This window comes from Oryctolagus cuniculus, chromosome 8 (genome assembly GCF_964237555.1).
Source record: "Oryctolagus cuniculus chromosome 8, mOryCun1.1, whole genome shotgun sequence".
Taxonomy (NCBI): Eukaryota; Metazoa; Chordata; class Mammalia; order Lagomorpha; family Leporidae; genus Oryctolagus; species Oryctolagus cuniculus.
The window spans coordinates 75,740,104-76,028,461 of NC_091439.1; the positions used below are offsets into that span (position 1 = coordinate 75,740,104).

A 288,358-nucleotide genomic window follows, 5' to 3' on the forward strand; every position below is an offset into this window, starting at 1 on the left:
CTGGTATTTATGAAAAGTAAAATAATATAATAATGTTATTTCCAATTCAGTGTTAAATGTCTTAATTTAAATTCAGAGAACAGTTGAAGTATCATCATCTGTTGATTTGATTGCCCAAATACAATGATATACATGCAAAAGTGGTATTAATTCTGATAAATTATTATTAATGTTCTCAAAATCTTAAGCATGTGTTAGTAAGATACATCTCTTAGTATTCTATGAAATGAATAATAAGTGGTTTATTATTGTTATTATTATTTACTAAACAAGCACCCTGCTTGGTATTTATCCAAACAGCCATGTGCTGTATCTGAATCCTTTATTTACTGTGTCCCATGGTATAACATGTGACAGTGATTTGAATGGGTTCAGAAATATTTGTGTTTTATATTTGAGGAACACTCGCCCTTCATGTTTCCAGAATCCTTGCTGCTGGTGTTATTAGCTTTACTCCCAGTGCTTTTTTCAGCACCTATAAAACTGCATTCATGTTGAAGTTCTACTTGAATCACAGTTTCCCCACCATGTATACACAGCAGGGCACAAGACACACTCTGGAGCAATTGGAAGGATGAGCAATCTGAGCAATGTAGTATAAAATTAATGTGGTAACCAAAGAAGTCTAGCTTTCCCCGTAGGGCTCATATTCTACACTCCACTGCAAAACTGCTCTTCAGTCTTCATTTCCTTTGCAGAGTGTCCAATGGTCTTGTCACTGAAAATGTTACTGCAACGATAGTTTCTTAAACTGAGTCTGGGAAGTAAACAATCTAATACCCAGGTTAAAAAAGCAAGCAAGCTAAGTGAGTTCTTCAAGGCCATGCTTTCAGATTCTGACAAGTCTTTTCATGCTACCAAAATAACTAATTCTACTGTCTGGATAAATTTGGTTCCTTAATGGGAGAATAACTTCAGGGGGCTGGCGCCGTGGCTCACTTGGTTAATCCTCCGCCTGTGGCGCTGGCATCCCATATGGGCGCCAGGTTCTAGTCCTGGTTGCTCCTCTTCCAGTCCAGCTCTCTGCTGTGGCCTGGGAAGGCAGTGGAGGATGGACCAGGTGCTTGGGCCCCTGCACCCGCATGGGAGACCAGGAGGAAGCGCCTGGCTCCTGGCTTCGGATCGATGCAGCGCTGGCTGTGGCGGCCATTTGGGGAGTGAACCAACGGAGGGAAGACCTTTCTCTCTGTCTCTCTCTCACTGTCTATAACTGTCAAATAAAAAAAAAAAAAAAGGAATAGCTTCAGTAAAGCTGGAGATTGTGGGTTGGAAAAAAGAGAGAATGAGAATGTCTGAATTGATGGTATTCTCATAAAAATCTCAAATACCCAAATTAGAATGATCCAAAAACATTTTATATCAAAAGTGGTCTTTTCATGTACAAAGAGGTCTGCATTTTGGAGCAAACTGACAATTTCTATAGGCAAGTAATGTCTAGACCAAAGGAGGCCCCTGATCCTCATTTGGAGGGGTCCCTGGGGTGGGTAGACAGTTTCTCCATTAACAGACACTGGAGGGGCTGAGCACTGTAAATGAAGGTCAGTAGGTGAACCTACTGAGAACCTTCTGGGTGCTTGCTCCAGGCACCAGCCAGACACTGGGGATGTATTGGAATGTGTACACTCAGTTGTTCACTAAACAGCCATTGATGTGAACTGAATCAGTGATCCACAGTCAGGATTTGAAAGTTCAGAGGTGAGTGTTTGGTCTAGCGGTTAATATGCTGTTTGGGACACCCACATACCCTGCTGGGGTGTCTGGGTTAAAGTCCCAGATCTGCTCCTGATTTCAACTTTCTGCTATTGCACATCTTGCAAGGCAATCGGTAACAACTTAAGTGGTTGCATCCCTGCCACCCATGTGAGAGATGTGGATTAAATTCCTGGTCCCTGGCTTTGGCTTGGCCTAGTCCAAACCACCGCAGGCATCTGGGAGATGAACCAGCAGTTGGACATTCTCTTGTTTGGTCTCCTTCTCTCAATAAAAAATAAAAAGAAATAAAGGCAGACATTTGGTGATATGGGTTAACCAGCCCTTTGGAATGTGTGTATTCCATACCAAAGTGCCTCAAATCAAAGTCTACCTCTGCTTTTTTTTTTTTTTTTTTTTTTTGACAGGCAGAGTGGACAGTGAGAGAGAGAGACAGAGAGAAAAGTCTTCCTTTTGCTGTTGGTTCACCCTCCAATGGCCACCGCGGCCAGCACGCTGCGGCCGGCACACCGCGTCTATCCGAAGGCAGGAGCCAGGTGCTTCTCTTGGTCTCCCATGGGGTGCCGGGCCCAAGCACTTGGGCCATCCTCCACTGCACTCCCTGGCCACAGCAGAGAGCTGGCCTGGAAGAGGGGCAACCGGGACAGAATCCGGCGCCCTGACCAGGACTAGAACCCAGTGTGCCGGCGCCACAAGGCAGAGGATTAGCCTACTGAGCTGCGGCGCCGGCCCTACCTCTGCTTTTTTTTTTTTTTAACTTTTATTTAATGAATATAAATTTCCAAAGTACAGCTTATAGATTACAATGGCTTCCCCCCCCATAACGTCCCTCCCACCCCCTACCTCTGCTTTTGATCCAGCTTCCTGCCAATGTGCTTGGAGGATAGTCCAAGTGCTTGGGCCTCTGCACCCACTTGGGAGACCCTGAAGAAGCTCCTGGCTTTGGACTTTTGCAGCCCTGACCCTGGCTGTTGCAGTCATTTGGGGAGTAAACCAGCAGATGGAAGATTTTTCTCTCTGTCTCTTCCTCTCTCTGTAACTCTGCCTTTCAAATAAATAAATCGTACAGATAGAGGAAATCCTGTAGGAAATTCAAGAGTTAATGTATGCCTTCACTCTTCCAGATGTGGTAAAATCAAACAACATCTTCATTATAGCATGATCATAGTTCACTTTGTTGGTCCTCAGACCTTAACTTTGTTTACTAGCTGATGATTTTTTTAGACTAACTCCTCCCCAACCCACATACCCTTTTGAATGAGAGCAGGTGTAAGATATGAATAGGGTTGACTTTAGAGTTTCAAGTTCAAGCTGCAGAACACTGTTTTTAGTAGTTTTGTTGAAGTTCTAGCTCAGGTTCTCTACTCTCAGCTTTTGTTCTCCACCCCTTGGAGACTGGGAAGTACAAAACAAGCATGTGTAAAGGAGGTAATGGTAGGGTGCTAATTCTATGTATTTCATCCCTGGTACACTTGATCATGAGAAGCTGCACAAGGGGCTGGCAGACATGAAAATATGGCTTCCACAGAATCCACCCACACGATGCCAAACTGGTTAATGTTGGGTTGCTAACAAAACAGCGAGCAATCCTCATCCTGCGGTTAGAGTTTTTATCCTGGTGCATTAGTTTGCTGGGATTGCCATTATCAAACACCACAGACTGTGTGAATTAAACAATGGAAACTTATTTCCTCAGAGTTCTGGACACAGAAAGTCTGGGATCAAGGTATCCTGAGGGTTGGTTCCTTCTAATGCTCTCTCCTTGGCTTGTGGATGACTGCTTTCTTTCAGTGTCTTTGCATTGTCTTTGTTCTGTATGCATCCAATGTGTTCTAACCATCTCTTATTGAGAGATCAGTTATAGTGGATTCAGGTTTATTTCAATGCCTCATTTAACCTTGATTTCCTCCTTAAAGACCCTCTATCTTAACCCAGTCATAGCCTGAGGTCCTCAGGATTAGGAGTTGAGCATATTATTTAAGGGGACACAATTTAGTCCATAAAACCTAGGATGTTCACTGTCTATTAGCACCTTGCTGAATGAATGTCAAGATACATTCCAAAATAGAAAGTTTTATTGTTGTTTTCTTTCCCCTGAGATATAGGAAAATTCACCATGAGAAGTAAGAGGAAAAGTGAGAAAGAAAAAAGTGAAAAGGAGGAAAAAGGAATGAAACGCTGCTTCTACTTTATCCTGGCTGATTAAGAGTCAGCCTAGTTTTGTTATACTTCTAAATTCTATCTTTTTACTCTTCACAGGAATTTCTGTATTACCATTTACTTTCATTAAAGCTCTGGATAATATGTTAGTCAGATTATACAATTCACATATGGGCAATTTCCTTATAATTTTTTCTCTAAATCCATAGAAAAAATAATTTGCTTATTTGTCAAGGATGCAAAGTCAACACCAATTTAACATTGACAGAGTAATTTTAAAAGATTTTAGATGAGACTTATCCCATTACTACTGGGTTTAATTAGAATTCTAAAAAGTATAACACTGTTTCTCTACAATTGAGCTCTTTCAAAACGTGTTCAATTCATTTCCCTCCCCGCCTTGGGGAAAAGAGAGATAGGGAAGAAATCTTGAGACGTAGGAATATTGTGATCATGAGGCTATGAATCAACAAGGCCAAATCATTAAGGCTTTAAGAGATAAAATGTAATGAAAAAAATAATGTCATAAATGGTGCTAGCCATGGGGCATGAGTTAAAGAGCATGCTTCTCTCTCCGATAGGAATACGTGATTTCGGCCGGCGCCGTGGCTCAATAGGCTAATCCTCCACCTTGCGGCGCCGGCACACCGGGTTCTAGTCCCGGTCGGGGTGCCGGATTCTGTCCCGGTTGCCCCTCTTCCAGGCCAGCTCTCTGCTATGGCCAGGGAGTGCAGTGGAGGATGGCCCAGGTGCTTGGGCCCTGCACCCCATGGGAGACCAGGAAAAGCACCTGGATCCTGGCTCCTGCCATCGGATCAGCGCGGTGCGCCGGCTGCAGCGGCGGCCATTGGAGGGTGAACCAACGGCAAAGGAAGACCTTTCTCTCTCTGTCTCTCTCTCTCACTGTCCACTCTGCCTGTCAAAAAAAAAAAAAAAAAAAAAAAAAAAAAGGAATACGTGATTTCGTCTGGAAACTTCTCTTTGAAGCTCAGTCTTTGCGATGCTGTCCCTTTCCACAAGGGAGAGGAGCAGGTGCTCTGTTAAACCTTTCCCTTCTTCTTGGTCACTCTACTAGACAGTTTTCAGCTCTGATAATGAAAGACACCAGGGTGTCTACTCATCTTTGAGTAAGTCTCTATGTTACCTATGCAGATACTTCTGCAGTTGTTTCATAAAGATAGGAGAGCCTGACTCCTGCAGTATTCTCTCAGGATTCCCAATTCATGCTAACCAACTTTTCTAATTACATATATAAAAAGGATTATTAATTAAACATTGCATAAATGAAAACAAACTAAAAGCTCTTCAACAAGTCGAAAATCAACAACTTCATGGACCTGGTTGCATTTAGGTGATTCAGTGTTTTTCTTTGGAAGCTATTCTAATAGACCTGTCTTTAATGAAAGAGAAGAATAAAGAATTGTTTTTAGAAAGAAGAATTTTTAATATTTTCACTTCTGATTTAAATTTTGGCTCTTCCAGATTGTTTCAAATGTTCAAAGTTGATTAACTTTCTAATTTAAACCACAAAGGCAAGGGTGAAAATTTACACAGCCATTAAGACATAGCTTCAGACACTTGCATCCCATATCAGAGTGCCCAGGTTCAAGCCCCAGCTTCAACCCCAAATCCAGTTTTATGTTAATGTACACCCTGAGAGGAAGCAGGATTGAGATCCTAGCTCCTGGCTTTGGCCTGACCCAGCCTTGGTTGTTGTTGTAGGCAATTGAGGGAGTGAACCAGTGGATGGGAGTGCTCTCTCTCTGCCTTTCAAATTAGTAAAAACAAATGAATAAAAAATGTTTAAAAGGAATGATGCATACTATGTATGACGAATCACTGAAATCTATCATGTTTAGCTGCACATTTTGATGACATCCCTTCTTAAGGGGTTATCATTTTTTGACAATAAAATGGAATAGATAAATAAATTAGCTTAAAAAGCTAGTAATAAATAGAAAACACACCTGGGCCAACTAATCTTTGCCTCTCTATGGGACCTCTGGATGCTAGACCTTCCTTTGTTTTGATGCATTTCTGCCGACCTGAAAAAGTTTCTATAACTCCACTTTCTTTTTTTTTACAATTAGTAATTCTTCTGTGCCATGAATTAAATTCATTCTTTATAATTCTGCAAGCCTTATTTTGGCATATGCACTTGTCTCAGCCTGAACAAATGAAGTTAAATGATACACGTAGACTCATCCCGTGAGGCCTGCACACTGTCAGCAAGAAGCACCAGAGACAAGTTTCGGTGAACATGTCCACTTTATTAACAACCACGCACACTTTGTTAAAGAACAGGCAGAAGGGGCATAACTAATTCAGGGCAACACTAATTCTATAGGATAGAACCAATATCAGCTTGAGGGCAACGTAGGCTACTAGCTACCGTAGCTTTCCTGATAGGCCTGGGCCACACTTGGGAGCAGTTTACCTGATTTGTAGAAGGTGGGGGTGGGGGAAATGTGCCTGGGCTCCTGCCACCTGCCAGCAGTCAGGCTAACCTTCTGCATGGGCTAGGCAGGCAGACTCATGGGATAACCCACAAATACACTTTTTTTTTTTTTATCATAAAGTAAGATTCACAAGCTAAGTGGGGTCAGCTCTTTCACATACTATCATAGTAGTTGTTTACATGCATTAGCTCAATCCATTTTCATGAATTTGTGAGGTAGGATAGTTAACCTTTACCTCTTTAAGATCAGAGAGTAAGTGGAGGGAAAGGTCACTTGTAAGTATTTGCAGCTATATTTTGGACTGCTTTAAAAGAAAGAACATAGAGCCAACATGTCTTGTCATTGGCCAGCTCTGTCACTTTATATCACATAAATAGGAAGCAGTCTTTGGTAAATACCTAATCAGAAATTTAACTTGGACAACTGCACTGGAGAAAACTTTCTGTGGAAAATACAGGAATATTCTTAAAGTCGTATAACATGTATACTGTATGTTTCTTTGAAATATGACATTATTTTCTTAGGATGCAGTTCTCGAAGTGGAATTAGTAAGATATATATTGAATGATTTTGATAGGTATTTAAAAATAATATTTTAGAAATATTTTAGGGTCTGGCATGGTGGTTAATGGACAAAGCCAATGTCTGCAATACAGGCATCCCATGTAGGTGCTGATTTGAGTCCCAGCTGTTCCACTTCTGATCAAGCTCCCTGCTAATACGCCCGGGAAAGCAGAAGATGCCCCAAGTCCTTGGGCATCTGCACACGTGTGGGATACCTGGATGAAGCTCCTGGCTGCTGGCTTCAGCTTGGCTCAGCCCCGGTTATTGTGGCCATTTAGAGAATGAACCAGCAGATGGAAAATTTCTTCTCTCTCTCTCTCTCTTTTCTCTCTATGTAACTCTGCTTTCCAAGGAAATAAAAATAATCTTGAAAAAAATGAAAGGTATTTTTAAATAGAAAAGCCAAATGATTATTTCACGTTACTGAACTTAATGATATTGTATTTGCTTTTTCCATTTTCTTATCTGCATGTATTTATTCTTCTTTAGTGAGCATGTACTATTTGTATAACAACAAAAAGGAAAAGATAATTGTATCTGTGGCGTGTAATGTTAGTTTGTCCTGTCATGAAAATACACTTTGAATTAACATTTATCTTGAGAGTATCATAACTATTTAAATGCTCCCTATAGGATAAGACTATATTCTAAGATAATTAAGGAGATTGAATGTTCTCCTTTAGTTTATTGTTGAAACATAGGTCTCTTCTTATATTTCAAAGGGCTTGGGGGCTGGCTCCTCGGCTCACTAGGCTAATCCCTGGCACATGGCTCAGTAGGCTAATCCTCCGCCTTGCGGCGCCGGCACACCAGGGTTCTAGTCCCAGTCGGGGTGCCGGATTCTGTCCCGGTTGCCCCTCTTCCAGGCCAGCTCTCTGCTGTGGCCAGGGAGTGCAGTGGAGGATGGCCCAAGTGCTTGGGCCCTGCACCCGCATGGGAGACCAGGAAAAGCACCTGGCTCCTGGCTCCTGCCATCGGATCAGCGTGGTGCACCGGCCACAGCGCGCTGGCCGCGGTGGCCATTGGAGGGTGAACCAATGGCAAAGGAAGACCTTTCTCTCTCTCTCTCTCTCTCTCTCTCACTGTCCACTCTGCCTGTCCAAAAAAAAAAAAAAAAAAAAAAAAAGGGCTTGGGAAGTCATTTCACTCCTATTCTTTAAGGTATATAATATCCATATTGTATTTACATTGTCACTTGACAATGAGGTGCACACCATTGAATGTAAATCAGTTTTCCTTTTGATGGTCACATTTAGTGAAGATAAAATATTATTTTTTCTCTTTTAAAGACAAATTTTAAGATTTATCTGGGGCTGGCACTGTGGCGCAGCAGGTTAACGCCCTGGCCTGAAGCGCTGGCATCCCATATGGGCACCAGTTCTAATTCTATCTGCTCCACTTCCGATCCAGCTCTCTGCTATGGCCTGGGATAGCAGTGGAAGATGGCCCAAGTCCTTGGGCCTCTGCACCCACGTGGGAAACCCAAAAGAAGCTCCGAGCTCCTGGCTTCGGATCGGCGGAGTTCTGGCCATTGCTGCCAACTGGGGATTGAACCATCTGATGGAAGACCTCTCTCTCTCTCTCTCTCTCTCTGCCTCTCCTTTCTCTGTGTAACTCTCTCAAGTAAAAAATCAATAAATCTAAAAAAAGAAATTATTAAAAAATAAAGATTTATCTATGAGACAGACTTCATGTGGGAATCAGATTTATGTAAGTAAACAATTTTACTTTCTTGCTGTAAATTTTGTTAGCTAAAAAAATTCATAACTTTATTTTTCATTAATTCTCAAGTTTTTAATAGCCTTTAACAAAAAAGCCTATTTTGGGTAAATCTGATTACTTAAAATTTCTTATAATTCTGATCTAAACATGTATCTGCCATCCCCTCCCAACAACTTTTAGCCCAATATTTTAGTGAGGGTGCCAATTTTAAGTCCTGGCTGTTACAATTCCAATCCAGGTGTCTGATAATTTCCCTGGGAAAGCAATTGAAGATGGCCCAAGTAATTGGACCCCTGCTACCAACATGGGAGATCTGGTTGGGGTTCTAGGCTCCTAGTGTCTGCCTGGCTCAGCCCTGGACATTTTGGCCATTTGCAGGGTGAACCACTGGATGGAGGATCTCTTTCTCTGTCTCTCCCCCTCTTTCCAGAACTCTGCCTTTCAGGGCAGATAAATAAACCTGAAAAAAATAAAATGTATATTATGAAGATACTACACATAAATTTCAAAATTCTTTTCTACCAAAATAAACAACTTTTAATTCCCTATCCCCTAATTTTTGAAGTTCCCTAGTATATTTAAAGAATTACTAGGCTGATTATATAGACAGGTTATTGTCCTACTCTTACAAATGAAAGAATAGGAATAGAATTAAACTAATGTATATACAAAAAGAGCTAGATAGAGCAGGGCTTTAGCATAGTGGTTAAGATGCCCACATTCCATATCCAAATACTGGGTCTGACTCTGGTTCCTGAATCCAACTTCCTGTTAATGTAAACTCCGGGAGGTAGTGGTGGTGGCTCAAGAAATTGTGTTCCTGCCATTCATATGGGAGCTTTTATTGAGCTCCAAACCTGGAGAACCATGTGTTCTTTTTTTTTTTTTTTTTTATTTTTGACAGGCAGAGTGGACAGTGAGAGAGAGAGACAGAGAGAGAAAGGTCTTCCTTTGCCGTTGGTTCACCCTCCAATGGCCGCCGCTGCAGCCGGCGCACCGCGCTGATCCGATGGCAGGAGCCAGGAGCCAGGTGCTTTTCCTGGTCTCCCATGGGGTGCAGGGCCCAAGCACCTGGGCCATCCTCCACTGCACTCCCTGGCCATAGCAGAGGGCTGGCCTGGAAGAGGGGCAACCGGGACAGAATCCGGTGTCCCAACCGGGACTAGAACCCGGTGTGCCGGCGCCGCAAGGTGGAGGATTAGCCTATTGAGCCACGGCGCCGGCTACCATGTGTTCTATCATTTCATTTGTTTCTCTTGGTGAATCAACAAAATTTATGCAGAATTCTGTAACTGCCCCTTTACTGAGACTGGGTTTAAGTTTTCAAAAAGTGAATAAAGATAGGGAATGTTAATTCTAGCAATGCTGCTCCAGTTTGCTTCAGGCTGCTGAAGCAAAAGGCTGAGTTATGTTATTATAACCTACACCTTAGGAAAAGAGACATTAGCACACTTCTACTTAAAGATGCCCACCAATGCTGTTTGATGTTCACCACTCCATCTTTCCATGACTTTCATCTCTGGTTGGAAATGTTTTACTTTCTATAGCAAGACCAAGTGATGAAAGGGAGCTGTCAGATGTATCACTCAAATGTATCACTAGTGGGATGAGAGACTGGGGAGGCCTGGGAATAAATTGAATACCACTGCAATGAAAAAGAAATAATGTTTCCTATGAACCCCAAGCCATGGGATCTAGGTAATAACAATACCTACTTGTATTGAGACATGTGCTGTGCTTAGTTCTTTGATAAAAACTTTCATTTATCCCTTACAACAATCATACAAGTAGACTATGTCTTGTAGAAATAGAAAACTAGAGATAAGTGACTTGTCCTGAGTTACTGCTAATGAGTAGCAGGGCCTCAATGAATCCCTGCATTTTAGTTTGGTCATTTCTCTCTTGTTGGAAACCTATCATGCTCACTGAGGTATATTACTTGTGCTCATCAATAATGCTTTTGCCTTCTAATTTTAAAGTCATCATCTGAAATTTTTTAGAACCCATAATATTTAAATATCTTTTCTAACTGGTTTTATAGACTTTAATTTTGGAATCTTGAGTGCCTTCCAATTTGTAGGAACACAAAACTTCGAGGATGTGAAGAATGATATCTAACTGAATTTTATATACCTCACATGACATTTTTCCCATAGTCACATTTTATCATCATTCTACATCATTGTCCATTGTGATTTGCTGCCTAAGGTATTTTAGAAACAATATGAAGTTGTCTGTGGGATCAAATTAGAGTCTCTTCTTTGGACACTACACTCCTTCTTCATTTGCCCTTTATATTTCTTTGCGGTCACTTTTGCTCTGTCTCAAGCTCACTCCCTTTCCAAATCATACACAATATCATCTCAAAGAAGACACTGGGTTTTCCCTTTTGCATCTAGAGATCTCATTACCTGTATTTCCCACAGCTTTCCAGGAGATGAGAGGAAGGTGCAGAGAGAGAACAAGAAGCAGATGGCCCAAAGATCAACATTACATTGTCCTTGTGTTCACAACAAATATGGAGCATTATCTACAGCTACTAAAGTTTGCGTTTCCCATGCTTAAGTGCATTAAATTAACTCTTTCCCACTCTTTAATCACTTGGTAAAGGGCAGCTTCCTTGCTTTCATGTTATTTTACTCTGCTGTTTCTTTTTTAATTTTTTTTTTTTTTTTTTTTTTTTTTTTTTTTTTTTTTTTTTTTTTTTTTTTACAGGCAGAGTGGACAGTGAGAGAGAGAGACAGAGAGAGAAAGGTCTTCCTTTGCCGCTGGTTCACCCTCCAATGGCCGCCGCTGCAGCCGGCGCACCGCGCTGATCCTGGCAGGAGCCAGGAGCCAGGTGCTTTTCCTGGTCTCCCATGGGGTGCAGGGCCCAAGCACCTGGGCCATCCTCCACTGCACTCCCTGGCCATAGCAGAGAGCTGGCCTGGAAGAGGGGCAACCGGGACAGAATCCGGCGCCCCAACCGGGACTAGAACCCGGTTTGCCGGCGCCGCAAGGTGGAGGATTAGCCTATTGAGCCACGGCGCCGGCTCTCTTTTTTAATTTTTTTTAAAGATTTATTTTATTTATTTGAAAGAGTTAGAGAGAGAGGTAGAGACAGAGAAAAAGGTCTTCCATCTGCTGGTCACTCCCCAGATGGCTGCAACGGCCGGAGCTGTGCCGATCCAGAGCCAGGAGCTTCTTCTGGGCCTCCCACACAGGTGCAGGGGCCCAAGGACTTGGGCCATCTTCTACTGCTATCCCAGGCCATAGCAGAGAGCTAGGTCAGAAGGGGAGGAGCCGGGACTAGAACCAGCGCCCATATGGGATGCCTGCGCTTTAGGCCAGGGCTTTAACCCACTGTGCCACAACGCTGGCTCCTGCTCTGCTGTTTTTGCCATAGCACAGGCTTACCACAGGACATAACTAAATATTTGGTTATCTCACAGAGAAAATTAAGTCTAGGGAAAGCATACATTTCACTGAATGCTAATCTATAGTGAAATTACTGAAATAAACCTGGATAAAATAATTTACTAATGTGGGGTAAAATACTGATATTTCATGTACTGAAGAGAAAATGAAGGACATGTATGGTAATTATTAAGAAAATGTTCACATCAGGATTAGGTCACTCTATCATTTGGGATACCCGTATCTCACACGGGAGTGGTGGGGTACTGGCACAGAGAAGGTGAAGTTGCAAATCTGAATATATTGCTTTATAATAGTGTACATTTTCCTTGATTTCCATTGTGATATCCAAACTCAAAGGTTATTTCTAACAGAGCTGGGTCCCACCACTTCTTCCCCATGGTACACACTCAATCTATGAGGCTTCAAGGATGAGCTGCAGTTCAGATGATTGTGCCTTCTGGTACAGTCTCTGCTAGATCATCTCAGCTCTACCACCATAAAGCTAATTAACTTCAGTCTATCTCCCCAGCAGATTCTCTGCCTATAAAAGTTATATAAAATTTAACTTATCCAATTGTTATGATTAAGTGACACGGGATTTTAGTCCTTTGCCAAACATAGGTACTATATAAAAGTATGGGATCATGATATGTTATAAGATGCATAATCATCCCCAAAATAAATCACTGATTTGCTCATGACACCTAAAATAACTGTCATTTCATTCACCCCTCCATCTTAAAGGACCAGGTCCCTGGTAAACCACAAATATGTCATATAAAATCACATATTAAATAACTGTCAGGGGCCAGCACTGTGGTGTGGTGGGTTAACGCCCTGACCTAAAGCGCCGGCATTCCATGTGGGCACCAGTTCTAGTCCTGGCTGCTCCACTTCCCATCCAGCTCTCTGCTATGGCCTGGGAAAGCAGAAGATGGCCCAAGTCCTTGGGCCCCTGCACCAGTGTGGGAAACCCAGAAGAGGCCCCTGGCTTCAGATCGGCGCAGCTCCAGCCGTTGCGGCCAATTGGGGAGTGAACCAAGGGATGGAAGACCTCTCTGTCTCTCTGCCTCTTCTTCTCTCTGTGTACCTCTGCCTTTCAACTAAATAAACACATCTTTAAAAAATAACTGTCATAATTATTTATATCTGTTGAGACATGTGGTCGTGGTGGGTCACAGTGGAAAAATGCATTATTAGCAGTAATGAAAAGCATTAAAAAATCAAACCAGTGATTCATGTAACAGCATGAATGAGTCTCAGAAATACTATGCTAGAAGAGAGAAGTCAAATAGGAAATAAAGTTCATACTTTATGATTCCATTTTGATGAAGTGTTAGAATGTACACACCTAAGAAGGGTCCATGGGACCTTTGTGGGGTGATGAAAATGTTCTGGGTTTTCCAAATAGTGCAGATTTTTCAAAATGGACACATAGCGACACTTAAGAGCTGAGCATTTACTCTATGTAAATTATAACCAAGAATAAAAATTCTCAAGTGCTATGGTGATTATTGTTTCATAATTTACATTTTGTGAATCCATGTTGAAATGTTTACAGATAAAATATGCATATAAAACTTGGAATTTACTTAAAAATGAAGATTGGTAGCGATAAAGTGGAGTGTTTATAGTTAGATATGATTAGGCAGGCATTGAAACATTGTGAAAGTTGGGTGATACTCATGTGAGAGTCTTTGATTCTACTTCTGTACATGTCTGAAAATTTTCCATAATAAAAAACTGAAAAGAGAGGGATCATCTAGTTCACCTCCTCATTTACAGGAGGAAAAGCTGTAAACAGGAGGACATAACTTGCTCACGGCCTTAAAATCAGATGGCAAACTAGCTCCCGTGTCTGCTTTCTTCCTCTGATCCCAGGAAAACAAAATATGAGCGGCTGTATCGTCCAAAGGCTGTTTTTCAAAAGGGAGGCAAGGAGTGTGAGGATCTATTAAGTGATAAATACTTGTGATCTAATTTTCACATTTTTTTTTTCTTCGGAATCTATCTGTATCATTTCTTTCTACCACCATCCCCTCCCCTTCTTATGTATTGGTTGTCACCTGTCATCTATCCATCTTTTATCTAACAATCTATATATTTAGCTATCTCTATCCTTTCTATGTAGTCGTTAGCTTCCATCCCTTGTGGTTTCAAGTTGTGCTTTATAGGTGGAAAGCACATCTGACTCAAATTTCAGAACCCAGATGCGTGCAAGCGGCAGAAAAACAGAAACAGACCAAGGAACAAACGAGGCAGCAGAGCCTTGTTCTCCCCTCCGTGCTAAGCCCATCTCCAAGAACCGGGCCAGGAAAGCAAGGCCTTCTGCTGGAGGGGGGGAGCCTGGTTCTCCCTTCTGGTGTGATCTAGGAACAGCTGTTTTCCACCCAGCACTGACAAGGGTGAAAATGCGTTAAACGACGCAGAAATCGGCGGGGGCTCTCTCGCGTGTGCCGTGTAAGGGGAGGGGGTGTCAGCTCGGAGGGCAACGTGCACCACGTTGGATTTGCCTCCTAGACCTTGTCCTGGGGTCTGGAAACGAAGCCGCGTTTCCAGAGCGAAAAGCCTTGGGGCCGCTCGCTTTCGACGGCTGGGGAATATTTATTGCCTGCTTCACAGATGGGGAAAAAAAAAAAATCAGCTTCTGGCAGCCGCTGATTGGTGGAAAAGAAAATGGTGAGAGCCTGGTAGGGAGACGATTTGACGAGTCCCCTCGTGCCTCCCGAACCTGTATCTGTTGCTCGGTGGTCCCCAGCCTGCCCGCGGGACCCTTTCGGGCTCACCCGGGGTTAAGCGAGAACAGAAAACCTCGAGGATGTTCGAACAAAAGCGACCCTGCACGAGGCGCCCCTCGGCCGTGTGCTAAGTGTCAGGAAGCGGGCTGACGCGGGGCAGGTGCAGGCGCCCCCGCCGCGCCCCGTGTCTCCTCCGTCCGCTCCCGGAGCCAGGCTCGGCTGCGACGCCCATTCCTCGGTCCCCAAGCCCCAGGGTTAGGCTCTGCTGGGAGCGAGGTCCCCGAGAAACCAGAGGAAAGGAGACAGCGAGGGAGCGGGTGGAAAGAAGAGACCTCAGCCCGAGCCAAAGCGCTCCGGAGGTCCGCACGTTCCCGGTGCCTCTGAGCCTGCGGTGAAGCACCGGGCCCCGCGCCTTTACGCCTCCCAGGCCGAGGCGGCCGGCTGCAGTGGCCGGGGCCACCTGCCCCGCACCCCCTCCCCACGGAGCACGAGAGCCGAGAGCACGCGCCGGGAGCGCAGCGAGCGCGGGAGAGGGGCGGGGAGAGGCGCTGACAAATCAGCCGTGGGGGCGGTGAGTCGAGGAGATCCGGGCGCCGGAGGAGGAGGTGGAGGAGGACGGCGAGGAGGAGGACGGCCGCGACCAGGGGCCCGCGAGCGGGACGACGGCGGAGCGGGAGTGTGTGCTGACGCGCAGCGAGGTGTGTGCTTGGCCTCTGGGCAGCCCCGGGACGCAGCCCCGCCCTGCGCCTACCTCCAGCCCTCCGCCCGCCTTCCCTCGCGACCCTCGCTTTCTTCCTCCCCCATCCTCCGTGCGGGGGACGGGGAGTGGCAATTGGACGCGAGGTTCGCGCGTGTGCCTCCCACGTCCCCCGCCTCCCGTCGCTGGCTTGCGCTGACGGCAGCCTCCTCTGGGGATCATCCGTCTCTTGGCGCCGCCTCCGCCCTTCCTGTGCGCTCCCGTCCCCTCCCTTGGCCCGTTTAAATAATATTTGGCACTTGTTTAAATTAAAGGGAAAGGGGGGGAGGGGAGGACTCGGAGTCCCGGAGAAGCAGAGTTCTCGGGTGAGTACCTGTGGCTCTGAACGGGCAGCTTTGGAAATCGTGGAGAAACCCGGGAAGGCAGAGGAGCCGCCGCGGACGCGGGGTGGTGGTAGGGTGCACCCCAGGACCGCGGTGTCCAGGCTCTTGGTGGGGCGTGCAGGTCCCTCGCGTGCACGTCAGGAGTGGATGTTGACCCAGCTCTCCCCGGCCTCCCCAAAGGCTGCGAAATCAGCGGCTTCTCCGGGGTGCGTTTTCCCCGCGGAAGCGCCGGGTGCTGGGTGGAGCAAGAGCATCCAACTTTTCTTCTCTTACGGTAACCGCCACCCCGTAGGCCGCTTTTTCGCTGTTTCCCGAGAAGAGAGGAAACAGCTTTGGCCAATTTCTAAATAAAGTGCAGAGGGGACAAGGCAACAGGTAGGAAGGGGTTAACAGGTGCAGGCGCTAGGTGTGCTTGGGGGTGCGGTGCGGCTGAGAACGCCCTTTAGTGTGGCTGGCAGGGGTGTGGACGCTGCCAGCGGGTGAAGACCAGCGCCTGCTCCGGATAGATAGCAGAGGGCGGAGGTGGAGGGCACCGTGGATTCAGAGGAGCGTCCCCTGGCTCCTTCCTTGTTGTCTTGCGGTTTAACCACATGCAGAGTGAGTAGTGCTCTTCCCTCCCCTGGGATCAACCTGTTACCCCTCTTCTGGGATTCATTTTAAGGATGCGCCTGGCCATGGCCCCCAGCTCCCGTCCTTTTCCTGAGGTCTTTCCTCTAAACCTCCTGCTGACTTAGAGGGTCACCCTTTGGACCCTGGGAAGTTGGAAGAAGGGCGCATCTGTTCCTGCCACTCCACTTCTGAGATGCAGTAAGAACAGCTCAGATGCTCTCCCTGGTCAGCATGAGTCAAGATGGATGGGGGAGGAGAAATTCCTAAAGCTAAAGCTTAAGGGGAGTGGGCTGGGGTGGGAGTGAGGGGCGGACTGCTTTGTCCAGGTGGTTGAAATGAGGGGTCACGTCAAAGAGTTTTCACGCTTTTGGGGATTTCTACAGATTTTTAGTGTTTTCGTTTTCTGTTTTGTTTTTAGCTTGGATGGTTTGAATTTTGCTTGCTTTTACCAAAAAGTTCTCACTCAGCATGTATTTTGTGTTTTCCAGTGTGGTGTAAAGGAATTCATTAGCCATGGATGTGTTCATGAAAGGGCTTTCAAAGGCCAAGGAGGGAGTTGTGGCTGCCGCTGAGAAAACCAAACAGGGTGTGGCAGAGGCTGCAGGGAAGACAAAAGAGGGTGTTCTCTATGTAGGTAGGTAGCCCCCCCACCTCCCATGTCATTCTGATACTGGTCCCTGATTGATTAGTTACAATGATGGATACAAGAATGCTGACATTTCTCACGTGATTCGTTCTTGCATCATCACTTGTCAAAAGGATGGATTGAGTCGGAGGACTGGGTAGGTAGGTGAATGTGAAGGTGTATGTTTGAGCTAATCGTGAGAAAATGTGGCTAATCTTTTGTTTCCCCAGATTTTTAAATGTTGCAGTAACACTTAGAACACTTAGAACTTTTTTATCCTTTTTTTCCCCAATGAATGAGTGGCTGTATTCAGAGGGCTGTTTGGAAAACTTAGTCCTTTTTTAAAAAATTAAAACATTTCTAATGATCAAAATAATTCATCGACTATTGATCTCTTTTATCATGATGAATAATATTTACTAATTTTAATGTCTGGCAATTATAAAATAAGACTTTGATACAGCCCTGCTCTGTGACTGTAACTCCAAAATGGAAAGAAGAGGTTATTCTGTGTTGTGATTACTCCTTGTGATGCCTTGATTCCTGTGGACACTCGGTCCAAAGGCTGAAGGAAGTGCTTAAAGGTGCTGCAGCTATCTTCAGAAATATTTATGTAGTTCATCTCTCAAATGACATGCAGAAAATAATCATGCAGTTGTTGCCTATCACTCTACTTGGTTCTAAATTCCCACCTGGGAGTATCCGCCAAGAGCTTGACCCTCTTATCTGTATCTTGAACTGTGTTAAACTGGGTGTTATTTTGCAAATTACTTTAAATTTTTTGGAGAACAAATGGACACATAGGTACATATCCACATGGAAGGCACTACAAAGGATCATGGAAAATTGAATGAAAAGAGAAGTTTATTTCAGTGTCAAACATTTTTGAAATGCATGCATAAGTTTTTCCCAGTAGGCATTTTTGGGAGAACTTCTTGAAGACTCATTATGTACACACACATTGCCTGTTCCTCTCTTCTTTCTCCACTGCTCCTCTGAGCTCTGCTGCCTTCTCTGGTGGCGACTACAGCAGCAGGAGCCATAGCCTGAGCAGGCAGGTGGAGGGTGAGCATTTGCATGGCATGGGCGATACACTTGCTGTGCCTGTGTCTGTGGAGTGAAAGATGCTGAGCTACTCTCAGATGTAGATCACAGGAGAAAACTTACACTTGAGATGCTTTTTATGACTGCTTCTCTTTACAGTTTACAGCAGAGTACTTTTTCCTTGTTCTTCAGACTCTTTTTATGTTGGCTTGATCTTCCCGTAAGTCTTCAGTTAAATTACTTTTTTTCTGCAAATATGTTTTCAGAAATATCATTGAAATAGGCTGATACAAGAGGGAAAAATTGGGAAGTTAAGTGCAAGTTTTTTTGTAAAGGATGAATTGTATCATTTTAGTTAGAATTGGTAATACTGAAACAATGACAAAGATGATCAGTATTTTTCTGTTGGTCCTCAGTTTTCCAACTTCTGTAAGTACAAGCTCCTTTGACTATAATTTGTGTGTTTAAAGATTTTTCTTTAGGGAGTCAACATTCCCTCTAGTCATTTGTTGTAAATTCAGAAACTACTAAATATTAATTTAATACTTTGCTCTTTCCTGGTAATGAATAAGTTTTATCATCTGCAACACTTATTTGCTTTCGTGTTGACTATGAGTTTGGGCAAGTGAAATGATTTTATTTCTCAGAGATCAGTTCTGTTATTTTCTTTGAGATGATTATATACAGTTTTTCAAAAAATTTGAAAATCAGAATTTTATATATATGTGTATATATATATATGGAGAGAGAGAGAGAGAGAGAGAGAGAGAGAGAGAGAGAGTGAGTCCATCTGCTGGTTCAATTCCCACATGGTTGCAATTGCCAGGGCTGGGTCAGATCGAAGTCAAGATGTCAGGAGCTTCATCTTGGTTTCCCATGTGGGTGACAGGGCCCAAATATTTGGACCATCTTCTGCTGCTTTTCCCTGACCATAAACAGGGAGCTGGATCTGAAGTGGAGCAGTCGAGATTAACTGGTGCCCATACAGTATGTTGGTGTCCCAGGCCATGTGTTTACTTACTATGACTCAGCGCTGGCCCAGTTGTATACAATTTTAACTTGTTTATGTGTCACATATTTGTTAAACCATTTTCTACCATGCTATTTAACACACACAAGTATATTCTACATATAATTTTTTGGCTATGTTCAGAACTCTAATGAAAGGTAAGTTATATATAGGATTCAGGAGGAAAATGATAATGTGGAGACACAATAGTATTGTCCAGGGATTGACAACTTATTTTGTAAAGGACCAGATAGTGAGTTCTATGAATTAGCCCATTGGTCATCACATTATTTTCTTGTTTAAAGATTTATTTATTTACTTGAAAGGTAGAGTGATAGAGAGGGTGGGATTGAGAGACAGAGAGAGACACTTTCTATTTGCTCGTGCACACCCCAGATGGCCGCAATGGCTGGGATTTCCCATGTGGCTGGCAGTGGCCCACTGCTTTCCCAGGCAGAGAGCTGGACAAGAAACAGGAGCTGAGACTCAAATATGGGATGCTGCTCCCATCACATTTTTGAGGACATAAATATGTATGAGTACTTCAAAATTATACAATAAATTTGAATCTGGAGACTAGATCAAACTTGTGTTTCTAAAAATTTGAGCCAGGAGTTATCTGAGTTATCTTTATAATATCATACGATTAAATAAACATGTAAATATCTATTCTTTGTTTATTGAACAGCTGGTGGCTTGCGCAGCATTTTTAACCAGAACACTCGCCTAAGTGTGCTCCACTCCATGGTTTTTCAGTTTTTTTCACAGTAATCAATTAATCTTATGTGCTAATTTTAATAAAAAGAATACATTTTTCCTTTGTTTTAAAAATGTGTGCAGTTATTTTTTTCATACTTAGAGTTAAAACTCCATGCTCTTTTTTTTTTCTTAAAGATTTATTTATTTATTTGAAAGTCAAAGTTACACAGAGAGAGGAGAGGTAGAGAAAGAGAGGTCCTGCATCCGATGGTTCATTCCTCAACTGGTCGCAATGGCCGCAGCTGCACCGATCCGAAGCCAGAAGCCAGAAGCTTCTTCTGGGTCTCCCACATGGGTGCAGGGGCCCAAGAGCTTGGGCCATCTTCCACTGCTTTCCCAGGCCATTGCAGAGAGCTGGATCAAAAGCAAAGCAGCGGAGCCTTGAACTGGTGCCAACATGTGGGATGTTGGCACTTCAGGCCAGGGCGTTAACCCATTGTGCCACAGCACTGGCCCCAACTCCATGCTCTTCTTTAAGAAGGTTTTATTTATTTACTTGGAAGGCACAGTTATGGGGGGTGGTTCAGGATATACAGAGATATCTTCTATCCCCAGATGGCCACAACCAGGAGCTGTGAATGCTATCAGGGTCTCCCATGTGGGTGCCAGGGGTTCAAGCACTTGGGCCATTTTCTGTTGCTTTATCAGGTACATTATCAGGGAGCTGGATCAGAAGTAGATCAGCTGGGATTAGAACCAGTGTGGGGCCAGCACTGTGGTATAGCAGGTTAAGCCACCATCTGCTGTGCCAGCATCCCATATGGGCACTGGTTTGAATCCTGGCTGCTCCTCTTCTGGTCCAGCTCTCTGCTAACAGGCTGGGAAAAGCAGCAGAAGATGGCTCAAATCCTTGGGCCCCTGCACCCATGTGGGAGACCTGGAATAAGCTCTGGCTCCTGGCTTTGGCCTGGCCCAGCCCTGGCCATTGTGGGGCTGCTCACTCTCTCTCTTCCTCTCTTTCTCTTTAATTCTGCCTTTCAAATAAATAAATGTAAATCTTAAAAAAAAAAAAAAGAACCAGTGCCCATACAGTGCTCAGTGCATCACAACACCAACCCCAACTTTGTGCATTTTTATTTATTTTTCATTTTTTAAAGATGTATTTATTTTACTTGAAAGTCAGAGTTACACAGAGAGAAGAGAGGCGGAGAGGCAGAGAGAGAGAGAGAAAGAGAAAGAGAGGTCTTCCATGCTATGGTTTACTCCCCAATTGGCCACAATGGCTGGAGCTGCACGGATCTGAAGCCAGGAGCCAGGAGCTTCCTCCAGGTTGCCCACGCGGGTGCAGGAGCCCAAGGACTTGCTTGGGCCATCTTCCACTGCTTTCCCAGGCCACATAAGAGAGCTGGACAGGACATGGAGCAGTGGGGTCTCGAACCAGCGCCTACATGGGATGCCAGCGCTTCAGGCCAGGGCATTAACCAGCTGAGCCACAGTGCTGGCCCCAACTTTGTGCATTTTTAAACAAAAGGTGGATAACTTTCTTAGCATCTACATATAGGTTTAAATTCGCCTCAGTTTTTACACCTTTATTTCTCTTTATTTTTCTATTTCTTGATAGAACTACATTATTTGAGTTATAGAGTAGTTTTCAAATAAATTTTCAATGTATTATTTTACCTAAAAACCTTATAATTAAAAAGAAGTATGAATTTCAATGAAGAAGCTAACATTAGAATGGCTATGATTAAAATTAACAGTTTTAGTAATTATATAATAATTTATATACAAATTTAATAATGGTCAAGATTTGAGGGGATTTTTTACTTTGTTTATGCTGTTTGTATTTGGAGGAGGGGTTTCTTGCCATGTGAAGAGACCTAGTTTGAATGTGCTTATAGCCTATTTTATGTGTAACATTAGGCAAATGACTTAGCTGTGATTTTTAATTTCCTCATGTAAAAAATGGGCATAAGACACCTATATTAAGTGGATGTTATGCACATGAAATGAGATGAGATCTAAAATGCCTCATAGATAGGAGGTGGTTAGTGAATCTTAAGGCTCTGTCTCCTTCCGTCTTCTATTTCATGTTTCATGAGTTAATCTCTCTGCTGTGTTGTATTTGTAAAGCTTTTTCAGATCTGAAGCCAAATTGTCTTCCCTCTGGGTCCCAGTGTTTTATCACCTTTTTTTCCCCACTAAAAGTTGTTATTAGAAAGTGCGAAGCAAGAGGATGAGGTCAACATTCTGTGCAAGAATTTTTTTAAGATTTATTTATTTATTTGAGTTAGAGAAGGAGAGGCAGAGAGAGAGAAAGAGAGAGAGAGAGAGTGAGTCTTGCATCCACTGATTCACTCCCCAGCTGGCCAAAACTGCTAGAGCTGTGCTAATCTGAAGCCAGGAGCCAGGAGCTTCCTCTGGGTCTCCCATGTGGGTTCAAGGGCCGAATGACTTGGACCATCTCCACTGCTTTTCCAGGCTATAATAGAGAGCAGGATCAGAAGTGGAGCAGCCAGGACTTGAACTGGTGCCCATATAGGATGCCGGCACTGCAGGCAGCGGCTTAACCTGCTATGCCACAGCGCAGACCCCATGTGCAAGAATCTTAATTGGAGAGAACTTCCTGTTAGTTTTGCCTTGTACTTGTTGTGGTGTTTATTGGTTTCCTCACTTTAGTTCTTTTACATGCTGAAGCTGTCATTACATATGAGCTCCTGAAGATGGAGCATTTTAAAGTTAGTTGTGTTTAAAACTAGCGAATTAGTAAGATAAGGTAGTTTGAAGCTTATATTTTGAATTTGTTTGTTTTCATAGGTTCCAAAACCAAGGAGGGAGTTGTTCATGGTGTGACAACAGGTAAGTTCCAGAAAGCTTGGGTCCAGGATGGGATTGAAATATAGCCTAGTAACTAGTATGGCCCCAGCATCATTTATCTAGAGTGTAATTGTAAAGAACCATCGTGTGCATACAGGATCATCCTATGAGACCATCAGCCTTGAACGTACTTGATGATTTATGGAGTACTTTTTAAATAGGTCCTTTTTATAAGTAGATAAACCATATATTTCTTTTTTTTTTTTTTTTTTTTTTGACAGGCAGAGTGGACAGTGATAGAGAGAGAGAGAGAAAGGTCTTCCTTTTGCCGTTGGTTCACCCTCCAATGGCCGCCGCGGCCGGTGCGCTGCGGCCGGCGCACCGCGCTGATCCGATGGCAGGAGCCAGGAGCCAGGTGCTTTTCCTGGTCTCCCATGGGGTGCAGGGCCCAAGCACCTGGGCCATCCTCCACTGCACTCCCTGGCCACAGCAGAGGGCTGGCCTGGAAGAGGGGCAACCGGGACAGAATCCGGCGCCCCGACCGGGACTAGAACCTGGTGTGCCGGCGCCGCTAGGCGGAGGATTAGCCTAGTGAGCCACGGCGCCAGCCGATAAACCATATATTTCATTGTCAAGATTGATAACTTTGAATTGACCAGTTGTGTTTAATTTGTGGTAGTTGGACATTTAAGTATTCTGCCCAATTGGCAATTTGCTAGTGTAAATAAAATGTAAAGATTTCTATTTTTCAAGGGATTAAAGTAAGCTTCTCTGGAGAGCCCAATAAAATATTCTGATCCTCAACTGATTATAATGTTTTCTTTATGGTTGAGAGTATGTTTTGGGCAACACTTACAATGATCAGTAATCTGATCTTACCAAGAATTTGAGTAGGTCTGTAAGAAGGTTTATAATAAAGAGAGAGCAAAAGTGATGAAAATGTTAGTGATGATGGTAATAAGGAGGATGAGGGTCATGGATAGCTATAGCAGAATCAAAGAAGAACCAAAATGTAACAAATTATGAGCCCATAAACTTGCTGTTGTTGAGTCTCACGGTCGAAGTACTCCATGCTCCCTGATAGTTAGGGTGAAATAGGAGATATCATCAGAAATACAATTCACACGATAAGAAGGCATTACATATAATAATGCCTCTTAAACGTATCATGTTCCTGTCAGTGTTATAAAATAGAAATGGGGAAATGAAATGAGAGTCTTAATCCAATGTAAAAATTAACAGCATAAACAGAAGTCAGATCTCCTGAGTTCAAATTTATTCTCCTTACTGGCTATGTGATTTTCTGCCAAGATACTTAAACTCTGTGTGGTTTAACTTTCTCAATTGTAAAAGAGTAAATGAACTAGATAACTGAAAGTATAGTTTCTGTTATATAGTTTTTACTTTTGATTGCTCTATAGCAGATCTTTCTTAACATTTTTTTAGCTGGTGGAAAATGAATTTCATGTGATTTTTGTATATGACTTTTTAAGTGAGTACTTTTGATAATGTGTGGGGAGCAACTCGGACTAGACTAAGTTACTGGAATTAAGACTTATTCTATGCATCTGTTCTCCCACAATATGGTGCTGAGAAGGGAGAAACAGCTTCTATACAGCTGCCTCCAGTTCAACCAATAAACTGTAGGACCTACTCCTGATTGGAGGAGAGCAGCGTACTCGGCGTGTGGGTAGCAGAGTTGGGATTGGTGGAAGAGGACTATAAAGGAGGAGAGAGACAACATGCACCAGGAACACCTGAGGAACATCTGAGCAGCCCCCGAGAGAGCCGGCCGGTGGTGTGCCGCTCCCCCGTGGAAGTGGGGAAAGTGGCTAGGGGGAACCGCCCTTCCACGGAGGTGGAAGGGACGGTAGCCAACCCGGGAAGAACCAGCAGCAAACCCGGGGAGGGCCGAGCAGACGAAAGAACAGCGCAGGGTCCTGTGTCGTTCCTCCACGAAGACGGGGAGCGACATAATGGTGCCGTGACTCGGATAGGAAACCTAGGAGGGAAGAAACGGGAAGAAGTGGGAAAATACCGGAGAGAGAGACTAGCAAAGAGCCTAGGGAAAAGCCGGATGGAAAAGGTGCCGGAAGAAGCTATTGAAAGCCTAGGCATAGACTCAGATACGGACTACGGGGGGAAGCTGGGAGAAATCTCTAAGGTCGAAAGCGAAAGTGAAAGCTAGAACAAACAGACTCGGATACGGACTGTGGGGAGAAGCCAGGAGAAATGAGGGAGGAATATTGTTGGAAGAAAACTTAGGGAAACATACCGGGTAGAGAAAAATGTTAGGGAAATTGAAACTGCGGGGGCAGGCCGAGGCGGAAACGTAAGCTATGTTGGAATTCTTTAAGTCAGCCCGGGGAGCAAAAGGCGAAAAGTTAAACCAGAGGCAGAAACGTGGGCCAGGTTGGAATCCGTCAGATTAGCCTGGGGAGCAAAAGACGGGAAGCCAAACCATAAGGCGGAGACGCGTAAGCTAGGTTGAATTCGCCAGGTTAGCCCGGGGAACTTAGATTGAATACCGGTGGCGGAAACGTAAGCTACGCTGTGTGACTCGCGGAAGCCGCTGCGTGCAGAGAGAGTGTGCGGGGCATGAATAGATAGGGAACGTGGGGCTAGCGCGAAGGCCGTGGTGCAGGCGCGAAGGGGCGCAGAGACCGCAGAGAGCACGCGAAGCCGGGAAGCGGCTCAGAGCCGGGAAGCCGCGGGGTGAGGCGCCGAGAAGCAGCCTCGGGGTGGGCGCCGGGAAGCCGCGGGGATAAGAGAAACAGAAGTTTAGAAGTAAAATGAGAGAAATAGGAATGCTGGCAGATAGAAGTAAAATGGGAGAGATAGGAATGCCCGGAGATAGAGAAATAGAGAAAAATAAGGCCTCCCCTCAACATGGCAATGAGAGAGCTTGGATTCGGTCTGCCTGATTAGGGAGGTGGTGAGCACCTGCGGGGGGCTAGCAGCTTATGCGCCGCAGGTCACCGAAGACAGGCACGAATTAACATCAATAAGTCTCCCCACAACACCGCAATGAGAAGGCTTGGATTCGGTCTGCCTGATTAGTAAGGCGATAAGCACCAGCAGGCAGCTCGACCAGAGTATGAGCTACAGGTCACCGAACATAGGCACGAATCAACACCAATAAGTCTCCCCACAATACGGCAATGAGAAGGCTTGGATTCGGTTTGCCTGATTGATAGGGCTTGTAAGCACCTGCAGGCAGTTCTAGCAGAGCAGAGCATGTGCTGCAGGGTACCGAACACAGGCACGCATCAGCGCCTAAAAACCTCCTCACAACATGGCGAAGAGAGGACCCGGACTCGGTTTGCCTGATTGGTAGGGCTTGTAAGCACCTGTGGGCAACTCTAGCAAGCAGAGCAGAGTGTGTGCCGCGGGGCACCGAAGACAGGCACGTATCAACGCCAAAAAATAAAAAGAAAGGGGGATCTGTGGGGAGCAACTCGGACTAGACTAAGTTACTGGAATTAAGACTTATTCTATGCATCTGTTCTCCCACAATATGGTGCTGAGAAGGGAGAAACAGCTTCTATACAGCTGCCTCCAGTTCAACCAATAAACTGTAGGACCTACTCCTGATTGGAGGAGAGCAGCGTACTCGGCGTGTGGGTAGCAGAGTTGGGATTGGTGGAAGAGGACTATAAAGGAGGAGAGAGACAACATGCACCAGGAACACCTGAGGAACATCTGAGCAGCCCCCGAGAGAGCCGGCCGGTGGTGTGCCGCTCCCCCGTGGAAGTGGGGAAAGTGGCTAGGGGGAACCGCCCTTCCACGGAGGTGGAAGGGACGGTAGCCAACCCGGGAAGAACCAGCAGCAAACCCGGGGAGGGCCGAGCAGACGAAAGAACAGCGCAGGGTCCTGTGTCGTTCCTCCACGAAGACGGGGAGCGACAATAATGGATGATGATGTAAGAAGAAATCAGCATCCCTTGAAACTGAGTCTATTAGAAGAAAATTTTGTAATTTTCATTTGCTTTGTTATAACCAAATTACGTAATACAGAGAAGTAGCCAAGTAAATGGGCTGTATTGTCTTCTTGGGACCTTCTACCAATGTGATGATAGTAAGCATGGATTTTAGTAAGGACTGTCTAGCTGACAGTGGGAGACTGTGCTGCTGCCTGAAGAGACCCAACCAAGATTAATGATATTTCATCGTGATAGTTGAGGGAGAACCATTTACATTTAAAAAGCAGATAAGCAAGTGGCAGTGTTCAGAGCCTGTGTAAAAATTCAAGTACTTAGCTAATAACATTATCTCATGGAGGAGATGAATTACAAGGATAACTGTAGACATGTCACAATATTTTAGTTTTTTCCAGAATGCCCCAAAGTGTATGAGAAGGGGGAAGGGGATGGTAACTGAGGCAGGTACAAGGCAACATTTTAGAAAACATTTTCCGAAGAATATCCATCCACCAGCTCATGTTTCTATAGTTTTATCTTGTTGAAAACTTTGCATTCCACATCTTCTCTTTATCATATTGAATAATCTACAGGAAGTAAATTTGCATAACACAGTTTATAAACTAGGATTTTTTTTAATCTGTTTGACTGTTGAGATCTTCAGTTAGTGGGGGTTCGAACAGACTTGTATTCCAGATACCTATGAGAAACGCTGCTGAGCAGCAAGGCCATGAAGGTATGGGCATGAGCAGTCTTTGTGGTTGTTAAACCAGTTAAACGCCTCGACAGTGGTAAAATATCAAAAATGCTGTCATAACTAATGTGGCTATGAGAAATGCAATGGAAGAAATTTGCTGCCATTCGTACCATTTCTCTCACATGTCAGATAAATTACTTAATTTGTTGAGTAGGGTTATTTAAAATCTTACTTATTTACTTTCAGCAGAGAGATGGAGAAATATATGCACTCCTCAAATGCCCACAACTGGGACTGAGCGAGGCTGAAGCCAGGAGCCTGGAACTCCATGTGAGTGGAAGGTTCCCATACAGTTGGGCCATTTTCCACTGCTTTCCCAGGCACATTAGCAGGGAGCCAGATCAGAAGCAGAGCAGTGGGGACTCAGAACCGGCATTCTGATATGGGATGCTGGCATTGCAGGCGGCAGTTCAATCTGCTGTGCCATGATGTTGGCCCATACTCTAAATTACCTATCACCATGAAATAACATAAAGGAACATAAAACAAGCTCCTTAATTTTGGATGAGTCAAAATAGGGTGATGGATTGGAACAAACACACTGATAAATGAATAATTATGTCATAGTAGAGATGTTTCTAATGATTCGGAGTTGCAGGAGAAGGAACAAAGCACTTTCTGGGAGAAGATGCTTTTAACATGGAAGGTGACATTTGAGCTGGGTTTTAACAAAGGAATTGACTTAGCTGAGTCAACAGGGGTGAATTAAAGGTTTCTGGCCAGATGGAGCTGCATATACCAAAATGGGAAAGAGAGGGACCTTGGGGAAAAGCTAAATGAGATCAAAATATTATAGCATCAGTTGGTTTGGAGTAGTGTCTCCCTTTGACCCTCATTAGAAAGTCTTTTATCTTAAAAATAATTGCCATTTGTTATATCCAAAATGTACTTGAATGTGTCTTCTTAGCTTTTGTTTTATCCCTCTTTGGAGTGTTGATGAGCAGGGAAAAGGGAAACAGTCTGAAAGTTCTCAAAGGTATAAAAAGGAGGCTCACAGGCAACAGGGAACATACTAGCAAAGTCAGTCCTAAAGAAATCTTAGTACATATGTCTATTATTGCCGCCTGTATATGCTGTCATTTTATAATATACCTAAATTATGTATCATTACAGCCACAAAGCCTCATGAGTTGCAATTACATAACAAATACACTTTACTGTATAGTTTGGATGCATTAAAATAATAGATAAAAGTTTCTATCTAAAGGATTGCCTAGATTTTGTAAAATTCATGAAGGGCAGAGAAACTATGAGTTTGTAAAAAAACCAAAATCTGTTTTTTTCTTACTGGGAGATTTATAACAAGAAAATGTTCATTTCAAGCAAAACTTTCTGTTCATGTTCTTAAAAAAGGAAAAAATGACAACTTGAAATACATAATTCACCATTTTTAAAAGATCAACACTCCAGAAATGTTTAAAAACATAAATTTTCCAGTACAGCTTTTCACTGGCATTTAAATTGAACTTTGAATTGTAAATAGCTGTTACTCCTTCAGAGACATTAGTATGTTCAGTGGCACAACGTCACTAGGCAAACCTGCAGAATTCTGGGCAAAAGGCAGACTGAGAACAACACCTGCTGTGGGTTCGTTGATTTTAGACTGTGTGGCTGCTTCACCCTTCCCTACAGTGCCTGGATGAGAGTCCTTACTCACCACCCTTGCTTTCTTGACCCAAACACTCTACTTGAAAACAAATTGCCTTGTGCCACTGTTTAATTATTGACGCCCCAAACTAGTGGTGTAAGATCTGAAAAGGATCACGCGAGTAGCATTTGGAGATGTTTCTCAGAGAGAGGCTCACCAGGAGGATATAAGGATGGTGAAACATGAAAATATGGCTTTATTCTTAATGGAGTGCCTAATGAATGAATCCCTCAAAACCCCAAATTCCTGAATGTTGGGGGAAAAAGCAGAACAGGAATGAGTTTGTGGGAGCAGAAGGAAAGAGGGCAGAGATTCTGTAGACAAATAAGAGATGCAGGACCAAAGGCTTCATGGCATGGATGGATGTTATAGCAGGTTGGATGGAAATGGATGGTTTTATTTCTGTATTGAATTATTATTTTTATTTATTTATTTATTTGAGAGGTAGAGTTACAAACAGTGAGAGGAAGAGACAGAGAGAAAGGTCTTCCCTCCGTTGGTTCACTCTCCAACTGGCCGCAATGGCCGGAGCTGCACTGCTTCTTCTTGGTCTCCCATGCAGGTGCAGGGGCCCAAGCACTTGGGCCATCCTCCACTGCTCTCCCAGGACATAGCAGAGAGCTGGATTGGAAGAGAAGCAGCGGGGACTAGAACTGGTGCCCATATGGGATGCCGGTGCCGCAGGCAGAGGATTAACCCACTGCACCATGTGCTGCGGCCCCCTGTATTGAATTATTAACAGCATAGAATCTTTTATATTTGGTTGCATACAACTTTTTAGTTAATTGAAATTAAAATTTTATTTGGGCTTTCTTTATATAATTATATTGAAATAATATAGAAAACTTGATTCCACAAGCAGGTACATTTCTAGGATGTCTTTGGGAGTTTTTGATAAGAAATTAAATCTCTAGATTATAAATTTACATTATTTACACCATCTTCTCTAAATTTTTAATTGGTTTTAGAAATATACTGAATTATTATATCATATTTTGTTTTATGGAAGTGAATTATATGTTCAATAAGCCTCTTAATTTTCATATTAACTTAAAATCTAGATGCTTTGTTCCCATTAAAATTACTGACAATCTTATAATTAAGAACCTTTCTGTTTCACAAACTGAAATTTTATAAAAGGTTCAGAATTCCTTCTTAACCATTCCTCTGCCATTGTGCATTTTGATAGTAACATGTATGAGCACAAAAACAGTTGGAGTCTCCCTTATCTAAAATAGTTAGGTTTGGAAGTGTTTTGGATCTTGGATTTCTTTTGTTTCGGTGGGGGGAATTATGGTATATTTGCATATACCAAATAAGATATTTTGGGAATGAGACCCAAGTCTATACACATGATTTGAGTATCACATATACCGTATATGACTGGCCTGGAGGCTATTTTATACAGTGTTTTAAATAATTTTGTACATGAAACAAAGTCTCATGGTGTGGAATTTTCCCCTTGTGCCATCATGTTAGCACTCCAAATGTTTCAGATTTTGGAGAATTTTGAATTTTCAGATTAGGGATGCTCAACCTGTAGGTAGAATGTGTCATGTTGCTCAGCAATCTGCTGAAAATGAACTTGCTGATTGAGATAGAAGAATCGGCCCTGAAATTGAAATAAAGAAATAAATTTCTTGCTGAGTCTGATTCCACTATATCTGACTTTGGAAGTGCTACTTTCTGCAACTTTCCTAAAAATAAGTCAAACCCAAGCTGCTTGTGGGCCTACACTTGTGATCATTAAAGAGGAGGCACCTTCTAAAGTCTGTGTGATTATAACAAGATGTCAGTGAAGATGCAGATTTTGAGTAATCCCTCTCACTTAGAAATCTTGGTAGCTACTATTTCCTGTGATCCTTCAATTGCCTAAAGCCTGTGTAAATACAGGCTGAACTGGGGCTTACACTATGGCTCACTTGGTTAATACTCCGCCTGTGGCGCTGGCATCCCAGATGGGTGCCGGTTTCTAGTCCTGGTTGCTCCTCTTCCAGTCCAGCTCTCTGCTGTGGCCCGGGAGGGCAGTGGAGGATGACCCAGGTGCTTGGGCCTCTGCACCCACATGGGAGACCAGGAAGAAGCACCTGGCTCCTAACTTTGAATCGGTGCAGCAGCCATTTAGGGGGTGAACCAACAGAAGGAAGACCTTTCTCTCTGTCTCTCTCCTTCACTGTCTAACTCTATCTGTCAAATAAAAAAAAAATCTTAAAAAAAAAAAAGAAAAAAATACAGGCTGAATGGAAGTTGACTGTTAGTGGAAGTAGAATTTTATAAAGTTGCTGCTGTCTTTAATCTGCTATTGCTTTTCATTCACCCCAGTGGCTGAGAAGACCAAAGAGCAAGTGACAAATGTTGGAGAGGCAGTGGTGACAGGTGTGACAGCAGTCGCCCAGAAGACAGTGGAAGGAGCGGGGAGCATTGCAGCCGCCACCGGCTTCGTCAAAAAAGACCAGCAAGGCAAGGTATGTTGTGTGAGTTTGATGTTATATTTAAACTATCGCAAGATCATGGCTCATTCTCAAAGGAGGCGAAACTCAGAAACAAGATGACTGCCGTGGGGGGAGTACTGCCTGATTCTCCTCAGAAAAAAGTACTTCTTTCATATGGAGCTTGTATTTAGGGTATGAACACCGAGAAATGCCATGCAAATTGTACAGTCATCACGACTGTTTCAGTTTCTGGAAGAGCACTAATGAAATGAGCGATGTGGTAAATGCCAAAAGGAACAATGACATTTCACAAAGAATGGATGCTTTATGTTAACTGTGCATCTTGGAATGCCTCTTTGTTGGAAACGCCAATCATTTGTGGCTAATCTCTAAAGTTCCAACATAAAAATCCTTTACTCATATTTGGTACTTGATTTCTTCATGTCATCACCTGCTAAATGGCATATTTGCATATTACATAGCAGTTCATACACATATATGTTTGTGAGAACACAGACTCAAAATGCATATACTACCAGAAACCTGTTTTGAGGTGATTGCTGAATTCTCAGAATTGTAACTTTGTATTTCTTAACAAATAGAGGACTCTAGTAAGATTATAAACCTTCTGTTTTATACATGGAAGTAATAGAATATGAGGTGTTGTGTGAAAGATGACATTTTATAAATTTCATGGCCACAGGAGGAGGAGGATTTTGTTTCTGCTCTGCCACAATGGCCTCCTTGCTATCCCTTGAACAAGTTAGCCCTGCCTCTTTGCCTTCTCTCCTCTCTCTGCCTGTAAGTTCATCCCCAAGGCAGCAGAAGTCCCTGACTCCCCTCAGATCTTCCCTAAACGACACCTTCTGGGGAGAGCTGACCTGCTTAAAATTGGAGCCATTCTCCTCTCCTTTTATATTCCCAATCTGTATAATTCTCTCACCCCCCAAAGTAGATATCACCTTTAAAAATAATAAATAATTTGCTTATTGTTTATGGGTGTTGATAATTTTGTTTTTCCCTTCTTCAATGCAAGCATCAAGAGGGTGGGGTGTATGTATTTTGTTTATTGGTATTTTACAGTATCAGCTCTGGTAGAGCTCCCAATGGATGCAATATATTCAGTGAACATTTATTAAGTTAAGAAGGGAAGAGAGGAAGGAAATAGGTAGAATGACTTTTTTAGTGTCTAAGTTTTTTATAATCAATATACTATAAAAATGGTGGCTCTTCAAGCATCTGAAAGTTGCAGTCAACATGGTTTTGGAACGGATATTCTGAAAACAAAGCAGGGAGCTTCATTTGCTGGCAGAATGTTATTGGTTGTCTCTACCTCATGCAATCAAAATAGCAGGCTGACCTTGACAGCACATTAAAACACTGGTAATGAAAAGACAGGACTAGAAACCTGTTGTAGACTTCGATTCACCATATGCAGTTACATTGTGTTTGCCAGTTCCTGCTAATTATGAAGAACTGACTGGGCTTCTAGTGAACTTCTTTTAGCCAACACTTGAATGTATCTTTGTTTCATCATGATGGGACTGTGTGTGCAGATATGCTTTCCAAATAGGCTTGTTTGTGCTAATATCTATTTTCCATTTGAAATTACATTTTTGGTTTTGTCATATTTGAGAAATTAGGAAGGATCTTAGAAATTAGTACAGAGGCATTTAATATATTTTTTGTCCTAGATACTTTTTTACAAGCTAAAAGAAGTTATGGGTCCTCTACCCAGGAAAATGAATACACATACACACACACACACACACACACACATGCCCCTTAGGTGTCAGGAGGAGGTTCATTGAAGGATGCCACACTTACTCTCTATGACTTCTAGCAATTCCCGGGAATTACAGCTGTGGAAAATGAAATCCAGACAAAGGAAGGCAGGTTGCATAGTCAGTTATAGTAGATTGTAGCAGATTGGACACCAACGGTGCTTTTCCAACTGCTGCATCACTTCCCCAGCCACTTCTTCAGAATCTACCTTCCTTCCAGCCATCACAAATTGAATTATGGACAAGCAGATTTAATTGGAGAATTTCATTGCTTTGTAGTATAAAGAAACATGCACCAACCTTTGCTGTCCCGATTTAAGGCTTATGTAAATAGCAGACGAGGCATAGAAGTGTTTCATCTTTACAAAATTGAGCTTGTGCCTTCTAGAAACTACGGGTACTCAGTTTAATATTTTAGAGTAGAAATCTAAACGATGGGACAAAATTAACCATTTGGAGATATTTCTCTATGGGTAGTTCAGGTTCTTATAAATTTTTCATATGAGAATGAAGCTATAAACTATGGAAATTGCAGCACAGTTGTAGAAGATAACATAGACTGGCAGTTGGAATGGTTCATCTTCACATTCTGCTTGGTCTCTTAACTGGCTGGATGAGCTTTCTCATCTCTCCTAAGTCCCTTTTTCATGTAATGAGAAAACTGTACTAGAAAGTTATTAAAGCCCAGTTTAGCAATGAAGTTGGGAGTTTCCATAACAATTCAAGTAATGTCTCAATAACTGCATATAATCAGCACATCTATGGGATGCCAAAATATCTAAAGGGTTTAAATAAGATCACTCAAATTATTTGCTGTGAAATTTGAAATAGTTTAATCTTTCAGACTATGAACAAAATGTTCCTTGTGAGTAGAAGTAAGCTTGTTTTTTAAAACCTTAACTTGCTTGTTAATGACCTCATTGAGACATTCCTTTATCATTCAAGAAATGGTTACTCATAATGTGCCAGAAACTTAGAGTAAGAGGGATGTAACAATTAGAGCTCTTAGATATCAGGTTTCTAGAAATGTGGGTCATTCTCTTGGTAGTTGGCATCTCTCTTCAGGGTCAGAAAACTGTAGCAGAAGTAATGGCATTGGTTTTCACCTTTTGTGCTTTTGTGAGGGAATTTGGATCCTTGTTGGCTGGCTGATGAGGAGGCAAGACTTCCACCACCCCTCCTCCCTTCTTGTTTCCTTCTCTTTCTGTTTTCTTGTTTTGTTCTCTTTTTTCTGAAACCAAGAGTTCCAGTTACTTTTCTTTCTTTTTTTTATTTGTTAACTTTATCTCTTTAAAGCATGATTGCTTTGGTATACTTCTGATGTTAACAGAGATATGACCATAATTATCCAAGTGGTTTTCTCTTTTTTAACTTTATTAAAGTTTAATCAATAAATAAAATTCGTATATATTTTTATTAAATGATAATTGAAAATAGAGCTTGTATAGACTTATAGTGCGAATTGATGTTTTAATATATTCATATATCGTGATGTGATTACAACAATCAAGACAATGTAAGTTGTTCTTTATATAGTTGTATTTTTCTTTTTCATGGTGACATTTAAAAGCTACTATCTGAGCAAATTTTTAACCGTACAGTACAGTGTTATTAATTATAGACAACATACTATGCATTACATCTCCAGAAATGATGCATTCTACATAACTGAAATTTTGTACCACTTGACCTGCAGCCCCCATTTCAAACCCTAACCCCTGGTAACAGCCGTTCCACTCTCTGTTACTACAAGTTTGACTTTTGTAGATTTTACAGAGAAGAGGGATCATGCAGTGTTTGTCTTTGCATGCCTAGCTTATTTCATTTTGCGTAATGTCTTCAACATTCATCCATGTTGTGGAAAATGCAATGATTTTCTTCTTTTGTAAGGCTAAATAATATTCTATGTGTGTGCTACCACATTTTCTTTATCCATTCATCCTTTCATTAACACTTGGATTTGTTCGTCTTGGTTGTTGTGAATAATGCTACAGTGAACACGGGAGTGCAATATTTCATCAAGAGAGTGATTTTGTTTTCTTAAGTTACAGACCTAATTGTAGAATTACTAATGATAAGGTAGTTCTATTTTTAATTTTTTGAGGAATCTCCAAGCTGTTTTGCATAATAGCTGTATCAGCATTCTTACCAACAGAGAACAAGGGTTCTCTTTTCTCCACATCCTGTCTTCTCTTCTCTTCTGACTTACTGATAACAGCTATGCTAACAGGTAAAAGGTAATCTCTCCTTGTGATTTTGATTTGCATTCCCCTGATGATTAATGGTACTGAGGTTTTGTTTGTTTGTATTTTTCATTTACCTGTTGGCCTTTTGTAGGTCTTATTTTTTTTCATCTTTTTTAACTTTTATTTAATGAATATAGATTTCCAAAGTACAGCTTATGGACTACATTGGCTTCCCCCCGCCATGACTTCCCTCCCACCCACAACCCTCCCCTTTCCCGCTCCCTCTCCCCTTCCATTCATATCAAGATTCATTTTCAATTTTCTATATATATAGAAGATCAGTTTAGTATACATTAAGTAAAGATTTCAACAGTTTGCACCCACATAGAAACACAAAGTGAAAAATACTGTTTGAGTACTCGTTATAGCATTAAATCTCAATGTACAGCACATTAAGGACAGAGATCCTACATGAGGAGTAAGTGCACAGTGACTCCTGTTGTTGACTTTACAAATTGACACTCCTGTTTATGGCATCAGTAATCTCCCTATGCTCCAGTCATGAGTTTCCAAGGCTATGGAAGCCTTTTGAGTTCTCCGACTCTTATCTTGTTTAGACAAGGTCATAGTCAAAGTGGAAGTTCTCTCCTCCCTTCAAAGAAAGGTACATCCTTCTTTGAAGATGTAGGTCTTATTTTAAGAAATGTCTATTCAGGTCCTTAGCCATTTTAAAATCAGCATGCTTATTTTATTGCTATTGGGTTGCCTGGGTTTCTTATGATGTATTTTAGATATTTACCCCATCAGATGTGTAGTTTCCAGATATTTTCTGCCATCCCCTGGGTTGAGTCATCACTCTGCTGATTGTTTTCTTTGCTGTTTGGTTTGGTGCAATCCCATTTTTCTCTCTTGGCACTTGTTACCTGTGCTTTTATTATCATGTACAAAAAATCACTCCCCAGACCAATGGTAGGATGATTTTTTCTGTTTTCATCTAATTTTACAGTTTCAGATGTTATATGTCTTTATTCAGTGTTCAGATTTGGATATATACTGTGAAATAAGAGTCTGATTTTATTTTTCTGCTTGTAGATACTTAGTTTTCTGAACGCCATTTATTGCAGAAGCTATCCTTCCCCCATTTTGTGTTCTTGTATCTATGTCTAAGATCAGTTGTAAGTGTGTGTATTTATTTCTGGGTTCTCTATTCAGTTTCATTTGTCCATAGGTATGTTTTTATGTTCATACATGCTCTTTTGATTATCATAGTTTTGTAGTATATTTTGAAACAAGGCAGTGTGATGGGTTCAGCTAATAAGCTATAATGATACCTGTGTTGTTGTTGCTGAAGATTATTTGTGCTATTTGGAGTCTTTTGCTTGGCTCTTCTGAATTCCATATGACTTTTAGGGTTGTTTTTTCTATTTCTGAGGAAAATGTCACTGGAATTTTGAGAAGGAGTACATTGAATCTCTAGATTGTTTTGGATAGTGTGGACATTTTGACAATCTTGATTCTTCTGATCTATGAACACAGAATACATTTCCGTTCATTTATGTCTTCTGTAGTTTCTTTCAACACTGCTTTATAGTTTTTATTACACAGATCTTCCACATCCTTGATTAACTTTATTATTACATTTTTTAATGCTATTGTAAATTGGATTGTTGATTTCTTATTGTGGATAGTTTTTTGTTAGTCTATAAAAATTCCACAGTTTTTTGTATGTTCTTTTTGTATCCAGTAATATTACTGAATTTGTTTACAAGACCTAACCTTTTTTTATTGGAGTAATTTGAGTTTTTATTCATGTGAGATGAACATGGACACATTTACTTCTTGCTCTGCAATTTAGGTGTGTTTTATTTCTTTTTCTTGCTAATTGCTCTGACTAGGATTTCCAGTTCTTTTTTTCTTTTTCAGATTTGTTTATTTATTTGAAAGTCAAAGTTACACAGAGAAAGAAGAAGAGAGAGAGGGGAGAGGGGAGAGGGGAGAGGGGAGAGGGGAGAGGGGAGAGGGGAGAGGGAGGTCTTCCATCTGATGGTTCACTCCCTAATTGGCCACAACAGCCGGAGCTGCACTGATCTGAAGCCAGGAGCCAGGAGCTTCTTCCAGGTCACCCATGCGGGTGCAGGGGCCCAAAGGCTTAGGCCATCTACCACTGCTTTCCCAGGCCACAGAAGAGAGCTAGATCAGAGTGGGACAGCTGGGATTTGAGCGAGTGCCCATATGGGATACCAGCATTGCAGGAGGGGGCTTTACCTGCTACACAACAGTGCCAGCTCCAGATTTCCAGTTCTATGTTGAATAGATGTGACAAGAGTGGACATTCCTGCCTTGTTCCTGATTTTAGAGGAAAAACTTTCAGTTCTTCTGTTTAATGTGATGTCAGTTGTGTTAGATGGATTTTTTTAAATGATGTTCAGCTATATTCTTTCCACACCTAATTTTTGAGAGTTTTGATATGAAAAATGTTAAATTTTGTCAACTTCTGTTTCTTTATCCCTTGATATCCTCAGGTGATAGCAGTAGGAAGTTCTTACCAATTAACAATTACTTCAAATGTAAATAAATTAAATTTACTTAATTAGAAGCAATAGAGTAGGACGAGCATTTGGTGCAGTGGTTACACACTTGATATATTTTTATCCCATGTGGAAGTTCAGGCCTGGATCCACTTTCACTTCCAGCCTCCTGCTGATGTGCACCTGGTAGGCAGTAAACGATGCCCTAGATACTTATATCCCTACAACGCATGTGGGAGACCTAGATGAGTTCCAGCCTCCTGGCTTCAAGCCTAGCCCTGCCTAGTTGTCACAGGTGTTTGAGGGAATAAACCAGCATATGGAAACTCTGTTTTTGTTTCTCTCTTTGTCTCTGTGTCTTTCAAATGAAGAAACATCAATGAATAAAATTTTTTAAAAAGAAAATGTCTAATATTTCAAATTAATGGATAAAACTATATAGAATGGTCAAATCAATAAAAAAACCACAAGATTCAACTATATGGTGCCTGGGAAAGACTCAGTTGAGCTTTAAGTGTTCACATAGTCTGAAAGTGAAGGGATAGAAGAAGATATTGTATATAAATGGTAACAAATTAGAACAGGGATGGCTATACTTGTATTAGACAAAACAGACTCCAAGTCCAAAACTATCACAAGAGACAAAGAAAGTTATATATAATGTAATACATGACTCTTTGTGTATCTCTGTTATCAAGTTACTCTGTTATCAAGTTATCAAGATACTCTGTGAGTATCTGTTATCATTTGAATGCCACAAAATGCATGATGCCACAAATGAGAAATTCCACACCTTGTCTCATTTGTCACGTCACAGTCAAAATGCAGGCACAAACAGGTGATTTAAAACTACCCTCAGGCTGTGTTTGAAGTGTACATACCTGAGGGTTTAATGGGTTAAGCTGTGGCTGTCTACATTGGCATCCCATTTCAGAGAGCTAGTTCAAGTCCCGGCTGTTTCACTTTTGATCCAGCTCCCTGCTAATGCACCTGGAAAAGTAGAGGAAGATGTACCAAGTGCTTGGCCCCTGCCACCCACCTGAGAGACCTAGATGGAATGCCAGGCTCCTGGCTTTAGCCCTGCCCAGCGCCATCTGTTATGGCCATTTGGGAACTAAACCAATAGATGGAAAGATCTCTTTCTGTCTCTGTATTTCCTTCTCTGTCTGTCACTCTGCCTTTCAAGTAAATAAAATAAACCTGTTCTTAAAAATATAAATAAAACATAAGTGAATTTCATGTTTAGACTTGGATTCCATCCCCAAGATATCTTACTGTGTATCTGCAAATTTTTTCAGAATCTGAAAAGATTCAAAGTCTGAATCACCTCTGATCTGAAGCTTGCTGAATAAGGGATATTCAGCTTGTACATCATATATAATATCATATAAAGTGGTCAGTTCACCAAGATGATTTAACCATTGTAAGTATAAGTGCAACCAGCATTCAAGCACATAATCATTTAAGCAAACAAAAAAACAACAACAACAAAAAAAAAAACAAAAAAAAACCAAAACAGACTGAGGGGGAGAAAAAGGTAGCAAAATAAAGATAGTAGGCGATTTCAGTATTCCACTTTGAACACTGAATTAATCATCTAGACAAGTCATAAAGAAAAGGCAACTTGAACAGCACTGTAGATCAAATTAGTATAATAAACATGCACAGGTCACTCTATCCACCAGTAGCAGAATACATATTCTTTTTAAGTGCACATGGGACATTTTTCAGGATAGATCGTATGTGAGATCAAAAAACAAGTCTCACCAAATTTAAGAAGACTGAAATCATCAAATATTTTTTCTAACTGTAATGGCATTAAACTAGAAATCAATAGCAAGAGGAAATTGGAAAATCCAAGAACATGTAAGAATAAAACAATACATTCCTGAACCACCAATTGATCAAGAAGAAATCAAAAGAAATACCTACCTAAGTGGTTTCATTGTTAATTCAGTCACATGACTGGAATCACCCTTAATAATGATTTCTGGTTTAAAACATTAGATTAAAAATAAATGAAATTTGTTCTCCTTATATAAATAAAATAATTTTTTAAAAATGACAGTGTGTCTTGAATTTTAGGAATTTGTTTTTTCAAACATTAGCTTCTCTGTTTATTTTTAAATTTCTGTTTATTTACTTGAGAGGGAGTAAGACAGAGAGAGAATGCTATCATTTGTTCAAGTTCCAAATGCCTACAAAGGCCCGGGCTCAGCCGGGCTAAAGTTGGGATCCAGGAAATCAATCCAGATCTTTCATGTGGGTGGTATGGACCCAACTCCTGAGTCATCATCTGTTTGCTCCTAGGGTATTCATTTGCAGGAATCTTGAATTAGGAGCTGAACCGGAGAATCAAATACAAGCACTCTGGTGTGGGACAGGCATCTTAACTGACGTCTTAGCCACTGGGCTAAATGCCCACCCTTAGCTTGTCTATTTAATACATCAGAGTAACAGATCCGATCTTTGCTTTCACCTGTGCACACTGAAAAGGTTATCAGCCATACTGTTCATTTCTTAAAATTAACTCATTTGATAGACAAAGTAGGAAAAGGCATTTTTAGCATTGGCAGAAATTTTAAATTCAACCTAACAGTGATGTTATATAGATAAAATTGTGTTACCCACTTCTTGTACCAGGAATATTGTACAAAGAGAGTATCTTCAGTCAGAGTTGTTCTGTAGTGTTACTGTGTTTGCGATGTAGCGCTAATCACCTCAGTGCTGTGCGTGTAGCTGTTGCTCAAACAAAACCTTGCTGAACAAATGGCTTTTCTTTAATACAATCTGGAATATTCTAGAAGAGTAGGTTCCTGAGTTTTTTTTTTTTTAATTTTCAGAGTTTGAAAGTTCTGAATAATATGAATCTGTTGCCTGAGAAATAGTACAGTGATTGGTTTCATTATCCTATCCCACTTTGGTGTAGATCTATCTAGATGGCAATTAATAGTTTCCATGCAAGAAATAAACTTGAAATATGTATAGCTTTCGATACTTCAGATATCCAGATGCAGTGGAGCTATTTATTTTTCTGCAGAATCAAAATGAAGTTCCTAAACCATGCCATTTTGGGAAAATCAGAAGAGTAGATCTGAAACCATCTTTCAGAATCTTTATTTTAAATGGCCAAAAGCAGATATTCCATTTCCCTGCTTTAATTAACAAGAAGATAGTTAAGTGTGTGCTAGATGAATAACAAAAGCAGGCTGAAAATATCTGCTTTGACTTTGTGATCTGTTATGTTTAAGCCTCCTTCCACTTATTTTCTGTGACTTACCAGGGTTGTCATATTTAGCTTCATGCAACTTTTTTCCTAACATTTGAGAGTTATGGACTCACTGATGAAGTGATTCATCAGATGGCAGGTGCTGCCGTCAGCTGAATCCTTTGCTAATGAATTCACAAACAAGCCATGGGTTGAAGGAAACCTTTGAGATTTATTTGAAGACTCACACAGAACTCAGTTATAATTTCAATATTGTTTGTATTAAGGCCATAATAAGAAGTGGCAGGATTAGTGCAATATTTTAATTTATAGCAAAATTTCTTCTTAAATGTTTAATAGTGATTGATATAATAATCTCAGTAATTAGAAGTTTGATGTATATCTTTGTGCTTGACCTCAGATGATAACCACTTGACTGTTAGGTGTATTGCCAATAAATTAAAAGGTTTATGAAGCAATGAATTACCTAATTTGTAGTTGTAGTGAGAACTGAGTGTACTTTTAAGAGTATTGTCATCTTACTTCAAGCATAATGTGGTGATTAAAGAAAAAAACCTAAACAACTAATTGATTTCTTTCAAAGAGACATAATCAGCAACACTTTGCAATCTGGTATATAAAAATCAATTTTTGTACTCATATGAGACTCTATTAATGGTACCAGAACTGTCCTTACTTAGAAATGCATCCATCACAGCTTTTCTTAGTGCCTGACAATACTGGGTTTGTGATAGATGGATCATTAATCTCAATGAGTCTTAATCTTGTGAGATTCCAAGTGGGAAGTACACTGTAATTATACAGAAAGTTGTTAGAAAAATGTGCTGACTCTTAGGTTTTTGTTAAATTCAATAACATGCAATGCTTTACTAATTACTCTGGGTGCCAGACACTCAGTTGTGAGAAACACTCACACATGCATGGCTTCAGACCTCAAGACTCATGCAGTCCAGGCAGGAGGACTGACATGTTTAATCCTAGAAAGTGGTGGTCTCTGAGAACTATAAGTAGTTGAAACAGTTAAAGGGGGCAAAAAAAAAAAAAAAGACTTCTGTTAGAAATGAGACACACCCATGTAGGATCTCTGTCCTTAATGTGTTGTACTATGTGAATTAACGGTAAAACTAGTATTCAAACAGTACTTTATACTTTGTGTGTCTGTGTGGGTACAAACTGTTGAAATCTTTACTCAGTATATACTAAGTTGATCTTATGTATATAAAGATAATTAAAATGAATCTTATGAAGGATGTGATGGGAGAGGGAGTAGGAGATGGGATGCTTTGCAGGTGGAAGGGTGGTTATGGGGGGAAAAAAACCGCTATAATCCAAAAATTGTACTTTTGAAATTTATATTTATTAAATAAAAGTTTAAATAAAAGTGATGAGAGAAACCCTTCCTCTCAATAAATATCATACATGTACTTAGCAAATATTATTCTCAATAAATTTTACATCTTCAATTGTATCTTTGCCAATAGATAAACTTCCTTACACACACAGAGAGACAGTACCTGCTGTGTCTTAGGTGCTTAGATATAGGAACATAAGCAGACTTGCACCCAAATCCTAGGAGCAGTGGTTCATCACCTGCATGCACAACAACATTGAGACGTGACCGAATTTCCATTTTCAGAGAGCCAATCATGATGATAATTTTGTTTCTTAGAGAGAAACAGGGTGAATGTGACAGAACAGCTTCAAGGCAGCAACAAATAGATTTAAATTGTATTTGTGTGCCGGCACTGTGGCTCACTAGGCTAATCCTCCACCTTGCGGTGCTGGCACACCAGGTTCTAGTCCCGGTCAGGGCGCCGGATTCTGTCCCGGTTGCCCCTCTTCCAGGCCAGCTCTCTGCTGTGGCCAGGGAGTGCAGTGGAGGATGGCCCAAGTGCTTGGGCCCTGCACCCCATGGGAGACCAGGAGAAGTACCTGGCTCCTGGCTCCTGCCATCGGATCAGCGCGGTGCGCTGGCTGCAACGCGCTGGCCGCGGCAGCCATTGGAGAGTGAACCAACGGCAAAAGGAAGACCTTTCTCTCTGTCTCTCTCTCTCTCACTGTCTACTCTCTGCCTGTCAAAAAAAAAAAAAAATTGTATTTGCGCAATTGGCTGTTCCTTCATAAATGCTTACCATAGATTAAATTTGCAGATTGCAATATGAGAGTGACAGTGACCCTTTTATGATCCCATCTTCATGTGCAGGAGCCAACATTTATTGTTAATGTCCCCCTACATGTAAATAATATAGCATGATATTTTTGATTGTGTTAATCAGATACTATTATATATAGTATGGTTTCAAACAGGTGGTTTATAAAATTTGCCTTTTATTGTATGTGTTTAAGGTGGTATTTTGATATATGTATCTTGATATATCTGTACACAGTGAAGTGATTCTCAGAGTCAAGAACATTAACATTTTCATTATCTCATAAGCTTACATTAATTTTTCAAATCTTTTTTTCTTTCTTCTTTTGAAAACAAAATACCTAAAATCTAATCTCTAGGCAAGTCAACAGAACACAATATAATATTATTATTATTTTTTAATTTGACAGACAGAGTTAGACAGTGAGAGAAAGAGAAAGGTTTTCCTTCCATTGGTTCACCCCCCAAATGGCCGCTACGGTCGGTGCTGCGCCGATCCAAAGCTAGGAGCCAGGTGCTTCCTCCTGGTCTCCCATGCAGGTGTAGGGCCCAAGCACTTGGGCCATCCTCCACTGCCTTCTTGGGCCACAACAGAGAGCTGGACTGGAAGAGGAGCAACCAGGACTAGAACCTGGCACCAATATGGGATGCTGACGGTATAGGCGGAGGATTAACCAAATGAGCCACTGTGCTGGCCCACAATATAATATTATTAATTATAGTTGTTACATTAAATTTCTAGACTAATTCATCCTATATAATTCAGATGATTGTTTTGTTTTGTTTCTACCTCTATTACAAACTGATCCATATTTCTACTTTGTAATTTGAGCCTGAAAAATATCCTTTATATGTTTAGGTGACAGGTATAAAGAAAATTAGATCTATTTATATATTATCATATACAGTAATATCACCCCAACTTTCAATGCTAATCACACGGTTGGCAATAAAAAGTAAGAAAACATTGATATTTTTGTCCCTTCAAATGCAGGTTTTAGTTTTTTTAATTTGCATGGAGACAGTTTGCTTTATCAAGAGAAAATATTGAAAAAAGTCTTATGGTTCTCAAAATATTCAAAGTACACAAAAATCTAGAACAAAATATATTTACCTGAGAGTCAAGGAACAGAAATAAGGTAAATAAGATGCCAGTTTTGTTTTGCATGCAAATATATACTTACAGAAGCTACAGTTAGATGTTACATCTCATCAGCCTAATTGTTTTTCTACAAAAAGAAAATTAATACTTAGTCAATTTAAATATGAGGTAATTCTTTTATAAGGAAATTTATGAAAACCTTTACCTAACATTTGAATTATTAAGTTAAAATATAATTGTCCCTCTCTACAAGTTTGGAGTCACTAAACAGATAGTTATAAAAATTCCAAAAGTAGTTTTTAATTTTTATTACAGCCACTGTGTATACAGTGTATATAAAGAACAATAAGCCACAGTATATATATTTGTTGAATACATGAATGATTGACTAAATGGGCCAGCGCCGCCTGTGGCGCCGGTACTCCAGGTTCTAGTCCCGGTTGGGGCGCCGGTTCTGTCCCAGTTGCTCTTCTTCCAGTCCAGCTCTCTGTTGTGGCCTGGGAAGGCAGTGGAGGATGGCCCAAGTGCTTGGGCCCTGCACCCGCATGGGAGACCAGGAGAAACACCTGGCTCCTGGCTTCAGATCGGCACGGCGCGCCGGCCATGGCAGCCATTTGGGGGGTAAACCAACAGAAGAAAGACATTTCTCTCTGTCTCTCTCTCTCACTAACTCTGCATGTAAAAAAAAAAAAAATCGACTAATAAATGAATAAAGAAGGGGATAATGTTTTACTTAACATATGATTAAATTTAACATTTGTAAAGCAGGCATCTTTAAAAAATAATCACTACACAATACTAACAACTGTTATTACAGTAGCAATACACCCAAAGTGTTCTTGCAACGGGAAACTAGCTTGCTCTGGAGTTTAAAACGAAGGCCATTCACAATTGTTCTGATTTGCTCCGTGTCTCCTGTGTGACAGTGATGGCCAGTTGGCTTTGTCCGGTGCACTGGGTCCCTGATTCACCTGCATCATTAGATCTGGTTATGCACAGGGAAATCACAGCTTGGTGTAGAGGGCATGAGCTTTCAGTCCGGGCACCTGGAGTCAGCCTTGTCTTGTGCTGAATTGCGTCATCCCATCTCTCTGAGCAAGTGCTCTCTTTCTTTTTTTAGTTTTTATTTATTTATTTTTTAGTCTTTAATTTATTTACTTGACAGGTAGAGTTAGACAGTGAGAGAGGGAGACAGAGAGAGGTCTGCCATCACTTACTGGTTCACTCTCCAAGTGGTTACATCGACTAGAGCTGGGCTGATCCGGAGCCAGGAGCTTCTTCCGAGTCTCCCACACGGGTGCAGGGGCCCAAGCATTTGGAGTCATCTTCCACTGCCTTCCCAGGCCACAGCAGAGAGCTGGATTGGAAGAGGAGCAGCCAGGACTAGAACTGGCGCCCATGTGGGATCATATTACCACAGGCAGAAGATTAATCTACTGTGCCACAGCGCCAGCCCTGAGCAAGAGTTTTTTCCAACTGTGAAATAGCATTGTTGGATTCAGTGAGTTCAGATGTTTTAAATCTGTGTTTAGTAGTCTGAATTTCAGTCCAGTTTATTCAATTATGCACTGCTGGACCCCTGGCAACTCATTTAACCTTTTAAACTGAAGCTATTCATCTCTGAGTGGTCAGCCAACTGCACTGGGTTGCAGTGTGAATGTAATGAGATAATCCAGACAAGAGATAAACAATAATCTGTAATGCACTGTATAGTCCCAGCATTTTGCTAAGAAAAGCTATCACTTTTCTCTGAAATGAGTAAGACATAGTAGATGATTACAGCAGACCTTTTCCATATTTGTTTACAGTTTGATGATTAAATAAGTAAATTGTGTAACAGAGAAGTAGCTTCACCAAATATGCCCCTTTATTAAGCTAAATAACTTGAAGTCACACTGTTACTACTTTTCCTCAGATTTCCCCCAAAGTCACGTGGTTTCATTGACCAATACACACATGGTGTGGTTAAAAGGGGGTTCTGTGCTCAAATAATTTGGGAAGCATTGGAGTAAACAGAGTTAACATGTTTCTCTTTTAAACTAAAGATAGTCTCAGGGTCCCTATAGTATCTGTTAGGGGTGTAGGTTCTGCATTTCCCCATGCCTCTTTGATGTCCCACATCCCCCACAGAGAAGACTTCTAGATGCCCCCTGGCACACAGATTTGTGATGCCCAGTTTAATGAAAACTATCCCCTCCACCCTCCTTTCCTCCTATATAAAATGCTGGCTGGTTTTAGATCCTGGATGGAAGACCTGGAGAAAGATGATCAGCTCTCAGCATCCCATATCAGAATGCCTTCTCTCCTAGCCATCTTCTCTAAGATTCTTCAGGTTAAGACCGAAGAAATGACCCGGTTCATTCCTATGAGGCTTTTCACAGGGATCCGTGATGAGCTAGGTCGGGGCAGGTGAGGACTGCAGCTGTGTCTTCCCAGCCCCTTTCTCTCCTCCTGGGAGGCAGGCAAGAAAGAGAGCAGAGTTTTCCTTCCAGTTAATGTTCTGTGCCAGAACTTCCTAGAATGGGAGCAGTTCAAGGAGGGGAAAAACCTCCTCCCACTGGAATTTAGGACCCTCTCTCTCCAAATTCACTTGGAAGTGTGCTGATCGCCTATAAAGGATCAGGGGAATAAGGGTAAGAACAGGGGTATCCATGCTGTTGATGGGTTCTACTTTCTCCTGCACACTACTGCGCAGCCCCTAATGTCTTGGGTGGCACTATGATGCGGTCCATTCTAGGGGATAAATGTGCCAGGCTGATTCCCTCCTCATAACACGAGTCAAGAAAGGAAAACATGCTCTCTTATCAGTCACTGGCCCTGTCCTCCACACTTCAGCCAGCCAGGCCCTGCCTGCATTGCTTTCCAACACCTGATCTAAGCCCATGGGAAATCTTGGGACCCCTACTACTCCTGGCTCAGGTCTCAGGAACCAGGGGCACAGGTGTGAGCAGGCACGTGGTCCATCACCAGCATGTCTGTGTGGTTGTTGGCTCATACTCAGTGCTGTGAAGGCTCCGCAGGTCTTCCTCCTCAGCTGCATCCTACTGGACAGTAAGACGCAGGTCACTGCTGCTTCCAGACAACACCAGACCTCATGAGTCACCACTTGCGTCCACGCAGCAAGGACGAAGGCAGAAAACAAACTCTGCTGTTCTGCTAATGCTTCAAATGTCTCTCCCTGAAAACATCTTTTCTTTCTGGCACTTAGAGTTGGAATATAGTTATAAGGTTTTCAGCTGTGGACTTGTTCTCCTTCTGGGTGAGAGGTGCAGAAGGGGCCAGCCCATTCCCAAGGACTGCCTTCAGTTGGTGTTTTACATTTTCAGCAACTTAACTTAGAGATGCCCACCAATCACCAACACTAGAGCCAAGGGATGAATGGATACAGGTGACTCTGGAGGACACGCTGGAAGTCCATACTAAAAGCCTTGGAATTATGCATGCTCTTTGACTCAACAATTTCATGTCTAAGATTTCAAATTATTGTAAGCTTAAATATAAGGCTGTTTTTCATAGCACTAATTATAGTATACAATAGGAAAAATACTAGAAGTGGCAATAGGGACTTTGTTATATGTGTTATGGTTGTCGCATATAATAGTGTGGTGAACAGTCATTAAAGTGTTGATGTTAAAAATAATGTTGTAGAAGGATGTTCTCACTACATTATGTGAGAAGAGCGATACCAGACAATATGAACAATTGTATACTGTAATATTTTTAGTTTTTAAAACAATCTTTATGTGGTATGTACATGTATAAAGACACTGGGTGCTTAGTGTTTCAGTAAATGCACCAGGCTCTCAGCTCTTTACAGTGAAACACACTGCATTTTAAGCTAAGTAGGCCTTTGCTATTGTGAACTCTAGTTCACTAAGGATTTTTTTCTCCCCCTGTGATGAACTATCATTCACTGCAGTTTTTTTTTTTTTTTTTAGATTTATTTATTTATTTGAAAGCAGAGTTACAGAGAGAGAGGGAGAAACATGCACAGAGAGATCTTCCACCCACAGGTTCACTCCCCAAATGATCACATCAATCAGGGCTTAGGCAAGGCTGAAGCCAAGAAGCCTGGAACTCCATCTGGGTCTCCCATGTCAGTGGACAAAGGCCCAAGTGGTTGGGCCATCCTCCACTGCTTTTCCAAGTCTATTAGCAGCAAGCTGATCGGGATGGAAAGTGGAGTAGCCAGGACACAAACCAGCATCCACATGGGTCACCAACATCACTGGTGGCCTCTTTATCTGCTGTGCCAGAATGCCAGCCAGCCGTCAAACAAGCCCTTGGCGTCACTTGTTAAATGCCAGCAGTGCTCCCCAGGCATTGCAACAACCACAGAAATGCCTCCCACATTGTCCTTGAGAAAACATTGCAACCAAGTGACTTTTTCTGGTCATAGATTATAGTCATTTTATTGTCTTGCTTTTCTTATATTTTCTCTAGTAAATATGATTAGATTCATAACAAAAACATAATAAATGTTATTTATAATAGTCCATGCTGTTCAAAATTTGTGTGACTGAAATTCTGCTTTTGTCACTGTTAGAACTTAAAGAATCTGATTTCCCTTCTTTGTGTCCCAGACCCCTCTTGCATTCATTCAACTGATTCAGATCAGTCAGCTTAACTTCCTAGACACTTAAAAGTACTGCTAGAGTACTGGCTGTTTGTCCATTCACTTACCCATTTATCCACTCATTCATTTGGCCCGTGTGTGTTGATTCATGCTATGTATAAATGATAGGCATTTCACTGTAGCTTATTTCTGCTGTGGTTTGATAACCCCATCCATAGTATATAGGTTTATGTTACATATGACCACAGACTGAGGGCAGCATTTTTATTCTTTAATCCCTCCATTATAACTTTTCAGTGTCTTCATGTTAGTATACTTTTTGTTCCGTGTAATAAGAAAATCTGGTCATACAAAATATTCAGATTCACACTTTAAAATAAGTTGTATTTTGGGGTCTAAAACATTAATGAAGTGTAAGAAGGATTAAAGTACTAAAATATATTTGGAAATAAAATTCAAATGTGAATGGAAATCAGTATTTCATATTTTTAAAATTTTGTTTGAAAGGCAGTGAAATAAAGAGGGGGAGAAAGAGACAGGGAGAGAGAGAGAAAGAGAGAGATATCTCTTCTATCTGCTGGTTCACTACTCAAATGCCTGCAACAGCCATTCTGAAATGGAGTAGCCAGTCTCAAATATGCGCTCCAACCTGGGATGTGGGTATCCCAAATGAAGACTTTAACTGCTGAGGTTTTTAGATTTAAAAAATATAGTCAACTATGTATAAAAAAAGTGAAGGCTTTAAAGGAAAAAACTCACTAAAGTGCTTATTTTTTCATGTGATAAATATCCTAAAATTATTTGAGGAAAACCAAAATGTATTTTTTATTGCTAATGGATATTTGTGTTTTCATTTTATTTTAGGAGAATGAAATTGCTTCTCTCTTTCATACATCCCCTCTCTTTTTACAGTCTAATTGACACCTTTATAAAAATAAACTGCAGAACACTTATTTTTTTCATACTGGTTTATATTATGGCTGGCAGTTCAATGTTGCATGTGTGTATATAGCATGTGTGTGTTGGTTGATATGATGAAATTTATGTTATCATTTTCTTCAGAAATCCACTGCCTTCTCAGAATTTGATCATTTATTTTATTTTATTTTTTGAGATTTAAAAAGATTTATTAGAGTCAAAGACCTCTAGCCACAGCAGCATAGAGGGGGACTTCCAAGAGAGGAAAAAACCCAAAGGGACTGGTGGGGGGGGGGGGTTAAGTACAAAACTGTCAATCAATAGGTGGGGACAAACCCCATAAAATACCTGATTTACAATCCTTTATCCTATCTGGCTTGCTCATGATAAAACAAAAGAGCCATCACAAGGGTGTGATACCTAATTTGTTTTCACAATAAACTGGGAGCTCAGAAGGATGGAGTCATGACTCCTTTGCTATTCTGTTGATAAGATTGGAAGCTCTCAAGGAGTGGGCAAGCAGGAACTTCAGACCTTGACAAGGGTAATTTTGGGGGGAAACATTTTCCACCCTCAATTTCTAGACTGCCTATTAATCCATTTGACTCCTCAAATTCCACCCCCCTCAACAAAAATGCACCCTAACATCTGTTAGGGGATTGGTGATGATCACTCTGGCTGCTTCATGCTGGAAAGGGGCATTGTTGAGAAAGGAAGTCAAGACAGTTCCAGCAGGTGGCTTCTCAGCAGGAGGTGGCTTCTCAAAGGGGATGACCTTGCCAGCTTGCAGAAACTGCTTCCATCCGAGGTTTCAATGTGCATGGCCACCTAGAATTTCACTGTTTCAAGTCTGGAGAAAACGAACCTAACAAGCAGTTTAAACTCACAGAGTCTAAAACTAAGGACAGAGTCATTAGTAGAGGCCCTACGAAAGGTGTTATCTAAACCATGATCAAGTTTTCCCATGGAGAGGCAGATAGAAACTGACAGGAGGGACCTGATAACAGTCAGGTGGGCTAAGGTCCTGGCCAAATAAGAGTGCAGACCTATCTTTTCACATGGAGTACTGGACGAGACATCATAGGGGAGGTGTGAACCTCCTTAGCGATAGAACTCTGTTGACTTCCATTGTCTAGCTTGCCTGGGAGGAGAGCTGGCCAAGTCAAGGCAGGTAGCATCTCTAACAGGAAATTTACAGTTCTTCCTGTAATGTTACTGACCCTACTTGGCCGTCCCCTCAGTAGCAGTAGTTATTTTGGAAGATGGGAAGAGTTAAGGGCTTTTTAGCTTGGGGCCAACAAGGTCTCCAGTTCTGACCCAGGAGTCCTCCAATCCCCAAGGCAGTTCTGTTTCCAGTGACCCAGGTCTTGGCTGACAGAATGGTCAGGGCTCTTCAAAAGTTTCCTTCTGTGTCCATCTGCTGCCCTGACTTTCTACATCGAAAACGAATGCCATTTGTGGTGGACTGGCCTGTTGGGTCTCCTTGATGGCAGATCACTGTAAAAAGCAGCCACTAATTGGCCTGCCACCTATCTTTACATTTCTTTTGTTGCCTAGCTTCCTCTTCCTCCTGGTTTTTGTTAAAATAGACCATAGGAAAACTTCTAGAGGATGCAAATCATGGGGGTACTCTGTCCCTAATCTTTGGAGGCCTGAACTAGAAATGTATAGTCACAGGCATGTTCTGAGACTGGTTTTTCTTTGAGGTAGACAATGCCCATGAGAAAAGCTATGTCCTCACTTTAAAACTTTCTCTCCCTTCATTTGGTCTGAAAGGGAGTTCTTGCCTCTTTACTGTGCCCATGGCAAAGTAAATCTAGCTATGAAATAGTAATTTAAGCTCTCATCCTAGCTATGCTATTATTACAGAAAAATGTTAGCTATCCCCTTTATAAGGTCTAAGATCAAATTGTGCATCCTGGAGAGTCCTTCAGAATAGATTCATTTCCCTTCTTGAAGAGAATACAGACAAATGACAGAACAAGTCAGACTTCCCAGGACACTTACTGACAATAACAATATCAAATGAAAACTTAGCAAACAAGTTTAACTGTTAGATAACAACTTATGAAAACATTTCCAGAAGGTCCAATGCATTCTATAAATTTCAAGAGTACGTGTATCTAGGCCGGCGCTGCGGCTCACTTGGCTAATCCTCCGCCTGCGGTGCCGGCACCCGGGGTTCTAGTCCCGGTCAGGGTGCCGGATTCTGTCCCGGTTGCTCCTCTTCCAGCCCAGCTCTCTGCTGTGACCCGGGAGTGCAGTGGAGGATGGCCCAAGTTCTAGCCGCATGGGAGACCAGGAGGAAGCACCTGGCTCCTGGCTTCGGATCAGTGTGATGCGCCGGCCACCACGCCAGCCACAGCGGCCATTGGGGGGTGAACCAACAGAAAAAGGAAGACTTTTCTTTCTGTCTCTCTCTCACTGTCCACTCTGCCTATAAGAAAATAAAATAAAATAAAAAAATGAAAGAATGCATGTATCTGGAAACAGTGCTTAAATATCTAACACAAGTGTAACTTGTTTTATCAGTAAACCCAAGTGCAAACATGTCAACAAATTTAAAATATCTGGTACAGAGTGATCATTCTATAAATATGTCTATGCTGGTCTCTATCCTTGGAATCTTGGCAATTATTTCTTTTAATATATTGTGCTGGAAATTTGGACATTAGCAGTCATATTAGTTCCATAAAATTAGCCAATGGCTTTTCGCTATCTGTAGAATCAAGGCCTAAGGACTAATCCTGTTATTCAAGTCCCTGTTTTTCTTACCTCTCTGTCTTTTCAATCATGCATCTCCCAATTACTGAATAGAATTCCTTAATCTAGGTAGAGAAGTGTCTTCAAAATACTTGCCAGTTACCTAATGATACAATATGTGACTTTTGACTCTGTTTTACCTTTGAGAAGACTTTTGTCTCCTGTCAGAATTTTATCTGTGCTAAGAAATTTAGCTCTAATACTAACTGATAGAATCAAAAAGGGAGAGAACGATCCATCATGGGAAGCGGGATACACAGCAGACTCATAGAATGGCAGATGTCCTAAATAGCACTCTGGCCTCAGAATCAGCCCTTAAGGCATTCAGATCTGGCTGAAGAGCCCATGAGAGTATTTTAGGCATGGAAAGCCAAGACACTCTGGCAAAAAAAAACAAAAAAAAAAACAACTAAATGAAAGATCTTTGCAAGTGAGATCCCAGTGGAAAGAACGGGGCCATCAAAGAAGGAGGTACCTTTCTCTGAAGGGAGGAGAGAACTTCCACTTTGGCTATGACCCTGTCGGAATAAGATCGAAGTTGGCAAACTCAAAAGGCTTCATAGCCTTGGCAACTCATGACTAGAGCCTAGGGAGATTGCTGATGCCGTAAACAAGAGTGTCAAATTGTTAAGTCAACAACAGGAGTCACTGTGCACTTACTTCTCATGTGGGATCTGTCCTTAATGTGTTGTCCAATGTGAAGTAATGCTATAACTAGTACTGAAACAGTATTTTACACTTTGTGTTTCTGTGTGGGTGCAAACTGATGAAATCTTTACTTAATATATACTAAATTGATCTTCTGTATATAAAGAGAATTGAAAATGAATCTTGATGTGAATGGAATGGGAGAAGGTGCGGGAGAGGGGAGGGGTGCGAGTGGGAGAGAAATTATGGGTGTGGAAAGCCACTGTAATCCATAAACTGTACTTTGGAAATTTATATTTACTAAATAAAAAAAATAAAATAAAATAAAAAAAAAGAAAAAGAGACTGGCGCCGCGGCTCACTAGGCTAATCCTCCGCCTTGTGGTGCCGGCACACCGGGTTCTAGTCCCGGTCGGGGTGCCGGATTCTCTCCCGGTTGCCCCTCTTCCAGGCCAGCTCTCTGCTGTGGCCAGGGAGTGCAGTGGAGGATGGCCAAGTGCTTGGGCCCTGCACCCCATGGGAGACTAGGATAAGTATCTGGCTCCTGCCATTGGATGAGCACGGTGCGCCGGCCACAGCGTGCCGGCCGTGGCGGCCATTGGAGGGTGAACCAACGGCAAAGGAAGACCTTTCTCTCTGTCTCTCTCTCTCACTGTCCACTCTGCCTGTCAAAAAATTAAAAAAAAAAAAAAAAGAAAAAGAAATTTAGCTCAAACCACCAAAACTCCAAAAAGTCTTCCCTAACTGTTAAAACAAATAGTAATTCTATCTTGCTTTGAACTGGTAGCATTTGCATATATACCATGTATGTCCTTGATTCTTTGCCTTTCATGCCCTTCACATTCCCCTTCAGCTAATCACATTACCTGTATTTCCCAGCATAGCCCTAATGTTACCACACCTCCTTTCTCCTCTGCTACCCTCCTGGGCCAGGCCATCATTTCCCACCTAGACTCCTTCCCTAGCCTCTTCAAGAGTCTCTGTGCAACACATCTACATTCTAGCTAGTCTGTGTCTTCCCCACCCTGCTCTCAAAGATCCAGTGGCCACCTATCATGAAGAGAATGAACTCCAAATGCTCACTATGGTTGAACAGCCCTGCATTCGCCTAACCCTCATCCCCTATCTCCTGTACACTACCCTTCAGCTATGTGGTTCGCCTCTTAGTTCTTTGAACCTGCCAAGCACCTTTCCAACAGCCAGTGAACACATGGAAAAAGGGTTATTATTAAATGTTGGCTGTTACCTTCTAAGAGAAAAGGTAAATGATATATTATTTATGTTCAAAAAGAAAATGATTCAGAATTCTTGATCTTAATTTTAAAAATATAAATTGGATGAATGTGTAAAATAGCAATGATATTTTCTACTTCAGATTTCCATATGGTTTTACTACATATCAGAGATTTAGTATATTATGGAATGTGAGCCTCCTCTATTGAATTTAACAGTATCTTTTATACTTTTCTGAAGAATTCTTTCTTTATAATGACTGTAGTTACTGAACATGGATATATCAAATTAATCCTCTCCTTAAGAGCAATGTAGTTCACTCATGAGACAAATCTTAGAGGTTTAAAAACCGCTTCTAACTATACATTATTCATATTTTGTTAAATATTTTCTTAGTAAACCGCATGACTTAGAATGTCTGTTGGACAGATGGGCAGAGCCACATGGATCCAACATTACACAGTTGGTGAGCATAAGATGCCAGAAAGAAGATTAGGAATAAAAAGGCAGGGAGCTTCCGATTGCTCTTGAAAACCTTGGTCCTTTGCTCCTGCCTCTCTACTTTGTTTCTTTTGAAAACCAGTGCCTTCCAAGACACCTTCCCATGTTTCATACCCAGACATACTCACTGTCTTCTCATGGTAATCGGAACATAAATAATGAATTAAATATTTAGGCACATTGGAAGAGGAGTTTCTCCTTCCTTTGCCTTTTATGCCAGGATGACAGCTATGAAATGTGTGTCTCCCCTGCAGTGACTGTAACAGTGTTCCATTGCAGAAGCTGAGAGGGGGAGAGAGGTTGTACATGGAAGAATAGAGTATCATTTGTCACTGCCTGGACTCATCAGTTTGGAGGCACTGGCTGAAACATCAGGCTCCTTTATTTATTTCTTGGGAATATTGTAGCAAAAAAGACTTCATTAGGAACAGAGGAAAATGTTAAAAACTAATTTACTTTTTTGGTACTGAGTAGTCATCTCTGAATATTGGTCAAGATTCATGAGGTAGGTTGTGTTAGCCTGCTTATCATTATTATAGTGAAATAGCCAAGTCTGGATACTTAAAGAAAAAGGATATAGTTTGACTCATGTCCAAGGCTGAGAGGCTACATCTGCATGTGGTGAAGTCCTTCTTGCTGGCAGAGCCCTGAGGTGGTGTAGGGCATCACATGGCAAGACATGGGAAGGGTGTGTGCGTGTCTGTGTTCTGTTCTCTCTCACTCTCCCCATCCCCCACCCCCTGTAAAGCCCATCATAGGGACTACACCCTGATGACCTTATCCAATACTAATCACTTCCCAGTGACCCCACCTTTAAACACCACAGTCAGATTAAGTTTCCACCCTCTTAATCCCTCCCAGTGGGGATTACATTTCAACACATGAGCCCTTGAAGACCCTCAAACCCTAACAAAGGCTTTGTAACTTCTTTTTTGTCTGCAGGCTATCCTGCCTTAGCTAGAAAATTCTAATTTCAGAGGTATCACTGGATGTGGCAGATTTTTATGATAAACCATGATGAGTCTACTGAAAATGACAGATAAATTTTGCCTACTATAATATTTGATCTGGTGGAAATAATTTTAGTTTAACATTTCCTGCTCCTACAGCCATATTGGATGTAGGGATCACTAGCTTCACATTGAATGCAAATTTTGCAAATATTTACTTTCTTTTTTATTTACTTTTTCTTAATCCAAAATATAGCCTCCATATCTAGATGCCAGCGAAAATTCTGTGAGCGAGTTGGCTGGAGGGCCACAGCTCTTTTCATTTCCTGTTCTTGCACCTCTTCTAACTGTGACAGTAAAATTAGAAGACCTGTAGAACCATCTGCTGTGCTCTGCCCATTCTGCTTTGCGGTAATTGTCACCTCTTCATTTTTTTTCTTCCTACAGATGTTTAATATTTGCTTTGACCAATACTTTCTACCATATTAAAATATTGAAAACTGGTTATATGAGTCCACAGGTCAAATTTTGTATAGGTTTATATTTGTCCCAAATTTTCAGTTGTCCTAGATCCGAACTTGTTTTTTATAATGACTTTTGTTTAAATTTGTGAGGCAGAGAGACAGATAGAAGGAAGTTCCCATCTGCTGATTAACTCCCCAGATGCCTGCACCAGTCAGGGGACCAATGGTCCAGGAACTCATTCGTGGCCACCAAGGTGACAGGAACCTAATTACTTGGGCCACCACCTACCTGCTAGTCAGCAGCAGCCTTGCAAGCTAGAATTTGAAGCGGAACCAGGACTTGAATCTAGGCACTCTTGTATGTTCTGTGGTGTCTTAATTGATAGGCCAAACACATGTCTTTATCCAAACTTTCAACTGAAGCTGCATCAACCCGACATGTGCAAGGCTTTCGCTGCCATCATTCTTCTTTGGAAGTTAATTTTAAAAGTCTCATAAAATGGGCTTTTGAAAATTTGTATTCATCTAGTGTTTTTTATGTATGTTTCCATTTTCCTTTCATTATATTCTATATTTTTCTTGCTCAAATTGATTTTCAACCTGCTTTTTATGTTAGTTTCTATGAGCAGCTCTCTCAATTCTGAATACGACTTTTTAAATACATTTTCTATATCTTCCTTTCCAGAATTAGTTTATTAGATTTTTTTAGAATTAACTTATTACCTTAGGGAATATGGTTTAAAGTACTTGAAGTGGGAGTGCATGTTTGGCCTACCAGTTGAGACACTTTCATCTAACATCATTTGAGTCCCAGGTCCTCTCCTGTTTCTAGTTTCCTGTTAATTTACAGCCTGAGAGGCAGTGGTGATGGCTCAAGTAATTGAGTCCCTGCCGCCTGCATAGGAGACCTGAGTTGCGATACTGGCTCCTAGTTCTGCCCTGGCCCAGCCCCAGCCACTGTGGGGATAGGATATTTCTTTCTTTCTTTCTGCTTCTCAAACAAGCAAACAAACAAACAAACAAAAAAAATTAATGGGATCTCTAGGTAAAATAGCACTTGAGTTTTCTCCTGTTGCAGATACATTGTTTTCTAACTTATGTTGCTGTGAAATAAATTAATACAATATTGTTGTATTGTGCATGGTTGTTATGAATTCTTCTAGGGTAAACACGGTACCGTGTTTCTAATACCATTGTTGGGTTTCACACAAGCTGATAATGAGTACTTTTCGCAGGACCTACTATTGCATGGAGACTAAACTTGCCATCTTTTATTTGTCCATTTCAGATCCTTTGTAATCTAAGCAAGAAGTGCACTTATATTTTTAGTTTTCATTCTTTTTAAATGTAGTATTTGGAATAAGAATTGAAGGTGAGCTCTAGATAACATCCAATAAAAGCTCTAATAGCAAAACTATCTAAAAGCAACCTTATAGTCAAACACAGAATGTAAGTGAGTCTACAATCATTCTGTTAGGTCCTATGTGAATTACAAACCTTCCTCCACTGGTAGTTTCAACAAATATTTAATGAGCTGTGCAGCGCCATCCCCTCCATAACTTCTAAGATACAAGAATGAATAAGAGATGCTCTGAGGTCTCAGGAGAAAGGAGCATCGCATCTCCATGTAGCAGTTATTCTGACTCCTCTTTCCTGCTTCATTTTCATTTTAAGTCCAAGGAAAGCTAAAGGAATAGATTCTCAGATTGTTTTAGACTCCAGATACTTAGGTCAATGTCTTTTTCTCCTTATCAACCTGGAATCATTCCAAGCCTCTTAACTTCTGGGCAATCACAAAGATGAGACAGAGAGCACACTAAATCTGCCACAGATTTGTCTTGATATTCTGTGCAATCTTACTTGGTTCTGAAGGTCACAAACAGAATGAGGTTGTGTGTGTGTGTGTGTGTTTTTTTAATAAGAAATGAATAAAAAAACAGCAATATGAGCCCTGAGCCAATGTATACAACAGATTCTTAGTAAATAGGAATCCTGCCTGTATGTGTCTCCATGCAAAGGGATCGCATATTTTAGGACCATCAGTAAGCTATATGGTAATAGGTTGTGTGCAGTATTGTTGGATTCCTAAAAATCTAAATTTTAGAAATGGCTCCTACAAATTAAGGATACATGACATAGTCTTCTCCAATTTTCTGTGAATGGAATTATGATATCTTCATGTGACCATGAAAAACCTGCTTCATTATTCAGTTAGAATGATCATCCTTATGAAGTGAGAGTAATGAAATTCATGCCTTAGTGATGTGCTGACTACACAGAATTAATGTCCCAAAAATGGTACAAAGACCACACATTGCTCTGTTCCTCCTTTGCACACTGCAGGAAATTGTCGTACTTCATCTCTGGCACAGACTGAATTGTGATGCACTTGGTTTGATGCTTCCCTGCCAAATTGTAAACTGTGGTAAAGATTGCCACTGCTATGACTTTGCCTTTTACATAGTGCTTTGTGATTTTCAAATTGTTGGCAGAGCTTCAAGTACGCAACACAGTTAAGTGCTTATTATTATCATTATTTTCAGTATTATTATTATAACAGCTTCACAGTAAAACGGAAAGAAAAAGTAAAAAAAAATTTTACACATAAATTAATGTTTAAGGTTGTCCGTAGTCAATTGAACCATACTCCCATGACCCAAAAGAAACAAGCTGAAATCAGCTGATTCATAGCTCAGTGATTGCCCTACAACATTATAGACTATTACATCTCCCAGGGAAATCTCCAGTGTTTCAGAAAATATTTCTACTTCAAGACAGAAAAGTGTTCTACTACTCAAAATTGCTAACAAGTAACAGCTACCAACAGTGATTTATGCTTAAGTATTTACAAAATGAAGCATTGATACCAATGTAAAAATGGATAGTGAAAGGAGAAGCAGAGCCAGTAGACTCTAAAACATGGGAGGAAGGATGGCAAGGTAGAGATGATTGTGCATGCAAATATGCATATGCCCTAGAAAGCTGTACAAGCAAAGTATGTTAATACACTTTTAAATTTTAAGTAAATGTAAAAATCTTTTTAGCATACAAACTATCTTTAGTTTCAACACATTTCCTCATCACTTCAACAGAAAAGCAGAACCTCTTGTTACCTTTTCTTGGATACATTTTTTTTTTTTTTTTGGCCCATCCATAACATACCTACAAAATTGTAAAGCTGACTGCGTACCTATTAGCATGCTTGAGATCCAAAACAGTAATGGTACCAAATGCTGGCAAGTATCTAGAGCAACAGGAATGCTCATTGCTTGTTGGTGGGAATATGAAATAGACCAACCTCTTTGGAAATTAGTCTGCAGTTTCTTTAAAAACTAAACCTAGACATAACATATGATCCAACTATCATGCTCCTTGGTATTTACCCAAATGAGTTGGAAACTTAAGCCTACACAAAAACCTGCTCCTGGATGTTTATAGCAGCTTTAATCATAGTTTTCAAAACTTGGAAGCAACCAAGATGTTCTTCAATAGGTGAATGGATAAACAAACTGTGGCATAGACACTTAATGGAATATTATTCAGCGATAACAAGAAATGAACTAGTAAGCCACAAAAACGCATGAATTAAACTTACACATATTTCAAAGTAAAATAAGTCAGTCTAAAAAGGCTGCATACTATATGATTCCAACTATATAACATTCTGAGAAAAAGAAGACTGTAGAGACAGGGTAAAAAGCAGTGGTTACCAGGGACTCTGGGGAAGGGCAGAGGAATGAATGGGTGGAGCATAAGGCAAATTTAAGGCAATGAAACTATTCTCTGTGACACTGTAGTGATGGGCACAAGATGTTATGCCTTTGTTAAAATTCAGAACGGTACAACACAAAGGGTAAACCCTAATGTAAACTGTGCACTTCAGTTATAATAATGTGTCAATATTTCATCAGTATCATTAATATACCATAGTAGTTTAAGATGATGACAGTAGTGGAATTGGGGGAAAGAAGAGAGAATAAGGAAACTCTGTACTTTCTATGAAATTATTCTGTAAGCCTAAAACCTCTCTTCAAAATAGAGTCTACTAAAAAGATGTAAAGCCCAAATAAAATATAGTTGCAAAATAGTAGCAATTTTATTTCACATTATTCCTTCTATCCTACCTTTATAGCAGTGTTGCACTTAAGTAAGACTGGCTTTGAAATATCTGAATTTAAGATTTATGGGGAAATTTGTATTTCAAAATAATCCTTAATTAATGCATTGTTTTACAGTTAGTGTGAATAGAGCCCTTAATGTTTCATTTAATCACAGAAGATTAATGTAGATAAGGTATTCCAGGAATGCAATTAGAAACTGCAGAAGGTGTGTTACACTAATAGCTTCTGCTTAGCACTGTGAGGCATGTGAAAGTCTTCTGTTTCCTTCCTTCAAATTTTATTTAACTACACATTCAACAAATATTTATTGGGGGCCTATTATGTGGCCCCTTCCCTAAGGCACTGAGGAGGTACACTCTGTGGCCTTGGTGATTTATCATTCAATTTTCATTTACAAATTTCACTGCTTAAGTCCTCCTCAGCTTAGACCATATTTTACTCACCCTTGTATCCTCCATGGTCTGTACAGTCAACGCCTCCCAAAACAGTAGGCCCCAAGAATTGATTGACTCGATGAGGAATCTATGACTAAATTAACAAACAAGCATCTATTTCTGCCTCCCTTCTTATTTCTTTGGTGAGACAAACAAACACAGAAACAGGTTTATGTTACCTTCTTCTGGACTCAGTCTCATTTCATTACAATCCTACTACCCTTTTCTTGGGTGTAGTGCTGTTGCACAATTGCACCATCGTGCTATTCTGCTAGAAATTCATACCCCATTTCACTGGAGAGTGGTAGGGCGAGAGGATGTTTTAATGATCTTGTTATTCTTACCTGACATCATTGAACAAATCAAGTTATAAAAAGTAACATATGTACCAATTAGTATATCAGTAAGGCTGTGTGCACTTAGCATTCCAAGGACTGGGGTTAATATTTAAAAAAATTCAATAGCTACTTGCTATTTCGCTTTTCTGTAAATGTTTTGGTATGTATTTACTCTGTATCAATTATAATTCCTTCAGGAAACAGATGGTGAGCACAAATTAGGTAATTTCAGGAGACTGGATGAAGGCAGTAGTTATGAAGGCTTGGACAGGGTTAGGAAAAATACAAGGAATAGTGCAGTACTTCAGAGACTATGTAACCATGGGCACCATCATAACCACTAGGTGTAAATGAGTGAAATGAACAGGGGAGGCTGGCATAGAGTTGGAGAAAGAGAAGAAGAGGGAGGGAGAGAGGGTGAAAGAGTCGGGGGAGAGAGAGGAAGAAACAAGGACTGTGTGAAGGGTTGAAGATACTGGCTGGCTGCTAGGATCACAGTTTCCTGACTGGCCTGGCAGGGAGTGAATAGTGAAAATCTGGAAAACAATTCACACACCCATACCTTCTCCATACCTTCCTCTTGGTGGCCCCTTTGGCCAAACTCACATGGCAGCCCAAAGGAAAAGGAGTACACTGATGTGTAGTACTTGTCCACTGAGGGAAATTTTGCTACCAGGAGACATTTTTCGGTCTCCTGACTTTGGTAGGGGCAGAAAAGGAAGCTCTAATGGCGTTCAGTAGATAGAGCCTAGGGATTCTTGCAAACATCCTGGACTCCCCCCGGATATCCTCCTGTGATGAAGTCAACTGACCAGGGTGTCACCAGTGCCAAGGTTGAGAAACTCTGATGTAATGCGTGTGGGCCATCTTCCCAGTGCACAAGGTAGGAGTAGGGTAGAGAGAGTTTCAAAAGGGAATAAAGGAAGAAGCCAGCATAGCCCATGGAAGAAACCAACGAAGATGGCAGACATGGGGGAAAAGACAGCAACTAAAACACAGAAGTCTCAGAAGTACATCGGTAGTGTTTCAGGGAATTTATTAAAATTCATCCTGAAGTACATAATGTTTAGCAAGGTATATTTCTCTTAAGAGAAATCCTTATGGAGTTTATACAAGGGTTTATTAATAAAGGGCACATATAATACTCACATTCCAGTCATATTATATAAAACATGGCTGAGAATGTAATAGAATCATGTGTTGTATGGGAAGATTTCATGACTACATAATCTCCATGTTGCTTACACTCATGTAGCATTAAAGGCTATAATTTGCGTATTATATAGCCACATACAATAGTAAACTCAACATTACTGTAGCTATATATGATTGTACATGAGGTACATGCCTTTCCTACCTAATTGACATTTGATTCTTTTATTGAGCTCTAATTTATTCCCCAGAGGGTTCTCAGAAACACTAGCTCTCAATTTTTACAACTTAAACCTTTATTCTGCTGTATGGATTCTTGATTCATTATCCAAGTCTTTTCCCCTTAGCTATGTCATGTACTCTTATAACCATTTATCCCTTTGTCTACATTTCTAGGCAAATCTCTTGTCTAATACACACTCTCATATTTCTCCTTATCCACTGAACATTTTTCTTTGATATCATACCACCACTTTGATTCCAACAGATCAAAAAAAAAAAAAAAAAAAACCTCAGCGTTGAACTTCTCTTTCCCCTAAAGTGTCCCTCTGCGTCAGTTGTCAGTATTTTCTCTCATCCATAATATACACCACTAGTGCATTTGTAATCTCCTCTTTCACATTCAGTCACAAGATGATTCTAAAATCTTTATCTTTTCCCATCTCCCTTCATTCTTTCTTCTGTCTCTTCTTTATTTAGGTTGCGCTGTATTGAGCTGGTCTAGCTGTGGCTTGGCTGTTCCAATTAACAGTTAATTTCCATATTTATCATATCGCATTTCATTTCCCATTCAAACAAACTCTTATATATATATATATTTTTTTTTTATTTTTATTTTTTTATTTTTGACAGGCAGAGTGGACAGTGAGAGAGAGAGACAGAGAGAGAAAGGTCTTCCTTTGCCGTTGGTTCACCCTCCAATGGCCGCCGCTGCAGCCGGCGCACCGCGCTGATCCGATGGCAGGAGCCAGGTGCTTCTCCTGGTCTCCCGTGGGGTGCAGGGCCCAAGCACCTGGGCCATCCTCCACTGCACTCCCTGGCCATAGCAGAGAGCTGGCCTGGAAGAGGGGCAACTGGGACAGAATCCGGCGCCCCGACCGGGACTAGAACCCGGTGTGCCGGCGCCGCAAGGTGGAGGATTAGCCTATTGAGCCACGGCGCCGGCCGTCAAACAAACTCTTAATTATATAGAAGTAAGAGTTTGTTATTAGACTGATATTTTAAAGTTTAAACCTTTTCTTTGTTGTTATTCTAATGTTATATCTTTTGTCATTTTTTCATTCACACATTTAAGAGTTTAGCTAATCATTACACATCTAGAAAATTCACTGTCTGTCATATGAACTATTTAATGATGGTTCATCCATTGTCACCATAATATATTAGGCTTTTACTACCTTTGTAAATATGTTTGTCATATTTTACAACTAAAGTTCTTAAATCTCAAATATCATATCCTTTTTTAAAATTAATTAGCTAATTTATTATGCAAATTTCTTATGTACAACTTTAGGAATATAGTGATTCTTCCTACTATACCCACCCTCTCACCCACACTCCCACTCCTTCTCCTCCTCCCTCTCCCCTTCCCAGTCCCATTCTCTATTAAGATTCATTTTCAATTAACTTTGTACATGGAAGACCAACTCTATACTAAGTAAAGATTTCAACAATTTGCACACACACATACACACACACAAAAACTATTTGAGAACAAGTATCAAAATTAACTCTCATAATACAACTCATTGAGTACAGAGGTCCTGCATGGGGAGTTAGTGCACAGTGACTCCTGTTGTTAATTTAATAAGTAGCGCTCTTATGTATGATGTCAGTGACCACCTGAGGTTCTTGACTTGAGCTGCCTAGGGTATGGGAGCTTTTGAATCCACAAACTCAGTATTTAGAAAAGGCCAGAGCAAAGTGGAAGTTCTCTCCTCCCTTTAGAGAAAAGTACATCCTTCTTTTTTTTTTTTTTTTAAAGATTTTATTTATTTGAGAGGTAGAGTTACAGACAGAAGAAGAGACAGGAGCTTCCTCCCAGTCTCCCACGTGGGTGCAGGGGCCCAAGCACTTGGGCCATCTTCCACTGCTTTCCCATGCCACAGCAGAGAGCTGGATTGGAAGAGGAGCAGCCAGGACTAGAACCGGCACCCACATGGGATGCTGTCTCCACAGACGGAGGATTAACCTACTGCACCACGGCACCAGCCCCAGTACATCCTTCTTTGATGGCCACTTCTTTCCATTGGGATCTCAAAAAAGGTTTGTTTTATTTATTTGAAGGCAGAGTAAGAGAGAGAGAGGGAGAGACGAAGTGAAAGAGATCTTACATCTGTTGGTTCACTCTCAAATTGGTTGTGATGGTCAGGGCTAGGCTAGGCTGAAACTGGGAGTCAGGAACCCCCATCCAGGTCTCCTATGTGGGTAGCAGAGTTCCAAGAACTTGAACCAACTTCCATTGCTTTCCAATGGTCATTATCTTGTAGCTGGATTGGAAGTGGATCAGCTTAAACTCAAACCAGCACTTCTATGTGATGCTGGCACTGCATCACAACACCAGCCATTCAAATATCACATCTTTTTGCACAGTATTACCATAATCTGCTATAAATTCTTGTGAAAACTATTGTCCATATTGCTCTTTCTGGATTTCTCAAAGGTGACATTTTTCCCTCTTAGTTTCCCTAGGACTTAGTATAATTTCTTATACTGTTGATAGATTCTTAATGTAAGTTTCTTATTCATCTCCAGCTCACACTGTCTAGGATGGTAGCCACTAGACGTGTTAATATTACACACTTAAAATGTAGCTAGCTTGAATTGAGATATAGGTAGAAAATTAGATTTTAGATATAGGTAGAACATTAGATTTTAAAGAATTGCTATGAAAAACAGAATAAATTTTTTAATAGTGTTATATGTGTGGCTTGTATGTGGAAACTATAACATTTTCCATATATTGCATTAAGAATAATATATAGTCCATCTGTTTCTTTTTATTTTTAAAATATGGCAACTAGAAAATTAAAAATTATATATGTGACTTAATAATTACATAGGATGTTGCTTTTTAAATAGAAATAGTGCACATGAGTGTTTAATGTGTACAAGCAATGTAATTGAGATACATATTTAATATTGTTTTATGATACTTTTTATTATTTATGAGAGGCAGAGAGATAAAGAGAAACACATACACACACAGACACACACACACACAGAGTGCATTCACTGGTTCGCTCCCCAAATGCCTGTAATGGCCGGGTTAGGCCAGGGCTGAAGCCAGGAGCCAAGAACACAGTCCAAGGTCTCCCACATGGGTGTCAGGGACTCAGTTACTTGAATTATTACAACCATCTCCCAGGGTCAGAATTATCAGGAAGCTAGAATCAGAACCCAAAGCAGAGTTCTGAACCTAGGCACACCAATGTGGGCCCACTCCCTAATAGTACATTATTCTTATGTCTATGTATACAGTTTTGCAATGGTTATGGGAGTGAGTAAGCTTGTAACAGGTGTCTATCTTTTGGCTAACTTGTTGGGCTAGACTGGAGAACTTGTTATTTAAATTCTTAACTCAGGCAATTTATATTCACTTGCAGAAATCTGAGGATGGTTATCTGCCTTCATATTGTTCTTAATTTTCTTTCCTGGTGAAAATTCTCCTTGACATGAGTATGTACTATTTACACTTTACCTTGTTCTCTGTGATTATCTCTTCATAGCAGTGTGGGTTGCAGGAGCATTTTGGGTTGTGTACTACAGGTACCAAGTGCACAATTTGATTGCATTAAGGACTAATTTAACTTTAATATTGCAAACCCCTAGCATGGTTGTTTACATTTGGTACACCTTGTGGCCAAGCTTTTGTTGATTTTACCTACATGTTGAATACAGACACTGTGGAATCATGGTGCAACACAAATGACTCTGCTTCTCATGAGGAACAATACAGTGTAAGGATTAAGAAGATACGACCTACAATCAGAAAACCTACACTACCTGTCTGTGCAAAGTTACTTACATACTGTGCTAATGAGGATTAAATGGAATAAAGCACTTAGAATGTAAATAACATAATTTTCTATCAAAAAATCACCATTCATATCCCAATCCTTTAAAAATCTTATTTTATTCTCTTCGAATAAAGCTGAAGTTAATATTTCAGACAAAGCTTACAGAAACACAGTAGAAGGATACTAAGAACACTGTGTGCATTCTTTTTCCAAATGCTGTGTTATAATGTAATAGGAAAATAGAATTTGACCTTTCATCTCCTATTTAGGAACTATCCGATTATTTATAGGAGACTACATGTGAAATTACATGATGTAAAATTATACTGAATAGTTTTTATATTACCTTAAATATATCAGTTTCTCCAGGGATCCTGTCAGATTCTTTCTATTATTAATTTTATTAGTCATTAATACTCTGGTTCACTATTATTAACCTCTTGCTTATATTATTATTCAAACCAGTTAATTACAGATATAGAATAATACCTTTCAAAATCTAAAAGTCAGAACATTAGGAATTTAAATACTGAGGAAGGTTGTAAAATAAGTAAATCATTTTTATTCAAAAAGAATAAAAGAATGAAATTAGAAACATTCTAAGAACTTGTGTTACTTAGGAAGACTGTCCACTGTATGATTCTCAGACAAGATGCCAGCTTACTGTGAAAGAATTAGCAGTTGCTGCATCACTTGGTTTATATCAGGGAGAAAATGGAATGGATGACCTAATAACAGTTCTCCCACTACTTGTGGCTTAAGCAAGTCGCCTAGCCTTGTATACCCTGTTTCCCTCTTTGTAAATGTGAGGACATGTGATACAGGGTCTCTAAGTTTCTTTGCAACTGTAAAAATATAGTTCTCCATGGCCTCCACAGTGATTTGCTGTTCTGTCATGAATATGCTAAATATGTGTGATCTTCAAATTTCTCATTTTAAAAACCAGATGTAAAAAACAGGCATTCTAGAAATAAATATAGATTAAGCGTCCTCAGTGCAAGCCATTCAGAGGTGAGAAATTGTTAAGGCCCTCTGGGTACAAGTTGGAAAGACTTGCTCTTTTGGAAGTTGGAAAGCTCATTGCATTGTTTCCAGTGAAAGCAGTTTGCAGGGGTCAATGTTCAGGTGTAAAGGTAGCTGAATCAAAATGACTAATGGGAGGACATTTTTTACCTGTAGGAATCAATTCTATATAAAATATAAACAAGAAATTCAGTGTATATGTATTTACAAAAGGATGGAACATTGTGATTAGTAAGATTTTGAGGCAACATTATATCAAAACCTTTTAAAGCGGTTGGATTAGAACGCCTCACCAGGCTGTGTGCTGATGACTGGGGAGGAAGGCAAGGCAGGGGGTCCATATTGGGTTTGCTCTGTGGACAGAGAAGCACATTCTTCATTTCTGTCATATAGTAAATCACAGCAGAGCAGAATTTATTAATTTATTCTTTTGAGACAAGAAAAAAGCCACCAAAGGAAACCCACAAGTTGCTGTCTTTATACTTGGTGAACAATATTTGAGAGCAGTATGTCAGTGACTTTAGTTTTGACCTGAGGAAAATGCCTCTTAAGAAAAACCAAAATTAATTCAATGACTATCCTACTTAATCTCTGACCTTTACTTTATAAGAGATTTTTCCATATGACATGCTGAGCTGTCTCAATGATGTCAGTTATGCCTCCTGAGATAGGAGAGAGAAAACACAAATATTACCTAGCACATCAATCTTTTATAGCAGCTATATACTCAAGCATTTCATAAATGCAAGGCTCAAACAGTGTGCACAAAAATGGAATTAAAAGTGTTGATGTAGGTGCAAACCTTTTTTAAAATCTATCCATGGATTTTTCATATTATACATTTTCCATGAACTGTTTCATATTACATTATTCAATGAACTGTTTGAAGAACCACTCATGTACAATTTGTTCTCATTAATATCAGAGCAATGCTATAAAACACTGAATCTAAATAGTTGAAATTATTAAATAGTAATAATTATTTTGAACTAGCTTGCAGTGTTCCAGTTGGTATACTAAGCCTGTGTATGTGTGTGTACACATGTGTGTGTATGCATATATACTCAGAAGAGATATTTTCCCAAGCTTAAGATTCTGTCACTCAAATGGGCTATTGGAACTGTCCTTCCACCATTGTTCCATCATCCTTAGTTGTGTCGTGTATCTCTTTCCATTCTCCTTCCACCAATATTTTTGTCACCAAAATCATAGTTATTTTCCCAAGCAGTTTCTGCTGCAAGCTCGGGATACCTGATAAGAACTGGACACAGCTACTACCAAACATTGTACATGAAGACTCAGTCTTTTTCTATAGCTTCTCTGCTTTGACCTGGGAACCCCTCTCTTACACCAGGAGCCTTGGGATTTTTATATCTTACTGTTAAGAACTCAGGAGGATATGAGTATTTGGTGCTGAGGTTAACACACTGCTTAGAACATCTGCATCCTGTATCTGTTGACCTGCGTTTGAGTCCCAGCCCTACATTTGATTCCAGCTCTCTCTTCATGTGGACCCTGGGAGGCAGCAGGTGAGAACCAAGTACTTGGATCCCTGCCAGCTACATAGGAGATCGAAATTGAGTTCCTGGTTCCTGGCTTCGGCCTGGCCCAGCTCCAGATTCTGCAGGAATTTGGGGAGTGGACAGTGAATGAGAGATCTCTGTCTGGCTCTATCATTCTGCCTTTCAAATAAAGTGAAAATAAATAATTGTTTAAAGGAGCTAAGAAAACTTACTGCTGAGAACCGATATAACTAATGCTGCTAAAACTAGCAGAGAAACCCAGGTCTTGAGGATGGACATCAGGTATTTTTGGTAAGAGACACAAAAATAATGCAGTGTTGTAGCTTCATGATATAATGAATAAAAATGATTGGTTTGGATTTTGTCTTGGGAACTAAAAAAATATCCTTATTGTAATTTCTGTGGTGGAAATAAGTTCTTTGTTCAAGCAAAAGGCAGACACAGGTGGGGAGGAAACTCATTGACAACTGAAGAGGCAGTGTCTGAGTAGTGATGTTCTCCTCCTGTTGTGCTTTTATTTTATTTGTCAAAAGGTTTATTTGCTTGTTTTGAAAGGCAGAATGAGAAAGAGAGGGAGAGAGTGAGAAAGTCAGAAAGAGAGAGAGACAGAGATCTTCCATCTGCTTTTCTTTTTTTTAACTTTTATTTCATGAATATAAATTTCCAAAGTACAGCTTATGGATTACAATGGCTTTTCCCCCCCATAACTTCCCTCCCACCCGCAACCCTCCCCTTTCCCTCTCCCTCCCCCCTTCCATTCACATCAAGATTCATTCTCTTTATATACAGAAGATCAGTTTAGCATATATTAAGTAAAGATTTCAACAGTTTGCACCCACATAGAAACACAAAGTGAAAAATACTGTTTGAGTACTCGTTATAGCATTAAATCACAATGTACAGCACACTTAGGACAAAGATCCTACATGAGGAGTAAGTGCACAGTGACTCCTGTTGTTGACTTGACAAATTGACATTCTTGTTTATGGCACCAGTAATCACCCTAGGCTCTTGTTATGAGTTGCCAAGGCTATGGATGCCTGCGATAGCCTGGATTGGTCCATGATGAAGCCAAGAGCCAGGAGCTCCATCTGGGTCTTCTGTGTAGGTGATAAGAACCTAAATACTTGGGCCATCATTTGCTGTATCCCAAGTGCATTAGCAGGAAATGGGATTGGAAGAATGGAGTAACTGGGCCTCTGTAAACAGGCACACCATTATGGGATGCAGACATTTGAAGTGGTAGCTTACCTCACTGCACCAGAAGTTCTGACCCATTATATTGTTAAATCATGACTTGTTTTCTTGTAGATTCTCACTTATATTTATTCTTTTTAGCTCATTTAGGTAGTAATAGTGTGGATATTTTAAAAAGTCTTTATTATTCTGTTAATTAACCAGCGAACTTGATAAAACTTTGTATATAATACTAAATCAAGAGCTTTTTATAGTATTATAAAACATAATGAATAGATTAGAAATTATTTAAAATCTAAATTGTTATAAAATTAAATAACATAAATGCCAATCAGCCCTGTCTATTCTTTTTTGAGAATTGTTGGCAAGCAATTATGACTTTTCAAGGAAGGGAATGTATTTTTAGCAGAAATATTTTAACTCCCACATAGAAATGTCTTTGAGACAAAATGTTTCTGGATGTGTACTATAAACTTCTTAGGAACCTCTGTTCTCCTGCAGTTGTATTTCAGAGAAAATCTTTGTTTTGACAAAAAAAGCTCACACTGACTTACATGTACATTTTGTAAAAAAGCAGCATTTGGTTTGTGAGATGTAAGAAGATACATGATAAGCATACATAAATAAGGCCTTGTGGACAATCTGTATTATGCTACTTGGACAATTGAATGTGGCTATTAAACTGTCATTAGCCTGAGAAGATACTTAACAACCAAGGGAACAAGAGATTTAGATTTCATTCTGGATAAAGAATTCCGCTTTGGGTGCCTGACCCTGCTATTTAGGGAAGTAGTAAGAAGATACTGTTGAGCAAAGAGAATTATAAGTTTAGGCAGCAAACTGTAATTTTCAACCCTTTCAACTACTTTCCTAAACTCAGAATTTTAGTGAAATGTCACATGGGGTAGCCTCTGGGTATGGTTTCACAACTGACTTTTAAAAAGTTACTTGTAGCGCCTCGCAGCTCCTGCGCCCCCCCGCCCGTGCACAATGGCAACCCTTAAGGAGAAACTCATTGCGCCAGTCACAGACAATGAGGCAGCAGTCCCCAACAATAAGATCACTGTAGTGGGTGTTGGACAAGTCGTGATGGCCTGCGCTATTAGCGTTCTGGGAAAGTCTCTGGCTGATGAGCTTGCTCTTGTGGATGTCCTGGAAGATAAGCTCAAAGGAGAGATGATGGATCTGCAGCACGGAAGCTTGTTTCTCCAGACACCCAAAATTGTGGCGGATAAAGACTACTCCGTGACGGCCAATTCTAAGATCGTGGTGGTGACCGTGGGAGTCCGACAGCAGGAGGGGGAGAGCCGTCTCAACCTGGTGCAGAGAAATGTGAATGTCTTCAAGTTCATTATTCCCCAGATTGTCAAGTACAGTCCCAACTGCATCATCATCGTGGTTTCCAACCCAGTGGACATTCTTATATACGTGACCTGGAAACTAGTGGACTGCCCAAGCACTGTGTGATTGGAAGTGGGTGCAATCTGGATTCTGCTAGATTTCACTATCTCATGGCTGAAAAGCTTGGCATTCATCCCAGCAGCTGCCATGGATGGATTTTGGGAGAACATGGAGACTCAAGTGCGGCTGTCTGGAGTGGAGTGAATGTGGCAGGTGTTTCTCTCCAGGAACTGAATCCAGAGATGGGAACAGACAGCGATAGTGAAAACTGGAAGGAGGTGCACAAGATGGTGGTGGACAGTGCCTATGAAGTCATCAAGCTAAAAGGGTACACTAACTGGGCCATTGGATTAAGTGTGGCTGATCTCATTGAATCCATGCTGAAAAATCTCTCCAGGATTCACCCAGTGTCCACAATGGTGAAGGGCATGTATGGCATTGAGAACGAAGTCTTCCTGAGCCTTCCGTGCATCCTCAATGCCCGGGGATTAACCAGCGTCATCAACCAGAAGCTCAAGGACGATGAGGTTGCCCAGCTCAAGAAAAGTGCAGACACCTTGTGGGACATCCAGAAAGACCTCAAAGACCTGTGACTCGAGAGTGCTAGGCTGTAGAAACCAAAGCTCTAATGTGATTAGTCCTGAGCCCACAGTGCTCATGCCCTGGTGTAGGGCACTGTTTGCTTTTCCTCCTCCTTACTAGGTGAATTTCGGACTCAGACTCCAAGCGCAGCCTGGCTTAGGCTTGCAAAAATGAGCTCTTGAACAAATAAAATTAGCTATTGTAGTGCGAAAAAAAAAAGTTACTTATAGGCATTTCCTTTGATATAGCAGTAAATTAAAAATGGATTTCTTCATGCATCTCCCTTCACCTCTCTCACATTCCCTTCCATACCCCATTTTCTTCCCTTCTTGGTAAAGAATAAGGAGCCTGGTATCTGAACAAGCTTGGTGCTGAGGGATGGGGGGCCAAGCAGAGGTCAAGAGCAAGGTGCCTGGCAGCCAATGAAGCAGGAGGGAAAGTGGGATGTGCGGATGGTCAGTGAATGAGGAAGCCAGTGTGGATAAGAGATTTGCCACACTGAGCAAATAATTGAGCATACAGTAATTTCAGCATAGTCCACTTAGATGGTAGTATTGCATCAGTGTTGTGTTGTTGGTTGTGGGAGTTTTTTAGAATTAGTGTAGATGCGTCCTTGTTTGGGGAATATACATGCTGGAGAATTTAAGGTTCATGTACTATCATAGCAGAAATATACACACTCACAAACACACACATGCATGATTATGTGTGCATTTATATACATGCAGACAATGTGTGCATACATATGGTGGACAGGGAGACACGTGAAATCCAATGCTAATAATTATATATTTTAGTTGAAGAGGATTTGGAGACCTGCCTTACTGTTATCATCATTTTTGTGTCAATTTTAATGTATTTCAGTTATTTTTTAAAAATAAAAGCTAAAAAGGAATTAGTTCAGTGAATATTGAATATCAGTACATTCAGTGCCATAGGATAAAGTTCTTTATAAATGCTCAAACATAAGTATATTTCTCTTTCTCTTAAGTCCATGGTAGGTGTTTTGGGCAGAAGGGTGAATTTCTTCCATGGAGTGATTGAGGGACCTGATGTCCTTCCATCACATAGACACAACAAATGCTAGGAGGGGCCCACCCATCCCTAGCTTGAAGTAGTGTATGGTATTTTCTTTCTTTCTCCATTGTATACTGGTCAAGATCAATTCAAGAGCAACTGGAAAATGTAGAACATAGCCATATTCCATGATAAAAAAGGCAGAACAGTTTCTATGGATTGGAACAAACTTTGCTTCAGTTGTGATTAAGCCTTTTGTGTGGATGCCAAACAGAAGGAGAGTCTCTTCCCTTCAGTCAACATGTCCTTAATGTATTTTCTTTGATCAGAACCAAACTAGGTGATGGGGATATTTAGAAAGCTTATAAAGACATAGTTTTACTCTTGTCTGTCTGCTCACAAAGGATGTGGTAGAATCATGCCAACGAAGAGCAGGTGCCACTGAGGTAAAGTTGTAGACTGAGTGTGATTTATCAATACATTTCTGTGGGATGGCTGTACATTATATTTGGATGTTACTATGTCAAGGAGATAAAGAAGGTGTTTGGATTGAGGAATTTATCTTTGCAGTTAGAGTTGTCAATTTTTTAGTTTTTTCTATATTTAAACATGTTTATACTTTCTAACATTCAGGTGTAAGGACTGTAATTTTTTTTTTAATTTTTTTGACAGGCAGAGTGGACAGTGAGAGAGAGACAGAGAGAGAAAGGTCTTCCTTTTGCCGTTGGTTCACCCTCCAATGGCCGCCGCTGCAGCCGGCGCACCGCGCTGATCCGATGGCAGGAGCCAGGATCCAGGTGCTTTTCCTGGTCTCCCATGGGGTGCAGGGCCCAAGCACCTGGGCCATCCTCCACTGCACTCCCTGGCCATAGCAGAGAGCTGGCCTGGAAGAGGGGCAACCGGGACAGAATCCGGCGCCCCAACTGGGACTAGAACCCGGTGTGCCGGCGCCGCAAGGCGGAGGATTAGCCTATTGAGCCACGGCGCCGGCTAAGGACTGTAATTTTAAAACCATAAGAAAGGAGCATGTTAGCAATGCAAATGCTACATTTTCCACAACCAACTAACCATGTTGTTGGCTTTACATGGAATTGATCGTGAAGATTGATCTGGCCAAATGTGCAGTCATGGCCAAAATGTGGAGAAGCCCATCTGTGCTGCAGACTTCCTTAGCCACTGTTTTGCAAATGCTCATTACATTTTTATTAGTGGTTGTATTTAGGAAGTTGACATTCTTTTGGCTAGCTCATCACCATTGTAACAAATCTATATGCTATTCTCACTGAAATATATTTAGACCTTGCCCTACTGGGAAGTTTTTCAAGTAATTAATGTGCAGCTTGTGGACCAGCTTGACCTTGGCTTCTTGGAAATAATTCACTCTTAGTAGCATCGAACGCCAGAAGAGCATTTGAAACTGCTCTGAATATTCGCCTGCAGTTTTCATTTAATATCTCTGCGTTCACTTTTCTCTGCCATTCCTCTTTGGTTTCTTCGAAGAAACTAGAAGTATTATCTTAGTAAATAAAATTTTTTATGGAGAAAATTAGTTGAAGTATTGGCTTTGGCTTTTCTCTAAAATTAATAAATTTTATTTTAAGTTCCAGTTAACTCACTCATTTAGTGGTCATCTGATAGAGATGCTCTGCATTCGTGGTTTCTAGTTTCTACCAGAGCATCACACAACTTTGTGACTTCTGATGGAGAGCTAACTTCTGAGGAAGATAAAAGCCTTGAAAATATACTTAACCTGAAGTATATTATCTAAGAGGTGGTACATGTGGCTGTGTAACAACCTGCTGTTTGGCCAAAGCGTAATCTATTTACCTACCCATTCTCCCTTTTTATTTAAGTGAATAATGATTTTAATCACAATTAAACACACACCCATTCCCGTATGCAAAAAACCACAGGGCAAACCATGAGTCCTACAGTGAAAGTATTGTTTAAAAAGTGTCCTGATAGAGTTTTATGTCTTGGGAGAGCTAGCATGGAGTTGAGTCCTAGCTACCACAGTGCTTATGATAAAATCATGTGACCTTTCTGGTTACAGTTTATTTGTGAACGATGTGAAATATTTTCGGAGTGGATGAGCCCTGTGGTACAACAGGTTAGATCACTGCTTGGGATGCCTGTATTCCATATTGAAGTGCAGGTTCTATTCTCAGCTACTCCACTTTCAATCTAGGATCCTGCTAATGCATTCTGGGAAACAGCAGATAATAACTAATATGTGGGCCAGGCTTTAGCCTCACAAAGCGCTGACTGTTTGGGACTTTTGGGGAGTGAACCAGAGGATGGAATATGTCTCTTTCTGTGTCTGTTTCTCTGTCTTTCAAGTAGATGAACATAACAGATATTAAAAATATTCACAGAAAAATAAAGGTATCTAGTATAAATCATAATAACTTTTTGATGAACTTCCTTAGAAAAGATCAGAGAAATAACTATTAGAGAAGCATATCTGCTGTTAATTCCTGACATACAATAAATGCATTATATTTAGTAAATGTTTATTACTTTAATGAATTTATCTTCTTATTCTTACAGTAGTTTCCTGACAAATGCATATGCATTCACTAAGCAGTTGGTAGAATTTGATAAAATCAAATAACTGTATACAATTTTCAATGGCACTGGAGCCAATTAATCCTATAGAAATAATTTAAGAAACGTAATAAATAGCACATAATTTAAGGGCTCTATGACCTTTTCATTTCACTTACTCCATTAATCTTATGTATAATAAAGGGTTATTGTATATAATGAGTGTACATGCTTATATGTTATAGCAGTGTTGTTATGAGAGTAAATGGAAATGTGAAATATTACTTTATAAGCGGTAAACACTATGTTTTATTACTATTAAGTTTTGATACATAAAGTGATCAACTCATTTAATGATCTTCAGTTTCAGGTTATATTTATTTTCTTCGACTATTTCTTAAGATCAGAAAGTAAAGTTCTCCTAATAAATTGACCTAATGTCTTTCAATTACACATATAATATATGTTTTTACAATAATATTTGACATGATGAAATTTTTTTAAAAATATTTATTTATTTATTTGAAGTCAGAGTTACACAGAGAGAGAAGGAGAGGCAGAAAGAGAGAGAGAGAAAGAGAGAGAGAGAGTGTTCCATCATCTGGATTACTACCCAATGGACCACAATGGCTGGAGCTGATCTGAAGCCAGGAGCCAGGAGCTTCTTCCAGGTCTCCCATGTGGGTGCAGAAGCCCAAGGACTTGGGCCATTTTCTGTTGCTTTCCCAGGCCATAACAGAGAGCTGGATTGGAAGTGGAGCAACTGGGACTCGAACTGGCTTCCATATGGGATGCTGGCACTGCAGGTGGCGGCTTAACCTCCTATGCCACAGCACCAGCCCCCATGGTGAAATATTGAAGCTCTTTATAGAGGACTGACTTATGAGTGGAATAAAGGAAGAAAATTGACAAAGATTTAAATGAAGTATTTCCAAAAGCAATTCTTTAGCAAGAGAGGCCAATTTCAAGAAAGATCTAGCTTATTGTTCATAGACATTTCAAAATAAATTTAGTTCCTATGATACAGTTTTAAAGAAGAGAGAGGAAAAAATCTAAAAATCTCTGAAATTCTGCCAAAAGTACAACTTGGCATTTTATCCCACCTTCTGGATGCAGTTTATTGACAGCAGTGATTGTATGCCAGGTGCATGGTGGGATTAGAAGAACAAAACCAGAGAATTCAGTGTTTTGATCTTGAAGAATAGCTTGTTCCTTTAAAAACAATCATTTCAGTACCTAATTTCCCAAACCTGTATTGTATGATTTGTGGAATCAGTCCCTTTTTTGTTGTTGGAATTTTACATTCTATTCACACAATATTTTAGAAGGATATACATTGCTATAATAAATAATGGTTGATGGACCCACCCCACATTCCTAAAATTGTTACTTTAATATTGAATTTATGCAGGTAGATTAAAATGGCCAACTCTCCTCTCAGATATTTCAAATAAAATATACAAGTAAAAGAAAAGAAGAAGATGATTGATTGGTTTCTTTTTTTTAGCAAAAGGAGTGGATTTGATTTTATTTGTTAGCTTTTTCTTTTTTTAATGGAAAGCTTTTATTTAATAAATATAAATTTCAAAAGTACAACTTTTGGATTATAGCTCTTATTCTCCCCATAACCACCCTCCCACCCATAAACCATCCCATCTCCTACTCCCCCTTCCATTCTATTCTTAATTAAGATTCATTTTTAATTATCTTTATATACAGAAGATCAACTCTATATTGAGTAAAGGTTTCAACACTTTGCACCTACACACACAAAGCATAAAGTACTGTTTGAAGACTATTTTTACCATTAATTCTCATAGTACAACACATTAAGGACAGAGGTCCTACATGGGGAGCAAGTGCACGGTGACTCCTGTTATTGATTTGACAATTGACACTCTTATTTATGACCTCAGTAATCACCCGAGGCTCTTGTCATGAGCTGCCAAGTCCATGGAAGCCTCTTGAGATCTCAGACTCCGACCTTATTCAGACCAGGCCATAGTCAAAGTGGAAGTTCTCTCCTCCCTTTAGAGAAAGGTACCTCCTCCTTTGATGGCCCCTTCTTTTCACCGAGATCTCATTCACAGAGATCTTTCAGTTGGGTCATTTTTGCCACAGTGTCTTGGCTTTCCATGCCTGAGAAACTCTCATGGGCTTTTTAGCCAGATCTGAATGCCTTAAGGGCTGATTCTGAGGCCAGAGTGCTGTTTAGGACATGTGCCATTCTGTGAGTCTGCTGTGTATCCTGCTTCCCATGTTGGATCGTTCTCTCCTTTTTAATTCTATCAATTATTATTAGCAGACACTGGTCTTATTTATGTGATCCCTTTGACACTTAATCCTATCTTTATGATTTGTTATGAACTTACACTGATCACTTTAACTAGTAAGGTGGCATTGGTACCTGCCAACTTAAAACGATTCGGAGTCCCATGGCAAATTTTCAGTTTTAACCTTAGGGCTAAGTCTGAGGGAACATGTGCCAAACTGTACATCTCCTCCCTCTCTTAAAACATGGTCACTCTCTCTGCTTTGTTTACAAGACATTTGATTGTAATGGCTTCCAAAATAAATGTTTTCTTCCACTGCAAGGCACGGTTTTTCTGTTCACTAATGGAGATATTATATACTATCGAATGCAAAATTTTCTTCAATAGAGAAATTTCAAACTTTCTTTGCCTCCCTTATTATAACAGTCTGAGCTTTGTGACTCCTTGTTCTCCTAGTGCCCATATTTGATTCCTTTTACTCACAGGAGAAGGAAGCATTTTTCAAGGCATTTTCTAAAAACATAATCAGCCTATGCACAGTGACAGAAGGGTCCCCATGTGCACGCATCCATCCATCTGCCCATCATCCATCTTCTTCCTCATCTAGTGCTTTAGCTGATAATTAACTACTATTGATTTGGTCTCAAATTGAGTTTCTGACAATCTGCCATTGGATGATATCTTTTCTTTCTTAATATATTTGCTTCTATCTTTCGAGCCTTGACCTTGACCTCATTGTTGTACTTTGGGTTTCTGATTGTTTAATGTTATTACTGTAGCATAAATATTCTCTTAGTCACTTTATTTCTTTACTTAAAATTGACTAAAAAATGACTGATGATAAACTCTAAATTATATGTTCTATTAAAATATTGTATAGTGTTATTTATTGATAGTTTAAATGATCTCAGATATAGATATTGGGAAAGGATATAGGAGATGACTTAATAAAAAGTTAATGGAAAAGTAAAATTAAAAGGCAATATGCATTTTCCATGAGCTTTTTGAAGTACCCAAGTAGGTTTCATATCAATACTATAAACAACTTATATTGTTTCTTCCCTGCCTAAAGGCCAGGCCAGTATTTTTAAGAAGCAAATGTGATTGAAATGCCTATCCTTGGATGGCATTCCTATAAATGGGTTTCTTTACAGAACCACATTTAATAATATTGTTGTCTTAGTCTCCAGCTAACTTTTGGGCCTTTAAGATTTAATAGCAAATATTGTATTTTGTTTCCTCAGTGGAAATATTTAAAAATTTTAGTAGGGGCAGTTATTCATTATTCAGATAATTAACTGATTAAATTCTATTTGTTATCATCATGTGAATCAAAAATGATGAGACATTTTTTCCAATAGTATAGACTTAACAAGACTTAAGTTTAGACTTGAGAAAAATATATCTTTTTTTATCATTCAAAAGATATGTCTATATTAATGCTAAACTTGAGTATGGAAGCACAATTTGTTTGTCTTGATTTACTGGAGGAACAATAATAGGTGATGATATAAGATTACCTACTTCAGGTAGGAGTGCGTGTGATCCATCCAACTATATTTGTAATGATTAAGAAAAAATGTGGCCGGCGCCGTGGCTCAATAGGCTAATCCTCCACCTTGTGGCGCCAGCACACCAGGTTCTAGTCCCAGTCGGGGCACCGGATTCTGTCCCAGTTGCTCCTCTTCCAGGCCAGCTCTCCTCTGTGGCCAGGGAGTGCAGTGGAGGATGGCCCAAGTGCTTGGGCCCTGCACCCACATGGGAGACCAGGAGAAGCACCTGGCTCCTGGCTTCAGATCAGTGTGGTGCGCCGGCCGTGGCGGCCATTGGAAGGTGAACCAATGGCAAAAGGAAGACCTTTCTCTCTGTCTCTCTCTCTCACTGTTCACTCTGCCTGTCCAAAAAAAAAATTAAAAAAAAAATAAAAAAGAAATGTGTGTTTTTTCAAGTAACATCTGTTAAAAAAAAAAAAGAACGTACAATTTGAAAACACAATGCAGATCCAATCTCTTTTTGTTTCCTGACCACTGTTAGAATGCATCAAATAACCAGAACATAGAACTGCCATTCATATTAAAAATCTAAATATTCTTTGGATAACTGTAATTAGTATACTTTTTTGTTTCACCTGACTCTTCAAACATCGAAGTGATAGGACCTGCAAATACCCTTTGGTTAGAAGATAAATAATAATTTAATGGAAGAAGTCCATTGCAATTGCTGGTGGAATTGCTTGTAATTTTAAAGAATTTCAAAGTAATTCTAGAAAAAAATTTGCATTTAAGGCACTGGTATAATAAAATATATTTGTGTACGAGTGCAGAAACAAGGTATTCTGTAAAGAGGCTTGTATTCACAAAGGAAAACCCCCCACGCAGAGCCCTCTATTGCTCTAGAGAGAACCAACAGCTGGAGAACTTTTCCAGTGATATAAAGAGATTTAAAAAAATATTCCTGTGTTGATTCAGATAAAGCAAGGCTGCTTTTCAATTGGTAATAGATTTTAAAAATTAAAACAATTTCAGCATGTAGGTCATTAACCTTGGATGTGTTCTCTGTGTTAGTTATTAACCATCTGTTCTCAAATATAAAGTTTTTTTTATTGTTTTTTAGATCATACTCATTATCACATTACTGAGCTGATTTCACCATTTTTAAAGACAACAAAACTGTAAAAGTAACACCTTCCTCATGGTTGTTAATGAAGAATCCTTAATGAAATCCTGGCCTCAGGAATAGACAAGAGAACCAGATAACATTTATTCCACTTGTTTTTATGCAGTTCTAAGTGATTTCTGGCTATGTATATGAAATACATAGTTAAAAGCAAAAGAGCAGAACTCAGTATTTGGATATATCTACTTTGAGAACTATGTTTCTGAGATAAGTGTTAGAACATGTTTTCCTTTTATGTCTTTGTTCAGAAATAAAGTATAAAGGATTTTAAAAATATCTAAGGTTGGCCGGCGCCGCGGCTCAATAGGCTAATCCTCTGCCTTGAGGCGCCTGCACAGCAGGTTCTAGTCCTGGTTAGGGCGCTGGATTCTGTCCCAGTTGCCCCTCTTCCAGTCCAGCTCTCTGCTGTGGCCCGGGAAGGCAGTAGAGGATGGCCCAAGTGCTTGGGCCCTGCACCCCATGGGAGACCAGGAGAAGCACCTGGCTCCTGCCTTCGGATCAGTGCCGTGCACCGGCCGCAGCACGCTGGCCGCAGCGGCCATTGGAGGGTGAACCAATGGAAAAGGAAGACCTTTCTCTCTGTCTCTCTCTCTCTCACTGTCCACTCTGCCTGTCAAAAAAAAAAAAAAAAAAAAAAAAAAAAAAAAAAAAACCACAACAAAAAAAACCTAAGGTCAACCTACAGTCTAAAGAAAAAGTAAGTTGATACTATTAGGTAAAATTCTGCACTATTGTCTTATAGAGCCACTTAAGTGAGTGTATAAAAAGACCTCTTACTGAAGATTAAGTGTGAGCTACAGTAAGGATTCTGCCCAACCTTGGACAATAATTTTCTTTTTCCTATGACTGTTGTTGGGTGGCACTGAGACAGTTCCCTCTCTAGGGGCATAATTTGTGTTGCAATGCACAAGTCAGGTACAGGATTATTCTCCCCATGTGTGAAAGAGTTATATCCCATGTGAAGTTGATGGGTCCAGAAAGGGTTTGACTTTGAGAGTAGCGTTCAAAGTAGGAAGCTGGGGTGGCTATTGGGCGCAACAGTTAAGACACTGCTTGGGACACTTGCATCTCATATCCAAATGCCTGGATTAGAGTCTGGGCTCAGTTTCTGTTTCTAGTTTCCTGCTGATGTGTACCCTTAGAAGCGACAGCTTAAGTACTTGGATCTCTGCCACCCACATAGGACACCTGGATTGTGTTCTTGGCTCCTACCAAGCTGATTGTTAGAGACATTTGAGAAATCAATCGGTGGATGGAAGATATCTGTGTGTCTGATTATATGTCCTATTTCTGACTTTCAAGTAAAATGAATATAAATAAATTTAAAAAAATGGAAAAATTAGGAAGCCACTTCAGTTGTATCTTTTACATCGTATATTTGAACTAAATTTTAATTTTTTCCAACAACAAATTGTTTATACAAAACTTTTTAAAAAGTAAAACCAGTTTATTAATCAGTCAACTGATGTGTAGGTAATTGTATTTTATGCAAGAGCATATATGAGGCCGGCGCCACGGCTCAATAGGCTAATCCTCCGCCTTGCGGCGCCAGCACACCGGGTTCTAGTCCCGGTCAGGGCACCGGATTCTATCCCGGTTGCCCCTCTTCCAGGCCAGCTCTCTGCTATGGTCCGGGAGTGCAGTGGAGGATGGCCCAAGTGCTTGGGCCCTGCACCCCATGGGAGACCAGGAAAAGCACCTGGCTCCTGCCATCAGATCAGCGTGGTGTGCTGGCCGCAGCGTCCATTGGAGGGTGAACCAACGGCAAAAGGAAGACCTTTCTCTCTCTCTCTCTCTCTCTCTCATTGTCCACTCTGCCTGTCAAAAAAAAAAAAAAAAAAAGCATATATGAGGCCAGTATAGAGGATCTCTATATAAAGAGGTATAATTACATCCATTAATCACTTATTGTACTTCTAGTCAATGGCCCTCAAGGCTTCATAATCTAATTGATAAAGGGGGGTTAATTTATTAATGAATTACAATGTGAAGCCGTAATAATACAGTTAATAATTTAATAATGTAAAATAATTCATTAAAAGTAATACATTAAGAAATAAAATATATACTATAGAAGTGTTAAAGACAATAATTTTAGAAAAGAACACATAATTTTAGTAAAGGGATGATTGGGAATAAACCATACCATATTGATGTAGTTTAGTGAGGTCCTTGAAAATCTTGAATGAGAGAACTGACATGATGAAATTGAATCTTTCAAATAATTAGTGTGATGGTAATGTGCAGAATACTTTTAAGAGAAAAGAGGTTAGGTGTAAGAATGACACTTCGAAGTCCATAATAGATTGATCTTAAACTCACAAGAGTTTTGAGTGAATTTTTTTAAGATACTCTAACTGGCAGTCAAATATTTAAAGGTTGGTTTTTGTAAGTTAATACACTCTTCCAGCAATAGTCCATGTGTAATAATTTTTTGAAAATAATACTTTCTGGCCGGCACCGTGGCTCACTTGGCTGATCCTCTGCCTGCGGCACCGGCACCCTGGGTTCTGGTCCTGGTTGGGGTGCCGGGTACTAGTCCTGGTTGCTCCTCTTCCAGTCCAGCTCTCTGCTGTGGCCCTGGAGGGCAGTGGAGGATGGCCCAAGCGCTTGGGTCCCTGTGCCCGCATGGGGGACCTGGAGGAAGTACCTGGCTCCTGGTTTTGGATCGGTGTAGCACCGGCCGTGGTGGCCATTGGGGGAGTGAACCAACGGAAGGAAGACCTTTCTGTCTCTCTCTCACTGTCTGTAACTCTGTCTCTGTCTCTCTCTCACTGTCTAACTCTGCCTGGCAAAAGAAATAAAAATACTTTCCTCAATTTATGAAATGGATTTAGAAAGGCATTTGAAGAATAATTTGCATATTACTAATCAATGGGCTTCTATACGCTTAGGTAATTTTCTTAAAGCCCCTATTATAAATAATATGTGAAACACTTGTTATTGGTTCTGAGATATTGACCAACAATTATATGATGTTGAAATGCTACCTGAAAACTCTTTAGAATATTGGACACCTTTGCCTTTTGTTATTTTGATGTGTGGGTTTGGTCTAGGGATACACATCTCAAAACAGGGCAGCAAAAGGAACCAGTGTCCAAGCTGTATGGCTTAGGTCTGAAACCCTGATAATATCAGAGGTTTACATTGAGATTTTGCCAACAGATTGCGAAGAGCATCAATGGAGTTCTATCTTCCTCAGGGGTCCAGTAAAACAACACACACACACACACACACACACAAACCAATAGGCATCTGTGGAGGTTCCTGGTAGTGCAGAAAACCAGGCTTCTTTGATGGCCATCAGGGAGTGGGTTTCAGTTTCCTTAGGTACATGGCATAAACCCAGCCTAAACAAGTGCAGTATTTTGACATTTCAGAGAAGGATTCAAAGTAGGAGCCCAGGTGACAAATTGAGACACCTGGGGTAGAGGAAGCAGGTCTCTGAAATTTAGGCTTGAAAATACTCATCTCAGGACAGGGCCTTACATGCCACGAAGGGGGTTATAAGTGTGTTGAGGAACACCACTGATAAAGAGACAATTCTGTGAACCAGGTTGCTACTGCTAGTCTGTAAACAGATCAACACCAAGGGTGACATAAGTGTAGAGGTAAAAGTGTCCATGGTCAGTTCTCAAGCACTGCTGTGATGAACCTTACAGAAAGATAATTTGGTGTCTGTTATGTCCCAGGTCTGACTACCAAAGAGACGTGAATTAGGACTTATTATCGATAGGGAAGTAGAGGTAGGACTGCCATTACAGTACTATCTTAGGCATTGCAAGTTGCTTAAGCACTGACAGCCTCAAGTTAGGCTGATTCTGGAATATAAGAGGGAGCAGAACTCATGGACAATCAGTCGGTCCAGCAGTTACAACAGTTTCAAAGAAATGCTGTAGGAGAGGTTGTTGCTTTTTCTTATGACTAATTTCACAGTAATTTGGGACCTAAACTATTAAATTATTGAGTGTGTTTTTCTTTTAGTCTTTTTGTCTCTGTTTTAAAAATATGCATAATTTAGAGGATTCAACATAGTTTACAAGGAGAGTTAATGAACTTGGACTTCTTAACAACTTGACATATTTTGGTCACCCAGTTTCTCTGTGATTACATGATAGAAAGTCATAAAATGTCCATACCCACGGAACCACCACTGAATCTTATGCAACCCACACATTCATAGAACATTGATGTGAGTCACGCACAATGGACTTACTGCAGGAACTGGAGGTACAAGGAAGAATGGAGGCCATGGGCGTGATAGATACAGTAATGGAAGTAACTCTAAAGTGATAGAACTTGGAAAGTTAAGAATTGAACTCTAAAGGAGAAGATTGTAGAAAACTTCACAGAAGTGTTGTGAGAAAAACAGCGACACAGAACTACTTCTTTCTGGGCTTTTATTATCTGGTGTCTTTCTGCCGCCTTCTTTCCCCTTCTCTTGGGCAGCTCTTCCCTCCATTGGAAGACTTGTGCTGGCATTGTGAAAAATCTTCCTGCAGAAAGTCTTCCTTCCAGTCTGGATCTATCTTTCCTTTTTGCTCCATGGCACTTGAGCACAGTTCTGTCATTACACTACCCAAATTGTTATAATAGTTTGCTTGCCTGAGCAATCGCTGTTTCATGTACTTATATAGCCTTTCACTGTGCTGAGAACAAAGCAAAGAATACCCAGAGGTGAAGTAGGAAGCTGGTTATGCCATGTCATGAGTGACCTTTTGTGTATCCTACTTTGAACCCTATGGCCAGTGGACAATGTGGACATGGTGAGGAGTTTTCAAGGGAGTAGAGAAACCATATGTGGGTTTAGAAAGAAAACTCTGACATATACAGAATCAAGAGATCAGAGATAGGAATCCCAATTAAGAAATTTAAGCACACGCGTAAGTGAGAGATCACTGAAGGTCTGACCCAGATTGTAAATGTGAGAATTAAAGGGAGGAAAATAGGTAACAATTTGGGTGTGAGGAGGGTGCGGGAGGGAGGTGTGGAAGAATGACTAAGTGTGGACCTGTTTTTAAGAAGTAAATGAAAGTTTGAGTATTTTTTTTTTTTTAAGATTTATTCTATTTATTTGAAAGAGTTACAGAGGGAGGTAGAGACAGAGAGGTCTTCCATCTGCTGGTTCACTCCCCAGATGGCCGCAATGGCCAGAGCTGTGCCAATCTGAAGCCAGGAGCCAGGAGCTTCTTCCAGGTCTCCAACATGGATTAGGGGCCCAAGGACTTGGGCCATCTTCTACTGCTTCCCCAGGCCACAGCAGAGGAGCTGGATAGGAAGCGTAGCAGCCAGTACTCCAACTGGTGCCCATAAGGGATGCCAGCACTTCAGGCCAGGGTTTTAACCCACTGCACCACAATGCTGGCCCCAGTTTGAGTATTTAAACTAATCAGACATTATACTTTTGAACAAAGCAAAACTCTTGAAATTTATCATTTCAGCGGTGGATGGAAAACTGAACAAGTAGAAATCCTTACTTCACAACTTTTCTCTGTGTCTGATCTGACAGAGAAGTCCAGCCCCATTACCTCCAAATTCCATTGTAATTCTAGACAAGCAAAACAAGTGAATTCTACCCATTTTAGGAATCCTGTATGAAAAGCTCATTGCCTTGTTTCTGATAATGTGTTTATGTATTACTAGAATGGTGTTTATATTTTAATAAATTTTAATAAAACTGCTTATCTTTATAAATATTTTGAGTAAAGAAATTGTTTTCCTAAACTGAAACATTTACAATTGGGTAAAAATATTTTCCTCCCCAAAATAGAAATGTTACTGTAAATATTTTTGGAATTAACTGGTTAAATATTTCCTAAAATAGTTCAAACACTTAAAAATGATATGATTATAAAAACTTTGGGGTAGACATCTGATATAGTGGTTAAGATGTCACTTGGAGATCCCAATTCCAGCTTCCTGCTAAAGAGCACACTGGCAGTAATAGCTCGAGTAGTTGGGTCCCGGCCATCCTCCTGGGATATCCATATTGAGTTCCCAGCTCCTGGTTTCAGCCTGGCCCAACACTACCTGTTGCTGTTGTGGGCATTTGCGGAGTGAACCAGTGGATGGAAGACCTCTCTCTCTCTCTCTCTCTCTTTCTCTTTCTCTCTCCCTCGCTCCTTCTGCTTCTCAAACAAAATAAGTGAGTGATTTTTGAAACACTTAAACTTTATCTACTAGGTATTACTAACAATGCTCTAATTTATATCATTTCATATTTTTATACTAGTATTTTTCTTTTTTTAAAAGATTTATTTATTTATTTGAAAGAGTTACACAGAGAGAGGAGAGGCAGAGAGAGAGAGAGAGAGAGAGAGAGAGAGGGGTCTTCCAGCCGCTGGTTCACTCCCCAATTGGACGCAATGGCTGGAGCTACACTGATCCGAAGCCAGGAGCTTCTTCCGGGTCTCCCATGTGGGTGCAGGGGCCCAAGGACTTAGGCCATCTTCTCTGCTTTCCCAGGCCATAGTGGAGATCTGGATGAAGTGAGCAGCCACGTCTCAAACCGGCGCCCATATGGGATGCCAGCGCTTCAGGCCAGGGCGTTACCCCACTGCACCACAGCGCCGGCCCCTATACTTGTATTTTTCCAAGCTTTGATAAAGCATAGTTCTGTGCATCCCTAACCATTGCATTAGAACCTAAATTTATTTTTCAGTGAACTCTATTAGCTTAAGGCTACTTCTAATATAGTTGTAAGACTATGCATGGATTTCATCCTAGAGTAAAAGGTTTTATTATATTTTATGTGTAATCCTACAAATATAAAATTTATTTTCAAGACTGTAAAGGAAGTTGTAAGGAGACTGAATTATTACCCATGTCTTAAACCTCTCCTTGGTGGGCCCGTGAATATTCAGTGAGGAGACCATGAATAAGAAATGTTAAAGTGGGCTCCTACAATTAGAAGGTCAACAGGACATGGGATTCTGTGTGATCTGTGCTAAATTGTCAAATTTTCCTGGAATATTTAAAGACAAGAAAACTTATCTAGAACTAGATATTCATGCTTCTGTGTCTTAAAAAATAAAAGTATGAATGACCAGAGTGCTAGTGCCTTGTCCATTGCAAAGCAGCCTAGGGATTTCTTTGCAGGAAATTGATCACCTGAGAAAGGGAGGAAGAAAGTGATATTGCTTGAGTCCCTTTTCAGAGTCTTTTCCTTTCCCCAGCTTAAGCCTTCTAGGTGTGAAGTCTGAGAACGGAACCGATCTTGTTTTTTCCTCTCTCCTTTACAACCTATTAGAAGTTACATTGGGCACTACTGCTTTTTTCCTGACTTTGGTTGCAATAATGTAAGAATATAAGAATGTGTATGTTTTGATGACTTGAGTTCCTTCATTTTCTTTCATTCCACAAACATTTTGAGCTGGCACTCAGTGGTAGGTGCCATAAAGCTTAGAGATGTATTTTTGTAAGTCTTTTTCCTAAAGGTCACAGCTTCACTGAAAGTCCACAAATGAGAGCTATGAGAGTGTTTATTTCATCACTGAATATTTACTGACCAGTTTAGTTCCTCAGGGACTGTAGTATCACCAGAGATTCAAAGATGAGCCAGGGAAATCTCATGGTTAAAGACATTTCTATGACAAGTTCTGTAAAAGAAATAGGTTCAGGGATCTTGGGAGCACAGAAGCAGGATGAGTTTAAATAGGAGTGGTCTTTGCCTTAGCTTGGGTACAACTCCCTGAAAGCAGAGTCTGAAATACTGTGTACAGCAGCAATAGTTCATGTGGCTACCAATCCAGGAAAAGGGGAGGGGACTGGCAGGTGAGGAGAAAGATCCAAGGTACATTATTGAGTGTACCCACTCAGGAGTTGTGCCAACAGTCTCCCCAAATCATCTGCCTGAAGGTCAAAAGGAGGAAATACGTGTCCATCAACACTGGTCTCCCATTGATTGAGAGCTACCACCAGAATCTTAACTCCTTTCAGTCCTGCAGAGGTCTCCTCTTTCTTTGGGCACTGCAGATGCCCTTAGGCAGGAAGCAAAAAGGCAAGCTGTTGACCCCAAATGAATGGAGGCCATAGGAAACTGTGCATCCAGCTCTGGCTGGAAAGGAGAGGAAGCTCTGATGCTTCTTCTAGTTGGATATGCTGTTCTTCCTGTACATGGAAGGACAAAAACATGCTGGATAAGAGGTTCACTTGTTCAACAACATGGGGAAAACACACATATTAAACTTTGGAAAAGAAAGATATGTTCCCTTTCCTACCTCTGAGAGGCAGTTAGCAAGAGGATGCATGTGAAAGATTGGCAGAAGTTTAGGTAAGAAAATTAGGTGGGCACTTTTGTGCCTCAGAGTTAACCTTATCCCACAGGTGATGAGAACTCCTGAAGAATCACTGTTTTAGAGCAACAACGTTGAACTCTAAGAGACAGCAAAACCGAAGACTGGAAGACATTTTGATGACTAATGATGCAGATTTATGAATAATGTCATCCTGAACCAAAGCATGAAGCTACCTATGATATATAATCCAGAGGATTTAACACATTGAATATGAAAGTAATGGGAAGGAAAAAATCCATTGTTGTTTATTCTTCTACTTATTTCTTTCTTCCAAGTGTGGATAAGCTCTGTGAACACTTTTACTCAAAGATTCTGTGCAGTCATACTTTTCTCCTTGATGAAACAGATAAATATTTACACAGATGTGAACACAGTGGTCCTTCTTATATGTACCCAGTGGAGGCATGAAATCATGGTCAGTTTCAAATTCTGTCTACGCAATGTTTTTTTCCTATACAACATACCTATGATAGAGATTAATTTACATATAATAGGAGATTACAGCAACAATTGATTACATCACTTAGAATAATTATAACAGTATACTGTAATGAAAATTTGCACTTGGAGGCCATTATTAAGTAAAATAAGGGTCTCCTGAACACAAGTACCATGATACAGGGACAGATGATGTCAACACAGTGACCAGCGGGAAAGGCAGCACCAAGATAGTGGACATCTTGGGCATGACCACATGGGATTTCATCATGCCACTCAGAATGGTGTGCAAGTTAAAAATGTATGGATTGTTTTTTTCTGGAATTTTCCATTTTATGTTTGCAGACCATATTTATTGTAAGGAATTGAAATCATAGAAAGTGAAACTGTGAGGGAGGAGTAGAGGTGGATGGATTACTGTTTTAGAAAAAATTGTAATGAAATAAAACTAATTCTGGATTGGGGAAAAAACCTGTTTCAATTATTTTCTGGCAATGTTGTATGTGATTTTTGTACATGACATTTACATCTAAAACATGTTTCATTACTTGAAAAATGTTTGCCTTTCTAATTAATGCTACCATTAATTTAGACTTTACTGTTTACCTTTTCCAACTTTAGAAATCTACGGTTAATCCAAATAGTCCTCTGACAATTTTTTAAAAATGTTTTTGGATATAAAATCTACGAGGCATGTGTGAGTTATCACAAAGATGAAAATGCTGTCAAATATAAGAAAAAATCTGCATTTATACCATTGTAAATGCAGTCCTGGCCTTGGAGAATCAAACTTCCCTAAATGAAAGCAGAATAGGAGTCCTTTCTAAAGTGTTGTTGAAACAGCAGTCAGCTCTCAAATACAAAGGTCGGTTTAATAAAAGTCTGACCACTTCAATCTAAAGTTGGCCTTTTCTGTGATAGATGAAAGCACAAAAACTGGGAAAGATCATCTGCAGTTTGAAATATCTTGAAAATATTTTGAAGCAAAGCCATTTTATCTTAGTAAGAGGTAATTGCTGGTTGTTTTCTCTGTAAGCAGATGACAGTAATACTTTTTTCTCATTAGTTTTAACACCTTATTGATTACTAATATGAGAACATCTGGCATCATAAATGGAGACACTACTGACAGAGGGAATCTATCAATGGGATGGATAGGCAATGGGAAGATTGCTGTGGACAGGCAGTTTGGGGATTGGATGTTAATTTTGAGTCAAAAAGTAAGTAATTAGCAGAACCCAATTCCTGTATATGTATTTATTATAGCACAATGGAAAAAAAGGAAAATAAGCAGACTTCTGTTTCCAAAGGTGAGTCTTAGTTCAAACCCTGGGACTCATATTTTCGGGGGTAAATAAATCCCTGATCACTTATGGACTATCAGTCACATGAAGATATAATATATAAATATACTATATGCTAATTAAAAACAAACAGAATTGGTTAAAGAATTCAAACAGTAGGTCATCCAATGATTGTACTTATAACAAGTGAAAATGTGGAGTCTATGGAAGAAAAATGATGAAATAATTTTTGTATTTGCATTATAGTGGACCTATTCTATGATTGTGTGGGAGATCTGCAATTAACAAAAGATTGTCAGCTGCAAATCACCCACCAATGAGTAAGAACAGTAATAAGCCACTATCACATTATAATATAAGCATAAGTGCCACCCTAGATCAGTGTTATTAAAAGATTAGTATTGTTTCTGCTTCTGGTACATTTTAATAATTAATATTCTATCAATCTTTATTTCTAACTAAATCCCAGGGTGAAATGGAAGACATAATTAAAAAATTATTATTTAAAGACAGGTTTTATTTTTCTTTTAAGAATAATGCATTAGTGTGGTAAGTAAAATAATGCTCCTCCACTTACTCATCCCTCAAAGGTATCCAGGTCCCAACCCCTGGAATCTGAAAATGTAGTGTGTTATGGAAAAAGGAATTCAGGTTGCAGACAGAAAGAAGGCTGCTATTCAGCTGATCTTGAGATGAGCAGTTTACCCAGGATTATCAAGGTGGGGTCAGTGCAATCATAAGGCATATACTAAGGAATACGAGCATATGCTAAGGAATGTGGGCAGCCTCAGGAAATTGGAGCAGTAAAGGGAGTGGATCTTCCTTGAGCCTCTGTAAACAAACTCAGACGTGCCAACACCTTGATGTTGGTCCAGTGAGAACTGTGTAGGACATTTAACTCCCAGAACTGTAAAGTAATTTCTATTGTTTTAAGCCACTACATTTTTCATAATATGTTACAGCAGCAATAAGAAACTAAAATATTGGCCTTTTAAATCATAAAAGAAGTTTAAGCGAACATAGTACAAAATAATTTAGGGAAGATAAGAAGAACTTTGTTGTTAGACTTATTTATTTTAATTCATTTACTTTCTAAATATACTTCTTCCAATTATATGAATACCCTTTATCATCTCATGAAAAGTTGGAATCAACACACTTCCTGTTTTAAAATTATATTACACAGCCAGAGTAATTGAAATACCATGCCATAAAAACAGACCCGAAGCCCATAGGAACAGAAGATGGAACTCAGAAATATGTGTAAATCCAAACGTATGTGGCTGGCTAATTTTTGACAAGGGAACCAAGGCTCACTGAAAGAAAGGCTACATGATTCAGTAAATGATGCTGGAAAAACTGGCTGTCCACATGCAAAGGAAGGAAGTTGAATTCTCTTATTACACCATACACAGAAATCAACTCCAAATGAACAAAACACCTAAATGCAAGACCTAAAATCACAAAGCTCCTTGAAGAAAACAAGGGGGAAAAGTTTCTTGATACTGGTCTGGGCCTTGGCAGAGCCATTTTTGGATATCAGACCAAAAGTTCAGGCTATAAATGCAAAAATAATTGGGACTGCATCAAGCTAAAAAGCTTCTGCACAGCGAAGGAAACAGTCAACAAAATGAAAAAGCAACCTACTGATTGAGAAAAATTATTTGGAAACTGTATTTGATATCAAATATTTATAAAGACCTCATAAAATTCTATAGCAAGAAATAAACAACCCAATTTAAAAATGAGTAATGGACCTGAATAGGCATTTCTCCTAAGGTATCATAAAAATGGCCAGCAAATATATGAGGAGGGGGCCAGTGCTGTGGTATAGTGGATAAAGCTGCCACCTGCAAGGCCGGTATCCCATATGGGCACTGGTTCAAGTCCCAGCTGCTCCATTTATAATCCAGTTCTCTGTTATGGCCCGGGAAAGCAGTGGAAGATGGCTCAAGTCCTTGGGCCCCTGCACTCATGTGGGAGACCTGGAAGAAGCTCCTGGCTGCTGGCTTTGGAGCAACACAGCTCTCACCGTTGAGGCCAAGGGGGAGTGAACCAGTGGATGGAAGATCTATCTTTCTTTCTTTCTTTCTTTCTTTCTTTCTTTCTTTCTTTCTTTCTTTCTTTCTTTCTTTCTTTCTTTCTTTCTTTCTTCTTTCTTCTTTCTTCTTTCTTCTTTCTTCTTTCTTCTTTCTTTCTTCTTTCTTTCTGTCTCTTTCTGTCTCTTTCTGTCTCTTTCTGTCTCTTTCTTTCTTTCTTCTTCTTTCTCTTTCTCTTTTTCTTTCTCTCTCTTTCTCTCTCTTTCTCTCTCTTTCTTTCTCTCTCTCTCTCTCTCTTTCTCCTTCTCTCTCTCTGTAACTTTAATATATATCTGAGAAGGTGTTCAATATAACTAATAATCAGGAAAATGTAAACTTAGTGACTATTAGGTCTCACCTCATTCCCATGAAAATAGCTAGCTATTATCAATAAATCAAAATAAGAAGTGTTGATGAGGATGGGGAGAAAGGGAATCATTGCCCACTGTTGGTGGGAACATAAGTTTGTGCTATCTTTATGAAAAACAGTATGGGGATTTCTAAAGAAATTAAAAACAAAACTATGACATGACCCAGCCATCCCTTCTCCAGATATATAACCAAAGGAAATAAAATGACCATGTTGGAAAGATAGCTGCACTTCTGTTGCAGCATTGTTCACAGTCATAGTCGATATAAGATAACTTATGGGATTATTGTGGAAGAATGGATGAGGAAACCATAGTCTCCAGGAGATCCTAGCTTTTACCACAACGTGTATGGATCTAGAGAACATTATGTTTAGTAAAGTATGGAGACAGAAAAAAGTGCTGTTTAATCTCACTTCTGTGTGGAATCTTAAAAAAAATATCCAACAGGGTCAAATCTACAGAGGTAGAGTATAATAGCAGCAGAGATGATGTGGGGAGGAGGAAATGTGGAGATGCAAATCAAGTGATACAAACTAAACAGGTAAGTAGGAGAAACAAGTCTAAACAAGTCTAAACATGTGCAACATGAGGACTGGAGTTATCAAGACTATATCATATTTTTGCTCAATGATTAAATTGTAGCTACTCTTGCCACAAGGGAGAGGAAAAATATAGCTATGTGAGATGATGGATATGTTAATTCATTTCACTGTAATAATGCTTACTACGTTTGTATCTCATAACATGTTGCATGTCTTAATTATACACAATAAAATTTATTGAAACATTATATATGTTTGATGACCTGCAGAAACATGTTACATTATAATAATTTTTAACTTTAAATTAATGCTGTAGAGGAAAAGAAAGAACATACTGCACAAAGTCTGAGAGATCTTTGTTTTATACACTACTACCCATTTTCGTTGATTCAGAAATTGATTATGTTATAATCATAAGACATATTTCAAGGGAAATATATTTCATTCAATAAAAAAGTCTTAGTATGACTGTTAAAGGCAAAAAGATGCTACATCTTTTACCAGGCCATACTTATTATATTTAAAATTTTGTGGGGCCTGCGCTGTGGCGCAGTGTGTTAACGCCCTGGCCTGAAACGCCGGCATCCCATATGGGTGCTGGTTCGAGACCCAGCTGCTCTACTTCCAATCCAGCTCTCTGCTATGGCCTGGGAAAGCAGTAGACCCCTGCATCCACGTGGCAGACCTGGAAGAAGCTCCTGGCTCCCGGCTTCAGATCAGTGCAGCTGCGGCCATTGCAGCCAATTGAGGAGTAAAACATTGGTTGGAGGATCTCTCTCTCTCTACCTCTACCTCTACCTCTACCTCTCTACCTCTCTACCTCTCTACCTCTCTACCTCTCTACCTCTCTACCTCTCTACCTCTCTACCTCTCTACAAATCCACGTCTCCTTTCTCTATGTAACTCTGACTTTCAAATAAATAAATAAATAAATAAACAAACCTTAAAAAAATTTAGCAGAGACAAAATTAAAGATGATTGTAGGCCGGCGCCGCGGCTCACTAGGCTAATCCTCCGCCTTGCAGCGCCGGCACACCAGGTTCTAGTCCCGGTCGGGGCGCCAGATTCTGTCCCGGTTGCCCCTCTTCCAGGCCAGCTCTCTGCTGTGGCCCAGGAAGGCAGTGGAGGATGGCCCAAGTACTTGGGCCCTGCACTCCATGGGAGACCAGGATAAGTACCTGGCTCCTGCAATCGGATCAGCGCGGTGTGCCGGCCGCGGCGGCCATTGGAGGGTGAACCAACAGCAAAAGGAAGACCTTTCTCTCTGTCTCTCTCTCTCACTGTCCACTCTGCCTGTAAAAAAAAAAAAAAATGATTGTAGATCAACTCAAGTTAAAAATGCAGCTAAGACATGAAACAATTGTTCTATGTGCCAAACAAAAGAAAAAAATAACAAAGGTTAAAGAAATTCAGCTGCAAATTTACATCATGAGCTAGGAAGATAGATGATAATGACAGTAACTCTTAATTAAAATGCAATAATTATGCTCTAAAGGAAAATGTTTCATTTCATTGTTATTTGGAAACCAAGGAAAGAAACAAAAATTTTACGTAGTGTTATTAATGCCAGCATTATGTGTAGCAAAAGGAAAAAGTGCCTTTTATTTATTTGTCCTGTACCTTTTACTAATAAAATCCAACTTCCTTTCATTATTTGTAAATAACAAAGACTCAGTGTATGAAGAGTCTTAGGTTTTGATTTTAAGTGATTCACTGTAAGTTTAATGTTTTGCTTAAAATATTTATGTTGGGCTGGGTGTTTGTTGCAACAATTAAGATGTTACTTGGAATGACTGCATCTTTTATCAGAGTGCCTGGGTTGGAATCCTGGTTCCACCCTACAGTTTCCTACTAATGGGTAACCTAGGTGATGGGTCAAGAACTTGGGTCTCAGTCGCCCATATGGGAGGTTCAGACTGAGTTCCAGGCTCCTGGTGCTGCCTTGCCTGTTGTAGACTTTTGAGGAATGAAATAGTGGATGGGAAGCCAAATCTCTGTCTCTTTACCTTTAAAATAAAATGAAAATGTAAAAATTGCTAGTATACTTAGTCTCTGCTTCTCACCAAATCTAGTTTAAAAACAAAACTACCACAAACAAAAAATTATAAACCTGGAATTTGAGATGGAAGAAACCGCCCAGTGGCTAGGAAGCAAACAGGAATTGTATGGGTGCAGCCTTAAGTTCTGGGCTCACGAGTATCAGTCTGTCACTTTCCTCCATTTCCTTATATCAATTTGAAATAGCATCTTAGTAGCTCATACAGAACTGGGATCCAAGATTTGGTTAAAACTTATTTGGCCGGGTGCCTGTTGCCGAGGGAAGAAGTAGCTAGTCCCACGCATGTTATTGGAGCCAAACACCAATTTTGTTTGTGCATAGCATCATAGCACCAGACTTATCCATCAAAATAATTCTAGACCTGATGCTAAAAATCCTCTGAATCTGGCTCCAGACTTCTCTTTACAAGTGAGAGGGAACAAGACACAGCTTCATGATTTTGTATGACTCGCCTTGGTCTCAGAGTAAAGATTCTTTGCTCTCTTAGTCGATGATTAGAAAATCATTCTGTTTTTCATTACTTTTTATAATTTTTACAGTGATTACTTCAATAGGAAGCATTCTATATTTTTATATGTGTTTATATGATTCCTTTTTGAACACTTGAACATTTCTGAAAGTAGTACAAACCTTGTAAGTTTAAATAGATGTGGGAAAAGGAACTTAAAATATCTTTTCCTTACACTGTCCTACTTTGGTGTCTGCATTTTAAACATGTTCTGTCGTTAACACTCAGTTTGGTGATAGTAGCTGTTACCAAGGCAACTCTGTAACTCCACCCTTATAAAAATGAGTCTTCAAGAGGACTTTTTGTGCCTGGGAACAAATATTATACATATGAAGGGTCGAAGTAAAAAAGATTAACAACATCTAAGCTTTGATTTTTATAAATTTTATAGATGCAGAATATATTTATAGCTGTATGTTTTTATTCCCAATTTAAATAAATTATTAAGCAATTTCTTCTTTACATATATATGAAATATATTCTCAATAGACTGAGAAATTTTTTAAGTTTACTCTTGTAGCCAGCTTTTTGTATAGCTTACTTCTTTCTTAATTTTACTATCAGTATTTTTCTATTCAGATCTTTTAGAAAGTATTAAATGCTTTTGATATTAATCTTATCCTATGGAAGAGCTGGAAATGAAAAAACTGCTTATTTCAACTTTAGATAAATAGAAACAGAGTGCTAGTTGTTCACAGAGTAGAAGAATGTTCTTCTGTATTAAAATTAATTTTTGTTATGTACTTTCAAATCTTTCTTAATCATTTCCAACCATCTGGAATAAAATGTATGCACCTAAGGATAAATAATATAGTGGTAATAATAACTGAAAACAGGATATCTGCAATGAATTACAATGAATTCTCATCCCTTTAAATAGCTCCACACTTATTATTCCTGTCCTCAGGTTTTATTAGAGAAATATTCAGTAAGAATTCTACTTCAGTGAACACACTGAACATCACAATTTTCAGCAACATGGGCACCTGTAATCTAAGTAAGAAGTCTACACCATGACTGTGCTCACCAGCAGAAGGGGTAACCTGGTTCATCAGGAGGTATACTGCATGGCTGTCTATTTCCCTGAGACTGGGGATATTCTTTTTTTTTTTTAAAGATTTATTTATTTATTTAATTGAAAGTCAGAGAGGAGAGGCAGAGAGAGAGAGAGAGAAAGAGAGAGAGAGAGAAAGTTCTTCCATCTGATGGTTCACTCCCCAGTTGGCTGCAACGGCCAGAGCTGCACTGATCCGAAGACAGGAGCCAGGAGCTTTTTCCAGGTCTCCTGCATGGGTGCAGGGGCTCAAGGACTTGGGCCATCTTCCACTGCTTTCCCAGGGCACAGCAGAGAGCTGGATTGAGAGTAGAGCAGCCAGGACTCGAACCGGCATCCATATGGAATGCCGGTACTTCAGTGCGCCACAGCACCGGCCCCTGGGGATATCCTTAATTTGACAGGTGTATCACTTGTGGCTCACGGAAATTCTAGGAGGCAGAAAATTTTGTGATTTTGAATAATGCCCTTTTTATAGAAGAGACTAAAAATTTCACTGTATTCAAGTTAGAAATACCCTCAATATCTTCAAAACCAAGGGTCTCACATAATTTGAAAAATCATAACATAATCATGTATCAGTGACTGGCACTTTGCACTGAAGCATGCAACAAGAGAATTCTTGAAACTACTTCCTCCTTCCTTAGCGTCATTTATATGCCCTTGTACATATTCCCATTTAGATCTCAGCAAGCGTCTCCGGAAGCATCAACATTGGAGATTCAGGGAAGACTACAATACTGTCCCTAACCACAGGATCTCAAAGCCAGTGGAGGAAACACATTCTTGCATCCTACTGTTGTCTGAATTTTTCGAAGACTCCTTGTCTGCATGTATTTCCAAAATTATTTTGCACCAAACATCTTTGAATTTCATAATTTGATGAGGATTTATTTATAGATTTGTGAGGACATGTTTGTCTGTTTCTTGTGAATCTTCACAATCGTGGGACATAAAACAAATGGAATTGTTTTTGATATGCATAGTTTTGATGTGCAATTTGATGTGCATAGGCCTCTGCTGTCAGAATAACAGTAAACACACCTACTGCAGAGTGTGTGAGAGGTGCTTGAGTTAACAGAAGCCATTCATTAACAGTCTTAGCAGAAAACCACCACCATCAAGGAAACCCAAATCTGTCTTTCAAAGTTCATGAAATGTTCACTTGCTTTGAAAAGAACTATGTTCTGCAACTATTTATGATTCCTGTTGATTATTGAGTTTTTCTCTTGAGATTTCTTCTGCCCATGTGAAAATGATAGGATATGGCATACTTTTAATTTGGTCGGTTTCCTCAGTGAGGTGTGTAATAAATGCATCGAGACAATAGTCTCTGAGTTATATTGCTGGCATTAGAGTCCTGTTCTCCCACTAATGAATAGTGCCATGTAAGTGAGTCAGGTTGCCTCTCCCACATCTCCCGAAGGGAGGGCAATAAAATATTTGCCTCAAATAAACAAGCTAAACCAAGTAGTGTTGTGAAAACTTCTTGGCACATAGTGAATACTCAATAAATATTGGATTTTATTGCGTCTTGGCAATGGATAGTAGAATTATCAAAGTTGTCCCTACAATGCGCCTAAGTGAAAGAATTGAGAAATTATATATGTTAAAAAGAGCTTGTTTGGAGACTTGGCATGTGTTGTTAGGCCCAGGAGTTCCATTTCATCCTCAAATGAGAGGGCAGATCTACCTCCTTGTCCCTGAGTGTCGGGTTTCTTGCCCTCATCTGGAGATGAAGCGGATTTGCTGAAGAAGAAGCCTCATCTTTGGTGTGGCTCCAAATCTTTCCTGGTAGAGGTGGTTACCCTCCACCCACAGGCATAAAGCCCCCTCTGATGCTGCACTAAGTACAAACAGTTGTCCCTTCTGAGCAGTCTCCATTCTTATAATGTAGCTGAATGTTTGAGTCCAGGAACATCCTGTGCTAGATTTTTATTACACAGGCCTAAACTTCCTGCAAACAGGATGCTTCAAACTTAGAAATAACTTGGATATAGCTTGAGAAGCTCATGTTTATTACACTTCCCTAAAATTCTCACCCCTGACTCCTGTGTGTTATTCATTATTCCACACCTATCCACAAAGAACCTACTGTGTGTCCAGTCTGTGTGCCAGTTCTTGGACACATCATAAACATATAAAGTTAAAAAAACATTTTTTGTGTTTTCTTTTCAAAGTCACTTTAATTTAAAGCAAACTATATTTTACAAAATACATCTATCATCCTAGTAATAGTACTATTAACAGTCTTGAGTGTACTCTTTCATAAATTTTCTGTGTGTATACCTAGACATGATCAAGGGAAGTTCAAAATCTTGTGGTAAAATGGAATTAAACAGATAATATGGGGGCAAGTGTTTGGTGCTGCTGTTGAGGTGTCACTTAGGACACCCACATCCCATATCGCAGTTCCTGGGTTTTCCTAATTCAAGCTGGCTGCTTATGTGCACCCTGAGAGGTAGCAGTTGATGGCTCAAGTACTTGGGTCCCTGAGACTTATATGGGAGACTTGGGTTGATTTCCTGACCCCTGGCTTCAGCCTCGCCCAGCCCTGGCTTTTGAAAATTTGGAGAGTCAAGCAAGGGATGGGATTCTCTCTCTCTCTCTCTCTCTCCCTCTCCCTCTCCCTCTCCCTCCCTCCCTCTCTCCCTCTCCCCCTCTCCCCCTCCCTCTCTCCCCCTCCCTCTCTCCCTCCCCCTCCCCCTCCCCTCTCCCTCTCCCTCTCCCTCCCTCCCTCTCCCCCTCCCCTCTCCCTCTCCCTCTCCCTCCCTCCCTCTCCCCCTCCCTCTCTCCCCCTCCCTCTCTCCCTCTCCCTCCCTCCCTCTCCCCCTCCCTCTCTCCCCCTCCCTCTCTCCCTCCCCCTCCCCCTCCCCTCTCCCTCTCCCTCTCCCTCCCTCCCTCTCCCCCTCCCCTCTCCCTCTCCCTCTCACTCCCTCCCTCTCCCCCTCCCTCTCTCCCTCCCCCTCCCCCTCCCCTCTCCCTCTCCCTCTCCCTCCCTCCCTCTCCCCCTCCCCTCTCCCTCTCCCTCTCACTCCCTCCCTCTCCCCCTCCCTCTCTCCCTCTCCCTCCCTCCCTCTCCCCCTCCCTCTCTCCCCCTCCCTCTCTCCCCTCTCCCTCTCCCCCTCCCTCTCCCTCTCCCTCCCTCTCTCCCTCTCTCCCTCCCCTCTCCCTCTCCCTCTCCCTCTCCCTCCCTCTCTCCCTCTCTCCCTTCCCTCTCCCTCTCCCTCTCCCTCTCCTATTTTCCCTTTCAAATAAATAAATAAAACAATGTACATTTCTGTGGACTGTTTGAAGGTTCCTTGTATACTGGATGCATGTCATTGATTCTTTCATAGTCAATGTGTTGTTTTGCATCCATACTACTATGAATGTATTTGTTTAATTTAGCTTCTTACCTGATCCCTTGCTGTGATCTTGACCTAGCTGAGCAAGGCCTATGGGACTCTGGAGTCTTCAAGGCTAAGCTGTCCAAAGGATTTCATTAGTAGCTATAAGAAAAATATATTTTAAAATTAACTTTTCTGTTGAAATAGTGCAGGTAAACTCTCATGACACCTATTTTATTTTTGCAACTAGAGGATGGTCTTGAAAATCACAAGATTTTAATTATAGAATATTGATATAAGTACATGAGTGTATTATGGAATCCTTTAGGTTTTAGAAGCTAACAAAATTATTCTTCACTTGCATTTATAAGCAATCATAAGGTGCTCTCATACAGGGAGAAGTTTTATTTGGAAAGATAAGGAACCAGTTAAATCCCATTTATGACCAGATTTTCATAGTAAATAACATTATTTGAAACAAGTGTGTCCGTGACTATGATTTCATCTGTGTTCAGGCAAACACACAGAGCCCCTGTCCAGGTACCACCTGAACCTCTGATCACTCTCTTTCCTTTTCTACAATTCAGATGTGTTTGCTGACTAGGAAACTAGAGTGCTTTTGCTCATGAGAAGCAGCAACCATGGGAAAGGCTCAGCCCAGGATGAGCATAGGATTGGGAGCAGGGACAGGAAGAGACCATGTTCCCAGTGTAACAACATCCACAGTTATGATGTGTGTGCGATGTACCAGGGAATGATCTCACCTTCTTATCTCTCCATCCAATCAATCACAGGGACCTCGAAATCCCACTTTCTGAATACTGTTTGACTCTTTCTCTCCTCCTCAAGATTGCCAACATCAACATAGTTCAGGACCTTTCGTCTTTCCCCTGCTCTCTTGATCCCTACACCATGTGATTCTGCACATCCTCAGCTACAACTCTTCCATGATTTCCCAGCCAATACAAAACACTTCCTGAACCTCTCTTCCACCTGTTCAGGTACTCCATGGCCTGTCTTTGTCTTATTCTGAATACTGGTTTTCCAGCAATTGACTTCTAGTGCAAGTGACAACCTAGTGTCATGGTTGCAAGACAGTTAAGTTTGAAGGTAAAGAACCTGCATGTCAAGACCATGGAATGAGAGATTTATAGTAATAACACAAGAGACCTTATGGTAGAGTCATTGAAAGCTCTATTTTTACTCATGACAGACTACTGGGCGGCTGTGAGACCTTGGGCAAGATTCTTTAATGTTTATATGTTTCATTTTCTTCATATGTGAGCTAAGAATAAAAATTACCACTTCTTTGTAGGGTCTAAAGAAAGTATTTAACAGTATTCACCCCTTAGCAATTTGGTGATGGCTACTAATGTAAAGGGAAAAGGATTGACTTTATTTTCATGTTTAACATATTCCTATATAGATATATGTCTGTAAAATAGAAGTTAGACAATGACTTGGAAAGAACACATCCTTGGTGATTGAAGGTAGTGACAGACAAACAGAAGGTGACAGCAAGGCGTATACCTGCACTACTAGGAAGAGAGAAGCAGTGCACTTGTGGGAAGTGATAAAGGAGAAAACAGAAAAGGCTGTTTGTGGTTTTGGCCTCTTTGTACAAAAATGGAAATGAGAAATTTGTGATTAAAAGTTAGGGCATTGCGGTTACTGGTTTCCACATAATTGTTACTCCTAAAAAGAATCTATAAAAATCCCCACATAAAAGAAGTAGCCACGAGTAGTATTGCATTTCAAATAATCTTTCAATTATTGAAATTATATAAGGGTACTTTAAATGTTTATGAAAATGGAATTAAAAGATGTTTAATTTATCTAAAATTTTTAAAAAATCATTTGTAGTTTTTTTTCACAATACCCACTTTTCATAAACATTTTGAAGACTCCTGATGAGCATGGATTTCAAAACTTCTTTGCACCAAAATAAACTGAAGTTTATTTCAGTTTTCATGAACTTTTGAAGTACCTTCATAATTGACTTTTCAAAATGTTATGTGAAGTTCACAGCTTAAAATAAATGGGTTGCAAATTTGTAACAGGTAACATAAAGATGAAACTTACTAAAGTATGAATGATGAAATTTATCCTTACAGAACAAGCATGTGATTTGTAAATGATCGGTCAAGCCTATACTAATACATATAAGCTCATCATAGGTTCACAATGATACTTATTGATGCCAATTAACTGTATAATATCTCTGGATACAAGATAGTCCTAAAGTGATTTGTGAAAATTTATTATCAATAAAATTGACCAATGAGGAATGTTAAGATTCTATGTGCATTTATATAGAATGAGATGTCAATGAACAAATATCTTTTGGGACTAGAAACAAGTGAAAATTTGTTATCGCTTTATTTTCTTCCTTCTCCAACTGGATTATTTTGTTGAAGATAACTCTGCATGGTAAGGGTGGTAGAACTATTCTTTATCTAAGGCGAAAAGAGGGACCATGCTGGTTCCAGGACAGCTATAAAATTAATTAGCTTGTAGTTAGGCAGCAGGTATGATACTAAACACGTATTTGAGCATTGTGTCATTTTTCATTTGATTTTACACAGTGGGATTTTAACAATAAAATATCTTTGGTATCTATAAACTTTATTGAAGAATGTGTTCATTTGTTTAGGTCTGCTGAGTTTTATAATCATAATTTCACTCCCATGGATTTCTTATAGGAGTAGTACATATGATTTATGTTTTGCAGATCTTTTTATGTTGTGTATATTAATGCGCTTTGACTTAATGCAAAACAAGTATTGATCTATAGTTCTTTAAAAGACTAGTAAAAGTGTTATAGCTTTAAATGTTGTAGCATTTATATTTTAAGTTACGTGTTAGGAAAAATCATGTCATCTGGGAATGTTAGAAATTATATACATACATCTACCAAATATAACTTCCCAACACCACCTTTCCTTGATGAATACTAAATGATGAAATTTAGTATGAAGATATATCACTGTGCTGACGCTAAATAATTCAGTTAAAGCCATTTTAAATTCAACAATATAATTTCCCATTCAACCTTCACAATACATGAATGAAATGTGTACTCCTTGAATCAGAATAATTAACATTCCCCTCATGTTGTCATTACTTTACAATGAAGACCCAGGTAAAAACAGAAGAGAAATTGTCTGAGGTAAGACAAAGGTTAAATTAATTTAAACATCTCATTTAAAACATTATAAATAACATTAGAACACTATTTTTTGCAAGACATGAAATTACTGCATTTCTTAAAAATAGATATTTCAGACTTAGAATGTGAGACTCCAGTTGCAATAGAGTTCATTGAACAGCTGCTACACGATTAAACTGCTACATGAACTCTGAGCAGTGTTGCATAGGAGCTGTGTGCTTCAGTTTTCATGATGGTTGCTTTCTTCCATTCTCATTAGGGATTTTCTGAACTGTGGGATTTCCTATGGTATCTAGGGTGTAGGCATATTTATCTAAATGAAAAACAAAGAATTAGATGTAACATGTGTGTGAAATATGAATGGCTTTGTCACTTTATTATGGGAGAAATGGTTGTAGGAGAAATTAAAACTGATGCCAGAACATGTAACTACTTTCTAGCTGGGAAATATTTCAAGTTTTATGTACTTTGTGGGTAGAACAAGAAATGGAATTTGTTTTTCACTCACTGTCATCCATTTTCTTGGAAGATCTCTTAGGGATGAATAGTAGAAATGCAATTATAGTTGTTCCCTCTCCAGTTCCTAAAATAATAGGTGTCATTTTAGGAGCGTCCCTCATACCTGGCTGTTTTCTCCACACTGCATATAGGTGCACATCCAGTTGACTTTCCATTCGTACTTCCAGGCTCCAGACAACACTGTACTGATACAAACTTCATAGTTTCTATTCACGTGACTCGTATCCGCTGTACCTCAGGATAGTGACTGGCTGTGCCTCGCCTGGTTTCTGGTGTTTGTCTACTGTTACAAGTCTATGAGTAAAGGCAGGCCTTGTGGGTAAAGTGTCCTGAGGAAGAATGAGCCACCACAGAGCCTCTTGACCCCTTAGTGTGCCATCTCCTCACTTTAGACAGCTCTCCTGAATGTGTAGCTAGCATAGACCAAGGTCAAATTTTAAAAGCTTGTAGTTAGTTCTTGGCAAACCACTGTCTTTCCTGCCTGGATGAATTTGATGTCTCTATTTCCTTCGTAATGCTGGGAGATTATGATTTTAATTAATAACAATAAGTATAATTATGCCAAATTACTAGCAAATAAATGAAATGGGGTTAACTGGTAAATTAAATGGAAATTACAAATAATGTAAATGATATTATACTTACACAAAAATATCCTTTTATAGAAGAGAAGGACAATATCATAAATGAATATACTTTTAAAATAAAAGCATTTCTTAAAATAATGAGTTCCATCACAAGTCCAGAAACAGATGCATAAATGATTTAGGCTGCTCCTTCTGAGTGTGTACAAACTTTGTCTTTTTTCTTTCATAAAAAGTACATGATCTCTTTTGTCCTGTGAACATAAGGATTCTACAAAAGGTTTATTGACTTGATTTTTTGACACTATGAGAATTCATAAAGAGTCACAGTTAATTAACCATTATTTATTTCCAGAGGTTATTCCCAATGTAAATTACCCAAAAATTCCCAAAAGCAAAACACAGTGGAATTTTAAGCAGGGGTGCTGATGTAGGCTGGTGATACATTTGCCTGCTCATCTGTGATTACGTGAGCACAATTAGAACAATGAATAATGTATGCCTAAGAACCCTGTGACAGCAACATTGCTTCATCCAGTATGTTGTGGGAAGCCTGGATGTTACAGGGATCAGATGAAAGCAAGGAGCCGAGTGAGAATCTTAAACTGTGTGTTAGGGCATCACCTGTTCCACATTTTGCTCACTTGTGCTGACTTACTGTGTGTTCAGAAGGCAGGATAATGCTCCTTTTCTGGATGAATCTGTGTTCTGCTATGTGGTGTTGCTAGTGCTGTGTAGAAGAGCATTGAACAGTGATTATTTTCCATGGCTTCCAAGGTATCTCTTTCAAATCAGCTTTTCATGTTTTAAAGATCATTCTAAAAGAAGAGCCAAAGGTTGTCCCTGGTGGAGCACAGGTAGACAAAATGTAAAAGTGGTTTTAATTGAAGGTTGTGTCATTGTCCTCAAATAAGGTTAATCAGGTTGAAAACCAGCCTGTCACCAGCGCCATTTGCCAAATGTGATCTTTTCAAATAGGAGTGCTGGCAGTAGAGATGAGTGTTCTGTTACACTGGGAGAATCAGGGTCCCTAAAGATTTATGTGAATGCTTGAGTGTATTGAACCATCTTCACATAGATGACTTCATACATGTCTGTTTTTGCATCAGATAATGGCTTATAGGCTAATTTCTCTTTGCTTCCCATTTCACACACACACTTCTTTCTAACAGCTTATAAAGCGAAAGGAAGACTTGATTTCTGACTGTGTAATGAATGATGTTACACAGACTGCCTGCTCGTCATCTGCTACTCACATTGGCAGAACTAACAGGTTTTAAAGACACCGAGAACAGTTCACATATGAGGAAATTACTGCTTCTCTGAATTAAGGTTTTTTTTTTTCCAGTATATAATTTACATAACATTTATTTTTACCTCATGTTTTAGAACATTTGATAATAGAATTGATGCACTGATTTTGAACTCAGTTGTTTGGAATAACTATCATGATAACCCCTTAATGCCCTGTTTTCAAATATTTCATTCTTCTCACAACAATTTGAATATATGGATACCCTAGTCTAACAAACGCTACATTGGTACACAGATACCATTTTCATGCTCTTACCTTAAACGGTGATGCCAAACAGTGAGACAACCTCTCAAAAGACAAACACACACTATTTTTATTTAAAGATGCCATTGTTCTTAACTGATATGTTGTATTCTGCATATGCCTTATTTTTTTCTTTTTTTTAAACTTTTATTTAATAAATATAAATTTCCAAAGTACAGCTTATGGATTACAGTGGCTCCCCCCCCCCATAATTTCCCTCCCACCCGTAACCCTCCCATCTCCCGCTCCCTCTCCCATTCCATTCACATCAAGATTCATTTTCAATTATCTTTATATACAGAAGATCAATTTAGTATATATTAAGTAAAGATTTCAACAGTTTGCACCCACACAGAAACATAAAGTGTAAACTACTGTTTGAGTACTAGTTATAGCATTAATTCACATTGTACAACACATTAAGGACAGAGATCCTACATGAGGAGTAAGTGCACAGTGACTCCTGTTGTTGACTTAGCAAATTGACACTCTTGTTTATGGCATCAGTAATCACCCTAGGCTCTTGTCATGAGTTGCCAAGGCTATGGAAGCATTTTGAGTTTGCCAACTCCAATCTTATTTAGACAAGATCATAGTCAAAGTGGAAGTTCTCTCCTCCCTTCAGAGAAAGGTATTTCCTTCTTTGATGGCCCGTTCTTTCCACTGAGTCTCACTCACAGAGCTTTCATTTACGTCATTTTTTTTTCTTTTTGCCAGAGTGTCTTGGCTTTCCATCTGCATATGACTTATAACGATGTATTCTGTTGGCTTATAATTCTGTATTCCTTATAATGATGGATCTCTATAAACTATTTCCACATCTTTGAAACATCTCTTTTTTAAACTTCCCTATCCATCAAAAATGTTTCACACAGAGATACTGCTACAACATTGAATCCATGGGATGAAGAGAAATAATGAACCCTACCATCACTGTAAATGTGTGTGAGGATTTTTAAGGACTAGAGAGTACAATAGTTCCAACAAAGAATATATTTGTTCAATTCAGATTGCTTTAGCCTATGATAAAAAAAATTTTTTTCTGGTATTACAAACTGAGTAACTTCCTGGATCTCTCTATTGTATACACAGATTTTATATTTCTTGTCATCTTGGTAAATTATGCCTAAAAAACATTTGAAGACTACATGGCTAGAAATAAGAACAAATATATATATATAAAGGCATCCTTTATGTAGGTGTAATTCACTACTTTGAGTTAATAGTCCTTAAGAATTATAGCATTAATTAGTTAGATAAACTGCTAGATGTATTATTAGAACCCCTACACAGTTTGTAAGTTCAAGTAATTCATAAAATACTTATCTCACATTACTTCGCTTCAGTTATCAGTTTCTTATTCATTTAATTATTCTTTCCAATTATTCATCTTAATTTTTTTGCTTGATCATTAGCTGAGTGGCAAGATAGAAGAAGTCAAAAGGGGAAAAGTTGCTGAAAATGTGTGAACACTAACATGCTAAACATTTGAAAATGAATGCATCCTTGCAAATCTACTTACTTATTTAGAGTTTTTAAAATCTATTATGCTTTTGTCAACTTTTCTGATAAGATTAATTTATAATTGAATAACCAATGTAATTATTAATTTTAATTTTTCTTCAAGAATGTTGAATTTAGAAAGGATAGCTTACCGTGCATCCCACATTTATGTCCAAACATTTAATTTTAGCAATTTTGCAAGCTCCTTAAGACACTATCATTTACTTTTAAAAATCTGAGGAATATATAACAAAGGCCATTTTTCAGCTTTCCCTGAATTCAATAAAAATCCTTGCTTCTACAAAAATCTTTGCTTCTTGAGTATATCTCTTTGTTAGGGGTTTTTGAAAGGCTATATTTTATCTTAAGTCTCACCAAACATGTAGGGAATATTTAAATTTTTGTTAAAGATTTATTTATTTGAAAGGCAGAGTTATGGAGAAAGGGGTGAGAGAGAAAGAGAGAGAGAGTGAGAGAAAATCTTCCATTTGCTGGTTAACTCCTGAAATGGCCACAAAGGCCAGGGCTGAGCCAGGCTGAAGCCAGGAGCCAGGAACTCCATCTGGGTCTCAGAGGTGGGTGCATTGTCCCACCCAAGGACTTGGGTCATTTTCCACTGCTTTCCCAGGTGCATTAGCAGGGAGCTGGCTCAGAAGTGGAGCAGCCAGGACCCTAATCGGCATCCATATGGAATGCCAATGTTGCATTTGGCAGCTTAACCCTCTGTGTCACAATACCAGTCCTAGAGATAACATATTTTTATCTTAATTTTTTTTTTTACCTTGTAGTCAAAGGTTTAATGGCTCTACTAAATAAAGAGTTCAGCAAGTAAAAAGAAAAAAAAAAAGGCAAGGGCTATAAGCACTAATCAAATGTAAGATGTCCAAGTTCACTCATATAAACTTTAAAATAGTTACAAAATCATGAAAATGATAGTCATATGTAATTGCTATCAATTTTTTGGCCAAAGATTTAAAACAAAGTTTGAGAAAACACTGTTTTTGCATCAAAGTTGATGTGGGCATTTCTTCTTTTTTTTTTTTAAATTTTAGCTCCCACATATAAGGGAGAACATGTGACATTTGTCTCTGTGTCTGGATTATTTTACTCAACAGGATGTCCTCCAGTCCAACTATTTTCTGCAAATGACAAAATTTCATGCCTTTATATTTGATTATCTGTTCCTTTTTATTTTCCAAATATGTAGCCTTTTGCTTCCACTGCATAATTTTTAGCACAGGTCTACAAATAGTGTATCTTTTTTGAAATTTATCATCATAAGGACAGATTGAAGTTGCCAGAGTCTAAGTGGATGAGAGAATCTCATTATTCTAGGCCCCCCACTGCTATGCAATATGGCCACACAAGAGAGTACACAAGACCCATCTGATTCAGTCTCAATGCCATAAATATTTTAATAGATTTGTTGAAATCTGGAAATGGAACTGTCTACAGATGATGCCTTTTCCTTTGAATCTCATTATTATCTCTTTTCAAATTAATTAATAGGAACTTAGGTGTTAAATTAGCACTTGATGGAATCTTACAAAGCCTTGACATTTTGCTTCTGTGAATGAATAAAAATACTGCGAGAAATGAAAATCATGAGTATGTGGAGGAATACCCACAAAGTATCAAAGAAATTTTTAATTTTTAAACATGTTTACTATTCATTATACAGCATGTGCCATGTGATTTAAATATAAAATATTATTTTGTGGGAAAGAGGAGGATTGCAGGTGGGAGGGACGTTATGGGAGGGAAGCCATTGTAATCCATAAGCTGTACTTTGGAAATTTATATTCATTAAATAAAGGTTTGAAAGCAAAAAAAAATATTATTTTGAATTGTTTCCTGATGGAAATATTTTCCTATTTGTTTTAAATAAGCCATATGATTAAAATAACAATTTGTTATATCTCAGATAAAAATAATCTCATTATCACATTTGGAGTATATTTAGTTTCTTCATTGACTGAGGTGATGTTTCAAATGGGTCAATTAATTAAAAAAAAAAAAAGGTACCCATTCTCTGTTCAGTTCCCATACAAGCTGATTTTCTGGATATTTAGAAATGAATGTAGCCACTGACCACAAACTCTACCATTGCCTCTCAGATGCATCCTGTTGAACCAGCACAGGACCAGGGAAAATGTAAGAAAGTTCATGATAATTCATCAAGATTATAAGAAAACGCATTCGGGGGCACATGTCGTGCTGAGAGCATCACATGATCACGTGCGTTTGTGTAACAGCAAAGCCGTGATGTCAAATCAGTGACGATTTTTCATGGGTGAGAGTCGAGTGAAATGTTTAAATGTATTGAGTCACTGGACTTGGAGACAATTACAATCAGATTTATAGCTGTGCTGCAAGTAAGCTAGTTAGAAATCAGACGAAATTCCCCGACCACACCAAGGCTGATGAATGATTCACCCTAAACTTGGGAGCTACATTTATCCTCTCTTCTTTGTGACAGCTTGCCTGTATCCATTAAGTATCTGGGAGGAAAGGGAGGAGCACTATGTGGGTGCGTGACAAGACACTGAGGTTGATTTGTGGCATTGATAATTCCTGGATGTTGTTGCCTGTTCTGATGTAGAGATGGATCTGCAGCTGCTAATAATCGCTGACTGTTGCCAGCCATCTCGGGGTCATTCACTTAACCCAACTATCCTCAGACCTGACAGCCTGAGCATCAACATGATTTCTTCCCATTGCAGATGCCATCTGCAGGACCAAAGCCTGCTAGCAGATTCTTCCATGAGTTACTGGAATCTCCGAGGGTGCTTACCTGTGCTCACGAACAAATCTGCTCACTTTTTCACTTTTTTCTACTTGGCTTACCTTTTTGAAATCTTTTTCCTGTGAGTGACTAAAGAGGGAATGATGTCACTGCTGGCCTCTCCAGTGATCTTACTTCTTATGCCCTGAGTATTCCATCAAAATAGCACCATCGGCAGTGACTGTGGTTCTCTCGTCTCCCCCCCACCCCCATCCCTCTCCCTGTCTCTCTTGTAAATATCAGTCTGATCCCTTGCACCTCTACAGCATACTGGCATGCTCCCTGCTCCCACCCCTATTTTTTCCAACTGTAATAGAGGTGTATGGAGAGTGTGTAATGGAAGGAAATCCCACTAGCCAGTTGGATTGTCAGACAACTCAGCCTATGGAAAGTTTATACAAGATGGTCACATTTAAATTGAGTTCAAAATAGGGAGAAGAATCCATTCCCTCCCATGAGATGAGAGAAGGAATGTTTTGGGATGGAGTTATTAGAATGAGGGACACAAATATCCAATTAAAAAAAAAAAAAAAAAGAATGAGGGACACAAATATCCAAAGCAGAGCACAGTGACCTGTGAGAACTTTGAGAATGGGAGATTCTGGTGTTTTTAATGGCATAAGAGGCCAGACTACCTCAAATATAGTGAGTGTGAGAAGAGATGAGGCTGGATATACATATTCTTTTGGATCTCTTAAGGTTTGGGTTTCATGCATAGACTTGTGGGAAGACATTGAGTTTTATAAAAAGGGGATTAACATTGTTTCATTTATGTCATGATTTATGATAAAAAATGCTGTAAATAAACAAATTTTAAAAAGGAGAAAAACAACAACAGATTAAGTAATCACAGTGGGATTATGGTGATTGTTTTCAATATAAAATGCATATGTATTTTCACAATGTAAAAATAGCTCAATATTTTGAATCTGAACATAAATTCTGATATGCATGTGTTTATAAACATGAGCATTTCATAGGGAACATTGCTAAACATGGTTTTTATTTTATGATTACCATTTACCAATGGGAAACATCTTGGTGTCTGTTGAGTTAATGCATGCTCATGTTTTATATTCCTGGAATGCTGTGAGAAGAAATTGTTAGATATGTCCATGAAACACTTCCAAGTAACTCTGTACATAGAAAGATTATAACTAGTAGGTCTTGACAGCTTCCAAGTCATTGCTCAAAAGTGAATGAGAAAGCTACTTATTGAAATGGGCTCAGACTCAGCCAAGTTCTCAAAAGCATTTACTTTCATAAATTTCATAAGGAAAAAAAGGAAGTCTTTAAATTGTCAAGTATCTGTCTCAGAATAGAAAGATTTTAGATCAGACTACATGTAGCTTTGAAAAGATAAACTATATTTACAACTGTATTATGTTAAATTATTTATGTTATACTTTAAAAGAATCCATTGTGTATGTGCCTTTTTAAGTATATGTCTACTTGTAGTATCCCAACTGTTCATTAAAAATCCTCATAGCCTCTGAGTAGAGTAAAATAGCAAGTGTCCCAGGTGCAGTTTTTCATTTTATGTAAGTCTTAAGGTAACAGACCATCACCACAAACAGACACTCAGAACAAAGTTTCATTGTTTTACATTTACCACAAATATTAATTTCTTTTGGCTTTAGGCAATGAAGTTCAATGCTTTTTTTCCTTTCTCAAAACATCTCCCTCTCCCTCCATAAGTTTTGTATGTATTCACAAAGGAGTATTGCAATATCGGATGCTATTGTCTGTGTTTCTTCCTGGAAAAAGTGTTAATTAATCTCCGTGGGTTTGTATGTAGGTGTCGGGGTGGGAGAGGAATTGTGGAAAGGTGAGTAGTTGTCTTGGGAGTTAACGTCTCTTACCGGAGAGCAGACAGGTGCTGTGTATGAAGGCTTGTGGAAAAGGAAATGAAGCAACCCCTTCCTTCCGTGTGGTTTTCCCAATGGTTGCTCTTTTTCATTGCTTTGGATCCTCTGTCTGTCCTTCTGAGGACGCAGGATTCCATGGATAAGTAGGGGAGGGAGAGATCCACTCTACCCACCATAGGTTTTCTATGGGGAGGAAGATATCCACTCTACCCACCATAGGCCTTCTATGGGCTCTTTGCTGGATCTAGGACCCAGATTATACACGTGCTGATCAATAAGAGAAAAGCACACAAGTTTTTTTTTTTTTTGTTTTTGTTTTTTTTTTTAATTTTACTTTACATGAGGATTTCTCAAGAGAGTGAAGTCTAAGGAAATGACTATAGCAAAGTAGTTTTATATATATATTTTTTTTAAGAAAAAGAACAATAGATTTGAGAAGGAATAACAGGCAAATGGATCTCTGGACTAGGGTAGTAAATTCCAGGGGTGTCACTGAGAGGGACACTGGCAAGGGTTGAAGGAGGGAAGTAAACACTCACGGAAGGGAAGGGTTTCTTCAAGAAGTTTGTTTACTCAGGTTCATTACAGCCCCAGTAGCTTGTCTTTGGTGGCTAAAGCTGAAGGGTGACATTTATGACTTGCTGCATGAAGAGAAAGATAGGACAACGGGGCGTTTTGAAAGTGACGTCCCTCAAGTGATTCCATCCTGAAGTAATCACTGTCCCAGAGCGGCACACAGTGTGGTAGCAAGTCCTTGACTTCTCCAGTGGCCGTGGTTCTTGCTCTTCTTGGGCATCCTGACCTGCGCTCTGTAGAAAAGATGCTGGCAATAACGACAAGCTTCCTCCGAAATCACCAAAGTGGGCAATGCATTGCACATAAAAAGACAATATAATTATAAAAATAACATAAGAATATCCAGTGGGATTTTTTTTTTAATCCATGCAATCTTTTTGTTGAGCTCCATTTTAAGGAGTCGTTATATTGAAGATGGCTTAGAGATCTGGAAAATAATTTCTTTTTTATTTTTAGAGTAGAACAACAGTGCCATACACAATTTTCCATTGTTCATAAAAGTTTCCTAGAAAGCTTACTTAACTAATCTAAGTTGAAGATTATATGACTTTAAAAGTCTATAAATGTGAGCCTGACATATTTTCTGAAGTTTTAAGTAAGTTAAAATTGTACAGAATGTTAAAACCAAAAGAAGAAAAGATGATTCAGAAATTCTTCTACTGAATCTAGTATAGCAAGTGAGAGTTTTCCAAACATAAGCAACATGACTTCTGTACAAAATAAAAAAATTGCATGTCAAAGATTTTACTCATCTATTTCATTAACAATAAAATCATTCAGCTAACTTAATGATAAATGTAAGGAGTAAAGATTTATAGGAACAGTGAGTTAAAGAAATTCGGGAATGAGTGGGCTAATAGTTACAAAACTTGTTAATATTTTATCTGGTAATAAACCGTAACACTTGGAATTATGCTTTCTACTTGATGGAAATCTACATGTTAACATACAACTTTAAAGTCATGGGACTGTCTGATCAAAGAGTTAATAGGAAAGTCGAGCTCGTGTATTTTTTTCTTGGATAACTTCATAATCATTGGATGAGCTTATTAGAAAAAAAAACCCTTTAACAGATATATAGTCATTTTCTGTATTTCCACATTTACAATAACTTTTCTCATAAAGATGAATACTCAAAATTCTTAAATGATAAAAATATGCCCCTAGCAGTACCTCCAAGGAAACATTTATACACATACATGTGATATAATGTGTGTGTACTTAGACATATATTTTTGTATATGTGTTTTAAAAAACAAAGCATGCTGGGAGTTTACTCTTTTGAACTGATTTTGGAGGAGGTGATATGCTCTAGAGAAAGCAAACAAGAGAAGGGCAGTATTACAATAGTCACTTGCATTTGTATATCTTTTAATCTTTTTCTAAATCCTTCATAGAAGTCAGCTAGAAGATACTAAAGTCAGATCAAGAGGGAACCAGAAATGTAGGAGTAAATGTCAACTGGAGAAAGCAGTTTTTCTTCTTGTATAAACTTCAGTATTTCTTTTACTTGTAGCTATTACACTTAATATGCTGCTGAAATACACAGAGATACAGACTATCAATGAATTCCACTTGACTTTTAATGGTTTACAGGCACAAATATGGTCTCCTTTTCCTGGAATTTCAGCCCTTAGGTGAGATTGGTAAAAAGTTTTACCGTAGCTCCCTGGGAAGTTTGTGTGCCTAGGCATACACACACACACATACCGGCATGCTTTGATGGACACTGTGGCCCAAGAGCTCAGACCGCAGCTGCTCTAGTTCCCTGATTGCTTCTCCTCTCCAGTGAGAGAACTGGGGAACATTAATTGTATCTGTGGGGTGGACATCATCTTCACCCAGTCTCACGGTGTTCGTAAAGCTACTAATAAACAGTTAACAAGTAAATCTTTAAAACTTACCAGCTATGATGATTATCTAGCCTACAATTTCATTTTATAGTCAAGGTACTCTAATTTAAACACTGTCTATATTCATTTTTTATTGTAACTCTCAACACTACTATTTTTTTCTTATTAAGAGGTTTAAGGTTTGTGCATTCCTTCCTTTATCCAGATTCCTAAACTTCTGTGGGAGTCCCATGGATAGCACCAATACATAGACGGAACCATCTGTGATGGGATTTGAGAGCCCCCTTTTGCAAGAGGGTGAGGTAGAGGAGATAAAGGGTGCTCTCATCGCCTTGCTCGAGTGTTCTCTGGGACAGTTGATTACCTTCTTTTCATGTTTCCCAGAGAAATTAGTCTTTTTGTCAGGAAAATGAGAATTAGCATCCAATGCATATGTAAAACTCTAAGCAGAAGAGGAATTAATAGTCACTATTAGTATCTATGCAAAGAGGGATGTTAAGATAACCCTCAGGTTTCTCTCTTGAGCCTTCTTTATTGTATATTAAAGCAGTTGTCCTTATATGTGTAAGAATCACCCTAAGAACTTATTTTTAAAAAGATTTATTTTTATTTTTATTTATTTATTTTTTTGACAGGCAGAGTGGGTAGTGAGAGAGAGACAGACAGAGAGAAAGGTCTTCCTTTTGCTGTTGGTTCACCCTCCAATGGCCGCTGCGGCCGGCGCGCTGCGGCCGGCGCACCGCGCTGATCTGATGGCAGGAGCCAGGTACTTATCCTGGTCTCCCATGGGGTGCAGGGCCCAAGCACTTGGGCCATCCTCCACTGCACTCCCGGGCCACAGCAGAGAGCTGGCCTGGAAGAGGGGCAACCGGCGCCCCGGTCGGAGGATTGGCCTAGTGAGGCGGAGGATTAGCCTAGTGAGCCACGGCGCCGGCCAAAAAAGATTTATTTTATTTATTTGAAAGGCAGAGTTACAGAGAGGCAGAGGCAGCGACAGAGAGAGGTCTTCCATCCACTGATTCATTCCCCAAAATGGCTGCAATGGCCGGAGCCAGGAGCTTCTTTAGGGTCTCCCATGCATGTGCAGAGGGCCTAGGACTTGGGCCATCTTCTACTGCTTTCCCAGGCCATAGCAGAGAGCTGGATCAGAAATGGAGCAGCCAGGCCATGAACTGGCGCCCACATGGGATGCTGGTGCTGCAGATCAGGGCATTAACCCACTGTGCCACAGTACCAGCCCCCTAAGAACTTATTTTTAAAAATCAGTTTCCTGTTGATTCATCCAGAAGACTCTGACTCAGTAGTTAAGGGATAAAACCAAGGATGTTGTGTCTGCAATGTATATCTAAAGTGATAGTTATGCATGTATTTCCTAATGATCTGTAGCTATCAACAGATAAAGGTAAATAAATTTTTTAAAACTTGAAATGAGGTATAAAAATTCAAAGCACACTATATACATTTTAGTCCACTTTGCAACAAGTTGTGATGTCATCTTGGGGCAATAATGGCTTTTTATTTGGATTCGAATTCTGATTTCAGCTGTAAGTACAGGAGGGATTCCTATTTTTCAAAAAAATAACTTTTTAAAAAATAATTCTTGATTTTCTGTTTTCTCTACTATTGTTTTAGGCACTCTTATTCTCCTCCAACCCCTGCTGCAGTTTTTACTTGGCATTATATTCTAGTCAGTGGGTAATGAACAGTAGAAGATAACAACATCTACGTGGTCCTTGCTGTTAGCTTCGCATAACCCAGTAGAGGACTCATAACTCAGTAGAGGACTTTGGCTTAGACTGAAACTCTGACAACATGGCAGTTTATGCTGAACTGAGTCCCTGAGGAGAGCACTTAAGGGACCACATAGAAAAGGCAGATTAACCCTGTTGGGAGATCAGAAAGGAAGAACTCATAGAGAGGGGCAGTCACACCTCGAATATTGGCTCAGCACTCATTTATCTACAAGTTCTAGGGTGAGCAAGAGCACTTATTTTTCTCCCATCCCTTCTCTTCTAGTGGGCATGTAGGCTGGCCTTTGACAAAGGTTATTAAGGATGTTGGTGAGGAAATTGAAGAAGTTCCTGATCACTTGATTTTCTTGCCTTTGTTTTTGCTTTTATTTTGCTGCAACTCAGAATAATAAAGCATCCTCCATAGCTGGTGCCATGGCTCACTAGGCTAATCCTCCACCTTGCGGTGCCGGCACACCGGGTTCTAGTCCCGGTCGGGGCGCCGGATTCTGTCCCGGTTGCCCCTTTTCCAGGCCAGCTCTCTGCTATGGCCCAGGAGTGCAGTGGAGGATGGCCCAAGTGCTTGGGCCCTGCACCCACATGGGAGACCAGGAGAAACACCTGGCTCCTGGCTTCGGATCAACGCGATGTGCCGGCCGCAGCAAAAGGAAGACCTTTCTCTGTCTCTTTCTCACTGTCCACTCTGCCTGTCAAAAAAAAAAAAAAAAAACAAAAAAAAAACAAACAAAAAAAGCATCCTCCAAAGTCCAGAGGTACATACATTTTGGCCGGCATTTCTTTAATGAGGAGGAAGCCAAGTTCTCCCATCACTACCTGAGCCCAAGAAGACCCTCTTGAGGTAGATTTGGGCCGCTCTGTGGCTGATTAATTATCAGTTTGCTTCCTGTCTCATCCTACCTGACAGCTGGGCTGTGGTGTAAATATGACTTTGCCAGCTTGAGCCCAGAAAGCACCCAATTTGTATTTCTTTCCAAGCTCAAGTGAATCAGGTTAGAGAAATGCATTAAAGGTCATGAAAGATGTGCAAATTTCAGGACCGCTTTTTAAAAAACGCACAAAAATAGCACTGTGAAGATGCATTCCAGAAGTGTTTTTTTTTTTTTTTTTTGAGGCTATCTACATATCAGAAAATGTGGCCAGGAAGCATTTTCTTAATGCTTTTTTCCCCTCTTTTGAAAACAAAGGGCTAAAAATACTTAAAGAAGTGAAACAGCATCCTTTCCCCAGAGAGGCTCTCTTAATTAATGTGGTGCTCTCTGTAGAGGCAAGGGACAGTTGCAAGAGTCCCTCAATAATTAGCTATCCGAAGGCTTCAGATAATCACGGCATCAAGTTCTGGGCCACAAAACACCCTGAAGAACTTGACTTCCTAGTTTCATTCATGCGCTTGTTGTTAAACTCTTTTCTTCATGTTGATGTTTATGGCTAACAAAGTCAGCTTACTGTCACGTGAGTCCCTAGAACTCGAAACACTACTGAATCTCAGCAAGAAGATTTCAATAGCAGCTTTTGTAATAGAGTGACAGGACTGGATAAAATGAAAATTAAGAAATACTCAGATAGAAGTGAATGTGGAATAGAATACTAAGACATATTAATAATTATAAGCACTGTCTGTTGGCAGAGAAAAATCCAGTATCACATAATGTTATGGTCATTCGTAAAAATGGTAATTAATTAGTGGTCTTGCAATGGAAAGCACTGCATAAAATTTGCTGAGCCATCACATTTATGAATCTTAAAACCACCCATTAGCAACATTTCCTTCATACTGAACTTCACAATAGCCCAAATAATATCCAATTCCACCCTCCCATACCAATAAAAAAATAGAAAAGCCTTGGCTTTCACATGAGTCTCTGGACTTCATAAATTCAGACAGACAGAAACTGCGTGAAAACACTTTGTTTTTGTTAAAAGCCAGCTCGCCTTCATAATCTTCCTAAGGCTTCAAAATCTTCCATCAGCCTTCTCTCTGACTTGAATTATGGCAGTGCTTTCTAAAAATGGTAAACTCTATCTCCTTGATGTGCCTCAAGATAGAGTGCATAAACCCTCCTTAGAGACTGAGCTCTCACTTCTAAATTGCCCTTCCCAAGAGCAAGCAAGAACAGCACTTGCATTCAGTGGTCACAGCCCTAAGTATAGCTGCAGATAACGCAGTATTTTCTCAACACCTGATATTCTTTCTATGCTAGACATGATGGATGATTGTAAGACGACCCATATGTGTCTGTTGTAGTTTTAGGATGCTCTCCTTTTTTTTTTTTTAATTCTGAGTCATTTCCTTGATTTTGGCAGCCTTTTTTTTTTTTTTTCCACAGGTGCTTTGGCTCCACGGTTGGTGGGTTCACTTTAACCAAGGCAGTCATTTTGCCTGCTAGAAATAGTTGTGACATTTAAAGAGAGGGTCAGGCAAAGCATAATGCTAGATACCCAAGGCTGAAGAGCTTCCAGCAATCGGAGCAGGCAATCACAGAGAGATTTAGAACCAAGACATGATGTGTGCTGTGGGTTCATGGAAATGACTTCTGCTCTGAAAATAATTAAAGCTAACTCGTGTCAATAGGTTTTGGCCTAACTGTTAACCTGTTGGCTGAGCTGCCTGCATCCCATATCCTAGTGCATGGGTTTGAGACCTGGCTCCAGTTCTGTCTCTCTCTCTCTTCCAGTCTCTGCATTTCTCTGCCTCTCAAATAAATAAATAAAAATTTAAAAAAGAAACTAACCCATGTCAAATAATTTTTTTAGTTTATTAACTCAACTGATGCATATTATGCTGGGCCACAAAAAAATAAAGCTGAAGTTGTCAGCTTTCCTATTTGGTTGTTCACCAAGCCCTTTTTAAAGTATCTGTGTAACTGGTGGGAATATATGTTTCAACAGTCTCCATTTTTTCAGATATGTGGACGAAGTGTACAGACATTAACAACACTGTCACATAATTTATCAGTGGTACCTCAGGTTTCTTCTTCTTTTTTTTTTTTTTTTTGACAGAGTGGACAGTGAGAGAGAGAGACAGAGAGAAAGGTCTTCCTTTGCCGTTGGTTCACCCTCCAATGGCCGCCGCAGCCAGCACGATGCGGCCGACACACCACGCTGATCCAAAGCCAGGAGCCAGGTACTTCTCCTGGTCTCCCATGCGGGTGCAGGGCCCAAGCACTTGGGCTGTCCTCCACTGCACTCCCAAGCCATAGCAGAGAGCTGGCCTGGAAGAGGGGCAACCGGGACAGAATCCGGCACCCCGACCGGGACTAGAACCCAGTGTGCCGGCGCTGCAAGGCAGAGGATTAGCCTAGTGAGCCTCGGCGCCGGCCTCCTCAAGTTTCTTAACAGGGAATACTCCATTATATCACAGTGCCTTTTCTGATGTGATGTGTTTTTGTTTTTCTTTTGATAGAGGCATTTTCATTCATCACTGTGATTTTCCCATTGCTCCAAGCAGCCCTATGAATTCCTTTACTGTGTCCACCCCCCTGCTTGTCATGGAAAAGGAGTGATGGGCAGAAATCTCTATTTGCACAGAGGTCTTTTAGTAAAGTTACTGACGATGCTATGGTAATGATGATGATGATACAGAAGTTTAAATTGATTGGATTGTCAAAGCTGGGCGGGAAATGTTCCACTACAATTTCATGTAATCACGGAGAAGTTCCAGTCTGTTTATGTTCTAGGCATAATTAGCACACGAGAGCACGCACATAGTTGGACACCTGACTGTTGTTTTGTTTGGAACACTCAGTACCTTTCAGATCTTTCATTTGCCTGGGATAATTCAACAGAAGCAGACATTTTTTTTCCAGGCTAAATTTGCTGAGTCTGCTAGGAAAGTAAATAGTGTGTGCTGGCTCTCTGCTCTAGTGGACTTTCAAATAAAATGATCTTTGTGCTGCTTACGTCTTGGTTTCCATAGAAATGGGATGCATGGGTACCCCACACCAAATTATGGTTTGGGATGTGAAAAATGGGACAGGAAAGCCATAGCTTGAAAAATGAGAAATGCTGGTTCTGAAAAAGATGGGGCTAGCAAACATTGAATAATCCTGTAGTCTTAACATTCAGATAAATCAGGCAAAAGTGGGAGAAATCTTAAAAAAGACAGTAAGCAAGACACAATAAAAGTTTGTATGGAAAGCAAGTACAATAAATATACAATTTTCCAAAAAATTAAATTGATATAAACTGAAATCATTTTTATCTCAAAGATCAAATTTCAGGTTTTATCATCTTGTTTTAAACTCTTTATGGACAATCTGCTTCATATGTCAGAATGGTATCTAAGTGATTTTTTTTGTTTCCAAATAGTTGTAATTATTTTTAAAAAATACTTGAATGATGTAGGAATTTTTGCATGAAAATGTTATCTTTGGTCTGATTTAGGTTTGGTTTTTAGCTAAAAGGACACAGTAAATCCAACTGAATTATTTACTCGAAAACTAGCCACAAAGTCATGTAGGAGGAGAAACCGGGGTCATAGGACTGTCTGTGAAGGTGTTGGATTTTCTTTGTTATCTACAGGATTGGACACTATTATGTTACTGCTGTAAAACAGTCTACAGTGAACACAGTCCATTTGAGAGATTCAAGATTTACCCTACATATTTTGCTGTTTAAGAAAATCCTGATAATGGATTGGTTGATTTGATTAAAAAGCAATGACACTTAGATTCCACTTGTCACTTTTTGTTTCACAGTAGTTGTCTTACTTGTCTGAGAGTCTGTTACAAAACTTTCTCACCTCCTTTAAGATGGCAGCATCACAGCCCTACCACCACAATTAGCAGCTCACAGGTTGACCTAAGACTAATAATGGCTTGAGCTCAGTCTGTCAATCATCTTTGTGACCTTAGGCAAAAGCATAGCCTTTGACATACTTTATCCTCAATGCAATGCAGTGATTAACTGCTTTACAAGATTATTCAGTAAATCCAAGTTCCCTCTCCTTTGAGGCTTCATCTTTATAACCTCAGTGTGTGTTTTACGGAGGAAATAGACTCCTCCATTTCACAAGCTCTTTGCACTACTCTGGACTCCATTGAGAAACGAACCCGCATGTTAATGTGTCCCATGTTTTCCAAAGTAAGCATCCCCCCTGGTCTTCACTCCATAGTTTTCCTTCTCTTTTGAGGTCTTGCTCCACCCACCAACCTCTCTCTTCCTTGCATCATGAAATTCTACTTCCACTTAATCATGAAGAAGTCTGCTTTAAAAAAAGGAAATAAAACAAGCTAAATATATAACAATGCTGAAAACTCTCCTCAAATCCCAAATCCTGATACTCTGCAAATTAATTGTCTCAACACCAGCTTGCTCTGTTCATAACTTCACAGACTGCTGCCTCCAAGCGTGGCCTGCAGTGGCCTTGCTTATTCCTTTATCCCCCGAAGTCTTACTTCTGACTTCTTTTTCTGGGCTTCTTTTCTCAACAACCTCAACAAAGCAAACATTTATTAGACATGTGTGTATCTCTCATCCATAAAGTCTATAGTAAGGAAGGTACATACATGCTTTATCAGTGCTTGAAACTGACAAGTAGCAGTTCCAATCCCTTAGCAAAAGACCTGCTTTTTCTTGAAACTTCCAAAACATCGCTTCTCCGTCTTCATCGTCCGTCTCTGACTCTTCCTTTGATTTCTCCTCTTCATTTTCTATCTTGCATCCTGAGAAAGTTCCTCATGTGATGCTAGATTGTTTCACTTCACTTGCCTCTTTTTCTCTCCTGAATTTTATGAACTCTGTTGATTGCTTCAGTTACCTCTTTGGGGTAAATACCTAAAATATATCTGCATTTCTGAAATCTCTCAACTCCAGTCTCATATTTTCAGCATACATTTCTGGAGGCATCTCAGACTCAACATATCCAAAGAATGATTTATGTGTCCTTAAAAATCTTTTTTCCTGTTTCTCTACTGTTAATAATAATCCCTATCTTTCTAGTCAGTAAAGCTCAAAAATGAATCATTTTTACCCAGTGTATCTGTGTCATCTGCCCACATTTAGACAGTGTGGGAGACTCATGTTCTCACAAGCAAGTCCCTAACTGCCTTTTGTTTGAGACTATCTTTTCAAGGCTTTTTGTGTGGTGAACAGCCTGGGAAGGTGGAAATAGGCTATAGTTCTCAGGAATGAGGATAGTAGGCCTGTGAAATCATTTGGTCTGCCTCTGCCCTGGCAACCATAGGCAGGATCCAAAATTCAATAAAGCTATAACAGGCTACTTTTTAAGTTGATCATTTTGTATGGCTCACGAATGATGCTGGAAATATACGAATAGCCCTTGGCAGAAAAGGCTTCCTCACCCTTACCAGCAAGAAGCATGGTTGGGGATAGGGCCTCTTTCTGGAGCAGAAGGAGATATTTACTCCCAATATAAAAGATTCAGTTGACCTAACCTCTGGGTGCCTCTGGGTGTGTAGGTGCCATCTGAATTTCCCTGTGGGATTTAAGGTTTGGGGAATCAATGCAAGAGAATGATGATACTCTGGCTATGGCTTTATTGTGAGTAATGACGTCCTTTGTCTCTAATTCATTGCTATTATGTCTGCCCAGCACTCATCAAACTCTACCAGACTAATTAGATTGCAAGTATGACAAAATCTCAGACTCTTCATGATCCTTAAACGCTTCATGTTTTAAATGCTGTACATTCAACTTCTACAGTATCTCATCCAATCTGTTTGCTCCGTTTCCAATCTCATTGCTCTAGTCGTCACATCACCTCCCCTGCATTGCTGCTGTAGTCTACATGGCTTATCCTTTCCTTCCTAACTATTCTGCACATCATGGCCAGAGTAGTCTTCCTGAAACAGAATTTTCTCTTGAAATGATTCTTAAATTACAAACTCCACTCTGGTCTTCATGGCACCCACTTATCTCCACGCCTGGCTCTCTGGTCAGAGAGAATCACTCTCTGGCTGCTGTTTATGTTCCTGATTCACCTTCTCCCTGAAGTTCTAGACCAAAACATTCAGTCCAAGGTTTAATGATACTTTTCCTAAGTGATCTCTCCATATTCTCAACATAACAGAGGTACTTTATGCCCTTTATCACATTTATAGCCTTGTGTTATATTAGCTTTCATATACCTCTTACTTATCTTTTTATACTTCAAATTGCTTGAGGTGAAGACATCTTGTACATCTGATGTGTTCTGAAATTCTTGACATAATGCACTAACATGAGAATGTAAGAATGGTATTTTCTGTTGATTAGTCAGATAAGCTAAATTGGTTGTAAGATTTCATATTTCATAACAAAACAAATATGAGTAGACCCCATCTCTTAATTAGACTGTATAGAAGCAACTTTTCTGTTTTTTTAATTTACTATAATTTGAAAGTTTTATCGATAAATAATTTTGCAGAAATTAACATTATTATTACTAGCTCAGTTCTTAGTACAAAATAAATTTAATTCTAAATTTCCTACCAAGATCATATCAGCCTTTTAAACATGAATGAATGGTAGATTTTTGGAAGTAAGTAACAATGCTACCCGTTACTGTGATGAATTGTCATAAATGCTAGTATTACATGACTGGTGTTTGCCACTCTGAGATCTCAACAATCAGTTACCCAAAAAGGTAACAATCTTGCTATGTTATCTTTCTCTGCCAGGCTCTTAGTTGACTTATAAAAGCCATCTAGAGTTTCATAGGTACAGTAATGACCCTTTTTAAAAAGTTTTATTTAAGGTATATAAGTTTGATGTATTTCCTATTTAGAGATTTAGAAACAGAGTGATACTTCCCAACCTAACCTCCCTGCCACCCATGCTCCATACCTGCTTCCTCCTCCCTCTCCTATTCCCACTCTTAATTTTTACATTGATCTATTTTTAGTATACTTTATACTCATAAGGATAACCCTACATTAAATAAAGAGTTCAATAAATAGTATGAAGAAAAAACCATTATTCCTCAACTATAGAGACAAGGGTGGTAAAATCAATGAACCTCAAAATGTCCATTTCACTTCAATACATTACATTTTAAGTACTCTATTAGTTACCCCAGATCAGGAAAAACATATGATATCTGCCTTTTTTGGACTGGCTTATTTCACTAAGTATAATGGTTTCCAGTTGCAGGGTCTTTGCTCCAAAAGAAAGCATTTCTTTTTTTTACAACTGAATAGTGCTCCATAGTATATATTTACTATATTTTCTTTCTCCAGTCATCAGCTGATGGACATCTGGGTTGGTCCCATACTATAGCTCTTATGAATTGAGCTGCAATGCATATGAGGATGCAGATAATCCTTGCATATCCTGATTTCTTTTGGTTTAAGTAAATTCCCAGGAGTGGGATTGCTGGGCCATATGGTAGGTCTTATTTGGGATTTCTAAGGTATCTCTGTACTGTATTCCAAAGTTGATTGTACCACTTTTTTTTTAATGTTCTTTTTTTAATTTATTTTTTGACAGGCAGAGTGGACAGTGAGAGAGAGAGAGACAGAGAGAAAGGTCTTCCTTTTGCCATTGGTTCACCCTCCAATGGCCGCCATGGCTGGCGCGCTGTGGCCGGCGCACCGCACTGATCCGATGGCAGGAGCCAGGTACTTGTCCTGGTGTCCCATGGGGTGCAGGGCCCAAGGACTTGGGCCATCCTCCACTGCACTCCCGGGCCACAGCAGAGAGATGGCCTGGAAGAGGGGCAACCGGGACAGAATCCAGTGCCCTGACCGGGACTAGAACCCGGTGTGCCGGTGCTGCAGGAGGAGGATTAGCCGGCTGATTGTACCACTTTTACATTCCCACCAACAGTGGGTGAACATACCTATTTCCCTACATCCTTGTTTGTTGATTTCTGCCTGAGAGCCATTCTAACTGAGATGAAGGAAAACCTCATTGTGGTAGTTTTGATTTGCATTTCCCTGATAGTTAGTGATCTTGAGCATTTTTCCAAGTGTCTCTTGGCCATTTGAATTCCTTCTCTTGAAAAAATGTATATTCAACTCTGTTGCCCATTTCTTAACTGGATTGCTTGTTTTGTTATTGAATTTCTTGAGCTTTTTATAGATCCTGGATATTAATCCTTTACCAGTTGCATAGTTGGCAAATATTGTCTCCTATTCTGTCAGTTGCCTCTTCCCTTTATTGAGAGGTTACTTTGTAGTGCAGAAGCTTCTCAGCTTGATGTAATCCCATTTGCCATTTTTTGTTTTCATTACCTGTGCTTCTGGGGTCTTTTCCAAGAAGTCTTTGCCTATCCCAGTGTCTTGCAGAAATACCACAATGTTCTTTTCTAGTATTTGATGATATTGGGTCATAGATTTAGGTCTTTGGTCCATTTTGAGTATATTTTTGTGTAAGGTGCAATGTAGGGGTCTTGTTTCGTACTTCGCACATGGAGGTCCAGTTTTCCCAGCACCATTTGTTGGAGAGACTGTCCTTGCTCCAGGGATTGATTTTAGCTCCTTTGTCAAAGATAAGTTGGTGGTAGCTGCATGGATTGATTTCTGGAGTTTCTATTCTGTTCCATTGGTCTACATGTCTGTTTTTGTGCCAGTACCAGTCTGCTTTGATAACTGCCCTGTAGTATGTCTTGAAATCTGGTACTATGATGCCTCTAGCTTTTCTTTTTTTTATAAGATTGTTTTAGCCATTTGAGGTCTCTTTGGTGTCCATATGAATTTTAGCATCATTTTTCTAGATCTGAGAAGAATGTCATTGTTATTTTGATTGGGAACACATTGAATCTGTAAATTGTTTTTTTTTTTTTTTTTTATTTTTTTTTTTTTGACAGGCAGAGTGGACAGTGAGAGAGAGAGACAGAGAGAAAGGTCTTCCTTTGCCGTTGGTTCACCCTCCAATGGCCGCCGCGGCCAGCGCGCTGCGGCCGGCGCACCGCGCTGATCCGATGGCAGGAGCCAGGAGCCAGGTGCTTTTCCTGGTCTCCCATGGGGTGCAGGGCCCAAGCACCTGGGCCATCCTCCACTGCACTCCCTGGCCACAGCAGAGGGCTGGCCTGGAAGAGGGGCAACCGGGACAGAATCCGGCGCCCCGACCGGGACTAGAACCCGGTGTGCCGGCGCCGCTAGGCGGAGGATTAGCCTAGTGAGCCGCGGCGCCGGCCTAAATTGCTTTTTTAGTGTAGACTTTTGATGGAATTGATTATTCCAATGCATGAATATGGAAGATTTTTCCATTTTTTGTGTTTTCTTCTATTTATTTCTTTAATGTTTTATGATTTTCACCATAGAAATCTTTGACATTCTTAGCTAAATTTATTCCAAGCTATTTAAGTGTTTTCATAGCCATTGTGAATGGGATTGATCTTAGAAGTTCTTTCTCAGACATAGCATTATCTGTGTATACAAAGGCTATTGATTTTTGTGTGTTAATTTTATATCCCGCCACTTTACCAAAGTCTTTTATGAGTTCCAATAGTCTCTCAGTGGAGCCTTTTTGATCCCTATTTATTGAATCACGTCATTTGCAAATAAGCGTAGGTTAGGTTACCCAAAGACTGTATAGGAAAGAGCAAGAGGTGCTTCTTTTCCAGTGTTACAATTACCAATAAAAGTATATTTGGGCCAAGCATTTGGCATAGCAGCTGTTAAGACAGTGCTTGGGATGCTCACATTCCATATTGGAGTGTCTGGTTTGATTTCTGTCTGTCTCTGCATTTCAAATGAAATGAAAATAAATAAATATTTTTGAAAGTATGGCCTAAATACAACATTAGCTTACATCTTCTGATTTTATGGGGGCATTTCAGAAAATTCAAGGAGAATTAAATTAAAAGATAAGTAATTTTTTTGCAAAAATGTTTAAATTCATGTATAATTGTTTCATAATATGCATTCTCCATGAACTTATTGGTATGGCATCATAGTTTTCAGTTAAAAACAATTAAAAATTCTACTTGCGGCATTTACACTGATAGCTGTGTAGCATGTGCTTTTATATGTGACAGTAGGATACTCTATTACCCATTACTGCAGCTTTTTAAAGCTTTCCTTTCTCTGCAACGAGAGAAAGGAAACAAGGAAGAAGACCTGTTAACCAGTTTGAGAAAAGCAAAACACCAATATGAAAGTGGCTAGCCATGAAGTTAAGCAAAATTTCTGTTCTTGAAAGAGAATTTTTTGTCAAATCTTTTCTAGGAAAAGTTTTTGAAACATAAAATAAAATTAGTAGTAAGTGGAAAATGTAACACCCGTGATTATATTCATTGAGATAATATATGGTATGCATTAATTGGGATACTTAAGTAACAAAAATGAAGTGATTAAACTAGTCTAGCACGTAGTGGATGCTCAGTAAGTATCTGGTGTTAGTACTGACCATTACAGACTACCTCATGTGTAGATACAACAACCTCTGAAAAAAGTCTTGTGTCATTTTTCCAATTGAGACATCTACGTTGCTGAAGATCTGACAGGTATCATCTGCCAGTAGGCCAGACTGCCACCAAATACCATACTCTTGAAAGCGTGTTTTCTCCTGAGCTTCTAAATAACACACACAGTACATGCAGTTGTTGGTGGAAGGAAACTGTGACACAATGTGATTGTGGAGTCACATTTTCAATTCCTCTCAATGATAGAGTTAGGAATCTTCATTAACATAGATTTTTCCAAAGCACATGCACTTGTCCTCACCTGGCCCTTGCAACCACAGTGACAGCTGTAGCATCGTACATACAGAACATTCTCTGCATTGTTTGTTTTTTGTCCCTCTGAAACAGAAACCAGAAGCCCCTACCCAATAAATGGCAAAAGGAAATACAAAGGAACCAAATTAAAGAAGGGAGAATCATTGAAAAAGATGAAATGCAGAACTGCATATTGATTTATTGAGTTAAATAATGTAATCCAGAAATAATGGATGCTTTAAAAGTAATTAAAAGAACACAAATAAACATTTGGTACCTAATTAAAGAGAGAGAGAACATTAAACAAAACAAAGGATACTCGTTTGCTGTGGTGAGGAAATAATCTTTTATTCCTCTTCAAATTCCCTGTGCAGTTGGGCTATAAATAAATAAACATCACGACCCAGTGTAACATCTGCCTCTGGACTTAATGGATCATTATGTTTTACTGTGATAATCAAAATGAACATGTTGCAAGGCTGGGGAGGGATTACCTCGTCCAGTGGAATGCTGAGAAAGACCAGGCTGAGACCCAGGTAAGGAAGTCAAGTGAGGATATTTCAAACCGTTCTAAATAACTGCAGTGTTTGTGCTGTGTGTTTGGGGGTTGGGTGGATGAACAATTGATTCTGATAAATTTTTGTCTTCATTTTATTAAAAACCACTCTAGTGAAAAATATCCAAGCCAACCAGAATGCATGTGCCTTGAATGCATAGTAAGCCATTTTCCCTGTACCAAGTGTTGATCAATTTAGTGCTTGTAGATTTAATAACCAGATAGTAAAAAATACATCTGTTTGCTTTTTGCCTTGGCAGAAGTAGCAGGTACATGAATATCAATAATTTCCTTAACATCCTATTTTTGCTGATAAAAATAACAGACTACAAGTGATTAGTAAGATATTTAGAGTAATACTCATATTTAAATCATAAAATACATTGAATTTTGAGAAAATTAATTTTTGAAATTTTATTTTTTTAAGCAGCCCAACTTTATATTTCAGTAAATAAGACGAGGTTTTGTTTTCTTTCAAGGAGCTTGACAAATAATGATACATAGCAGGGTCCTAGAGCCTGCCAGCCTGTCTCTGCTCATTTATGAATAAAATGTTGATAATGGTGGTAACTTTCTCAGAGGGTTGATTTTCTGAGATCAAATAATGAATATAAATGATTTGGAATGGTGCTAAATACAGCGTAAGCACTAAAGAGATATTAGGCATTATTATTATTCCATGATAGAGTAAGATGGGAAAGTGACATCTTAACAGTTATTCCTATCAGTGACATCCTAAGTATGCTCACTGTCTTTCCTGATAATCTGGTGAGAAAGTTTTTATTATTATTATCATCATAATCACCATCACCTCCAATCTGTAGAGGTGAGATTGGAAGTTTCAAAGGAAGCTTACATGTAACCAAGAGAAGTGGCAGACACAACTTATGTGCAAAAACTTCACAGTAAAAAATTTACAGGGTCAAGTAATTATAACTGCTTTTCAAAATTACCACTGTGGTGCCCCCTGCCATGGCTGGACTCTAAGCAAAGATATTCCAACCTGAAGACCGAGCCTCACTTGATGACTTCTCCTTCCAGACCTTACATTCTCCCTATCTTCACCTGGTACCTGTCCCAGGTAGTCTGGAGACTCCACAGGTACTGTATGCGCCCAACTGCAGGATTCCTGCCCAGGTGCTCCTGTTGATTATGGGCTGTTCGTTTTGCCAGAAGTATTTTTTTCCCAGTCAGATATGAGAACTAAGACTGGCTTCCCATTACTTTTTTTTTTTTTTTGGCAGGCAGAGTGGACAGTGAGAGAGAGAGACAGAGAGAAAGGTCTTCCTTTGCTGTTGGTTCACCCTCCAATGGCCGCCGTGGCCAGCGCGCTGCAGCCGGCACACCGTGCTGATCCAATGGCAGGAGCCAGGTACTTATCCTGGTCTCCCATGGGGTACAGGGCCCTGGCACTTGGGCCATCCTCCACTGCACTCCCTGGCCACAGCAGAGAGCTGCCCTGGAAGAGGGGCAACCGGGACAGAATCCGGCGCCCCGACCGGGACTAGAACCCGGTGTGCCGGTGCCGCAAGGCGGAGGATTAGCCTAGTGAGCCATGGCGCCGGCCCTCATTACTTTCTAACTGAACACCTGGGCCTATGTCCCACTGAGGCCTCGCTCAGTTGCTGGCTTTGAGACTTGCCTCCCAATAGCTGTGCACTTACACAGATGAAATGACTGGTGGATTGCAAGTGCAACACAGAGCAGACCTTTCTCAATCCACTTTCCCTTTAATGGTGTAGTATTCTGTCACCATGCAAGAAACTGATCTTTAAGAATCCAATCCGTGCAAGCTCAAAATAATAAACAAATTTTTTAAGCATCTAGGATGATAATATTTTTTCATTAGTAGAAAAGGAGAATCAATCCCTAGAAATGGAAAGTGGAACTGGCTTATCCCCAGATTTCCATTGTGTATGATTTGCAGCCAGGTCTATATCCAAGTAACAGGGAAAAAACTGGCAGTGGTTGCTGTGGTGTGACGTCTTATTAGATGAGTCAGCTAATTAAACAGCTCAGCCATTAACAAGGCAAGCACTGAACTGCTTGTTATGCTTACCAAAGAGAATTAGGATTGAAGAGAGAATGCTGCCTCTTTGCTACATAATGAAAATCTCCCCTAAAAATGATTTTCACTGATTTCTAATTTGCATACCAGTTATTTTTATAATTTACGGTTGAACATGCAGTATTTAAAATTGGATGCAGGGATAACATTGATAAATAGTATCCAAAAATAACTCCCAGATTGACTTAATGCATTATCTTTACTCTCTTCTTTCACCCCCACTTAAAAAACAGTGAGGAAAGCTTGTTCTCATTTCATTTGTTCCATTTATCTTTCTCTCTAAGGGGATTACCAAGACTAAAGAGATAGCTAGAAATCCAAAGTAATATGCCAGCAGATTACTTGAAGTTGAGAATGATGGCTTCTAAGTGCTTATTACTTATTTGTGAGACTGGTCTCTCCAAAAGTATCATTTAATTAAAATATATTTGTATTCTTACTCTGAAAAGGTTCCTTGTAGGTTTGCAATGTTTTTATTATGTGACTTACACTATTCATTGTTTTGAGTATGCCCACATAACCAAAATGGTTGATGACATTGTGATTGTAATTTGCAGCAGCATAAGCTGATCAGGTGTACGACATGGCTGAGGCAAAGTAAGTCACTTTGCAATAAACAAAGCCTAGCGGATGACTCAGGAGCTGAATCTTCACTAAGCCTTATTGTTAGATTTTGTTTGTTGTACCAATGCAATTTATGATGAAAATCATATTCTGTCATTCCACTCTTTAATCAAGAGATTTAAGATGGTCTCAGGAGGTAGCACCAGAGATAATCAGTGGTCAACTGGCTGCACACATGTGTGTCTTTTCACATCCTAAAGTATGTCTCGTGCAAGTGAGTAGAAAATGCTAGAAAATTATAGTCTCCAGCATGTACAACACAACAGACAATGCATGATCAAAGCTAAACATTTTTCATCCTGTTGTAAAGTTAGGCTAACAGAACCGAAACTAGTGTCACATTGAAGTAGGAATTCAAAATATTCAAAACACTATAAACATGTCTGTGTGATTGTGGAAGGCCTGGTGCTCTACACAGGGATGATACCTTACTCTTCTCTTTACCCAGTCTCATTTATATCTGTCTCACTAACTATAATGTTATGAATTTTACTTACTTTACCTTATAATTCCTCTAAGAAGTTATAATATTATCAATGATGTTGCACTGTTTGTCTTTTGTCTACACAGTTTTCTAATAAATAAATAAATAAAATCCACAGACTTCAACCACAAAACTTCTAATCATAGATACCATTAATGCTGGACCTGTCATTTTTCATCTATTTTGAATGATGTTAGTGCATTGAATGGCCCAAGTCCTTTAGTCATTTTGATGGTGCTTTAGATCTAAACCATAACTATACTTCCCCAAAAACTAAAATTTAAATTTTGACTTAATTATACCTAACTGGAAAAGGAGGTAGTCCTTATGATATTGTTTTTTTCCTACACATAGTATTAAGACAACTGTTTTAGATGGGGAGGTTCTGATATATACACATTTGAAAGATTTAAATAAGATTTCTAAGCTTGATTTCATATTAAAAACACTGGAATCTTGCAAATGGGTACTTCAGTTGAAGCTTTTTTTTTCCCCACTTTTAAGTCAGAGTTCTTTCTGTTGAGTTTCTCCCTTTATCTTATGGCTGCCATCTGTCTCCTATATCCCTATGATTGGATCTGTTGAACAAAGAGTTCAGTCCCATTCATCAGGATCATTAATGTTGTTCAACAATGCAGCAAAATAATGGGTCTTCACAAAGGGGAAAAGAGGGCTTTGAATGCATAAGGCGCAGATGTCAGGTAACTAAAGAAGCCCTGTCTTTATAAACATCAGCATGTACAAACAAGTACCATGTCTTCAGAAAACCCTGCCCATTGTCAGCCTTTCATAGACTTCAAAATGTAAGATATTTTATCATTATTATTATTATTATTATTAATGTATCCACATTGACAACAATACATTCATATGCATTCTTCAATACCAAGTAACACCCTAGAGTTTATCAACAGTTGGTGGGCAGGGGCTTCCAAGGAGCAAAGTTAAAAAGGCACTCACAAAATCTTTTAAACCTGCATTTTTAAAAAGATTTATTTATTTATTTGAGAGTCAGAGTTACAGACTGAGAGAGGCAGAGACAGAGAGAAAGGTCTTCCATCCACTAGTTCACTCCCAAATGGTTGCAACGGCCGGAGCTGGGCCAATCTGAAGCCAGGAGCAAGGAGCTTCTTCCAAGTCTCCCACGTGGGTGCAGCAGCCTGAGCAGTCAGGGCATCTTCCACTGCTTTCCCGGGTCCTAGCAGGGAACTGGATAGGAAGAAGAGCAGCTGGGACACAATCCGGCACCCATATAGGATACCAGTGCCACAGGCAGAGGCATAGCCTACTTTGCCACAGTGCCAGCCTCTAAAACCTGCATTTTTAACAAGGGCCTCAAAGGATTGTAGGTTTTACCTGAGAGTGTGATTTGGGAATGCAGTTTTTATCTTCCTTGTGTGTCAGATTAAATATATAGTAAATTACTCATGAGAGTCATAGAATTTAATAAAAATAACTTTACAGAAAGTATTAGTAGATGCCTACGTACAATATGGATTAAAATATGAAATAAAACGAAAGATTTTGTATGAAGTAGTATCTATAAAGATTCATATGCTTACCAAAACCTATACAACAATATGAAAAATTAATGGCAAATAGAAATAAAAGTTAATTGAATTTAATTTGTCTTTTGATCCAGAGTTTGGTCAAGGAAACAGACTATGCTCTGTTTTCAAGATATACAAGGGTTTCCTTTGAAAAGTAATTTATTTATTTATTTATTTTTATTTGAAAGGCAGATAGAGAGGTCTTCCGCATCTGGTGCACTCCCCAAATGCCCAGAACAGCTGGGGCTGGGCCAGAACTCAGTCCTGGTCTCCTGCACGGGTGGCAAGGGACCTCACTACTTGAGACATCATCTCTGCCTCTCAAGGTACACATCAGCAGGAGGCTGGAATTGGAAATGAAACTGGGACTCAGACTCCAGCACACTGATGTAGGATGCTAGCATTGCAAACAGAATCTTGACCACTGCACTAAATTCCTGCACCCAAATATGCGAGTCTTTAGTACAGGGAATCATTCCATTTCACAGCCAATAAAAGTACTGTGAGAGGTTGTGAGAGTTCCGAGACCTTGGCTGTCTTGCTCAGAATGCAGCTGTAAGCTGTGTGATTCACACCATTTCCCTGGAGCAAGCTCAGTGGTCGGCTGTGTCTTTTCTCCACACAGCTGAAATTTCTTTTTCAGTTCTCCTCACTCACTCCCCTTCTTCCTGGAATTGTACTTCTCAATAAAATATTAACAGTTAAGTGTAGTCCTAGGATCTGTCTTAAGAGAACTTTAGGTAAGCCAAGCACCAGTTGGTCATTGGTTTTGTATCAGGTGTTGGACACAATAGCTTCATTAATAAAGCGCTTGAGCAGGTTTGTTGGGGGAAGGAGAGTCTGTTTCAACCATTTCTGTTCCCTACCAAGGATGTAGCTTTTCAATCTTTCGTTGTTAGCAATGGAAGCTCAAAATGTGATTTTGATACTCATTTTCCTTTCCATGGATCAAATGCAGAGATAAGATACTGAACTTACTTTGTTTCCATGTTATAAAGAAAAAATGCTTTTTGAAAAAGGATGGAACCTATTGGAGAGGAGGTAAAAAGGTATTCTGTCATTCTATAAATATCTACAAATACATAGTCCATAGGTTCTCTTCCTAAAGATACAGCCATATACCAGAATGCAGAAATTTTTCTCCTGTATTTTATTGCCCTAATACATTCTGATTTAATGTAATACCAAATTGAAAACTTGAGAACAAAATGGCTTTTACCAAATATGTTCAACATTGATATTTTTTCTTTGCTGCATAGTAAAAATGAATATAAAATTCACTTCCTATTTTCAAAGGTGATTACATTTTGAAAATAAGTTTTCAATATCTATAAAATGCAACATTTCTTTTTTTTTGTATTAAAGCATGATTAGGCACAGTTCTAAATTGGAATATAGAAATGTATTAGAAGAATTCTTTGTAAGTCACATATCATGTTTTTAGAGATAGACTTTTTGAAAGTTGTCAGAATCAAAACGGAATCACTTTTGTCAAGACTTAGCCCAAAAAAAGTAAATAAATGGAGCTGGAGGTTATGAAGGAGAGGTCTCAGGTATGTGTGTAACAGCAAGAATTAGTCAAAAAAGACTGCCAGAACCACAACCTTGTGCAACGTCACAGCAACCTTGCACCAAAAAATACTTCTGCAAGGACGTCTGCCCAACCGCAGTCTGTTTAATCTTACACTGATGCCACTCTGGTTATTGATCATTGTAGCCAAGGATTATTGTGTCAAAATGTCTTATGTAATCCTCCTGATCTCACCTTTAAAAACCTCCCTTTGCCTCAGCCTCTTTGAATCCACTCATAGATTTCCGAGATATGCATATTCCTGTTAAGATGTTCTGCTATTCCCAAATAAGCGTACTTTTCCTTTGAAGAATCTCTCTCTGATTGTGGGTTAGGTTTGCAGTTTATAGAACAGTAAATACACAGATATAGAGGTAAAATTACATCTGGTAATGATGTAACATGTTTGCTGTTATACTGTTGGAATAGCTGCCAAGTATTTGAGTATGTTTACAAATCTGTTAATATTACTGAATCAACAAATTTAGCTAACAGAATTATATTCAGAAAAATATATTAGAGAAATAACAATTAAACTGAGTGTGTCTACTTCTTAAAACTTTTCATGAAAAACTATACTCTTGTTTCTTCTAGACTCCACCCATTTCTCCCCACCCAAATTTAAATAGCTTAAAAGCAAATAACTGACATCTTATTTTATCTGTAAACATTTGATCATTTAATTAAAAGTTAAGGACCCCTTTTTAAGGAAAAGCCTAATATATTTTAATACTGAAAAAAAAACCACAACTTTTAAAATATCTAGTCAGTGTCAGATTTTTCCAAATGCCTCTTATTTTTCTGTTTGCAGAAAATCAGAATCCAGTAAGAATGAAATGAGGTTGTGATTTGCTGATTCTCTCTCAAATCTGCTTTATAGACTCTCAATAACTTTTATTTTCCTTGTGATTTACTTATTGAAGTAGCTGTGTGGTCTGTGTAATTTTTCCTGTGCAGTTTCCCACAGTCTGAAATTTCCTGATTGCTCTCAAATGATATTAACTTATTCTAAAGCATGGTGATGTGTAGTTCCTCGACAAACACGTAAATCATGGCCTCTTCATGTTCCGCCAGCAGCCTTGGGTGCTCATTGGCCAGAATCATTGTAACAAAAATGATATTCTGGTTCTGTCTTTAGTGCCTTAACCAGATTGTGTTTATACAGGAGAACTGCTCATCATCTCCTTGTTTACCCTGAGACATGGTTTCTCCAGAAAAGGCGAGATGTATGCTTGATGGTTTTCCCAGATGACATGGCTCCTGGTCAGTTCTTGTGCAAATGTCTCGCTTCCATGAAATACTCCGTCTCTCTTTTTTTCAAAAAAAAAAAAAAAAAAAAGCTTATTTATTTATTTATTTGACAGGTAGGTTTACAAACAGTGAGAGGGAGAGACCGAGTGAAGATCTTCCTTCCAGTTGGTTCACCCCCCAAATGGCCACTATGGCCAGAGCTACGCCGATCCGAAGCCAGGAGCCAGGTGCTTCTTCCTGGTCTCCCACATGGGTGCAGGCACCCAAGCACTTGGGCCATCCTCCACTGCACTCCTGGGCCACAGCAGAGAGCTGGACTGGAAGAGGAGCAACCAGGACTAGAACCTGGGGCCCATATGGGATTCTGGCGCTGCAGGCAGAGGATTAGCCAAGTGAGCCACGATGCCAGCCCAGTACTCCATCTCTTACCTGTTCTGGCCTTTGCCAGTTTTAGATTTATAGTAGCAACTAATTTGTGATAGTCAAACAATAATCAAACCCTGTCTTCAATATTTGCTAGTCTAGTCTGTATCAAAATTTCTTAGCCTATATCAAAATTTCCTAAAACATTAGACTAGAAAAATAGATCCTCACTTGTTAGCTTAAAAATGCACAGAAACAAGAAGTTTGCTTTATTTTCTTTATATAGTAATTCTCCTTTATCCATGGTTTTGCTTTCTGTGATTTCAATTATTTGCAGTCAGCTGCAGTTCAAATATATTATGTGAAAATTTTCAGAAATAACAAAGTTTTAAATCACTTTTATTACAGTCTTATTACAGTATATCATTATAATTGCTCTATTATTATTAATTTTTATTAATCTTAAATTGTGCCAGATTTGTATGTTAATGGATACATATATATAGTCAACAGGAGCATATATATAGTTTGGTACTGTTGGTAGTTTCAGGCATGCAGTCAAGGTCCTGGAACACAATTCTCCTGAGGATCAGGGTTTTCTACTGTACTTGACATAACTAATAGTTATCTACATATTAATGGGCGGGTTAATGATGTCATATGCTTCGCAGTTACAAAGAAGGTTTTGCTGCCCCATTTTACCATTAGCCTAATTGAAGCTTAGCTAAAGCATAAGACACACATGTTCAATGTCACAAAAAAATCTGTAATGTAAGGAAGCTGGATTTGAACCTAGGTCCTTTGACACTACAGTCCTTGCACATACACAGCATGCAACAGGACCTGCATTCTTGATGTGTACCAGCAAGTGAAATACTGTGAAAATAATGGCTTTACTGAATACTTCGAAGAGAAGCAGTTTAGAGGGGTTATACTTTATTAATTTTATAAATAACCCAGACATTTTTGCTGTATAAAACAGAGGTTGGGCAGGGGAGGATGATCCACAAGCTTTCTTGGCCAGCTGCCAGTGGCACAATTTTTAGCTTGGTCTTCTGTCTGCCCCTTCTTCATCTTTTTGCCTACCTGTTGTTACTTCCATTATGAAGCCATGTTGAGGTGTTATTTACATCAGACATATTGGTTAAACATAAGCCACATTGGCTGGGGAACTATTTAATCTCTTTGAGAAAGTCTAATGAGACTCAGATTATTTCTCCACTCTTCCAATTTTTGATGAAATTTTACCATTTATGATTTGTTTCCCACAGTAAATGCAAAGCAAAAAGACATTTAATGAAGAATATTAATAAAGCTATGACCATTTCAGGCTGAATTTTGTGGTATCCTGTTTCTGTGAAGAGATACCTGGAAAAATTGTCTGGCCATGTCTTTAATTTTCTTGCTTCAAACATGAGAAGTCTTCAAAAAGTTCATGAGAATGCATATTTGGAAAAAACTATGCATTGATTAAAAAAAAACCTTGCACCAAAATAAAATTAGGTTTTAATTCCATTTTCCATGAACTTTTTGAACTATCTTCAGATATGTAGTATCAGTATTCACATTTTAAATAAGAATTTGTTTCATTGCCATTATTTTAAAATAAACTGGAAAATATATGTTTATATTGTAAATGGTTATATAAGTTAAAATTCAGTAAATAGTAAAAAATTGCATAACTGTTCACCCTTTATCTTTCAACAAACTTTTAATTGTTTTCTTCCAAATGTTTTCCCTTTGCATCTGAATTCTGCATAGATTATATCCACAATATGTATAACACTTTGTATCTGCTGAACATTATACTACAAATACTCATTTTGTTACGTAATTCCAATGTCATAGTAATATATGTCTTTGTGTGAATCTATTGAGTGGTTAGTTGGATGATAATTTTTTAACTCTTCATTGTCCATTGAACATTGATTGAGTTGACAATTTTTACTGCTGTTATTGATCTTGTGGAAAACATCTGTGGATTATAGCTTCTGACCATTTCTTGGGTAGCAAAGTGTTTGGGTAAAAACTCGGTACAGTTTTAGGGTTAGTAGCCCATGCCTCCACAGTGTTCTCCCAAAGGTATTGTATAGCTCAAAATTCCAGTAGCAATATTCAGTGTCATTTTTTATACCATCTCCATCAATATCCTGGTGTACACATTGTATGGAAGATTTTTAAAAATATGTTTGTGATTTTTAAAAAGTGAAGAATAGTACCTCATCACATTCTTTTTCGTACTTCCCACTTTAAATATTAGAGTGAAGAAGGAGCCCCACAGGAAGGAATTCTGGAAGCTATGCCCATGGATCCTGACAGTGAAGCTTATGAAATGCCCTCGGAGGTGAGACTTTGAGAGTTCAAGTTGGGTCTTTCAAATAGGCAACACCAAAAATCTGTCACTGCCAGACTCTGTGGAAAAGTTCTATGGAGAGATGGTGTTGACCTGGTGGTGAGAAGACAGACACTATAACTGGGCAAAATGAAGGGAGGCCATTTCTACAATCAGGGAATGTCAGAAGCAAAGACAAGTGTGTCTGAGAATGTGTACGAATATGTCAGAGGAACAGAGGTAGTTAGGATGCAAGTCTAGAGAACAGAACAGTGACAGCTTAACATTGCAGACAAGTCAAGACAAACTGTAGAGTACTAGGGCAACCTTGCACCCTTGCATGCAAGTTTGTATTTTAATCAGAAAGCAACTTGAGAGGTAGACACCACGTAGGAGGCCTGCCTTTCATAGCAGAGTGCCTAGGTTCAGGTTCTGCATCTGCTTCTGATTCCAGCTTCCTGCTCATGTGCACCCTGGGAGGCAGCAAGTGATGGCTCAAGTACTTCGGTGACTGCCACCCACATGGGAGATCCTGATGAGATGTAGGCTCCTGGCTTCAGCCTGGCATAGTTCTGGCTCTTTAGGCATTTGGGGAGTGAATTGGCATATGGAAGATTTCTCTGCCCGTGTCCCTTTCTGTCTGCTTTCCAAATAAAATGAAATGAAAGGATTGTTTTAAATAGAAAAGAAATGTTATTGAAGGAATGTTTATTTGTTTACACTCAAGCAGAATGCTGCTATTACTAGAATTGTTCTCTAGACTAACTTGAACTCTTTAGTTAAGACCATTCATATTTTTATTAAGGATGTTATGCAGATATTGTGTCAGGGGACTTGGGCTTTGGAATCAAAGTAGTCACTGAAGCCATGGATAAAGATGAAACTTCCAATAGAGAGTGAAAGGAAGGAAGATGTCTCCTGCCTCTAAGTGTCTTCATCTGCTTCTAAAAAGTAGAGTGTCTCGGCCCTGGAAGAGGCTCTACAGACCACTTGATTTGGTTCTGACATTTCCAGTTGAAGAAACCGAGTACTAGATAGTCTGACTCATTTATCCCAGAGGATTTGGCCAGGTGATTCACATTTGGAAGTAGAACCCAGATATCCTAACTCGGACTGCTACCCTGATTCACTTTAGTATCTGACAAGTAAGAAAAAACTGTTAAAAAATGCAGTTAATTTTGTTTGTAGCATCTAAAACCATCAGCTCTCCTGCTACCAACCAAAAGAACCTTATTTTTACTCAAACTGGAAGACCTTATTCCTTTAATTAGCTTCTCAACTCTCGATGACTCTTCCCTTCCACTAACACTGTATGTCGTCTTGTTGATTTTTCTAATACTAGGAAGGGTATCAAGACTATGAACCTGAAGCCTAAGAAAGACCTTTGCTCCGTTGCTTCAGATCTGCTGACAGATGTTCCATCCTGTGCAAGTGCTCAGTTCCAATGTGCCCAGTCATGACATTTTCTCAGAGTTTGTACAGTGTATCTTGAAGTCTTCCATCAGCAGTGATTGACGCATCCGCACCTGCCCCCACCCAGCATCTCGGTGCTTCCCTCTCACTGAAGTGAATATATGGTAGCAGGGTCCTTGTGTGCTGTGGATGTTGTGGCTTCAAATCTAAAATGTTAAAGCAAATTAAAAACACCTAAGTGACTATCACTTATTTCTAAATCTTCACTATTTTTTTGTTGCTGTTGTTGAAAAGTTGTGAGTGACTATCACATATTCTAAGGTTTTTAGGTGTCTTTTAATGATTTTTCTGTCTATGAATTGATGTATTGTGAAATTTGTTAATATATACAATATATAAAATGTGAGCATGAAACTATGCACCTATAAATATTAACTATGAAATTTTACCATTTTGTGATGTTTTATTAACTTGTGTTTATATATAAATGGTGAAAACTAAAATAAAATGTAATCTCATTACAAAATATTTTTATCCCACTTCATTTTAAGAATATCATCATGCTTATTAACAGCATGAAATGAGAACTGACACAATGAAGTTAAACACAGAGTTCCTAACATCCATTTGGTGAAGGAGCAATTTTTGAGGCGTTCAACAGAGGGGAAAAGACATTAACATTACATTCTGGGCATTCCACTGTGGCCAGCGTGTATTCTGATATCCACTGGTCTCTTAAGAGACTGTCCTGGAAAAGTGGCTTCCATGGAACTAAGAAGTGTAGCAAATGATTTTGTCTACATACTGTTTAGATATTCCTAAGACTCTGAGAGAACCTGGTAAGCATCCCCACCCCAACCCCAGTTTTGTTGAATAATCCCAAATCTTTTTGTTGTTGTTGTTGTTTCCGTTTCCAGGAAATGCCTTAAATTATCCCTAAGAGATCCCAGCTTAAGAAATGCCTACTCTCTGGATTTGTAGAAGTCTCATTGACTTCCTTAGATTCTGCTACCTACATGAGAGCTGGGATACTTCTTTAGGGAAAGTGTTCCTCCTTTGGGAAGCTCCATTATTCTCCATAGGTGCTAATAAAATAAACCTGACTCTGAAAACTGTATAATTTATTAAAAAAATTCACGTTATCTATTTAATTATTCAGGATAAAAATGGCATAGCTACTTTTAAAAGTCACTAGAAGAAAGTATAATTTCAAGAAAGAATATTCTAGACCTGCTAGAACTTTATGTGGAATCAATGAGACATTTGATATACAGTGGACATTTGCAAGAAGGACTGTGACTATAAGCATGGTCATCATAGAAACTTCCATTTTTTCCAAATCAGAGACTACTACTTAGTGCTAAGCTCCATGTATAGTCTTACAGTAGAGAGAAGTGGAAAGTCTCACTGTGTTTAAGTTATGTTTAAACAAGTGAAAGACTCATTGTTGAGCAGTGTATTTCAAAATAGGCTGTAAACCAGTGGTTAGGATATGTTTTCAATCCAATAAAGCACTGTATTTTAAAAAACAAAACATATTGATAATTATAAAAATAAAATGAGAACAGAATTAGATTGAGAGCAGAGACTGAGAACAGTTTGAGTTTAGAAAAGCTGTCAACCTAAGGCAGGTATCATGGCATAGAAGGTTAAATCACTGCCTGCAATGCTGGCGTCCCATATGGGTGCCTGTGTGAATCCCAGCTGCTCCACTTCTTTTTTTTTTTAAGATTTATTTATTTATCTGAAAGTCAGAGTTACACAGAGCGAGGAGAAGCAGAGAGAGAGAGAGAGAGAGAGGTCGTCCATCTGATGGTTCACTCCCCAGTTGGCCTTAATGGCCAGAATTGTGCTGATCCGAAGCTAGGAGCCAGAAGCCAGAAGCTTCTTCCGGGTCTCCCATGCAGGTGCAGGGGCGCAAGGACTTGGGCCATCTTCCACTGCTTTCCCAGGTCACAGCAGAGAGCTGGATGGGAAGTGGAGCAGCCAGGTCTCAAACCGTCGCCCTTATGGGATGTTGGCACTTCAGGCCAGGGTGTTAACCTGCTGAGCCACAGTGTCAGCCCCTGCTCCACTTCTGATCCAGCTCTCTGGTAATGCACCTGGGAAAGCAGCAGAGGGCCCCTGTACCCATATGGGAGATCTCAATGAAGCTTCTGGCTCCTGGCAGCCATCTGGGGAGTGAACCAGCAGATGGAAAATCAATCTCTCTCTCTAACTCTGTCTTTCAAATAAACAAATCTTAAAAAAAGAAAAAAAAAATCTGTGAACCTGAACTTAAGGATTTATATTGGTAGAACTTCTACCAATGTAAAGTGTTTTGTCCCATAAGATCTATCTGTAAGCCACACAAGTCTCTCTCATATTCATTCTGGAGACATCACCTGAGGTCACACTGGCCTTATGTTTAGTTTTTGGATAGATACTCCCCCCAACTCTGAGCAACTCAGTCTTACATGGCTCCATGGGGACTTCAGCAAAGCAGCTCAGGACAGGCTTCGGCACACGGTTGGCAGCAGAACAGTCTGAGGCATCACTTGGCATTCCAAGGTGGAGTTTTGAAAAAAATCTCTGCACCAGTATGAGATGCGAAAACATTACCTCATCCTGTTGGCTCAACCGGTAAGTAGCTATTTGTGACATCATAAAATGTATGTATTAAATTTTTGCCAGTGGGGCTTCTAAAACTCTTGCAAATCCTTGAGAGGTAGGGGCTCCAGGTTTATCCTTTGCTCTAATATCTGGTTTTTGACTTGTTCCTGACTCAGAGTTCCCAAATTTCTTGGAATTTCCCTAGTGATAGGACTGTCTCTTGTTCTAATGAGAAAACCCTTGGTGGGCTTTTGGATGGAGAGCGGGGCTGATGTTGGTGATGTGGGACAATGAATTTATTCATTTTTAAACCAGGTGTTGTCTCCTGCAGAGATAGAAATACTAAGTGGAGACTGGTGTTCTGTGAAAATAAGAAGAGTTGTTTGGTACTGAGGGAAGGAACATACATTCACACCCAAGCATGGGCTGCCCCACACAGAAATGCACAACATGAGTGCGCCAAAGACTTGCCCATAAACTAGGGAGAAATGGGAAACTGAAAATGGTACCTGTGGTAGGGAAGCTCTGATGATAGGAAGGCAGGAGAGTGGAAATGTTCCATTTTTCAAGCACTGAAAAGATGGGCAAAGCACCTCCAAGTGAGGCCCAGGGCAGAGGGACTCTAATAACTTCTACCTCCTTTTATCTCTGTGTGCAGGTCACAGGTGCAACAGATGCATCATGGGAAAGCAGATGTTTTTGACAGACAACTAGGGTATGTGGGGACTTCTGGCTCTGTAGATCCAACTAGCTGCTGCCTATTTCCAGCTCTGCAGACCTGACTAGTTACTTGCCTATTTATCCCACATCACAGGAGACAAAAAGTGTAATATTTCCTTCACTCTTCACAGGGATCATGATTGACACTCCTATAACAGATTTAAAAAAAAAATTATTTTTTAACTGGGTCAGTTCTTTTTTTTAACATTTAGTAAATATAAATTTCCAAAGTACAGCTTATGGATTCGTAAGATTTATTTATTTATTTGAAAGGCAGAGTTACAGGGATGCAGAGTTAGAGAGAGGTCTTCCATCTGCTGGTTCACTCCTCAGATGGTTGCAAAAGCCAGAGCTGTGCTGATCCAAAGCCAGGAACCAGAAGCTTCTTCCGGGTCTCCCACGCAGATGCAGGGGCCCAAGGAGTTGGACCATCTTCTACTGCTATCCCAGGCCATAGCAGAGAGCTGGAACAGCCGAGACTCGAACAAGCGCCCATATGGGATGCTGGTACTGCAGGCTGCAGCTTTACCCGTTATGCTACAGTGCCGGCCCCTTACCACAGATTAACAAGAGAAAAGCCTCCAAAATTTGTTCAACACAAGCTTTACCTGAAAAAGGAGCCTTCAGAAATGAAGAAACAATGACCAAGGGAAAACCATTTTTAAGCTTAGTTTTGATGAAAATGGATAGTGGTATAGAAGTGAGATTGGACCTAAATGGATTGTGCCTTAATGATAATCAGTTGGAGGGAGTCTAGCAAGGATTGTGTGTTCAGATTTGTCTTGGCCTCTCTCTCTAATCCTTCCCTCTGGGCATGGAGAAGGACCCTGGCACTTGCAAGTCTTCGGGTGGGAGAACCTCAAAGACACCTTCCTGCTTCTGCAGTTCTCCCATTTTCCTTCAGCTTAAATCACTTGGTATGGGAAAGTGCTATATATCAAGGTTTTCTGTTCTGAGTCCCTACATAGATTATGAGAAAGACAAAAGCTATGATTATAGAAGCTTGGAATGTTGAGCCTCTCCTCGGTGGAGTGAAGAGCTTAAGACTGAATTAATCAGTGAACAATCTTCCTTGATGAAGCTTCTCTCACGTACAGTTCAGAGAGCTTCAGGATAGGTGCTCGGAGCTGATACACTCAGGGCATGGAAGTCCCCTCCTCCAACCTCCTTTGCATACCCTGCTCTCAACAACTTTTCCATCTGGCTGTTCCTAATTGCATCCTTTTATAACAAATGGGGAATATAGTAAGAAAAGTATTTTCCTTCCTGGATTCTCCAAACTGGTCTAGCAAATTACTAAGCTTGAGGAGAAGGTCATGGAGACCTCCAACTTGAAGTCAAGTCAGACGGTCGTTGTGGAAAATCCAAGGACCTGCCACATGCAATTGTTGTCTAAAAGTGAGACTAAGCCTTTGCCTGTGGATCTGTGCTTATTCTGGGCAGATCATGTCTAATGTGAGTTACAGGACACTCAGTTTATGTCTGCTGAGAATTAGAGAATTGCTTGGTGTGGGAAAAACTTACATACATCTGGTGTCACAGTGAAGTCGTCTGGAAATATTGGGTGTTGTGAGTGAGTGTAGAAGAAAGAACAGTTGGGTTTTCCTTTTCACTTTTGGATTAAACAAATACACACACCTCAAAGATAAACAGAAATTCTCATAGATATCACTGTTTAAAATCCATAGTGAGAAGGAAAAATCCTTCTTTCTAACTGCAAATTGACACACTGCCTCTGTCCACTGCACGGATGGCATTCTGGCCATCTGGGATGAGCTCATCTCTCTTTGTTCTTTCTTTCTTGGGTATAGCAGGAATGGAACAGAACTGGCACTCTGGATATACCTTTAAAAATTATTATGCATCAAATCTAGATGTCAGAGATGTATCAAAGGGCAGTCATTTAATTCTTAAAGCAACCCTAGGAGTTCCCACTGTTATTGTAATTTCATGCATGAATAGAGCAAGGTACACATAGGCTAAGAACTTTCTCAAGGCCACACAGCTTGTAGGTGGCTGGGCGAGGAATTGCAATCAGTACAACATCATAGTCTGTGCTCTCAGCCCTTAGGCCACACTGCCTCTCAGCATGAGGACATGGAACTATATAAGAGAACATTTCAAAATTCCAGAGAATGAGGATGGCAACCTCCCATTTACTGGTGTAATTATTAGTATATTTCTATTTCTCTTGAATGATTTTTTAAAAGATTTCTTCATTTCCTTGAAAGTCAGAATTACACAGAGAGAGGAGAGGCAGAGAGAGAGGTCTTCCATCCGCTGCTCCACCCCCCCAGATAGCCGCAATGGCTAGAGTTGTGCTAATCCAAAGCCAGGAGCCAGGAGCTTCTTCTGGGTCTCTCATACAGATGTAGGGGCCCAAGGACTTGAGTCATCCTCTGCTGCCTTCCCAGGGTATAGCAGAGAACTGGATTGAAGGTGGAGCAGTGGGGACTTGAACCGGCACCCATATGGGATAGCAGCACTGCAGGTGGCAGTCTTACCCACTATGCCACAGTGCCAGACCTCAATATTATTTCTGATTCTAGGAATATGTAGCTATCTCCTAGTACTTATTTTCTTATAATTAAAATGTGCATATTCTGATGATAGAATATGTAGCAGTTTAACTTCAGCACAATATAAAAAATGTTCAGATAATAATAATAGCAGTCTACAGCAAGGCAGGTTTTGTCGTCTTCCATGTTGAACAGTGGGTACTTAGCTCCTACCAAATGGCCAAAGAAAAATACAAATTAAGTTATAGTATTTTCGACTATACATATTTAGTAATTGAATGACTGTATCTATAATAATTAAGGAGTAAAGGGCTTGAGTTAAAAATTTGTAATAATATTAATGCCTTAATCTTTTTTCCAAAGATTTACTTATTTATTTGAAAGTCAGAGTTACTCAGAGAAAGGAGAGGCAGAGAGAGAGAGAGAGATCTTCAATCTGCTGGTTCACTCCCCAGTTGGCTGCAAGGGCCGGAGTTGTGCCAATCCAAAGCCAGGAGCCAGGACCAGCAGCTTCTTCCAGGTCTCCCACGCGGGTGCAGGGGCCCAAAGACTTGGGCCATCTTCCACTGCTTTTCCAGGCCACAGCAGAGAGCTGAATCAGAAGAGGAGCAGCTGGGACTCGAAACAGCGTTCATATGGGACGCCGGTACTGCAGCTGGCGGCTTTACCCACTACACCACAACACCGGCCCCATTGCCTTAATTTTTTAGAAAAAGCTTTATTTTTCTCAATTGCTTTTTGATGCTGTTATACTGTATTTTATCCTTTGAGTAAGTCTAGACTTGAAGAACCCAAAATGTAATAGAATAGATATAACACTAGTATATTTCTAAATATGATTTTAGTTCCAGTATTTCCTGTAGAATAACCTAGATTTCCTTTGATGTTTCTTTACTGCTACTACACTGTCTCCAATTATTTTAAATCCTGTATTGGAAGTAGTTAACTGCATTCCTTCAAGAAACTCTGGAGGCGGGCTTCTCGCCTACCAGTTAAGATGCCTGTGTCTCACATTAGGGTACCTTGGTTCAATACCTGGCTCCAGCTCCTGACTCATTTCCTGGTGATACACACCCTGGGAGGCAACAGTGATGGTTCAGGTAATTGGGTTTCTGGCACCCACATGGGAGATCTGAATTGAGTTCCTGACTTTTGGCCTCAGCCTAGGAAATACCAGCCACTGCAGGCACTTGGGTGATGAGCCAGCTGATGAGTTCTCTCTGTCTTCCTGTCTCTGCCCTTCAACTAAAGAAATTTCTAAAACTTTTTTTAAAAAGCTCTAGTTTAAGTCTCTAGTAAGTTTTGCCAATGTAATTTAGTTCTAAATCCAGTTAGGATTGTACAGGGGATTCCAAATGTTGATCCTGCAACTGTAGATTAATGTAAGTAGGATGGTTTCTCTTATGAACCTTATGGAAATGTATCCTCAGATTCCCTCAGTGATCAATGACCAGAAATTCCTACTGTTTCTATGGCAGCACAGCAAGATACGGTGCCTTGGAAATATGCTGCATTTTAATTAGATTCCTCTAGGGCTTCCTTGCTGCTTTTTCCAGGTAAACTAAATACCAGGTTGCCTTATGTTTTGCAGTAAGATGAAAGCTAACTCAAGTCTGTAAATGTCAAAGCCAATCTTAGGGTCCAGTAAAGTCAAATATAAACAAATAGAGTAGCAAGTCTATCTATTTATCTTAGAAGAGAATACAATACTCTAGCTGGAATAGTCGGGGACCCTGGCTTGATGAGGCTGGCAGGGTTAAGTGGTGAAGATGCTGATTCTAAAGCCAGACTGTGTGATTTGGTTCCAAGTTATGTTCCTTACCGGTTGTGATACTTTGGGAAAGTTACATAATCACTCTTGATGCCTTTGTTTCTTTATCTGTAGTAATGCAGAAGACAAGGTTGTATAACATGGGATGTTATGAATTGTCAGAATTAAATGAGTTAATATACATCAAATATTTAGGACAGTGCTTGGCTGATAGTAAGGGATCAGTGGATCAGTGATGCTATTATTAATGGTAGTTGTGTTAGTAGTAGAAGACAGTGCCATATCTTTTAGGGAAAGTGTGAAATAACATATTTTTAAAATGTTCAGATACATTCATTTATATCTCAGTCAAGATTGTGGTGATCATAAGGACACTTGGGAGACAGAGGTTAGCTAGGGGGCATTTAAATATCTTAATGATCAATATTGCTATATGTAGGTGTACTTAGCAGAGTATCATCTAGCACCACAAATAAAATAATGATTTGGAAAGCATAATTTAGGGGTGATTATTTACCAAATCTATAATTGCTATGTTCATGGAACATATCTAATTTTTGATTCCCTATACTCATTGTCACATATCTTCTCATTGACTGAGATAGCATGTGTTTGATATTTCCAGATATACAGTATGTTCACTGATTATGATTCTGATTGCTATAAAAAATGACAAACATGTATAAGTAAAATTCACTGACCTAAAACAGATAATATCAACTACAAGGGACAAAACCAAACACTTGTATCTCCATCAGTTTCCCAAATCTGATTCATGTCTTATCACTATCTTCCTCTTTACCCTTCCTATGTGGCTAATTGTCACTTTTTTTTTTTTTTTTACCTAAAAGGAGATAATGTTTTCACAACTTTTCTATTACACTAGAAACAATGAAAATATCAGTGATTGCAGTTCTAGTAAAAACGTTGTTTTCTCTTTATGTCTTTGTGAGTCCCTGGGAATCAGGACCAAAAGAGAAGCACAAGAACATGATTGCACGCCTTCAGATCATCTGAGCAGCAGTGTTGGATGTGAACTAGTAGGACACGCACACTTGTCCTTTTACCCTCTGGACACTGTCACAACCTAATGAACTAAGTTGGAGTAACAACATTAATTTTGCTAACAAAAACAACCAATCATAAAAATAACCAAAGACTAATGACAGACAGATGATCATCTAGAACAGATGATTAGCTGTATAAGGCCTCATTCAAATCTCTGGAAATGGTCAGGGCAAGTCTTGAGAGACTGCCAAACATTTGTCATTGAGCAGAACTGACTCCTGCTGTTGAGGAATGAGTGTCATAGTGAATGAGGAGAAATCTGGCAACTGTTTTTGGCAAACTTCCTTGGCAATCAGACTTGAGCACCCTTAGTGGTTTGTGCCATGCTTTTAGGTAAGCCACTTGCCTAGCAATAATAAGCAAAATGGTAATAGCTGAGATAAAGACCTTTCTGACAATTTTATTAATTGCATCTAAAGCATATAATCAAACCTAAAATAATTGTAAAATATGTGGGAAGATACATTAAAAAGTTTGTAAAATGGATTAAAAGTTAAGTTTACATAAGTGTAAAATTTTTGAAATCCATAGCAGTTTTTTCATAATATGTATGTTTCATGAACCTTTTGAAAATCCCATCATGTGAATGCATTACATAAAATATTCTGCAAAATAAACTAATTTTATTTCATTTTCCACAAACTTTTAAATGCACCCTTGTACATTCATAGGATTATATTCTAAATACATACAGATTTCAAAAACTTTGCATCTAAATAAACATTATTTCATTCCATTTTTCCATTAATGTTTTTGAAGCACCCACATGTTATTAGTAACTGATTCTGAGCTCTCATTATTGCAACAATGATTAGAGATGAAATACTATTGAAATCAAAAGAGAAATAAAAAATTCAAAAGAGAAGCCAAAAACTTTCTGGAAAAAAATGAAGATAACAACACAATATATTAAAACTTACGGGGTGCCGCAAAAGCAATGTTAAGAGGAAAGTTTATAGCAATAAGTGCCAACATCACGAAATTGGAAAGGCACCAAATAAATGAGCTATTAATGCATTTCAAGGATCTAGAAAAGCTACAGCAAACCAAAAGCACAACCAGTAGGAGAAAAGAAATAATTAAAATTAGAGGAAAAAAAATCACAAAATTGAATCCAAAAAAGTTACAAAAGATCAGCAAAACAAAGATCAGGTTTTTTTTTTTTTTTTTTTTTTTTTTGAAAAAAAAAAATAGACACACCATTGACCCAACTAACCAAAAAAAAAAAAAAAAAAAAAACAAAAAAAAAGAGAGAGAGAGAGCGAGAGAAGACCCAAATCAATAAAATTAGAGATGAAAAACGGAATGTTACAACAGATACCACAGAAAAAAAAGAGTCATCAGAAATTACTACAAAGAGTTGTATGCCAACAAATTGGGAAATCTAGCAGAAATGGATGGGTTCCTGGACACATACAATCTACCTAAATTGAATCATGCAGACATAGAAAACTTAAACAGAGCTATAACCAAGACAGAAATAGAATAAGTAGTAAAGGCCCTCCCAACAAAGAAAAGCCCAGAACCAGATGGATTCACTGCTGATTTCTACCAGACATTTAAAGAAGAACTAACTCCAATTTTTCTCAAACTATTCAGAACAATAGAAAGAGAAGGAATCCTCCCAAATTCTTTCTATGAAGCCAGCATCACCTTAATTCCTAAACCTGAAAAAGATGCAGCAGAGAAAGAGAATTACAGACCAATTTCCCTGATGAACATAAATGAAAAAATCCTCAATAAAATTCTAGCCAATAAAATTTGACAACAATTAGAAAGATCATCCACCCAGACCAAGTGGGATTTTTCCCTGGTATGCAGGGATGGTTCAACATTCACAAATCGATCAATGTGCTACACCACATTAACAAACTGCAGAAGAAAAACAATATGATTATCTCAATAGATGCAGAGAAAGCATTTGATAAAATACAACACCCTTTCATGATGAAAGCTCTACGAAAATTGGGTCTAGAAGGAACATTCCTCAACACAATCAAGGCCAGCATCCTATTGAATGGGGAAAAGTTGGAAGCATTTCCACTGAGATCTGGTACCAGACAGGGATGCCCACTCCCACCACTGCTATTCAATATAATCCTGAAAGTTTAGCCAGAGCCGTTAGGCAAGAAAAAGAAATCAAAGGGATACAAATTGGGAAAAAGGAAGTCAAACTATCCCTTTTTGCAGATGATATGATTCTTTATTTAGAGGATCCAAAGAATTCCACTAAGAGACTATTGGAACTCATAGAAGAGTTTAGTAAAGTAGCAGGATATGTACTCCATGGAGTACTACACAGTAGTGAAAAAAATGGTATCTGTCATTTGCAACAAAATGGAGGAATCTGGAAAACATCATGCTGAGTGAAATAATACAATCTCAAAGGAATAAATATTATATATTTTCCCTGATTTGTGACAACTAACTGAGCACCTAACAAAAAACCTGTAGAGGTGAAACTAAAACTATGAGAAGCAATGACTTGATCAGCCCTTGTCCTGACTGTTGAGGAACAGCTTACTATTTTATTCTATTTATTATTTCTTTTTCTACTTAATACTTTTGGTTGAACTCTTTACTTAACACAGAATTATTCTTAGGTGTTTAAATTCAATTTAAAATTGATCACTATTGAAAATATGAGTGGGAATAAAGAAAGGGAGGTGTACAGTTCAGGACACGTTCCCTCAGACTTAACCCCAAGGGTAAAACTAATAACTTGCCATGGGACTCCAAATCCCATTAAGTTGGCAGGTACCAATGCCACCTTACTAGTTAAAATGATCAGTTTAAGTTCATAACTGATTATAAAGATAGGACTGAGTGTCAAAGGGATCACATAAATAAGACCAGTGTCTGCTAATAATTATACATAGAATTAAAAAGGAGTGAATGATCCAACATGAGAAGCAGACTACACAGCAGACTCATAGAATGACAAATGCCCTAAACAGCACTCTGGCCTCAAATCAGCCCTTAAGGCATTCAGATCTGGCTAAAAAGCCCATGAGAGTTTCTCAGGCATAGAAAGCCAAGGCACTGTGGCAAAAAATGACCCAACTGAAAGATCCCTGTGAGTGAGATCTCGGTGGAAAGAAGGGGCCATCAAAGAAGGAGATACCTTTCTGTGAAGGGAGGAGAGAACTTACATTTTGATTATGGTCTTTTCTAAATAAAGTCAGAGTTTGTGAACTCAAGAGGCTTCCATAGCCTTGGCAGCTCATGACAACAGCCTCAGGTGATCACTGACTTCATAAATAAGTGTATCAATCGTTAAATCAACAACGAGAATCACTGTGCACTTGCTCCCCATGTAGGACCTTTGTCCTTAATGTGCTGTTTTATGAAAATTAATGGTAAAACTAGTATTCAAACAGTACTTTATGCTTTGTGTGTCTGTGTGGGTGTAAATTGTGGAAATCTGTACTTAGTATAGAGTTGATCTTCTGTATATAAAGATAATTAAAAATGAATCTTAATGAAGAATGGAATGGGAGAGGGAATAGGAGATGGGATGGTTTGGGGGTCTGCGGGTGGGCATGGGGTGAAGAACTGCTACAATACAAAATTTGTACTTATTAAATTTATATTTATTAAATAAAAGCTTTCTATATAAAAAGAAATACTATTGAATACTTGGTTCCCTCCTGAAAAGAAGTGTAGCACAATACATCGTTGTGTCTAGGGACAGCCCTGTAAATCAGTAGTATGGGGTTTTTATGACTGTTTTGTCACCACTCACACTGAGACTAGACATCCAAATGCTATACCCTCTCAATTTATTCACTTTTAGACCTAGTTCCAGGCCATTAGACATAGATTTTGGTTACTGTTTTCATGCCAAGAATTCCTGGATGTCCTGGAAATAGTTTGCTCAAAGTAATTATATCTGTAATAACAATGATTTCCACATAACAGTTGCCTTTTTATAGATGATAATTGCTATTGTTAGTTTATAATTTACTTGGATTCTTCAAGCAGTATCTTAGCTGACAAATCTCTTCATTATACTCCCACTCATGCCCATCATTAGCTTAGACCAATCTGTCATCTTGCATATCAATTACAGACTGTGTTCAATATGGAGATGTTGATAGCTAATCTTTAACACTTGATTTATGTATACTGTTTTTGACTTAAAAATGTGTTTTTATTATATCCAACTTACCTCCAAAAACTTTAGACCACTCTTGTAATAAAACAAGCAAGCAAACCAACAAACAGAAAGAATTACATTGGACCATGAAATAAAGCTGAATTTTTTAAAGTAGAAATCATTTAAAGATAGTGGAGAGAAAATGACTAAGAATATTGTATGTAAAAATATCTTTAGACTCTAATTCACATCTATGTTGTTTGGTAATTAAGAAACCGTATAAGAAACATTAAGATTACATAGCTTTTTATAATTGTAAGAAGCATTTTGTTATTATCATTGTGTATGGTCATCATCATCATTATTTTGCAGAGGGACAGAGAGCTCTTGTAATATTTCTTATTTCTAATAAAGTAAAAATTTATTGCCAAGCAGCTTTTTAAAAATTTTTTTAAGATTTATTTTATTTATTTGAAAGAGTTACAGAGAGAGGTAGAGACAGAGAGAAAGGTCTTCCATCTGCTGGTTCACTCCCCAGATGGCTGCAATGGCCGGAGCTGTGCCAATGTGAAGCCAGGAGCTTCTTCCAGGTCTGCCATGCGGGTGCAGGGGCCCAAGGACTTGGGCCATTTTCTGCTGCTTTCCCAGGCCGTAGCAGAGAGCTGGATTGGGAAAGAAGCAGACGGGACTAGAACTGGCGCCTATATGGGATGCTGGTGCTTCAGGCCAGGGCTTTAACCCACTGTGCCACAGCACCATCCCTGCTAAGCAGCTTTTTTTAAACTTTTATATAATAAATATAAATTTCCAAAGCACAGCTTTTGGATTACAGTGCCCCCCCCATAACTTCCCTCCCACCTGCAACCATCCCATCTCCTGCTCCCTCCCCCATCCCATTCACATCAAGATTCATTTTCAATTATCATTATAAACAGAAGATCAATTTAGTATATATTAAGTAAAGATTTCATCAGTTTGCACCCACAAAGAAACACAAAGTGTTAAGTACTGTTTGAGTACTAGTTATAGCATTAATTTACATTGTATAACACATTAAGAACAGAGATGCTACATGGGGAGTAAGTGCACAGTGACTCCTGTTGTTGACTTAACAATTGACACTCTTGTTTATGGCGTCAGTAATCAGCCTAGGCTCTTGCATGGGTTGCCAAGGCTATGGAAGTCTTTTGAGTTTGCCAACTCCCATATTATTTAGACAAGGTCATAGTCAAAGTGGAAGTTCTCTCCTCCCTTCAGAGAAAGGTACCTCCTTCTTTGATGACCCATTCTTTCCACTGGGATCTCACTCGTAGAGATCTTTCATTTAGGTCTTTTTTTTGCCAGAGTGTCTTGGCTTTCCATGCCTAAAATACTCTCATGGGCTCTTCAGCCAGATCCAAATGCCTTAAGGGCTGATTCTGAGGCCAGAGTGCTGTTTAGGACATCTGCCATTCTATGAGTCTGCCAGGCAGCTCTTTTAAAACCTAACACAACTTTTACCCTTCCAAATTGTAACTCCTTATGGTCAAAAACCTGTCACCAAGATCTTTCCCGAAGAAGAAATGGTCAATATCCTAGATCATGCTAACTATAGAGGAACTGAATAAACTACTAAGTCTTCCCCTGTATTATGGGCCACATGATGAGTAGCATAGACCTGAATAGATATCTTCTAAACTTCTAGAAGCAATTAGACCAAGTCCCAAGTGTTGCCTATTCAGTGACAGCATTATGAGCATTACAACATTTCTCCTTAAGAAAAAGGTCAACTAGAATGATCTTTGCTGATTGTGAAGTTTTCTAACTACATTCACATATAGAATCCTCATACTTGTCGAATAAGACATGTTGAAATTTACTTGTTGATAGAAAGAAGGAAACATTGGAAAGAAGTCTAGATATAGGCAATAGGAACAAATCCATATAAATCCTACAAATGACAGTGCATTAAGGATCTGTGGGTGAACCTGTGCCTGGCTGGAAGACTGTCTGCCTAGACCATGCTGGGGGTCAAGAGGGCATGGCACACCATGCCCGCTTCCTTACCCCCAGGAAAAACCCTGGTTGAGGACTCAGCACACCAAGACCCACAAACGACCTGAGTGCTGGCAGGTGGCAGGTGCTTCAGGCACATTTCCCCAACCCCCGCTTCCTATTGAGGGGCCTTGTAACTGTTAGCTAGGTAAACAGCTCCAAGATATGGCCCAGACCCATAAGACTGCTTGGAAGGCTACATGGGCTATGTGACCTTCAAGCTGATTGGAGAAGCATAATGGCACCAGTATCAGCTTTATCCTATAGAATCAGTGTTGCTACCCTGAGCTAGCTGCTTCCCTTTGCCTGCCCTATAAAAGCTTGTGCCTAACTGCTGAAGAGTTGCTGAAACTCTTTCCAGTGGTTCTTGTCTAAGAACACTGTTGGCCCACAATCCCTACAGTGTGGACCTCGCAGGATGAGTACACAAGGATCCAACAAAAAGTAGCCAGAATGCAGGTGAGGGAGTTCTGAGTTAGAAACTTGCACTACTCATCAAAGGCAACATCAATGAAGCTTGACATCAGACAGCAGCATTATCCCCACCCCATGCCAAGGGCTCAGTGGTGGAATTCCAGAGCCGCTGGTGAATTAACAAGACCAAGGTCAGTTTACAGACAAAAAAGACAAGGGTTCTGAAAAGCTTAACAATAAATATCTGCTAAAAATAACTTTATTGCCAATCAACGAAGGTAATCCAAACAAAATGTCAGCCTTGACTCACCCAGTTAATTGCCAAAATAATAAACAAAGCTCTTAACCATGCTGTTGATAATTTGAGGAATTTCAAATTTTTGGAAGGGTTAGTGTTGCTGTTGAATTTGTCCTGAACTAAATGTTTTTATATATCTAAGGCCAAAGTGAAGCAGAAATATGAAAAATGCCATTTTCCATCTGTGTGAGCCTCTAAATCTCTAAGGTAGAACGCACATTTTAGTTCCCTCTGTGTTGTTTTTCTTTCACGGAAAAAAACCTAAAGCCTCTTAACATCCAAATTCCAAGAAGCAAATTGACTGGTATTGTGCATTCTGAAAAGTCTCAAAGAACATACTTGAAAAGGTTCAAGTTACTACGTGGAATCTTGACTGGATTCCTGTGACCTACATAGTTTTCTATTTGGTGGGTGTGATAGTCCTATTAAGGTCATGCAGGAGAAGCAAGTGGGATAGCTACAGTGAGATTCCCTAGGTGACAGCAATAAAAAGAGAACAATTGCAAAAATCTAGATCATTAAAATTATCAAAAAAAGAGATAGATCAGGTCAAGGTTTAGCACTTAGCAGATGTGCTAAGGAAAATCAACCTGACCGTCTGTATGGCAGTACTTCCCTGTAGGACTTCCAGATCTCCTAGAAGGCATCTCACCTTTTTGTTCCCCATCATCTCTTTCTAGTGACAAAGAAACCTTGCTGCAGTATGACCACAAAGCTGTGGATTAGCTTAAGACTGGAGAACCACACAACATTAAAACTCTCAAGTGCTTTCACTTTATAAACACATGCACAAGATGGCATGGTGTTGCACAGTTTCAGTAGAAATAAAACTTTCCACCAATAACTTATTGCTGTAAAATTATTTACTGATGAATTCCATTCTAAATCTTGACTATATTCCAGTATATGTCTCCACAAGCAATGTAAAATATTAATACTAAACCTCAACATATCCTGAAAGCATAGTAATGCTCCAAATTATTGAAAATTCTATTGAATAACAGATTCAGGATTCACTACTTCCTGCTCCTTTCAACTACTGGGTTTACTTTTAATATCTACATCTTCCTTATTTCTGTGGGAGGAAATATTATAAATTTTAAGTACAATGATTGGTTCCATAGAAATCTGTAGATAACAACATCTCTAGATGCTCAATTCTCATATAAAATAGCAAAGTATTTGCATATAATCCATGTAGATTCTCCCTCTTCATATCTAATTTAAATCATGTCTAGATTATTTATAATATCTAATAAGATAAATACTACATAAATAGTTGTTATACTGTTTTTTAAGGGAATAACACAAGAGAAATCTGCACATGATCAATATAGATGCAACTATGGCACAACATAACATTTTCTTTTCAAATATATTCCATCCCACATTGATTTAATGTGCAGATATGCAACCAATGGAATGAAGGACTGAGTGCAAGTTAAGAAAAGTACAATATATTTCCATATAAGTGTATAAGAAAATAAGTAAAATATTCCATGTTGAAATATTAAGCACAAAAAGTAAAAATGTAATATGAATTTAAGAACCATTCACAAACCCAAACAAATTTTTTTTTTGGAAACCTCAGTATGCAGGCCTTGGTTTCTTTTCTTTTAAGGTTTATTTTTATTTATTTGAAAGACAGGGTTACAGAGAGAGAGGTAGAGACAGAGAGAAAGACAGAGAGAGGAGCAGCCAGGACTAGAACTGGTGCCCATATGGGATGCCGGTGCCACAGGCCAGGGCTTTAACCCACTCTGCCATAGTGCCAGCCCCACAAAAATAATTTTATTATGCTCCTTAATGACCTAATTTTGGACCCTCTTAGTACAGTTCCTAGTACAATTAATTCATTCAGAGTAAATATCTGAATGAATCAATCAAACTATTAGATATTATTCTTACATATAAAATATCTTGTGGATGTTAAGATTAAGATGGAAAGAAATCCATTTGCACTTTCATTAAATTAAAAAGTGGCTAAAATTTGTTATGTCATTCAGGTGTACCATTAAAATCTTCTAAGTATAGGATGCCCTTTCAAGAGCTTACCATCAATTACAATGACATTTACTTTGGAAATGCTAGCTCTCTGTTCTCTAAACCATGACCAAATTGTCTCCATCCTTTAAATAAAGATTCCAGGTCAGTGACAAAAAAAAAGTGCTAATCTTTCGGGAGAGAAAAAGCCTCAGTCATTTCAGGACATCTCCAGCTTAGAAGAAGACAACACTTTTCTGGGAGTATGTTTGACATTTTCCACATATTCCAAGAAGGTCTCACTGATCTAAAATTGTAGCAGATGGGAAAACAGCAGGTGTGAACTCAGCAACTATACAAGGGACAAGATTCCAAACTAGGCCAGCCAATTAAGGTCTTTCACATTTGAGGCTAGGGGATGGATTTAGTTTAGAAAAGATATAAAAGCATGCGTGTGTGTTGTGTAAAATGCATTAATAATTATAAGCGTGATAATGCCACATGAATCTAGATCCTAGGATGGGAACAATAAGCAAAGGAAAGCAAAGAATTTGACAACAAAAGGGGAAAAAAGAAATCAGTCTGCTTACTGTGCAAACTAACTCAATCATTACCATGCTTTAAGCCTTAGGACTATGGTTCCCTAAACGCAATTTTTAATTTATTTTTGAAAATCTTCCCCAAATAGTAACACTGTTAGTGATTTTAAAGTCATTAAAAATCACCAACATACTGCTGTTTTTTAATCCTGGGTTCTGATTTTAGCTCTAACACATTTTAGCTATGTGACTCTAGGGAATACCTTAGTCTTTCTGAAAATTAGATAAAGTGAAAATAATGAATTGATTGTACTTCTTTTAGATTCAATGAGATTTAATATAATTAAATTATTTATAATTCTATCCAACATTTCTTCATTTCTGTTTCTCATCTCCACTTGTAAAATAAATTTTCAGATCAAAATATAATAGGATTAAAATAGTATTTAAATAAATATGCAGTTCAAATAAATATATCTGTTTGGGCTTATAATGCAGCAATTCTTTACATTATTATGATGAATATTATAAAAAAGAAAAGAAAATGTCAAAAAAAGGAGAAAAACTTAGAGCATTTAAGGCTTAAGGTAAAAGAAACTGAAGGAAAAATAATAGGAATAACATTTTAAAATTTTTCTTATCCATGCAATGATATATTCCTGGAAATTATCTTGGAGAGAATTTGGTAATGCCTGAAAGCTCTTTTTTATTCAGTAAGAAGTACATACACATAGAGTTTTAATTTAATTTCAAAACAACATCTAGCTGAATACTCACAGCATCCTGGCATACATGGAAGGAAAAAGAAAATAATAGAAAAGCTAAATGTACTGCATATTTGAAACAGTCTGCACACCAACTGAATACAGTCTGCATGTCTCACTTTTGGCTACTACAGAGCACTGAGAAATGTTTTACAGATTTTTTTGAACAGACTCAATATTCTACTTTTTAAAAATATTCTACTTTTGAATACCAGTAATATAAACAGAGTAAAGAAATTATTATATGACTAATAAATTCTAATATAAATTCTATAACAGGGTAAGAAAATTCTAATTTTATCTGCTAAATAAACTCAGTTATTTCAGTATGCATCCAAGAGAGGAAAACAACTTTGATTTTTTTGTTCTTGGTTATCTGGTAAAGTGCAATTTGCCGGTTGATTCAAACGGCCCATGGCCAGGGTGAAAGTCAAATACTACAGTTAGTAAAGAACAGCAGGAAACTCCCCCCGCAAAACTGAAATGATCAATAACTAAACACACCTGCTGGGAGCAGTACCGAAAAGGAAGGTTACTCTATTAATGTGCCAAAAGTTTCCAGTGATGGATTTTAAGTGTTACCCTTAAAAGTAATCTGCAAAATTAGAATTTTATATAAATTAAATGCCTATATATTTCTATTTACTCTTTGAATAAAAACATTTATGTTCTTCATCCACTTATAAAGTAGATGTGACTCAAAAGAGGCTGGGAATCTAAAGAATAATCTTGAGAGACTACTGTACTGATCTCAGAATTACTGACTAAAACATTATTTTCCTAAAATATATTCCATAGAACACTAGTTCCCAGGTAGTTAAATAGATACAAGAGGATTTGACAGAATAAATTAAGCTTTCATATTGCAGGGTTTTTAGCATTTTAAGAGTATTGTTCATCTCCCAGAGTGTGAAGCACTAGGCAGTGTTTCCAAATCTCACCAGCCAGGGAAATTGCTTATCTGGGGAACCCTGCCTAGCTCTGGTATTCCAAGGAAAGTGTCTGTGGAAATGTGATTCCACACGGCACTTCCTCATCAAACATTGAGTGAGAGATTGTAATGAAACGAGGCATTTATAATTTAGCTTAAATCAGCCAAAAATGTCTAGTAAGTAAAATGACACTTGTGCCTACGGCACCACACTGCTCTCCAAAAACCACTAACCACAGTTTTGAACAGCTAGGTAAACTGACCAGCAGTTGAATGAATACTTCTCCACATGTAATTTAATCATCGAGGCAACTCGTCTTTAGGAAATATATTGCTTGGGATCAGGCATTTGGCCCGGAGATAAAGATGTTCACATCACCTATCAGTTCAAGTCTAAGTTCTGCTCTCAATTCTATCTCCCTGCTAATGTGCAGCCTGGGAGGCAGCAGGGGATGACGCAAGTCCTTTGGTCCCTGCCACTCACGTGGGAAACCTGGATTGAGTTCTGGGCTCGTAGCTTCTGCCTGGCACAGCCCTAGCTGTTGAAGGCATTTAGAAAGTGAAATAGCAGATGGAAGACCTCTCTCTCTCTCTTTCTCCTCCCCACCCCCATTTCAAATGAAATGGAAATATTTTTTAAAAGAAAAATATTGTCTTTTTTTTTTTTTTTTTTTTTGACAGGCAGAGTGGACAGTGAGAGAGAGAGACAAAGGTCTTCCTTTGCTGTTTGTTCACCCTCCAATGGCCGCCGAGGCCAGCGCGCTGCAGCCACACATCGCGCTGATCCGAAGCCAGGAGCCAGGTACTTCTCCTGGTCTCCCATGGGGTGCAGGGCCCAAGCACTTGGGCCATCCTCCACTGCACTCCCGGGCCATAGTAGAGAGCTGGCCTGGAAGAGGGGCAACCGGGTTGTCTGTTTTTGTTTGTCCCAAGGATCCTTACTAGTCACTACAGAAAAAAATTATATATATAATTATTTCTACACATTATATAATTATATAATAAATATAAATCATACACATACTAATTATATAATATATAATAATTATAAATTTATCTAAATAAAATTATATATAATCATATTATTTATATAATATATATCATTATATGTTATATTATAAATATTATAGAATATATTATATGTAAATATAGTACATAAAACTTATATATTTAATATAAACATTAAATATAAATATATTTATATTGTGCAGTATATATTATATTATGCATTATATATTATATACATAATATTATATATAATATTTATAATATGAATACAATTTAAATATAATTTCTTATATAATATTTATAATGTAATATATAATTATGTATCATATATAAACTATTATATATTGATCATATAGAGAGATATATAATATCTATTAGTCATATATATATATAGAGAGAGAGGTAAGAACAGCACAAGACAGGGAAGCAAATAAAACAAGAGAATGTTTTAACTTAAAACTCCAGGAATTACAGTCATTGGTAAAACCATATAAAATGTGTTAAGTATAGCAAAGAACTGCATTTTAGCTTCTAGATTACCAGGATTTGATGTTTAATCCATTGTAAACCTATGTCAACAAACAAACTAAACCAGCTGGGGAGAGATGATTAGCCAAGAATCAAATACTCTACTGCTAATTAAACTTGATTAATACTGAATCTTCATTGCCATACTTCTTCAGACTGAAGCATTCTATGTAACTGCTTCCAGTAGGATTGATGTTCCTTATAAGTGAATAGGAACTGTATTTTATTTCTACCAAAATCACAGCTGTAACCTAAAGAAAGAAAATAAGATTACAGGTCATCCCTTTCCTTCCTCTCTACTTTATCAACTATTCAATTATATCCACTGATTCCATTTAAGCTGACAACTGCTATTTTTCTTTAATTCCCTCTGCTTACACTAATGTTTTTTAGCAACTATGTTCTCCGCCAGTGTCACCATCTTGTTTTTGCCTACATCTGTTCTTCATTAGCCTCCCAGAGAGATAAGTTTTCATTCCACAAATATTTATGGAGTATGTATGATAAGCAGAAGGCTGCATATATTTGTTTAGGAGGACTTATTCCAAGATGCAGGGAAGCTGCCTAACTCACACGAGAGCAAAGGACAAGGAAAGCTGCTACTCGATCCAAGAATAGTATGAAGTTTCCAATAAGGGGCTTTTATTTGGTAGTAATGAGATATGACATCACTAACTTTACTCTTCATTTGTAGAATGCTGCTTTCGTATTGTCTCGGAGTTGCTATGGCAGCTGATATTACTCCACATTGGTAAATGGCTTCTTTATTTTCAAAAGAATTATGAACATTTTTAGGAAATCTATTTTGTTAAAAAGCTCTATGTTGGAATGTAATGGGATTTAGAGTGCTGAACTGATTTTTATTATACTGTGTTCTTTAACAACTATCTTTTGCACTGCTGTCATTAGCTAGCACATTGAATTCCCAAAAATTAGTGTGGTGTACAGAGAAATAGGAATGAGCTTTCCAAGACCATGGTAGTCTACATATAATAACTGAACTTAATTAAATTCATCAGAGTTCAACACAATACTTTCTGTACGTTTAGATGAAGGTCATACTCTGTAAGTAATATTAAATATGAACCACAATGTTAAATATGGATTTTTATTATGGATATCTTTGAAATATTGTTTCAATATGATTAATGCAAACATTTTTACCTGGGTGAAAATTTTCAGAGAAAAATATTTGTTCTACATTTTTCAGTAAGCAATAAAAATGTAAAATGATATTAATGTTTATAATGTAAAAATAAATGTATATTCCTGGTGGGATAGACTCAAGGTGACAGTTGGGTTTTATTTAGCTATGAGTTACAAAGTGGAACTAAATAAAACAAATAAACACACACATCTCACAGAAACAGAACTGGAACCAAACAGCCTGGTCTTGGGTAAAGCAGTCATCAGAGTAGGTTTGAGCTATGGGAATTCATAAACGCTAGGGACACTGCCATTAATAAGTCAGCTACCAGAAGCTCCCAGCCTGTATGTCTCTCAATTCAGTTTTCTAAATTCCTGTGATCATCTAACTGCCACAGCTTAAATGAAATAGCTACATGAGAGCCAAACAATGGCAAAAAAGTGGGTCACAGAGCAGAGCCAAGCATGGAAGAGACCAAACTCTCTGCATCAGTGATAGCTTCCATAGAGAACTATTGATAACTAGGCCATAACCCAAGAGCCATGCCCCTTCTGAAATTCATGTTGAAATTTAATTGACCTTGTAGCAGTATTAAGAGGTGGAACCTTTAAATGGTGGTGAAATCGTGACAGATTTGCTTTCATGAACAGATTAATGTCCTTATCGTGGAGTAAGTTAGTTATCTCAGGACTTGGCTCTGGATAAAAAGGCTAATTTTAGTCTGATTTCCTCTCTGATACTCAAATGCTCTCTTGCTGTGTGGTGCCTTCTCCCATTTTAAGAGCAATAAGAAGTCCATCATCAAAAGCCTTGATCCGGGAGCAGGCGCCTTGGCTCACTTGGTTAATCTTCCGCCTGAGGCGCCGGCATCCGGCATCCCATATGGGCGCCGGGTTCTAGTCCCGGTTGCTCCTCTTCCAGTCCAGCTCTCTGCTGTGGCCCGGGAGGGCAGTGGAGGATGGCCCAGGTATTTGGGCTCCTGCAACCGCATGGGAGACCAGGAGGAAGCACCTGGCTCCTGGCATTGGATAGGCACAGTGCCAGCCATAGGGCCATTTTGGGAGTGAACCAACAGAAGGAAGACCTTTCTCTCCGTCTCTCTCTCTCTCTCTCTCTCTCTCTCTGTCTATAACTCTACCTGTCCAAAAAAAAAAAAAAAAAAAAAAAACCCGACAACCTTGATCTTGGACTTCTCAGCCTCCAAACTTGTGAGCAAAATAAACTTGTATCACTTACAATCTAATCAGTTTGTGATTTTTCAGCAGCAGAAAACAGACTAAGACAAGCATATTCCATAAATTGAAAGAAAAGTGTGTAATAGTTTACCGAAGTGAAGTTTAATGATTAGGGGCAATGATTGTGGCCCAACAGGTTAAGTGGTTGCTTACAATACAAACATATCAGAATGTAGGACTCCATTTCCTACCCAGCTTGCTGCTGACGTACCTGGGAAGGCAGTGGAAGACAGCCCAAGAGCCCTGGCTACACATGTGGGCGGCCAGAATGGAGTTCCTGCTGCTTGGCCTGGCACAGAACTGTTACAGACATCTGGAGAGTGAACCAGCTGTTGGAAAATCTCATTTATCTGTATCTATCTATCTATCTATCTATCTATCTTTCCATCTACCAATCATCTATCAATCATCTATCTTTCCCTCTGTCTCTGTTGCTTTGCCTATCAAATACATAAGTCTTTTAAAATACTAGTAAAATTAATGATTATGAAAAGATTTGAAGACTCAATAGCATGGTACTCCAAAAAGTTCCTGGAAAATGAAACTAAAAGATAACATTGTTTTTGCTGTAAAATTTTTTTAAATCATGCATACGAGGGAGCCTTCCAAAAATTCATAAAAATGTGTATTATGAGAAAACCACTCCTGGATTTCATTACTGGTTGTGGAGGGGAGGGCGGCTGCTGGAGCAAGTCTCTTGGATAATTTTCCTCAGTTTGGTATAGAAATAAAAAGCTGGGAAACAATTTGCAAAGAGGCAGAAACTTTTATCAGACAGAAAAGAAACTTTTATTTGATTGGCAAGTGACAGAGAAAGTGTCTGGTCAGAGAGGAGAGCCGGCGGAGTGCCTGAGCGGGACACTGGCTTTGAGGAAGTGCCCCGGGTTTTTAAGGCATTACTGCTTTTTTTCATTGGGTCATTCTGTGAGGGTGCCCATTGGACAGGGGTTTCAGATACTGTATGTTGATTGGTTTGGGGCTCATGGAGATAGCAGGGGATCTCCTGGAGACAGCTCATCTCCTTAGGGACTCAGCCCCCTCCTCTGCTAGCTCTGGGTAAGGCTGCAACTAATTTAAAGGCATGGTTTAAAACCACAAGGGTAACACAAGATAACTGGGATCTCCCAGAGCCAATCTGAGTCTCTCCAGGGGCTCAGGCCTTCCCCTGCTGGCTCTGAGTGAAAGATTGCACCCACCCTGAAGGTGGGATTTAAAGCCTCAAGGTCACACATGCAGCACAAGAAGCCGTTAGTGGGGAGATGCCAGTCCGTCTGAGACAGGCTTTCCAGCCATAGCTGGCAGCTTGCTATGTCTGAGGGGCCCACATGCCCCCAGCCCCACTGGCCAGCCTCAGATTTCATCTTTAAAAACCTTTGAGTTTGTTTACCAATTATGGGTAGAAGTCCCCCATGATCAGCAATATGACTAAAATACATGTCCAGTCTTCCTTTGAGGTTCACAGAGAGAAGTATTACAAAATGATTTCAATTTTATTTTTATAAGTAAACACTTTGAGAGAAAAAAAAAAAAAAACCTCAGCTCAATCATTGTTTTTCTTCTTTTATAAAATCTTAGATGTAAAATGTAATCACTCAACTTTCGAATTTCACACAAAGTTGAAAACAACCATATGAAAAAAGAATAACTTTTCTACATACCTATGGGTTTATCAAAAACATATAGGTTTGGTGCCTTTTAGAAACACATAGGTTTCCTTCTGAGCATTTCAAGATACTAGAGCATTTGACTGCTCTTGGGTTAAAGGATTTTACTCTTACAAATTGCACTTGATGAACTAAGTAAAGACGTTTCCTTGACTTGCTCTCCAGGGAGATAATAATGCACCAGCCTAGTTACTTTAACATTCAGAACTTTACCAAGAGATTCAGTGATTACACAAGTGACTTGTAAGTGAGCAAAGAACAAAGGAAACACTGCATGCCTTAAAAGATTACATAATCTACCCTTGATTTTAAATAACAACAAAATCTGTAATTGTTCTTCTGCGGGTCCTATAATGGCATCATGAGGGGACCGGAAGAAACTTTAGGTGATTCTGTATGCTTACTGTTAACTGAGGAGAGAGCTGACTGCTGAGAAAGCCCTGTATGCTCAAAAATAGCTAAATTTGTTTTCCCCTTCTGATAATAAGCAAGTGCTTAACTCCTCTAATGAATTCCTTTTGTTGGCTATTGGGAGTGGAGAAGGGAGGGCAGGAAATTGCCAGATGAAGAGACAAGCTCTCATTGTCTGAGCAGCTGATGCTGAGCTGCAGGAGCATCAGTGGGGCTCGAGCAAGAACAGAAATGACAAGAAATACAACCAAGCCCTTTGTGCATTCAGCGGTGCTGTCTGATTCAAGGGCGGATACCAGCAGCACATGGAAGGCGGCAAGCAAGCCTGGATGTCTGTGCGTGCGGAGATGGAAGCCTTGCTGTTCAGCACACTGGCAGCGGCACATGCGGGGAAATGAGCACTGCCCCACAAAGCTCCGTCTTTCCTGTTCTTTCTTTCTTTGGAAGAAGAAAAACATATTTGGAGTCCTTGACCCTCACCCCGAAGGATGCAAAGAAGCCAAAATGGCAATCTCTCTGTGGTAGCATGCCATGCTGCCTTACAGTGAACAAGAGGCAGGGATTTCTGTGAGTGTAGATGAGGGAGGCTGTGACAACGGATTCCATTATGTTCCATTGGCTAAAGTATTACTGGAATTTCTCTGGGATCCATTGTGAGTTATGATACATTCGATTGCAAAGGGAAATCTGAATGAACTTCAAAATGTTCATGGAAAATGGAATTAAAAAATAATTTTATTTTGGTGCAAAACATGTTTGAAGTCCATGCACAACATTTTCATAATATACATTTTTATAAACTTCCGAAGTCCCCTTGTACACATTTGTCTGTGTGTGTGGGTGTTTGTGTCTGTGCATTAAGGTGATAACTTCTTTGACTAATTAATGTATTTGATGTAACTAATTAAACTAGCTTGCCGACTGGAGTTATTTCTTAATATGTGGAGAGGTCTTTGCCAAACACTCTGTTGTCTGTTTCTAACAAATCTGAATGAAAGAGGTACATCCTGTAGCAAGCCAGAATAGATTGCAACACATCCATTGGGTCTGCCTAAGCCAATTTTAAATAATTGATAACCATTAGCTTAGCTGCAATCTATTTCTTATTGTGAATTAGATTCATTCCAGTAGACAGATTCCAGCTCCAATGTATCAGCTACTAGAATTAGCTTTGTTCTATTTACATTATACTAATAAGCAACCAATTATTGGGCTTAGTGAAAATCATCACACAGGCCTTAAAAGAAATCTAATATTTACATATTCAATAAATAGAGTAATTACATTGTGTCCGACACTGAAGACTTGCAACTCCTTTTGAATGTTGTGGAATCTAGAAGAAAGGTATCAAACAAGGAGAGAGAATGAGGTTTGATGAGAGTGATGGTTATTAAACTTCCGCAGTTGACGTGCACTGAAACACCAGAAAATGGAACTCCACAGGCTGGCTCAGCTTATCAGGCTTTGTTGAGGCTTAGTGGAAGTACTAATTTTAAGGACAATAGAATCAGATGGTTCTTGCTGAGCATAACTGATGCACTGGAGAAAGATACCAAAAGGCTGAGGATAATTAATCACAGATCAAAAGCAAAATGTGAAAGTCAGAGGTTCCTGTTGGCAGCTTAAAAAGCAGCTCTTATCGTTTACAGCTTTAGACAGGAAAAGCAGAGGATAAGGCCAGCACAAGCTTAAATCTCCACTGCACTGAGGCAAAGTCTGCTTGGAAAGGAGACTCAGGCCTGGATTGATGCCGTGCGGGCAGAGAATGCTGAAGCGCATCCCCTTGAACCCTCTGCGCCTAAAGGACGTTTCCACTTCTCCTTGTCTGAGATGATCATTTTTCTCCTGCTCAGAGACAATGCAGCAGTCTTTGTTTTGGAAAATTGAAGCTTCTAATTTATTAAAAATGCATCAACCACGCAGAGTAGAAAGTATCATCGACATTTTCATTCTAAACAGATGAATTTTTAACATATTTGGTTACTAGAAATAATTCTGAGCATCGATGAAAATTTAATAAACATTAAGAAAATGAAATTCAATCTATTGTGCAATTTTTAGAAGGATAAGTTCATCTTCACTGAGCATCTGAGTAATACTTGTTTAGATCTTATTTACTGTGCAGGAATTTCATGTATTTCCTATTTACAGATTCAGAACATACTGATTCTTCCCATCCTACCCTCTCTCCCACACATTCTCCCACCCTTCTCCTCCTCCCTCTCCTATTCCCATTCTTAAATTTTACAAAGATCTATTTTCATTTGACTTTATACTCATAAGATTAATCCTACACTAAGTAAAGAAGAAAAAACATAGGTTCCTTAACAGTTGACACAAGGGCTGTAAACAATCATTAAATCTCAAAATGTCAATTTCATTCCAATATGTTACATTTTAGGTACTCTTGTTAGTTACCACAGATCTGAAAAATCATATGGTATCTGTCTTTTTGGGACTGGTTTATTTTACTAAGTATATTGGTTTCCAGTTGCATCCATTTTGTTGCAAAATGCAGGATTCTTTTGTCCTTTTTTTTCTTTTAAAGATTTATTTATTTATTTGAAACTCATAATTACACAGAGAGACAAGGAGAGGCAGAGAGAGAGAGAGAGGTCTTCCATCTGCTGGTTCACTCCCCAATTGACCACGACAGCCAGAGCTGCACCGACCCAAAGCCAGGAGTCAGGAGCTTCTTCTAGGTCTCCCCGTGGGTGCAAGTCCTTGGGCCACCTTCCACTGCTTTCCCAGTCCACAGCAGGGGGCTAGATTGGAAGTGGAGCAGCCGAGACTCGAACTGGTGCCCATATAGGATGCCAGAACTGCAGGCGGTGGCTTTACCCACTACGCCATAGTGCCTGCCCATTGTTCTTTTTTAACAGCTGAGTAGTACTCCGTAGTGTATGCAGCAGTCTTTAGCCTGCAATCCCACCTAAGAATCTAATCCTACCTCCCTTCCTAACCACCAGACAAGTCAGCAGTATCAATCTGCAACAGGAGCTCCCCAATAAAATTCTAGAACTAGACGAGAAGAAATGGCTTATATACTAAAGAATCTCTATGATGAAGCCAAGATGTACTGAAGGCAGTCAGAAAATGGTGTGTGGCACTGAATCCTGAAGGTGCTAAATTGTGAGACTGAGGGATGGTTGGAGCAGAAGTCTGAATAATAAGGAGTGCAACAACTTGGAAGCATTCTCCCATAACACAGGATCCAATAGCCTGGTGAGGACTCTAGGAGATTAAGCTAATACGATCCTTGGATGCACTTAGGAGTCTGGTGATAGTAGTGGCCCACAGTAAGTGGAATAGAGCAGAACAACTTCAAAGGCAGATAGCAGAAACGGAAATGTTACAGTGCGTTTTGATATGGGGTTAGAAATTGCCAGCTGACAACACTCCGGGGCTGTAACCGGAAAACACTTCTTTCACCAGAGTGATAATTTATGCTCTGGTGAGGGAGTCACAGACATCCCTGGAAAACTCAGCAGTGATTTTTCCTCTGCAGCGGAGGAAAAGCAGCAGGAGATTCTGTTACAGAACTGGGATCAATAATATAATTGGGAATCTCAAATTAATGGATACCAGGTTATGGCATTCGACTATCAAAAGCAAGAAGGTTATAATTAATGCATGAGTAGACAACCAGAAATCCTGAATTACAAGCACCATTGAAATAGCCCATAAAATGTACCTTCCCTAGGGGCAAGATAGAGTGGTAAGTTACAGGTGTATGACTCAATGTGTATAACCAAAATAAATCTAGAGAGGAGGCCTGGGACACCAGGCTAAAGACTTACCATTCTTACTGATTTCCATACAGAGCTGATTTTCAGATCTGAAGCATATTTACTGAAGGACAAACTGGGTCCTCAGAAAGAACCCCACCTGACTGTGCAAATGGGAAAGTATTTGGGAAAATAATTCTCACAGTCTTTCCTCAAAATAAATTACAGCCATTTACTCAAATAGTCACAACACTATTTTAACAGTTGTAGGACATTGGCTCTAAGTGGAAATTGATGAGAATAAACTAAATGCAATAGAGTTCCAGATTGTCAACCATGAGTTTCCAGACCCACCCAGCGGACAGTTCCCTGGTCCTGAAGATATACTTGGTTTAGATTTACAGAGTTGTTGTTAGAACACCTGCATGTGTTCCTTTCCTGGTTGGTAAAATTACTATACTAAGAAAGGCCACATGGAGCCTTTGAAAGTGTCATGGAAGCCCTCCCTACTGGTCAGGATTTTAAATTAATAATAATAATGTATCCTGAAGGGAACGACAGAGATTAATTCCATCTTTACAGACTTAGGAAATGTAGACGAGACAATCACCATCACATTCCCAAATTAATTCACTAGACAGCCAGATGAATTCTGTCTGTCGACCTAGACATGGACTATTTAACTTGGACTTACATACCTTGTGCATAGCCACTGATCTATTCCCATCACTACTGAGAAGGGGCATCAAAATAAATTTGCATTCATTTTGGACAGAGCAACATACCTCATTGGGCTTGCCACAAAGCTGGGTTAACTACCCTGCCATTTCTTCACATACTCTGAAGAAATTCATACCATCTGAATATTTATGAGACATCTTATTAGTCCATTGTATGGACAAAATCATGTAATGGGATCAGATGAGCTAGAAGTGGCAAATATGTTAATCAAATGATTTTTATTAAACACATGAACTCCAGATGATGGTAAATAAATCCTATGAAGAATCAAGACCAATTGCCTTGGAAAGGTTTTAGGGTCCCATGGCTCTGGACAGTGCTTAGACATCTCCTTCAAAAGAAAGGAGAAATTGTTGGAACTTACACATCTCATCAATAAGAATAAAGCATCTTTGGGCCTGAGAGGCAGAAAATTCCACCCTTGGGAACAGTACGTGAGTGGGTAGCATGGAAGGCAGGCAAATGTAATGGGTATATAGAACAGAGTAGCGGCCTGCAGCAGATCCAGGCTGCTATGAAAAGCGTCTGCCAAATTCAACCATGGTGTCGTGAAACAACCAATACTTTCCATTTATGCATCATGTGAATTCCTAAGTAAAGGATGCCTGAAAAGAATACTAAACAAAACTCCGTCATGGAACCAATTGTTTATATTCCAATGTGGTAAAGAGAAGTTAGAGATTTTATCTTCTCCTCCTTGGACTAGATTTGCTTGCATTGCAAAACAAAATAGTCTTCTTAGAGAGGAGGAGAAACACAGGTGTCATCTACCCTGTGCAAGCTCTGGTTCCCTTAAATTCAAGATTCCTTTTTTCAACTGTGACCTCTGCCTAAACAAGTAATATATGGCCTCATTGGTTGCCAGTGGAGAGTTAGGGTCCTGCTGAGATGGTCTGTAAATAAATGGTCTGTTCTGTTATCCAGAGGCCTAGGCTTTTAGAGATACATATATACATAGATAGATAAACAGATGAAAGATAGATATACATAGATAACCTAACTCATAATTTTATAGAGTAATATCTCGTATCATTTGAAGTTTCATGCTGAAAGCCAGGAGCCAAGAGCCTCATCCAAGTTTCCCAGATGGGTGACAGGAGTCCAAACACTTGGTCCATCTTCCATTGTATTTTTCCAGGCTATTAGCAGGGAACTGGATCAAAAGTGGAGCAGCTGGGACACAAATCAGCATCCATATGGGATGCAAGAATTGTAAGCTACACAACGCCAGCCCCTAGAGTCATTTTTGATGCTTCAATTATTTCATAACAGTTATGCATCCTATCAAATGTCACGTTGATTATGTAAAGGAGACAGCTTAGGAACAATCAAGTAGAAGAGATGCACAGGACAAGGAAGGGAGGGAGGTGCACAGACTTCCATTTCTTTTTTGGGCTTGATGTGTTCAGGGGTTTCTATGAAGGATTTATTTTATTTATTTGAAAGTCAGAGTTACACAGAAAGAGAAAGAAAGAGGGAGAGAGGGAGAGAGAGAGATCAGCTATCCACTGCTTCACTCCCCAACTGGCCACAACGGTTGGAGCTGCACCAATCTGAAGCCGGGGGCCAGGAGCTTCTTCATGGTCTCCCACGTGGGCACAGGGGCCCAAGGACTTGGGCCATCCTCCACTACTTTCCCAGGCCATAGCAGAGAGCTGGACTGGAAGTGGAGCAGTCGAGACACAAACCGGCGCCCACATGGAATGCCGGCACCACAGACAGCTATGCCACAGCATCGGCCCCTGCCGTTTCATACTTAATAATATGACCCACCTTTTGTGGTAAAAAAAAAATCTGTGGAAATTCTTAGAAACTCTTGTTGGAGTTCAACAGGCCTTTTTTTAAAAAAATTATTTATTTTTTAAAAGAACTTTTTTTATGTATTTCATATGTACAGTTTTAAGAACATGACAATACTTCCCACATTCCCTCCCTCCCTCCTCCTTTATTCTTTTTCTTTTAATTTTTGCAATGACAAACTTTCAATGTATAGTCCAAATCTTAAAGATTCTGGAACAAGGCTATGTCATGTGCAGCAGAGAATTTGACACTCCTCGATTACTCCTCAGCACTGAGATACAGATAGTATAGTTTATCGACATGAGTCATGAAGGAGAGTGACATTTTTTTTTTTTTTTTAATTTGACAGGTAGAGTTACAAACGGTGAGAGAGAGAGAAAGGTCTTCCTTCTGTTGGTTCACTCTCCAAATGGCCACTACGGCTGGCGCTGCGCCAATCTGAAGCCAGGAGCCAGGTGCTTCTTCCTGGTCTCCCATGCGGGCGCAGGGGCCCAAGTACTTGGGCCATCCTCCACTGCCCTCCAGGGCCACAGGAGAGAGCTGGACTGGAAGAGGAGCAATCGGGACTAGAACCAGATGCCCATATGGGATGCTGTCGCCGCAGGCAGAGGATTAACCAAGTGAGCCATGGCGTCGGCCCTGGAGCATGACATTTTTAAAAGAAGGCAGAAGAATTTGGGTCTGAAAGAGATGATTAAGATCATAGCACATTGAGAGCCTGTCACTCAATGAATAAGATGCAAGACATGGGAGCATACACAACTTTGCTTAAAAGAAGAAAACTTTACTCAGGGTCTTCCAGGAGAATGTGATTTCACTTAAATCCAAGATGTAGAAAATATTTTTTGAAAAGTTTGGTTAGCTCTGGGATCCATTAATCATGGAGAGGAAAATTTAGAGGAGTTTAGAAGCAGCAGAAGAGACACAGGTCAAGGAACAGAGCAAACAGCAGCAATGATACAACAATAAATCAAAACACTTCTTATCTCAAAGATTCTACACTTCAGTGATGGTTGAAAAAATACAGATGTGAAGCCCGTTGATGTTGTGGGAGGCCAAGAAAGAGCAGCTGCACCACACAGGTGATTATTTAAGTGGTTGATGACTGACAGTGGCCACGAGGGCTGTGGAGGGAGGGATCCCTCATGTGCTCTGAGATGAGTTCATTTTTGCCAAACAAGCCTATATTCACAGAAGATCTGTGTCACTCTAGGAGCTTGCTGAGCCTACAGTCCTACTTTTAACAAATGATTCTGCCTTTGGGTTGGTATTAAACAGCAAGCAAACCTCAACTGATTGGACACAGAGTTAAAGTAATTTTGTCTAAGTGTAAGTGCAGAGATCATTATAACTGTTAATGAAGATAACCCAATCAGTTTCTTTGAGAGGTATGTGAGGTCTCAATACAACAGTCAATATCATTTGCACTCATGCTATAGTCCCAATGATATGAAGCTATTCTCCCAGGTCTACCTGAAGAGTATTGGACTAGAAGATTATACGCTGGGGGGCCGGCACTGTGGCTCACTTGGTTAATCCTCCACCTTGTGGCACCAGCATCCCATATGGGTACTGGGTTCTGGTTCTGGTTGCTCCTCTTCCAGTCCATCTCTTTGCTGTGGCCTGGAAGGGAAGTGGAGGATGGCCCAACTGCTTGGGCACCTGTACAGAGTGAAGGAAGACCTTCTCTCTGTCTCTCTCTCTCACTGTCTATAACTCTGTCAAATAAATAAATAAAAAATAAAAAAAATAAAAAAGACTATATGACTGAAGATACACCACAAATAAGATGTGATAACACCAACATCAATCAATCATCCTCATTCCTATGTCCTTAGCTTCATTGGAAAGGTAAATTGGAAGCCATTTTTTCTCATTAATAAAAGCAACTATGACATAATTATGTCATAAATGTTATGGCCAACATTTCTTGAGGGCTTAATATACGCTTCATGCTGAGCATGGTTTATAAGCTTTTCCTTATTTTTAGCTAAACAACTCAGTTGTTTGGTCCTCTTATTACCCTATGTGACAGAAAGGAACCAGAAGTTACAAAGAAGTTAGGTAAACAGACTCACATGTGGTGCATTTAGAACTTGATTTCAAACTCAGGAGGTTGACTTCAGAGCCCATGCACGCAAACACTCAACTGTGTTGTACTATGCTTCTCTTTCTACTTCCTTTGAGAATCTCTATTAGAACAGCTGAATATATTACTTGCAGTCTTCATATCATGTTTCCTCAAACAGGAATAAATATAGTGGCAGATAGAGGTAACTGGAAGAGAAATAAGACATTTGTCACCATGAATGGAGTTTATTTATTTAGAATAGTTTTTTGATCAGAAGGCCAGAGAATGTAGATCAGTTCATATTTGATTAAAATCTATTTATAAGGGCCAGCACTGTGGCATAACAGGTAAAGCTACCACCTGCACTGCCAGTATCCCATATGGGCACCAGTTCGAGTCCACTTCTGATCCAGCTCTCTGCAATGGCCTGGAAAAGCAGTATAAGATGGCCCAGGTCCTTGGGCCTCTGCACCCACATGGGAGACCTGGAAGAAGCTCTAGGCTCCTGGCTTTGGATGGGCCCAGCTCTCACCGTTGTGTCCAACTTGGGAGTAAACCAGTGGATGGAAGACCTCTCTCTCACTCTCTGCTTCTGTCTCTCTGTAAATCTGCCTTTCAAATAAATAAACAAACCTTTAAAATATATTTATAAATTTAGCTCTCATTCCCTTAATACTTAGAGGTCCAAATATTGTTGATACTTGACACAAAGTTGGACAAGTATATAGAAACTAATATATGAAACATATTTTTAAGAAATAGGAAATTTTTTATTGAACATGAGATCTAGAAATAAAATATAGGTTTTGAATTTAAAGTATCAAAATGGACTTGAAGTTTTTCATACGTTGATGAAGAGCTGTCAATTTAATTGGGCTCTGTTTTGTAGATTAGAACTATGATATTTATGGTAGATTGAATTTTCCCCAAAATCACTAAAAATATAATATTTGCTGCATTGATGCTCTTCCAGAATATTACCGCTCCTTATCAGGAGATGGAGTCAATCTCTCCTTCCCTTAAAATTGGGCTGGCCTTTGTGGCTACCTCTGCAAACACAACATGGTGGAAGTGATGCTCAGGGACCGCCCTGCCTAGGGCACCTGGGCGTAACATGGGACACTGCTTCCACCTGGCTCACTTCCCCCTCTTCATCTTTGAGACCCAGCCACCATGCCATGAGGAAGCCCAGACCACATGGTAAAGCCACAAGTACATGTTCCGCAGACAGCCAGTGCTGAGTCTCAATGGTCAGCCACCTCTCCAGGTATGAGAAGGAGCAAACATACAGACTTTCAGAGGGTGCCAGCACCCAGGACGCAGGGCTCCTGTCTGTACAGAGAAGCTGTCCTCTCATCATTCACTTCTCATGTTAGATATTCCAACCTCAAAGAAGTTTACTCCAAACTTTCAGATTCTGTTGAGTTACCCTTTCATGCACAATCCTAACACGGTGTGAATTCCTGCAACACCGCATGTGGAAAATCAGTATGTATCTATCTGTATAATTGCACAATTTTCCCTTGGTGTCTGTGGGGTATGGATCCAAGACCCTCAAGGATACTGGAATCCAAGGATGTTCCAGTCCCTCATATAAAAGGCTACAATATTTGCCTATATCCAATGTGCATCCCTCTGGATACTTTAAATCCCCTCTAGATTATTTATTACACCTAAAACAGCGAAAGTGCAATGTAAACAGCTTTGATATTGATGTCATTTAAAGAATAACAACAAGATAAAAGTCTGTACATGGTAAGTAAAGATGTGACTTTTTTTCTGCATATTTTCAGTTCTAGGTGGTTAAATGTGGCTGCAGAACCAACAGATAGAGCAGGCAGAGTGTATTTGCATTCCATTTGCATCATGAAAGAGCTGTGTCTTTCTGGTTTCATATATCCCCAGCATTTTAATCTTGACATAAAAGACCCTCAATACATTTGTATTATGTAAACTTTGTAATTTTTACTTTAACTTTGGGGTACCTTTAATTTACCAGGAGGTTAATCCTGGTTGTCCCTCATGTCCTGAACTGGAACTGTTGTCTAGACACGTCCTTGTAGCTTCTTCATGGGGCCTAAGGTTCCTAAGAATCTCAAAGAAATCAGAAAGACTTTGAGGTTTGAACCCTAGGAGATTGGTAGAGAATGGTCAAAAACCAGCAACATGATTGTCAATTTTACATGTATATTTTCAAAGAGAAGAGTGTTTGGTTTTGTCAGTTTGTCCTACAGAAACAAGGAAGTCTCTGAACAGATTTGATTGCAACATTACTTTTCTTCCCGGGAACATATAAATGACTTTGTGTTCTGCTTTTTCTCTGCAGTATTCTGCCCTCATTTATCATTCAGAGAATGAGGCCATGGTGCAAAATGTGAAAAAGAAAGGAGCGAGTCCAGGAGACAGTGCAAATTTAATCCCAGCACAGCTGATGGGCTAGGTGACCTAGACCTGGATATGTTTTAAATCTCAGAGATCTGAGGCTCTGTAAAGCTGCATAAGCAAAATTTTCCTGGTGGAAACAGATGCACATCACACACATATATTTCCAGTGGCATGTGTGATGAAATTTAATACTACGTAAAGGAATGATGAAGATCTTCCAGATTTGTTTCAGGGGCAGCACGTGAATAGAAAGAATAAAGACTGTTAAGTCAGACACAGACTTTGGACCTGACTTCCATTTGTAGCTGAGCCTTATCTTAAAAATTGCCTGTAATTAGAATTAAACGAAATAAAGCACAGAAAACTCATCCCACAGTAAGCTCTCAAAAAAGTAATACCTTTTCCTGATTAACATTAAAGAATTGAACCTATAGTGATTGATTATGTATTTTGATTGAATGAATGTGAATATTCTGGTTGTAGTATCATATTAGATTTTTGCAAGAACTTATATTAGAGGAAATTGAGTAAAGAGTTAAGCTCTGAGAAAGTAGCTTCCACACAGGTTGAGCAGTAACAGGCAGGTGTGGTGGGGGCTCCCATGAGTTCCAGAATCCCTCTTTCCCCTCCATCGATGCCAGGCTGGGGATTTGCTTGTCTACTACGCTTGTGTACTACAATGAATATAACCAACAAGAGGTCAGTTAGAGTGAAGTGGGTTTGAAACGACAAAGCTCACTGTTTCTACCAAGATTCAATTTTAAATGAAAGTTTCTCAGGTTTATGAAAGCCTTTGATTAGTTTCCAGAATTCCAAAAAAGTTCATTTTGACAATTTGATCAATATTGAAAACATTCTTGGAGTGCTTTACCCCACCATTCTGTAAGTACTTCTCCCTGTTTCTTTTATTGACTTATTTATTTATAATTTATTTCTTTATTTTTAAAATCAGTTGAAAGGTAGAGGGACATAGAGACTGGAGGTGGGGAGGGAGAATTCTTCTAGCCATTGGTGCACTTCTCAAATACCTGCTAAAGCTAGTACTAGGCAAGACCAAACCCAAGTACCTGGAACTTAATCTGGGTCTCCCACGTGGTTGACAAAGACTCAAGTACTTCAGCATCACTGCTGCCCTCCAAAGTCTGCGTAGCAAGATGCTGGAAGCAGAGGTGAAGCCAGGACTTGAATCCAGGTACTCCTATAAGGGATGAGGACATCTCTGGGGACTTCTTAGTTGTGCTAGGCATTCGTCCCCTCTTCCTTTAATTTTAAAACAATTAAAGCAGATTACAAAATTATATCCAGATTGGTAGGAGTAAAAATGTGTATAATTGACATTTACATTCAACAAAAATAAATTCAAAATTAAAATATAAATGGCTAAAATATTTTGTTTCTATCAAATACATAATAGTCATGATTTTGGTGTTACAAACAACATGACTTTGATATATACACATACAATGGGAGAAACAGACAAAGCCACAAATGTCAAGGCTTCAACCCATTGCTTTAAGAAAAATTATACTAACCTAAAATAGCATAGTGTTACAGTATTATACAGTATTCTAATGCAGCTAAGTTTCAGAATTCTTTATACCTTACAAAGAAAGATCATTTATTCATTTCTAAAATCCTATGGAGATGTTGTAAAAATCTCTTCATCAATAAAGCAAATCTCTAAAAAACAGTAGATTTTTGTCTACTTTCCTGTGACATTTTCTGAGCACAATAAAACTGTGGCTTAATAGTGAAAAGACACAAAAAACAATAAGATAAATCCACCTAATTTGAAATAAATACTCTTCTAAATAACTCAGATTAAAGAGGAAATCAAAATTGCAAACATTTTTAGGCAGCTCTGATTATGCCACCTTTCAAGAAAGCTCTATCTTTTCAAATACCTATTACACTTTTGTGAATGCATTAATTTCTTGACATTCCCTGAGGATACAAATTTCAAATAAAAAACTGTTCTCTTTGTATCTACTCTTTTTTAAAAGCACATTTTGACAGAGCAGAGTATTATAATATCTATAATCACACGTCCCAGAGACAACACTTTTGCCATTTCTGATTTATGCTATTCTGATGCTTATTTTTTTAACTTTGCATCAGATAATTACATCTCTATTTTGTGGATTAACAATTTTAGACATTATACATTGTCTTCTCCCTTTGAAAGATCTGAATTTGTTCACATTACTCACTATTTCTTCTTGCTTTTGTCATTTTTACACTTGATATTTTATTTTTAACTCTTCTATTGGTACCTTAGCAATTTTAAGTAATATTCCTAAGCCATTCTTTTACAAGATAATAACTTTAGACAAGTAGCTAAACCACCCACCATGTACCAGGAGGATATAATTGACCCTACTATATCATTTTCTCCTCATCTCAAACTTCCACATAGATACTTTCACTATTATAATGTCAAAAGACAGTAAAATTCAATTTAACTCATCTGTGCTACACAAAAGTTTGATCAAATGTTCAAACCAACAAACTATATTTTCCTTATTATTTTGTTCAGTCCTGAGGCAAAAAATGCAGTGGCATTTACCTTTCTTTCCTAGTAGGCCCAATGTCATGGCCCTGTGACATTGAAAGTACCAATGTCAAGTGCGTTCTTTATTTTACACTCTTTTGACCACTCAAAATCACATCCCATTTTACTTTGCTGAGTATTAGAACCATTTTTTATTGTGTAGATTTTAGTTTTTCCCTGAATATCTTATCTTTCTGCTTCTTGTTGTTAGAAAATAGATTTTCCAATATTCTCAAAATTGTCCACTCTTTTAGAGATGTTTGACCAAAAATTATTGCTGGATTGTGTTTCTCTTTTGTGCTACTGATCTTTTGCAAATGTCTGGTGATCATTTTCTTTTTCATTATAAGTGGAGAATTTGTTAATTTTGGCAGCTGATGTAAAATTTTACTGTTGCCATGTATGTCTGTTTCCCTACGTTATTCTTTCTTGAAAGGTGGAAGTGAAATCTCTGGGCGCATGGTCAAGGAGTGTGAATCTGTGGGCTTCATTGTAGAACTCAAGGGCATGGAGCAGCTGGACCCACTCTCCTTGCCTGAGGAGTAACAAAAGCAAAATGAATGGATTTGTAAGTGCTTCAGCCAGGTATCTTGAAGAAACTATTGATTGGAGAATATTTTAAATAAAATTTTAATTTGGTCTTTTTTGAGCTCCATAAGTTTTGTAAATTCCAACTTCTACTGGTAAGGATGGTACCCACCACCACAATTTTTTTTTTCTGTATGTTGTCTGGCTTCTGATGGCCTGGCTTGGTCTTTTATTTTGGGTATTATTTTATTTTAGTGTCACTCAATAAACAGTTTTATCTTTGACAGGAGAGTTTTTCTAAGCAATACAGGTTGAACATCCCCAGTCCAAAATCTGAAACCTGAAAATTTTCAAATTTGAGCAGTACTTTCATTCAAGAAATTTTAGATTCTAGAAGATTTCACATTTTAAGATTAGGGTAGTTCAACAAATAGTTTATGAAAATATTTCAATAATCTGAAAAACACAAAATCTGAAGCATTTCTGGTCCCAAGTGTTTTAGGGAAGGGATTCTCAACCTATAATTATCACAGTATGTTTAAACTTTTTACTGTTACATTGTGTTGTGATTTTATTATGTTTTTGAATGCCATTTAAAATATTTTTCTACCTTCAGCTTTGCTATTTATTTCTAATGAACTCTATATCTTATTTCTATTATTATATTAGCTATCCTTAAATTTGGAGCAAAATATTGAAGTCTACTTATCTATCATTGTCAGGAATTAGCCATTTGAATTTTGGTAAATTAAAATTGTCGATTACATTCTGGGTCTTCTGTTTCATGGATTTAAAAAAAAAATCACATTAAGGGTCAGTGTTATGTACAGCAGGTTTAGTTGCCATCTGTAGTTATGGTATGCCATATGGGCTCTGGTTTGAGTCCAGATTGTTCCACTTCCAATCCATCTCCTTGTTAATGCATCTGGGAAAGCAGCAGAAGATGGATCAAGTGGTTGGGCCTCTACACCCACGTGGGAGACCCGGATGAAGCTCCTGGCTCCTGGCTTTGGCCTGGAGCCTTGCTGGTCATTGTGGCCATTTGCGGAATGAACCAGTAGATGGTGAATGTCCCTTCTCTCTGTTTCTCCCTCTCTCACTGTAACTCTTTCAAATAAATAAATGAATTTTTAAAAAAAAATTACATTACATTTGCAAAATTAAATGAACACTCTACCGACCCTTCTGCTCCTCACTGTTTCTTGAGTTCAAAATTTTCCTCATCCTTGTTTTGTAGCTTTTCTTTTAATAATGCATTTTCAAGCCAATTCTAAGGATGCCATCCCTTGTGAAAGATAGGCATGATTGTTGAAATACTCACAACCATGCTAAAGTCTTGTTGGAAAGTCATGACTATAAACCACACTTGGGCTCTCAGTGCTTATCTGTGCTTATACCACTTATACCTGTTCTCTTTACCCTCCTATTTTTCTAGATCTGTGCTGTCCAATAAACAGCCACTATCAACAAGTGAGTATTTTAACTTCAATTTTAATTCTTTAAAATTAAGCAAAAATTTAAAATGTCCTTGGTTGCAAGTGCCCAATCACCGTATGATGGTAATGAGCACTACAGTAGTAAAAGTCATGTTTTCCTAAAGGTGATCACATTTTAATTTCTGGAATGTGTCAATACGTTGGATTGTATAGATCTGATTAAAGATAAAGACATGGATATAGGGAAATTAGGCAGGATTATCTGGGTGGACCCATTATTATAGAGACCTTTGAAGCCAAAAGGGCAGACAGAGGATACAACTAGAATACTGAGTTTTTAGTTCCAGGAGACTTACTAACTGCGTGAGTTAAGGAATGTAGGTGTCTCCAGCAGGTGGAACAAGCAAGGGGACAGACAGATTGTCCCCCAGGGACTCCCGAGAGGAATGTAACCATGTTGACATTGTGACTTTCACCCAGTGAAACCACACTGGACTTTTGTCCTACAGAACCATAAAATAATAAAGTTGTATTCTTCAGCCATCAAATTTGAGACTTTCTTAATGAGAATAGAGAACTAATGCAGTTGCTACACTAGATAGTGCAGAGATCAGCATTTCCAACACTGAAGGAAGTTCTGTTGGATAGCATTGAATTATAAGATTTTGAAGAATTTGAGGGTATGGTAAATGGAGCTCTCAATTCACTCTTGGCATTTTTTTTTTGAACGTATGCTCATTTTCCAGGGTGATATCATCTAGTCTCGTAGTTTTGCCTGGACAACCATAAAAGCTACTGGACCCCTCTTCTGAACTCTAGATACACATATATACAACTGATCATTTGACACCTCCAACTAGATATGCAATAGACCTCCTAAGCACAGCACATACAAAACTGAACTTCTGATTTCCTCCATTCTATTCTCACTTTGTTTATAGAGGTTTCTGAACTTAGTGGTAATTATAGCACTGTTAATTTCTTAGAAAAAACACTAAAGTCATTCTTTTTAAAAGATTTATTTATTTTTCTGAAATTAAGAACTACAGAGAAAAAGAAGACATCTTCCATTCACTGGTCCACTCACAGTTGGTCACAACAGCCAGGGCTAGGCCAGGCTGAAGCCAGGAGCCAAAAGCCACCCTCCCAGATGGGTGACAGGAGTCCAAACACTTGGTCCAACTTCCATCGTATTTTTCCAGGCTATTAGCAGGGAACTGGATTAAAAGTGGAGCAGCTGGGACACAAATCAGCATCCATATGGGATGCAAGAATTGTAAGCTACACAACGCCAGCCCCTAGAGTCATTTTTGATGCTTCAATTATTTCATAACAGTTATGCATCCTATCAAATGTCACGTTGATTATGTAAAGGAGACAGCTTAGGAACAACCAAGTAGAAGAGATGCACAGGACAAGGAAGGGAGGGAGGTGCACAGACTTCCATTTCTTTTTTGGGCTTGATGTGTTCAGGTGTTTCTATGAAGGATTCATTACATTGGGATGAGTAATACAATCAGTGGGCATGAATGATTGAATTCAATCTCTCCAGCCCATCTGCCCTCAGGGAGTAGGGATGAGAGTTCTGACCATCTAATCATGTCCTGGTCATTCTGGTGACCAGCCCTCGTCCTAGAGCTTTCTAGGGGCCCCCAGACACCAGTTATCTTGATATAGGACAGCTTAGATACATAATTTTAAGTTCATGAGCTGGAAGCTGCACCTCCTTTACTTTGTGTTGCCATGTTCATCTACCTGTCAATCAGGGAACCCCTCCCCAGGAAGTACCTTCTCTTACTTGAGATGTGGGGGTGGTACTGTGTAAACACTTCCATTTTACTAAGTGCAAAAAAAGCTTGGAGGAATGGAAGCTTGCTCTCCCCTTCTCAGGACAAGCAGAACAGGGTGTGATAATTCCATTTCTATGTCCCACTTTCCCAAAATAAAGCCCTAATGGGCCTGTGTATTTTTCTCACTTTGTAAATAAAGTTTATCACACTGCATGCTGTGTTTGGGCCTGTATTTTGAATTCTGAAAGTAAAAGTCAAGAACCTGGAAAATCAATTGAGGCCCAAACCCAGCCCATAACAATATCATGAGCACAAAGATGCTTATTATTCTAGAGATCTCAAATCTTTAGGAGCTGTTTGTGGGGAACCAGGGACAAAGATCAAACATTTAGTTTTTCTTCTACTACTATCTATATCTATTGAATGGAATATCATCACTTTCACTGCTACCATGTCTGTTCCAAACCAGAATCATTATTAGCATAGATTATTATAGTAGCTTGCTCTATTAGTCAGGGTCTAGTGCAATAACAGAATCCACCCAGGGGAATGAATTTGAGCCAATTATTTAAAAAAAGTTAGTATATCTGCATGAATACAGAGAAGAGTTAGGATAATCCAGACATTGTTAATGCATGCAGCAGCTTTCTCTCGAGGTGCTATCACTGGAACATAAAAGCCAAGATTGCCCAATGTTAAAGATCCACCACAGTGACTTCCCCAACGGGCATTGGCTTGGAGCATATGCAGTAGACACCAGAACTGTAGCCCCAAAATATAAAGGGGACACTATCCTGGCTTTTCTCTCTTCTTTTTGCCTTTAATATAAAAACAGTTCTCTACTTGATCAAATTCACTTTGAAACCAGTTAGCAATGGACTCTGGGAAATAAATTCTGTAGGGAATAGACCCCATTCAATAGATGTAATACATCAAGGAAAGTGGAAGGAATGAATTTGAGAGAACACAGAACACTTCCTAATTTGCCCTCAACTTCCAGTGTAGCCATCAACCTACCTTCCCTCCCCAGTACATACACATCCTACTCCAACAGAGCAGGCAAAGTGACCCTTTCATAAATGAAGGCAAATCATTTCACTCTTCTGCCCCAATCCTATAATTGTCTTCCTAACTTATGGAGCTAACATCAGACTCATCACAGTGGCCTAAGGCATGATCTGCCCCCTCACTGTGCCTAAACTCCTTTGTTTTCCCCAACTCAAATTTTCTCCAGCCATAGTGAGGAACTAGCTTCTCTTCTTAAATGACTCTGGGAATGCCTCTCACTCTAACTCTTTCTCACAGCTCTTCTCGTCTGCCCCTGATATCTACTTGTTTTACCTCCCCACCCCATGCTTCAAGACCTACTCAAATGACATATTTTCAGTCTGGAAAAATGATCTTTGGCATTATAGCAATGTGCCACAAAGAGTTAACAAATGCTGTGTTGTAATATTGCAATAGAACTGAACTGGAAGGTCCATTAGCACCCGCTGCTTTTACTGATGCTGCCAATTGCTGTATTATGTTAAACTATGTTAACTTAACCAGTCTTTATTGTCTTCTTCTATGGTTTGATACATAATGAAAAATATTATGTTACTATCAAAGTGATAACTGTGAAAAGAATTGAACAGTCAGAAATGAAAATGCAGATGAGACCCTGGAACATTTCTGTTGTTGATGTTGTTCGATACAACTCATTTCATGGTTCAATTCAGCACGGTATCCTGCTTGAACAAAATAATAAGAGAATGCAGTACACTAAAGGAACAATTTAGTTATTATACCAAAAACAAGTGCTATCTGGATGAATCACAAACTTGACAGATTTTGATATGAAGAAGCTAATTTAGTAGAACAGCCTTGATTGTCTCTCTTGTCCTTTGTTTCAAGGAAAGTTTTATTAAATGCTGACTGAAGTATAGAGTTGCCTGCTACTACATTTTGGAACTACTTCCTATTTTTCCTCAATAAAACAGTACCAGCACATGGTTTAAAAGTAAAATCTTCTGACAAAACAGAAGTCAACACAGCGATGCTTTTCTGCCTTGGATCCTGTCCCACACCACATAAGTAATCTTATATCTGAATGGGACATTAGTGAAGTCTCTGCTCTCAAACAAGATCACTTTCTCCACCAGAGACACGCAATCCATCTTCTTGGCCAAGGACAAGCATGGCACCTGGCAAAATGGCAACAATCACCACTCTTTTCTTGATACAATTTTCAATCCCGTCAGGAGCTGAAGTCTGGTCTGGGCTGGTGAGTAGGATGTAGTGGGAGTGGCACTGTGGGGCTCCATGGGATGCGCAGCCATGGAGCCCCCACGTCAAGGTCGGTCTGATAGCTGCTGCTGTGTCTTTATCGCAAGGCGGATGTTGCTAGTTTCGGTTAGCGCAATGCTCTCCAGCGGCCGGGACTTTCCAGAGGCACTGAGCCTGTCTCGTAAACAACAAGATGGTGCTGAGGACTATGCGGTGAGCCTGCCTGCTGCGTGACACCTCATCTGATTGGCCCGAGGACGCGTGCACACTGTGTGAACAGATAGTGGATTGGAGTTTTCCGTGCATGGACTTGAGCCCGCTTGCAATTGGCCAGATTTTGTATATAAGCTGTGTGCTGAGGAAGGAGGGGGCTTTTCTGTCCACTCTCCTCCCTTCATTCTTTCTCTGTCGCTGTTATTTTCTCATTAAAAGTCTACTGAAGACCGATAAGCTGCGAACAGTGTCGTTCCTTTGCGGGCAAGGGAGCGGCATGGCACTGTGCCGTTTCTGAGCCTGGGACTCTGCTACCACCTTATGTATGATGCTGGTCTAGGCTGCTGGGGGTTGTGATGCCGTGTGGAAAAGGGAGGAGCGGACAGCACTGGGCTCTGCTCTCTTCCCTCACTCAGGCCTTGATCTCAGACCTTTATGTAGTGATGGGCTCACATGTAACTTGAGAACTGGGAGAACTCTGTCTCTTGAAAAATATTCACAAAGGCACAAAACATTGTGCAGGTTGTTTCAAGGATTTACAGAACCCCTAAAACCCAGAGCTGGACTCCAGTTAAAGAAACCCTAAGGTCAGGGCTTTGACCCAGTGAGTGAGAATCTGCTTGGGAGGCCTGCATCCATATCACAGTGCCTGGGTTCGCGTCTCAGCTCTGCTTCTAATTTCAGCTTCCTGCTAATGCTCACCCTGGGAGGCAGCAGAGTCAGCGTGGTGAGACAAGGATTACAGAGGCCATGAGTCAAGGAAGTGTGAGCAGCCTCTGGAAGTCCTTAAAGCCTTCGTAAAGGAATGCACCTCTGCCAACTCCCCAGTTTTAGCTCAGAGCCATTCCGACTTCTGACCTCCTGAACTGTAGATAATTTGTGTCACCATGGAATTCTTGATAATTTGTGGCAGCCAACTCCCTTCTTGAAACTAGAAATGCCACACAAGTGAGAGAAAACAAGAACTATGAGGGGCAAGTGTTTAGCTTCGTGATTAGATGCCGGTAAAGACACCCACATGTCACATTGGAATACCGGGGATTGATCCCCAGCGTTGGTTCCTGATTGTGGCTTCTTGCTGAAACAGATCCTGATAGGCAGCAGGCGCTGGCTGAGGTACTTGGGTTCCTGCCACCCTTGTGGGAGACCTGGATAGAGTTCTCTGCTCCTGGCTTTAGCCTGGCCCAGCCCCAGTCATGGTGGACATGTGAGGAATGACCAGCAGAAGGGAGCTCACTCTGTCTTTGTCTCTCAAAAGACACAAACACATAGATAAAACCGAAGTAACCCTCAGGGAGGTAGAAGGTAGTTGAATTCTAGTCTCTGAGTTGATGACCTTAGAGCAGAAGAGGGCTGGGTGTGCTGACCAGGGAAGACCATTTTAGTTGTGTCTTTTTCACTTCTCAGCATTGCTTTTCCCATCGTTGCCACCCTCTGAGGCCTGATATTTCAGTGAAGGGACACACTTTTTGGAAAAGAGCAGAGCCTTATTGAGCTTTCCTGAAAGTTAAGAATCTCCTGGTATGGTGTAGCCAATGGGGAGTGAGCTCAGAGTGGGAATCTTGAGGCAGGTTTCCTTCCCCCCATACACAGTGTCATACATTGTTGTAGGTACTAGGCATCAATAATAAAGAAAACACAATCTCAAGGAATGGAAAATAGATGAATTAAAAAAAAAAAAAAAAAGAAAAGGGAGGAGCAGTCTTAGCAGAGGCCATCCTAGATCAAACAGCCCCCAGCTGACCAGCACCAGACCTGAAACAAGACCGAGCCAAGCTCTCAGGCCAGATATGAGATGTGAGCCAACTGAATAGTTATTTTCAGCCACCATGCTTTGGAATGGATTCATGGCAATTTGAGGCAGCTTCTTTATTTGCTGGCAAATGGAAAAAAAAAAATTACAAAAGCTACTGACTTCATTTTGAATTATAGCTTGGATTTTAGCCAGAATAAGCAGCGAGTCCCTCTGTAGTTAACAGGTCAGGTAGCATCTAATGCTTTTAGATTGTTTATGCTGCTAGTGTCTCCTTGTTAGACCACAGTTCTAAATACAGGGGCTGGCGCCATCGTACCAAGTGGCAGGACAGAGTCAATCTCTGAAGGAAAAAGAGCTATCAGAGAACTGATATTGCTAAAGCTGCTCAGGCAGCAGGTAGCAAAACTCCACATTTAATCATTGTCACCCAAGAGTGTTGGTTTGATTGCCAGATTTTGTTTACTTAAATCTTTCTTTTGTGAAAAAGAAGGCAGAAATTCTTGCAATGCAAAACTAGCCTGCACAAATTAAGGGGAAATAATACATAAATTAAACTCCAGAGCTAGGGTTGAATGGTTCTGGCAGCACTGGGTAGGGAGAGAAGTCCCTCCAACAGAGTGCTCAGGCTGTACTATAATTGTTGTTTGGATAGGATAGGAGATACTCAGTGGATGCATTCTGAAAACAAATGGACTAATGGATGATACTAATTCAAATCTCAGCAGTAAAAGCATGGATAGAGTATATTTACATCTAATGACATTCTTTTCTTACATGAAAGTAGGAATTATCAGGAAGGCAATGATACAGGTGTAGAGTGGGATGGTGAAAGAAAGCTCCCGACTGAAATTCTCCTGTTGTGTTTCTAGACTTACCACTGGCAGTGGTACAAAGCCACCGAAGCACTTTCCCTGCGCTGGATAACCTCCACACTCTCCACATGTGCTCTCATGTGACATAACTTAAACCACACGGAATCATCCAGAATATCAGATCTATCATTCATCAATTAACTCAGACTTATTTTTATCACTGATTTATTAATGATATTCAGTATGTTGGGTCACATAGAAACAAATGCACCATGGACACTGTAATAGGGGGATATTGATGAAGAATCACTTTAATATAGATAAGAAAAAGTGGAAAATATCCAGCAATAGTATTACCTGGGAAAAAGACACAATAATTTGAACTAATGGATTTCTGAAATGAATCCTTGAAGGAGTAAGTACTAAATTAGACCTTGAGGGAAAGGTGAATTTTTAACAGAGAGGACAGTGATAGGAAAAAAGAGGAACTTCACATGAGACAACAGCTTGTTTTTGTCTGTAGAGAAGAAGTTAATTGGGCTTAGCTAAAGTCATTATATTATATATGCTCTTCTAGGGAGACCCCGGTCTCATTTTTGCCTTGAGAAGGTGGAAAGAAAGAAAAAGCATTAATATATGAAATGAACCGTATTTAGGACTACATTTTGTAGAAATACTAGGTTCTTGGCTTGACTGGAATATGAATTAGTTTGTATTTCATAACTTTTCAAGTGAATACTCGTAATTTGGAGTCTCTTAGTAACAATTTTCATTTCTCAAGCAACACAAGCATTGTTTTTTTTGTCAGCAACTTTAGTTATTCCCCTGGAGTTGCTGTATTTTGCTGTACTTGTTGTTCTTTGATACAATTGCTCTTGTAGACTTCTTTTTACCTAGCATTTAGCTCTGATTTTGTTCTGAGAATATGGTTCTTGGACAACTCAGAATCAGCAAACCTGTTTCCTGACCTGAATTTCTACCTCTGAAGCCTAAATGCCTTGTTCCTGTCTCGCTGCATGATGATTCGCCTGTGTTCTCCCCGACTTGCATTCCCTTGTTCTTGAGCTCCAAATGAGCCTGAAGCAGTTAAACAGCTGTTTTCTTCCAGATCATAGCAACCCTGGAATCACTCTGGAAGATTTATTTCCTCTAATTGAAACTAAGTGGTGATATGTTCTAATCTGACTTGTTGCTAGATTGACATGAGAAGCAGAAATTTTGGGGTTGAATTTGGTTGTTACATTTGTGCTTACCTAAGTAAGCTTAATAGCTCTGACTTCAGTTTCCTTGTGAATACATTTTTACTTTGATAGAAAAACCAATAAATGTTTACTTTTTTGTTTTGTGTACTACATGACAGAGAGCATACAAAGAGACATAGTAATTCCCATTCTGCACATCACATTTACTTTCTTAAAAACATGGTTGGAAGAAAGCAATTCAAAATTTGAAAAACAATTATTGCAAAGCCAAGTATCCAAAAACAGATACCTATTTATTCAATTCTTTTTTTATTTCATGTTTAATTGACAAATAATAATTATATAGATTTATGGAGCATAATAGAACTTTTTGATAAATATGTGATATCTCATGATATACATTTTTTCCCCTAAACATGATTAAAGATTAACTCATGCTGTCACCCTAATCTGTATCTCTACTAAATCTCTTTGCGGTGACCACCATCATGAGCTGAACTGTCAAACAGAGGCACTTATACCACATTAAAATGAAAAGTGGAAACAAATATTGTTCATAAAGCCACAAAATTGTCTCATGAATGTCATTCTAAACAGTAATATGGCCAGGCATTAAAGCCCTCCTGATTGTTATCAGGCCCCTTCTCTCAGTTTCTATTTGCCTCTCAATGGGAAAACTTTCTTGTGGTTGAGACAGTACCTTTCTTAGGTCCTCTAATAATGACTCTGTCCTTTGTTTTAGACCCTGTGGGTTTAATATGCTTGTTAGATTCATTTTCTCCAGATTTGAAACAGTGAAATTCTAGGTGGCCATGCACATGAAACTTCAGATGGAAGCAGTTTCTGCAAGCTGGCACTGCACCCCCCTGGAGAAGCACCTCCTGCTGAGAAGCCACCTCCTGCTGGAACTCTGTCTTGACTGTCAATCCCAGTGACTCCCCTTCTCATCAAGAAGCAGCCAGAGCTGTCATCACCCAGTTCCCCTAACAGAAGTTAAGGTCCATTCTTTTGTGGGGGGCGAAAACGAAGAGGCAGATGGTGTTAATAAGCAGTCAGGGTAGTCCCAGTGGAAACAGAGGGTGCAAAATCTTTAATAAGGTCTAAAGTGCCTGCCTGCTCACTGCTTGAAAGCTTCCAATCTTATCATGAGAATAGCAAGCGAGTGGTCATTCCTTCTGAGCTCTTAGTTCATTGTAAAGTAACTTAGGTATCCCACCCTTCTGATGGCTCTTTGTTTTATCCTGCCCAAGCCAGACAGGATGAAAGATTGCAAATCAGGTCTTTTGATGGATTTTGTCCCAGCCTTGTAAATGAATGTCAAGTTTTTTTCTTCCCCAAAATTGTGCTTAACAACCCTAGTACCACCAGCCCCTTCAGAATTTTTTCTTTTCTTGGAGCCTCCCTCCATGCTGCTCTGGCTGGAGGTCTTTGACTCTAATAAATCTTGTTTTTAAATCTAAATAAATAAATAAATATAAAATGATAATGTGATAAATTGGACTCTAGCCTTTTAAATTGATTTAGTTTCAAACTAGAATTAGAATTCCATGATGAAACACAAAAGTGTAGCTAAACCTCAAACTTGTGTGGGGAGTTCCTTTGAAGGCTCCTGTTACTTGTTCACTACTCCCTTAGAAGGTTTGCAATCAGGGCTGTTTTCATTTTTAGTGCATCCTTTGCTGGTGATCCAAAACTGTTGTACTCTTGCTATAACCGGTATCTTTTGCCAGAAGCTATGCAACTGTAGCAGTGTAACTTGTTCACTTTCAAAGATAAGCTCATAGACTCTTGACAGATACTGGGGTAGAAATCAGAAAGTGGTTGCCTACAGAAAGGAGACTGACTGGGAAGGGGGCTCCCGGGATCTCTCTGTTGTGAAAGAAATGTTCTATTTCTTGCTTTGGGCTAGAGATTTGTATAATGTGAACATTTAAGAATTATTTGATGTATGTAAATTTTTCTTCTTTTTAAATAATTTTTATTTATTTAAGGTGAACAAATTTCATTTATGTCATATATAGAAGCATAATGATACTTCTCACCCTACCCTCCCTCCTACTATGTTCCCATTATCTTTCCTCCTTCCTTTCTTACTCTTAATTTCTACAATGATACACTTTATTTATTTTATAATCATAAGCCTAACCCTCCGTTAAATGAAGAATTCAACAAATAGTAAAAAGAAAAAACACTGTTTCTCAACAGTAGAGACAAGGCCGAAAACAATAATCAAATCTCAAAATGTCAATTTCATTCATACATACTACATTTTTTGTACTCTATTAATTACTACAGATCAGGGAAAACACATATTTGCATTTTTGGGACTGGTTTATTTCACTAAGCATACTAGCCTCTAAATGCATCCATATTGCTGTAAAAGACATTCTTTTTTATGGCTGAGTACTATTCCATAGTGTATATATACCAACTTTTTTTATTCAGTCATCAGCTGATGGACATCTGGGTTGATTTCATATCTTAGATATTATGAATTGAGCTGCAATAAACAAGGTGGGATTACACAACTCTTTCATATGCTAATTTCATTCCATTTGGGTGAATTCCCAGTTGTGGGATAGCTGGGTCATATTGTAAATGTACATTCAGATTTCTGAGATATCTCCAGTCTTCCACAGTGGCTGCATCAGTTTACATTCCCACCAACAGTGGATTAGGGTAACTTTTTCTCCATAGCCTTGTCAGCATCTGATGTTAGTTGATTTCTGTTTGAAAGCCATTCTAATGGGGGTGAGGTGAAACCTCATTGTGATTTTGATTTGAATTTCCCTGATGGCTAGTGTCTGTTGGCCATTTAAATTTCCTCTTTTGAAAAATGCCTGTTCAATCCCTTTGCCTATTTCTTAATTGGATTGTTTGTTTTGTTGTTGTTGAGTTTCTTGAGCTCTTTTTAGATTCTGTATATTAATCCCTTATCAGTTGCATAGTTTGCAAATATTTTCTCTCATTCTGTTGGTTTCCTCTTCCCTTTGCAATCCAGAGCTTCTTAGCTTGATGCAATCCCATTTGTCTATTTTTGTTTTAATTGCCTGTGCTTCTGAGGTCTTTTCTAAGAAGTCTTTGACTATGTCAATGTCTTACAGAGTTTCCCCAATGTTGTCCTGTAGTAATTTTATGGTATCATGTCATAGATTTAGATCCTTGATCCACTGTGAGTTGATTTTTGTATAAGCATAAGGTAGGGGTCTTGTTTCCTACTTCTGCATGCAGAGATCCAGTTTTCCCAGCACCATTTGTTAAGAGGCTGTCCTTGTTCCAGTGATTAGTTTTACCTTTTTTTGTCAAAGATTAGTTAGTTGTGGATGTGTGGATAGATTTATTGGATTTATATTCGGTTCTACTGGTTTATTTTTGTGCCGGTAATAGGCTGTTTCGATTGCAACTTCCCTATAGTATATCTTGAATTCTGAGACTATGATGCCTCTGGCTTTATTTTTGTTGTATAAGATTGCTTTAGCTATTCAGGGTCTCTTGTGTTTCTGTATGAATTTTAGCATTATTTTTCCTCTATCTGAGAAGAATGTTGTTGGTATTTTGATTGGGATCACATTGAACCCATAAATTGCTTTTGGTATTATGGACATTTTAATGATATTAATTCTTCCAGTCCAAAAACATGGAAGATTACTCCATTTTCTTGGGCCTTCTTCTATTTCTTTCATTAATATTTTGTAATCTTCATTGTAGATATTTTTCACATCATTGGTTAAATTTATTCCATGTTACTTAAAATTTTTTGTAGCTGTTGTTAATGGTACTGTTCTTATAAGTACTCTCTTTGCTAAGCTTCTATTCTAGATGGTTATAAGCATAATAGTTGAGTAAGAAAACAGGTAGACTGCTACTATAGGAAGTTACTTACTATAATTACTTTTTCCCACTTCCCAGATTGTGAGTTGCTTTTAATTTATGAAGCTGAATCTCTGGGTCTGCAACCAACAGTAGTGAGTTCTCTCCATCTTTTCTTTTTTTCTTTTTATTTGACAGGCAGAGTGGACAGTGAGAGAGAGAGAGACAGAAAGGTCTTTTTCGTTGGTTCACCCTCCAATGGCCTCTGCAGTCAGCGCGCCACAGCCGGCGCATGGTGCTGATCCAAAGCCAGGAGCAAGGTGCTTCTCCTGGTCTCCCATGGGGTGCAGGGCCCAAGCACTTGGGCCATCCTCCACTGCACTCCCTGGCCACAGCAGAGAGCTGGACTGGAAGAGGAGCAACTGGGACAGAATCTGGCACCCCGACTGGAACTAGCCAGCGCCGCAGGCGGAGGATTAGCCTATAGAGCCGTGGCGCCGGCCTCTCTCCATCTTTTCTACATATGTGCCCACAATTCTGTGAAAGAGAACAAAATTCTGGGATTTACTCTGTCCAGGTATTTATCCTTGTTAGAAGCACCCCACTGACAGAAAAGCAGATAATCTGCCCTTTGCTGGAAGGAAGGGTTTCTTACCTGTTCCTGTTCTGTTCTGAAGGCTGTGTGGTGTGGTTGTGGGACAAAGGTGGGAGACTGATCAGCAGTGATGACTGACGACGACAGAACCAATGGCTGTTCTGGCATAGCTTCTCAGCATTAACGGATGGGAAGAAGATGCTTCTCTCCAGAGCTACAGGAAGCAGTGCTCACCCGTACCACCCAAATCCTGTGCTCCCTCTGTTAGAGCATCTCCTAGGTGCATCAGTTTTAGTTATCTGCTTTCCCACATTCTTTCTGTCCATGCATTTGGATATGGGATGATTAGATGCCCTATTCCATCCAGGAGTTTGCTTAGAAAGCCCTCTTTACCACACCAAGGAGAGGGCACTGCTCTTCTCCGGTTCAGAGAATGATGCTGGAAATGAGATACAGCTTTAAGCCTAGGGTTGCAGTCATAGGGAAGGGTTGGTGGAAGGCAACCCAGGGAGTTGGTTGCAGCATTTCTTACTCCTGGTTTGTCTTTGATGTCAAGAGCAACTCATGTGCCAACATCGAAACCATTCTTCCAGCAGCAAATGCCATCTCCCTGGGCCCAGGAGCCAGATTCTTGGAAAGATCCAGAGAAAGTTCTCCTTATTTCCAAAAGAGCACGTCTCTGCACAGAATCACTGGCAACTGTAGCAGTTTCTTTCTTTTACACATTTTTGGTTGCCAGGGCATTCTCTTTGCCTTGTAGGTTCACCTTTAATATTTTGCATTTTGGTAGGTATTTCTATACATGGAGGCAACTTGTTTTACTGAGCCTTTTCTTAAAACCACACAGATTGAAGATGAACTCTGAATCTAGTGCTTTACAGACATCTATCCACCGGTAAGATGCCTCAAGGATACTTCCTTAGCTTCTCTGTCTTTATGTGAGATGACTTAACCTTTCAAAGTCAGATCAAAGTAAGTACACAGAAACCATAGTTTCTCTCATTTTGTATTTTGTTTCTCCAATGTAAACACATGGTGGAAGCCAAATTACTAGTTGACTTGGCCTAATTCTTGTTGGAGGAAAAAGTTTTTCTTACCAATTAATGATTCATGTTAGACTACTTGCCATTGGATATTGGGAAATAACCACTCTGGTAAGAAGATTGTCAAACTGTTGGAATGGTGAAGTTACCAGAGGTTACTTTGGGAACGTTAAATGGGAAAATTGATAGAAATATGTCATGTTTAATGACAGCCCGATAAGAATGTGTGTGCTTATGAAAAAACTAGATTCAATATGCTTTGAAGAGTGACGGAAAGGAGTTACTGTAATAAAAATAACAATTACTACAACTATCAATCTTGGCTCTCATTGTTCTGCTCCTGCCTGTTCCTCTGAAATGGTTTTCATTTTTCTGAAACAGATGACCATTTTCATCCATCAGATGAATTATCACTGTCACCACCTTTCTAGATTGCCTCCCAAAATAAAGGGAAACTATTCTTAAGTAAGGAAGGAAAGCTGTCTTGTCAGTTGAATTGTGTTCTCGTATCTCTCCTGAGAACTCTGTAAAGGAGGAACATGTGGCTTGTTTTGAACGAATGGGAGAGACTGGTAAATCAGTGTGTTGACTGTTTTCCTTATGAATCCAGGCTCACACACAGATGACATACAGTGTGCAGCCTTCTGCTGACCCCTTGTACTAGGATCAGGGGAGCATCTGGAGGGGTTGCATCTTCCCAACACTCTATCATGTAGATAGAAATAGTATCAGTTATCATGGGACCTGCAAAGAAATTCTTTGCTTATTTCTTTCAGTTGTGTACGTTATTTAAAAATCATGGGGCTGGTGTTGTGGTGCTGCTGCCTGCAACACTGGCATCCCTTATGGGCACTGGTTCAAGTCCCTGCTGCTCCACTTCTAATCCAGCTGCCTGCTAATGCATCTAGGAAAGCAGAGAAAGATGGCCCAAGTACTTGGGCCCCTGCCACCCATATGGATACCCAGAAGAAGTTCCAGGCTCTTGGCTTTGACCTGCTCCAGCCCTGATCACTGTGGACATTTGGGGAATGAACCAGTGGATGGAAGTTCTCTTGATCTCTCTCTTTCTTTGTCTCTCCCTTTCTGTGTAACTCTACCTTCCAAATAAATAAATGCTAACCACACACACACACACACACACACACACTTTTTTGAGTTTACAGTTCTCTGCCATAGCTTACCAGAATAATAGAAATTCTAATTTTAAAGACTCATTTGTAAATCATAAATATCTTCAATCTCTAGACATCTTTAGTTAAAATGTAAACAGCTTTGCTGGACATAGCACATTGACTTTTTTTAAGGTTTATTTTATTTATTTGAAAATTAGAGAGAAAGAGAGATCTTCCATCCTCTGGTTTACTCCCCAAATGGCTGCAACAACTGGGGCTGGGCCAGGTCAAAGCCAGGAGCCAAAAGCTTCTTCAAGGTCTCCCATGTGGGTACCGGGGCCCAAAGACTTTGACGGACCATCTTCTGGTGCTTTCCCAGGCACATTAGCAGGGAGCTTGACTTCAACAAGTGCCCAAATGCGATACTGGCATCACAGGCAGCAGCCCCAACACATTGACTTTCAACATGTTCTGACACCTGTAAAGATTTTCCATGGTATCATTAGCAAGATGATGAGAAAGAGAAAGGTCATTGTCACGGTAGGTGGGTGGGCACATTCGAGGCACTTGGTAGAGTGAGTCTGATGAAGAAACTTCCTTGAATTAAGAAAGGAGAACCCCAAACACATTTTCCTCATCTTACCATTGTGCCTGACTGTTCTTCTGAAAGCAGCGAGAGACTAAAAATATCAGGTTATTTAACAGGAGGTGTAATAATTAAAACACTGCTTCAAAGTCCTCAAGAGGAATGGGCTTATTAACATTTCAAATCTGATCTCAGAGCAAATGCATTCATTAATAGAAGATCCCAGCACCATCAGAGGCAGCAATCCTTCCTCTGCCTGTCGGCATTCCGCCTCCCTAAAATCATCTTCCTGCTGACTTGGTCCATCTGATCTGCCCAAGGGGCCAAGGACGGGGAAACTGAGAAACCACCGACCTTCCTCCAGGCCTTTGCATCCTGCCCCCACATCCTTTCCAGGATCTCTGCTCTTCAGGAAGTCTCAATTTAGATCTGCCCTGATCAGCTCCCCTAAACGTAAGGACCTTTGGCTTAATATAACTTTCTCAAGTACACATGTCTCCCTGGAAAAATACCACCTTTATAGAAAGGCTTATTCTAAGCAGAGCTGCTGCACTCAGAGCTGAATATGAGAAGTTTCTTTAAATACCAAGTTGCTTTGTCCCCACCCAGGCACAGGTAAGTGATGCTAACCTGCAGCAAAGGAGTGATGGCTGCAAGCTTAGCCATTGTGTCTGCCCAGTGCCATGTTGCTGGCAATTTCCCTGCGATCTCCCAGCCTCTATGACAGTGAAAGGGTCATGTTAGGGGTCAGTTCCTCCTACACACTATATGCCCCTTGGAGTAGCTGATATCCCCTTTCTTCCTCTTCTGCACTACAAATCTCTCTTCCTTTCATCTCTGTCTCTGTTCTAACTGTAGTCCATTTATTGTATTCTTCTTTGTCCAGTCACTATAAGGTTGTCACTATAAGGGAGCTTCTTTCCCATACTCTCTGTGTCTTTGTATCTCCAGGCCCAGCAATCTGGAATAATATCACTTGCCTGCCCCGCCCCCATCATTATTGCCTTACAGATTCAAGAATCACAGGGCCGGCGCCATGGCTCACTTGGTTAATCCTCTGCCTGCAGCGCCAGCATCCCATATGGGCGCCAGGTTCTAGTCCCTGTTGCTCCTCTTCCAGTCCAGCTCTCTGCTGTGGCCCGGGAAGGCAGTGGAGGATGGCCCAAGTGCTTGGGCCCTGCACCCATGTGGGAGACCAGGAGCAAGCACCTGGCTCCTGGCTTTGGATTGGCACAGTGCCAGCTGTAGCAGCCATCTGGGGGGTGAACCAACGGAAGGAAGATCTTTCTCTTGTGTCTCTCTCACTGTCTAACTCTAATAAATAAATAAATAAACATATATATATATATATAAAAGAATGACATGGAGTTTAGTTTTTATTTCTTTTTTGTTGTTATAGTCTTTTTTTAGATTTATTTTTATTTATTTAAAAGGTAGAGTTACAATAAGAAGGGGCAGAGAGAGAGAGAGAAAGAGACAGAGAGAGAGATTGATTCTATGCAGTTGGTTCACTCCTCAAATGGCTGCAACTGCCACGGCTGTGCCAGGCTGAAGCCAGGAGCCTGCATCTTCCTCTGCTTTGATTGGAAGTGGAACAGCCAGGACTTAGACCAGTGCCCATATGGGATGCCAGCATAGCAGGCAGAGGCTTAACCCACTATGTCACAATGCAAGCCTCTGTAGTTATATTCTTTAGAGAAATGATTAGCATTTCTGGGCTCAGTTATCTCATATGCAAAATAGATAAAAATATCTTTCTTGAGGGCAAGTATTGTGGGCTAGCAGGTTAGGGCACCACTTGAGATGCCTGCGTCCCATATCGGAGTCTCAGCTGCCCCACTTCTACTCCAGCTAGGAAGGCAGTAGATGATGGTACAAATGCCTTGGCCCCTTGCCACTCATATGGGGAGCTAGACTTGATTCCATGGCTCATGGCTTTGGCCCAATCTAGCCCTGAATGTAGAAGCCTTTTCTGATGGTGAATCAGTGGATGAAAAAATATTTCTTTCTCTGTCTGTCTCTCTGCCTTTCACATAAATAAATAAATAAAATCTTTTCAAAAATTTCTTTCTAATAACAAGGTGTGGTCATTGATGCGTTAACAGATGTATATAAAGTGGTTTCAGGTAAAAAGTTGCCAGGTTAGTCTTAAAGACAAATTCATTCTAACAATGACTTGAAGAGAAATGACAGTTTCTGGTCACTTGTTTTAATAATGACTTTTTTTAGCATAAGGCAGATGTTTTGACATGCTTTATAATTTTTGAATAGTTGTTTCATTAAGTTTTCTCCATCATCATATTGTTTTGCTTGGTGCTCAGTAGATATTCATCACTTATGGCAATTTTCTGATATCTACATGTAATCCTTTCTTTCTTTATCAACCCACTGAACTTTATTGCACCATCATTGCCATTTTATCACATCTTAGTATTAAAGTGTTAATATTAAATACTAAATTAACATTGTTTAAAACTGAGAGCTACCAAGGACAAAAACTGAGATTTATTTACTATTGAGCATCTAGTGTCCACTTTGCCAGATGGACAAATGGATATTTAATGTGTTTATTGAATCAATAAGTGAATTATTGTCTTTACTACCTTCTTTGATGATTGGAGGTAAATTGGTAACAATACAGAAATGATACTGTACTTCTAAAAATAAAAAGTTTTTTTTTTAAGATTTATTTTATTTGATTGAAAGATACAGTTACAGAGAAAGATAGAGCCAGAGAGAGAAAGAGGTCTTCCACCTGCTGGTTCACTCCCCAAATGATGGCATTGGCTAGGTTGGCATTAGCAGGAAGGTAGAATCAGAAGCAAAAGCAAGACCCAAACGTATGTGCTCAGATATGGGATGTGCCTGTCTCAAGTGGCATCCTAACTGCTCCACCAACTGCCCACCCTGACTTCAGTGCTTTAATAGTAGTATTAACTAAGCAATTACTTAAAATCTCTGAAGGGCAATTTGAAAGATGGCAGTATTACCATATGTTGATAATACTTATTTCATGTGTTTCTTATCTACAGTTATGGGTCAACAAGATTTTCTATGTGATGAATCATATTAGTAGTCAACATTTTCAAAATTGCATCCATTTTGTTATGATTGTTAAATTGATCAACAATATTTATGTGAACTGCTTTTATATTAGAAAACATAAATGTGTCTCAATACCTATGTCCCTTTGTCATTCCTAATGTTCAACCCATATTCTTTTTCTTCGTCACATTATCCAATTGTTATCTTCTGTCTTCATCTTTTAAAATAACTAGTTTGTTTTTTATTGAGCAGACAATTTTTATTTTAATTTGTTTTTAAGATTTTATTAAATGGTTATGAATTTTTTTTTCCCCTGAAGCCAGCATTGTGGCACGGCATATAGAGCTGCTGCCTGTTACACATGCAACACCTACATCCCACATAAGCTTGTTTGTGTCCCTGCTGTTCTACTTCTGATCAGAGGATGGCCCAAGTGCTTGGGTTCCAGCACCCACAAGGGAGACCCAGATGCAGACCCTGGTTCTTGACTCCTGCTTGCTTCAGGCTTGACTATTGCATCCACTTGGGGAGTGAATCAGCAGATGGAAGACTCTTCTCTGTCTGTCTCTCCCTCTCTCTCTGTAACTCTTTTAAATAAATAAATAAATCTTTGAAAAAAATTCTTTCTTCATGCATTATATGAACTTAATTATTCTTCTGAACTTCACATCCCATTCAGTACTAACCATTTTAATTAGGCAATGTATTTATGGTTCGAATTTACGTATTAACAATATTGATTCTTTCAGTTCATGAACATTGTATATGCATCCATTTCTCTAGATATGTTCCACTTTCAGCATCATTTTGTAATGATCTGGGTCTGAGTATTTTATGTATTTTATTATATTTAGACTCTAATGTAGATAAGTCTTTTACATTTTCAAAATTTTCTTTCATATTTGTTTTCTCTAATCCAATCCCTGGGGTCTTTCTAAGAGGGAAATATGGATGCAGATACACACACCAACTGTGCCATGTGTTGACAATGGTAGAGATTGAAGTGCTATGTCCATGAGCCAAGGAATGCCAAGAATTTCTGGCAACTGCCGGAAACTTGAAGACGCCCCCCTAGAAACTTCAGAGGGGGCATGGCCCAGCCAACGTGCTGGTTTCAGACTTATAACCTTCAGAACTATGGGGGAATGAATTTCTGTTGCTTTAAGCCATCCAGTTCATGGTAATTTGTTATGATATTCCTAGGAAACTGTTAAGTTTCCAAATTTTGTATAAAATATCTAAATATGACTATTTTCAAATCCCACTTGGCACTATGTATGTAAATCCTTTAAACTGAAAGATGCACTTTTTCCTGCCTCCACAAATGTCCTATTACTATTTGTTTGATTTTCTTCCCTCCATGGTCTCTGTTCTCTCCTTGGGACGCACTGACTCACACAAGGAGCCTGTGGTTGCTGTGTGACTTGGTCATTCCACACGCACGAGCAGCTCTGTGTGGATCCCAGCGCTTCCTGAGTGGCCCTGCCTGCTGGTGCTTTTGCTTCTCTGAATACAGGACTTCTCTGGGCTTAGTGAGACAAACTGCCCTTTCCTATAGCACACTCCACCCCTCCATCTGCTGTGGCTGCAGGGTTCTGTAGCCTGGTTTTTCTGCCATCAAATCCCATCTACTTGAGAACCTTTAGAATTTTTCACACTTTCTAGCCTATTGTCAAAAATCTATACTTGTTTCACAGGCTTATTCTTTATAAATATATTTTCTGTTACATCAATAGAATTGCTGGTAGGATAGGGAGTGAACGTATAGTCAATCTGTCATTTCAAGTCAGGCTGTCAATGAGTTTTAATGTTTTTTATTTATGTGCATTTTATTTTTTATATTAAGTCTTTCAAATCACTTTGGTTTCAGGAGCTTTTCTGAAAAAATATGTTTTCCTTTGTCTAGGAGCTAAGTATAATTTGGGATTGCCTCCTAATATGAGCAAGATAGTTTTTCTCTCCATGAGAGGATTATTGATTATGCTAACTTGAATTTTAAAAATCTCATTCATACATCACAAATAGAGATTTTGTGTGGTGTTAAGATCCCCTACCTAAGAAAAAAAAATCCCTTATTATCCTTTATTACACCCAGGTTTAAATCTCTTTATGTGTGCTTGAAAGCCTTTAAATTTGGGAGCAAGCTAACTTGTCTTCATTAGTAAAGCTGCCAGGTTAGATGTTGTTTTCAAATACCACAAATAGTCCAATTAAATGTTTTGGTTCATAGGAACACACAAAAATATGCAATTCTAATACTTGCAGTGTTATTTCCTAAGGCGAGTTTGGTGCTAAGGAAAGGCTGTTGATTTGCACTGACACAGGCTCATGACCCTGTGTGAGGCTAGGGGCCTTCATGCTACCCCACGTAACTGGTAGGCATCAATATACACAAATGTGAGCTGAGCAGAGCTACTGTGGATTTCTAAAGTAAAAACAAGCAGAAAATATGCAAAAGAATTTGAGCAAGTTTTTGCACCCCATTTTTCTTCCATTTTGTTAGGTTTTTAAAGAAAACCTGTTTTGGGGTTATCTCCAATATATTAGCTCTAACTGCTTTAAACCTCTTCAACTTCAGTATTAGGGCCTGGGAAGGGGTAGGGTTAATGCATATCCATTGCAATGATTCGTTTGTTTTCTTTTTTCTTGGTGTTGACTTACATCTTGCAATGCTTTAGTCATTCAGAGAAGTACAGCAAATTATATAAAGAATATTTAAGAATAATATAAAAATACTTAAGTACTTGCCAGCCACATGCAACAAATAAATGTCCATAGATCTTTGTCTTTTAATATGCAAAAGACTAAGATTTACCTGGATGCCCCCTTTCTTTCCATGCATGCTGACTTCCCTTTTTCCTTAGTGTTGATTTGGGGGACCTAAGCAGGAAGATGAGATAGGAATAGCTGAGCTGAAATATTTTTTCATAATTTCTTTGTAGCACTTGCATTGTACCTCTGTCCCTTACCCGTCCATTCAGTGTACCCACTCTCTCTTGATGCCCCTATGTTTCATCCAGGGCCAGGAGGGAGGAGATGCATGCTGACCTCATGGAAGTCAAGCTGCATGTGGAGGTGGTATGAAACTCCCAGAAAGCCTCATGCAAGCCCAAATCCACCCTTGTATCTAAGTGACTGGCGCCTATGGGAACATCGTTTTTTCCTTTTGGCTTCTGGAACTTGTTATGTGTTCTTCTCTGAGCTCTTCCCTCTTTTTGTCCTCATAGGCAACTCTGGATGTGTATCTCCCTGCGTGGGGTGTCCACGTTGTCCTGTGAGTGCACACTCACTTTCAAACCTGTAAGGAAATCCCACTCTCACTTGCGCACTGTATTTATGCCTCTGCTTTAACTTTTTCGCTCTGTGGGGCACGAATTTGGAATGAAATTTAATATATTTATGCCCACAGCAGACAGTCATTGTTCTGAGTCACTCCTTTCTTTCCATTCATTTTTTTCTTCTGAGGTACTTCTAAAGTTTCTTTATTTGCCCTTTTTATACTTTATTCCTTAACTGTGCATCTTTTTCCTATGTTGTATAAAATTATTCTTCCTCTTATATCAAGCAAGGATCTTGGCTTTATCCCCCCTATCCTACCCCAATTAATCTGTTGTTTGTGACAAATACTTCAGTTTTATATTTTGTCATCCTAAATAATTTATTTTCTAATCAATAGTTAATTAAATTTGCCAACCTATCTTACCAGTTTTCACATTCACTGTTTTTTTCATGAGTTCTGTTCTTTTTCTCTGGATTTAATCTTTTTGGTTCAATATATGTTTTAGCAGTTAGAGGGAAGGGAGGAGAGAGAGGTGAGAGAGGAGAGAGAGAGAGAGAGAGGGAGAGAGAGGTGCTCTCATGCACTAGTACACCCCCCAAATTCCCAAGGCTGAGCCAGGTCAAACCTGGGGGCTGGGAGCTCAGTGTGGATCTCCCATGTTGGTGGTAGGGATATAATTACTTGAATCATCACCTGCTGCTCCTAGGGAGCACAGTGGCAGGAAACTGGAAACAGGAGCAGGACTGGGACTAGACTATTCACTCCAACGTGGGCTGTGAGTATTCCAGCCAGCATCTTCATCACCAGGAAAATACCCCCTCCCCATTTAGTTCTTTTTGGAAAAATATGGATGGTAAGCTCTCTGCTCCTGTGTGTTTCATGGAAAAATGCAGCTAAAAATACATGTATTTGAGGTGCGAAATAAGTTGAAACATATGCATAGTTTTTTTTATAATGCGCATTTTCCATGAACTTTTTGAAGACCTCTGATATAATTCCCTCTATATCTTAGTAGCAGCTTGATTAATCTGGAGTCCTGGGTGGAGAATTACCTTTCTTCAGCACTTGAGTGTAAATTAGCATTGCTCTCAGCTAGTAAGTGGCTCTTGAGAGGCTTACCCTTAGCCTAGCTGTGGTTTTCTGGCAGGAATCCTTCTCTGGTAGATTCTATTTTTTTTTTTTTCTTTATTTTTGACATCCTGATGTTTCATTAGGATGTGTCTGACTCTAGGCTTATTTTCATTTCTCCTTTTTAGCCCTCAAGGTGAATTGCCAAGATTAAGACATTTAAAATTTCAAATCTGGAAAATATTTAATCACTCTAATTTTGAATCTTTTTTTTAATCTATTTTAAAACTAAAATAGAATGCTTTGCTATTTGAACTGTTTAAAGGCATATCTTTCTTAATTTCTTTCCACAGAACCAAGACTACTAGGCTGTAAGAAGCTTCTCTTTCAACTCCACCTCTTCTGCAACCAGTGCAATAGCAGTGACTTTGAGCTCTAGGTGGCAATGAGAGATGCTGACCCCATCTCACACCAGACAGTAAGCCACCAGGCAACATGGCTCATGCCCTACCTGGAAGGCTTCCTCCACGTCCACTTCCCCAGTTCTTCAAGGGCAAGCCCTGGCTTTTTGGAGGTTCCTTCCCCTTGAATGGGTTCAGCTGGTGAACAGGGTTGAGTTCTCCAACCCACAGGAGAAAGATTTTGGTTTCCATTATCCAAAGGATCAAGTGTCCTCTCAGCATAGGCTTGCTTTTGGCTTCAACGCCTGGCAAGCCAGCAAGCCTGCCTCATTTATCACTTTGTATTTTAATTCCACCTTTGCTCCACAATGATCCTTGTATTGCATCCAAAAATGGCCAATCTTTGCAGTTCTTTTCATGTTAACCTTGCCTTAATTTGTGTGCTGGGAGAAGAAGAGGTTTTCAGAAAATATACTTACTGTGTCTGTCTTGGTTTAAGCATTGGGGAAAGAATCTCCAGGTTGTATAGCAATCACTGAGTTATGTTTTTAAAAATATTGATTTCCATAACATTCATTTTTAGAATATTTCATTTTAAGGCTAACAGCAAAGCCCTCAAATAAATATTTCTAAATTTATCATTTTCCTTTGTATCATTTTTTGGGAAAAACACACACAGCCATTGAAGCAAGCATGCTTGTTCATTCTTCAGTGAGGAAAACTGTGTTAATTTTATGTCTCCTTGAGGTATTTAAATAGAAACCAATTGGGAGACATACACAATAAAATGTCAAGAATTTCACTTATTTTCAATTTAAGAAATTTTTTAAAAGCATTTTATTTCAATGTAGCTTTACATTTATAAAACAAAAATTGTGAAGTACAAATACAAAGAGTTCCTATATTCCCCTCACTTTACTTCCCCATTAACATCTTCTTTCAGTATCATTGTCACAATTAATGAACCACACCCAGCTTCCCCTAATTTTTATTCCAAACTTCTTTAATTAGCAAGGAAACTGTACTGTTCTCATTGAAATAAATATCGCCATCTACTGGTTCAGTTTTTGTCACAGAGATACAATGCAAATAATGTTAAGTGGGTGGCAATTCACATCAAACTTAATTCAACTCCCTGCTTTTCACTCTCATAAAATGCCTGAATGAAAGCTAGAAGTAGAATCTTGGTCTAAAATACATGGTTGCTTCAATTCAATAATGATGCCTCATCTTTCTAAGAGACTGGCACTATGGGGGCTTGGAGCTAGTTGCATTTGAGTAGACAGAATTTTTCCATAGTACCTTAGCTCTCTCCAACTGAAAGAATTTTCTTCATTGAAAAAATAATATATTGAAGTGTAGTAAATTAGAGATACAGAGTAGTCTTTAATATTATTCATACATAAGAAGAAACACTTTAGTTTCTGGGATAAGATAACAGGCATGGGAGTCAGCTTCTTCTACTCATCCATCAATAGTGTTTATCCCTCCCCGGACAGGACTGGGAGCAGCTTGGGATGTTTGTTCATCAGCTTGGAACTCAGTAGTGAGTAAGAAGGGACCATCAGACAGTGTATCTCACATTAGAAAACGGTAAACACTAATGCAAAGAAAACAACCAGGTTACATAGCAATGACACATCCCAAAGAATAGTTTATATGTTAATGTATTAGAGCTTTATAATACAGTAGTAACTTTTTATAAAAATAATAGCTATTTTGGAATTGATTTCAGCTGGCAAACTCAAAATTTACCCCCTTGAAAATTATTTCCTGATATCCATTGTCCCTAAAGGCATTGACCCCTAAGATTATGGATATCTTAATATTTCAGTCCATCAATAATAGAGTTTCTAGGCAATATATTCTGCACTATAACCCACAGATATAACCAACTACAGCTTTCTAGATCCATAACCATAAAACTGACCAGCAATCAGTTAAATATATCTCAGCTTAGAGAACCTCAAAGATCCAGTGTTGCCTTTAATATATAGCTCTTAAATCTTAGTTTTCTAACAAAGTAAAGCCCAATTTTATTTTCAAAATTATTTAAGGTGTCAAACTTACATATTAATGTTAAAGGAAAATTTAACTCATGATCATCAGGGTTATGAGTTGTAAGTTTGTGAGACAAATATTAAAATATCAATTGTGTGAGGAGTTGAATTTTGATAATAAGATTAACTTAATTTCCATTATGGATTTAAATTAATATTTTAGAAGAAAATCAATTTGTAATCTTGAAGTAAATAAGATGATGGCAAAGTCCAGTTTGTTGTGTAGTTAAAGTTGCATTAACTATGAGATAAACATTACCACGTGGGAGAATTATTTAAAGAGCTAATATAATAACTAGAGATCCATTGAATGCTAGAGATGCATTTTTAAGTTTCTGAGTGGATAGAAAATGATATCACAACATTCAGAACTATTTTGTCTCTTCTAAGGGAGAACATTTCCCTTGCAAAGAGAGGCTCATGATCAACACCATCATGGATAGCAAAAGATCCATTTGTCAGAACCTCACATATCCATACTTTTTGCATAGATATTTGTCCACCATGCTAAGGAGTTCCTTTAGGGAACTTGAACGTCTGCCCATGAAAACATTAACTCCAATGGAACAAGCTGTCACTGTCATTAGTCATGCTAAGCAGTCTGCACGATGATTGTCCAGAGTTTCCAGTAAAACCAGCGTTCCTCATGTGACAAGGAAAGTTTTAGCTGGCAGGAGCAGTGCAGCTCCTTTGGTGCATAATAATCATAAACACTAAATGAAGTTATCATTTTAAAATGGCAGCAAAAAAGGCCTTTTCTGAAGTATTAGGTGTAAATGTTTGTGTCAGCCATAGACAGCCAGAAGTCTCTGACTCAAGGATATTCCAATTTTTCTTCAACTTAAGTTCAAGATAAAGTTGTTATGAGTCTATTACTTGCATATGAAACAAAGCAATACTGAACAAGCCTTTAAACAATATTTATTCTGGAAAATAGTTCATTTGTAAAATGTGCATTAGAAAAATTATCATATTTTAATGTATAGTGGTTTCCTTGATTTTGTAGCAACTAAATACTCATCTCTAAACCCTCTCTCTTCTTCCTTTCTTATGGACTGAGCTGTGCATATAAGAAAGTCATATTCATAACTCCCAGTGTGAGTGTGCTTGGATATAATTCCTTTGAGGAGATAATAAAGGTTAAATGAGACTGTGAGAGTGGGATCCTGGGCTTAATACTTCACTGAATAAAAAGTTAACTAGTAAAAAGCAAAAAGACCCTAGTTTAGTGAGAATATAGACAGATCAAGAAAAAACAACCTTAAAATTCATATGGAAACACAAGACACCTTGGATACCTAGAGTAATATTAAATAATAAAAACAATGCTGGAGGCATCGCAATATCAGGTTTCAGACATGTTACAGGGCAGTTATGATCAAAACAGCCTGCTGCTGGCACAAGAATAGACACATGTACTAACTGAGCAGATTAGAGACCCCAGAAATTAATCTACACATCTATAATAAACTAATCTTTGATTAAAAAAAATAAAGCTAAAAATCACTCCCTGGAGAAAGGACAGTTTATTTTATTTAATTTTTTTAAGGGAGAGGGTTTATAGGGAGAAACCTGACAGACTGGAGGGAAGAAGCAAAGAAGGAAAAAGAGGGAGAAGGTGAGTGTAAGAGAGAGCAAGAGAGAGAGAGAGAGATTGAGAGACAGAGAGAGGGAGAGAGATCAGGAACAGGTCCTCTTAAAACTTTGCTGAGGAGGGGGGAAGGGAAGTAGGAGCAGCGAATCCCACTAGGATGGGGGTGGAGCTGACACCGGTGGTTGGGCCATGTGGCCACCTGGCTTTCAGCAATGGGGGGGGGGGGGGTTTAGAGCCTAGGATGGTGTCCAGGGTGTAATTTGCGCCATAGATAAGACTGTGCCATTTTACTAACATTCCCTCCTTGGTTTTTTTATAAAGCAGGCGTTGTGTGGGATTACATCAGCCCAAAAGTCCAGGAAGGGCAGAGGGACAATGATCTGTCTTTAGAGCTACTTCTAAACAGACATGGTAGTATAAAAACAGACATGGTAGTATAAAAGACAGGGTGAGACTAGCAGCCAATGAGCCTAAGAGTAGCATTAACCAAGTAATGAGAGGATTTCATAGAGGAGAGGAAATGGGGGGGGGGTGTCTCTGGACCCTTGTAAAGACTGTCTTATGGATGTGGTTTGAAGCCGACCCCAACCAAGACAGGGAGAAAAGCCACCATCCTTTGCAGTTAGAGGAGTTTGTCTGTAGGGAAATCCTGAACAATCATACAACTTTAAGTGAGGGAGAGGACCATCAATAAACACAGGTCAGGAGTAGAGCCATTGATGTAAGAGTAGAGGCTATGATTACAAAGGAATGAGGCCCCAAGTGGGCTAGACAGGGTCTAGAACAAGGAACAGAGTCATTATCAGAGGACCTAAGAAAGGTGCTGTCTAAGCCACAAATAAGTTCTCCGACTGAGAGGCAAATAGAAACTGACAGAAAAGGCCTGATAATAATCTGATGGGCTTTAAGGCCTTGCCAGTATGAGGCCCAGGCCTATCAATCTCTTCACATGGGGTACATCCTAAGGGAGGTGTGAACCTCCTTGGGGAAGGCACCCTGTTGACTCCCATTACCTAGCTGGCCTGGGAGGAGAGCTGGCCAGGTAAAGGCAGGTGGCATCCTCTGCCTGTAGTGTTGCTGTCCCTACTTGGCCATACCCTCAGCAGCAATCATACAAAAATAAAAAATTATCAATGCTAACAAGGATGTGGAGAAAAAGGTACCCCAATACCTTGTTGTTGGGAATTATAAAATAGCATAACCATTATGGAAGACAGGAAATCAGCACATGAAATAGTTATCTGTACCACTATGTTTATAGCAGCTCAATTCACAATAGCTAAGATATGGAATCAGCCCAGATCAGTTCATCAACTGGTGAGGATAAAGAAAATATGGTTGGCCGGCACCATGGCTCAACAGGATAATCCTCCACCTGCGGCACTGGCACCCCGGGTTCTAGTCCCAGTCGGATTCTGTCCTGGTTGCTCCTCTTCCAGTCCAGCTCTCTGCTGTGGCCCGGGAGTGCAGTGGCGGATGGCCCAAGTCCTTGGGCCCTGCGCCAGCATGGGAGACCAGGAGAAGCACCTGGCTCCTGGCTTTGGATCAATGTGGTGTGCCGGCCGCAGCGGCCATTGGGGGTGAACCAACGGAAAAAGGAAGACCTTTCTCTCTGTCTCTTTCTCTTACTGTCCACTCTGCCTGTCAAAAAAAAAAAAAAAAAAAAAAAAAAAAAGAAAGAAAAAGAAAATATGGTAGACACACATGATGGAATACTACTAAGCCATAAAAAGAATGCAATATTTCACAACAAAATGGATGCAATTGGAGACCAGTATACTTAGTGAAATAAGCCAATCCCAAAAACATAAATATATATATTTTTTTTAATTCGTGGTAACTAACATACAGAGTACTAAAAATGGTAACATATATGAGTGAAATTGAAATCTTGAGATTAGATTATCATGTATAGTCCTTGTCTATACTCCTGTGGAACAGTTTTTTCTATTAATACTTGTTGAATACTTATTTAGTGGAGTCTTGAGTTTGTGATTATAAAGTAAATTCAAAATATGTCAGTGCAAAAATGAAAAGAAAACTAAGAAAGGAAAGAGGAGAGACAGAGCAAGAGAGGGATGGAGGGGAGGAGGAAGGATGGTAAGTCTTATATTCTTAAAACTGTATATATGAAATACATAAAATTTGTTCCTTTCATATAAATAAATTTTTCAAAAATGTTATTTGAAAAGTCTAGCTGTATATTTCTTTGGTTTAGGGCATTGTTATACAAACTGAGTTCCATAGGAGTTCATAGGTACTATACCCTGATGTAACACATATTCATAATTGTTTCCTGGTTAAATTAGCTTGGAAAATTTCAGTTAATGTAAATTTCAACAACTTGTTTGTTTGTTTGAGAGACAGAGAGCTCCATCTGCTGCTTCACTTTGCAGGTATCCACATAAGACAAGGTGGAGCCTCAGGGCTGAAGATAGGAGCAGGGAACCCCATCCATGTGGGTGACAGGGATCCATTGAATTAATTCAGCCATCATCACAGCCTCCCAGAGTCTGCATTAGTCTGAAGCTGGAGTCAGGAGCCTGAACATGGCCTTGAATCCAGGCTCTCTAATGTGGAATATGGGTGTTCAATGATGCTTTAGGTTAAATGCCTGCCCTGAAGAGACTTTTAAGTCATAAGACACATCAGAACCTTTAATATGTCATTGTGCCTGGTAGCTCCCCAAGGCATGAACATAATTCAATGATTTCCAAACATTTCTAACCATACAACCTTTTTGTAAAGTGTCTTGAGGGAAGCATTGTGGATTAGAATATTATTACTCTTTGGAGCACAGAAGAATATTGTTTCTTTCCAAGTATAGAAGATAATCAAGAACCACCTAAAAGGTGAAATTGAAATCTACTAATTATTGTTGAAGATTCCTATTTCTCAGACCTAAATGCTGAACTAAAGAGGAGACTATGATGTATGTCAAAGGAACAAGGTTTTAGGCAACTGGTTCCTGGAAGATGAATCAAAAAGTGGTATCACTGAAATGAGGTCAAGGTAAGAGCTAGAGGTAACTTTGGCCTGGACAACTAAGGTTTATGAGCTCCTTCAGGACAAGAGCCAAATGTCTTCTCTTTCTTTTGGTAAAATTTGCATTCTCAGATCTTTGAGATGAACTATTTGTAGGTACCTTGAAATCTTTAATAATTTCTCTTTTGTTTTCTGTTAGTGTTGAGCAAAATTTCTGAAAATTTCGCCCAAGATCAGAAGAATATGCAAAATTCACATTTGATCCTGGCTGGGAATGGGGGAGGGCACAGCACACTGTTATCAGCCCTCCGGATGGCAGCTATATTCCCAGTAGTTGAGTTCTAAGGAAAATGCAGACGTATTCACCATTTATAACCTCTGCTTTATCAGATGCCCTTGCCTGCACGCAGCAGCCTCATGTGGGAGACAATCTAACTAGTCTGGGTGATTCTGCATTCATTAAGGGAGATGGTTACTTCACAACATGTGTTAGTTCAGACAGAAATTTCTTTTTTTCTCTTTTTTTGTGTGTGTTTGTTTTGTTTTGAGGCACTCACATTAGCCTATTGGTTTACTTTGGTCTGAAAATTGAGGAAAAACACTAATCTTCCCATTGTTTCCACTTTCTTCACCTATATTTACTATTTTGTTTCCCTAAGATGGTACTTGGATTTCCATAACAAAGGACAAAAATTTTTGTCAAATGTGATTTCTAAAGATTAACTTATTCTTTTAATCTCTTTATATACCATTTGATCCTGCTTCTCCAGTGTATCTTTCTCACAACAATAATCTTACTGTGTGAAAACAATAAATATGCTGTCCAATTCTTCATTAAGGACATTAAGAAGATGTTAACAGATTGGAATCAATCCATTAAAAACATCTCGGTGTGATAATATGAACACTTTCTTTTCCCTTTTTATTTATTTATTTGAAAGTCAGAGTTACACAGAGAGAGAAGGAGAGACAGAAAGAGAGAGAGGTTTTCCATCCGCTGGTTCACTCTCCAATTGGCTGCAATGACTGGAGCTTTGCTAATCTGAATCCAGGAGCCAGGAGCTTCCTCCAGGTCTCCCACGCAGGCACAGGGGCCCAAGGGCTTGGGCCATCTTTTCACTGCTGTTCCCATAGCAGAGAGCTGGGTCGGAATTTCTTTTTCTATTTACTTATACTAACAGCTAGCCTGTATTTGTTGATTTTATCCCTAAGGATATCTTGAGACACCTTGGAAATATCTTGTCAATTATAGATACCTAAGGGAAACACAAGACTTCAGGATCACATCCAGCATTTATTGTTCAGTTACGTAACATTTCCTATATATATTAAGAGAATTGGAATTTTACACCACTATTATATCTTGATCTAATTATATTTTTCTGATATAGTTTGGGTAATACCCATAGGCCAACATTATAACCATAAAACCAAATTTATATTATTTACTACAAAAATGTTCTCGTTGATTCACTTAAGGACACTAATTTTCTAATCACACAGACTTGGATTCATTCCTGAATAGATGTAATATTTACTGGCCAAGAGATCAAAGTTATTTAAACATCCTTGGATTCAGTTTCCTCATATGTAAGTAAGAAATATTAAATGTATGAAGAGATTGGCATAATCTTTTTTAAAGATTTATTTATTTGAAAAGCAGAGTTACAGGGGAGAGAGGGAGACAGAGACAGAGACAGAGAGAGTCTTCCATCCTCTGGTTTACTCCCCAAATGGCTGCAACAGCCAACACTGCACTGATTCAAAGCCAGGAACCAGGAGTTCTTCTGGGTCTCCCATATGGGTACAGGGGCCCAAGGACTTGGGTTATCTTCCACTGCTTTCCCAGGCCATAAGCAGTGAGCTAGATCAGAAGTGGGGCAGCTGGGATTTGAATCAGCACCCACATGGGACGCTGGCACTGCAGGCAGCTGCTTTACCCATTACGCCACAGCACCAGCCACTGCATAATCATTTTTTAAATTTTTTCCCAAAGAAACCTAGATTGGAATTATCTTAGTACTTGGTATAAATGCTAAGAGGAACAACATTTTTTTTCTTTAGGAAATGGTAAAGATATGGTAGGGTTAGAGCATACATCTTGATTGGGCACTTAGGAAAAAAAGAGATTCAATCTGTATTTGTTCATTATCTTGAATGATATTATTTGTGAAATGTATTTTACTTTTTAATATTATTTTATTAGATTATTTGTTTTTATTGAACAATTATTATACATATTGTACATATTTATGGGATATAATGTATTATTTTGATACATGCATACATTTAATGATTAAATTAGGATAATTGGCATCCATCACTTCATATATATTAAGATTTATACTTTTTCTTTCTTTCTCTCTTTTTTCTTTCTTTCTTCTCCTTTTGAGAGGTAAAGAAAGACGGAAAGTTCCTGTCTTGCTAATCCACTCCCCAAATGTTCACAATGGTCAGGGAGACAAAGTCAAGAGCCAGAAACTCAATCCTGGGCTCTCATGAAGGTGACCGGAACCAAACCACCTTAGCCATCACTGCTGCCTCCAAGGGTCTGCATTAGCAAGCAGCTAGAGTCAAAAGCTGGCAATTGAGCCTAGGCATTCTGATGTAGGATGTGGGTATCTTACCCACTCTGCTAAATGCTCATCCCTATGTTTGTTAGCTTTTTATGTTTTGAACTTTGGAACATTTTCTTTCATTGCTGCTGATAACTCAGAAGTTGTCAGTTCCTATAATGAGTATTCTCACCAGATAAGTGAATAAAGAGACTTACTGTTGCACAAGTGGCATTAGTTTTTTGTCTCTGAACCACATATGTCTCTGTTTTCTGCTGGAAACATGAATGTGTATATTGGTAGAATCCCCAGAACACACGGCACCTCTTTGTAACTTCTTAAGACTATGTGACTCAGCTACGTGGCTCAAGGTACTGGTGAGCCATTGAAAATGCAGCTGGCTCAGCCCCTTTATACAAAAATGACTAGACACAAAGAAGTGAAAAACAGATTTATTTATAAACCATCCTACATTGACACAAGGTACAGTTTTGTTTTCATGACACACCAGCAGCTCTTTAAATATTTATTGTCAACCTGGGAATCCATGTGTAGACTGAAGGCATATTTGGGACTTTAATATGCCATCTCAGCAGGGCCTGCTTTAGGCTGCCCATCTGGAAGATGAAACTTGAGAGCCAATTTTAAAACCTTTTTTCAAGGACAGATAAAACTGTTTCTAGCTGATTCCATCAAGACATATGCGAGCAAACCTGGGGCTTTTGCATTTTGGAATTAACATTTAAACCAGAATACATACTTCTTTCCTGGAGCACCTGTAGCAAACTCCTTCATAGTCAAGCCCAATTTAAATTCTGTTCTATAATATCAGCCTGAGAACAATGTCTGAATCATAATTGATATGTTTTCCTTTCATGTCTCCAGAGCAGTAAAAAAATGTAGTTAGAAGTTTATTCCCACGTTTTCTCTTCGTACTTAAAGGATCAATAGAATGTGTTAAGTCTCTGCCAGTTGGATAAAATTCTTCAGAACTCTGCCAAATGTATTTCTAAATGTAATAAGACAATGGTACTTTTTTTTTTATTTTTTGACAGGCAGAGTGGACAGTGAGAGAGAGAGACAGAGAGAAAGGTCTTCCTTTGCCGTTGGTTCACCCTCCAATGGCCGCCACGGCCGGCGCGCTGCGGCCGGTGCACCACGCTGATCCGATGGCAGGAGCCAGGAGCCAGGTGCTTTTCCTGGTCTCCCATGGGGTGCAGGGCCCAAGCACCTGGGCCATCCTCCACTGCACTCCCTGGCCACAGCAGAGGGCTGGCCTGGAAGAGGGGCAACCGGGACAGAATCTGGAGCCCCGACCGGGACTAGAACCCGGTGTGCCGGCGCCGCTAGGCGGAGGATTAGCCTAGTGAGCCGTGGCGCCGGCCCGGCAATGGTACTTTTATAATTGTTGCTTTACTAATTTGTAAAATGTCTTTAAAAAGTTATAGTTGTGTTATTGAATCTCAAGTGCCATAGCACTAGTCAGAATCAGTTCATTCAGGGGCTGATGTTGTGGCATAGCAGGTTAAGCAGCCACCTGCAACACAGGCATATCATAGGGCACCAGGTCAAGTTCTGGCTGTTCCACTTTCAATCCAGCTCCCTCCTAATGTTCCTGGGAAAGCAGCAGAAGGTAGTCCAAGTATTTGGGCCTTGCCCATCCACATGGGAGACCTGGAAGAAGCTCCTGGTTCCTGGCTTCAGTCCAAGTCATTGAGGCCATTTGGGAAGTGAACCAGAGGATGGAAGATCTCTCTCTCTCTCCCTCTGTCTCCTCCTTTCTGTCTCTGTAATTCTGGTTTTCAAAGGAATAGTTAAATCTTTAAAAAAATCAGTTCATTCAGTTCACAAACATTCTTGTGATTTAAAGGCGTATTCTTTTTTCCTTCTATTTTCCCATCCCATTCTCTCTCTCCTTCCATTTCTGTCTCTTATTTCTTCCTTCCTTCCTTGGATTCTCATAAGCCAGTAAAGTTGCTTTTTATACATGGCACTATCTAATATTCAGCCTCTTTGCCTCTCATGTTATGTCAGATAATTTTCTTCGAAAAGTTATGTTTAACTTATTCTTAATAAAATGAAATAATTTTTAAAAACTCTGTATATTACTTAATATTAATTTTTAAGAGACATTTATGCAAACAAGGGTGGGGAAGAACAGGACGAGCAACAACAGGAATGGGAGAGATCAGGAAAGCCCCAGTAGAAACATTTAGGTCACTAACGACACCCACCACATCCTAGAGCACAAACACAATATTCACCCTAAGTCCTGAGAGCTATACAGCTATATCTTAATAGCCACTGCAAAATTACAAATGAGCAAAATTACTTCCTCTGAAATCATTCCTATCATCTTAGTTTTTTAAAAAAGGGTTTGATTGCCTCCCAAATTATCCTTCCAAGAATTAAGAAGCATGCACCAATCGTTTGCTCCTCTCTGATAAGGTGCAGGACATAACTGTAGATGGTAGAGACGCCCTCTGAGTGTGGCATCTTTTCAGATGAAGTCTGATACTGGAACAATGAATGGACGCAAGATGCTTTTACTATTGGTGATGTCTACAGTTTCCCAGGAGTATTGAGTCAACAACTTCTCATTCACCTATTAGCTCAGGCTTCTTGTAGTATGAAAACATGACTATTGTTGGCAGGATTCTTCATATCTTTCTGTGCTGGTTCTGCAAATGTACTTTCATATAATTGGCAATGATTAGCCTTATTGGAGAGCAAATTATTTGGAGTCCTATTTTCAAAGATTTAGCAGGACTAGACCCAATTTACTATAATTTTTGTGCGTGTTATTGAAAGAAAATGTTTTTGCTGTGTTTCACTCCATCCTTATCACTTTATTCTGTTTTTTTTTTATTTATTTTGAAAATATACTCATAAAATGGTACACTATAGCTAAATATTACCTAATGATTCTTCTTGGATGTTACTATAAGTCTGTAGAAACTAGTGCCTACCCCTATGAAAACTGTAACTGACAATTGTAAGTTCTGCAGCCCATTTCTTCTTGGACCCAGGCTCCAATACGTTGAGGTGAGTTCATTCATTTCCTACAGGATACTTCCTTGATGATTGTGGGTTTTCCTAGGTAGATTTAATTTACTTAGGTGAGAAATAAATGTTTATCAGATAAGCCAATCTTTTATTGGGTTTTTCTGCATTATGCAGCTGAGCCTAATTCTAACCATTTCAGCTACTTATCAGGAATAGACACAGTGCCTACTGCCCAGGGGAGGGAAGACTTGTTTTGAGTCTTAAAATAGATCTTCACACAAAGAGATCTTGTGTTATTGGAAGGGTGATTGTCCTAGAAGTATGGAGAATAGGGGCCAACACTATGGCATAATGGGTTAAGCTGTCATCTACCATGCCAGCATCCCATATGGGTGCTGGTTTGAGTCCCAGCTGCTCCACTTCTGAACCAGCTCCCTGCTAATGGTCTGGGGAAGCAGCAGAGGATGGCTCAAGTCCTTGTGCCCCTGTCACCCACTAGGCAGAACCAGAGAAGGCTCCTGGCTCCTGGATTTACCCTGGGCCAGCCCTGGATATTGTGGACTTTTGGTGAATGAACCAGCAGATAGAAGATCTCTCTCTCTCTCTCTCTCCCTCTCTCTCTCTCTCTGTAACTCTGACTTTCAAATAAGTAAATGAGTCTTTATAAAAAAGAATGTGAAATGGACACTGTGAGAAACAATGACTTGATCAGCTCTTGTCCTGACGGTTGATGTACAATGTAATACTTTATCCATTTTAGTATTTTGTTTTTGTTCTAGTACCATTGGTTGAACTCTGTAATTAACACACAATTGTTCTTAGGTGTTTAAATTTTAATTGAAAAGTGATCCCTGTTAGGAATTTGGAAAACATTATGTTGAGTGAAATAAGCCAATCCCAAAGGGACAAATACCACTTGTTCTCCTTGATAGGTGACAACTAACTGAGCACCAAAAAGGAAACCTGTTAAAGTGAAATGAACACTATGAGAAATGGTGACTTGATCAGCCCTCACCCTGACTGTTGATGAGCAGCTTGATATGTTATCCTTCTTAGTATGTTTTTTGTTTGTTCTACTTAATACTTTTGGTTGAATACTGTAATCAATACACAATTATTCTTAGGTGCTGAAACTTAACTGAAAAGTGATCGCTGTTAAATATAAGAGTGGGAATAAGAGAGGGAAGAGATGTGCAATTCGGGACATGCTCAAGCTGACTTGCCTCAAACGGTAGAGTTAGAAACATACCAGGGGATTCGAATTCAATCCCTTTGAGGTGGCATGTACCAATGCCATCTCACTAGTCCCAGTGATCAATTTCTGTTCACAATTGATCATAATGATAGGACTAAGAACCAAAGGGATCACATAAACAAGAATAGTGTCTGCAAATACTAGCTGATAGAATAAAAAAGGGAGAGAATGATCCAACATGGGAAGTGAGATACACAGCAGACCCATAGAATGGCAGATGTCCTAAACAGCACTCTGGCCTCATAATCAGCCCTTAAGGCATGTGGATCCGGCTGAAATGCCCATGAGAGTATTTCAAGCATGGAAAGCGAAGACACTCTGAAGGAAAAAAAAACCTAAATGAAAGATCTCTGTGAGTGAGATCCCAGTGGAAAGAATGGGTCATCAAGGAAGGAGGTGCCTTTTTCTGAAGGGAGGAGAGAACTTCCACTTTGACCATGGTCTTGTCTAAATATGATCAGAGTCAGTGAACTCAGGGGGCTTCCATAGCCTTGGCAGCTCATGACAAGAGCCTAGGGTGATTACTGATGCCATAAACAAGAGTGTCAATTTGTTAAGTCAACAACAGGAGTCACTGTGCACTTACTCCTCATGTAGGATCTTTGTCCTTAGTGTGCTGTACATTGTGATTTAATGCTATAACTAGTACTCAAACAGTATTTTTCACTTTATGTTTCTGTGTGGGAGCAAACTGTTGAAATATTTACTTAATGTATGCTCAACTGATCTTCTGTATATAAAGAGAATAGAAAATGAATCTTGATGTGAATGGAAGGGGAGAGGGAGTGGATAAGGGGAGGGACGTTATGGGGGGGAAGCCATTGTAATCCATATTCTGTACTTTGGAAATTTATATTCATTAAATAAAAGTTAAAAAAAAAGAAGAATGGGCCGGCGCCGCGGCTCACTAGGCTAATCCTCCACCTAGCGGCGCCGGCACACCGGGTTCTAGTCCCGGTCGGGGCGCCGGATTCTGTCCCGGTTGCCCCTCTTCCAGGCCAGCCCTCTGCTGTGGCCAGGGAGTGCAGTGGAGGATGGCCCAGGTGCTTGGGCCCTGAACCCCATGGGAGACCAGGAAAAGCACCTGGCTCCTGGCTCCTGCCATCGGATCAGCGCGGCCATTGGAGGGTGAACCAACGGCAAATGGAAGACCTTTCTCTCTGTCTCTCTCTCTCTCACTGTCCACTCTGCTTGTCCAAAAAAAAAAAAAAAAAAAAAAAAGAAGAATGGAGCATAAAGGGAAATTTCAGGTATAGTAAGTGCTATGTTCAAATATACTGTAAATATAATAAGATTTGGGTCATCAAGTCTGGCTAAGGAGGCATCATGGCAGGAGTGGTGGAGAGTGTCTCTACATTCTCCTCCTATCCATCTTGCACTGACCTGACCTCCATGAGCTGGGACAACAAGTTCTTTTGCCTCCTGGTTTCTGATTGGAGTCCCTCAATGCAAAGCATCAATAGAAGTCCCTACCCCTTTGAAGTAGACTTTATCAGGCCCCAGTTAGCTCTCTCTTAGCTTGTAGTTCCTATGTCTTCTATTTGATAATTACAAGTCAACTTCTTGCTAAAGATTAATGTACTAAATTAAAGGAATGACACTAGGATAAGACTGGTGCTATAAGACCCCAATCACAAAGCTTTAGAATTCAATATTGTACACTTCAGTGCTAGCTTTTTTTCTGAAAGCTTTATGGGAACTAGCAGGAGCAGTTCAAAGACAGTAGCACCCAATCTCCCTGGATTCCCGAGACCACTTTATCATCACAGAAGAAACATGCTGACTTTCTATCACTGACCAATCAAAAGAAGGCTATGAGTACTGTGGGCCAGCCAGAGACCCACAAACAGCTGATCATGTGTATCTGACCCCTACTTTAATCAATGAGATTCATCACTGCCAACCCCTTGGAGAGTTGGGGAACTGACTAACAGCTGTCTGACTCCTCACTCTGTGCATTGCAAAATGAACACCTACTCCCCTCTACCACTCTGGTGTCAGTGTTGACTTCTTATACATCAGGCAAGTAGATCCATTTTGAGGGCCCTATACGTAATTCCTCAAATCAGTTTTGGGAATGTTAACAAAACTATCCAAGTAGTAGGAGAGAGAGATCAGGGTATTTATTTCCTTGACTGCTTCTCTATAGGACCTGCAGGTCTAGCTGCATTCCTCTACCAGTGGTTATAGCTCCTCTGAGGAGGTGCTCAAACTCTGGGTTCTAGTGACTACTCTGTCCTTTTGTGTCTTTGGACCTACAGTTGGTAATAGTATCTTGCTATTACTAGCTGTTTAGGAAAAACAAGCTTGTTGTTTTTCTGTTTCCAAATTCTACAGAGAATTTCTTATACCAGATGTGTAGGAGTCCCATACCAAGTAACTTTGACACTAACAGCCTAAAGCTAGCCCAGATCCCACAAACTGAGAGTTCAGTCTCACAAGAATGTCCACCCTCCACTTTAGACATGAACTGCAAGTGGCAGATACACAAGATAATAAAATTTTATTTCATTTGGCTATAAATTAGAATCCTGACATCAACCAAAAATAAAAATAAAAATTATTACCATGCTGGAAGAAGAAGGATATAGCTATTAAGGAAAACCATCACCAGTGTATGTAAGAGTGACTATGCACAATGTATGCAAATGCAATGGATTACGGCTGAAAAAGGAAATGCCCCAAGTAGCAACAGGGCTTCCAGTAATAATTGAGCAGAGGGAAAATTCTTTTTTTTTCCTGGAGAGTATCTTTTATATACTCCCTGGAGGTCTTTATTTCACCAGCAATTTATCCCTTTTGGTAGGAAAAAAAAAGATGGTGGCTTCAGAATATTTATGCTCCATATCAAGGAAAATTTGAATTTATTAAATTTATTTTTATTTAATTTCTTATCCTGAAACATTTTCTGCAACCCATTCAAACATGGGTCAAAGAATAATCCAATTTTCCCACTGAGTTGATTGACAAATTCTTGTCTTAACAAGATTAAGACTTTAAAGGAGGAACTTCTCTGATGTTTACAAAGGCAATGTCCTTTTACTGATTTTCTTGCACATTTGACCATTGCTTGTTCTGTTGACATTTCTTCCTTAGAAATCTTTATTGTCCTTACATTCTAAGTCTTTGAAAGTGTTAATAGTGCTTTCCATTTACCCTTTAGCTGACTGAAAGCCCAGGATGGCTTCTGAAACATTGGAAATATCTCTAAGATATGTAAAATTTCATAAGGAAAATATGTGGTATGGGACTGTCCTAACAGCAGAATCATAAATTCTATGTTTAAGTTCATGAGCACAGTATCATATACTACAGACATAGAAAGACCCAATATGTGACCATAGTATACCATAAGTATAGCAAGATCCTTGATCCAGAAAAGTAAATCCAGAAAAACAAAAATAAAAGCTGTCTTCCTTCATTTATCTTTAGTGAGTGGCAGGTAGGAAGGTTGACCTTCTCAAAGGCTTTCCCAAAAGCCTTTTTGGTGTGTGTGAGTATTAGTCAATTTATAGATCCATCTCCAAATAAAGGAGCCTGGGTTCTCTGGAGAGCTGGCCCAGTTCTGAAAGGAAGCTTAAAGTATCTGTCTGCTTATGAGTAGAGGTTGTCTAATATTAGCTTCTGTCTGATGGAAAACAAATTGCTCTGGCCATTAATCATTGCATAATAGGTTGATCATAGGATATAAAAAGAATTTTAAATTTGTGGTAGTTTTATTTGGGGGAAATACACAATTGCATTTCACCCAGACTAATCAGGTTTTCAATTCTTCTCATTCAGTTATTTTTTTTCAATTCTTCCAGATAAAGAAAATCTGGTTTCCAAATGTTCTGATTCTATTACAAGTCTCAGAAAATGTGAATGATTAAGTGTATGGTAATTATTTTAGAGTTAATAGGTGGTAAAAAGATGAGGGCTGTACAAAATATAAGAAAATGTTTTTACCCAGGAATGAATATAGTATAGTATAGTAAAAGTTCAGAGAGATTCTATATGTGAGTATGACACAGTCCTCCTAATCATATCCAATCTTTCTGTCCAAAACAAAGTAATTTGGAAAGAAAAACAAAACAAAATAGGGACTGAAAAGATGTTTTGATTTTCTAGCTGGAATCAGAAGAAATATCAGTGGGAAGATTATAGTAACTTTGTCAAATGTATCCCTTTAAGTCAGACTGCCTGGGTTAGAAATCTCAACTCCAGGGGCCAGCGCCATGGCTCACTTGGTTAATCTTCCACCTGAAGCGCCGGCATCCCATATGGGCGTCAGGTTCTGGTCCCGGTTGCTCCTCTTCCAGTCCAGCTCTCTGCTGTGGCCCGGGAGGGCAGTGAGGATGGCCCAGGTATTTGGGCTCCTGCAACTGCATGGGAGACCAGGAAGAAGCACCTGGCTCCTGGCTTCTGATCTGCACAATGCCGGCCGTGGAGGCCATTTGGGAAGTGAACCAACAGAAGGAAGACCTTTGTCTCTCACTGTTTACAATGCTACCTGTCAAATGAAAAAAAAAAAATCTCAACTCCGTGATATTTTGACTATATGATTTTTGAAGCATTCTTTAAAGTCTCTATGCTTTTGTGTTTCTTAAAGAGATTTATTTATTTATTTATTTATTTGAAAGGCAGAGTGACAGTAAGAAAACACAAAACAAAGTAAAAGAGATCCTCTGTAAGCTGCTTCACTCCACAAATGACCACAACAGAGCTGAGCCAGGCAGGCTGAGGTCTCCAACGTGGGGTGCAGGAGCTGAGGACTTAGGCAATCCTCTGCTGCTTTCCCCAGCACATTAGAGGGAACCTGGACTAAAAGATGAGTAACCAGAACTCTGACAGGTGCTCTGATACAGGATGACAGTTTGGCCTGCTGCAATGCAATGCAGGCTCCTGCTTTTTTCTTGCCTGTAAAGTGATAATGATGATAATAGCAGAAGCAAGTCATTGTGACCATTAAATTAAATATTACAGATAGAATACTTGAGAAGCACATGGTTCAATGTTACCTATCAGTATACTTCAAGTTGAAAAATTTCTTTCCAACTTAATTTTTACAATTTCTAATACAGTGAGAAAAAATTTTATTCAGAAAGTACTTTGGTACACAGGCAGTCTGATTTAAAGGGATACATTTTACAAAGTCACTATAATCTTCCCACTGATATTTCTTCTGATCCCAGCTAGAAAATCAAAGCATCTTTTCAGGCCCTTGGTATAGCTACATCTTCATTTTGTTGCAGAAAGTAGAACACAGTGGATTACTGACATTCTTTCAGTGAATTTAATTAAGCCTGATAGGACATAAACCCTATCTAGACAGATAAGAAACAATAGAAGACACAAAGGAAACCAAAGAAACACTTCCTGAACAAATTTATGTTGAAGTTTGAGCAATACAATCAACACATATGAAGACAATTCTAGATTTAGAAATTATTAACATACTATGCATATTGCTAACATTGCACCTCCTATGATTCATTGCATTGAATCATTATGGGTTGACATTTGTCTCCCCCTAATATTAGGAGTTCTTTGAGAAGAGCTCTGACATCTTGCTTGTCAGAGGCCTAGGTCCATAAGCTATGAGTGTTTGGGAACAAAGGGACTGCAGTAGTCAGGGAAGAGTTCTCAGTTGCATGAGTAGAAAGAACTGGAATGAAGGGAAAGGAATCAAGACTGCCACTATTTTTTTTATAAATACGAGCCTGTTTCCACATATAAAGTGAAAGGATTAATCTAGAATCTAGATTAGTAGCATTCCAGGACAAAGATATTCTTCAAGGGAAATCTGTGAGCGGAAACAGACAAGAGTGGAAGATTATAGCCAGCCCACATGGATGAGCTAGAATCAGAATCCCAGCTGAGTCCTGAAGGACAACCAGGACTACCCAGGAAGAGTGTGAAACCAGAGAGAAGGTTGTTCCAGAGACTAGGGAGAGCCCAGACTTGAACTTTATTCAAGTTCAGAATATGAACATGGGACAATATGAAACAGGGACAGTAGGAAGAAATGGAGCCTAAGAAAGTAAGATATGGCCAGATCATAAATGTCCACAGAAACAATTCAAGGACTTGGGTAATGGGTAATTATTGAAGACTTTTAAATGAGAGTTATCTCAAACTTGCCCTTCAGAAAAACTCATTCAGGCTACAGCTCAGAGAAAAAATGTGACAGAAATGGGATGAAGTCAGAAACGTCATTTTGGAGATTATTTCTACAATTTTACTAAGAGAAGGTGGTAGTATAAGCAAACAAAATGATAGGAAACCCCTTCTCTCCTGAGTCCCTTGTATCTTTCCATTTCATCTATAGGCCTAATATCATTCTGGTTAAACTCACTCTTTGTCAGCTCCATGACTCTACTGAAGATGTTAAATTTAACTGGAGCACAGCCTGCAACTAAGCTGGTTGGTCTCAAGTTCATGCAAAGAGGCCAACAGGACCTAAACTTCTGCTCCAGTTACACCTCTGTGTCCATTCACTCTCCCATTATCCTAACACTTATTTCATTCTTTCTCTCTCCCACTGAAAGCCTCTGTCCCAGTTTTTACTCTCATATTCTGATCTATCTTCTCACCTCACCAAGAAACTGGAGTAGTCACCAGGAGACTTCCACAGATTCCCACCCTAGCATTTAACCCCCTACCCACCCATCTTAGTATATACCTCCACCCCCAGTTACTAGAGGTAAAATTTCCATGCTTCCATCCCAAGTGTATTTGTCTTTAGATCCCAACATCTCTCACCTCCTTTATGATATCACATCAACCATATGGCCCTCTCTTCTTTAACAATAACTTTTTAACCAAGCCATTCTTATTACTGTAATAAAGCATTATGTTTCCCAGCTTAAAAAACCTTTACCATGACTCTGCTTTATTTCCTAACTACTATCTCCCATTTCTTTGTCCCCTTTTGCAATTAACTGCTTGAAAGATTCATCTACCTCCCTTTCAAATTTATTCCCTCCTTTTTTTTTTTTTTTTGTAAACCCATTTAAATGAGGTTTTGTTCTCACCACTCCACAAACAGCACTATTATCACAGTCCTTGATGATCTCCTGGGTGTCCTTCACTTACCAGTCTTGTTCTTCTCAGTCTACCAGCAGTGTTTCACTCAGTCAGTTCTTCCTTTCTTCCAGAAAAGAAATGATCAATGGCTTTCAGAATAACAAATTATCTTTGATTGTTCCAACCCATTGATTGCTGCTTTGGAACTTCCTATTTTTTTTTTCTTCTTCTCTCGACTTCTTAATATTAATGAGGTATGCCTCCATCCTGGGTTTCTTTTCCTTTCTATCTACACTCCCTTGGGACTAATATCCAATCATGTGACTTTAAATATTCTCTCTATGCTACCCATGCCATAATGTGTATCTTTAGCCAAGTCCTCTCTTAAGAATGTTATGGCTAAAAGCAAAGTGCTTTATCAACTGTCCACAGTAATTGATCTTAGGATGAGCACCTCATGGAATGAGACTTAGATTCTGTTCTGAGAATTCTATAGCATGAATGCACACACTCCCCTCTGGGCAAAAGGATTTGAGGCTTGAAAGTGCTATTATTAATATTTACCAAAGGCCCACTCTGAACATGATTTTGGAACCAAAGTAGCTAAAGGAACCAAATCCTAGAAGTGGAACCTGATGACCTTGATTGGATCCCAGATGAACCCACACCTCAAGCCAGACCTGTTATTGAAATGTTCAGTTCCATGAGGAAAAAATAATCCCTTTTTTGTTGCTTATAACACCTTTTCTCCTTTCACTTTTCAAAACCATATTGGACTATCAATCTCTGTATTAGCAAAAAGTTTACCCAGCACCATCTTAAAACATTTGTTTCCATAAATGTTGATATTAACAAATGTAGTCTAGTTTGTTATAAGATGTACATTCCTTCCACCCTTTTTTAATAAGACATTATCCCTGTTGACAGGAAGCATTGGAGTGTACCATTGCTGAATCACAGGAATGATTGGGGAAAGTTCTAGGCAGAGAGAGAGGTCAGGCCAGCATTTTAAACTGTGCAGAAGTGGATTAGCAAGACTGCCTCCACTGGCATTACATGGATGTGCCCTTCTGTAGCTGAAAAAATCCCCTCCAAGCATCACCCTCCAGAGATTTTATTTGACATTGTTCAGCATCCTATGGAGTGAATGGGGAACTTATTGCATCCGCTATCTTATCGCACAATGGGAGTGTTTTGGTTTAAGAATTCTCAGAAGGGAGTGATTCTTTCGTAATTGAACTCCCTGTGGTTTTGGTCAAGTGGAAACAGTGCACAGAGGCTTCAAAGAAATGAAAGCTGTGAGCACAGAAGAGAAGCGTTTCTGGCAGTGATGAGAAGAGGCATCTCTTTGACCCTTAAAGTAATGAAAGCCAATCGTTTAGTGAGAGCCCAGGCAGAAGTCCCTGGAGAGAGCCAAGGAGAGCAAAAGTGAGCTGATCTTGGTGTGAGGAGAGCTTTCACTACAACCTGAGGACCTTCCGAAAATGGCTTCTACCTTTTTCATTGTGATGTTTTTGTTCATGGGAAATAGCTAAATCCAAAGTTAGAAACAAATGGAGTTGTCATATTAAAGCAGATGGTGCAGTCTGAAAGGACTACATCCATTGCAACTAAGAGGAGAAATATCAACAGGATAAATGGATAATCAGGTAGGCAATAGAAATTACCTGCAGGAGTTCTGATCTTTAGTGAAGACAAAATAGTTTCATTGAAGAAATTCCTATGAAAATCAAAACATAGGAATATGAGTTTGTGGAGATAATTTTATTATATCTTTACATTTGTTATATCTGTGCCTATTTGTCCTTTTAACCAAATTAACCTGCATAGTTTTTAAAATGAAAATCAAATGTCTCCCAAGTATCAGAATGGAACTAGGATTGCAGGAAGAGTAAAAGTTTTTTTTTTTCCCTGCTGAACAAGGGTGAGAAAATCTGATATGAATCTCAATGGCTTTGTCTATCTGATTTTATAAAGCTATGCCACTAGGTTGATGCAATTAGGTTTTTTCACAAAAAACACCTATTTATCCATTTGGCCAAAAATAAATCTGGCATTTGTTTCATTACATCATAAGAAGATTCTGAATGTGAGACAGATTTACTCTTATAGACTTACATTTTTCTTCTTTCTTTTTATGTTCTTTTTGTTGAAGGAAGAAATAAGAGATGTGTCGACATGCCCACTGTACAACATATCCCATCTTCATATCCATTTAAAATGCCCTGGTCCCAGCATTGGTAGCAGCTTGACATCCCTGAGGCATGATTAGAGCCCGCACTATTTGAAGAACAAGGCACTGTGTTTTAGTTTAATTTTCTGAAGGTAGATGAAATATTTAGCCACTGAAATACTGAGCTCTGAAAAGGGCCACTGTTCCTAAACCACAGCTCCTAAGGGAGAGGCAAACCATGCTCTGTGCTCCATTGTTGAGGGATTTCATCAGTGTCAGAGCAGTATCAATTACCCAGCCTATAACAATGATTGAATGATAAGGTGGCATCATAATCATTAGGTATATATTTTTTTTATTTGGCTCACTATGAATAGGATTCACTGTTTGGCAAAAGGGCTTCAAAATAAGTTTAGAACTTCGTGTCTAGTTGTGAACTTCTGTGCATCTACTCATTTTAATGATAAATTCCCTGCTGGGAAAGGATGAAATTCTTTGAAATAATTTTTTCCTTTCTTAGATATTTTCAAACCCAGTTTTTCCATGTAGCCATCATCAAGTTCCCAGGAAATTTAAATGAAGCAAAATTCCTTTTTCAGTGTCTTTCCAGGAATTATATATATATATATATATATATATATATATTCTGTGAAGGGAAATAGTCTAACCTGGGACTTTAGCCATTTCCCCATCATTAGCTTAGGAATAAAGTGAAAATCCAGAGCTAAAATAGTTAATGGTGTTTGTATTTGTTGTATTTGTGTCATCATAGTACACCTATCTGAAAACAATTAATCACTGTTTACATTTTAAGGTAAATATATAACTCTCACGGTAATTTGAACTGTGCAAAGAGTAGACTCTTTTTTTTTTTTTTGCTCTGGGACTACAAACAGATACTTAATCACCGTTTAACATGTGCCAGGGATAAGAGGCAGGGTGAACAGTTGTTCTGCTCTTTATAATGCAAACTTCAATACAAAAGCCAATTTTGCCTTTCATGGCATAGAAAACAGTGTTATTCCCTTCACGTTCGCAAGTACATGAAAAGCATACAAATCAGCAGTCAGCCCCATCATATTATGCAGGACATAATTTGCGGCAGCTAATCAGAAAAACCTGCAACCAAACCCTTGCCCACCAGACTGGAAAACACGAGTCGCGTGCTTCTTTAGGCCTTTCCAATCTAGTAATTATTTAACCTTTGCCCACTGAACCAGATCAACAAAGGTATTTCTTGAACTTTAGAAAAGTAAGAATGATTTCTGTTCTATTCATTAGGATTCCCAAGGGCTTCAAGATGATGCATAAATAGGAATACTAATAGCTAACCTTTATTGAGATTGGAACAAGAGTTGAGTTGTTCAGAAAGCCACTTACTGTGTGGGAGACACCAAGAGAAGCACTTCACATACATTATCTTCTTTAATCCTTACCACAAAACTGTAAGGTAGGTGAGCATATTAAGCGTAACAGATTTAACTAATTTTCATGAAGTCACAGAGCTAGTAAGTGATGCAGGTATCAACTTGGGCATCCACCGACCATTTAAACTCAGCAACTTCTGCCTCATAAAACTACTCAGATTAAGCAGGAAAGAAATAAGTTCCCACTAGGAAAAGGGATTCTGCTTTAAGTATTCTGCTCCAGTACCTCAAGCCTCTAGCATTTAGATTAAATCCAGTATTTTCAGAAAATAACTCCTTGTGAAAATTCAAACAGGCTACCAGTTATACCAATGAACCTCTGCTCTGAGAACAGGCACGTATCTTAAGTAGGAAGATGTGTCTGGACAGGCTTGACTCCTGAAAAGGGACATTCATAGAGAATAAACCTGGACAGAGATCCCGGGTCTCAAGGGGCAGCCTGAAGTCACTGCGCTGGAAGCGGAAATGAGCAATGCGAGAGGAAGTTGCAGGTGAACATTGTGGTAAGAAGGCAAGAAGAAAGATCAAAATCAACCTCAGAATTTTCCTTGGAATAAATGCTCTGTGCATAAGTTAAAACAAAATCTTACCATTTGGTGTCTTATAACAAAAGACTTTTGTAGAGAATTCCAATCCGCTTTCCTTTCTCATATGAAATTGATACTTGCTAACAACTTGGAAATAATGAAATCTTATCCAAGGGAAAAATGGCATTTGGTAATTACTTACTGTATTGAGTTAAATTCAAAAATCATTTGCAAATTATTGGAACTTAAGTGAAAATTAATATCTCATGTTTTTATAAAATAAAATACGAACATGTCACATGAAAGCAATCCTTGTCACTTTCCACTCCTTTGCCTCCCATGAGGAGCATGTGTGCCTCTCACAAGGATGCAGGCAGGCAATGATCAGTTTTTTACATGATAATATGAGTTTATTGCTTATGGTTCACTAATGTTGTTTTGCAAATTAGCTTTCTGAACAACTTAACGTTTGTTGCACTAATGTTGATATTCAAATGATGCAAGATGACAAAAGCCGAGGCATAGTTCCATGATATAGTCATTTATATTGAAGCATATTATTAATTCAACTTTTCTCTCTGTTAACATTTTTTTATTTTTTTGACAGGCAGAGTGGACAGTGAGAGAGAGAGACAGAGAGAAAGGTCTTCCTTTTTGCCCTTGGTTCACCCACCAGTGGCCACCGTGGCCGGCACGCTGCAGCCAGCACACTGCGCTGATCCGAAGGCAGGAGCCAGGTGCTTCTCCTGGTCTCCCATGGGGTGCAGGGTCCAAGCACTTGGGCCATCCTCCACGGCACTCCTGGGCCATAGCAGAGAGCTGGCCTGGAAGAGGGGCGCCCTGACCGGGACTAGAACCCGGTGTGCTGGCGCCGCTATGGGGAGGATTAGCCTGTTGAGCTGTGGCACCGGCTCTCTGTTAACTTTTAACATGAGAAAACTTGTACAAACTATTCATAAAGTCTTCTCAAAAGAGTTGTCCTATCTGGGTTAAAGAATACACATAAGGAAATATTTTGAATGTACTGGCTAAGTTTTCTATTTTGAATATCTAAAAAAATAGGCACATAAAATATTATTGATTCTTGAGCCTCAAACTGTAATACTATTTCCACAGAGAATTGTAAAATACCACCACCTGACATAAGGAAAGTGGATGGATTTTGATGTTTTAAAAATTCAAGTTCGAAATATGCCTCTGTTTCATAGGTAACAGCTGTATTGAAGAATACATAATCACAGGCAGCCTTCCATTCTCCCTCTGACCCTTGCAATCCTCTCACCAGGCAAGCTCTTTCTCTGTCCTTGGATTTTAAATCACTTTTAGTTACAGTTTACAAGAACAATGTCATTTTGATGTAAACATGCAACCCTTCAAAATAATAACTCATGTTCAGTGAAGAATTAATCATATCCAAAGAGAGAGCTGGCCTTTGTCCAGCTCCTGAGAGGTAGCCTTTAAACCTCTGGAATTTCCACAGTGGTAGGTGTGTCTTTGTTTTTCTTGGTCATGCCCCTGACCACACATGACTGCTTATACTAAGGGGATGACTTAGGGTGGAACTGATTTAATCTATAATCTTTTCTTTTTAAGCATTTATTAGATTTCTGTATTTATTTATTAATTTTATTTTTGAGGTGTAGAGAGAGAACAAAGAGAGGAAGAGTCAGAGGGAGCACCCATCCACTGGTTCATTTCCCAGATGCCTGCAACAGCCAGCACCAGGCCAGGCTGAAAAACCTTGGAGCTGAGAACTGAGTCTTGGCCTCCCATGTCGGGGAGGGTAGGGACCCAATTAGTTGTGTCATCATCTGGTGCCTCATTAGTAGAAGCTGGAAGAAGAAGCAGAGCTGGGACTCAAACTTGGGCATTCCAATATTTGATGCTGGTACCTCAAGCAAGGACTTAACAATTGCCCCAAATGTCCACCCCAACTATAGTCTTAAGGTGGAGGCTGGCCATGATAGAAAGAGATGTGATTAGGTGGTTGGAACTTGGAGGCACTGATATCAGCCTGCTGCTAGAGAGACTGGATTGGAATCCAAGGGAATCACAAGGTCCCTGATTGACTCAATCCTGAATACATAAAGAAACCTCAACAAAATCTCTGGACCCTGAAGTCAGATGATTTTTTTTTTCTGGTTCCCCCACATCAATGACACTGAGGTTAATAAAGCTGTAATCATAAGAATGGCAGTTTCTTCAGATCTATGAGCCAGTCCAGTGAATTATCAAACCCGAAGGAGTCCCTTGAGACCTCTGGCGTACAACCAGCTGGTTAGAAGTGTGGGTAGCCCTGGGACCAATGAGCTTGTAGCTAGTGTCTGAACAGAAAGCAGTTGTGTGGGAATTGTTCCCTCTGACTTTGCAGTTTTGTAAAATTATTTACAGCTGCTGTTGGAAGTCTTGGATACCCTTGGCCATCTAGACGACTATGCATTTAATCCCTTTAACCTCCAGTTTGACCTAACTGTTGGCAAAAGCAACCCTTAATCCATTTACGATTATCTTTTGCCCAAGTTCCGTGCTTCTCAGCAGCCAAGAAACCAAAAGTAGGGGGGAAGCGGCTGCTCCTGGAACAGTCAGTTCTCTCTTTATCCCACCAGCTCTTGCTCCTCTTAATAGTTCCCATTGCCAATTCCTCAGTTGTTATCCCAGAGGAAGGGTGAATTAGGATCTGTCTTACATGTTGTCCTCTGGCACTGGGACTTGGTAACGTCTGTGACAGTCTTCTTTGGCTCATCGATACTGACTTCTCTACTCTGGGAAATGGTGCTAACTTGCCCCATCCAGGCAGCTTTCCAAAATAGAGTCCATACTTGGCTTAAGGTGAGAAGAATGCGCTCCCCAACTCTTTTCTGAACTTTCTCCCTCCACTGCTCAGCTTTTCCTCTTGCATAAAATCACCCTGGAGAACTCGTTTTACGAGGTTTTAGCATGTCTGTCATGTGGTGTTATCACTGGTCTGTCTGAGATAAAATGAGTTCTATTTTAACATCTACTTACATTTATGAATCATATGCCTTTCGTCAAGTTATCCAACTTTTCTTTGAGCACCAATTTATTCAGCAGTGAAATTTGGAATTAAAAATACCTACGATGAAGACCTTCTATGAGAGTGTTAGAAGCTAGCAGAGTGGGCAGGTCAGTCATGGTGATTGTATTAGCATTTTCTATATTCCTAACTTTCTTTGTTCCTTTCTATCTGTATAATGTATGCAAACATGCTGTTTTCAGTAACCTACTAACCTAGCTAATAAAAAATGCAAATTTAATAATTTATAGACTGTCTTCCCAATATGTGTGTACGTATTTTAGAGACAAAGCAGTTGGATTTTATTTTTGTATGTCTAAAACATGGATAAAATGTTAAACTAGCACTTAAAATTATACTACTTTCCCATCTAATCTTTCCCTTCACCTTATAATCAACATTATTTAAACTTCGGTATTTCAAGTTAAGCAATAAAAACAGGTGCACAGCAGCCTCCCAGAGGAATGTGAACACAATGCAATGGGGAGATGAGGATAATCTGTCATTTTCATTTCTCCAAACTGGGAACTTGTATCAAATACATAAAGGTGGAAATGGAAAATAACTCTGTGCTTCCTCAAATCTCATCCCTGTGGGGTACTTTCTGCATTTCACTCTCCTGACTTTGGAAGCCGTAAGCTTAGTGGTCTCAGTCTTACATGGCAGCTCAGTAAGAGTCCTGTTCAACAATGGGTAATGGCTGCTGCCTGGACACTTACATTCCTTGGATCTAGAGATGAGCAGGTGAGGAAACGAATCACCACCCTGGCAGTGGGCATTGACCCCGACTGAAAGGAGGAGTTAGACTGACTGTAACACAATGGAGGCAGGAAAACATTTGTATGGCAGTCACATGATCCTCATGGGTGCCATTCAATATTCGCTCATCTGGCTGTGAGAGGAAATGGGCATGTGTTACAGTCCTGACACAAGAAGGACATGGTGATCAAGGGCTCAGATCCCTCAGGCATGATAAGTCACCATAGCAACAGAAGCCACTGTCATCCCAAGCAGAGGTGACAGCTGAGGATGAGAGGAATTTAAATAGAAGTGTTGTATGGAAAAATAATGAGTACCAGTTGTGCCTCCTAAACTACCTGTAGTGTTAAAGGCTACTGTTTAAAAACCAAAACCAAAACCAAAACCAAGAAACTTGTTCTTCTCAATTTTCCCCCAAAAGAGAGGTCACTCATAATTCCGGAAGGATTAGAAATAGAGACGAGGATCCGAATGGCACAAACGGTATCCGTGGTGGACACAGTGATGAGCCACTCAGTTCTATAAGGCAGCGTATGTTGCCTGGCTGTTTCAGCAGGTGCCCTCCTGCTACCAGCTCCTGTGGAAGATTCAGATACCACCTGCCCACAGGCTGCCCCTCCTGGAGCTGCACCTCCTGTGACTAATCCAGGGCTGGCTACTTTAGTCAACAAAGGCAACTTCCAGGTGATGTCTTCTAGAACCCATGTGCTGACCAGGAGGATGGTCAGGGCTGAAGCACAGTTTGACTTCTCTTTCTGCTCAATCCTGTTTCCTCACCTACCTTCCCACAAGTATTCATCCACAGTAACCTGTCCTGCTGTTTAAAATACATCTCAGCACCTTTTTCTGTAGAAGCCAACCCATCTGGTTTTCCTTTTCCTTTTTTTTTCTATGCAAACAAAAACCCAACATAAGATTACTATTCATCAAGGAGAATTTACTTGGAGAGTTTTAAGAATCCAGAGTAAAGGGGAAATTTGGAGAATTAGACCCAAACAGCTCCAGCAATCAAAGAAGCAGCAACTGCAGGAGTAGTCACAGCAGAAATCAATGAGGTTGCTACACTTAGAATAAATGAATTCCAATTGTTTTAAATCACTTTACATTCTTTTCAGGAGTCAAATTTCAGGGGCCAGCTCTGTGGCCTAGTGGGTAATGCCATTGCTTGTGGTGCCGGTATCTTTTATGGGCACCACTTTGAGTCTAGACTGCTCCACTTCCAATCCAGCTCCCTGCTAATGTGCCTGGGAAAGCAGCAGAAGATGGCCCATGTGCTTGTGTCCCTGCCCCTCTTTGGGAGACCTGGAAGAAGCTTCTGGATCCTGGCTTCAGATGGGCCCAGCTCCAGCCATTTGGTGAGTGAAGCAGCAGATGGAAGATTCTCTCTCTCTCTCTCTCTCTCTCTCTGTAACTCTGCCCTTCAAATAAATAAATAATCTATAAAACAAAAAAAAGTCAGATTCCAGGGCAGGACCATCCAATGGCTTAGGAAGGTGCAGAGTAATTGATGATAGATCCAGAAGACTGTATGTAGTAAAAAAGAAGTAACTTTCCAGAACAAAGTGAAGTCACTGATACAAAGAAGACATAGCTGTAGAGAAGGCAGAAAATAATAAACATCAAATACACTCCATCTCTTCATACACCCATCCATTCCTCTTCCCACATACACATTACCAAAATAACGAGAATTATTTGTTGTTACTTTGTAACATCATGAGGAATGTATTATTTCAAAGTTTAGATACTTGATACAAAGAGAGTTTCTGTAACCTGGCCAAGGGCTTAAGATCTGCAAGTGTGACATAATGAATTAGCCAAGTCCATCTCAGAATGGGAATAAAATGTTTTGCAAGTAATGCAAATAGTGTTAATCAGTGCCATCCTTATTTCTACCCATTAATATGTCTACTCATGAATTCATAGGGCATACTTGTTGCCCTTATGATTGTAATTAACATCTTTTTTAAAGATTTATTTATTTATTTGAAAGGCAGAGTTACAGAGAGACAGAGGCAGAGAGAGAGAGAGAGAGAGAGAGAGAGAGAGAAATCTTCCAACTGCTGGCTCACTCCCCAGATGGATGCAATGGCTGGAGCTGTGCAGATCTGAAGCCAGCAGCCAGGAGCTTTTTCTGGGTCTCCCACGCAGGTGCAGGGGCCCAAATACTTGGGCCATCTTCCACTGTTTTCCCAGGCCATAGCAGAGAGCTGGATCGGAAATGGAGCATCTGGAACTCCAACTGGTGCCCATATGGGATGCCAGCACTGCAGGCGGTGGCTTTAGCCGCTACACCACAGCGCCAGTCCCTGTAACTAACACCTTAACTTAAAATATTCTAGCTTGGTTTAATACCTGATTACAATAGTTTACAGAAACCTTGCTCCAATATACTTCCAAAGCCTTCAACATTCTTCATATCATTATTGTCTAACACACTATATATTTATATTAAGCCATCGCTATAAATTTGTGATTATTGATTTATGCAGTTATTTTCAAATCAAATTGAAGAAAGTAATTAGAAACAAAAACATATTTATATTGCTTTTTATGTGTCCCTTTGTGGTTAGTTTTACTGGTGCTTCTTTTAAATTCATACTGATTCAAGTTACTGCCTAATGTCTTTATTTTAGTCTAAAGGACTCTGTTTAGCCTTTGCTGAGGTGCGTATCTGCTAGGAACAAATTTTACGCATTTTTCTTCACCTAGGAATATCTTAGATTCTATTCCACTTCTAAAGGAAGTTTTTACAGTACATACAATTCTTCGTTGAAAATCCTTTTTTTTTTTTTTTAATACTTTGAAGATGTCATCACACTGCATTGTGGTTTCAGTGGCTGCTAATGATAAGACAACTTTTAGTCTTTTAATTCACTCTTCATTACGAATCTTCATCACCTTGTCTGTGGTGTTTCCTGATGTGGCTGTCTTAACATTATTCTGCTTAGCATTCACTGAGCTTTCTGGATGCATAGAGACATGATTTTTCATTAAATTCTAGAAGCTTCCACTTTTTATGTCTTCACATATTTTTCTTCCCCTTTTTCTTCTCTCTCTCTAGGATCCTTTTACATACATATTGATATGCCTAACAGTGTTGTGTAACTCTGAAAATATTTCTTACCTGTTTTTTACTCTTTTTCTGTACCTTAGGATGGCTCATTTCCACTGACTTTTCTTCAGCTTCACCAATCCTTTTGCCAGGGCAAATTCATTGTTGAGTCCTTGTAGTGGCTTTTATATTTGTTATTGTACTTTTCAATACTGTGGTTTCTATTTGATTGCTTACTATTTTTTTTTTTAATTCTGTGTCTTTATTGATATTTTGTATTTTGTGGGACACAGAGGTTACACTTTCTTTTAAATCTATAACCATGGTTCTTCCCCCCCACCCCCAGGCAGAGTGGACAGTGAGAGAGAGAGAGAGACAGAGAGAAAGGTCTTCCTTTGCCGTTGGTTCACCCTCCAATGGCCACCGCGGCCAGCGCGCTGCACTGATCCAATGGCAGGAGCCAGGTACTTATCCTGGTCTCCCATGGGGTGCAGGGTCCAAGCACTTGGGCCATCCTCCACTGCACTCCCTGGCCACAGCAGAGAGCTGGCCTGGAAAAGGGGCAACCGGGACAGAATCCGGCTCCCGACCAGGACTAGAAACCATGGTTCTTTAGTTCTTGGAACATACTAGCAATTTTTTTTTTTTAAAGTCACTATCTACTAAACCCAACATCTGGGCTCCATCAAGGGTATTTTCTCTTGGGTACTTTTTTTCCTCTGTGAATTTGAGACCCTTTCTTGTTTCTTGACATCCCTTGCAAATTTTGATGAAAACAGGCTACACATGATGAAAACTCGATATTACATCATAATAACTCCAGTATTGAATCCATCCTACACAAAAGTTGTCTTGTTTTCCTCTTTTTTTGTTTTTGTTTTTCTTACTGTTGCTTATTTGCTTAATGACTTTCGTGGACTAGTTTTGCAGGTTTTGTATTTCTTGTAGTACATGGTCATAACCACTGATAGTGCTTATTTCCTCTAAGTTCTTGTTTTTTGTTTTTAAGCCTACCTTAGGGGCATGTCTGTATGAAAATTGTGGACAACCATTCATCAATCAGGAAGTGTCCTTAAGTGCTTAACTTAACGTGCCCTTTACCAAAGGGATCTGTCTGTGAAGGGCGTGCTTCCAGTCTTAGATAAAACCTGTAAAATAAGCAGGTTTGTTGGTTTTTTTGTAGTTCCTTCAGCTTATTATCAACACTGTTTCATTGCTACCTCCTTACCTAAACTTCCATCATGCCAAGTGAAAAATCAGTATCTTTAGATGGATTTGAATTATGGCAGCACAAGCAACCCTGAGTGCTCTCAACAGCAGTGTGTGAAAGGCATTTCATCACTCTTATGAAAGCCAGATGGCTAAACTGATTTTGAAAAAAAAAATCATTATTGGATTGATTCAAAGTACATAAATATTAATCTATAAGAATTCAAAATAGAACATGTGAACTTATAAGGAGTCCAGAATAAAGAATAACCCAGTCTAACACTTGGCTTAAACATTTTTAATTATATTGCAAATAGCCACTTCCAACTCACCTTGGAGTTGAGAAGCCAGATGGTCATGCCAGGTCTTATGCTGCCAGGAGCCATACTGATGAGTGGTGACTTTGAAGCAAAGTAACAGATACCTGGGAGGCCGCCAGTGTTGTGGCATAGCAGGTAAACCCACTGCCTGTGACACCAGCATCCTATATGTGGCCAGTTTGTGCCCCAGCTGCTCCACTTCTGATCTGGCTCCCTGATAATAGCCTGGAAAAAGCAGTGGGAATGGCCTCAGTACTTGAGCCCCTCCCAGTCACATGAGAGATCCAGATGAAGTTCCTGGCTCCTTGCATCAGTCTGGCCCAGCCCCAGCTGCTTCAGCCATCTGGGGGATAAACCAGCAGATGGAAGATCTCTCCTTGTGTCTCTTCCTCTCTCTCTGTAACTCTGACTTCAAATCAATAAATGAATCTTCAAAAAAAGATACCTAGGGGTTGGGGTTTTCAAAAAAAGCTCCTAACGGAAACGCCTGATCCCCACATTAAAATAGACATTCATACTTCAGCTCCTTCACTGTGGCATTTTATGCCAACTAGGTCTTGAAAATGTTCAGTGCATTTCTCTTTGGCTTTTGGGCAGTTTGTGTTGAAATTGTGGGGCCAATGACAGTCACCACTTTGCGTAGAATTACTTCCTTGTATCTTTTTTTAAAATATTTATTTATTTATTTGAAAGTCAGAGTTACAGAGAGGCAGAGGCAAAGAGAAAGAGGTCTTCCATCTGCTGGTTCACTCCCCAATTGGACACAAAAGCCAGAGCTGCACTGATACAAAGCCAGGAGCCAGGAGCCAGGAGCTTCTTCCAGGTCTCCCATATGGGTCCAGGGGCCCAAGCACTTGGGACATCTTGTACTGCTTTCCCAGGCTATAGCAGAAAGCTGGATCAGAATTGGAGCAGCTGGGACTCCAACTGGTGCCCATATGGGATGCTGGCACTGCAGGTGGTGGCTTTACTCGCTATGCCACAGCGCCAGCCCCTTCCTGGTATCTTTAAACTCTAGCCCAACCATATCTTTTTTTTTTTTTTTAATTGCATACATACCATATCTGAGTTGCAGTTCTCTACCAGTGAGGGAATTCCTTTAAAGTTGTCCACGTGTGCTCTTGGTATCTTGATAGACTAACCTTGGGATTGACTCCCTAAATAGTATGACAGTATAAATAATATAGAGGTCTGTGGAATCTCTGTTATTACAGCGTACATTTAATAGTTTTTTCTTTCACATATTATATTTACTCCTGATTATGCAAGATATATTTTTAAAAGATTTTTATTTACTTATTTGAAAGTCAGAGTTGAAAGAGAGAGAGAATCTTCCATCTGTAGGTTCACTTCCCAAGTGGCTGCAATGGCCAGGGCTGAGTCTGGTCAGAGCCATGAGCCAGGGGTTCACTTGGGTCTCTCATGTTGGTGACAGGGGCCCAAGCATTTGGGCCACCTTCTGCTGCTTTCCCAGGCCATTAGCAGGGAATTAGAATAGAAGCAGTGCCATATGTGATGCCAGTGTCATGAGCGGTGGCTTTACTAACTACACTACAGTGCCGGTCCGTATATGAAGACATTAAATTATTTTTATTTAAGTCATAATACTCAGGAATACAATACAAAAGACCAAAAGTACAATTGTGCAGTTACTAGTACTTAAGAAAACACAGACTGGCAAAGACATTCTGGCATAGCAGGTTAAGACACCACGTGGGATGTCCACATCCCATATTGGAGTGGTGGTTTGAGTCCAGAGTTCTCTGCACTTCTCATCCAGTTTCCTGCTAAGGCACTTGGGAGAAAGCAGATGATAGCCACAGTACTTGGGTTCTTTCCATCCTTATAGGTGACCTATATGGAGTCCCTGACTCCTGGCTTTGTCCTGGCTGAGCCCTGGCTCTTGCAACCTTTGAGGAGTGAATCATTAAGACCTCTCCCCTCTCTCTCTCTCTCTCTTTCTCTCTCTCTCTTTCTCTCTCTCTCTCTCTCAATCTGTCTTTCCCCATCTCTCTGTCACTGTCTTTCAAATAAACATATCAGTAAAAAAAATAAGGGACGCTTACCCATAGGATAGCTAGAAAGGAAACAGTAAGAACCCCCTCTGCTGGCAGAGTGTAGGCAAAAGGAGGCAATGTGAGGTATTGAAGGGCTTCTGGAAAGCCATCTGGCAGTGTCCATGAAAAATATAACTAGCATATGTCTTTAAATACAGCAATGCCTCTCCTGGGAAATCATCCTATACAAATAAAAGCATCAGTAAGTCAGGTTATGTGGACAAGGATGATTGTTTGTGTATTTTATCACAGTAGAAAATTGAAACAAAGAAAACGGTACTCATTACTCAGTAAGGAAATGGCTGAATAGACTGAGATACGTTTCTATCATGGGGATTGTGCAGCATGAAGAGAATGAACCAGAGCCCCACTTCACCAAATGAATTAGAGGAATTAAAAAAAATTCAAATTGTGGAAACACAATCTTACTTTTGTAAATCAGTGGCTAAATAAAACCTCAAGTATATGTGTGATTTTATGAGCATGAAGATATGCATTGAAAGGTACACATGAGACTTTATAATATGGTTGATGTGGGGAAGGGAGGCAAAGGAGGGAAAAGGAGATGGAAGGGAAAATTAATTGAAGAAAGTTAAAAAATTAATGTTTGCATAAAATAGTATATTTGAGATTACCTGAAAATTTTTAGATTATGTAGGCATATGCACATGTGTATGCACAAAGAGAAGCAGTCAAGAAAGTAATTACCAAGTGGTAAACCGGGTTTTCTCTTGATAGAGTGATTTCAGAAAATTTTTATTCTTTTCATAGAGTTATTTTGCAATTTTAAAAATGAATATGTACAATTTATATAAAATATACATATAATATAAAAACATTTTCCTTGTGAAGAGAAAACATCAGTGATTATCATTAGAATCATTTTGTCTATCCATCAGGGTTCCTCAGGAAGTTCATGGAAAAATGGAATTAAAGGGTGATGCATGTTTTTCACAAACTTTTGGAAGATTGCTTGTATTTTACACAAATATAATGTTCCCACACTATTTTAAAGATTTATTTATTTATTTATTTGAAAGGCGGAGTTACATAAAGGCAGAGAGAGAGAGAGTCTTCCATCCTCTGGTTCACTCCTCAAATGGCAGCAATGGCCGGAGCTGTGAGGATCCGAAACCAGGAGCCAGGAGCTTCTTCCAGGTCTCCCACATGGGTGCAGGGGCCCAAAGATTTCCACTGCTTTCCCAGGCCATAGCAGAGAGCTGGATTGGAAGTGGAGCAGCTGGAATAGGAACCGGCATGCATATGAAATGCCAGCACTGCATGCAGCCGCTTTACCTGCTAAGCCACAGAGCTGACCCTCCCACACCACTAAAAAAAAATTATTGATGAATCTTAGCTGAACTACTGGTGTTTCATGCATTGTGTCCTGGCTTACGTAGCTGCCATGCCTGATTGTCTGGACAACTGTTCTGATTCATTCCATAACCCTTTGTTCTTGAACCCTTTGTTCTGCTTACAAATCTGTTACATTGAATCTCCAACTCTCTAACTCTGGCTTTAATATCTGTAATACGGCTTTCATGTTATAATTTCTGGTACACTATTTTCCTACTTCTCCTAGCCATAATTTTGCATAGTAATTTACCCTCTAATTGTCCCTTTGGATTTCTAGACCAATTCCATCATAATAAATATAGTTATTTCACTCCTGAATTCTGTCTCTCAACCCAGCACAGTCTCTTTTATTCATTTCCTCTTGACATAGGCTTTCCTCTCGACTGCACCCAGAGACAGGGAAGAGTCTATAAATGAAAATACATGGATAACAAATGCATGACTTGAGAATTACTTGCACTGGGAAAGAGAAAACTTAATGGGAGTATTATATGAAGGCACTCCAAAAGGTTTGTCGAAAATGGAATTAAAAGATGTTTAATTTTGGTGAAATTTTTTTGAAATCTAGGTACAGTGTTTTTAGAATATGCATTTCCCATGAACTATTTGAAATACTCTTATATATGTATATAAATACTTAACTGGAAATGACATACAGAGTAAAGAACAAGACAGAGAGAGGTTCTAAAGAGTAGCAAAAGGGCAGGCCTTGTGATAACACAGCAGTTAAGACTCTTCTTGGAATGCCAGCATCCCATTTTGGTGTGAGTCCCAGATAGCCCACTTCCAATCTAGCTTCCTGCTAATGAGCACCCTGGAAAGCAGCAGATGGTGGGCCAAGTACTTGGGTCCCTGCCACTCACAAGGGAGACCCAGACTGGGTTCCTGGCTACTGTCTACAGGGTGGCCTAACCACCCACCCCTGCTTTTGCAGGAACAGGAATTTGGTGAGTGAATTAGCAGACACAAGATCTCTTTCTATTTCTTCCTCTCTCTGTTATTCTGCCTTTCAAGTAAATTTTAAAAACCAGATAAAATAAATAAATAAATAAATAAGCAAGTAAGTAAATTAAGGGTAGCAAATTCAAGAAAGAATCTTTCCACAATGAGAGTTACCCTGAAATAGGGACTGGTCGGTTTAGGGCCATAGGATGTTCACTGTGAAACAAAATGTTCAGGGGCTGAAAGATCTCTCTCTTTCTGGCTCTCCCTCTCTCTGTAACTTTGATTTTCAAATAAATAAATAAAAAATAATTACAGAAAGTGTTAAGATGATGTCATAGTTTCTATTATCAAAGTCACAGTAAAAATATTTAATTTGCAGGTAGATATTGGATCAGATTACCTTTTATTTCCTTTTCATCTTGGAAAGTCTATGAACTCTAATGTTTAATGCATATGTGCTTTCATTTCAAAGGCTGGTTGGACACACTTTTCATTTTTACAAATAGTGCAATTTGAATCAGATGATTCATTTGAGGTCACTGCACATGTGTCCCAATCCTCTTTTCTCCTTTGTGTCTTATTTTCCGAATATGCTAAAAAGAAAGTTGCTCAGGATATGTCTTCTGGATCCTCCCTCTTCTGTGTGGCTTTCGCGCTGCTCCATGCTGTTGAAGTTCACTTTTGGACATTTGTCTGCAGTGTTCATTTCAGGAAATATGTATTTGTAATCACAAAAAAGCCTTCTGATTTCAATACTTCCTTCCTTCTGATCTCCAATGCCTAAAATCCGAGCTCAGTAAAACCAGCTGTTCATCTTCCTAATTTTTCTCTTCTGGAAATTTCCGTTGTCTCATTTAGCTTTGAAGAATAAAAATCAACTCCCAAAGCAAAAACAATGTTGAGTAAAACATACAGTCTTCCAAAATCTTCCAAAATTCTCCTTTCTGGCATCTTAAAATAGTCTTTGAAAAAAAAAAAAAAAGATTGGAGTGTGACTTGATGGTTGTTTGACCAAGTGGTTAAGACACTGGTTGGGACATCTGCATCTCATACCTGAGTACCTGGGTTTGAGTCCCAGCTATGCTCCCAGTTTCCATTTCCTGCTAATGCACACCCTGAGAGCCATGAATGATGACTCATGTAGTTGCGTCCCTGCTACTCATGTGGGAGACCTGAATGGAGTACCTGTCTCCAAGCACTGGTCCAGCACAACCCCCAATTGTTTTCGTTCCTTTTAACATCAACCTCCCTCATCTCCAAACCTGTGATATCTTTGAGGAAGACATGGATTAGAAAGGAGAGTGATGACTACCAATACCCTCCTCCCAACCTTTGCATTCGAATGTTTTTCTAAGTCATTCTAAGTTTTTACAAAAATCATCATTCTCTGTCTCTCTTTATCTCTTCCTCCCTACATGTCAAAACTATCATCCCATTCTCAGCTTATTCTATAAATACTATGGCTTCTTATGACAGCCTAAATCCTCCAATTAGGATTTTTGGGTTGTTAGGCTTAGATATGGGCTCAAGTTGTGTTGCATTTGCTCTTCTTGATTCATTGCTTCATGAGTTTTTCTACTTCATTTTTAAATTTTTTCTTTGAGATAGTATATATATATATATATATTTTTTTTTTTTTGACAGGCAGAGTGGACAGTGAGAGAGAGAGACAGAGAGAAAGGTCTTCCTTTTGCCGTTGGTTCACCCTCCAATGGCCGCCACGGCCGGTGCGCTGCGGCCGGCGCACCGCGCTGATCCGATGGCAGGAGCCAGGAGCCAGGTGCTTTTCCTGGTCTCCCATGGGGTGCAGGGCCCAAGCACTTGGGCCATCCTCCACTGCACTCCCTGGCCACAGCAGAGAGCTGGCCTGGAAGAGGGGCAACCGGGACAGAATCTGGCGCCCCGACCGGGACTAGAACCCGGTGTGCCAGCGCCCCTAGACGGAGGATTAGCCTAGTGAGCCGCGGCGCCGGCCAGAGATAGTATATTTTTAATTGACATTCTAATCAAAGCTTAATGCTTCACTACATAAACACTTCAACAAATGAAAAGTAAAAAGATATAATTCAGCAGGGAACAGACAAGAACTAAAAAATAAAAAACAAAAAAGAAAGAAATGACTGTGTGTATCAGTTTTGCTGCAAATATGGGGTTTTACCATATATACCATATATAAGTGAGACTGTTTCTAGGAACAGGAAATTCTACCCAAAATCCACCAATGAAAATTGTCTTCAAAGGTGAAGAATTTAGAATTTCACGTGCTTGCTGCTCATTAGTTGCACATGAGCAACCACTTCTTACCAAAATTTATCATCCTTTGCTCTTATAAAATACTTAGTTGTACTTTAACTTGGAGCAATGTCCAATCATTTCTATTTCTGGGGAAAATCACATAGTATAAAAGCATGAAAGACAATTTTCAAAATCAAGGACATGAAATAGACACAACTCTGTCTTTTTCCTCATCTCAATGGAAGAAGAAATACCTAAATATGCTAAGGGAAGAGACCTAGTTTAAAGGTAAGAAAGCAGATGCAACTGTGTACTATTTTGGGAAAACTATGTTATTTTAAAAAGCTTTAATAATTCCAAAATTTCTTTTTAGAGTTTGAATATGTCTCATGCTTTTCATCTACCTTTTAGTTAATTTAGAAGAGCTCAAAATTTTGAATTGTGCCTTTACCAGTCTTTTTTAAAGATGACAGTAAACAGCTATTAGAGTATATCTGCTTGTGAAGTCTTTCAGAAATGAACAAGAGGGGACTTGATGTTTGGTGTAGTGGTTGATACTGATTGAGACAGTTCCATTCCATATTGGAGTACCTGGGTTTGATTCCCTGCTCCAATATTCATTCCTGATTTCAACCTCCTGCTAATACACATCAGATGATGGCTCAAGTATTTGGGTTGCTACCACCCACTTGGGAGGCCTGGAATAAGTTCCCAGCTCCTGGTTTCAGCCTGGCCCAGCCTTGGCTATTGTGGGTATTTGGGAAATGAACCAGTGGATGGAGATTCGTCTGGCTCTCTCTATGCCTCTCAGAAAAATCTAGGAAATCTCAAAGAGATATAAAAATAATAAAAGAATCATTTTAAAAGAAAGAGAGGAACAAGAGGAAGGAAATCAAGCAAAATTTCACCGAAAATAGAAAATAACTGACAGAGGACACCTAGTGGTGGTAAGAAGTAGGGCCACATTCTTTTGCAGCACAAGGTTTATGTCTCAAGCATATGGTAAAGTTTCCCTGGCAGAGATGGTCAGGTGCCTACTATCCATCTCACTTTCAGCAGGACGAGAGGTGCCACGAGAGGAGTCAATCAATAAACAAAATACAGTCTTATTTCTATACAAACTTGTCTCAAATGCTTTAAACATTTATAGTCTGATTAGGAAGTTGTAGAAGCTGTTATTACACAATAAATGCTCCTACAACAAACAAAACTTGAATCATTTTCAAGAAAAAGATTAATGTTATTTCCCCCAATAAATGACAGACAGATTCAATAATTCTATAAAATAGTGTTATCATTGTTATTATGTCACTATTATTGTACGTCTCATACTGGAGACACGAGGAGGAATAAGACATAACCTAGGTCCTAGATCCTGAAAGTAGAGGGAGTAAACATGTAAAAAGAGAAATGATGTGAATCATTAGAGTTCCTGTAACGCAGGTAAGGACAGTGAAAACATGTTGGAAGGAATCATTGCTTTTTCTTATTAAAAGAGTAAAGTCAGGAAGTGTTCCAACAGAGTGGGCACTTGTTTGTTTGTCATAGGACCATCGATTATGTAGGTAGCTTCTTTGGATGTCTGGTTTATAGAACACAGAAGAAGTGTTGTATCATCACCTCTTATTCTGGCTGCATGGAGACACTGTTAAGATTTTCTAGACCTCCATAAAGCCAGTTCAGCAACTTTCACTCTATTCTGAATTTACAGAAAGAGTAGATTATATATGTATTTTTTGAAAGTTTACATATTTGTTAGTGGAATCTGGGAACAAGAAAAATGAGATTCTTGCTATATCTCTATTACTATGATGTCATAAGTTTTGGTGAATTCATCGAAATGTCACCAGTCTTAATTTTATTTGATGTCAAACGGGAGTCTGGGACTTGATGATGTCTAGTTTTTTCTAGTTGTGAGCATTAAATGGCACAAACCCATGACATGTAACCCAACTGCAGCAATCTGAATTGCATCTACAAATTCTTTCACAGCCATCCTTCCAAAAGGCAGAGCCTGGTTCCCTTCCCTTTCATATGGGTCAGATTCCTGAAGAATAGAATGTGATGAACACAACAGTGTCTGACCTCCCAGGCTAGGTTATAACAGGTGTCACAGCTTTCTGCTGGCCATTCATTCTTGGGAAAGCAGCTTCCATGTCAGGAAAACATTCAGTTAGCTCTAGGGAGAGGCTCCTCAGGTAAGGGACTGAAGCCCCCAGTCAACAGCCATGTAGGTCGCCATCTTGGAGAGCCTCCAATCCCAGTCAAACCTAGAGAAGGCCACAGCTCCAGTCAGCATTTTGACTGAAGCTTCATTGGAGGTACTGAACAAGAACCAACCAGAATTCTCAACCCACAGAAACTTTGAAGCAATTAAATTTTTTGTTTAGAGTCTGTAAATTTTGTGGTAATTTGTTGTGCAGCAATAGGTGAAAAAAATCTCATCCCTCAAGACTTTTCCTTGGTTCATAACCCAACACAGAATTTTGGCATTAAAATTTCAGTGAGCACTAATGTAGATGTAGAATTTTTGTTTTCTTGGCCAGCGCCGTGGCTCACTTGGCTAATCCTCCACCTTGCAGCGCCGGCACACCGGGTTCTAGTCCCAGTCAGGACGCCGGATTCTGTCCCAGTTGCCCCTCTTCCAGGCCAGCTCTCTGCTGTGGCCAGGGAGTGCAGTGGAGGATGGCCCAAGTGCTTGGGTCCTGCACCCCATGGGAGACCAGGATAAGTACCTGGCTCCTGCCATCGGATCAGCGCAGTGCGCTGGCCGGCGGTAGTGCGCCGGTCGTGGCGGCCATTGGAGGGTGAACCAATGGCAAAAAGGAAGACCTTTCTCTCTCTCTCTCTCTCTCTCTCTCTCACTGTCCACTCTGCCTGTCAAAAAACAAATAATAAAATAAAAAAAAAGAATTTTTGTTTTCTCTTTAAAGGAAACAGAACATCTATTTTTCTACCTCTCTTCCTGCCATGAGGTAGAAATCTTGACACTAATCCTCTGTCTAGGCCTTTCTTTGCCAAAGAGAATTCTTGCTAAAGGGCCCAGTTGCCATTTGTATCTTACACAGGTATTTTTCTTTTTAATTTATTTATTTGCTTGAAAGGCAGAGTTACAGAGAGGCAGAGGCAGAGAGAGAGAGAGAAAGAGATGTCTTCCAACTGCTGGTTCACTCCCCAGATGGCTGCATTGGACAGAACTGCGCCGATTCAAAGCCAGGAGCCTGGAGCTTCTTCCCGGGCTCCCATGGGGGTTCAGGGGCCCAAGGACTTGGGCCATCTTCTACTGCTCTCCCCGTCCATAACAGAGATCTGAATCAGAAGTGGAGCAGCTGGGACTCAAACCGGTGCTCATATGGGATGCTGGCACTGCAGGCAGCAGCTTTACCAGCTACGCCATAGCTCTGGCCCCCAAATAAACATTTTTTAAAGTACTTTACATATTTTTATTTATTATTACTATTATGTTAAGGCTTCCATGACAGTACAAATCATTTAAAAATTAGTCAAACTTCCAAATCTAACAGAACCTTGTAACATTGTCAACTCAATTTTTGCTTTCAATGCATTGGAAGTACAGCATACATATAAAAGAAGTCCAGAAAGTTGGAATCAGGGTGCAGCACCTAACTATGTAACCTTGGTGAAACTGCTTACTTCCTAGAGTTAGATAATATTCCCTCAACTACAAAATGGGTAAAGGAAATAGCTTTAAGATCACTTCTTGGAAGCCAACAATTATTAAGCAACTCCTGCCTGTGGTTAAATGGAGAGGAAGAATCTTAAAAGAAAGAAAATAATCAGTGTATAGCATTTTTACCTACTTTATTAAAAGAAAGAAGTTTTACCCTACAATAGTTTTATTTGGAGCAGCAAGTGTGAAAATGTTCTTATTTATCTCTTAAATAGCCAGATGGTGTCTGAGGATTCATTTTCTTTGTAGTTTAATGCAGTTGAAATGAGTTTGCTACTCACTGCTTGAAACCTATGAAGCTTTAAAATCAATCATTTAGAATATGAAGATTCCAGCGAAGCTATTAAATTCTTTGACTTCTAGATGTTAAAGTCACCAAAGCATCTTTAATTTTACTGGTAATGACATATACAACCTTTACTACTGGATATTAAGTATTCATGTTAAATCATAATAAATATTCATGCTGAACCAAAGCCACCTGATATTGCAAATGGTCATTTATTTTGTCATTTATGTACCATTATCAGATTTGATAGGATAATATTTATAATTTATTAAGCAATATGTCAAAAGAAAATGTCTAAATCCATATTATTTCCATATTAGTAGCAATGGATGTTGCCTGGGTGTGATGGATTATAAATTATTTCTCAATTTGAACATGATGCTACAGCAATAAAATGCCCTGTGGCTAAGAAAGTCATTAGCATGCACTGTGAAGCAAGTTTGTCACATGTATAGACACACATGCACACAGTTACAATACTTAGCCTTATAGGACAAAAAAGAAATAACAAAGCAAACATTAAAGCAGACTGTTCTCTGATTTATAACCAGCACAGCTGGGGTGAATGACAGTCTCACAATGAGATGCATTGGGAAAGGTTAGCTCTTTTCCTGCAAGCTAAACACTTTTGCCTTATTTTCAAGGGAGCCCAGTTCAAAGCCAGGTCAGCTAGGCAAACCTGGACATGAGGTGAATTAGAAAACGGAGAACTTTTGCAAAACAGCTATTGCTTCAAATGGGTGACTATTTGACTAATAAAAGTGAAGGCTTCATTAATTCTATTTAACTGTTAATCACCAGATGTTGTAAGACATAAGGAAAGAAATCCAGTGCTTTCAGAGCTGTGAAAGTGCATGTGTGTGTGTGTGTGTGTAGAGTACAAATCTATATTTAGATTCTTGTAAAAGGAGTTTGTTTTATCAAGTCTTTACAACAATATGATTATCACTATTTTATTGCAGAAGAAACTGAGGTACAGAGTACTCAGAATCACGAGGCTGGTAACTGGCAAGACCAGGCCTTGAATCTAGGAGATCCATAGAAAAAATAAATTTTGTTATTTCTGACCATTGTATGTTCAAATTATTAATCCTCTTACAAAGAGAAATGGTTCATATTTTTCCCTCTTATAGTGACTATGTGGAGATTGAAAATACAACTTAGACATTCAGTCAACAATGTTTTAGTTCCTAATATGTGCCCAGAAATGTGTTAGGGACTGTAGACACCTTGATAAATAAAATACAACACCAGGTCTGACTTCAGATTCCAGGAGAGCCAAATATGCTTGGCATTCATTTTCTCTTTCCCCTCTCATTTTATTTCTTCTTTGTCTCTTGCTCTTCACAAATCACTATTCTAACTCAGCTGATCAACATGAGTACATTTTCAGTGATCAGGCTTAGAAGACCAAATCCTCCCAAGAAGTGAGGTTTCTTCTTCAGGAAGCCTCCAGTGATGACACCCAAAACTATGACATTGACATTTCTTGTAGAACAACTTGGGGTCTGGCCCTGGGAAGGCTTGAGATTTTGTTTCAAGTCCTAACTGGGATCATTTAGGAATGCCAAATTGCAGGGACACTTGCACATATGAGGAGTAATCAGAGGGTTCATGGAAATACATGCTATGAAAAATTATGCATGGGTTTCAAATATCTTTGCCCCAAAATGCACTTATTTGATTCCATTTTCCCATGAACTTTTTGCTGTGCAGTCCCTAGGAGGCAGTAATGATGGATCAATTGATTGAGCTCTTGTCACCCACCTGGGAGACCTAGATTCAGTTCTCTACTCCTGGCTCCAGCCCCAGCCCAGCCCCAGCCATTGCAAGCACTTGGGAGAGTGAACCCATGTAAGCTCTGTCTCTCTCTCTCTCTCTCACTCTCTCCTTTCTCTCTCCTTTTCTATCTCACTCTCCCTCTCAAATAAACAATTATTTTAATAGAAAAAAAAGGAATCCATGAAACAACATGTCTTCTTAGATGTAAATTCTGTTTTATGCTAGGGCATAAACCTGCCTTCAGCCAAGGAATCGTGAAGCCTGCCATTTGTTTGAAGGCTGCAGATGATAATAAGGCAATACAGGAAGAAAAATATTAATTGCTATATCAAAATTTGTCCAAGTGTTGGCAGAGATAGAGGCAGATAATCAGAGCTCAGCACCTGGCATCACTAGTGTGCCCAGAGTCTTGAAGGGAGCTGGATCTGGTTTTGGGGAAACGGGGTCACCTCTCGGGTTATAGTCACCCTTCAGGATACTGGTGGTGCTTGGAGGGGGATGGAATTGTGTCCTTGATGCAGGTGTTCAGAATGTGACCTGGATCACATCACAGCAGAAAACAGGTAGCCATGGTGAGGAGTGAGCTGATAAGATGACATCACAATAACATGTGGTCAGGACATGGGAGACCAAGGAAACTGGAAATGGTCATGGGAGGAGCACATGGCATAAGGCATGCACTTCCTATGACAACTGAGTGTTCAGGCTTGGGACTGGAACAAGCACAGGGATAAAAAGCCTAGAGATTCATCTAGAGTTAAGAAAAAAAAAAAACAATAATACAGGAAGAACAGGAATTGACAGTCTGAAGGCAAAGGAAAGGCCATGTCCCGCTCTCTCGCTTACTCCCTCCGACGTGAAGTCTCCGCCCTAAACAAAGCCTATACATGTGGGTTGTGAATCCTGCAAAGAACATTTAACCTTGGGGGAAATAGCTCTTGTGGTAAATACACATTTGCAGTTTTTTTTTTATCATGCAAGGATTATCTGATAGGAAAATTATGTTTTCTTTTTCATTTTACTTTTTGTACACAATATATCTTTAATGAAGAAAAGTTACATTGCAAACAATAAAATTAAAATCAGTTTCAATCTGAGTATTATGTAAGCAACAATAAAAAATTAAACTGTTCAGGATACTTCGATCAAGACAAACATGCTTGCTTGTCTTTAGACAACATTTCCTACATCCCCAAGAAATGGTAGAATTGACGGGAGAGATGCGGATAGATGTAGAATTGAAGAGTGCTATGCAGCAAATACCTGTCCTAAAGCACAATCTCTCTCCCCAAAGCTCATAGAGCTGGAGCACAGCATGAGCATTGCAGTTTTCTAACACTAATACTGCAGCTTTTCAAGTTCCACGGCAGTCGGTGTTTTTCGTGCTCATTATTTCATCAAGAAGAATCACCTAATATCTGTGAGCCTCAATCTCTCATCTCTAAAATGGGAATCTTCACATCGACCTTTCAGAGCTGGAAAGGGGATGCCAAACAATATTGCTAAAGTACGTGAACACTGCCTAGCATGAAGTGCAACAGAATCTGAGCAAATTAAATGTCAGGGTGCAAGCAATCATCTTAATAGGGATTATCACTGACTAAAGTTTACTCACTCAGCTCATTAGGGACAAAGTTAGAACCGATTGTGTACGTTCTATCTTGCCTTGAATTTGAGCCTATGTTTAGGGTTCTGGAACCTCTTGCCAGTATACAGCTGCTTTTGTTGATTCTTGACAGTCAACTGGATACAAACACTAATAGTAGTTTTGTGAAGTCGTTAGTAGCTTAAAATTGACCACAAGAAGAGGGTTTCCACCACAGAAATTGGCAAATTCTACTAATCCAGGATTTTGTTTATAGGAAAGCCACTCATTAAATAATCATTGGCGTACTGCCGATCTAGGATGATAGCTCTGGAACCATTGCCCAGGCAGAATCTATTTGGCTCAATATAATGGATGTGATGCTGAGATTATCTTTCTCTAAAAAGGCCACTAAGGATTTCAGGTCACAAGATTACATCTATAGCTAATATAGTTTCCAGTGTCTACCTAATCACCGTGAGGCACCTTCCAAACTGCTTGATTCTCATTCTGGATGTCACTAGATGCCTTTTAAAAAACCTTAGAATTTTCTGACCATTGCCTTTCACTCTATTTCTTGAAGGCAGAATAAAAGACCTTCAGAAAAATCAGAGCATTGATTTTTTTCTCTCTTTTATGTTGGCAATTCAGTGAAGCTTTCCCCTTAGGCAGAATTAATTGCTCAGGCCTCTGAGCTCCCTAACATTTTGCTCAAACTGTGAATATTGCACTTATCACTTCGTATTACTGTCAGGATTTTCCTGCTTCTTTTCTTGGTGGCATCACGGGTTTCTCCAAGACCCCCAGCTCACCTTCCCCTCATCAGCACCTACTGTGCAACCCAGCTCACAGTAGCCATTCAGTACTTGCTGGATTGAGTTGAGCTGACTCAGAAAATCCCAGATGTAGTCTCATTCTTTTGATAGAAATTCTTCAAAGAGCACTGCATTTGGGAAAACTATAAATTGTGTTTCTATGTTGCAAAAATAGTTAAGCTGCTCCTTTTATGATGACGTGCTAACTACATACCCAGTTCAATGAGGAAGGAAAAGACAGAGTGGCAGGGTTGTTAACATAGAAGGTTCAGACAGAGTGCTTCCAAACCTTTTCTATGCTACCAGGAGCTCTGGGGGCTGTAATATCTCAGAGGAATTGCCTGGAGGTGGAATGTATGATCATTCAATGATGCTACCGAAACATATCATCCAATTAAGAAGTTCTCAATTCCTCAAGCCCCAAATCTCCCTCTAGAGCAAAAATTTTCTAAGGGTTCCCTTAATTGTCATGGAATTGCTTTTGTAGAGAGTAGAACTTACTTAAGCAGGTATTTCAGTACAATGATGCCATGCCCTAATTGGGATCCGAAGAAGAAATTATAAAGGAGTCAATTTATAGCATAATATGATCAATTTGATTTGAACACTAGAAGGCAAAGTACGTGGTCAGATGCTTATCTCTGTAAAGCTTCACCACAAATTGATCTGCCACATTGTACACTGAGATATGTGGCATGTACTGGGGGCACCTGCCACACAACTTTCAAAATGAACAAAAAGTTACAGGAGTTTAGAAAATGATAACGTACAAGGTACCTAGATTTGCATGGCAGTCAAATTCCTGACAACTTAAGTGGGTATTATAACTACCTAAATCATTCAGCTATGAAATGGAGTTAGGTTGTAAAGTTGGAGAGCTGTCAAAGGCTTACAGAGTATACAAGTGTCTGGGAGGACATCAGAAGTCATGCTCTACACGGGTCAAGTTCATCATGTGGGACGTTTTCGCATACTGTTAGATGTCTCTCGTAGCAGCACCCACTCACACACCATTATAACAACCGAAATTGCCTCTGTTTCCCCAAAAATCCCCTAATATTTTAGAACTTCTGGCCTGAAAACTCTGTGACCCTTTGGTAAAATGAAGTTAAGCATACCAACCCCACCTAAACCCCAAACCGATAGGAAAACCAACTGATAACGATGTTTCTGGGGGCAAGGTTACAGCGCAGCAGTCAAGATGCCACCTGGAACTCCCACATCCCATATCACAGTGCCTAGGTTCAAGTCCTGGCTACTCTGCTTCCAATCCAACTTCCTGCATACCCTGGGAAGCAGGAGATGACGGCTTAGTTACTTGGGTCCCTGCCAACCATGTAGGAGACCCAGGTGGAATTCCTGGCTCTTGGTTTTAGCCTAAACCCATCCTGGCTGTTGTGGGTATTTGAGGGATGAACTAGCAGATGGAAGATCTCCCTGTCTCTGTCTTTATCCTTCTGTTTTTCTCTGGTGTTCTGCCTTCAAATAAATAAAAGTGAATAAATAAAACTTGACAAGAAAAGCTTCTGAAAAATCCCTGATAAATTGTACATATCAAATAAATACAATGTGTTACTTTATCAGTTGAGACTTCCTCTACAGAAAATTTGGAAATTTCGGATATTTTCATGACCATGAGACCTGTTCACTGCTTCAGTATTAACTGCAGATTATGGCTTCCCATGCCCAGGGTGACACTTACTCAGAGTCACCACTGAATGAACTTGGTTTCCTATTTTGTTGTTTTGCTGTGGTCTTCAAAAAGTACCTAAATCATAACAGCGACATCATGCTAGCTGGTCGGTACTGCCATCTAGTGGCTCACATAAACATTTGCAAGCTCCATAAAGTGTAGCTAACGAGATACCTAGACAAATCAAATGCTTAGATATCCAAATTTCTGAACCCAACATTTGTATTTCATCCACATAAAGATATTTTGTGAAAAAGTTGCTGTCAACATTTCTGTTAGAGATAGCACGCCTCTAACACTTTGTTGCATAGCTGTTTCGCAGCGTAACAATCTTAATTATTAATTTTGCAAAGTGTTTCAGCTATTTTGGGAAGATACTTAAGGTTTTATTAAAAATTATTTATGTATTTTATTTATAATGCAGAGAGACAGAGATCCACCATCCACTGTTTTATTCCCCAGATGTATGCAATATCCAGCACTGGGCCAGGCTGAAGCCAGCAGCCTGGAACTCGATCTAGTTTTTCCACATGAGTGGCAAGGACCCAACTAATTGAGCCATCACCCGTTCCTCCCAGAGAGTACGTTAATAGGAAGCTGCTATCAGGATCGTAGGCAGGACTCAAACCTGGGCATTCCTATATGAGATGCAAGCACCTCAATTGTTGCTTAACCATTGTGCTGAATGTCTACCCCAGATACCTACATTTTGATATTAATCCACATTTATCGCACTTCTTTTTCTATATCAGGAGAGGAAGGTGCCATAGCATATAGATTTATTCTGGGTTTGATTCAGCTTGGACAGTATGTCTTTGCTCATGCATCCAAACATTTGATCTCCCTGAGTGTTCAGGCAGTTGAGATTTGAGCAAACTGTCATCCATCATATCTGACTTCCCAGAAAGGCCCACCTTTCACTTAAGGAACATTATCAGTAGACACTGAGTGGGGCTTTGAGCTCTGTGCTGTGAAGTGTCCTCTGCACATGGTTTGTGCAGTAATATCAGGCTTCAGAGTGAGCCATGAACACTGTAGCCTGCATGCTGTTTAAGGCAGGTGGCTCAGGAGGCCATTCCTGAGAGTGTCAGCAAACCTTCATTCCCCCCCCAACCCCGGGTAAGCATATATCTGTAGGCTTCTTTTAATCACACATTTTCTCTTCTTTCAGCACACTTGTTACCCAATGATAGTTTGAAAACATAGGGCATAATTTTTCTTCATAACTACCATTTTTCCTAAATGCAATATTGTTATCATTTTCTAAATTTTAAAAGGGTAACCCACAACAGACACAAAAATCATGGATTTCCCAAATGTTTAAAAGATTGTGCTTTGTTTCTTATCCTAATTCATTGAGGAAAGTCAGATCCTTCTTTCTTGTGGAACCATTTATCACAAGGGATATTAGTTTCAGTTAAGCATCTGCAAGGCTGCTAGAATAAAGACAACATAAAAAACAGTAAACATAGCTCCTCTCTAGGCCTCTGGCCACCCCAAGGCCTTGTACAATGTCTTCTTGCACAAGTAGGCACTCAAAAGAAGAATTATTAAGTGAAACATAAGTGAACACATGCCTTAAGATTTACTTTAAAATTGTTTCTTCTGACAATCATCTCGACTTATTATAAAACATACATAAATTATTTATTGCTACCATTTTCCCCTGGGGCTTAGCTCTGTTAATTCAGCTATCTTATGACAGGGCTCTTATACCATGTCCTAGTTAATTAATCTCTTAATTGCTAGAATTTCTCATTTGTGGAACCAGAATGTTATAGCAAAAGAGATAATTTTTAGGCTTCTTTTGTTAATTATTCTTTGTTTCTGTTTTACAGCTTATCATGGAGGCCAGAAATCAATGCACAATGTTAAAGAACAATGATGACAGAAGGATCAGACCTCTGGTTCTTAGAGAGCTGTGTTAAAGACCTTTCGCATACATTGAGGTCATTACCCATCTGCTTCCAAAAATGTCTTTTTGAAGAACATTCACCTAAGGGTTCTAATATATTTCAGAGTATTAGAATCCAAGGTCAAAATGAAGAAAATTAGATATAGACAGAACACAGTTTCTTTTAAACAATCTGCTACTTTAATATTTTTAATCTAAATCTTACACTACAAAGTAGTAATAAATTCATTTGATTGCTGGCAATTAGTTGAAAAGAAAAGATGTTCACACAATCTTCTCAGGTAATAATATTCAAGAACACCCAGAGTTGCCATGTTTTAAGCACTCTTTTCCTATTTGATCTGTGCAATCTTCTTGTCCATTGTAATGATGATGTTAATCTGTCTGAATCCTTTGATTTTCTGCCAATTGTCAAATGCAGGCCATGTGCATTCTCCCATCCGCATTCATAGATATAATTATTTAAACCATTTCTCTCAAAGTCAAGGCCATAGATTTAATATGTAGGAAAAATAATAGCTTTGGGAGTTCTTTTTTCTTTCTCTCTCTCTCTCTCTCTCTCTCTCTCTCTCTCTCTCTCTTTTTGTTTTGTTAAACCAGGTTTTATTTGCATGACTCTAACACTCTAACTAAAAATTTTAGGTAATAGTTGCTTTGCCTTTGTAGAACGACTCAATCTTTTTTCCCCTCCCCCTGCTCCACACCCATACACCTGGTGATTTCCAAATATTCTACGGAGGTCCCATAAATACTAAATTTTTTCACTCTATCAGTTGCTTTACAAGGGAGGCCACTTCTCTGAACTCCCTCACCATACTCACTCCTTCCAAGGCCTTAATGAAAACCAAATATTTGTATAGTCCAACCACCATGGTCCTTGCTCTGTGGACACAAAGTACCATGGATCAGGATGAGTGCCAACAGTAAAGGGTAACATTGACCCACATCAGCATAAAGCCATTCCCAGGGTGGCCAGGAGATTGAAGAAGAGATTGTTTTTTAAAGATGTATTTTATTTTATTTGAAAGGAAACATTACAGAAAGAGAGAAAGAGACAGAGAGGTAGAACTTCTACCTTCTGGTTCATTCCGCAGATGGCCACAACAGGTAGGATTGGGCCAGGTGGAAGCCAGGAGCCAGGAGCTTCTTCCAGCTCTCCCACGTGGGTGCAGGGTCCAAAGTATTTGGACCTTCTTCCACTGGTTTCCCAGGTGCATTAGCAGGGAGCTGGATTGGAAGTGACAGAGCTGGGACTCAACTGGTACCCATAGCTGGTGCCAGTGCTGCAGGTGGCAGCTTTACCTGATTTGTTGCAGCACGAGCCCTGAGATAGGGATCCTGTGATCAGCAAAGAGCAGTCATTCTTTACTCACACAAATAGATATGCCTTCTGCACACAAATTTACTTTCCTTGCTCTCAATATCCCTGTCTACACTAATATGTGAGAAATTCTTTACTTATTACCATTGTATCTCACATAGTATAACCTGTAACCAAAGAAATAATTTTACAGTGAAGGAAGTACAGCACTGCATCTTGCCTGTAGAATTCTCTGCTTTAACTGCATCTCTCACCCCCCAGAAGCAAGTGGTTTCTTGAGATGTAGGAAGGGCTCAGTTGCAGTGCTGTGTGAAGGACAATACCCTGCTATGCAGTTCTACAGGATATAACAAGTACTTTAAATAAGAAGTCAACATGTGGTAACTTCTCCAAACCATAGCTCCTGGGTCTGTAACCAAGGATTGGAATTGAAAGTGTCATCACTCATCACTACATCAAATAATCCATGTAGAATCTAATTTAATAGAATCTTTATTTCCTGAACTCAAACACTTAAACTCAGTGTCTTTGGTGCCCAAAGAATGCTTCCACTAGCATAGGCAATTATATTTTCATTACACTGGAAGTTGTGATAGACCCTGATATGCCACTGAATCTATGGCAGAGTTGAGGGGTGAGGATGTTACTGTCCTGTCCCAGATGGCTTACCCTAATTATCATGGATAAATAGATTCAGTGCTATATAAGAAGGGTCAGGACAATTATCTCTGGAACCCTGATGATTCATCAAAGTTTCACTTAATACTCCCATGTCTAATAATAATGGTCAATGAGAATCTTTGTCAACCAGTTCAGATAAGACCACCAAGAATTTGAATCCTGTGGGCAAGGAGGCTTGAGCAGTGATTCAGAAGACTTCAAAAAAAAAAAAATGCTGGATTATGGAGGCCATGATTGACAACTTGACCAACTTTAGAAGTGGGGATAGTAGAAGCAATTTCACTTGAATTAATTGCTTCTTTCTGCACATATTTTTCTATTTTACTTTTCCTTATGAAGAATACTGGCTTTGATAAATATAATTTAGCTAAATGGAAAAAGAAAGAAGAAAGACCTAACAGTTCCATGCAATTCCAAAACCCAGCAAATCAATTTCTGTTAGATCTCATGCCTTAAAAATAATCCTCTTTGGCTTGATAGCTGTCTCTCAGGCCCAGTGGGTGGCAGTTTCATCCACAGGCTACTCAGCAGTGGTCTTGTCTTCTCAGTTTCTTAGTCTTAGGCCTGGTCTGCTGAAACCAGGGAAGTGAGTCCATCTTCTGAAACAGAGGGAGAGGGAGAGGGAGTGGGAGAGGGAGAGGGAGAGGGAGAGGGAGAGGGAGAGGGAGAGGGAGAGGGAGAGGGAGAGGGAGAGGGAGAGGGAGAGGGAGAGGGAGAGGGAGAAATCTCTGTTTTAAATCAGATCAAGATTGGAGTATATTTCTATAAATATCCTGAAGTCCAAGATGGTGGGGAAGAGAGAGCTGGGGGTGGTCTGATTTTAAAAGAAAGAGAAAAAACAAAAGAAGAAATGTTGGAGTCTTGGTTTTGTACTTAAATTTAATTTGGAACATAATCCTAGTAAAAGGAGGAAACATGAAGCTGTTTTGAGTGCAAAAGAGGTATGGAGCTACTTTGTCTTTGAATATTATAACCTGTTCTTTTGATCTCAAGCCCATTGGATGACTATAGTGTATTCGTCATCATGACTTTAGAAGTATTATAATTATTTGACATTAGAATTTTGTTTTATTCTTCAGTGTTCAATCATAGTTTACATGATAGTGTGTGGTGGAAACAGCTTTCTATGCACAAAAAATTTTCATTGTGTAGAATGTAGCTTCTCTAATAAGAATTACAGTCTCCAACCAACTTTCTATTCTTGTATGTCAGGTGACTTGTTATGATTAAGGATGACTTCATCTTTCATCCACGACCTTCTTAAAACTCACCATAAGTAACAGCCTATGCGATCTCAACAGAAGAACAGTGTTGAATTTAAGCTGAGTTCTCAACAATGTGCCTACCATGTTCTATCTCACAATAAAAAGTGATCACAATAATTTTTCAAAAACATTATTTTAGGTATTTATTCAAAATATTCTCCAACATTGGAATCCCACAACTGATTTCATATGATCAGGCTCTCAGCTCCACATCCATCCTAAATATCAACTTTTGATCTTATGAAATCTGGTTATGTTTTGGCTATTTCTACTTACATCTTCTTTGAATTGTATGTAGGAAAGTTGTATCGTGGCAGGTAAACGATCACCTGGTTATTGACTTTATTTGGAGATAAAGTTCAATTTCAGGAGATGCATATGTGTGCCAAGTTGACAAAGGATGAGCTTCTGATGGTTAATTTTAGATGTCAACCTGATTAATACCTGAAAGATGGTTAAAGCATTATTTCTGTGTATGTTTGGGAGACTGCCTACAATGGAAAAATTAAAAATGTACTTTTAGTTTAAATGTTGCAAATTATTAGATAAACAATTAGATTTATAGCAAGAAAAGTGTCTAGAAATCATTGTATTGTCTTCTTAAATTTTCATAAATGAAAAACTGGTAATAGTTTTCTCTGAAGGTAAACAGGTGAAAATCAGTACTCATGAAGTCCTTACAAAAAATTGCTTAGTTTTTCAGAAGCTATCATATCTCGTCTAAGATTAATGATACAGCATTTAAGTCTGAGCTACTCTGCTTTAAAGGATCTAGCTCAAAGAGTATTTTATCATGTAGATAAAGCAATAACAATCTTGCTAAATTTCACTTAAAGGAGTTTTCAATAATCTTATCAAATTTTTAATGTTGAAGATACAACTTGACTTAGGAAAATAAAGTTGGTAGTGCCCTTTGGCAATTGGTAGAAAAAGAAACCAATGCTCTCTAGGACTCACCTTCAATGAAAGTCTTGGAGAAATCATAGAGATCGGTCAGCGTTGTAGTGCAGGGAGTTAAGCAATCATGGATTCAGCCATCACTTGTAATGCCATCATCCCATATTTGAGTGCTGGTTTGAGTCCTATCTGCTACGCTTCTGATCTGGCTCCCCACTAACGTGCTTGAGAAGACAACAGAAGATGATTCAAGTGACTGGGCCCCTGTCACTTACATGAGAGTCCCAGATGGGGTTCCAGGCTCCTGGTCTCTGCCTGGCCCAGACATACCTATTATGGCTATCTGGGGAGTGAACTAGTGGACAGAAGCTTGGTCTCTCTCTCCCTCCCTCCCTCCATCTTTCTCTCAGTTATTCTGCTTTTCAAATAAATAAACAAACAAACAAATAAATAACCACGTTAGAAAGAGAGAAGTCACAGATATAGAGTTACAAGAAATAAATCTCACAATTAAGAGAATAAAATCACAGGACACAAAAAGAAACAATACAAGGCTGGCACTGTGACACAGTAGGTTAATCCTCCACCTGCGACACTGACATCCCACATGGGTGCCAGTTCTAGTTCCAGCTGCTCCTCTTGCCAACCAGCTCTCTGCTATGGCCTTAGAAATCAGTAGAAGATGGCCCAGATCCTGGCTCCTGGCTTCAGATCAGCTTAGCTCCAGCCATTGCGGCCTCGTGGGGAATGAACCAACAGATGGAAGACCTTGCTCTCTGTCTCTCCCTCTCGCTATATATAATTCTACCTCTCAAATAAATAAATAAAAATATTTAAAAATAATAAAAAAGAAACAAGTCAACATGTATAAGAGTCAGCAGAAACAAACCTGAAACCATGGAGGCATTCAATATGGCTGGTTTTTATATGTTATTTATAAGAAAAACCTGCCAATCACTTAAGAAGACAGAAAGTAGAGCCAACTTTGTGGCATATTGGATAAAACCATCACTTGTGACACTTGCATTCCATAATGAAGTGCTTGTTGGAGTTCTGGCTGCCAGTTCTGATTCAGCTCCTTGACAATGCACCTGGGAAGGCAGTGGATGTTGGCCCAAGTGGTTGGTCCCATAACATCTATGTAGGAGACCTGGATGGAGTTCCTGGCTCTCCTGATTTCAGTCTGGACCACCCCTGATTTTTGTTGTCATTTGGGAAGTGAACTAGTGGATGGAAGTTTCTCTCTCTACCTTCCCTCCTTCTCTCCCTCTGTGATGCTTCGTTTTTTAAGTAAATAGATAAATAAACCTTCAAAATGAAAAACAAAAGGAGTTTGAAATAAAAACAAAACAAATAAGTAAAAAGTTTATATATTTACATTTCTATTAGAAAGTATAAAGCAATGTAAGAAAAATTAGAATTTACAATTAAAAACAATAACAGAGATTGAGATTCATTATACTGATTATAGTTTCAGGTCATATAAACATGACAATTTAAAGTCTATATATACCTAATAACTTAGCTTCAAAAATTATAAAAGTGGCATATTGGGGCTGGCACTGTGGTGTGGCAAGTTAAGCTGCTTCTTGCAGCATTGACATCCCATATGGGCACCTGTTTAAGTCTTGACTGCTCCACTTCTAATCGAGCTCCCTGCGAGTGTGCCTGGAAAAGCAGAGGAACATGGTCCAAGTACTTGGGTCCCTGCATCTACAAGGGAGACCTGGAAGAAGCTCCTGACTCCTGGCTTCAGCCTGGCCCAGCTCTGGCTGTTGTGGCCATTTGGGGAGTGAATCAATGAATGGAAGACTCTCTCTCTTTCTCTCTCTCTTCTCTCCCTTTGTCTCTCACTCTCTGTAACTCTGTCTTTCATATAAATAGATCTGAAAAAAGTGACTTATCCATTATTATATTGGTACTTTTTAGCCTCCATAACTCTTTGTGTGTAATGGCCATATTCATTACACTTGCACACAACTACTATAAAATCCACATTATTTTCAGACTCACTGTTTTAAAAAGATTTATTTATTTATTTATTTATTTGAAAGACAGAGTTACAGAGAGAGAGGGAGAGACAGAGAGAGAAAAAAAAGATCTTCCATCCACTGGTTCACTTCCCAGATGACATTAAGGGCCAGGGATGATGATCCAGGCCAAAGCCTCAAGCCAAGAGCTTCATTTGGGTCTTTATTCATGTGGGTGGCAGGGGCCCAGAACCTTGGACCATCTTATGCTGCCTTTACCAGGCCATTAGCATGGAGCTGGATTGGAAGGAAGTGGAGCAGCCAGAACAAGAACCAGCTCCCATCTGGGATGCCCGCTTTGCAGGTGGTGGTTTATCCGCTATGCCACAACACTGGCCACCCAGACTCACTTTTAGATACAATCCTGAGCACATTCATTTGTGATTTATAGCTTTGGTTATTTTGTTTTCTGTGCCAACTCCAACTCCTTGCTTACATAGCTAACTTAATTTGTTTTTCTTCCTGGAAATCCTGAATTCCCATTTGCGAAGAAGGGGCCATGCCCCAGGTAAACATATGTGAGAATAATGATTCTGTATTTGTGCTTCAAAGTAGAATGAGGAAGAAGGAGATTTCTGGGGACTGGGCATGATTCACAAATACCCCCTGAAAATAGACATCCACAGTCAGTAGTAACTGCTCCTTAAGAGTCATTGTCGGGCTTGCCTAGGCACAGCGAATACAGGGCTGAGCACTATTCAAGTAGTCAACTCAGTATCTAGGTGAAGCACCACTCAATAACTGAGAGAATTAACATTGAGACATAGAAAACACTGTTTTTGGAAGCTTGCCATGTGCCAAGGAAACCATCTATCACACCTGACATAAAAACATTAGCATCCACAGGTCTCAGCTTGCTTTTCTCCCTCTCAACCTCTTTTCTTTTCCTTTGATGCAAATAGTATGCAGTAATGCTAACATCCTACAGAAATCAGCAAAACATTTCTGATAAAGAGCTACTTGTTTCAAGTATTCTGGATAATAGCAATAAACACAGTATTAATAATAGGCAATATCTGTGAACTTCCAAAGATTTATGTGTTTACTATGTGTTTTGTAGTTGTTTCACTACTATCTATAAACCTTTTAGGTACATACCATTATTACATATATTTTTAGGGAGAAGAAACTCAGTCACAGAAAGATACAATCGCCCAAGCTCTTAGAACTAGTAAGTAGCAGAGCTGCCACTGACCTGAATCAGTTTGACTCTAGGGCCTGAAATCTTGCATGTGACAAGATGAAAGTCTTGGCTAACATCTGTTCATCAGCACCAACAGAGGGATCATGGGTATAGCTTTACGACTGAACACTTTAGTTGGTAAACAAATCTGTGGTGATGGGATCATATGTTGATCTATTATACCAGCAACATGTTTGTTTCCTTGCTTGGCCAAAAAGACGCCTTCAGAATTTTTTCATATCTGGGAGAATTGATTGCCTCATACATATGTAATCCCTGAAGTCAAGACTTTTTTTTCTTGTAAGGATCTTGGATAGGCTACATTTTCTTAATGAATCAGAGCTAAACTATACTGATATCTTTTAGAGACAGATAACTAAGAAATGAAATTTGCAAATAATTTACCACTGCTTATAACACTGAATTATTTCTTATCCATTGAACTGTTATTTTCTTATCCATTAAACTGTCATAAATCCACATAAATCCAAATTTGAAAAATGTCATATTTCCTTTTCCTTTATCTTTTTTCAATGTCATTATTTTTGGTTAATGATTCAAAGGCAATAATTATCAACACCCCTACATTTTTTAACTTATGAAAATTTTGGAAAAGTTTCATATATTTATGAATAATAGGCCTCATTACTTTTTTCACTTTTTTTTCCAGTATTTTCTCTTTTCAAAAAGCCTTTAATGTTTTTATTCTAGCTTGTTAGACACAAAGGTCTTTTGGTGTTTCAAAAATACCACATGTCACAGCAACATTTTATAAATGGCACATTTGCTCCCATGCTTGCGTTTTAACAAAATGCCTCTTAGTACAGTTCATGATTCTCACAAGTGCAGATTGGCAAAGGAACGCTGTCACCAAAGGTATTCATTACATTTCAAGAAGGCAATATTAAGTCAGAGAAAGGGGCCCGATTTCATGACACTTTACACAAAGGAGAATGTCCTTGGAGATGGATGACTGAGATCTATAAATGCATGCTATAATTAAAATGGTAACCATGGGTTCATGAATTTCTACAGACATCACAAGATACATTAATTGAATAGACGGAATTTAAAATTATCAAACTGCTATAATCAAAATGAGCAGGGTTATAATTAACTAGGCTCGCTGGTGAGGGTCACCAACTGAGATAAACCAGATATCGTCTGTGGCTGCTGTGCTTTCAATGATTAAAAGCAAGGTTTTAAGGTAACAATTTAAACCACAAATATTGTCTGTAGTGATTTTCTAGCTCATAATCTTAAAGGCATAAGGGCAAGATGAACGTAACCAAGTGAGTAACATGCTGAGTTTAAATTCTCCTTGGAAGGAGAAAAACAGCATAGAATGCTGATGTATACACAGTCATGTGTTGCATAATGATGCAACAATTGGCCAAATATATACCACTGCTCTGTAAGATTATGATGGAGATGAAAAATCCCTGTCACCTAGTATTTTCACCATTTCTTTGTTTAGATATTTTAGATAAGCAAACACTTGGCCATTGTGCTAGATCTGCCTATAATATTCAGTACAGTAATTTCGCAGCACAGAAGCGAAAGACTACAGCAAGTAGCCCAAGTGCGTAGTAGGCTACACCACTAATTTGTGCAAGTACACTCTGTGATGCTTGCACAATGACAGAATTGCCAATGTGCTTCTCAGAACGTGAACATTATTAAACAATGTGTACGCTTTATGTATAAATCCCAACACAATACCCAATTGGGTACATTGAATTGAATGAAAAATGTATGAACACCCTTCCTTTTGTCATCTTACCTGCTTTTCTTTCCCCCTGTTAATAAGAGAAGAGTATGTTGGAGGAAAGCCAAACGTTCAAAGCTATTCACACTGCTTAATTACTAGAGCTTTTTTAAGGGCTCTCTGCTGGTCCCATGATAGAAATGCTCATTCCAAAGAAGTGCCAAAAGCTTGCTTAGTTGCCAGAAGTGTTTGTATGGAAAAGTCTAAGATGGGGAAGGAGGAGGAGAGTATGGACAAAGATTCTCTAATTCAAGACGGAAGAGGTACACTTCTTGGTCCAGTAGCAAAGCAAAAAGGTGCTGATCAGCTTCCTCTTTTCCTTACAACATTCCAATTTGAATGTTAAGTTCTTCTCCTAATCTCAGTACTTACTGAACTGTCCCTCAAAATCAGAACATAAACTACTTAAGACTATGGAAATCTCTTGCTCACCATGGACCTGAACATTCACTGTAAGTGCTTCAGTCAGAAAGCTCTATGTCCCATTTCATGCCCTTTCGGTCTCATCTTCCTTCCAACCACAAGATTCCCTCAGACTTCCCATCTGTCACCTGCAATGTTCCACATTAGCCAGTACCATATACCTTTGCTGACTTGGGACTTCGCTTTGCTGGCTCCCATTTTGAATGACACTGTGTAAGGAATTGGACAAATCCTCCCAAAAGGATTTGAGTGCTGTGAGGAGGGCTGTAATGACATTATTCTTATTGTTTTCTTTTTAAAATTTTTTTACTTATTTATCATCATGTTATTTTAAAGTCAGAGAGGCAGAGAAGAGAGTATGCATCTGCTAGTTCTCTCTCTGAAAGCCTGCAAGATCCAGGGTTGGGCTAGGCCAAAGCCAGGAGCCAGGAACTCAATCTGGGTCATCCAGTGGGTGGCAGGGATTCAACTGCTGAGTCATCATCTACTGTACCCCTGCTTCCCTGGATGCACATTATCAGGAAGCTGGATAGGAAGTGGACCCAGAAATCCAACCCAGGAACTTTGATACGAAAGGCAGGTATCCCAAGTGGTCACTTATCCATTGCACCACTACATTGCTCCCTCTTATTTTTTAAAATGCTACCTGTTATTCTAGTCATTCTTTTGGGTTGACAGATTGCACCCAAAAGAACAAATTCACGAAAGTTTAATTTGCCTATATGTATCTCAGTGAATGCTACATATTTTTCAGTCCTTGTCCAAAGGTCTTCTGAGTGCTTCCGTTTGAGTTTCCTGGATGAATCCACACAAAATGTCTAGCCACCTGTGGGGCTACCCATTGCCAATGGAAGGCATGATTCTATAGAAAAAGATTTCCTCCTTTAATTCTTAGAGTACACAGGCTAGAATACACATTTGTAATGTTCCTTAAATGGTGCCAAAAGGCTTAAGTACCAGATCCCAGCAAGAGTGGCCCCCCCTATAGCACACTCTAGTTTTACTCCACTCATTCCTCATTTCTGTTCTCCTGGCTCACTTCTAAGTGAATTCCTCAGTGCTTAGTTTTGTCTCACACTCATATGGAGTACACTCAGGAAAGAGTCCAATATGTATTCCTGAATAAATAAGCAAGCATACAATAAATAAGCAAGCATTGCTTATTCTCTGATCTCCCTGGCCAGCTCAACTTCCTTCTTTATTACTCAAATGTTGGTATTCTACAGACTTCTCACTTTTATTCTGTTTCCTTCATGGGCAAATAAAATTACTCCAAGTACCACATACACACTACAGCTGTAACTATTCTCATTCTACCCTTTGTTTCTTTTTACCTAGCACCCTCTCTTGAACTCAGAAACTATGTGTGTGCACACAAACATATAGTGAACATACTTACACACATAGTTGTTTACAAGTTTTCCACTTGAATGCCCCATACCACTTCAAACTGAATATATCTAAAAATGAAACCTTCTCCCTCTCTTTTCATTTTTCCTACACTGAAAAATGTTAGTCCATTTATTCAAACTTGCAAGATAGCAATCTAAATCTTTCTTGATATTGATCCATCATTACCCATACCCAATTAGTTACAAAGTCCATTCCACTCTATCTCTTAAATTTAATGTAAATTCCCTTCATATAACATGCCCACTACTACTTTCTGGAATTAGAAAGTTTATTTTGCTATGATAACATCAGAACTGGTTTCTTCTATTTCACTCACATCCCTGCATCCTGACGATAGACTGATATGCCTAAAATTCTTCATTTGCCTTCTTTGAATTCTTTGCTGGTATCACATGTCATCTAATGGAAAGCTGAACTTTCTTAACAAAGCTTGCAAGGTTCTGTATCATATAGACCCTACCTGCTTTTCTCATTCTTTATCCTATTGCCTCACTTATGCCTTTTGTATCAATCTCACAAAATCTCCAAACAAGTCACATTCTTTTGAGCCTCTGTGTATTTATACAAGTGTGCTTTTTCTGTAATAGCCTTTTCCCTTATATAACCAACTCACTTCATGTCATTCTTTAAGAAGTAACTCAAAGCTTAATTCCTCTCGAAAGCTTTCGCCAGTTTCCCTCACATCTTCTCCACCCCTAGGCTTGCTCCTTATCAAACTCTCTTTAGTTCTTTATCCTTCAATGTCTCTTTTCTTGTAAACATTACAGTCACTGAACAGTATATTAACTATTGATTTTTTTTCTTACTTTTTTTAGGTAGTAAGTACTTTAGAGGAGGAACTTAACATCTTTATATTTTTGAGATACATTGGAGTGTCTGAATATAATGCCTCTTCAAAAAAAGTTTCTGAATAACATAATCAATGACATAATAAGCTATTCACTGTGTAACATTTTCTAGAGTACACCCTAATGGAGGGCATTAACTTCCACCATTTTCTAGAAGAGGAAAAGGAAATTTAGCAAAAATGAGACTTCCGCAAATCCATAGATAGGAAATAGCAGAAATGACATTGCAAATCTTTATCTACAAGAATGCAAAATCTTTTTCGCTCTATAAGCCATATTACCTCCCACAAGGCCCAAATAAATTAGACTGGAGCAAACAGTCAGTGTTGTGAGAGGGAACTGAGAGTAAAAGATAAAAATCTAAGCGACGCCAACACAAATCAAGTAGTTTCTATTCTTATTGTTCTTACTGTTTTCTTGTTGGTGTGGGAAAAAAAAAGAAATTTGTGGTTGGTTCAACAAACCATATGGAAAGCAAACTTTTCCTGTAAAAACTCCCAAAATTCATCAAGACTTACTTGTCTTAGTTATCTTTTCTATCCTTGAGGGAGCAATGAGCATGTGCATGGCTTGACTTGACAGGCAAGCATTTCCTTTTAGTACTACTCTTCAGAACTTGACAAATCTAAGATAAGTGGGCTCAACAATTTTTATAAACATCCAATAAAACAGTATTTAACACAAATAAAAAGCAAAGATGCATTTTTAATATTAGAAATGGTCTTCTGGGGCCAACGCCATGGCGCACTAGGTTAATCCTCTGTGTGAGGCGCCGTCATCCCATATGGGCGCTGGTTCTAGTCCCGGCTGCTCCTCTTACAGTCCAGCTCTCTGCTATGGCCTGGGAAAGCAGTAGAAGATGGCCCAAGTCCTTGGACCCCTGCACCCACATGGGAGATCAGGAAGAAACACCTGGCTCCTGGATTCAGATCGGCGTAGCTCTGGTCATTGCGGCCATTTGGGGAGTGAACCAATGGAAGAAGACCTTTCTCTCTGTCTCTCTCTCTCACTGTCTGTAACTCTACCTGTCAAATAAATAAATAAGATCTCTAAAAAAAAAGAAATGGTCTTCCGGGTGGGTGTTGAATGCAGCAACTAAGATGTCATTGGGGCCAGCCACAACCCATATCAGAGTGCCTGGGTGCGTGTCCCACTTCTGCTTCCAATTCCAGTTTCTTGCTAATGCTACTCTAGGATGCATCAGGTAATGGCTTAAGTACTTGGGTCCCTAAAACTCACATGAGAAACCCAGATTGAGTTCCTGCTGTGTAGCTAGGGCACAAACCCCAGGGTCACCCTTGCATGGCCTGTGGGAGCTACAGTCAGTCCCTTCCCTTTCCTGTACCTCTAAGACTGTGGCTGTTGATGCTACCATCTGTGGAGCAACTCACAGTCACTGGTGGTAACTGGAGGGCCCTATCTGCATTTCTGTGCTTCAGGCTGGCAACTATTAGTCTACCAATTCCAAGCACAACCTGCTCTTGGGCTTGTGAGAACTGGGTAAGGACCCCATTGCCTCCTACAACTTTGGGACTGTGACTCTTGGTTCTGTAAGTCCCAGGGACACATGCTCCCCACTATGGGACTTGGGGAAGGCCCCATCTATATCCTTCTGCTCCGGGCCTGGATCTGCTAGTATATTAACCCCAGTATAACCTGCAATTATCATTTGAGACATGAGTAAGATACTGTTAGTCCTGCAGCTCTGGCATTGACACTCTTGGAGCTATATTCTGCAGAGTCACCTGACATCACCCTAAGAAACCAGGGTAAGGAGGTAAGAACTCTGATGCATCCTAGAATTCTGGTTCTATGATTGTTCTATAAGTCCCTAGGATATCTGTGACTGTCCACGGGACCTAGGGAAGGCTCTATCTGCACCCCACTGATTCAGACTCTTATCTGCTACTGCACAATCTCAAGCATAAATTGTGATCCACCTGTTGGTTGGTTGTAAGTTATCCTGTAAAGTGTTGTAGCTCTGAGACTGGGACTGTTGTAGCTGTACTTGGGGAGAACCCTGTCTGCATTCTATTGCTTTAAACACAGTGCACAATCCACAGCATACCCTTTGTTTTTCCTGTGTGGCCTAGGCAAAGTCCCCTTCCTGCCCTGCAGCTCTGTGAGCATGACTATTAGTACTAACTACATTCCTCAGATCATCGGAACCTACCCCAAGGAACCTGGAGAATACTCTACCCACATTCCACAGTTTCTGATCCACATCTGCCAGTGCAGTCTGTAGCATAACCCGAATCCATAGTGGAACCTGGGCAAGGTGCATCAACATCCTCCAGCATGAGAATTAGAGCCTTTATGCTATTTCCCAGCATTGCTGTCATGCACCCAGTAGGGCTTGGAGAAGATTCCATTCATATAACACAATTCTGGGACCAACATCACATAGACTTGCCCAGCAGAACAAGGAGGCATGCCCCTCTATGTTTCACAGCAACAGGAATATAGCATCTGTCATTACCAAACCTACCCCTACCTAGTATGATTATCACTAAATTCGCTGGGATATGAAGACACATGATTTTGGAACCCACCTCCATTCTAAAGTCATACTATTCCCCCCATAAACTGCTGCAGACTAGACATTTGTAGAACTTATAGACCCTGCTGACATTGATTAAAGCTGAAGAAATCTCTCAGAGTTTACAATTCTGTGTTCATCTAGAAACAAACCCAAAGAAACTACCCAACTTACATCTTTTATTCCATCTAAACAAAAAACCATATGCAATGGAAGCTACCCATGCAGATGATGAAACTGTTACACTGTATGCACAGATGTCAATGTGGGGACACAGGAAACCTGGAGAAGCAAGAAGCATGAGTACTCCAAAAGAACACAGTAACTCTGCAGATACAGAAGAAAATTTCATAGAAGGAAATTTATGAAATGCCTGAAAAAGAATATCAAATAATAATTCTAAAGAAGCTCAATGATTTGTGAGTAAATGCAAATAATCAATTCAAAGAAATAAGAAAAACAATGGATGATATGAATGAGAAATTGAACAAAGAGAAACCATTAAAGAGAATCAATCTAAAATTTTGGAGCTGAAAACTTCCATCAGTGAAATTAAAGCATAAAATTGAGAGCTTCAACACAGACTAGAGCAAGCAGAGGAAAGAATTTCTGATCTTGAGGACAAGAGTTTTGAGATATACTAATCAGACAAAAATAAAGAGAAAAGTATTAAAAAGGATGAGAAAAGCATATGATGCATATGCAATAACAACAGAGAGACAGAATCCTAGTTAGATAGATAGGGATTGGGGGGCCCTTCCCCCACCGACTGGAGAGGAGGATCAGAAAACCTGAGAAAAAGTCAAGCAGCCAGCTTCTGTGAAGGATGTTGGTGTCACATATTAGTCCTTGCAGTCAAAGTTTTTCTGTGCTATTTTGACTGATAAAGGTAGCAAGAATTTTATGCATATTTGGAGAAAGTTTCATGTGCATGTCTTTATTGAGTCTTGACTGGAACTTTCACCAAAGTAATCAAAGAAAATCATCCTACTCCCAGACCCATAGCTGGAACTGCCCTTTTTATAGCCTATAACAACTCCTAGACAACCCACCTTCAATGACTCCCTTCTTTAGGGACCCTTTCTCGGCTTGGGTAGGAGCTTTATCTTTCATTTTTGCTTTCTCTGCTTTCTTCAAACTACTTCTACTTTTCATACCCTTCCTTGTCCGTGATCCTCATTCTTCATGGATGTGAGAAAAAATCTGGTGAAGAAAAACAATTGTAATAACTATAGACTGCTGAAATGATATCATTAAGCAAACAAATATTCATATCATAGGGATATCTGAAGAACAGAAGGGAAAGGGCATTGGTAACCTATTTAATGAAACGATAGTTGATAACCTCTGAAGTTTGGAAGAGATATGGGAATTCAGATACAGGAAGCTCAAAGAACCCCAAACAGACTCAATAAAGGCCTTTTCTGCAGTCTATTATAGTTAAACTATCAAAAGTTAAGGACAAGAGAGAATCCTGAAGACAGTGAGAGGATATTTTAAGTTCATATCAAAGGAAAATCCATTTGACTAATGGCACACTTCACAGCAGAAACTCCACAGGCCAGAAGGGAATGGGATAATATATTCAATCTCTTGAAAGAGAAAAATCTCCCAGCCAAGAATACTGTATAGCAAACCTATCATTTAGAAGTGAAGGAAAAATAAGGTATTTCCCACACAAGCAAAAACTTGGAGAATTCATCACCACTATATCAGTCCTATAAGAAATTCTGAAGGGAATGCTACTTTAGAAGTAAAAGGATTATGCATGCTATCATGAAAACATACAGGAGTACAAAATTAGCTAACAGAGCAGGCACATAACAGGAAAAGAAAAGAGACTCCAATCCTATAACAGAAAGCTACCAAAACATAAATAGAAATGATAAGAGGCAGAAAGAAACAGAGAATATATATATATATATATATATATATAAATCACTAAACAATTTATAAAATGAAAAGAATTAATTTTATTTATCAATGTTAGCCTCGACTATAAATGGATTACATTTCCAGTCAATACATACAGATTGACTGACTGGACAAATATAAAGACACTTACCCACCCCAGCCCCCCAAGAAATAACCGGATCCAACTATATACTAACTAAATAAGACTTAAAGTCTGTCTGCAAATAATAATTGATAAAATTAAAAAGGAGAGAATGATCCTACATGGGAAGCAGGATACACAGCAGACTCATAGAATGGCAATGCCCTAAACAGCACTCTGGCCTCAGAATCAGCCCTTAAGGCAATTGGATCTGGCTAAAAAGCCCATGAGAGTTTTGCAGGCATGGAAAGCCAAGACACTCTGGCAAAAAATATGACCTAAATGAAAGATCTCTGTGAGTGAGATCCCAGCGCAAAGAACGGGCCATCAAAGAAGGAGGTGCCTTTCTCTGAAGGGAGGAGAGAACTTCCACTTTGACTATGGTCTTGTCTAAATAAGATCAGAGTTGGCGAACTCAAGAGGCTTCCATAGCCTTGATAGCTCATCATTGCAAGAGCCTCGGATGATTACTGACATCATAAATAAGAGTGTCGATTGTTAAATCAACAACAGGAGTCACTGTGCACCTGCTCCCCATGTGGGACCTCTATCCTTAATGTGTTGTACTATGCAAATTAATGGTAAAACTACTACTCAAACAGTGCTCTATACTTTGTGTGTCTTTGTGAGTGCAGTGTGTTGAAATCTTTAGTAGTATATACTATGTTGATCTTCTGTATATAAAGATAATTGAAAATGAATCGTGAAGAAGAATGGGATGGGAGAGGAAGTGGGAGATGGGATGGTTGCGGGTGGGAGGGAGGTTATGGGGGGAAAAAGCCGCTATAATCCAAAAGTTGTACTTTGGAAATTTATATTTATTAAATGAAAGTTGAAAAAAAAGTCAAGGGTTGGAGAAAAGCATACATACAGATTGAAAAATAAATAAGCATGAGTAGTTCTACTCATTTCAGATAAAACAGAATTTGAATCAAAAACTATAAAAAGATACAAAGTATGTTATATGTTGATAAAAGCATTGACTCAGCAAGAAGATATAACAATCATAAATATATAAATGCAACATAAGACCACCCAAATCTACAAAGCAAATAGTATTAGACGTAAAGGGATAAATAGACTCCAAAACAATACTACTGGTCTTCAACCCCCACTGTTATCAATGGACTGAACATCCAGAAAGAAAATCAGCAGATACAGCAGAATTGAACCATAATATAGGGTAAATGAACTTAACAGGTATTTACAGAACTTTCATCCAACAGCTACAGAAAACACACAGAATACACAACGGCTAGAGAATACAGAATTCTTATCAGTACACGGGACATTTTGCAGGATTGATATTAGGCTACAAATAAAGTCTGTAAACTTTAAAAAAATTGAAATCATACCATGTGTCTTCTCTGGCCACAGATGAATAAAAGCAGGAATCAATAAGAACAACAGAAAATTTACAAATACTTGTAAATTGAACAATGTGCTTCTCAGTGAGTAATTGATCACTGAAGAAATTAAAAAGGAAATAAGAAATTCTTGAGACAAATAATAAGGCAGTTTTAACAGGGAAGTTTATAGAAAGAAATGAAGACATTAAAAATAGAGACTTTATCAGAGTTCTGGACATTCTTATGACAATCATCCCCAAGCCAGGAGTGAATCTGAGGAATGACGATTATTAATGGGTCTCAGAAAATTACATCCCTACAAATATCATCCCCACCCTAAGCCCTGGCATAAGCCTACAATCCCCTCCTTAGTGAACTCACATCAAGCAAGCAAATATTGGAACTCTCTATAAGCAGAAAATCTCATGGTCACACCACAGTTTAAAATCCCTGATTTTAAATTTCACACCAATTCAATGAGATTAGCTATTCACAGAAATTATTTTCAAGAGAGGTTGAATTTTTGGCACTGAAGTTAAGACTTTGGGACACCCACACCCCCAAGTTCTTATTCAACTCTCAGCTCTGCTCCCAATTCTAGCTTCTTGCAAATGTACACGGTGGAGGCAGCAGATGATGGCTTAAGTAGCTGGACCTTTGCCAATCACATGAGAGATCAAGGTTAAGCTCTAGGCTCCTGGTTTTAGCCTGGCTCAACGCTGGCTGTTGCAGGCATTTAGGGAGTGAACTAACAAATGGGAGCCCTTTCTCTCTCTCTTTCTCTTTATCCCCCCAACTCCTCTCTCTCTGCCTTTCAAACAAAAATAAGTAAATAAAAAAAAGTCACAACTCTTGTCCTGAAGGTTGATGTACAATATAATACTTTATCCATTTTAGTATTTTTTTTTTTGTTCTAGTACCATTGGTTGAACTCTGTAATTAACACACAATTATTCTTAGGTGTTTAAATTTTAACTGAAAAGTGATCCCTGTTAGGAATTTGGAAAACATTATGTTGAGTGAAATAAGCCAATCCCAAAGGGACAAATACCACTTGTTCTCCTTGATAGGTGACAACTAACTGAGCACCAAAAAGGAAACCTGTTAAAGTGAAATGAATATTATGAGAAACGGTGACTTGATCAGCCCTCACCCTGACTGTTGATGAGCAGCTTAATATGTTATCCCTCTTAGTATTTTTTGTTTGTTTGTTCTACTTAATACTTTTGGTTGAATACTGTAATCAATACACAATTCTTCTTAAGTGCTGAAACTTAACTGAAAAGTGATTGCTGCTAAATATAAGAGTGGGAATAAGAGAGGGAAGAGATGTGCAATTCGGGACATGCTCAAGCTGACTTACCTCAAACAGTAGAGTTAGAAACATACCAGGGGATTCCAATTCAATCCCATCGAGGTGGCATGTACCAATGCCATCTCACTAGTCCCAGTGATCAATTTCTGTTCACAATTGATCATAATGATAGGACTAAGAACCAAAGGGATCACATAAACAAGAATAGTGTCTGCAAATACTAGCTGATAGAATCAAAAAGGGAGAGAATGATCCAACATGGGAAGTGAGATACACAGCAGACCCATAGAATGGCAAATGTCCTAATAGCACTCTGGCCTCAGAATCAGCCCTTAAGGCATGCGGATCCGGCTGAAATGCCCATGAGAGTATTTCAGGCATGGAAAGCCAAGACACCTGGTGGTGGTGGGGGAAACCTAAATGAAAGATCTCCACGAGTGAGAGCCCAGTGGAAAGAATGGGTCATCAAAGAAGGAGGTACCTTTCTCTGAAGGGAGGAGAGAACTTCCACTTTGACCATGGCCTTGTCTAAAAATGATCAGAGTCAGTGAACCCAGGGGGCTTCCATAGCCTTGGCAACTCATGACAAGAGCCTAGGGTGATTACTGATGCCATAAACAAGAGTGTCAATTTGTTAAGTCAACAACAAGAGTCACTGTGCACTTACTCCTCATGTAGGATCTTTGTCCTTAGTGTCCTGTACATTGAGATCTAATGCTATAACTAGTACTCAAACAGTATTTTTCACTTTATGTTTCTGTGTGGGAGCAAACTGTTGAAATCTTTACTTAATGTATGCTAAACTGATCTTCTGTATATAAAGAGAATCGAAAATGAATCTTGATATGAATGGAAGGGGAGAGGGAGTGGATAAGGGGAGGGTTGCGGGTTGGAGGGACATTATGGGGGGGAAGCCATTGTAATCCATATTCTGTACTTTGGAAATTTATATTCATTAAATAAAAGTTAAAAAAAAAAAAAACTCATGTAATGTTGGGAGAGGAGCCTGAAACTCTAACAATAATAGCTATGATATCTTAAACATCAATTCTATGCCGAGAACTTAATTCATTTTACTACTTCTCAGGAAAATCCTGATGTCTTCTTAAGAAATAATTAATTTTTAAAGAGGAGTTAAATAACTTATCCCATATCATTCATTGGGTAAATGATTATTCTCCGTATTTAAACCTAGATTTTTTTTTGGTCTGAATTTCTACTCTTTTCATCAGAAAAATTCTATTTTATTTCCATTAAAATCCTGTTTCTCAAAAACAAATTATTTATTTATTTAGGAGCGAGCAACAGAAATCTGCCATCTATTGGTTCACTCACCAAATGCTGACAACCACTAGGGCTAGGTCAGGGCTGAAGCCAAGAGCTGGAAGTGCAATCCAGGTCTCCGTTATGCATGGCAGAAACCCAATTCCTTGAGCCTTAATCAGCACCTCTCAGGATATTCATTAGCAGGGAACTAGAGGTAGGAAACATAGTACAGAATCAAACTTGGGTTTTCTGGTGTGGGACATAAATATCTTAACTGGCATCCTAACTACTGGCCAAATGCCACCCTTGAAGATAATTTTGGGCTAGTTTACTAATGTTTGTGATCTCCCTGAGGAAAGACCATGTCAACAGACAGGCCTGTGTGTGACAATTCTCAGAAAATGTTGAGTTAGTCAGCATGAATTTGGTCTTACATTTATCCAATTCTCTTCAGAACAGAGTGTCAGTATCTCTTCAGAACAGAGATACTGTGTCTAGTAGATACAATAGTCAAGAATTTTCCATCCCCTAGGGAAAATTTGTTGCTGTTATCCTTTGTTTTGAGTGTTCGATTTTGTTCCTGGACAAAATGTCCCTTTAAAACAGCTACCAACATTTCATAATTCATTGTTTGCCATGAAATCAGCGGGTTTGTAATTTTGTTTCCTAGATACCTTGAGAGCAGCCCAGGAGTGTCCTTGATAAAGGAAATGACTCTTCTATTCACTGAATGCTTATTGTGAATAGAGAATCAAGACTGTTTCCATCATCAATGTGTCCTGGGTTTATCTGGTAAGTGAGGGTTTTGGGGACCTACTCCTCTGAAGCCTAAGTTTCTGACCACGGAGGCTGATGACCAAGCCCTGGATAACACAGGTTCCGTGTAAACAAGGGCCCCAGGTGATTTTTTTTTTGTGAAATCTCTGACTTCACTCGAAAACCTCTTACCCTTTCACTGGTTTAAGCTAAATCTCTTTTTATTGATGCTCTGATTAATTATACCCTGTTCATAAGGAGAAATTTCTTCCCAAAGAATCAGTAATTTTAGCAACAGGAGGCAATTGAGTACAATTCAGTCTTTAGTAAAATGGGAGTGATTCAAATTAAATCACAAACAATACTCCATAAGGCTATGTATTTCAGACCATCAGCTAAGGATTTTAATGCATTATTCAAGTCGATGGATAGTAGAAAAAATGATTTTGTTGTATTTTCTTTCTTACTGAAAGAAATATAGTTAATAGAACTGGTAACCAGATCAAAGAAAGCACCTTGAGTAGTTCACATTGAACTATAAAGGAAAACCACAGTATGTTAGCAGACATATAACAGATCATTGAAATCCAAGGTATATATGTGGATATATGCACTCTTAATTGATGTGTAAGCATAAATAACATCCTGAGTGCAGTCTGTCTCATGAAAATGACTGGTGCTGCTTCTAGAACGTCCAGCACCCAAAATGACAGAGAAAAATCACAGGACACGTAGAGTGAAGTCCTGGGTTGGCCACGTTAGCCTGAACCAAGTGACCCTGTTTGTGTAGCTTACGTTCTCTCACAGTAAGATTTTTTAATCTCTAAGTAAGGATATAGTACTTATCTCCCAGGGATTTTTAAGGATTTAAGAAGATCATCCACCTATCTATTGTGACAAAGTTATTACAGTTATGTTTCCTTCTGGGAATCAGCTAAACTCTATTTTCCAGCCTCACCTGTGCTCAGATAGGCCATAGAATTAAATTCCAGAAAATAGGATGTTGATGGAAATGGTACGTGCCATTTCCAATAGAGGGTTCTAAAATATCTTCCACAGTCCTTCAAGGTCAGTCTCCCATTTCCTGACTAGCAGACTTCAGGATGTTAAAGGACCAGAAGCATTTATGGGACCGGCGCTGTGTCAAAGCAGGTTAAAGCCCTGGCCTGCAGTGCCAGCATCCCATATGGGCGCTGGTTCTAGTCCCAGCTGTTCCTCTTATGATCCAGCTCCCTTCTGTGGCCTGGGATAGAAGTAGAAGATGTCCCAAGTCCTTGGGCCCCTGTACCCACGTGAGAGACCTGGAAGAAGCTTCTGGCTCCTGGCTCCTGGCTCCTGGCTCCTGGCTTCAGCTCGGCGCAGCTCCGGCTGTTGCTGCCATCTGGGGAGTGAACCAGGGGAAGGAAGACCTCTCTCCCTGTCTCTACCTCTCTCTGTAACTCTGTCTTTAAAATTAATTAATTAATTAAAAAATAAGAAAAGAAACATTCATTAGAATTGGCCCTCCTGCATCAGGTATGGAGCAGCCAGGACTCAAATGGAAACACATTCGGGTTGCCAGCCTTACAGGAGGCAGGTTAACAACTGCACCACAATGCTGGGGACAGATAATAAGTTCTAGGAAGAAAGCTTTAACAGGATAAGAGAATAGAGTGTGATGAGAGACTATTTATAAGAAGTGATTCTGAGAAATGACCTCTCAAGTACGGATTGAGGGAGAAGACTCCGAGCAAAAATTGCAATTGCAAAGGCCTGAGATAGAAATTTTCTGAGCATGTTTGAAGACTCTCAGGGAGGTAAAAGCATCTAGAGGCCAGAGAGCACAGGGTAGAGTGGAAGAAAATGAGGTCAGAGGCCTAAGCAGAGGCCAGATTATGTAGGAACAAGGCCATCAAAGGACTTTGGATTTGATTTGAAACTTTGTAAGGATGGAGGACTTGAAGCCAGAGAAATGAAATGGCTTTCCACTTTAAAGAGAATATTGCCTGGGTTTTTGGGATAGTCCACATGAGACAGTGCTATCTGGGGAGTGGTGCTGGTATGACCTGGAGGGGTTGGGACCACCTTGCAAAAATACAGCAAAGCTTGCTCGTGTATTGGGCATGGAATGTGAGAAAGACAGTTTAAGCAAGATTCTAAGGTAGGATCTGAGAAACTGAGTAAAAGCTGGTGTCATTTATTGAGAGTGGATGCAGTTTAGGGGGTGGTCATAGGGAAGAGTCCAGGATCTTGGATGTGTTAGGTTTTAAGTTCTTCAAATTATACACTAGAATGTCCATAGCTTGCTCTGCTATCCAGCTTTCTTTTTTAAAGATCTATTTATTTGTTGGAAAGGCTGAGTTACAGAGAGAAAGAGAGTTGGAGAGAGAGAGAGAGAGAGAGAATCTTCCATCTGCTGATTCACTCCCTAAATGGCCACAATTGCTGGGGCTGGGTCAGGCCAAAGACAGGAGCCAGAAGCTTCATCTGGGTCTCCCATATGGGTGGCAGGGGCCTAAGCATTTGGGTCAACACTGGCTTCTTTCCCATGTGCATTAACAGGTAGCTGGAAGTTGAGCAGCTGGGACTCCAACAGGCATCCATATGGGATGTTGGTTCTGGCTTAACCCACTGTGCCCCAACACCAGCCCCAAACTTTCCTGATCAAAAATAAAAAGATTTGAAAAATTATTTTTCTGCATGTCAAAGGCCTTTGGAAAGCCACAGTAGGCATGAAAACACCCAGATATGGTTTATCTTTATCACTGAAGTGGCTTTAAGGGAGGACAGGATGTAAGTGTATGTATCAGATGCTTCTTGCACCCACCCCTTCAGCACCCAGACTTGTGCTGCTGTAACCTGATAGTGCCTCTGCTCACAGGTCCACCATTCCACCCTTAACTTCACTGAAGCCACCTGTGGGAATGCACATGGGCCTTGCACAGACACACCTGTTTGTGGATCAGCTTCCTGATCTTCTAGTGATCACAATAATAACATGTTCTTCAATCCCCCAATTTCCTCCCATTTGGTGGTGGCAGAGGTAAGGGCTTCCTTGGTAAGCCAGTCCTGGGTGTGAAGGGACTTACTGCAGTAGATCTAGAACCTACTCCTCTGGTCTATCCAACGATTTTTGCAGGTGCCTACTTATCCACATTACATTCTTTTTTGCTTAAGGTATTTAAAGTAGTAAATTTTTCATACTTAATTTTGGCTCTTATAGGCAAGTTATTCCATTTGTAGGTAAATATGAGGACATTTCTAAAATTTTAAAGAAATGTATATTATGAAAAAGCTGTGCATGGATTTCAAATTTTGACACCAAGCCTAACATGTTTTACTTCTACTTTTCTATGGGCTTTTTGAAGTACCCTTGTATTATACACCCATATTACATTGAGATCTCCTCAGAGCTCTGGACATTCTTAAGACAAGTCTTTCCCAATCATCTGTAAGCCAGATGTGAATCTGAGGAATGATGATTACTAACGAGTCTCAGAAAAATACACCCCTACAAATATCATCCCCACCCTAGGCCCTGGCATAAGCCTACGGTCCCCTCCCTAGGGAACTCACATCAAACAAGCAAATACTGGAACTCTCTATAAACAGAAAACCTTGTGGTCACTCTCTGATTTTAAATTTCACTGGACATGCAAACATCACACATAACAAGGAGGTTTCCTAAAAGAGGAAGAAAAGTGTTACTGGAGAGGGGGGTCTTGAAGGACAAGCGTGGGACCCACATGGTGGCAGAGTGAGCTAAGCTGCCATTTGTAATATCAGCATCCCATATCTGAATGCCAGTTCAAGTCCCAGCTGCTCCATTGATCCAGCTCATGGCTCATGTGTCTGTGACAGCCCAAGTGATTTGATCCTTGCACTCATGTAGGAGACCTGGATGAAGCTCCTGGCTTTCTCCTGGCCCAGTCCTGGCCCTTGTGGCCATTTGAGGAGTGAAGCTGCAGATGGAAGGTCTCTTTTTGTCTCTATCTCTTCCGCTGCTTGTTACTCAGGCTTTCAAATAAATAAAACAAACCTTTTTTTAAAAAGGGCTAGCTCTTCTAACAATCAAATTCTTCTGGGAAAAAAAAAGTTTCAGTGACTTGAAAAGAAAATCCTTGTATTTATATTACTTAGGTTCTGAAATTCTTAGGCAATATTTTCTGGATAGTGGTTAGCCTTCTTAAAAAACCAGTGTTATTACGGTAAGTAAGAATTATATTACTGCTTTGTGATGCAACAATTTTATGCTTGGTACTTTCTCTACTGGTGTTCTTGAGTGATTTGGACCCTTCTTACTAAGACACAAGATGTCAGACAATCAGATTTGCATATTATGTGTAAATTGGAACCAGGCTATACGGCGCATTTCTTCTTAATCAGATCAAGTGCAATAACTTCAGTGCTCAGCTGTGGTTTTATTGTCTTTAAACAACTTTGTCTCATCAGAAGCTATTTTAGCTAGTATTAGTAATTTACATATTTTGAGCCATGATGGAGGGAGGCTGCCTGGTTACTTCAAGGGATGTAGCATGATGATAAAGTATTTTGCTGTGCACATGCAGATGCTACTAGTTCTAAATGTTTAATGTATTAAATATAGAGTACTTGAATTTATCGTACTGCTTGATCTGCATATATTTCCTCTGTTGACACTAAATATATAAGTACTATCATCAAGAGATGGTGTGTGGATATTTTCATGTTAAGAGGGTCATAATATGCAATATTAAGTGCTTCTGTGCAACAGGGTGCAGTTTTCCCAGAAATGTTACTTACAAGTAAAAATAAGACTTTATTCTCATTGTTGAAAATAGGGGGAGAGATTTACCTTCCCTTCTTTTTGGGCATTTACTTTTTTTTTTTTTTTTTTTACAGACAGAGTTAGACAGTGAAAGAGAGAGAGAGGGAGGGAGAGGGAGAAAGAGAGAGAGAGAAAGGTCTTCCTTCTGTTGGTTCACTCCCCAAATGGCTGCTATGGCTGGCGCGCTGCACCAATCCGAAGCCTGGAGCCAGGTGCTTCCTCCTGGTCTCCCATGCGGGTGTAGGGCCCAAGCACTTGGGCCATCCTCCACTGCACTCCCGGGCCACAGCAGAGAGCTGGACTGGAAGAGGAGCAACCAGGACAGAATCTGGCGCCCCAACCAGGATTAGAACCTGGGGTGCTGGTGCCACAGGCGGAGGTTTAGCCAAGTGAGCCATGGCGATGGCCAGGCATATACTTTTAAAACCTGCTATTGTAACTGCTTTCTCCTGTCTTTGAACAGTACATAAATCCTTTGACACTAGATAGAGTCTTTTGCCAAACTTAAGCCTCAAGACTTTCTCAAAGACCTAGGATCCGTTTATTCGAAAGGTAAACCTCAAGGGAGTTATTGTCCTCGACTCCCAGGTTCAGTGACAGGGGTAGGAATTTGTTTCCCTGGTTCCTTTATCCAAGTGGCAAAAGCACCTGCTGTCAGAAGAATGGAGAAGTGTGTTTTTCCTCTGGATAAAGCCAATTAGCTGCCACAGATGGTCACCCAATTACCAGGTCAATCTAGGATGAACTGTGCGTGACAAATGGTGCTGCCAAGTCCTCTCACTTGAGGACTACCTATTGTTTACCTTGAAAACATATATCTAATAGCTTGTGTCTGCTCAGTCATGTAAAAAGTCAGGATTTATTCCTGCATTTGCAAGCTCTTTGTAAATTGCCTATGATCTACATAACATTCTGGTTTAATGCTCAATCAGTAAAAGAAATTTTTAATTTTTTTGTGTTTTTAATTATAACTTTAATTTCCCCAACAGTAAAAAGGAAATTCTTTTATAGCTGGGTCCAGCATATATGAGGCAAGCGATGAGATGAACAATATCAGCAGTTTCCCTTGTGCAGTTTCTACCATTGCTCTCTTATCTCTGAGGCATTTTCAACAAAACTCAGACCCCATAATCGCTGATCAGAGGCTAATGATTAGCTTCATGCTTATTTGAGTACTTTTACCTCTTCTGATTATGGTGAGGTAGTGAAACTATTTCCATAAGCAATTATACTTTGATTTCTCCTTCATCTGACCATCGAAAGCTGATCATTCCAGGTTATTTTGGTTTACCCCATTGAAATCTGGACTTTTGTTCTCAGCAACTCCCCTCAACTCCTGTCTTCCCCTTCTTATGTTTTCTACAATTCCAAACTTTGGTCTTGCAAGGATAATTTTCATCTCCATGCATCAGAATTAGCTTCAAGTAGTCCTTCCTTTACCTCAGTTGCAGATTAAGAATAACTTGCACATGGAACAGGATGCTATATGCATGTGTTAGTGCTTTCTTTTCCAAGGATGTTAGAAGGTCCAAGGTAATTCCATTCTGCCTTGGGCAATTTTTTTTTTTTTATCAGCAATTCAGGACTACATTTCAACTGGCAATTATCAACATGTCAGCTAACTTAGTCTCTTGAGTTTCAGCATCCTGTGTTCAAACTGTCACCAGTACTCTAATCTCTCAGGTTTGAAATGTCAGTGGCAGTGACAGAAAGAGCTTGGACTACACACAGTTTGGTAGGTGATATTCATTAGTGGTGAATCTGTACTTATTTCCCGAACCTGATTCCTAGACAAAAGTAACATCCAGAACATCAGCTCATTTAACTGGACAGCTCAGTCACTAAAGGAAGAAATAATGTGTTCCTTCAGAATTCACTGACTTCTGAGCCACTCCACTCCACAGTGATTTAAAGGATGCCCAGGGCTTCTTCTGTGTTCAAGAAATAATGCTTAGTTTTGGTAGAAGCCCTGGTAGACAGCCTCATCACAGAATATGATCTATCATATTTCTGCTGTTAGCAAAATATTTTTCAAAAATACAGTTTTTTATTATCAGACATATCATTCTTAATATAATAACTATTTTAAAAGATTTATTTATTTATTTGAAAGAGTTATAGAGAGACAGAGGCAGAAAGACAGAGAGAGAGAGAGAAAGAGTGATACTTCTGGGTATGGTGCTGTGGCTCAGTGGGTTAACACCTTGGCCTGAAGTGCCATATGGGTGCCGGTTCAAGTCCCAGCTGCTCCTCTTCCAATCCACATCTCTGCTATGGCCTGGGAAAGCAGTAGAAGATGGTTCAAGTCCTTGGGCCCCTGCACCTGCATGGGAGACCTGGAAGAAGCTCCTGGCTCCTGACTCCAGATTGGCACAGCTCTGGCCATTGCAGCCAGTTGGGGAGTGACCCAGAGGGTGGAAGACCTTTCTCTCTCTCTCTTTCTCTCTCTCCCTCTCTCTCTCTCTCCCTCTCCTCTCTCTGACTTTCAAATAAATAAATAAATCTTTAAAAAAAGAGTGAGAAAGTGACTTCTTCCATCTGCTAGTTCACTCCCTATTGCTACAATGGCCAGAGCTGAGCTGATCCAAAGCCAGGAGCCAGGAGCTTCTTCCAGATCTCTCACGTGGGTGCAGGGGCCCAAGGACTTGGGCCATCTTCTGCTTTCCAGGGCCATAGCAGAGAGCTGGATCAGAAGTGGATCAGCCTGGACTTGAACCAGCATCCACATGGGATGCCGGCACTGTAGGTGGTGGCTTTATCTGCTACTTCACAGCGCCAGCCCCTGCAAATTTTTAATAACTTAAATTTCTACAGGTGTTCCAGCAATTTCACTGAATAGTGAGTCATTATTTATTAATAATCTGCTGTGTATCTGGAACTCACTACATCATCTCTTTCCCATCGTAAGAAAAAGTGAAAGACTCAGTATGTTCAGAAGGTCAGTACAAAACTCAACAGAAGAGGTAAGGAGATGAGGATGGGATTCCACTATTTTTAATCTGAAGTTAGCTGTTGGTACACTTCCCTAATTCTACAACTTTGCTCAGGGCATTTCTTGAATTACAGTCTCGGGGAAGGCTACTGCGTCTTACTGCAAGTATATAAATCTCTGCTCCGGTTTAATCTTGGGGATCTCACAGCCTTTCTTTGGGAAGTCTGCTGTTTCATAAGTAGGGATAATAATCCACAAAAGATAATATTTTTCTTTGCATATTGACAATTTACCCAGCCTACCTGTTTCTCCTTTGCATTTGAACCAGGTCTTTCTTTTGATAAGGACTTCTATACTTGCATTTATTTATTTTTTTCTTTCTAAGTTTTTATTTATTTATTTGAGAAGTAGAGTTATAGACAGTGAAAGGGAGAGACAGAGAGAAAGGTCTTCCGTCCTCTGGTTTGCTCTCCAAATGGCTGCAACAGCCAGAGCTGGGCCAATCCGGAGCCATGAGCTTCCTAAGGGGCTCCCATGTGGGTACAGGGGATCAAGGTCTTGGGCCATCTTCTACTGCTTTCCTGGGCCATAGCAGAGAGCTGGATTGGAAGTGGAGCAGCTGGGACTTGAATTGGCATCCATATGGGATGATGGCACTGGAGGCGTTAGCTTTACCTGCTACGCCACAGTGCTGGACCCTAGCAAAATATTAAATTAAGAGTTTCCTGACAAATACATTTTTTTTCACTGTAAGACACCACAAGTAAAACAAGGTTCCCCTTTTGCTTTATTCTAACACTGAAAAAAAATCCCACAGATTGCCACAATATTTTTAAACTTTGTATAAATGATTATTCCACCAGCAATTACAGCTCCATGGCATCTTGAAATATACTTTGCTACAAAGTAAAGCAAAGCTACTGCTTTCTTTTACCTGGAGATCTTTAGTACAGCCATTCCATTAGGATGTATGCCAAGCCTCCTAGCAATGATGCTATTCCATCAATATTTGGGTTCATTGAACCACTTTGCAATTAACTTAGCAAAACTGTAATAAGAAACCATTCCTTGTGAAACAATTAGGAGTGAAGATATAACCCATAGGGGAACATATTTGCAAACTAAGTAGTCTGATAAGGGGTTAATATCCAAAATACATAAGAAACTCAGGTCAATAGCAAGAAAACAAACAACTCAACTTAAAAATTGGTTAAGGATCTCGGGGCCGGCACTGTGGCACAACGGGTTAAAGCCCTGGCCTGAAGCACTGGCAGCCCATATGGGTGCCAATTCAAGTCCTGGCTGCCCCTCTCTCTGCTCTCTGCTGTGACCTGGGAAGGCAGTGGAAGATGCACCCACATGGGAGACCTGAAAGAAGCTCTTAGCTCCTGGCTTCAGATCGGCTCCACTCTGGCTGTTGCGGCCATCTGCAGCAGATGGAAGACCTTTCTCTCTGTCTCTACCTCTCCTTGTAACTCTGTCTTTCAAATAAGTAAAATAAATCTTAAAAAAATTAGTTAAGGATCTCAAAGATATTTCTCAAAAGGAGATATACAAATGACCCACAAGTACGTGAGAAACCTGCTCCACATCACTAATCATCAGGCAAAGGCAGATTCAACCTACGATGCGTATCACCTCACATCTGTAAGAATGGCTATTATAAAAAGACAAAACAGTCGGTGCCGTGGCTCACTAGGCTAATCCTCCACTTTGCGGCCCAGGCACACCGGGTTCTAGTCCTGGTTGGGGCGCCGGATTCTGTCCCGGTTGCTCCTCTTCCAGGCCAGCTTTCTGCTGTGGCCAGGGAGTGCAGTGGAGGATGGCCCAAGTGCTTGGGCCCTGCACCCCATGGGAGACCAGGATAAGTTCCTGGCTCCTGCCATCCGGTCAGCGTGGTGTGCCGTCCACAGCGCGCTGCTGCTGGCCGCGGCAGCCATTGGTGGGTGAACCAACGGCAAAGGAAGACCTTTCTCTCTGTCTCTCTCTCTCACTGTCCACTCTGCTGTCCAAAAAGAAAGAAAGAAAAAACAAGTGCTGGAAGGTAGTAGAGAATAGGGAACTCTTGATCACTGTTGGTTGGAATATAAATTAGTACAAACATTCTGAAAAATGGTATAAAATTCCTCAAAAATCTATAAATAGAATTATCATATGATCCAGCAATTCTACTTCCCAGTATATATGTAAAGACTATTAAATCAGTATGTCAAAGAGATATCTGGACTTCCATGTTTATTTCAGCATTATTTACAATAACCAGGAGGTAGGAATGACCTAATTGTTAATCAACAATTAAATAGATAGGATGTGATATTGACATGCAATGGAATATTCTTAAACCTTAAAAAGGGAGGGGGATCTTCTGCTATGATATGAAAGTTTGTATCCCGTACCCCCCAGAATTCATATGTTGAAACCTGATCTGCAGTCCGATGGTGGGATGCTGGGGAGGTGATTATGTTGTAACTCATCCTACTCAGGCATAGGACTAATGTCCTCATGAGAGAGGGAACGCAACTCTCCCTTCCTGCCATGTGAGAATGCAACCTGAAGGAGTCATCTTGATCTTGGTTGGATTTCCCAGTTTCCAAACTGTGAACAATAAATTTCTTCTGTTTATTAACTGCCCAATATAAAGTATTGTTATCTCAGCCCAAATGTACTAAGATACCTGATCACATACTGCAATAAGAATTAATCTTGAGGACATTATACTAAACAAAACAAGAAGGATTAATTCTGGGGCTGGTGTGGTGGCATAACAGGTTCAACCGTTGCCTGCAACACAGGTATCTCAAATGGGCACCTGTTCAAATCCCGGCTGCTGTACTTCTGATCCAACTCCCTGCTAATGTGCCTGGGAAAGAAGCGGAAAATGGTCCAGATGCTTGGACCCATGTACCCATGTGGGAGATCTGGATGACATTTCCAGCTCCTGGCTTCAGCCAGGATCAGCCTTTGCTGTTGTGGTCATTTGGGAAGTGGGCCAGCAGATGGAGGATCTTTGTTTTTCTCATTCTCTCTAATTTTACCTTTAAAAAATAATAGACATTTTAAAAAGTTCTGTTACTGAATGATTTTAGTTATATGCAATAACTGAAGTTGTCAAACTCATCAGAGCAAGAAGGACACTGGTGGCTGCCAGGAGAGGAGGTGATGGGGAGAAAACAGGAAGTTGCTGTTCAATGAATATAAAGTTTCAGTAACACAAAACAAAGTTCTAGAGTACTGCTGTACAAACTTGTGCTTATAGATCAATAATATAAGCACAACTAAACTTTTGATGAGGTGATAAATTCATGCTTTTCATTCTTTAACACAAAATAAAAGAAAGAAGAAAATCCTTGTGACCACTATAATCAAAGTATAATTGGCACAATGATGAGTGTGAGTCATGACTTCTACTGTCACACCTAACAAGTAGCTAATAGTGATGACCACTATATCCACCTTCTATCCATAGTGCAAATCATGAAAAACGATATATAGAAAAAAATCGCAACTCTGTCTAATCCTTGTTTTTCTATTTGTTTCGATGGCTAATGATACTTGTCTTCTGGATTTGCTGGG

The 288,358-nt window shown here is 39.5% G+C and overlaps 1 protein-coding gene and 1 pseudogene across 8 annotated transcripts; both read left to right on the forward strand.

Moving 5' to 3' along the window:
* The first annotated feature begins 14,722 nt into the window (after nt 1–14,722).
* SNCA (synuclein alpha) lies at nt 14,723–141,207 on the forward strand. 8 transcript variants are annotated; one of them, XM_070047864.1, is made up of 6 exons: nt 14,723–15,450; nt 16,930–17,075; nt 22,636–22,677; nt 31,283–31,425; nt 139,197–139,280; nt 140,611–141,207. In XM_070047864.1, the coding sequence occupies exons 2-6, from the start codon at nt 16,955–16,957 to the stop codon at nt 140,641–140,643; spliced, it is 423 nt and encodes a 140-aa protein (XP_069903965.1). In that variant the 5' UTR covers nt 14,723–15,450; nt 16,930–16,954; the 3' UTR covers nt 140,644–141,207. The 8 variants fall into 8 exon arrangements, with proteins under 8 accessions (XP_069903965.1, XP_069903969.1, XP_069903966.1 ...); XM_070047865.1 differs by having other exon boundaries at nt 15,370–15,814; XM_070047867.1 differs by lacking the exon at nt 14,723–15,450 and adding an exon at nt 15,813–16,207.
* LOC100358185 (L-lactate dehydrogenase B chain pseudogene) lies at nt 71,164–72,431 on the forward strand (annotated as a pseudogene).
* Nucleotides 141,208–288,358: the final 147,151 nt, after the last annotated feature.

What these genes read in the sequence shown, in the direction of transcription:
- SNCA (XM_070047864.1), top strand. Translation starts at nt 16,955, where the DNA reads ATGGATGTGTTCATGAAAGGGCTTTCAAAGGCCAAGGAGGGAGTTGTG. An exon ending in TGTTCATGGTGTGACAACAG is followed by an intron (nt 22,678 to 31,282) that starts GTAAGTTCCAGA and finishes CATTCACCCCAG; the next exon opens with TGGCTGAGAAGACCAAAGAG. An exon ending in CTTATGAAATGCCCTCGGAG is followed by an intron (nt 139,281 to 140,610) that starts GTGAGACTTTGA and finishes TTCTAATACTAG; the next exon opens with GAAGGGTATCAAGACTATGA.